General features: G+C 38.7%; 1 long non-coding RNA gene across 1 annotated transcript; it reads left to right on the forward strand.

Moving 5' to 3' along the window:
- The first annotated feature begins 61,483 nt into the window (after window positions 1-61,483).
- LOC144339449 (uncharacterized) lies at window positions 61,484-219,894 on the forward strand. Its single transcript, XR_013414472.1, has 3 exons — window positions 61,484-61,564; window positions 175,969-176,073; window positions 219,619-219,894. It is a non-coding gene; the product is annotated as an uncharacterized LOC144339449 (long non-coding RNA).
- The last annotated feature ends 68,464 nt before the right edge of the window (window positions 219,895-288,358 follow it).

Raw genomic sequence — 288,358 nt, forward strand, 5'->3', positions numbered from 1 at the left:
ATGCCTGTGGAACATATAGCAATATAGAATTATCATGGACCATAAAACAAACTTTAATATATTTAAAGAATTAAAACCACACAGAGTGTGTTCTGTGATGATAATGGAATCAAGGTAGATGTAAATAATATAAAAATAACTAAATTTTTTAAACACTTGGAGACTAGACAAAATACTCTCATTTGTCAAAGAGCAAATCTCACGGCAATTAAAAAAATGAACTTCATGAAAATGAAAACAGAGCACATCAAAATTTATAGGACAGCTGAAGCAGTGCTGAGAGGTAAATTTACATCTCTAAATGCTTAGATTAAAGAAGAAGAAACATCTCAAATCAACCTAAGCTCCCACTTCAATAACCTAGAAAAAGAAGAGCAAAATAAACCCAAATTAAGCAGGAGAGAAATAATAAATGTAAAAGCAGAAATCAATGAAGATTAAAACAGAAAAACAATAAAGAAAATAAATGAACCAAAAAAACTATTTAAAAATCTATAAAATTGACAAACTTCTAGAAATACTGAAAAAAGAGAAAAGACAAATTACCAATATAAGGAATGAATATCACCAGAGACTCTGCAGACATCAAAAGGATAATAAAGGAATACTATGAACAATTTTTCAAATAAATTTGACAACTTAGATGAAATGGACCAGTTCCTTGAGAAGTACAAACTACAACAATTCACCTGATATGAAATAGGTAATTTTAATAGCCCTGTAACTCTTAAAGAAATTAAATGCATAATTTTAAAACTCTCAATAAAGAAATCTCCAGACCCATATTATTTCACTGGAGCAATCTATGCCAATTCTGAAATAACACCAATTCTGTAATATCTACACAATCTCTTCCAGAAAATAAAATGAGAGGAAACACTTTATGATTTCTTAAAAAACAGAAACTACCTTATAACTTAGCAGTTGTACTCTTGGGCATACTTCTAAGATTAATGAAAACTTACGCTGACAAAATTCCTGTGCCTGAATGTTCATATCAGCTTTATTTGAAATAGCTCCAAACTGGAAACAATCTAAATGTACTTCAGTGATACATGGTTAAATTAACTATAGTAAATCTATTTCATGGAATACTGCTCAGCAACATAAAAGTACAAACTATTGATACATATGACATTTAGATGAATCTCCAGATAATTATGCTATGTGCAAAACACCAATCAGAAAATGTTACATACTGTATAACTTATTCTTAAAGTGATGGCATTATATAAATGGAAAACAGATTAGTGGCTTCCAGGGATTAAGGAGGGTATATATGGGGTGAGGGTGGAAGTGGAAAGGAAATGTGTGTGGCTATAAAAAGAAATCATGAGGGATGCTGTGGTGATAGAAATGTACAGTATCTTGATTATATCAATATCCTGGTTGTGATAGTGTACTGTAGTTCTGCAAGACATTATATTTGGAGACACTGGGCAAAAGGCACACAAAATATCCTTTTATTATTCCTTATAACTGTCTGTGAATCTACAATTATCACAAAATAGAAAGTTTAATAAAAAAGGAAGTATCTCTTTATTACTGTACAATTTATAATAGAGAAAATTGAAGTAATCCAAATGCCCCAAAATGAGGAATGTTAAAGTAAATTAAACTATAATAATAACACAGAACATTATGTAACTTCTTAAAATGATTTCAATATTTTACAGAATATTTCTGCTATAATGTGAAGTGAAAAAGCAGTATACAAAATTGCTTATATCTTATGATCTCAATCATGTTTAACAATTGCATTAGAAAACTGGAAGACATAGTACTAGTGTATGAATAGAAAAAATAGATTAGTATAATAAAATAGAAAGTAAAAGATCTGTCCCATACACACAAGGAAATTTAGAATATGATAAAGATGTGATCTCAAATTACTGGGGCAAAGATGAACTTTTATTTATTTATTTATTTATTTATTTATTTATTTATTTATTATTATTATACTTTAAGTTGTAGGGTACATGTGCATAACGTGCAGGTTTGTTAAATATGTATACTTGTGCCATGTTGGTGTGCTGCACCCATCAACTCATCATTTACATCAGGTATAACTCCCAATGCAATCCCTCCCCCCTCCCCCCTCCCCATGACAGGCCCCTGTGTGTGATGTTCCCCTTCCTGAGTCCAAGTGATCTTATTGTTCAGTTCCCACCTATGAGTGAGAACATGCGGTGTTTGCTTTTCTGTTCCTGTGATAGTTTGCTAAGAATGATGGTTTCCAGCTGCATCCATGTCCCTACAAAGGACGCAAACTCATCCTTTTTGATGGCTGCATAGTATTCCATGGTGTATATGTGCCACATTTTCTTAATCCAATCTGTCACTGATGGACATTTGGGTTGATTCCAAGTCTTTGCTATTGTGAATAGTGCTGCAATAAACATACGTGTGCATGTGTCTTTATAGCAGCATGATTTATAATCCTTTGGGTATATACCCAGTAATGGGATGGCTGGGTCATATGGTACATCTAGTTCTAGATCCTTGAGGAATCGCCATACTGTTTTCCATAATGGTTGAACTAGTTTACAATCCCACCAACAGTGTAAAAGCGTTCCTATTTCTCCACATCCTCTCCAGCACCTGTTGTTTCCTGACTTTTTAATGATCGCCATTCTAACTGGTGTGAGATGGTATCTCATTGTGGTTTTGATTTGCATTTCTCTGATGGCCAGTGATGATGAGCATTTTTTCATGTGTCTGTTGGCTGTATGAATGTCTTCTTTTGAGAAATGTCTGTTCATATCCTTTGCCCACTTTTTGATGGGGTTGTTTGTTTTTTTCTTGTAAATTTGTTTGAGTTCTTTGTAGGTTCTGGATATTAGCCCTTTGTCAGATGAGTAGATTGCAAAAATGTTCTCCCATTCTGTAGGTTGCCTGTTCACTCTGATGGTAGTTTCTTTTGCTGTGCAAAAGCTCTTTAGTTTAATTAGATCCCATTTGTCAATTTTGGCTTTTGCTGCCGTTGCTTTTGGTGTTTTAGACATTAAGTCTTTGCCCATGCCTATGTCCTGAATGGTACTACCTAGGTTTTCCTCTAGGATTTTTATGGTATTAGGTCTAACATTTAAGTCTCTAATCCATCTTGAATTAATTTTCGTATAAGGAGTAAGGAAAGGATCCAGTTTCAGCTTTCTACTTACGGCTAGCCAATTTTCCCAGCACCATTTATTAAATAGGGAATCCTTTCCCCATTTCTTGTTTCTCTCAGGTTTGTCAAAGATCAGATGGCTGTAGATGTGTGGTATTATTTCTGAGGACTCTGTTCTGTTCCATTGGTCTATATCTCTGTTTTGGTACCAGTACCATGCTGTTTTGGTTACTGTAGCCTTGTAGTATAGTTTGAAGTCAGGTAGCGTGATGCCTCCAGCTTTGTTCTTTTGACTTAGGATTGTCTTGGAGATGCGGGCTCTTTTTTGGTTCCATATGAACTTTAAAGCAGTTTTTTCCAATTCTGTGAAGAAACTCATTGGTAGCTTGATGGGCATGGCATTGAATCTATAAATTACCTTGGGCAGTATGGCCATTTTCACGATATTGATTCTTCCTATCCATGAGCATGGTATGTTCTTCCATTTGTTTGTGTCCTCTTTGATTTCACTGAGCAGTGGTTTGTAGTTCTCCTTGAAGAGGTCCTTCACATCCCTTGTAAGTTGGATTCCTAGGTATTTTATTCTCTTTGAAGCAGTTGTGAATGGAAGTTCATTCCTGATTTGGCTCTCTGTTTGTCTGTTACTGGTGTATAAGAATGCTTGTGATTTTTGCACATTAATTTTGTATCCTGAGACTTTGCTGAAGTTGCTTATCAGCTTAAGGAGATTTTGGGCTGAGACAATGGGGTTTTCTAAATATACAATCATGTCATCTGCAAACAGGGACAGTTTGACTTCTTCTTTTCCTAACTGAATACCCTTGATTTCTTTCTCTTGCCTAATTGCCCTAGCCAGAACTTCCAACACTATGTTGAATAGGAGTGGTGAGAGAGGGCATCCCTGTCTTGTGCCAGTTTTCAAAGGGAATTTTTCCAGTTTTTGCCCATTCAGTATGATATTGGCTGTGGGTTTGTCATAAATAGCTCTTATGATTTTGAGGTACGTTCCATCAATACCGAATTTATTGAGCGTTTTTAGCATGAAGGGCTGTTGAATTTTGTCAAAAGCCTTTTCTGCATCTATTGAGATAATCATGTGGTTCTTGTCTTTGGTTCTGTTTATATGCTGGATTATGTTTATTGATTTGCGAATGTTGAACCAGCCTTGCATCCCAGGGATGAAGCCCACTTGATCATGGTGGATAAGCTTTTTGATGTGTTGCTGAATCCGGTTTGCCAGTATTTTATTGAGGATTTTTGCATCGATGTTCATCAGGGATATTGGTCTAAAATTCTCTTTTTTTGTTGTGTCTCTGCCAGGCTTTGGTATCAGGATGATGTTGGCCTCATAAAATGAGTTAGGGAGGATTCCCTCTTTTTCTATTGATTGGAATAGTTTCAGAAGGAATGGTACCAACTCCTCCTTGTACCTCTGGTAGAATTCAGCTGTGAATCCATCTGCTCCTGGACTTTTTTTGGTTTGTAGGCTATTAATTATTGCCTCAATTTCAGAGCCTGCTATTGGTCTATTCAGGGATTCAACTTCTTCCTGGTTTAGTCTTGGAAGAGTGTAAGTGTCCAGGAAATTATCCATTTCTTCTAGATTTTCCAGTTTATTTGCGTAGAGGTGTTTATAGTATTCTCTGATGGTAGTTTGTATTTCTGTGGGGTCGGTGGTGATATCCCCTTTATCATTTTTAATTGCGTCGATTTGATTCTTCTCTCTTTTCTTCTTTATTAGTCTTGCTAGTCGTCTGTCAATTTTGTTGATCTTTTCAAAAAACCAACTCCTGGATTCATTGATTTTTTGGAGAGTTTTTTGTGTCTCTATCTCCTTCAGTTCTGCTCTGATCTTAGTTATTTCTAGCCTTCTGCTGGCTTTCGAATGTGTTTGCTCTTGCTTCTCTAGTTTTTTTAATTGTGATGTTAGAGTGTCAATTTTAGATCTTTCCTGCTTTCTCTTGTGGGCATTTAGTGCTATAAATTTCCCTCTACACACTGCTTTAAATGTGTCCCAGAGATTCTGGTATGTTGTATCTTTGTTCTCATTGGTTTCAAAGAACATCTTTATTTCTGCCTTCATTTTGTTATGTACCCAGTAGTCATTCAGGAGCAGGTTGTTCAGTTTCGATGTAGTTGAGCGGTTTTGACTGAGTTTCTTAGTCCTGAGTTCTAGTTTGATTGCACTGTGGTCTGAGAGACAGTTTGTTATAATTTCTGTTCTTGTACATTTGCTGAGGAGTGCTTTACTTCCAATTACGTGGTCGATTTTGGAGTAAGTATGATGTGGTGCTGAGAAGAATGTATATTCTGTTGATTTGGGGTGGAGAGTTCTATAGAAGTCTATTAGGTCTGCTTGCTGCAGAGATGAGTTCAATTCCTGGATATCCTTGTTAACTTTCTGTCTCATTGATCTGTCTAATGTTGACAGTGGAGTGTTGAAGTCTCCCATTATTATTGTATGGGAGTCTAAGTCTCTTTGTAAGTCTCTAAGGACTTGCTTGATGAATCTGGGTGCTCCTGTATTGGGTGCATATATATTTAGGATAGTTAGCTCTTCCTGTTGAATTGATCCCTTTACCATTATGTAATGGCCTTCTTTGTCTCTTTTGATCTTTGATGGTTTAAAGTCTGTTTTATCAGAGACTAGTATTGCAACCCCCGCTTTTTTTTGTTCTCCATTTGCTTGGTAAATCTTCCTCCATCCCTTTATTTTGAGCCTATGTATGTCTCTGCATGTGAGATGGGTCTCCTGAATACAGCAGACTGATGGGTCTTGACTCTTTATCCAGTTTGCCAGTCTGTGTCTTTTAATTGGACCATTTAGTCCATTTACACTTAAGGTTAAGATTGTTATGTGTGAACTTGATCCTGCCATTATGATATTAACTGGTTATTTTGCTCGTTAGTTGATGCAATTTCTTCCTAGCCTCGATGGTCTTTACATTTTGGCATGTTTTTGCAATGGCTGGTACCGGTTGTTCCTTTCCATGTTTAGTGCTTCCTTCAGGGTCTCTTGTAAGGCAGGCCTAGTGGTGACAAAATCTCTAAGCATTTGCTTATCTGTAAAGGATTTTATTTCTCCTTCACTTATGAAACTTAGTTTGGCTGGATATGAAATTCTGGGTTTAAAATTCTTTTCTTTAAGAATGTTGAATATTGGCCCCCACTCTCTTCTGGCTTGGAGAGTTTCTGCCGAGAGATCTGCTGTTAGTCTGATGGGCTTCCCTTTGTGGGTAACCCGACCTTTCTCTCTGGCTGCCCTTAAGATTTTTTCCTTCATTTCAACTTTGGTGAATCTGGCAATTATGTGTCTTGGAGTTGCTCTTCTCGAGGAGTATCTTTGTGGCGTTCTCTGTATTTCCTGGATTTGAATGTGGGCCTGCCCTACTAGGTTGGGGAAGTTCTCCTGGATGATATCCTGAAGAGTGTTTTCCAACTTGGTTCCATTTTCCCCCTCACTTTCAGGCACCCCAATCAGACGTAGATTTGGTCTTTTTACATAATCCCATACTTCTTGCAGGCTTTGTTCATTTCTTTTTCTTCTTTTTTCTTTTGGTTTCTCTTCTCGCCTCATTTCATTCATTTGATCCTCAATCGCTGATACTCTTTCTTCCAGTTGGTCGAGTCGGTTACTGAAGCTTGTGCATTTGTCACGTATTTCTCGTGTCATGGTTTTCATCTCTTTCATTTCGTTTATGACCTTCTCTGCATTAATTACTCTAGCCATCAATTCTTCCACTTTTTTTTCAAGATTTTTAGTTTCTTTGCACTGGGTACGTAATTCCTCCTTTAGCTCTGAGAAATTTGATGGACTGAAGCCTTCTTCTCTCATCTCGTCAAAGTCATTCTCCGTCCAGCTTTGATCCGTTGCTGGCGATGAGCTGCGCTCCTTTGCCGGGGGAGATGCGCTCTTATTTTTTGAATTACCAGCTTTTCTGCCCTGCTTTTTCCCCATCTTTGTGGTTTTATCTGCCTCTGGTCTTTGATGATGGTGATGTACTGATGGGGTTTTGGTGTAGGTGTCCTTCCTGTTTGATAGTTTTCCTTCTAACAGTCAGGACCCTCAGCTGTAGGTCTGTTGGAGATTGCTTGATGTCCACTCCAGACCCTGTTTGCCTGGGTATCAGCAGCAGAGGCTGCAGAAGATAGAATATTTCTGAACAGCGAGTGTACCTGTCTGATTCTTGCTTTGGGAGCTTCCTCTCAGGGGTATACTCTACCCTGTGAGGTGTGGGGTGTCAGACTGCCCCTAGTGGGGGATGTCTCCCAGTTAGGCTACTCAGGGGTCAGGGACCCACTTGAGCAGGGAGTCTGTCCCTTCTCAGATCTCAACCTCCGTGTTGGGAGATCCACTGCTCTCTTCAAAGCTGTCAGACAGAGTCGTTTGCGTCTGTGCAGAGGTTTCGGCTGTGTTTGTTATTGCCCTGTCCTCAGAGGTGGAGTCTACAGAGACAGGCAGGTTTCCTTGAGCTGCTGTGAGCTCCACCCAGTTCGAGCTTCCCAGCAGCTTTGTTTACCTACTTAAGCCTCAGCAATGGCGGGCGCCCCTCCCCCAGCCTCGCTGCTGCCTTGCCGGTAGATCACAGACTGCTGTGCTAGCAATGAGGGAGGCTCCGTGGGCGTGGGACCCTCCCGGCCAGGTGTGGGATATGATCTCCTGGTGTGCCTGTTTGCTTAAAGCGCAGTATTGGGGTGGGAGTTACCCGCTTTTCCAGGTGTTGTGTGTCTCAGTTCCCCTGGCTAGGAAAAGGGATTCCCTTCCCCCTTGCGCTTCCCAGGTGAGGCAATGCCTCGCCCTGCTTCAGCTCTCGCTGGTCGGGCTGCAGTAGCTGACCAGCACCAATCGTCTGGCACTCCCCAGTGAGATGAACCCAGTACCTCAGTTGAAAATGCAGAAATCACCGGTCTTCTGTGTTGCTCGCGCTGGGAGTTGGAAACTGGAGCTGTTCCTATTTGGCCATCTTGCTCCGCCCCTCAAGATGAACTTTTAAATAAATGATGCTGGGACTACCTGTAGCCACTCTGAAAAAGATAATGTTAGGCCCATACCTCCCAATGTACATAAGAACAAACTCCAAATGGATTAGGGATTTGTGATGATCAATTTTGGGTGTCAATTTGACTAGATTAAAGGATATTTACATAGCTGGTAAAGCACTGATTATTCTCAATGCTTCAGTAGGCACTGAACTCATCCCTCTCCTGCTGGATGGAAACCCAGGTGATTTGGCACTTGACAGAAAGATTGGTCTGCTCTAGTTGTGTGTTTCTGAGGGTGTTTCTGAAGGATACTGGCATTTGTGCCAGTGGAGTGAATGGGGGAAAATCTAGCCTCAGTGTGGACAGTAACAATTCAATCAGCTGTGGACCCAGATGGAAAAACAAGGAGGAGAAAGGACTAATTCTTGCTCTCTGTTCCAGAGCCAGGATGCCCGCTCCTCCTGCCCTTTTACATGTCAACTCCACATTCTCTGACTTATGGACTCTGGGGCTTGCACCAGGGTTCTCAGGCCTTTGGCATCAGACTCAGAATTACACCAGTGGCTTCCTTGGTTCCAATGCTTTTGAACATGGACTAAGCCACACTACTGGCTTCCCTGGTTCTCCAGCTTGCAGATGACATGTTATGGACTTCTCAGCCTCTGTAATGAAATGATCCAATTCCCCTAATAAATCCCTTCTCATACGTATCTCTTTCTCTAAATGTATCCTATCAGTTCTGCCTCTCTGGGGAACTCTGACTAAAACAGAATCTAAACGCATGCACAAAAAAAACATGCAAGTATTAGAAGAAAATATAGACAAATTCCTTTGTAATCTTGGTGTGCAAAAGGGATTTCTAATTATCTCTCAAAATCCAGAGGCAAGAAAATAAGACTGATCAATTTGACTACATAAAAATATAAAAAATGCATGGCAAAACACTATAAACAAAGCTCAAAGACACATTGCATGCCTGTATCAAAACATCTCATGTATCTCGTAAATACACACGTCTACTATGTACCCACAAAAATTAGAAATGATAAAAGTCAAACAATCAATGTTAAAAGACAACTGATTGGGTAAAAACATTTACAACACATACCACGGACATAAGCTAATATTTCCAGTGTATGAAGATCTTTTAAAACTTGACAGACAAAGGGGAAAAAATAGAAAAATGGGAAAATGCATAAACAGATAATTCACCAAAAAGTATATATATCTCATAATCATATAAATATAAATACGTTCAAACTCATTAATAGAGAAATGCAAATTAAAACAATAGAGATTTATTATTCTTGGATATGTGTGTATATATACACATACATATACACATATACACATACATGTATCTATGTGTGTGTGTGTATATGTATGTGTGTCTATCTATCTATCTATCTATCTATCTATCTATCTATCTATCCACACACACACATAATAAAATCCTTTGTCTCTAATCTATGGGCCTCATGTCCTCTATCAGCAACCATTAAACTGTGGTACCTAAATGCCTATATATAGAATAGTGGTTAAATAAATTATGATACATCTGTCAAGAACTGTGAAGAGTCTGAAATTTTACCCTATCTGCAAGTCAAAACACTGCCACAGTTTTGTAGAATCTAACAGAAGGCATGAGACTCCTAGGTCAGAGATGAAGGATAGTTTACTACCTAGAGTAAATGTAGCCAAAGTATGCCATTTTTGGCACCAGTTTTATGAGCCCCAATTCCCACAGGATAAAGCAAAAAGTGGCAGATAACGCCTTCATATATTCTGTCTGTACAATGATTGACTTCCTGTACGATTGAGGAATTCTGAGATTAGAGAGTGCATATCTTTGATATTAGACAGTAAACATGCCTGCCCTTTGTTCTGAGGAAGATGCTATCTCTATATTTCAAGATTGTTGGCTGTACAGACATGCCTGAAAAGATAGTCTGGAACAAAGGGCAGTCAGTGTCTTACTCAAAAGATGTGAAGAAATGCAAGCATCCCCAACAATATCCATACAATGAAGCACTATATAGCTGTTTAAAAAAGGTAAATTATCTATAAATTGATTTTGTAGAACATACCGCTAGTTGAACACAGCAAAGTGAAAAAAATCCCAAAGTAACAATAACATCCAAACAAAACAAAACAAATCAATACAAATACACACAAGAAACAAAAACACAAAAACAAAAACCAGCCAGTTTACTACTTTTAATATTAAGAAGAAGAAGACTTAACAATATACTAAGATACCTGTGCATTTGTGCACACACACACACACACACACACCCCTACACACACACTCTAAAACAAACAAACAAAACCATTGGAAAGTGGAGGTAGAAATTATTAATAGTTACCTACAGGGAGTGGGTTGGAAAAGGGTTATAAAGAAAGGAATAATGGAAATGAGACAGTAGGGATAAAGAGGGAAAAGCACTTTCCTGAATATACCTTTTTGTTTAGCTTTGACACACCATAGTAATATTTCACATTTCCACTCACCCTCCCTCCCAAATAATTAAAATCAACCAGGATGTGGGAAAATTACAAAATAAATACATTGACAAATGAACTTAGCTGTATTACAAACAAATAATATAACCACAGTGGGTAGGATGGGAAGGAAAATAAGTAACTTTGGAAAGTAATATTTTGACCGGATACTATAAGGCTAAAGACAAAAAATTGTACACAGATACTACACTCTAGCTAGTAAATCTGTTTTTCATGTGGAGGAGGAGATATGTGTTAGCAATTTCGTAACTATGTCATATGTGTCCTAAGACTGAACAAATTAGTGACTATATTGTAGTTAATGAGAGCAGGTATCATCTTACTGTTGGAGAAAGAAGTAACAAATAAGGAAGGGGCAGGAGCCTGAAGCTAGAACAGAATGAACATTATGGTGTTACATTAGAGTACGTAGCTCACACATATGGTATGCTTAACATATGTGGAGACAGATATAAAAATAAATATTCATAGGTGTGTATATACAAGTTATTACACATTCATGCATTTCCAAGCTCTGTCTGCTGAGAGGGTCTAAGATTAATCTGCTCTATACCCACTGCAAACTTTCATAGGCACAGCACAACCAACACTGTAATGCTACTTTTCTAAATGCCATTTTTCAATAACAGAAGCCAGAGTTCAGTAAATGAGCATTTGATTCCAGGGGAGGGTCCAGGAAAATCGATGAGCATTATAGTACCAGAACTGTTTGAAAAGTGATGGAAAGCATGTCTGAAGAACACAGGTGCCAACCTCAAGGAACTCCCACTGGCCAAAGCTGAAAAAATTTGGCTGATAAAATAAATAATGATAATATGGAATTATAACTCACAGAATAAAATAGGGCATCATATTGATATAAATCTATAATTCAATACATAAATAAATGTGAGATAAGTGGCAGCCCTTCCTTACAGAAGAATTCCAATTTATAAATACAGAAGGTATGAGGAAATTTTAAAATAAAGTGACCATTAGGCACATATCACAATAATAATTGTTGAAAACGAAATCTACTGATAGTTGTCAACATCAGTGGGTGAGGTTTGAGAGGAAACATGATGTTAGTAGAGTCTTAAAGTATCTTACCCAAGATATTTACCAATTGTAAAGATGGGGATATTAATCTTACAGGGAAAACGGGTATCACCTGAACCTAAGTGATCAAGGTTGCCATTACCAGTAATAAGATTATTAATATCCTGTATCCCTTGAAATGATGCACTGAGCAGGATCTAGCATCATTTCTGTGGTATTATCATCAAAAAAGGCATAATTTCAATCTAATCGTTAGAAAAGGCTAGAGAATCCAAATTGAGAAGCCTTCTGATGAAATATATAAGGCCAAGAAAGATAAATAAAGACTGAAGGACTGTCACAGAATGGATGAGACTAAGGAGATACAATAACTAAATGAAGCATAGCATCCTGGAATAGTAAAACAGCAATAGAGAAAAAACTGGACAAATTCAAGTAAGGTCTATAGTTGTATTGATGATATTGTTCCAATGTTAACTTCCTGATTTTGATAATTGCACTAAGGTTATGTAAATTTTTGACATTAGGGAAAACTGGGTGAAGGGTATACATAAACACTTACTACTATTTTTGTAGCTCTTATGTAAGACGATAGTTATTTCAAAACAAAATGTAAAAAAAACTGGATCAAAATAAAACAATGTTGACAATATTATCCTTTATGTAATAATTCATTTATTTATTACACTTTTAAACTAGTTTCCAAATTTTACATTGAGCAATTTATAGTTTATTTGAAAATGTGAAATATTTTTAAAGAATCTAAAAGTTAAGACTACGACAGACAACCATACCATCCAAATTCAATGATATTAATATTTTGCCATGTTTACATCAGTAGTTTTTATGGGTATAAAATGTTACAGAGACATTAGAATACTTTTTTCTTGATCTTGTTCATCTTCCTCCTTCTCCTTTCTAGAGGCAAAGATTACTCTAAAATAGGGTGTATACAGATATATATCCTACATAGACACACATTTGACTCCAAGTAATGCTTAAAATTATTTAGTGTGTTTCAAAATACATAAATATTATAGTATACATATTCATCTACAACTTTTTTCACTCAATATTATGTTTTCAGGATTTATTCATGTTCTGTTCATTTTAAATGCTACATAGGATTTCTCTGCATAGGTATAACAATGCATTTAACCCTTTGCCATTGAAAGAACTTTCCTGTCTCCCCTTTTTGCAATTACAATGTTGTAATTACATCATGGGCATAACTTCCTGTGAGCATGTGTGAGTTTCTGTAATAAACTTTGTAGAAGTATAAATTCTGGATTTTAGGGTGTGTGCATCTTCAATATTATATGTTGCCAAATTTCTTTCCAAAGTGGTTAAACCAATTTGTACTTCCACTGGCAGTATATGAATTCCTATTTTTCCACATGCTTGCCAATACTTCTATCATTAGACTTTTAAAATTTGCCAATCTGATGAGTGTGAAATGATATTTCATTTTTGTTTTAATTTGCATTTTCCCGCTTAGTAATGAGGTTGAACATCTAATTTTGTGTGATTCATGGTCATTGGTGTTTCTCATTCTGAAAATTACTTTTTCGTTACCAACTAACTTTTTATGATAACTTTATATGTACTAGTTAAAAAAGAAATGGAGCTAAGCATAGAAAATTCACTGTATCACAAATGATACAGTGTTTGATTGTATTGACTGAGATATAATGTCCATGGTCTTGGAGTACTGTATTTTATTCCAGATATCTGTCTAAAGAATACTAAATGGAATAATGAAGAATCTTGAAATAATGAAATATGAGAAATGATTGCAGCACTAGGGGATGATTTTCCAAAAGTGTCTTATGAGGGATGTGACATCTGTTTTTTTAAGATTTGACAAGCTCTCTGGAGTCAGAGGATATGTATGTATTAATTTTGTTTCAGAAGTGCCAAGGCCCGTGGTAGAAATTTTGAGGAAAAATATTTGAACTCAAGATCACAGAGATTTTTATTTTTGATCATTAAATTTATTCTGGGATGGAATTAGTTACCTGATCCCTGAACTTGTTCAAGCTGAGGTTTACGGGCCCGTGTATCGGGAATGTAGTTAGAGAGATTCATCTGTAGGGGAGGACCCTAAATGAAATAATCTCTGTTCTGACTCAAAAGTCTATGTTTTTTATGTAGTAAACAATTCATAGAATGAAGTTCTAGGAAATCCAGAAATGAGTCATTTTTAATATTCATAATTATGGTGGCTCAGTTAAAACATTGCTTGAGGTAATGGTGAGTCAGTCTTTGATTTTTCTAAAATTTCTCAGCAAAACAAATACGCCTTAATTGGCTAAACCAAACTGGAATGTTAACTCTGAATTCAAACTTGATTTTCATCATGGGCACTTTAACTTCATCCCACCCTCACTCCTACTCCAAGTGGCCCTCTGCCTTTCTGGTCCTGTGAGTCCTGTAGCAAGATAATGTCTGTATGATTATGGGCATACCCACTAATACCATTATATCTTTTGCACCAAGAAATGTGCAAAAGGATATAGTTGTGCCCGGGATATAGTTGGTAAATAAAAGACCCTTTAGGGAAAGAAGAACATTTCTATCATCAGGCAGACTGTAATGGAGTTATTTTTGAGTAACCAAGGGGCCCTTTATACATGGATTTGGGGGCAACAGAAGGAATTTCAATTAGTTAGAGGGAGAATTTACTGTTAGATTTTCAGAATATCTTAATGAGTGTTAAGGGGAGTTGAGGAATCTTTTATGAAGACATTTAGTGAGAGAGACTTACTCTGTGTGATGGTGATGGCTTAGATATTGTTCTCCCTGAAATCTGCTGTTTGGTGAAATGATCTCTGAGATGTCTCATCAAGGCCTCATCATTCTAAGTGGCCTCTAACACTTGAAGCTCTTAATTTTCTAAGGATCACAAGTGCTTTCCCTCCAGGCCACCCCATTTGGAATTTTAACTAAAAGGCCCAAGTTCAATGCACTGACTCTTTGCGTATTTATTGTTTATGAAGTTGACCATGAAGTCCCACATGCCCCCAAATGTCCTGCTGCACTACTAGATCATGTCTTCTCCTGTTATTTTCTCTTCCGGACCAGATGGAGGCTGGTGCAAGTTGTTTATTGGACTGCTAGAATTATCTTATGCACTGCGCTTTGGCAATGATGCCTGGTACCCTTGTCTCAGATAGATATTTGAAAGCCATTTCTTATTCATTTTTCCTCTCTGGCCAGGACCCTGAGAAGAAAAGCCAGGTCAGAAGAAAGTGCCAAGCAATTTCTATCCCTTTCCCAATTGTGACTCACAAAATTGCTCCACCCTTCATATTTCTATATGTCTCTGAGAAAGCAGTGCACTTGTTTACAAAACACAAAATTCTAGTCCAACCTCTTTATTTTATGGCTGAGGAAATGAAAGCCCAAAGAGGCTGAGTGACTTGCCCAAGACCACATAGTACAACAGCAGTGCAGCCAAAACTAGAATTTAGTTTGGATGCCATTCTTCCATTAGAAAAATCTTTCCCAAAGATTCCTGAGGGGAAACTCTCTCCTTAGCCTTCTAGATAGGCCTAGATAAATTAGGATGCTGCTGTGAGCAAGGTTTAGCCTAATGAGGTCAGTGCCCACTGCCAGGGGGCTCCAGAAAATGAGTAGATGTTAAGGATTTTGTAGACATATTCTGGGTTTAGGGCACATAGTAGTTGAAGGGAAAATCCCAGAAAAAAGAAAAGAAATAAGAACCAGCTGGTAAGAAATGTGGATGATCAGGAATGCCATCATCACCAGGAGGACTGGTAAATTAAAAGGACTGAGTGAGGAAAACAATAACTTGAAAATTTATGTAAATACAGTGAATCAAAAGATGGCTTTGAGAAAAACATTAACATAATTATGATTCTGAGAGTGTAAGATTTTGGCTAGATCATTCATTTGGTTTCACTGGCGGCAGTAATTGAAGAAGCTAGGAGGAAGTTTGCTGAATAAATGTGCCTGGAGTTGATTGGAAAGTATGTATATGCTATGCCTTGTTCTGTAGCACACATATGCTCTCTTTCTTTCTTTCCTGTAAGGGGACACTTGTCATGTCAGGCACTGTGAGCTCAGAAAGACCTAGAGGGCAGCAAAACTTGAGGATCTGCCTGTTTTCTCCTGAAAAACCCAGAAGACATTTTTTTTTTCTTTTGCCACTTATAATGATTGCAAATGTTTGAAGAAAGCAGTTAACAAACATGAAAGAATCTTCAGAAAGGAGACTAGGAAACAGAAGAGTCAGAGAGATAACTGCAGAGAATAAAGTTAAGCAGTGGTAGCAGTGGCTGTCTGGAAAAGGATTACCTTCTGGATTTCTGAGATGATTGTGTCCTGGATATATATTGGACCAGAGTCTGATTTTAAATATTCTGTCTTGATTTTAGACCATAGCAAACAATAGAAAACCTTGCCTTTTGGATGCCACCTGATAAGATGGGGAGGAGTGTAAGAAAGACACTGCTATCCAACAGTCCTTCCCGAGGTGGATCAATAGAATATCAGAACAGAGAGGGAATTAAAGAGGATCCTGACCTGTGTTCCTCAACAGGGGTCATGTGCATTTGAGGCAGGGCAGTTTTTCCCTACTTATCGTAACGACCCAAAATTGTTCCACCCTTCATATTTCTATATGTCCCTGAGAGAGCAGTGAACCTGTTTACAAAACACACAATTCTAGTCCAAACTCTTTCTTTTATGGCTGAGGAAATGAAAGCCCAGAGAGGCTGAGTGACTTGCCCAAGACCACACAGTACAACAGCAACGCAGCCAAAACTAGAATTTATGTCCACTGCTTCTCCCACATGTGGAGCTGTACCCACAAGTATGCTCATCGTTTCATTAACAGAGATTCATTCTTTTGGGATTAGTTTTTTAATTTCTAGCAATCTTCACCAATGTCAAATAGTTCTAGGAAGTATGAAACTTGAAAAGATCAGGACAAAGAAATGTTGGAAGGAAAGGAGAGAATGGAACAAAAGGTGAGTTGAGTTCTTCTCAGGTAGGACAACAGAGAATGGAAGGCCTGGAATGGGTGCTGGGGTGGCTGGGGGTATTCAGATGCAGGCTGCATTCATAAGTGATGTACCACAGCCAGGTGAACATGTGGCTATAATACATTGAACCTGGCTATCAGACGCAGCTCGTGAAGTCAGTCTCTTGACTTCAGTTTATAGTCATACCTCATAGAATTTATATCACGAATTCATCTTTGAGGCAGCATTTTTCTAGTACTCTTGTTCAGTCTGAATGTATTTCTAGCTTCTCAAACTCAGCCCACTTACGTTCAGGATTCCAGCCTGACTCTTCAATAAATCCCTTCTCCACAGTTTGACAGTTTGGAGCAAGCACTTGGAGGAGCAAGGCTTGACATTCAGCCAGAGCTGTGGCTGAGTTTCAGCCCTGCTGCTTCCTAAGTTGCTATGACTTTGGGCATATCTTAACCTTTCTGGGGTCTGTTTCCTTCTCTGTAGAATGAGGTGGTGGGAGGGTTTCCAAAAGTGAATGTGGAGTGTAGTTGGCACCTGGTCAGCCCCAAATGTTGTCATCTACTCCTCCCTGCTTAATCATAAATGATCTTCTTGAATAAAATTCATTTTCCATTTTAAAAATCCTATAGCTTTTCCAGCCTTCTCCTCAGCCAGTTTTCCTGTTGTTCTTTAAGTGCATGCAAAGAGCCATTTTGTTTCATATTGCAGAATCTTCAGCAGCTTACATACATATTCAAGTACATTCAAAGGAGCTCAGTTTCTCACTGAGCATCATGGTTTCTCTATTGCCACTAATTCTACAAGATACATTTGCACAGGGTGCTCAGAGACCATTAAAGCTCCTTAAAGCCCTGAAATCACATGTAGTGACTGTTTGGTTATACCTTCCCAAAGTTAAGGACACTGCAACCGAATTACTCAGCTCGTCCTTTCTTTATGCCCCTTTCCTCACAGAAGTCATAGTCCATTATGGGGCAGCCAGGAGGGATCTATTACTTTCAGTGAAAGGGTGTTCTTTCACAAGGTTTTCCATAAGGCCTTGAGTTTTCGATATACACCTCTGCTTGTGAGACGGGCCGCTGATGAGCGTCTGTGTTGTGACAGCGTGATTATGCATGTTGTGAATAAACATGCTTGTGTACGTGTGTGCTGTCACAGCAATGAACAGCATCCAATAAATACCGGGTTAAGAGTATGCCAGCATCTTCCTAACAGCTGGCACTGCTGAAAAACTCGCCTGCCTTATTAACACTCCACTTATCTGGAATCTGCTCACTGAGCAGAAACAACTTCATAAATTTTTGCAATTTGCATTCCACCTTGCTGTTGCTCATTACCGTTGACCTCATCCCTTCTCTGCTAGAAAGGACCGACCTCTCACGGCCCCGCCTGCTAGATGTCCCTTACCTCTGCCTGTCGACATCAAAGGCAGAATCAGGGTTAAGGCTTGTTGATGCTTCCAGGGCTGTGAAAGAATAATGTCATGTCCCCCACTTCATTTGGGAGAAAGTGACATTTCCAGAGTCCCTTCTTCCTTTTGTGCATTTGTAACCTCTCCTTCTGAGAAAGATTAAAATGGAGAAGTCCAAACCTTCCAAATGGGAGGAAAAGAAAAAGGCAGGCAGCAATTTGGTTGTCCAAGAAAATATTCTAATCCCCTCTCAGTGTCTTTCAGAGATTAGTCTATTGTGTTCACAATGCATGCCATTTTCTCACTTAATCATTCTAATCTAGTTCCCCAGCCTTTTAACCTTTCTCTCCTTTGCCCTGGCTCTTTTATTCCATGTGGCGTTTTCAGCTGTTTCATTAGCCACAGTTCACAACTCATAGCATCCAGTTAAATATATTTTCAGGCCAGGTACCTTTTCTTATTGGCCTGTGTAGTAGCGGGAAGCTGATTCCTTTTCCCTGCTTCTATCCGCTCCTCCCTTCTCAGTAAAACGTCCTTATTATCCTTGATTGAAAACGGTGGTTTGCCTGCTGTCTCAGGTCTCTCTGAAACAGCCCCCATCCCAGGGTGCCAGATCCTGAACCCCCATGGACTACAGAGGCAGCTCCTGAATGCAGTAGAATCTCTGAGCAATGGCTTCATTAAAAATCATATCACGGGCTCAGTTTTATATTTTCCCCTCCCTGACTTGATGAAAACAAAACAAAAAGAGGTGGGGAGGGAGGAAGGAGGAGAGGTAGAAGTGAATTGCTTAATAGAGACAGTCTGAATATTTAATATGCTGATTTTATTGAATAAAAGGTGAAAAAGTGGTTCTTGTTTGTTGCTTGCCTGTCAAACCATGGCAAACAAGCATTCTTTTCCCTGACTGGAGCTTTTTATTACTGTATGGATTCTAGAGTGTAATTATGCCCTATCTCTGAGCTGCATTATACACACAATTACAATTCCCCACCTGAACTATTTATTTATTACCATTTATTATCAGAGGAGATATTTGTTTAGTTTCCTTGGAGGCTTTTTCTTGGGTGATGACTCTCATTGTCTTGCTCTTCATCGAGATGGAATGTCCAGGAGCAGCCCCTTGCTTTAAGCTCCTAACTCATCTATTGATAGCTTGGATGAACTTCTTAGCCACATTTATTCATGCTGTTGAAGAAAAATGTCGGGCAAAAGAAATTTTAGGGCTATAAATGTTTAAGAATGTTTGCACTGTTTTCAGAGCTTTTCTGGGAAGGACTTTTTATTCTAGCTATTATCATCTTATGAAATCTGATTTGAAATCATTTAAGAAAATAGTTTTCCCTAGATACAGCCTGCCTGCCTAGCAGTTCATAAAGAAAGAGCCTACAGCTAAATAGAATTCACGTCAATAAACATTTGTTGAAAACCTTACCATAAGCCAGGCACTGTATGGACAAGAGGGCACAGAGATGAAGAAGACTCAGTCTTTATCCAGGAAGATCTTACAGTTCATCCTGAGAAACAGGTCTGTAATTAATTCTGAGAAACGTAACAAGTGCTGCAATATTGGTTCATTCATTCATTTTAATTTTTGCTGATATCATATAATGTCCAAACACTAAGTGGGGGATACAGACATATTGGGGAAACAGGTAAGGTCTTCACCTCTCAAGTGTGGTGTCATTATAGAAGGGTGTTGGAGGGCCAGACAGATAATATTGAAGTAAGCAGAAAATATTTAAGACAGTTTTTGATACTTATGATTGCCATGAAAAACAAAACAGCAAAATGTGACTGAATGTGTGGAGGTGGAAAAGGAAGAGATAGGGGTGCTTACCTCAGAATAAGTGTACAGTAAATGTTAGCTCTTTTCTCTCTGAGCAGGTGTCATTTGAGCTGAGATCTAAGTAATGAGAGAGAGTTTGTCATGGGATAAACTAGAGAATGTCTTGGGGAAAGAGCTCTCTGGATAGACAGAACAGTATGTGCAAGAGCTCTGAGACAGACACTGCAAGAAGAATATGTGGTGGGCCAATAGTGAGGGAGAGAGCAGAGGGAGATGAGGATGAGGAGGTAGCTGGGACTGGGTCAGTTACATCCTGCCTGCTGTGGAAAAGAGTTTTGGGTTTTATTTTAATTTCAGAGAGAAGTCACTGGATACATCTGATGGGATTGTAGTAAAGAGCTCCACACTTCCTTAGCCTACACTCAGACAACTTTCCAAACCAGACCAGTCAGATGTTTTCTTCCTGGAGCAAAAGGAGGAGAAAGTGAATAAAAATGCCTGCGATCCCTCACTTTTCCTAGCACAAGTCTTATGAGAGTCTCTGCTCAGCATCAGGTATCTTATCTATTATCTTGCACTATCTTGGGTCCTACCCATTTTCAAGGCTGATTTTCCAGTCTTCCGTTGATTCTGTGAACCTCAGAATTACTTCTAACAAATTCTGTTTGGATTGAGTTAACCAGGTTTTGTTGAAACTAAAGGACTCAAACTGAGACAAGGAGATGTGTAGTGCCTTCCTACCTCTTATGTGGGCTGGCAAGGCAAGACACGTAGATCCCTCTCAAGCTCACTCCATCAGCTTTGAAAGTGGTGACAAAGCATCCCAGATTCTGGCTCTAGCATATCCAAAGGCATTGTTTTCCAGTGTTTCATGCTTTAGTCTTTTTCTGTGTCTTTATTATTATTTTAGTGGAGATTTGGGAAAAGCTAGATGAAGAATTTTAAACTTGGGTCAAATTTAGCTGCATGTAGGGATCAAATTAGCCAGGAAATTATTTAATTTCACTTACTTCTGCACTATTTGGGATCAAGTTGTCTCAGGTAAAATTTTGGTCTACCTCCCAAAACTTGCTTTACCCAATAGAGTTGGGCTACAAAATTGAATCTTTGAGACATTTTAGAGAATCCTGACTGAAGACAATTCTGATGTGGCTAGAAAAGAAAAGAAACATCTTCAAAGATCAAATTTTCTTTTTCTGTCTGTCTTGTCTCTAAACAACTTTTATCTCCACTCCGTTCCTTTGTTAGGTTTCTGGATTCAAACATTGATGGCTGCTTCCTAATGATTTTCTAATTCTTTTATATATTTTTCATTTTTGTAAAAATACGTCCAGATGGTTCCAGAATGTTTTTATTGCTGTATCTTTAAAGCTCAATACTTACTTGTAAAGAATTTAATTTACTCTTTCTATGTCTAGATACCCACTCTTCTTCTCTTTCTTGGAGTCTCTCCAAGTCTCTCAAATATTCCTTTCTTTCTTCTTAGTCTCAAATTGATAACCTTTTTGAAATATGATTACTTTAAAAATCATTAAATTAGGATTTGAGTACATTTTTCCACTTGAATATTTTCCCTAATATTTTTCTTTAATTAAGATGACATGACATACATTTGCAAATAGGTTCTTATTATTTGTCTTATTAATTTTCATATTTAGTTTGTCAATAAATGCACACCGTGGAGTCCAAAGACAAATACTCCATGAATCTTTGGTGCTCTAAGTGTCTTTTTTCTTGAAGATTATTTTTAGTCAAATTTGTATCAAAATAATAGGCAAGAAGGAAAAAATGAATATAATTAGCTGTGGGAGTATGTCTACTATGAAGGTCATGACATTGATGAGAATTTTAGAAGTGTTGTAGAGACAAGTAAGGGCGTTTGGGGGTGTTTTTTTTTTCTTCCACTCCTTTAAAACCTTTATTTTCAAGGCTGAATTTTTATTTATTTATTTTTTAACCAAAGGTAATTAACTTGTTCAAAAATCCTAAACCACAAAGAAATAATCTAAAGCCATGCAAACGATGTTTAGACCAGCAACAAAAAACTATGTCAATGGGCGGGGCTAGGTAAGAAGACAGGAGTTAGAATACAGGTTGATAAGTGATATTATAATGGGTTAAGCACAAGATGCATCGGTATAGAAGGAATTTCTACTCCACTCTTGTACAGGGAGTGGTTCCCAAAGAAAGGGGATTTAAAGGAGAGCTGAAGGAAAAGTAAGAGCCAAGCAGAAGCAGAGTGGAAATTTCTAGGCAGAGGTAACTGCCTATGAAGGCCTGGAGAAGAGTTCATGATGCTTTTCAGTACCCCTGGTATGGCTGGAGTAGGGCCCAGTGAGTCATGGTGATGGGGAGGGAACTGGTGCTATGATATGCATAAGGCTATCATCATGTGAAATGTAGATTTCTTGCTTTCTCTTCCCCAGCCTTCCTTCTGGCTATAATTCCTGGTTTCTCATCATTCTAGAGTAAATGCTCATTTCTTGACAAAGCTGGGGACAAGACTAAATGAGAGAGCATACATGTGGTACAGAGGATAGTATGGGTGTGGTAGGGAAAATTACATAATTCTTTCTTTCACCCAAGATTTTTTCTCCTGTTCTCCTGAACTGTAAATAGGATGAACAATCACACCTATGATTATGTCACATTACACCACAAGGGAATTTTGCAGATGTAATTAAGGCTACCACCAGTTAACTTTGAGTTAACCAAAAGGAAAAGTTTTTGAGTGAGCCATGTATAATCATAGCAATCATTTAAAAGCAGAACATTTTCACTGGCTAGTAGCAAAGGAAGTCACAAAGAGTCTGGGAGAAAGAGTCAGTGTACCATTGGTGGCTTGATGATGGAGGTCCCCAAGTGCCAAGGAATGGAGGGAGGTCTCTAGAAGCTGAGAACAGACTGTGACTGATGGCTAGAGAAGAAATGGAGACCTTCATCTCCCAATCTCTAAGAATGGAATTCTGCCAACAACCTGAATTAGCTTAGAAGTGGATTCTTCCCCAAGGTCTCCAGATAAAAACCCAGCGTGGCCAACGTCTTGATTTTAGTAGAGGACTTAAGCAGAGAACCAAGGTGAGCCCACCTAGATTTCTGACCTACAGAACTGTAAGACAATAAATGAGTGTATGTTTGTGGTAATTTTTTAAGTAAACTAATATAATGGAATTAAATTTTTGGCCCACTTTGGGATTAGGCCCAAATTCAAGTCTTTAGTTTTCCACTCACCATTTCTATGATTTTGGGAAAGTTACTTAACTTCTCTGAGTTTCAGATTCCTCATCCATAAAAAGAAATATAATAGCAGTAGTATTTGCCTTATAGAAGTAGTAGGAAGACCCACTGAGGAAATATACAGAAAGTGCTTACCTCAGAATAAGTGTACAGTAAATGGTGGCTGTTTTAATTAGAGTTTTTATTACTACCATTTCTATTGTGTAAAATACCTAGCAGAGTGTCCGGCACATAGTAGGTACTTAAGCAGTGCTACAGCCTTTCAGCTTTGCCTCATCTTCCCTCAGTTTCTTGGCAGCCCCCAGTTCTAAATGCCTTCTTCTTGCCTATCTCCTCCACTTTGTGAATATTGATTTTGAGACTGGAAGGGAAACATTTATCATTCTTAATTGCAATAAAATCATTACAATGGTGTTAAACATTCAAAGAGAAATTAAGTTCCACCGCGTAATGCAAAGACAACTATTAATCTGTGCCGGTAGCCAAACCCAGGAAAAGTGATATGGATAAAATGGATGTGATGTATTAATAACATCATGATGCTAGGGAAGGAACTTCGATCTGAGCAAAATAGTTATACTTTATAGGCAAGTCTTTCTGTTTCTAAATGGAGAATCAGCAGATAAATTCCCGAAGCAAAATAGTAGAGTAAAAAGACAACTTAAAAAAAAATAAAGAAGGCATTTAATTCCCAAGTAATTATCAACATTGCCTGTGGAAGATACAATTGCAACACTGTTATATAAAGATTTATGTTCATTCTCATACAAATTAGCAAGGAAACTGATTAGTTGACATCTTCTCTGCTCCTCTATTCCTGATCGAATATGATCTCAGCCCTTGGGACGGGCAGGCCAGGCTTTCAACCAGGGTCAGATGTAAGTTTTTTGGGGCCTGCAGCTGAGACCATTTCTGGAGCCCTCTTTAAAAAGAAGACAAAATTACAAATTCAAAAGTTAGATAGAAAAGCAAAGACTTACTCACCCAAAACAAGAATAGAAAACACACTGATGATAAATTGTTTAAAAGATAATAAATATCACAATCATCACAAAGTTCACAAAATGCCTTATTATAAATACTACTACATCCCTGTAATAGTCCATCCCTACATATTTGGTTACATGCTCTTTGAGCATCTCTTTATATGACAATAATTTTGTAATATAGTTTTCTATAGAGAAAATTCCATTTTTCTCCAGCATGATTGACAGAAATCCATTTCTAATTGCTTTAAAAAGAGTTTTCTGCTTCAGAACTTTTGTTGGGAAGGCAACATCTATAACTTCCTCTGCAGGAACTTACTTGGAAAGAGCTCCTTGCCCTAGGGCAAGCCTTAGAGAATCCCATTCTTTTGATCTCTCTTGGTATAGCTTCCAGGGCTGCTGATAGAGCAGCTGGTTTGCTTCTAAGGTACTCAGTGTCCCATCCATTTGCCAACACCTCTCTTCTAGGTTTCAAAGAGCAGCACCTCTTTTATTTATTATTATTATTTTATTTTTCCATAAGTTATGGAAAAACTTATGGAAAAATACCACCTGTATGGGGTACAGGGGGTATTTGGTTACATGATTAAGTTCTCTAGTGGTAATTTGTGGGATTTTGGTGCACCCATCACCTGAGCAGTATGCAGTATACCCTGCACCATATTTGTAGTCTTTTATCCCTTGCCCCCTTCCCACTCTTCCCTACAAATCCCCAAAGTTTATTGGATTATTCTTATGCCTTTGCCTCCTCATAGCTTAGCTCCCACATGTCGGTGAGAACATACAATATTTGGTTTTCCATTTCTGAGTTATATCACTTAGAATAATAGTCTCCAATCTCATCTAGGTCACTGCAAATGCTGTTAATTCATTCCTTTTTATGGCTGCACAGTATTCCATCATATATATACACCACAGTTTCTTTATCCACTCATTGATTGATAGGCATTTGGGTTGGTTCCACAATTTTGCAATTGCGAATTGTGCTGCTATAAACATGTGTATGCAAGTATCTTTTTAGTATAATGACTTATTTTCCTCTGGGTAGATACCCAGTAGTGGAATTGCTGGATCAAATGGTAGTTCTACTTTTAGTTCTTTAAGGACTCTCCACACTCTTTTCCACAGTGGCTGTACTAGCTTACATTCCCACCAGCAGTGTCGAAGTGCTCCCTGTTCACCGCATCTATGCCAAAATCTACTGTTTTTTTTTTTTTTTTTAAATTTTTTGATTATGGCTATTGTTGCAGGAGGAAGGCAGTATCACACTGTGGTTTTGATTTGTATTTCCCTGATCATTAGTGATACTGAGCATTTTTTCATATGTTTATTGGCCATGTGTATATCTTCTTTTGAGAACTATCTATTCATGTCCTTAGCCCACTTTTGGATGGAATTGTTTGTTTTTCTGTTACCGATTAGTTTGAGTTAATTGTAGATTCTGGATATTAGTCTTTTGTCAGATGTATAGATTGTGAAGACTTTCTCCCACTCTGTGGGTTGTCTTTATACTCTGCTGACTATTCTTTTTGCCATGCAAAACTCTTTAGTTTAATTAGGTCTCAGATATTTTCTTTGTTTTTATTGCATTTGCTTTTGGTTTCATGGTCATGAAATCCTTGCCTAAGCCAATGTCTAGAAGGGTTTTTTCCAATGTTATTTCGAGAATTTTTATAGTTTCAGGTCTTAGGTTTAAGTCCTTAATCCATCTTGAGTTGATTTTTGTATAAGGTGAGAGATGAGGATCCAGTTTCGTTCTCTTACATGTGGCTAGCCAATTATCCTCGCACCATTTGTTGAAAAAGGTGTCCTTTCCCCACTTTATGTTTTTGTTTACTTTGCTGAAGATCAGTTGGCTGTAAGTATTTGGCTTTATCTCTGGGTTCTCTATTCTGTTCCACTGGTCTATGTACCTATTTTTATACCAGTACCACAATGTTTTGGTGACTAAGACCTTATAGTATAGTTTGAAATCAGGTAGTGGGATGCCTACAGATTTGTTCCTTTTGCTTAGTCTTTCTTTGGCTATGCAGGCTCCTTTAGGGTTCCATATGAATTTTTGAATTGTGTTTTCTAATTCTGTGAAGAATGATGGTAGTATTCTGATGGGGATTTCATTGAATTTGTACATTGCTCTTGGCAGTATGGTCATTTTCACAATATTGATTCTACCCATCCATGAACATGGGATGTGTTTCCATTTGTTTGTTTCATCTATGATGTCTTTCAGCAGTGTTTTATAGTTTACCTTGTGGAGGTATTTTGACTCCTTTGTTAAGTATATTCCTAAGTATTTTATTTTATTTTATTTTATTGCAGCTATTGTATAAGGGGTTGAGTTCTTGATTTGATTCTCTGCTTGGTTGCTGTTGGCGTATAGAAGAGCTATTGATTTGTGTACATTCGTCTTGTATCTGGAAACTGTGCTGAATTCTTTTATTAGTTCTAGGAGCTTTCTGAAGGAGTCTTTAGGATTTTCGAGGTAAAGGATCATATTGTCAGCAAACAGTGACAGTTCGACTTCCTCTTTACTGATTTGGGTGCCCTTTATTTCTTTCTCTTGTCTGATTGCTCTGGCTAGAACTTCCGGTCCTGTGTTGAAGAAGAGTGGTGAGAGTGGGCATCCTTATCTTGTTCCAGTTCTTAGAGGGAATGCTTTCAACTTTTCCCAATTCAGTATTATGTTGGCTATGGGTTTGTCATAGATGGCTTTTATTACATTAAGGTATGTCCCTTGTATGCCAATTTTGCTAGGAGTTTTAATCATAAAGCAATGCTGAGTTTTGTCAAATGCTTCTTCTGCATCTATTGAGATAATCCTGTGGATTTCTTTTTAATTCCGTTTATGTGGTGTATCACATTTATTGACTTGCATATGTTAAACCATCCCTGCATCCCTGGTATGAAACCCACTTGGTCATGGTGGATTATCTTTTTGATATGTTGTTGGATTTGGTTAGCTAGTATTTTGTTAAGGATTTTAGCATCTATTTTTATCAGGGATATCTATCTGGATTTTTTCTTTCTTGGTTACGTCCTTTCCTGGTCTTGGTAATGGCTGATGCTGGTTTCATAGAATGAATTAGGGTGGGTTCCTTCTTTCTCTATCTTGTGCAATAGTACCAATAGCATTCGTCCTAATTCTTCTTTGAATATCTGGTAGAATTCTGCTGTGAATCTGCCTGGTCCTGGACTTTTTTTTTTGTTGGTAATTTTCAAATTACCATTTCAATCTCGCTGCTTGTTATTGGTCTGTTCAGGGTATCTAATTCTTCCTGATTTAAGCTAGGAGGGTTGTATTTTTCCAGGAATTTATGCATCTCTTCTAGGTTTTCTAGTTTATGTGCATAAAGGTGTTCATAGTAGCCTTGAATGACCTTTTGTATTTCTGTGGTGTCAGTTGTAATATTTCCTGTTTCGTTTCTTAGTGAGGTTATTTGGATTTTCTCTCTTCTTTTCTTGGTTAATCTTGCTAATGTTCTATCACTTTTATTTATCTTTTCAATGAACCAGTTTTTTTGTTTCATTTATCTTTTGTATTTTTTTTTCGTTCGTTTCAATTTCATTTAGTTCTGCTCTGATCTTGGTTATTTCCTTTCTTCTGCTGGGCTCAGGTTTGGTTTGTTCTTGTTTCTCTAGTTCCTTGAGATGTGACCTTAGATTGTCAGTTTGTGCTCCTTCAGTCTTTTTGATATAGGCGTTTAGGGCTATGAACTTTCTTCTTTCCACTCCTGATGGATCCCTGTGGTGCCAGGCAGGGGGGTGCTGCCTGGGGACCCAGAGAGTTCCCAGGGTCTTTACGCTTCTTCCTCTACCCCTGTATTTTGCTTGACTCTCTAACTTGCCTCAGCTCCAGGTAAAGTCAGGAACGTCTCCCGCAAACAGACCTTCAGCTTCTCCAGTGGGGGTGTGAGTTCGCAGTTGGGGAACTCACAGTATTTGGGGTGTCTCACCGGTCCTGCTTCCACAGTTGGGGCACTCACAGTATTTGGGGTGTCTCACCAGTCCTGCAGGAATGGTCTGCTTCCTTCAGAGGGTCTGTGGGTCCTCTCAGGATTGCTGACTTGTTCTTGCAGTAGATCTGGAGCTAAAGTTCACAATGCAAGCCTCCACATGCAGCTCTGTCTAGAGCTGCAATGTAATTCTGCCTCCTGTCTGCCATGATCCTCTGAATCAGTTCCACCACAGGAGGAGCTTGAACTCAGTGGGGCTTCCAGCATCTCTTTTAGATCCTTCTTCTTGGAAGCAATTTTTGCTGAGGGCTGGGTGGATATGGAGGTACTGCTGGAAATGGGGCCCCAGGTGACCATAAAAGGTGGCCTTGAGGCTGGAGCAGGGCTGCTAAGGCTCCTACTTCCTCCTTGTGTCTCTGGAGCAGAACCTCAACAGCCTTGGAAGGGACCAGGCAAACTAAGGGTCTTAAGCATTATTAATTTGATGGTAAATTCATCTCTTATCTCAGTCTATCCTCAATCACCCTTTCCAACTTACCAAACTTTACTAACAGCTGTTCCCCAAAGATGCCTGTATCTTTTCCACTTCTGGCCCTGAACCATTCCAGTATCTCTACCTGGATTTTCTTTCCTCAACATTTATCTACTGAGATCCTGCAAAGTCTAGCTCAAATGTTACTTCTCCATGAAATCTTTTTTGATTCTCCTTACCAGATAAAATCTTACCTATGTCTGAGCCCCTTTAGCACCTATTGTCCTCAGAGCTTACAGGGACTTTTCCAAAATTGCTTGTATATAGCTAACATATATGTTTATGGAAAATGTGTGAGAAATTTCTCCAGCTAAATAAAAAGACAACCCCCAAAAATAAACAACATCAGTTTCAGCTATAGTGAGAATAAGAGTTTTGAGAGAAAAGAGCTGTGTTTAGTAGAAACTGCCAACCGGCTCCTGTGTGGGTCCCTATGGAAATTAGATCAAAGCAGTTGAATGATGAGTAGCACTTAGCCAGATAAAGCAGCGGAAGCATCCCTGGCAGAGGAATAGTGTATACAAAGGTCCTGAGGTAGAAAAGATCTTGCTGCATTCCAGAACCTTAAGGAAAGCTTATTAGATCATGAGCATCTTTATGGCAGTTATTTGTTTCTATGACTGTCTCCTCTATTTCTGTAAATTCTTAGAAGATAGGGATGATTTCCTAAGCATTTCTGCATCTCCTACGCCTATTACAGTGCCTATCATATTCTCATGAAATGTTTGCTTAACTGCCTCAAACCTCATTTGTTTAATGAAAGAAAGTAGAGGGCCTATGGTGAAACACACAGAATGATCAAACTAATTTTTTATATCTCATTGATTCTAAGATGCTCATATCTTCACAATTTAACACCTCTGAAATTGTTACACTTGATAACACCTTACATCTGGATTTGGCATTTTTTTCTTTCTTAGTAGTACATAAAACAACGGTGTGTTTTATAATAATGGTGTGTTATATTCAATGAAATGTGGTAGATGTCTTCATATGGCTAAATCATTGTTAATTTGAAGAAATAAGTGAGTGATTTTTATAAGTTTTAATGTTTCAGACTGATTTTTCAAATCATTAATTTGAAAAAGTCTTACTCTGGGCTAATAGAATTGTAAGAGTAGAAGAAAGTTACAGGAAGCTGGCTCCACTTTCCATCCACTCCAGGGTGTAGTGGAGACTTATTATTTTGTCTGTCCTGAAGTACCTCATGTCCTTCCCACTTCTGAGAACTTCTGCCTTCTCTGTGGCACTGTCTCTTCACGCTCTATTGCCTTCAGTAGTTACTGTGGGAGGTGGTGTTAATACAGTGGGACCTTGCTCTCTGGCCTTATATGATTGGTCCAGATTGTAGCTAACACAAGCATAGTTTCTTCCAAAGGAATCTGAATTTTTGACAACTCCAAAAACATTGCACCAGTTAACATTTTGGGTACCTGTCATGTAAGGTATACAATTTGTTAAGCTTTGGTGTTCACATTCTGCCATGGAAACCGAGAAGCACAGGAGGCCTCTCTGTGGCCAGAGAAGAGAGGCAGACATGCAGTAATGGGAGAAACACACACAGGAAGGCACTGGGGTCCTGTCTGTATTCCTATCTCTGAACTTCATAAGACAGCAAGTAACCTTATGGTATAATAAATTATCACTTGGCTTAAGTGCCTTGTAATTGCAACCACGTGGCAACAAACTGCCACCAAATGAGGCTCAACTGGTATATACAGCATTCCCAGAAAGTGATTACTCAGTACCTGCTTGAATGTCTCCAGTGGCAGATAACTTATCGTCTCCCAAGGACTCTATTCCAGTGTGGGAAAGTGATGAATTCTTGGCAATTCTATTCATATTGAGATGAAATAGCTTCATATGAACTCTACAAATTGTTACAAGTCATTCAATTGCCTGTACAAATTGAATGACTCTATTCTGCCTCCTACTTTATAGCTCCTCAACCTTAATAATGACTATCCCATCCTCTAACCTTCTTTATCTAGGACAGACATCCCAGGTTTATCAAATTAGGTCTGTGTTGCTGTTGTTGTTGCTCATTTATAAGAGCAGGAGAATGAAAGTGTTAAAACAAGAAAAATAACAATAGCAACAAAAAATATAACTGTCAAAAAGCATTTACTTTGTGCCAGGCACTGTGCAAAACTCCATGCTTTATGTATATTAGTTCACGGAATCCTCACAACAAACTTGTGAAATAAAAATAGTTACTTTTCCAAATATGCTGATAAGGAAACTGAGGCTTAGGAAGATTAATTTACCCAACGTCACCCAGTTAGTAAGCAGCACAGCTTGCATTTGAACTTGAGATTTATGTCATAAGGGACATAGCATTGCCTAGGTCTGCTTTGGTAAAAGAAAAAAATCTTCAAAGAGCTCAGTAGTGTTTCTTTGAAATTCTGTAACATGAGACTGAAAAGTGGTCTCAGCAAAACGGCACATTATGTAATGAATTTACCCCTTCGGATCACCCATTCCCTGGGGGAAAATGTCCTCAAGATGTGACAGAATCTGCCAGTCCCAGAATAGACCCATCTGTTATCTTGGGTCCCCCGGACAAGATTTTCATGGAAGACATCCTTCTCATCTCTGTGAGACATTGCTGAACAGAATTTTTACATTTGTTAATCACCCTCAAGATGCTAAGCGCTGAGCAAACCAACTATAAAGAGGCAGCTACTAAGTTAACAACATGAACACACATATGTTTTGTCAAAAGAAAAAAAATGTTCTGCTGATTCTCCTTTCTTATTTTAGTTCATTTAGTGTTGCTATATAGGAATACCTGAGCCTGGGCAATTTATAGAGAAAATACAGCTTATTTGGCTAATTATTTGATTTTTAGAAAGTCTATGGGCTTGAGATTGGGTATCTGAATCTGGTGAGGGCCTCAGGCTGCTTCTACTCATGGTGGAAGGTGACAGGGAGCTGGTGTGTACAGAGGTCCTGATCACATGGTGGTGGTAGGAGGGGTTGGTGGTGAGTGTGGAGAGGTGCCAATTGAATTTTCACTTCAATTCAGTCGCCAGCTCTTTCAGGAACTAAGAATGAGAGAACTCACTCAACACCAAAGGAGGGCACTAGTCTATTAATGAGGGATCCGCCCCCATGACCCAAACACCTCCCATTGAGTCTCACATCCAACACTTGGGATCACATTTCAACATACAATCTGGAAGGGGCAAACATCCAAACCACAGCACCTAGGATAAAGTTGTTTAGGAGGTAAAGTATAGTGAAGACCAGACAGAAAAATATATGGGGAGGATTACCACAGAGATAGAGGGCATCACAATTTTTTATTCATTTATATATATATAGTATTATATATATATAGTATTGTATATTATATATAAATATATATATATTATATATATATATATATTTTTTTTTTCAGACGGAGTTTCACTCTTGCTGCCCAGGCTGGAGTGCAATGGTGCAATCTTGGCTCACTGCAACCTCTGCCTCTGGGTTCAAGCAATTCTCCTGCCTCAGCCTCACAAGTAGCTGGGATTACAGGCACCTGCCACCACACCTGGCTAATTTTTTATATTTTTAGTAGACATGGGGTTTCAACATGTTTGCCAGGCTGGTCTTGAACTCCTGACCTCAGGTGATCTGCCTCGGTTTCCCAAAGTGCTGGGATTACAGACGTGAGCCACCACGCCCAGCCGGCAATTTTTAACATTTATCTTTATGTCACTCTGGGTTATAACAACAGTTGCAGTTTTGGGAGTGCTCATATCCTAGGTCAAGTTTACAAAAGCAAACCCTAAGATAAGGATTCATGTCAAATATGTTATTAAGTCAGCAATCTCAGGAAAAGACAGAAAGAGAGTAGGGGAAGAGCGCAGGGAGCTCAGGAGCACACATTCCCCTTTGGAGTTAGTCTTACCCGTAGACAAAGGGAGCTGGGCTTGCACTCTTCCAGTCAGGCATTGACTACAGCCATCTCTATGAGGACTTACATCTCTGGACTGTCTGTGCTTAGGCCAATGCAACTCCAGTAGCCCAAAGGCGGTTCTCAGAGAGAGATTGTTGGTGTCAGCCTTTAAGGCTGAAGCACACAGAAGGTGGGAGACAGGTGCGCAGAACTAGTAAGAGGTGTCCAACGGCATCTGGGTGGAGTAACTACCGTGGTCACGGCAACTCATCATGTATCATACCCTGTCCAGTCTTCTTAGTTAATTTATACTATAATCTAGTGAGGTGGGGTAATTGTCTCCATTTTATAGGTACAAACAGTTTTTAAGCAGTTAGGTAACATTGTCTAAGCTTGTGTAGTTAGTAAGTGGCAGAGTTGAGATGTGACCTTGGGTTTCTCCTATGCCAAAGCTCTTTCCCTTCCCACTGTGTCCCATGTTATCTCTCTGTAGGTAGCTTTCTGCTATCCTCAGTGCTGACCCTCAACTGACTTTCAATTCAGTCAGCAACACTCCTCGAGTACCTACTATGTGTCTGATGATCTGCTTGGCATCATAGATGTAAAGATGAACCAGATTTAATCCTGCCCTTCAGAGATTACTCTCTTGCAGAGAACAGAACTAAACAGTGTAACTTATAAAAATGCTACTATTAGTTTATGAATTAAGTACTTTAAGATTGTGGAAGGAGGAATAATTAATATTGCTACAGGCAGACGCAGGAGACAAAGAATCCTTCCAAGAGAAACGGATGTTTGAGTCATGCTTTTCCATGTGAGAAGGATTTAAGCAAGTCAAATTGCCATTCTCAGGACCTGCTAGGAAGCAACTTATAACCTGGATATGGAGGGTAACAACTTGGAGTGATGATGCCACTTTTACGTAAGTTCTAAGGTACCTAAAATTTGACTCTGACCTCATTCAAATTTATGTCTTAACTCATCTTCATCAAACACTCAACAAGCAGGTTTTTTTTCACCTTGAGTCTTACCTGTTTATTGCAATTCACGGTGGTGCCTTTTCTGATGAGGATGTCTACAAGCACTGAATATGAGGCCTGAAACAATTGAATGAGTAATTAAGCAAGATCAGAGTCAAGTTCAAGGACCAACGTCGAGAGCAACGGTGGTACAGGAAGCTAACTGTAAGTGGGATTGGGATTGATCAAAGGATAAATGAAGGAGGTGCTTCAAGAAAGAGGAAGAGATGGTAAATATATTTTCTGAGCCCTCTTTCTCCTATTTCCAGGAGAATAGAGTATCCTTAGGACACACATTCCAATTTATCTCTTTCTTTAATCAATTGATCAATCAGCCAACTCTGTTACCTGTCCTCTCCTTAGTCAACACTTATGGAAGGAAATATGATGTATCATTGAAGCTTAGAATTAATTAAAATAGTGTAGTGTTAAAGGCTATTTTCTGGGATTCTAAGTATAGGGAGAAAGGCTCAGCTCTCTGGAATTCCTAGGTGCCTTTATTATAATAATTCCAGTGGCTGAGAGAAGGGGTTCGGTTGGGTAGTAGAAAAGATGAAAAAAAAAAAAAAAAGAATTACAAGGATAAAGGGACATTAAGAAAACTTTTATTTCTTCCTCCTGTCTCCAGGTAGTATCATGCTGAAATGGCATGATAAATGTTGTTTTTGAGAACTTCAACTTAAAGCCATTTACAGGAAATCCTTGTCTGAGGGCTGTTGCTTCCTCTCAGTGGTGGTTAAGCAGATCCACAATACATTCTATCCTTCACAGTAGGAGGATGGGGCACATACATACAAGTGTTTCTGATTAGATTTATAACAATGTAAGTGGCATACATTTCATTATCTTTACCAAGCAAATTAAACCTCACATCATGGAAAAATAATTAGCAAATATCTTACTGATGCTTCTGTTGTCAAATCTATGCTTTCTATTCTAAAGTTAAGTACTGGGGCTAAGGAGGCATTTGTCCTTATTAAAAGCATTATTGCAGAGTAGTGTTTAAAGATCTGCCTGCTTGGTAGGAAATGGAAAATGTGTAAAATTCACATATGCAGCTGTCCCACCCAACCTCATTCAGACTCTTAAGTATGATGTTAGTTTTTGCAATAGAAATACAAGAAAAAACAAACTAATTAATTTGGTTATTGCTCCTTCCCATTAAGGACTTTAGCAGACAACCTGAATACTAAAATATCATGAATATACACAGTCACAGTTGAAATTTAAGATATCCTTATATAAGGGATGCTGCTGACTACAAAACAGTAAAATACTGGCTACCTTATGCCAATAGTTATTTATAAAAAATATCTGGAGGTTTTTTATTTGAGATTTTACAAAGCAATTTTATTCCAGAAACACTGGCATACAGAGTCAAAATCACACAATTTACTGTATACAGTTACCTTGAGGATACTGTTGTAGATTACATGACTCATATTCAGAGACTCCTTTGCAGGGAGGTATACATTCCCACTGTGCTGAACACAGGTGTGGTCATGTGACTTGCCAGGACTGTCAAGATGAATGATGTATGTCACTTCTGAGTAGAAGCTTTACAAGCTGGAAAATGTGGCTTACCATATTTTTTTTTCCTCGATATGACTCCCAGCAATGTTGCAGATGGAGTCTACTCTGTTGGCCTGAGACTGGGAGCAGCACGATGCTCAATCTGTGATGGACACTTAACATAAACAATAGATAAACCTTCATCGTGAGATTTGCGATAACTTGTTACCATAGCATAAATTAGCCTATCTTGACTAACACCTTAGTCAATTAGACAAAGTACAAATACTTCTATCATGTCATAGGGCAATCTGAATTGTCCAAAGCTTTCACACCCAGGAAATGGGAATGGGAACTCCCTTAGCCCAGGAGTATACAGGGAGAATCTCTACTAAACTGATTATGGCTAAGATAACTGTCGTGGGCTTAATATATTTTTTGTTTGTTTTTAATTTATTGATCCTCTTCTTCTGTGTCCTCTGCTTTTTTTTTTCTCTAGTGGTCTGACCACTCTTGAGTGATCACTCAAGACACTTGATATTAATTGCATTGAACACTAATATAACATTTCATTGTTATAGCTCTCAGCTCATATTTTAAGTGGTGTCTTTTCCAAATCTTCCTATAGCCCCGGCTAACTCTTTTTATACACATAACATTTCTCTGCACAAGTTTTTGTCTTTCTTGCCTCTAAAGACACTATAAAATGGCCAGCTTCAATCATGCAATTATTCCTCCAGAAATAATTTTCCTCTTTATTTGTATGGAGATACAACTTTCTTCTTTATCTTTCTGTATTTTGTCACAGAGAGGTAGTATAGTATTCTTCTCTTTTTGACTAGAACAAAGAGTACTAGGTTAATTTTTGACCTACAGAAGGATTTTTGCACTGGTCAGAGGGTGCTATATTGCTCCCCGAATAAGCTTTCTCTCAGGTTTGGTCTTAAATGTTTTATGTTCAGTCTCTGATGAATTGCACTTAAAGCACTAAATAACATGTGTAATTGAAATATTTCTCAAGTCAGTTAAAGAAAACATAGTCACTTAGCAAATACTATAGCAGCTGCTGCTCCTCAGATATTTCTATCTTCAACTTTTTTTCTTCAAAGTTTAAATTTTATTAAGATTTTGTAAAATTAGTGTGCCCAGTTTTTCAAAACATCAGCTCAGAAAAGTGTGGTTTGTGAAACAAAGACTTTGAAAGTTCAAAATCCAGTTCTTTCACTTTATTTAGCAAGAATATTTGGAACTAGGGTATACAGGGTGACTGCAGGAGAATCTCTACTGAACCGACTTTTGATTAAGTGTTGAATGGTGCTGAGTCAAGAATATTATTATTCACCAAAAGGCATCCTAGAAAACATCAAAGGCAGGCATAAACTTCAGGTTTTAATACTAATTAGAGGCATCTGTTTCCCAGGTGTGAGGTGTCTATCTGTGAAAAGAGGGAGATAGTAAAGCAGAGAAAAAAACGCGCTAGAGCACCGATGAGCCAATAAATGATTGAGTGGATTTGAGAAGGAGAACAAAACAAGCGAGATAAAATAAGATGTTGTGGTGAATATGAAGAGCTTGGAGAACAGCTCTAGCTTGCCTCTGTGTATGGGGCTGAAAATAATACAGATGTGCCTGCTGTGCTGCCTAATTTTTTATTCAAATTCTTTTTTTTTTTTCTTGTTTTTTTTGGTTAGGGCTATAAAATGATCTTTAGTTTGAAAAATGTACTTTTCTCTGAAATTTATGAACCTCAGGAGGGCTGATGAATCTATGCACTTATCTGTGCTTTGCTAAGTCTATGTCTTCATTATTCATTCAGCACTTATGAAGAACCTTAAAAACAGGAAGCACACATCTCATACTTTTCCTTCCCAAAAGTTGAAGCAGATCAAAGTGGCTTTTGACATACTGCAAAATAGCACTTGATTTGGGAGAGAACTCAAGCATCTGAATATTTTCCCAGGTTTACTGAAGTGTTTTGTTCTAGTGTGCATAGACATAATAAGGTGGCATAATAAGCAGGTGATTTGGGATCTACAGACCTGGGTTCTAGTCCTCATTCTGCCTCTTCTAGCTGTGTGACTTTAGGAAATTCACCTAGTCTCTGCAGTCTTTGATATCATTATAATATGAAAAATCAAGCTTTACTAATATTACCTTTAAGGTTTTTCCCATGTCAGTGGTTTTATTACAAAACTCATAATTCAATTCAATTCTCTAAAGCTTTTTTTTTTTTTTTTTTTTGGCACTATGTATTAGGCACTAGAGATAAGACAAATATAAGATATCATGTTCTCAAATAGCTCACAGTGGGAAAAGTACAAGAGATAAATGTCCCAGATACTGTGTTACTGGAGCAGAGGGGCTGATTAATCCTATCCAGGAGGGTTAGGGAAGATCTGTCAATAAAGGTGACACTAGAGCACAATTCTGAAGGATAGATAAGAGTCACTATGCAGACCAGGACAAGGACATGTGATATCATTATGTGGCTCAGCAGTCTTCAGCTTGGATGTTTCTAAGTCTTCATACTCTGGCATTCTGGTATTACCTTTCCTATAACACTGAGCCCCTACTTCCATTTCCTGTAGAGGTCCATCAGGCTTTGGACAGAAATCAATCTCTCTCTCTCTCTCTCTCTGTGTGTGTGTGTGTGTGTGTGTGTGTGTGTGTTAGGTAGGGGGCATTTATTCTTTTCTGAGTTATTCCACACTGAGGGATGCTTAGACGTTTTTGCAAAAGCGATAATCTTAGCTCTCAGCTCCTGAAGTTACTACCTTTGCCTACCTAACCTCATCTTTCCCCTTCTTCCATTTACCTGAACATCACTAATACAAGGTCATTACACAGAGACAACTGTTACTGAAGGCTTAGGAAAAGTAGAAGGCAATTATAGATTGAGAGAGAAGGCAACTTTAGAGTCATTGTCTTCATAGAAATATGCATCACGAGGAATTTTTCACTGGCCTTTGCTTCCAATTACAAGAACTTCTCTAATCTCTCTTTATGTCTCCACCATTCTCCCTTATAAATCCCCAAATTTCTAACACTTGGTTTGGCAGAGCCATTCAGCCTCTTTTTGCATTCTCACCTTTGGGCTATGTTCAGATAGCCTGACTTTCCTTACTAAAGCACACACTTTTAAGACTTGCTAGGTGCTTTCTTTAACTAACTGGCAAAACAAAAACCAGTTTGGAAGGGCACATTTACCTCTGCAAGTCATTAGTTAAAACTAAAATCTAAAATAAGATTTTCTTAAGCCAAATAGATATTTTCCCTCTTATGTTAAAGAGTTGTAGTGAGATAGTTCACAGCTCTGTGGTGGTCCTGTCCCACAAAGCCTTCAGAGACCCAGGCTATTTCTGTCTTATTGCTTCATTGAAAATGACCTATATTCTCAGGGTCAATCCAGGGTCCAATGCAGCACCTGAATTCCAGCTGTTACATCTGAATTCCAACATGAAAATGAAAGAAGAAGGGGCAATAAGTAAGACACAGCTTTCTCTGAAGGAAGGTTCACGGAAGTTGCCAAGCCATTGGCTGGAATTCCCTACTTTTATCTCCTTTGCCAGAATTTAGTCCCATGTTACACAATCATACATAGCCATAAAGGAGGCTGGGAAATGGAGCCTTTATTTGGCTCACTTGCCCAGCTAAAACAAGAGTATTCTACTGATACAGAAGAGGGGAGGAATGCATATTAAGACACATTCAGACATCTCAGTCACAATTTATTTTCTAGTAGAGATGGGGTTTTGCTATGTTGGCCAGGCTGGTCTCAAACTCCTGACCTCAAGTGACCCGCCTGCCTTGGTCTCCCAAAGTGCTGGCATTACAGGCGTGAGCCACCGTGCCCGACCCAGATTCCTTTCAAAAGATGGATATCAAAAGTAGGCATAGAGTTGTAAAAAGGGCCTCACCAAAGCTTTAGTCTATATTTATTCACTTGTCAAATATCAGCCTTCTCTGTTACCATCATTGGGATTAGAATCCAGTTTTGTAAAGAACATGAATGAATCATCTTTTTTTTTTTTTGTCATTTTGACAGTCTAATTTTTTTCTGCTGTTATTTTTGTGTTGTGTGACTCTAATAATCTATTCTTTCTTAAAAATCTTAGTTTTGTACTGTTTCCCTTCAAGCTCTTTTTAATGAGAGCATTGAATCTGAACAAGAGCTTAATTGTAAGGAGTTTAACAGAGTACGTATCATAACAGCATTAATAAGGCCATTCTATGAGAACCTGCTGTATGTATTTGGTATTTGCTTAGATATAATCATTCATTCATTCTTTTATTCATTCAGGAGATGTATACTGAGTACCTACATTTTGTCTTACTGATTACAGTATCTGTCAGGGCTTGAAAACTTAAAAGTGCCAAGAGAGACATGGCTTCTGAGCTCGTGGAGCTTACTTTCTAGTGAAAGAGAGATAACCACAAACAAAAAAAATTATTTACCTGTTTGAAAAGAACCTCTGAAGAAATGAAAAAAGGATTCTGAAATAGAGAGCAATGGAGGTGGAGGCCTGCCCTAGTGTGGGTGATCTTGGGATAGGGCTCTCTGAAAAGGTGACATTGAAACAAGCTCAAAGGATGACACAAAGCCAAGCCCATGAGGAAGTTGAGGAAGAGCAATCCAGGCAGAGGGAACAGCAAATACAAAGGCCTTGAGGTGTGGCAGAAATTGACATGGTGGAGATGCTGAAGAGAGGATAGTAATGATAGTGTGCTGGCTTGGTCAGTAGGCTCTCCTATAAAGCTTGCTTTTAAAATGCAAATTAGTTCTAACAGGATTGATGGGCAACAGTTTGAGTATAACACGATTTTGTTTATGTGTGATTTTTTTCTGAGAAGAGCACCAAGTGGATGAAAAATACTGCACCCAGCTGAACTGAGTAGGAATATACCAAATGCACATATGCATGCCTCCGACATCCACCAGCTACCTCGGTTCACTGCGTGCATGAGTCACACCCACCCATCCACCTAGCATCACGACTTTCCTTCTGATTTCAGATAATCCTCTTTCTATAACTTGATAATGCACAAACTGCAAATCTTCTGGTACTCACTTCTGCTAGCAAACTTGAAGTCTTTCCGAGGTAAAGTGCCGTATTTATTGTAGTATCTTTACATTTCTTAACCATTTAAAACAATGCCACCATTTCTATTAGGTTATTACTTCTTTTGAAACATGCCACTGATGAAGTTTTTGAGTGCTGCTCCCCTAATCCCATTCTTCCCATAGTACTGTGGTTTTAATTACATGATTTTGCATAGTGCAGTGATTTTTAGGAATGCGCATGTTGCAGAACTGACTGTACTGGAGAGGTTATCTTTACACGTAGCCTTATCATCTATGTAAAAACTTAGATTTTTTTCTTTTTCCCTAGCTGTCAAGGGAAGCCCCCAAACAATTTTAAGCAGGGAACTAACCTGACCTGATCTGTGTGGTGCTGTGGTTTATAGTAAGGGCTAGGGGTTGAAGCAGTGAGACTAGTTGAGAGATTATTATAATAGCCAGGGTGAAAGGCTATATTGATTTGGATTAGGATGGAAGCATTGAAGTTGGAGACGGATGTTTAGAATTAAGCTACATACAGTTTGGCTTGCTGTCTGGATGTTTACCAACTCTTACTTAAAGACCAACAAAAATTTCTAACAGCTGGACAATCTCTGGCTCAAACCGCTAAAATCTCTGGCTCAAACCACTCAAATCCCTGGTTAATGTGGCCCCATATAAAAAAGAGACCGTCTCTATTTATGAGGGAATCTAGGCCTTTAGCCTTTTTCTGCTCCAGCACTACTATACAATGCAAGATCACTTTCAAGAAATGAGAGCGCCCTTGAAGGTATCTTTTGTAATCAAAAATGCTAATTTATTTTCATTAATTTCTATTCCTTTCTTTTAAGATACACTCAGGATTAATAAAATAAATTACAAGATACAATGACTTGAATCCTAGGATGCTTAAGGAATTAACTGAAACAAAACCCTCTGAAAACTCTGTGAGGCTTGCTGAGGGGCCCATCATACCCAGATGCCATAAACCACGCGGCATATGTTTCTATCTAGAAATACAGGAATAATAGGAAGATTAATTTTCAAAGTCTGAGAGGGATTACAGGGTAATGGGGGAAAATCAAAATGACTCTTAAAAGAACTAATCTTGTCAAACCAATCTAACTTTTTTCAACAACAGCATGAAAGTTATAATGTGGCTTGGTGCTATAGTGCTTTTGATTAGACATTTGAATGGCATTTTCCTCAACAGTCTGGGCAAAGTGATTTTGAACATTTTCTCCCTCAGGGGTACCTGGATCAGAAGGAGGCCTAGACGCCTAGAGTTACTGATGAGTGCAATCACCAGATGGGAGGGTTTGGTTCTGAATAAATAGAGAGCAAAATGTAGGTATTGAGGATCCATTTCGTGAGTGAGAGTGGGGCAGGCCAGTCTGAACTGTGAACATCCACGATTGTTGAATATTATTAAGTCAATGAGGAACAGAGATAGAGGTCACCACTGGGTCCTACAGCACACCAGTCACTCCACTTGCTTTACTGAAAGTCGAAGGCTCGTCTGGGTTGTGAGGAGAGTGGGGAACAGGAAGTCAAGGCTGGAAGACTCAGTGCTCCTTGGGATTGGCATGTTACCCTCTGTCCAAAGGAGCAGAGAACATGTCCTGGAGAATCAGAGGAATAGAAGGTAGGCTAGAACTTGTAGTGATCTTGACAGACATATAAGCTTTCTTAGTCTGTTCAGGCTGTGTTTTAGTCGGTTTGTGTTACTAATATAGGAGTTAAGAAGAAATTACTTAGGGAGATAGTAAGGGCATGGGAGTCCTCGGTAAGGCTTTACTTTTAAACAAAAAGCAGTCCCAAATCGTTTTCTCAAAAAAAGCAGCCTGTAAAGTTGAGCTGTAGACATAGACGAGCAAGCTGGGAGCTCACACAGGTGAATGCTGGCAGGAACTAGAGACTAGACATATTCAAGATGGTGGCTAAGCCTTCCCTTCCCTGCTAGCCATGTGTACAGTAAGAAGCAGACAAGAGGGCGCTGGCCAAGGGTAAAGTTCATTTGCATAATAAGATTAGGGTGGGGCAACCAGCCTTCCCCACATGCTATGTAAACCTCATACCTGATTGAACCAATCTGTGAGCCCTATGTAAATCAGACACCACCTCCTGAAGCTGGACTATAAAATCTGGTGCATCCAACACCCGCTGGTCTTTTCTACTCAGAAGACCCCCCTCTCTCTCTAGAGAGAGCTGTTTTTCTTTCCCTTTTTTCTGCCTATTAATCCTCCACTCCTAAACTCCTTGTAGGTGTCCATGTCCTAAATTTTTCTGTTGTGAGATGACAAACCCCAGGTATTTACCCTAGACAACGTAGCTACTTCATTACTACAAAGGAATGCTTGAGACTAGGTAATTTATAAAGAAAAAGAGATTTATTTGGCTTGTAGTTCTGTAGACTGTACAAGAAGCATGGTGCCAGCATCTACATCTGTTGAGGGCCTCAGGCTGCTTCCACTCATGGGAGAAGGGGAAGGGGAGCAGGCATCACATGTGAGAGAGGAAGGGAGGTGCCAGGCATTTTAACAAATAGTTCCCCAGAAACTAAGGATGAGGACTCCCTCCCTCCCATGAGAATGGCCCCAAGTCATACAGGAGGGACCCACTTCCGTGATCCAAATACCTCTCACCAGGTGAACCTCCAACACTCTGGATCAAATTTCAACATGAGACTTGGTGGGGCCAAAAAAACCATATCTAAACCACAGCAGACTACTATAACAAAGTACCTTGGACTGAACAATTTTTAAACAACAGAAATGTATTGCTCATAGTTCTGGGGGCTGGAAAGTGCCAGATTTAGGGTGCTGGAAGATTCCAAGTCTAGTGATGATGTGTTCCTAATGAAGAGCATCTTCTACATGTCCTCACACTGTGGAAGGGCAAGACAGCTCTCTGGAACCTCTTTTATAAGGGGATTAGTCACATTCATGAAGGTGGAGCCCTCCATCAAATACCATCCAAAGCTCCACCATCTAATACCATCCCCTTGATGATTAGGTTTTAACATATGAATTTTAGAGAGACACAAACCATTCAGACCATAGCATATGGTAAACTCCTTCTGCCAACTCCCACAATGTAGTAGAAATTAATCAATCACAAACAAAGTCAGAAAGGATAATCAGCTACCCTAATGCATAATTAATTTTTGTACAAATTTAGATATTGTTAATTAATTTCATGTGGCTCTTAATGAACAAAAGATGTTTAAAAGTTTGCAATATCCCAGTTGAACATCAATGCAAATATCCTCAATAAAATACTGGCAAACCGAATCTAGCAGTACATCAAAAAACTTATCCACCATAATCATGTCGGCTTCATCCCTGGGATGCAAGGCTGGTTTAACATATGCAAATCAACAAATGTAATCCATCATATAGACAGAACCAAAGACAAAAACCACCTATGCAGAAAAGGCCTTTGATAAAATTCAATATCCCTTCATGTTAAAAACTCTCAATAAACTACGTATTGATGGAACTTATTTCAAATTAATAAGAGCTATCTATGACAAACCCACAGCCAATATCATATAGAATGGGTAAAACCTGGAAGCTTTCCCTTTGAAAACCGGTACACAACAAGGATGCCCTCTCTCACCACTCCTATTTAACATAGTATTGGAAGTTCTGGCCACAGCAATCAGGCAAGGGAGAGAAATAAAGCGTATTCAAATAGGAAGAGAGGAAGTCAAGTTGTTTCTGTTTGCAGATGACATGATTTTATATTTAGAAAACCCCATCATCTCAGTCCAAAAACTCCTTAAACTGATAAGCAACTTCAGCAAAATCTCAGGATACAAAATCAATGTGCAAAAATCACAAGCATTCCTATGCACCAACAATAGGCAAGCAGAGAGCCAAATCATGAATAAATTCCCATTCACAATTGCTACAAAGAGAATAAAATAGCCAGGAATATAGCTAACAAAAGATGTGAAGGACCTCTTCAAGGAGAACTACCAACCACTGCTCAAGGAAATAAGAGAGGACACAAACAAATGGAAAAACATTCAATCCTCAGAGACAGGAAGAATCAATATTGTGACAATGGCCATACTGCCCAAGGTAATTTATAGATTCAATGCTATTTCCATCAAACTACCATTGCCATTGTTCACAGATTTAGAAAAAATATTTTAAACTTCATATGGAATCAAAGAAGACCCCATATAGCCAAGACAATCTAAAGCAAAAGAACACACCTGGAGGCATCATGCTACCTGGCTTCAAACTATACTACAAGGCTACAGTAACCAAAACAGCATAGTACCGGTACCAAAACAGACATATAGACCAACGGAGCAGAACAGAGACCTCAGAAATACCACCACTCATCTACAACCATCTGATCTTTGGCAAACCTGACAAAAACAAGCAATGGGGAAAAGATCTCCTATTCAGTAAATGGTGCTGGGGAAACTGGGTAGCCATATGCAGAAAACTGAAACTGGACCCCTTCCTTATAACTTATTAAAAATTAACTCAAGATGGATTAACGACCTAGATGTAAAACCCAAAACCATAAAAACCTTAGAAGAAAACCTAGGCAATACCATCAGGACATAGACATGGGCAAAGATTTCATGACAAAAAAGCAAAAAGCAATTGCAACAAAAGCCAAAATTGACAAATGGGATCTAACTAAATGAAAGAGTTTCTGCACCACAAAGCAACTAGCATCAGAGTGAACAGAAGAAAATTTCTGCAATCTACCCATCTGACAAAGGTCTAATATCCAGAATTTAGAAGGAGCTTAAACATATTCACAAGAAAAAAGAACTCCATCAAAAAGTGGGCAAAGGATATGAACAGAAACTTCTCAAAAGAAGACATACTGTGGCCAAAAAACATATGAAAAACAACTCAACATCATAGATCATCAAAGAAATGCAAATCAGAACCACAATTAGATACCATCTCATGCCAGTCAGAATGGCAATTAAAATTCAGGAAACAGTAATTGCTGGTGAGGCTGTGGAGAAATACGAATACTTTTACACTTTTGGTGGGAATGTAAATTAGTTCAACCATTGTGGAAGATGGTATAGTGATTCCTCAAGGATCTAGAAACAGAAATATCATTTGACCCAGCAATCCCATTACTGAGTATATACCCAAAGGAATAGAAAACACATGCACATGTATTTTACAAATATTTATGCACTATTTACAATAGCAAAGACATGGAACCAGCCCAAATGCCCATCAGTGATAGACTGGATAAAGAAAATATGGTACATATACACCATAGAATACTGTGCAGCCATAAAAAGGAACGAGATCATGTCCTTTGCAGGGACAAGGATGAACCTGGAAGCCATCATCCTCAGCAAACAAATACAGGAACAGAAAACCAAACACCACATGTTCTCACTTATAAGTGGGAGTTGAACATTGAGAACACACGGACACAGAGCAGGAATATGCCAGGGCCTTTTGGCATTTGGAGGGTGAAGGGAGGGTACTTAGAGGACAGGTCAATAGGTGCAGCAAACCACCATGGCACACGTATACCTATGTAACAAACCTGTACATTCTGCACATGTATCCCATTTTTGTTTTTGTTTTTGAAGAAATAAAGTTAAAAAAAAAGAAAAAAGATTAAAAAGGAGAGTTTGTATTCTGTAGCAGGATAAAATAAGGAAAACACCTTCATTTGTTCATCTCAACCTTTTTTATGGTTTAAGTTTAAGTTTGTAATTTTGATTATAATACCTGGTTTAAATCATCTTTAGCAACAATATTATATAATCTGCAAGATAAATATTCTTTTCATGAAAAAGTCTTTGGTTGAGTAAATTTAGTAATAAGGACTACAATTTATTGAACACTTACTAGGTGCTGGGCTCTGTGTCAAGTCTGTTTTATTCATTATCTAATTTAATATTCTTTTTTTGATTAAGAACATGGAAACTGAGGCTCAGAGAGGGTCTGTTTCATACCTCAATTCCCAGAGTTAGAAAATGCCTATTGTTGAGTGATTCTTCCACTAGTTTACACAAGCACTAAAAGAAAAAAAAGAAAAGACCATCCCTCTAAATACTGAGAACAGTTTTGAAAGTGGTACTATTCAAATGCTACAGGTACTCTCTACCATTTTTTCAAGGAAAGGATACATTCAGTGTCAGAGTTTGTGGGGTTTTTTTTTCCTTCTTTTTCTTGAGGACAGATGTAGCTTAGGGTAGATGTGATATTGTCAGCACTTTTTGAAATATTGTTTGGCTGTTCTCATTCTAAATTTTTCGGGGGAGTCAGAGGCTTGCTGGTTTGGTCTCAGGAGTGGTCTGAACTGTGAAAATGTGTAAGGACACTCCTGCAGGACAGTGCTCAAGGTGACCTTGAAACAACCCAGTTCTCTCCCTTCTCACTTGTAGTTCTCAAGAATAACTGTTGAATGTGCTGGGAGTGTCACATCCTGCGACAAGGAGGGGCCAGCTGGGACAGCCTGATCCCTCATAGAAACGAGATGACTTTCTGTGCTCTAACTCAGTGAATTATGATGTCCCTGGATATAAAACCTAGAGCATACTGTTTTCTGGAGGTCCTCAGCTATAATGCAATTGGGGTACTTGTAGGCAAACCTTTATCCACTCTGGGTAGCTTTTCTGAGGCATGGGGGACTGGTTTTCCCTGAATCCTAGGTTTCTGTTGTCACTCTCATGCTTATCTGTAAGTGATGAACTCACTTCACGTAACTTGTGTGTGGGTGTTCTATCTCATTAGATTTAGATTTAGACACATTAGTAACCAGCAAACAGTGAGCCTGTTTCATAAATCCCTGTAGCCTGTGTCTCCGATCAGGTTCAGATCAGTCTTAGTAGGCACCACACTTGCATCTCCATCACTGCACTCACCAGCTCCTGTCTGTTCCACCAGAGCAGCCCTCGTTTGTCCATCTCCAGCAAGGCTGTTAAGAGAAAGCATTGACAGATTACTTGTATCCCTATTTCATGCTAAGATGCAGTAGAAAAAAATGGGGACAATTATTTTTTGCTTGACGCTTTTACCTTTTTGATAGAGACAGGGTTTGTTACCCCTTAGGAAACCAAGTAGTCCTTCAAGCAGGTCTTGATGAATAATGCAGAATTGTTTTTTTTATTTTAAAGCTATCAACTATCTTTTACCTTAAAAATCGTTTATTTTAAAGCAATTATTCTTAGTTTAAAAATATATCAAAACCAGATATTAGCTCTAAATATGGTCCCTGTGATCTTAGTTCCTGCAATACATGATCAACCACTTCCTGCCGTCAAACATGGAGAGATGATCCTAACAAATTTTTCCAAAACAGGAACCCCTCTGCTTTCATTTTTCACCATTCTATCCTTATTAAGTGGTTATAGTTACGGAGAGCTCCAAGAATTCTCTTTCAAGCAGCAGAGCTGGGGTTTGAACTTGGGTGTGGCCAATGTCAAATCCTATGTTCTCAACTATTATCCTCTTCTGCCTATCAGGGTGATGCCTATTTTCTAGGCTCCTTAGATTTTAAATTTTAGAACTAAAAGTTAAAGCTTTTACTCACTAATAAAAGTAGAAAAAATTTTTAAACATTATATGGATGTCTACTTTTATAAAACCTTTTTGTAAATTTATGATAATATTTGCACACACACACATACACATATATGTGTATCTATATTCAAATGTAGAAGTTCTTTCCCACTGCCCCCAGGAAAGGAAAAAATTATATATATGTTTGAGTGTGTATGTGTATGTGTAAGTTAATTAATAAATTCTTTACCTGGCAGGGCTTTCAAAAACAACATTTTTTTTTTTTTTTTTTGGTAAAAGAGCTGTTAGAAAGATTTGTTTAATGAATCAGAGATTTGTTCAAAGTTGACAATATCTTTTAAGAAATTTTTTTCTAAATATCCTTGATGTGAAAGCAAGGGAATCTCAAGATTTGGGTTCTTGCCTGGCTATGCCAGCAACTAACTGGAAGACTTTAGGTGAATCACTTTACCTTTAAATAGGACAGGAAATTTTGAGAGTTACATTACAATGCTTTGAAGGTGACTTTGATCTCTAAGCATCCACAGATTTGTGAAAATAATTATCCCTACCCTAAAACATATAAGGAAAGTCTTCTCTTTAAAGAAACCTGTTATGATAGAAGCAAACTGAAATTCACTGATGTACTGTAACAAAAGAGAGTACCGCATGGAACAACTTTGAAATGGTGAAATATTAGGGAAGTAATGTTTTCTGTGGTTTATGGGTTGAGGTCTGAAAGTTCTTCAGGTAGAATATGAGAAGTGAGTGAGTCTTTGAATTGATTTCTAAAGCCAAGTGTCTATGTCAGCGAGGTAAGGTTCTGGATAAACAAATAAGTATTATGTGAATTACAAGATGTTCTGTGGTGGCAACTATAAAACCCATGGGTGCCTTTGTTCCCATTTTCACCTATCATACAGTATCAGTGTGACTTCTCCAGAGAAACAGAAACAGTAACATATTATATATTTCTATATATAAAGAGACTGATTATAGGGAATTGTCTTACATGATTATGGAGGCTGAGAAGTCCCAAGATTTGCAGTTGGCAAACTGGGGACCCAGGACAGAGTCCAAAGACAGGAGAAGACTGATATCTCTGCTTGAAGACAGTCACGCAGAGAAAGAGAATTCTCTCTTACTCTACCTTTTTGTTCCATTTGGGCCTTCAACAGACTGGATGAAGCCCACTCCCATGGGAAGTGGAGCGGCGGGGCAATCTGCTTTACTCATTTTATGGATTCAAATGTTAATCTCATCCAGAAACACCCTCATAGAGGCACCCAGAATGCTTACTTAGATGTCTGGGGATTTTGTGACCCAGTCAAGTTGACACATAAAATTAACCACCATATACAACATTTTGTAATTAACTGCACTTTTCTCTGTGACTTCTTGAAGACATAAATTGTGACTTGCTAATTACTAAGATTCTAAAACAGAGCAAAGGACCTGGCCTATGTATACTGTGTGTTTAATGCATGTTTCGAAAAGAGTTAATGAGCACATGAATGGAAGAAACGGGAAAAAGTGGTCTGGTATAGATTAGGTTGGGGATAGCAGAGTATGGGAGTTGGGTGGTTTTCCACCTCATAGCAATTTGATTTTATTATCTTTTAAGAGAGAGAAAACCTTTCAAAACAGCTTCATTTACTGTTGCTTATTTGAATAGATGTGACATTCCAAAGCTGATATTTCTTAATAGCTGTGATTAACATACCTAAATACCTCTCCAATGACTTCTGAAGCATTTTTCCTTTGTTTGAAGTTTTATTACAATTTAGACTGGTACTTTGGAAGAGCCAGGCTGGTAGTTTTATTCTTATTCTTCTTTCTGATTGAAATATCATTTGTAAATGGATATCCCAGGAATGGGGGTACCCTCTCCCTCAAGGATGAGAATCTGCTCAATATTCCTACAATTGAGAAAACACATTTTTAAATACAATTATAAATTTAAAAATCTTCATATGTCCTATTAGAAAAAAATCAAAGTCTGCTCAGGGTCTACTATTAAGCATAAATTAAGTTTAATTTGCTTGCCCAAACTTTTACTTATGTATCCAGCTGAGGAAAACTTCAGATCAGCCCAGACCTTGTCACAAGAGCTCAATTAAAACTCTGAGTTAAGAAAGCTGTCTTAATTGGCCTGACAGAAGTAGCAATATGACCTTTTCACCCAGCTACACCTCTCTGATCCTGGATTTAAATTCCCGTGAAGGACAGACAATAACTAGCAAATTTTTGTTTTCTTAAAAACATACCACATGCACAGTTATAACATTCAACGCCTCAGCTCACAACTTTATCCACCAATCTAGATATGTTCTGGAGCTAGTTAAATTAACTTAGCTATCAAAATGCTAAGTTTGATAGCTCATTTATCTTTCTGTCTCACAACTCGGCATTCCAATACAGTGGTGATTGATCTTGCATCTTCTAGGTACCATATAGTATAAAAACTAAGAGAAGATTAATTAAAAGCTGTCTTACCCAGACAGGTTTTTAAATAAGTTTTAGATTTACACTATATATCAGCTGAAGCAGAAAGAGATTCTAAGACCAGGAGCTCTGTAACACCAATTGGATTTTTCTTTTATGTAGAATATGTATGCAGTGATCCTGATGACCATTATTATTCTTTCACATGCGTTGAATACCAACATGAGACAGAAAGGCCCTGCCACAAGTGTCCTCACGTTGTCTCCAGTCTCACGCAGCATAACATACAGCGCACAGAAAGCATGTTGTTCCATTTATGCGCAACCATCATTACTGATGATTTCTTTGAATTAAGAAGTTTGAGGCGGGGCGCGGTGGCTCACGCCTGTAATCCCAACACTTTGGGAGACCGAGACGGGCGGATCACGAGGTCAGGAGATGGACACCATCCTGGCTAACACGGTGAAACCCCGTCTCTACTAAAAACACAAAAACGTAATTAGCCGGGCGTGGTGGCAGGCGCCTGTAGTCCCAGCTACTCGGGAGGTTGAGGCAGGAGAATGGCGTGAACCGGGGAGGCGGAGCTTGCAGTGAGCCGAGATGGCGCCACTGAACTCCAGCCTGGGGGACAGAGCAAGACTCTGTCTCAAAAAAAAAAAAAAAAAAAAAAGGAAAAAAAAAAGGAGTTTGAGGGATTTTAAGTGGATGTGGAGGAAAATGATGTCTAAACCCAGGACTTGGAAAGAGAAAACTCACAAATATTTGTATTTAACATTTATGGAGCATTATTTTATGAATTGGGGAGAGGTATCTGACTTTGCAAATAAAAATTGCAGCTACTATTTAGTGAAGTACTGTGTCACATGACTTATTTTTATTATCTTTAAATTTTACAATTTTAAAGCTTTAGGTGTTATTATACCCATTTTGTAGATGATGAAACCAATGTCCTCAAGTCTTAAGTTCCATGGCTAAAGCCTGCTGGCTAGTAATCAGCAGAGTGGGGATTTATGTTCTAGGCTGGCTTACTTGGTTCCAAGGCCACTGCACCATGTTGCTTTCCAGCTCCCTGCAGAAGAGCAAGTACACTCTCATACACACTACAGAGAATTTTTGAAAGCCTAATAAACTATTCAATTTATTACAGGATGCTAGAGTTTGCATTTATGAGACTTTAGTCACAAGAAATTGTTGCTCCCATGAGATATGCCACATCTCCAATCAGTTTTCGTCTCGAATATCCAGGGGGTTCTTTGTGGATGTTAGACCCCCAAATTTTTGAATAGTCTTAATGGGTAGAATTTTGTGGTTTTCATCTAAATGATTTAAGTTCCTTGACAAGAAAATTGCTAAGTTCTATTTTTTCTGCATTTAAGACAAATAATTGAGCTGTCCTTTCAAAGCTTTAAACTTATAATCCTAAAGATTGTTATAGATTAACTGTAAAGGAAACACTATTATATGGCCATCTCTTTCCTTTACAGTTACAAAGCACTCATCATATGCCATAAATGACTGTACTTACAATATCTATATGTTTTGATTTTTTAGAAGAAGGGAAGACATTTTTTTTTTAAAGAAGGATGTAAAGGATGTAAACGAAAGGAAAATAAAATGTATTGAACTCCTAATGAGTAGTAAGCAATGTTGCTGACAATCTAATTAATGTCAAATAACTAACTCAATTTATCAAGCATGTACCGAATATCTTCTGAATTTCAGGAATTGTGCTAGGCACTTTTGTGAACACAAAGCTGTTTAAGATACAGCTCTTTTCATGAAGGATCTCCCCATGGAGTATGAGATAAGATTATGTCCACACACAAAGCAAGTAGGTAAAATGGACACTCAGGAAATGATCTATGAGAAAATAATTTTCTTCAATAGCCTGGACATTTGCCTTATTGGCTGATTCTGAAGTTAGAATCTGGATAGAGTCCATGAGAGATAGTGAATCCTGGGCTCTCCTCAGACAAGGATTTTCCTCAGGAGCAACACTTGCCAAGGGCTGAGATGCGCGGAGGGAGCAGGGACACCTCAAGATGTTCTCTGAGATGGGAAAACCGTCCTTGAGTTCCTGTTTAGACAGGAGGGTGTGCCTGTGTGTATAGCAGTTCCTCCCTATGAGATTCCTCTCCCCAATTATTCAATCAAATATTAATGTAATCAAGCACTAACCTAGGTACTGCTATAAAGGAACTTTGCAGATGTGATTAGAGTCCCAAGTCAGTTGACCTTAGGGTACAGAGATTATCTGGGTGGGCCTGACCCAAACAAGTAACACCTGTAAAAGGAGAGAGTGTTTTCTGGCTAGGAGCAAAACAGCAAGTCAGAGAGAGATAAGCACAAGAAGGATTTGATGCACTGTTGCCGGGTGGAAGTTGGAGGGAGCCATGTGACAAGAAATGGAGATGGCCCCAGAAGCTGTGAATGGCCTCCAGCTGACAACCAGCAAGGAAATGGGGAGCTCAATACTGCAATCCCATGGAACTTGGATTCTGCCCACAACATAAATGAGCTTGAAAGCAATTGTTCCTGAGTGTCCAGACAGCCCAGTCCAGCCGATACTTGGATTTTAGTCCTGTGATACCTAGAGCAGAGGACCCAGTAGATCCTGCCTGGATTTCTGGTGTATAGAACTGTGAGCTAATAAATGAGTATTGCTTTAATCTCTAGGTTTACTGTAATTTGTTATGCAGCAATAGAAAACTGATGCACCATCAAAACCCGTGGAGAGCTGAACAACAAAGAGACCACTTTGGTCTGCACTCAGGAACTATTTATTCTCCAATGAATGGGAAAACTGAAGCCTTATTTTATATGCTGGTTAACATGGTGTGAAAAAAAGATCCTATACTCTAGGGTCTCACAACCTGGATTTAAATCCTGGCCCTGCCATTTATGAACTGTGCTACCTGGGATAACTCTATTCAGTCTTTTTGGCTGCATTTGCAAAATAGACTTAATCCTATTTATGGAGCAGGGATATCATGCAGATGAAGTGAGATAATATATGAAATATAGTAAGTACTCAATAAACATGACACTTGTTCGGTTTAATAATAGATTTACAGCATTTCTTTTTCAATTGTATAACTTTGTGGAAATTCTCCTCTTTAGAGTACTGATAGCTAAAGTAGTGACCTCAATATCTTAACGCTCTTAAACTTAATGGGAATAGGTTGCCCAATGTAACCACTTTAAAATTTCCGAAAACAACAGGAAAAGCTACTCATTTCCCTGGTATTGAGGATACTTCTTGTAACTATTTTAATCTGCATATTTACCAGGTGCTAGTAGTCCAGCTTTGCTATTGTTCCTGAATTCATGTCTGAGTTGATCTCCTGTTGGGTGGTGATAAGGGCTTATCAAGTATATATTTGTAGAAAGAACTATGTCTTGAATCATCATAATCAGCAGGTATCAGTAGAATATATCTTAACACAGCTTGAAAATTGAGAAGGACTCTTGCAGAAAAATGTTTGTTCATGTCTACCCTGGAACTTCCTTAAATAGTGGTCCTAAAAGTGAGATCCATCACACTCATTCATAATATAAAATCTTGGGTCCACCCCAGACCTACTGAATTAGAAATCCTGGGGGTATGGCACAGCAATCTGTGTTTAAAAAATTCCTTTCTGTGATACATTTTAGTCTTCAGAACTCTGCCCTAAGAGATTGGGGTGACTCTTAGCATCTCCTGGAAATTTGAAGTGGAATTTTCATTTTTGCAAAATGACGAACATAACCACAGAGAATTAATGAGAAAGATTATGAAAGATCCAATTCTATAAAAGACTGAACACAATTTTAGTTGATATGCCTCCTAAATTTTTCAGGTATATTAAAATTTTGTGAAATGAATCACTGTGCAAATGTATCAAGAGACTAGTTTTTTGAAGGAAAAAAATTAGGTGGCAAATTCTTTTGTAGAGTTAAAACTCTGATTTATCTGTTATGTAAGCAGGTTTTTATGTATTGAATTTTCTTAGGAGAAGGCAGATTGTATCTGGTAGTTTTATGCATTGGAAATACTTCTGAAGAAATATTTGATTAGTTGATACGGGAGTCAAAATATGCTAGGTTGTAGAAAGCTGAGAAAAATTGCCATTTTTACTACAAATGCTTTTAAAACGGAATTTGATACTCTTTCCATAGTGTAATTTTCAAGGCCTTGTTTTTTCTAACGGTGGTATACAGAAGGGTGAAGCGGCATGGTGTACTGGGAAGAATGGGTCAGTGCACTCGGCTCTCCCACTTTTCACCTCTCTGACCTTGGACGAGTTCCTTACTCGTGGAGATTAAGGATCAGGTTGTGGTCTAGCTTCTGTGGGTCAGTGTCTCTTAAACTCAAGTGTGTGGCAAAATCACTTGGAGGACTGATCCAAATACAGATTGTCTGGGAACAGGGCCTGGTAACAGATGCAGCAGCCCTTTGCTAGTGACCCTGCTTTAGCTAATAGTCCAGTTTTAAGTCGGGCTGGAAAAAACAGCTGGTTCCTGTGTTTCATGACCCACCTATAGGAATATTGCAGAAGGCTAACTCACAGACTGGTTAAAAAAGCCACTTAAGGAGGTCATCCCTATGTTTAATGACGAGACTGCCTTCCTTCTGAATGACAGCAGGTGATGCTAGGAAGACATCCTTTGTAATACTTTGTTTTTCAAGATCCATTGACTAAATGCACCCACCGTAACATTTAAAACAAATTTTAGTGCAAAAGATTTGTGTCTTTAAAATAGATATGTAATGGTTTCAAAAATAAATCGATAATACTGCATATGTTTTCTAAAGCTTGACTTATACATTGAAATTTAACATTCAGAAATTATTTTGAATTGAGAGATCTTAGTTTATTAAAATAAAATTCCCAAGAAAAAGGTGGAGAAGTAGAATATCTGCTCCAAGACAGAAAGCAAGAAAAGAGTTTTAGCCATTGTAATATAAAAGAGTAGCTTCTGTGGATAGGAGCTGCTTCTTTTCTATCTTTCACGAAATAGTATCAAGTATATTAATAAGCAATTATAATAGCTAATATTGATTGCTCACTATGTACTAGGCACTATTCTAAGTACTTTACATTTACTAGCTAATTTAATATTTTTGGTATAATTCTACTTTACTCATTTTAATTGACAAATAAAAATCGCATATATATATGGTATACAACATGATGTTTTAAAAATGTATAAATTGTAGAATGACTAAATCAAGTTAATTAAAATATCCATTACCTTATATATTATCATTTATTTGTGCAATTCATTTAATCTTCACAAGAACCCATCCATGTAAGGACTACTATTATCACTTGGACAAGGAGACTTGAGTTACTTACCCAAGGTCACAGAGCTGCAAATGTCAGATCCAGGTTTCAAATGCAAACGTCTTTCCTGAGAGCGGGGGTTGTAAGCCCCTGTGCAACACTGGCTCTGGTGTGGCTTCTGCCCTGGTGTTCAGTGCTGAGTCTCTCTGTGGCTTGGCCAGGTGGGAGATCCTCTATCTCCTGACGACCAGGACAACTCACACAGAGCCCAATCTTCCTGGCCTGTACTCTCACATCAGACCTTTCCCACTGCACTCCCACCCACCTACTAACAATACCTAACATCTGCACGGTGCTTACCACATCATCTTATTTAACTGACTTCTTTCTCCTTGGGACATTCTTCCCTGCTGGGAAACTTCACCCCAAATCTGTGTGTACGCCAGGCCTCCTGCCCCATGGGGTCCAGGTCAAATGAAAAGGAACCTTTACACCTGTCCTTGCTCTGCTACTCCTGAGCCTTCTCACTTGACTCCTGCTGTTACCCACTCCACCATTCCAGTGTTCACCAGCTTCTCTTTCTGGATCTTATCTGTTTCCAACTTTCAGATGGGCCTTCTGGACACGAAGATACAAGTCAGTATTCCTCATTTGCCTATTGATCCTTGGTAAAGACTTTGGATTTATCTACTGACTCCTTTTATTCTGGGCCATTTCAGGTAAATATACACACTGAACACAATTCTGGCCTATTATGGTGCCAAGCAGTGGTGGCAGAAGGGGTCAGGTGGGGAGATGAGATGGAAATTTAGAGTCTCATGCAAACAAAGTTGTTGATAATTTCACATCACCTCTTTACTGCCCAAGTACTTGAGCATTTTATTGGTGGCTTTGCCATGGTCCGTGGGTATATTTCACACAGAACATGAACTTTAGAAAAGATCAAGTTAGAGACATGTTTCCCAGTGCCCTTCAGTTCACATGTATTCTAGCATGCATACAGTGTGGCTGAGGCTGCCTCTTATTTTATATATATATATTTTAATTAATATATATTTTTTAATTAGTGGAAAGTAAAACCAATCTAACATCACAATGGAAATCATGTTTTGTTGAATTAATTTTTCCTGCAGTCATTCTCTGGCGATGGAACAAAGCTGGCCTAGCAGAGACACAGCAGCATTTTCTAAAACCCTTTAATTCAGGAGCTCACGAAATGTGGAAGAGGAAACGATCGACAAATTACTTCCAAAGTCCCAATCTCCTTTGTTTGTTCAGGTCATTCAGAATATCATTATCACATTAATGGAATTTTCTTATTTCTATTTGCAGGTCCTTTTGTATGCACATTGTTATCTGATTTGAAAGGAAGAAGGAAGAGACTCTTCTTCATTTTCATGTTTTCTGAAAGCCTAGTTCACTTGCCAGATGTGTTGAGTGAACAGTTTTATAGGCTATCATGACAGAGATGTCCTTCACACTTTCATTTATCTTGTCCCTGATTTTCTGACTTCTATTTCTTTAATTCTTATGTTATCATTTAGCTGTTACTTATCCATGTTATGATTTAAGCTTAGGCTGGAAAAATCTATAGGTCCCTGTAGTCATAGCGGGGTAGGAAGTAAAAGCTAAACCCCAGTTGCTGAGTATTTGCAGATAACTCAGGCAAAAGATAGCTTTAATTTTAACTGTATTTAAGTGTGTGCCTTCTCACTCCATCCAGGTAGTTAAATTGACTGGAAGGATAGTCCCAGGTTCACTGCAAAAGAACTTAATTCTTCATTTGATTTTACCCAGAGAGAACATTTTTATAGCGTTGTGATTCAGGGATGATAATTTCATTCGCAAATGGTGTGTTTTAAGCAGTAAACAAATATTACTTTTCAGACCCCAAAGATAAGTTTAGTCAAGGCTCAAATCATATAGTGCTAAATCTAGAGCCTGATTTCAAACAGGTTGACTGTGTTTCTTTATGGTGCAATATGACCGTGTATTTCATGCTAGCAATGATAAGAAGGTGCAACAACCTTAACAACAGTTGAGCAAGGGTCCCATCAAATCCTGTGTCTGCAGTTTCAGAGAATTACCGTTCATATAACAGATCTTATAGAAAATCTTTTCGTTTCTATGAATTTCACTGAATCAGAGAATTTCTTTGCTACTTTATTTGGTTTTCTTCCTCCTGTAAGTAATTACTCTTTATTGTAAGTGACAGAATTACTTTAATTTTGCATTTTTTCATCTTTATGTAGACCTCGGCCAAGATTAATCTGTCCAGAATATTCTGGGTACTTGGCTCTTCTGTTTCAGGATTGTAAATGGTATACAGCAGGCAGCTTGCCCTTCTCCTGCCTTCTAGGTTTATTTGAATGTAAATGTTATGTATATTTAAAAAAAGGTATCTCCTAGCACCTTTTCAATCTTTACCGAAGACAATGTTCAGGATTGCTACCTATACACAAACTCATATTGCCCTGTTGGCGCTTGGGAAATCTTTGATGCTGTGATTTTAAAAGTGCAATAAAAAATTCTTTCATCATTAATTCCTCTTCTTGTCCATTTTCTCCATTCTCCACATTCCTCCTTTCATAATTTGTAATCTCTTCCCTCTTCTCATTAGTTTCTTATTTGACCACCCTTTGCTCTTTCTTATTAAGAACCACTTTCTTTTCTGTATACTTTCCCTTTCTCTCAGGTTAGTATTTCTTCTCTTTGGGCCCTAACTTCTAATTCCCACCTTCCCTCTAGTTTGTTTCTCTCTTTCGCTGAAAAAGAAACTGAGCTGGTTTTACTTTTATGGTTTAGAGTGAACTGATTTTAAGCCTTTACTTAAAATCAGTGCCCTGCCCCTACCCAGCAAGCAGACAAATTTGCCATTTGACCAGACTGTTGTTGTTTGTATACACATCACATATGAACTAAGGGTGTGTGTGTGTGTGTGTGTGTGTGTGTGTGTGTGTTGTGGGAATAAAAAGTAAGGAGAGAAAGTAGCATGAGGTTGATCACATCATATTCTCAGGGCACCAAGTAAAAGGGTCCGTGTTCTTGAGGTAGTTACTAGCCCTAGTCTTACATGTTTATTTTGCTCTTGGTGGTAAACTAACATTAAAAGAAAAACTTCAGATGACTTAAATTTAACAGAGTTTAACTGAGTAAAGAACAATTTGCAAATCAGTCAGCTCCCAGAACCATAAAAGGTTTTGAGTGACTCCAGGGTTGGATAACATTTATGGACAAAACAAAACAAAACAAAACAAAACAAAAAAACCAGAAACAGCTGGATTGGTTGGGGCAGGTGTTTGCCTTATTTGAACAAGATTTTAACGGTTGGCAGCCTGTGATTGGCTGAAACTTGGCTGCTGTGATGGGCTGAGGCTTGGTTACTTGTTATAAGAGTAGGTTATAGTCTATTTATATATCACATGATGTTACAGTTCATTATATACTGAGAAACCTTTAGGCCATACTTAAATATGCAGAGGTGCTGCTTTGGGCCAAATGTAATTCAATTTAATAATGGCAAAGAGAAGACACTTTAGCCTTTTCTTTGTATGTTCTCTGCTTTTCATTTCAACCTATTTTCTTTCTCCTAATTAAGCCATTGAGATACTCCATTAAAAGCAGGGGCTGAGGTCTGGCATAATGGCTCATGCCTGTAATCCCAGCACTTTGGGAGGCTAAGGTGGGAGGATAGTTTGAGGCTAGGAGTTTGAGACCAGTGAGACCTCATCTCTACAAAAATTAAAAAAGTAGCCGGGTACAGTTGCCCATGTATCTGTGGTCTCAGCTACTTGGGAGGCAGAGGAGGGAGAATTGCTTGAGTCTGGGTGGTCCAGGTTGCAGTGAGCCATGATCATACCACTGCACTGGGTAGCGACAGAGTAAGACCTTGTCTAAGAAAGAAAGAAAGAAAGAGAGAAAGAGAGAAAGAGAGAGAAAGAAAGAAAGAAAGGAAGAAAGAAAGGAAGGAAGGAAAGGAAGGAAGGAAAGGAAGGAAGGAAAGGAAGGAAGGAAAGGAAGGAAGGAAGGAAGGAAGGAAGGAGGGAAGGAGGGAAGGAGGGAAGGAGGGAAGGAGGGAAGGAGGGAAGGAGGGAAGGAGGGAAGGAGGGAAGGAAGGAAGGAATGGCCTGGGCTGAACTTTTGCATAATGCTGCAGTTTGTGTACTTCTGAAGGTACTCGAGGCAGAGAGACATTTTTGGACATCACCCTGGACGGCTTTACTTCCTGAGGGTTTGATTTTAGAGGTGGGTTGGTCCTGCCATTTTCCCTCCCTTTTCCTCTGGACCCAAATCTGTCTCTCACATAGCTTCACTCTTATGTCTTCCTAGGATTTGAAGGAAAAATACTATAGTGACTTTCCTTAGAACTTCATTTTAGAGTTGAGGATATTGACTTACACAAAAATCAGGTAATTTATTTAAGGTTATTCAGGAAATTGATAATAATTACGGGGACTGTATTTTTCAATCCCGAACTGAGACCCATAATCTGACAATGATACTCATAATAACAGCAGTAATGACAACAACAAACACAACAACAATCACTGCTGTTAGTTGAACATACACATTGCCAGGCATTATGTAAGGTACATATCATCTTATTTGATCCTCTCAACAACATTCTATCTGGTCATTTTTATTCTAACTCTACATATAATGGAGGCACAGACAGAAATCCACTTTATGCACAATAATGGAGCAAAGGTAAGTTGTAAACCGGAGTTTTACTAAACCTTGTGCCTTACATAGTGGTGTGCTGGAGCCATCTTGTCCTGGCTCATGAGTGATGATTGTTAGCATCTCTTCCAAACTCAGTGTTCAGTGACATCAGGTTAGTTGCTTGAAATCTGCCACAATAGAAGTATTTATACCATGGAAATTGGCTGAGGCTAAATATTAGGGCATGGCTTTCTTTGCCAGAGAGCTGCTTGTCAAACATTTACTGACACATAACTGCCTACATGTGTTTTTACAATAGTGTTCTTTTATCGATGAAAGAGATTTTTAAATATCATGATTCTCCTAGAAAATCTGGATCATATGATTATGATAGTGGTGTTAGGGGAAAAAGCTAAACTAAAATTCAGATGTCTGCACACTTTTGATTTAATGCTCTTTTTGACTTTTCTTGCTGGAATTTATTGTCTTTTATAATCTTAAGCCCACAGGTTATGTTTTAGACAAGGGCTATTTGGTTAAGGAACAGAAACTTACTCAATCCAATGTAAAGTGAAAAGAGAAAATATGTTGAGAAGGTCCAGCGGCACTGTGGATCTCATTCCCACAGAGTCCTGTAGCAGGAAGTGTGTCCTCCTGAGGGAGTGGAACATATAAACTGGAAAGTCAGTCCTGAGCACCTTGGCCTCATTGCTCTTGAACTTTCTAGCTTCATGTTGTTGCATCTCTCTGCATGTCCATGTTGGCAGACCAGCCATTTCTGCCTCAGAGTGGTATAGCCAACACCCTGATTCATTGGTATTCTCAGTCCAAGCAAGTACCACGAGATTTACTGTTTTGAGCTCCCATTTTCCATTTTCCAGGAGAAAGACACTTGTAAGCCCAACAAGGGCCAGTTGTCCAATCAGCATGGATAGATGGTGAAAACAGACCATCTTAAAAGGAAGTCTGTGGAAAGAGGTTTCTTCGAGAAGGCAGGAGTGGCTGGAAAATATTCCTTGTTTTTAGTACAATGACTGGAAAGGGAGCGGTATGAAATACAGAGGAAGAAAAGCTAGATTGCAAGGAATTTGAGGCAAAAATCTGGGTCTTATTTCTAAATATATGACACCTCACCCTGTGTTTGGCATTCCATAGACACTGAAAATAAAGTCCACAGGTAGCTCTTGTGGATGATTTTCCAAATAGTAAAATAAAAATTCAAAAAAAGGTCTCCATAGTGAATTCTTATAATTTTATGTTGCCACAGCACCCTAATTTTCTCATATCAGAAGTAGGGCTCAATCACCCTGGACACAGCTTCCAGCTCTATACCACAGCCACTGGCTTGAGGAACTTCTCTAAGTTCCTCTAAGAGAAGAACTTAGAGGCATCCTTCCTGCCTAGCAGGTAGGGCTGTCTTCTTTCCTGCTTCCTTTAAATGAACCACTAGGCATCTGCCCTCAAACTTAAAGTGATCCACAGTCTAATCCCTTATAAATACTGCTAGTCATTGCATGCATCACTCTCTCTCTTTTTCTTTCTCCTCTCTCAGCCGGACTCTTCATTCCTGCCTTGTGTGACCCAGGGATGGAGGACTGCCCTTCCAACTCATTATCCTCTTTGCCCAGGAGCTGTAAGTAAAAATCTTTGAACTTGTTTCGTATTCTAGTGGTGTACTGAATTTGTATTTTCCATCTGAAGAAATAGGGGCTACCCCAGACCAGGTTTTCTTCAGGATACAGGCAAGAACTCGGTTGGGCTCCCAGCACTGGAGCAATGGTCAGGCAGGCATAAACTGGACATGGGTCAGACGAGAGCCACAGGGATGTCGGCCAGTATAAACAAGTTTCCTGTGTGAGAAACTATCTGATCACAGGTTGAACAACTAGTCATTAGACTGTCTGCCAGGCAAAAGAAGGATCCTGTGAAAGGCACACTGTAAACGCCGAAGTTCAGCTCCCCTTCATTTCCCATCAGGGCAGCGTTGCTTACAGCTCTGATCCTGGAACCCCTATTTAGCTGAGGGCTCTCAAAACTGTTTCTTCAAAAGAGAAAATAGAAGGCTAGTAGATAATTCTATAAACAAAACCATTCTAGTGGTCAATACAGATTATTACCAATGAGATCCATATGGGTCATCAAAAGGATTATGATGTCATTTTCAACACCCAGCTGTAACCTTCAGTTGAAAGTCCAGTTCGACATAAAAGTTTACCATTTTCAAATCCCCTCCCACACTGCTTTACCCCCTTACAAGGTTATGACTAAAAGCACAACCATTTAAAATAATCATTTTATGAAATTACATGCAAATAGAAGAAATCATGTTCAAATTGAAGAAAATGACCATGTTTTTCATATTCAATCTTTAGAAAATAGGTTTTAAAATAAGTGGTATACCATCCTTACTTTTTTCTGGTTAATGAGGAGCAAAATATGTGCCCTCAGGATCAGGAGCCCTAGAGTTCAAATGATCAATGCAATTGTAAAAATTTCTTACCCTGCATGTTGAACTTAAAGTCTCATAAGAAAAGATTTTATTTGTGCTATTAGAAGGTTACTGCCTAAAGCCTTCACTTTTCCAGAAAGTATTGTTAAGATTTAAAATAATTGCAATAAAAACCAGTCTACATTTTTCAAAGTTTGAAGAATGGTGGCTTGGTCTGAGAATTTGAATTTATTTTTTGCTCTTTTCATTATATGAATTTATGAATACTTTACCTTTAAAATGCAATGAATATAATTCAACTGTTAATTTTTAATTTTTTATTATTATTATACTTTAAGTTCTAGGGTACATGTGCATAACGTGCAGGTTTGTTACATATGTATACTTGTGTCATGTTGCTGTGCTGCACCCATCAACTCGTCAGTACCCATCAACTCGTCATTTACCTCAGGTATATCGGTGTAAAAAATCAGTTCTTGCAAAATTAACAGTTGAACATAACTCCCAATGTTCAACTGTTAATTTTGCAAGAACTGATTTTTTACACCGAGCACATCTACTCACAGCACATCTTGCTTTTAACTTCCATGTAAAATAACCTTTTCTGCTTAAGCAACTCTTCTAGTGACATTATCACCATCTCACTAAGTTTATTCTTATATGGAATTGCAGCCTGCTAGGAACTGGAGGAGGTACGTTCTGGTTGACTTGTTTTAAGATCAAATAAAACAATCAATTACTCTATTCTTTCTAACTTATCTTCTTCTTTTTCTTTCTCTCGTTTCCACCTTTCCCTTGCCAGGTGTGAGACAGATGGTCATGCAGTGGAGAATAAATGAGGACCCTTTAATCCAGCTGGTGCTTTGCTTGTCTCACTTGTGGTGTTGGATGCATTCGGCTAACAGTGGGAATCCGGGGGACTGTGTGGTAAGGATGAGTGGGGTCATATACTGGGCTGCCTTTTTTCCCAGTACACAGTGGAATGGCCATGCAAGTTGTTAAAATACTAAAATATTTTTGCACTTGTTGATAAATAGCAACTGGTTAGGGCCCCTTAACACTAAGCTGTTCCCGTCACCCACGACCCTGGATTCCTGTGTCCCAGCTCTGGAGTATTTGGACCTGCCTTCCCACATCCAGTTGGATTGATACCTGGTACAAAAAGAAGCCTTAGGACTTCTGTTACTGCTTTTTAAAACCACTTGTATCTATTTGTTTTTACCCTATATGCAACCCAACTAATTCTTATATATGTTAGAATAGTAGTTGTTTTAGTCCACTTTGCATTCCCATAAAGGAGTACCCAAGACTGGGTAATTTATAAAGAAAAGAGGTTTGTTTGGTTCACAGTTCTGGAGGCTGTACAAGCATGGCATCAACATCTGCTCAGCTTCTGGTGAGGCCTCAGGAATCTTTTACTCTTGGCAGAAGGCGAGGGTGGGGCAGGCATGTCACATGTTGAGAGAGGAAAAAAGAGAAGGGGGGGTGCCAAGCTCTTTTAACAACCAGCTCTTTCCTGAACTAATAGAGTGAAAACTCATTGATTATCACAGGGAAAGCACCAAGCCATTCATAAAGGATCCACCCCATGACACTAACACTTCCTACTAGGCCCCACCTCCAACATTGAGGATCACATTTGAACAAGAGATTTAAAAGGGACAAATATCCATATTATATCAGTAGTCAAAAGCACAATTTCTGGTGTTATGAAATCTCTCTGTATATATGTGTGTGTGTCAGTGTACACACACACACTATATATATATATATACACACACACACACACACACATATTTTTGCAAATCACAGCCTAGCTAGGACCGAGTTCCTTAATTTTCTTGAACCTCAATATCTTCAACTATAAAATGTAGAATATAATAATATTTGTCTTGCAGAGTTGTTGAGATGATTAAGTGAAATAATGTATGTAAAGTGTTAGCAATGTTCCTGGCAATAAGTAAATTTAACGTTAATTATAGCTAACATTGTTTTCATGCTGCTTCATGCTTGAAGGTAGTCCTGTGAAATGTATTCATCTCTATCCACCTGCCCAGAAATCAAGGTTTAGATTGTCAACATTAAGCATTCTTCCTTACTCTGAAATCTAATTCAAAACTTACTAGAGTCTAGTTCAATATCTAATATATTTTACTTATTGAAATTGTTTTCTTATTTTATAAAGGTTTCATTGCAACAATTCCTGAAACTTCTGTGTGTCAATGCCTGATTACACATACACAACTCCTCTTCACAGATTCTCTTTTCTTCTGTGTGCTTATTGTGAGCCATGCCCACTCCCACTTCCCTCTTATTGTTTACCTATTTTCTCCCACCTAGAATTCTCTTTCCATTAATTCTAATCTTTATGATTTAAGGCCACTGTAAATTCCTGTCTACTCTGGAAAAACCTCCCCAAATATCCAGTCTCAATAATGCCTTCTCCTTTGGCCTTTAGCAGAATTTATAACTTTGGATCCCCACTTTAAAACCAATTCACTCTATTGTTTCCAGTGAGTCTTTTCTTTACAACTAGATTGTACATGTCTTGAAGGCACGGACCTGAGTTTAGACAGTCATAGGAAGTATCATAACGGGGCTTTAATGGCCCAGCAGTTTTTTGAGAGGTCACAAGGAATATGAGTTTTCTAAAATATAAAAACACTTTAGACAGAGAAAGGAAAAATATTTTTTGAAAGTTGATAAGTATAGCAGAGCACGTTAAAACAAGACAAAACAAAAACCCCTTCTTGGAATTAGAGAGGATGGAGCAAGATGGCTGAATAGAAGGCTTCACCAATTGTTCCCAGCCCAGTCCCCACAAGGACACCAAGTAAACAACTATCTACACGGAAAAAACACTTTCATAAAAACAGAAAACCTGGTGAGCATTCACAGTACCTGATTTTAACTTTTTAACTTCATATTACTGAAAGATGCACTGAAAAGGTGGAAAGAACAGTTTGGAGTCTTCATGGATACCACCCCTTCCTACCCTCTGCAATGGGGACCTTGGTGGAGAGAACATCTCTGAGCACTGAGGTAGGAAGAACACAGCAATTGTGAGGCATTGAACTCAGTGCTATCCTGTTAAAGCAGAAGCAAAAATGCGAACAAACTCAGCTGGTGCCTGCCCACGGAGGGAGCTTTTAAACCAGCCCTAGCCAGAGGGGAATTGTAAATCTCAGTGATAGGTTGGAGCTTGAATGCCTGCAAACCTCACCACAGAGGGCTCCAGTGCACTGTGTCTCCAAGTAAATGTGAAAGGCTAACCCGTAAGGACTGAAACTCTTAGGCAAGTCCTAGTACTGAAACAGGCCCGTAGGCAGTGGACAGTGGACAGTGGGGCAGAAGGGGATGCAACCTACTGAGACACCAGCTGGGAAAACCAAGAGAGTGCTGGCATCTCCCCTCCTCTAACCCTAGGCTGTAGAGCTTGAGGGTCCAAAAGAGACAATTTTTTTTCTGCTTCAGGAGAGGAGGGGGAAGAGAGGGAAGGACTCTGTCTTGCATCCTGGATGCCAACTCAGCCACAGCAGGATAGAGCACCAGGTAGAGTTGTGAGGCCCCCATTCTAGGCCCTAGATTCCAGATGAGATTTTTAGACACACCCTGGGCCAGAAGGGAACCCACTGCCTTGAAGGAAAGGACCCAGTCTTGGTAGCATTCATCACTTGCTAACTGAAGCACCCTTGGACCCTGAATAACCAGCACTGATACCCAGGTACTATGTTGAGGGCCTTGGGTGAGTCTCTGAGACTTGCTGGCTTCAGGTGAAACTCAATACATTACCTGTATGTATAAAATATTATTAGAGCTGAAGAAGGAGATAGGACCACATACAATAATAGTGGGAGACTTTAAGACCCCACTTTCAGCATTAGATGGATCTCCCAGACAGAAAATCAACAAACATCAGACTGCACTAAAGATCACATGGATCTAATAGGTATTTACAGAACGTTTCATCCAAGAGCTGCAGAATACACATTCTTTTTCTCAGTATGTAAATCATTCTGAAGGATAGACCATATGTTAGGTCACAAAACAAGTCTTTAAACATTAAAAAAATTGAAATAATATCAAACATCTTCTCTGACCACAATGAAATAAAAGTAGAAATTAATAAGAAGAGGAATTTTGGAAATTGTACAAATACATGGAAATTAAAGAGTATGCTCCTGAATGACCAGTGTGTCAATGAAGAAATTAAGATGGAAATTAAAAAATTTCTTGAAACAATTGATAATGGAAACACAACCAAAACCTATGGGATACAGCAAAAGCAGTACTAAGAGATAAGTTTATAGTTATAAGTGTGTACATTTTCAGAAGAAAAACTCCAAATGAACAATCTAACAGTACATCTTAAAGAACTAGAAAAGAAAGAATAAACCAAATTCAGAATGAGCAGAAGTAACGAAAGAAAAAAATCAGGGCAGAAATAAATGAAATTGAAATAAAAAAAATCCAAGGGACCAATGAAACAAAAAGTTGGTTTGTAGAAAAGTTAAACAAAAGTGACAAACCTTTAGCCAGACTAACTAAGAAAAAAGAGAGAAGATACAAATAAATAAAATCAGATATGAAAATGGAGACATTACAATTCATAGTGGCTACTATGAGCAACTGTATGACAATAAGTTGGAAAATCTAGAAGGAATGGACAAACTCCTAGATATATACAACTTTCTAAGGTTTAAGTTGGAGGAAATCCAAAAGCTGAACAGACCAATTGCAAATAATGAGATTGAAGCCATCATAAAAAGTCTCCCAGTAAGATAAAAAGCCTGGGACCTCATGGTTTTGCTGCTGAATTCTACCAAACATTTAAAGAACTAATAGAAATTCAAATCAAACTACTCTGAAAAATAGAGGAGGGAATACTTCCAAACTCATTCTATGAGGCTAATATTACTCTGATACCAAACCAGACAAAGACACATCAACAACAAAAAAAATGATAGCCCAATATCTGCATGAATGTTGATGTAAAAATTATCAACAAAATACTAGCAAACCAAATTCAACAATGTATTAGAAAGATTAGTCATCAAGACCAAGGAGGATTTCTCCCAGGGATGCAAGGATGGCTCAACTTATGCAAATCAATGAATGTGATACATCATATCAACAGAATGAAGGATAAAAATAATATGATCATTTCAATTGATGCTAGAAAAGCATTTGATAAAACTAGACATCACTTCATGATAAAATTCCTCAAAAAACTGGGGATAGAAGGAAATATCTCAACATAATAAAAGCCATATACAATAGAACCATAGTTAGTATCATACTGAATGGGGAAAAAGTGAAAACCTTTCCTCTAAAACCTGGAACATTACAAGGATGCCCACTGTCAGCACTGTTATTCAAAATAGTACTGAAAGTCCTAGCTAGAGCAAAGGGCATCCAAACTTGAAAGGAAGAAGTCAAATTATCCTTGTTTGCAGATGATATTATCTTATTTGGAAAAATATAAGGAATCCATAAGAAAACTATTAGAATTGATAAACAAATTTAGTAAAGTTGCAGGATGCAATATCAGCATACAAAAATCAGTAGCATTTCTATATGCCAAGAGTGAACTATGTGAAAAAGAAATTTTAAAAGTAATCCCATTTACAATAGTCACAAATGAAATTAAATACCTGGGAACTAACTAGAAAAGTTAAATATCTCTGTAATGAAAACTATGAAACACTGATGAAAGAAATTAAAAAGGACACAGAAAAATGGAAAAATTTTCTATGTTCTTGGATTAGAACAATAAATATTGTAAGTCATATACAGATTCAATGTAATCCCTATGAAAATTCAATGACATTCTTCACAGATATAGAAAAAAATTTTTAAAATGTATATGGAACCACAGAAGACCCAGAATAGCCAAAACTATCCTAAGCCAAAAGAAAAAATTAGGTAAGGGCAGAGCAAGATGGCCGAATAGGAACAGCTCCAGTCTCCAACTCCCAGCGCGAGCGACACAAAAGACTGGTGATTTCTGCATTTTCAACTGAGGTACTGGGTTCATCTCACTGGGGAGTGCCGGACGATCGGTGCTGGTCAGCTGCTGCAGCCCGACCAGCGAGAGCTGAAGCAGGGCGAGGCATTGCCTCACCTGGGAAGCGCAAGGGGGAAGGGAATCCCTTTTCCTAGCCAGGGGAACTGAGACACACAACACCTAGAAAATCGGGTAACTCCCACCCCAATACTGCACTTTAAGCAAACAGGCACACCAGGAGATCATATCCCACACCTGGCCGGGAGGGTCCCACACCCACTGAGCCTCCCTCATTGCTAGCACAGCAGTCTGTGATCTACCGGCAAGGCAGCAGAGAGGCTGAGGGAAGGGGCGCCCGCCATTGCTGAGGCTTAAGTAGGTAAACAAAGCCGCTGGGAAGCTCGAACTGGGTGGAGCTCACAGCAGCTCAAGGAAACCTGCCTGTCTCTGTAGACTCCACCCCTGGGGACAGGGCACAGTAAACAATAACAAACTCAGCCGAAACCTCTGCAGATGCAAACGACTCTGTCTGACAGCTTTGAAGAGAGCAGTGGATCTCCCAACATGGAGGTTGAGATCTGAGAAGGGACAGACTCCCTGCTCAAGTGGGTCCCTGACCCCTGAGTAGCCTAACTGGGAGACATCCCCCACCAGGGGCAGTCTGACACCCTACACCTCACAGGGTGGAGTACACCCCTGAGAGGAAGCTTCCAAAGCAAGAATCAGACAGGTAAAATTGCTGTTCAGAAATATTCTATCTTCTGCAGCCTCTGCTGCTGATACCCAGGCAAACAGGGTCTGGAGTGGACCTCAAGCAATCTCCAACAGACCTACAGCTGAGGGTCCTGACTGTTAGAAGGAAAACTATCAAACAGGAAGGACACCTACACCAAAACCCCATCAGTACATCACCATCATCAAAGACCAGAGGCAGATAAAACCACAAAGATGGGGGAAAAGCAGGGCAGAAAAGCTGGAAATTCAAAAAATAAGAGCGCATCTCCCCCGGCAAAGGAGCGCAGCTCATCACCAGCAACGGATCAAAGCTGGACGGAGAATGACTTTGACGAGATGAGAGAAGAAGGCTTCAGTCCATCAAATTTCTCAGAGCTAAAGGAGGAATTACGTACCCAGCGCAAAGAAACTAAAAATCTTGAAAAAAAAGTGGAAGAATTGATGGCTAGAGTAATTAATGCAGAGAAGGTCATAAACGAAATGAAAGAGATGAAAACCATGACACGAGAAATACGTGACAAATGCACAAGCTTCAGTAACCGACTCGATCAACTGGAAGAAAGAGTATCAGCGATTGAGGATCAAATGAATGAAATGAAGCGAGAAGAGAAACCAAAAGAAAAAAGAAGAAAAAGAAATGAACAAAGCCTGCAAGAAGTATGGGATTATATAAAAAGACCAAATCTACGTCTGATTGGGGTGCCTGAAAGTGAGGGGGAAAATGGAACCAAGTTGGAAAACACTCTTCAGGATATCATCCAGGAGAACTTCCCCAACCTAGTAGGGCAGGCCAACATTCAAATCCAGGAAATACAGAGAACGCCACAAAGATACTCCTCGAGAAGAGCAACTCCAAGACACATAATTGCCAGATTCACCAAAGTTGAAATGAAGGAAAAAATCTTAAGGGCAGCCAGAGAGAAAGGTCGAGTTACCCACAAAGGGAAGCCCATCAGACTAACAGCAGATCTCTCGGCAGAAACTCTCCAAGCCAGAAGAGAGTGGGGGCCAATATTCAACATTCTTAAAGAAAAGAATTTTAAACCCAGAATTTCATATCCAGCCAAACTAAGTTTCATAAGTGAAGGAGAAATAAAATCCTTTACAGATAAGCAAATGCTTAGAGATTTTGTCACCACTAGGCCTGCCTTACAAGAGACCCTGAAGGAAGCACTAAACATGGAAAGGAACAACTGGTACCAGACATTGCAAAAACATGTAAAGACCATCGAGGCAAGGAAGAAACTGCATCAACTAACGAGCAAAATAACCAGTTAATATCATAATGGCAGGATCAAGTTCACACATAACAATCTTAACCTTAAATGTAAATGGACTAAATGCTCCAATTAAAAGACACAGACTGGCAAACTGGATAAAGAGTCAAGACCCATCAGTCTGCTGTATTCAGGAGACCCACCTCACATGCAGAGACATACATAGGCTCAAAATAAAGGGATGGAGGAAGATTTACCAAGCAAATGGAGAACAAAAAACAGCGGGGGTTGCAATACTAGTCTCTGATAAAACAGACTTTAAACCATCAAAGATCAAAAGAGACAAAGAAGGCCATTACATAATGGTAAAGGGATCAATTCAACAGGAAGAGCTAACTATCCTAAATATATATGCACCCAATACAGGAGCACCCAGATTCATCAAGCAAGTCCTTAGAGACTTACAAAGAGACTTAGACTCCCATACAATAATAATGGGAGACTTCAACACTCCACTGTCAACATTAGACAGATCAACCAGACAGAAAGTTAACAAGGATATCCAGGAATTGAACTCATCTCTGCAGCAAGCAGACCTAATAGACATCTATAGAACTCTCCACCCCAAATCAACAGAATATACATTCTTCTCAGCACCACATCGTACTTACTCCAAAACTGACCACGTAATTGGAAGTAAAGCACTCCTCAGCAAATGTACAAGAACAGAAATTATAACAAACTGTCTCTCAGACCACAGTGCAATCAAACTAGAACTCAGGACTACGAAACTCAATCAAAACCGCTCAACTACATGGAAACTGAACAACCTGCTCCTGAATGACTACTGGGTACATAACGAAATGAAGGCAGAAATAAAGATGTTCTTTGAAACCAATGAGAACAAAGATACAACATACCAGAATCTCTGGGACACATTTAAAGCAGTGTGTAGAGGGAAATTTATAGCACTAAATGCCCACAAGAGAAAGCAGGAAAGATCTAAAATTGACACTCTAACATCGCAATTAAAAGAACTAGAGAAGCTAGAGCAAACACATTCGAAAGCTAGCAGAAGGCAAGAAATAACTAAGATCAGAGCAGAACTGAAGGAGATAGAGACACAAAAAACCCTCCAAAAAATCAATGAATCCAGGAGTTGGTTTTTTGAAAATATCAACAAAATTGACAGACCACTAGCAAGACTAATAAAGAAAAGAGAGAAGAACCAAATTGACGCAATTAAAAATGATAAAGGGGATATCACCACCGACCCCACAGAAATACAAACTACCATCAGAGAATACTATAAACACCTCTATGCAAATAAACTGGAAAATCTAGAAGAAATGGATAATTTCCTGGACACTTACACTCTTCCAAGACTAAACCAGGAAGAAGTTGAATCCCTGAATAGACCAATAGCAGGCTCTGAAATTGAGGCAATAATTAATAGCCTACCAACCAAAAAAAGTCCAGGACCAGATGGATTCACAGCTGAATTCTACCAGAGGTACAAGGAGGAGCTGGTACCATTCCTTCTGAAACTATTCCAATCAATAGAAAAAGAGGGAATCCTCCCTAACTCATTTTATGAGGCCAACATCATCCTGATATCAAAGCCTGGCAGAGACACAACAAAAAAAGAGAATTTTAGACCAATATCCCTGATGAACATCGATGCAAAAATCCTCAATAAAATACTGGCAAACCGGATTCAGCAACACATCAAAAAGCTTATCCACCATGATCAAGTGGGCTTCATCCCTGGGATGCAAGGCTGGTTCAACATTCGCAAATCAATAAACATAATCCAGCATATAAACAGAACCAAAGACAAGAACCACATGATTATCTCAGTAGATGCAGAAAAGGCTTTTGACAAAATTCAACAGCCCTTCATGCTAAAAACGCTCAATAAATTCGGTATTGATGGAACGTACCTCAAAATCATAAGAGCTATTTATGACAAACCCACAGCCAATATCATACTGAATGGGCAAAAACTGGAAAAATTCCCTTTGAAAACTGGCACAAGACAGGGATGCCCTCTCTCACCACTCCTATTCAACATAGTGTTGGAAGTTCTGGCTAGGGCAATCAGGCAAGAGAAAGAAATCAAGGGTATTCAGTTAGGAAAAGAAGAAGTCAAATTGTCCCTGTTTGCAGATGACATGATTGTATATTTAGAAAACCCCATTGTCTCAGCCCAAAATCTCCTTAAGCTGATAAGCAACTTCAGCAAAGTCTCAGGATACAAAATTAATGTGCAAAAATCACAAGCACTCTTATACACCAGTAACAGACAAACAGAGAGCCAAATCAGGAATGAACTTCCATTCACAATTGCTTCAAAGAGAATAAAATACCTAGGAATCCAACTTACAAGGGATGTAAAGGACCTCTTCAAGGAGAAATACAAACCACTGCTCAGTGAAATAAAAGAGGACACAAACAAATGGAAGAACATATCATGCTCATGGATAGGAAGAATCAATATCGTGAAAATGGCCATACTGCCCAAGGTAATTTATAGATTCAATGCCATCCCCATCAAGCTACCAATGAGTTTCTTCACAGAATTGGAAAAAACTGCTTTAAAGTTCATATGGAACCAAAAAAGAGCCCGCATCTCCAAGACAATCCTAAGTCAAAAGAACAAAGCTGGAGGCATCACGCTACCTGACTTCAAACTATACTACAAGGCTACAGTAACCAAAACAGCATGGTACTGGTACCAAAACAGAGATATAGACCAATGGAACAGAACAGAGTCCTCAGAAATAATACCACACATCTACAGCCATCTGATCTTTGACAAACCTGAGAGAAACAAGAAATGGGGAAAGGATTCCCTATTTAATAAATGGTGCTGGGAAAATTGGCTAGCCATAAGTAGAAACCTGAAACTGGATCCTTTCCTTACTCCTTATATGAAAATTAATTCAAGATGGATTAGAGACTTAAATGTTAGACCTAATACCATAAAAATCCTAGAGGAAAACCTAGTAGTACCATTCAGGACATAGGCATGGGCAAAGACTTCATGTCGAAAACACCAAAAGCAACAGCAGCAAAAGCCAAAATTGACAAATGGGATCTAATTAAACTAAAGAGCTTCTGCACAGCAAAAGAAACTACCATCAGAGTGAACAGACAACCTACAGAATGGGAGAAAATTTTTGCAATCTACTCATCTGACAAAGGACTAATATCCAGAACCTACAAAGAACTCAAACAAATTTACAAGAAAAAAACAAACAACCCCATCAAAAAGTGGGCAAAGGATATGAACAGACATTTCTCAAAAGAAGACATTCATACAGCCAACAGACACATGAAAAAATGCTCATCATCACTGGCCATCAGAGAAATGCAAATCAAAACCACAATGAGATACCATCTCACACCAGTTAGAATGGCGATCATTAAAAAGTCTGGAAACAACAGGTGTTGGAGAGGATGTGGAGAAATAGGAACACTTTTACACTGTTGGTGGGATTGTAAACTAGTTCAACCATTATGGAAAACAGTATGGCGATTCCTCAAGGATCTAGAACTAAATGTACCATATGACCCAGCCATCCCATTACTGGGTATATACCCAAAGGATTATAAATCATGCTGCTATAAAGACACATGCACACGTATGTTTATTGCAGCACTATTCACAATAGCAAAGACTTGGAATCAACCCAAATGTCCATCAGTGACAGATTGGATTAAGAATATGTGGCACATATACACCATGGAATACTATGCAGCCATCAAAAAGGATGAGTTTGTGTCCTTTGTAGGGACATGGATGCAGCTGGAAACCATCATTCTTAGCAAACTATCACAAGAACAGAAAACCAAACACTGCATGTTCTCACTCATAGGTGGGAACTGAACAATGAGATCACTAGGACTCAGGAAGGGGAACATCACACACCGGGGCCTATCATGGGGAAGGCGGAGGGGGGAGGGATTGCATTGGGAGTTATACCTGATGTAAATGACGAGTTGATGGGTGCAGCACACCAACATGGCACAAGTATACATATGTAACAAACCTGCACGTTATGTACATGTACCCTACAACTTAAAGTATAATAATAATAAATAAATTTAAAAATAAATAAATAAATAAATAAATAAATAAAAAGAAAAAATTAGAGTAATCCCATTACCTGACTTCAAATTATACTATAGAGCTATAGTAACCAAAACAGCATGGTACTGACATAAAAACAGACACATAAAACAATGGGACAGAATAGAGAATGCAGAAACAAATCCACACACCTATAGTGAACTCGTTTTTAACAAAGGTGCCAAGAACATACACTGGGGAAAAGACAGTCTCTTCAATAAATTGGGAAACTGAATCAATATGCAAAAGAATGAAATTAGACCCCTATTGCTTGCCATATACAGAAACCAAATCAAATCAAAATGGACTAAAGACTTAAATCTGTCCAGGTGTGGTGGCTCACGCCTGTCATCCCAGCACTTTGGGAGGCCAAGGCAGGTGGATCACCTGAGGTCAGGAGTTTGAGACCAGCCTGGTCAATATGGCGAAGCCCCATCTCTACTAAAAATACAAAATATGGTGGTGGATGCCTGTAATCCCAGCTACTCGGGAGGCTGAGGCTGGAGAATCACTTGAACCCAGGAGGCAGAGGTTGCAGTGCGCCTAGATTGTGCCACTGCACTCCAGCCTAGGCAACATGTGTGAAACTGTGTTTCAAAAAAAAAAAAAAAAAGATTTAAATCTAAGACCTCAGTGTCTCTTTAGGTCATCTCCAGAGGGAAAGAAATCAGAAATATTCCCTAAATATTACCAAATATATGTCTTAGAATTAAGTCTTCTCAGACTTAATGGACTTGATATGGGTCTAGTGTCCATCCCTGAACCAGTCACTGTGGCCAGGGGGACGGAGTGTGCTGATTGGCTTAATCTAATTCATGTGCTACCCTCTGATATCTTGGGTTGGTGTCAGGTTCACTGAAAATACACAGGCTAGGATTGGGGACTACAGATCCTTAAGCAAAGAAAACTCTTGTTAACATAAGAAAGGAGTATATGCTGGCCGGAATGTGTCCTACAGCTATTGATTCCTTCTTTATTCCATACTATTTACATCCCACCTCAGAATGGACAAGTCTTTGTATTGGTACTTTTATTCTAACAGTGGAGAATTTTCATTATTTCATGACCACCCAGAATTTGGACTTTAGTTGCAAAACTTCATAAACTTTATTTCTGTGTTCTTAATTTGCTACTATGTAGATTGCACAACATAAAAATGAAGGGTGCTCGAGCAAAAGGCAGAGACCTTGTCTATCTGCTTCTCTGTTTTGTCCCCAGTAGTTAGTACTTTTTCAATAAGTACTTATAGACAAAATGGAGATTTCCTCTCCTTCGGTGCACTTCCTGCAAAAGATGTGGTTCTTATTACCCAGGAATCTGTCCTTTGTTTCTCAATCTTTCTGGGAGTAGGTGGTAGTAGTAGAAGCTTTGTAGACATCCTTGATCTTTGTTGGGAAGAATACACTTCTAGGGAATGCTACTTGAAGAGTGCCTGCTTTACGTGAAAGTTACTGACTATAGGTTACTTCATGTGTCTCACACGTAACAGATATTTCCCTTTCTTGTAGCTTCTCTGGGGTTTCATTATTTAACTTGCTCACGCCCATTGACTGCGAGCTACTATTAGATGGGCCCTAATATCCGTTGGTACAAAGAATAGTTTTGTAGTGGCACTAATGGTTTTTCTAGATTTGAGGGAAGGAAGAAAATGAGACTTTGCACTTCTGAACCTATTGCCAGTAGATACCACTGTTTATATACAGATTTTTGTGTGTGTGTGTGTCATTCTTACTGTTTTATATAATTTTCTTCCAGGTAACAATCATAGGGCAATAAAGGAGTATTGGAAGAGGGTTGGTTTTTATCCAAAGGCTAGAAATTGATGAACGTCTCTTCGATTTTTGATTGTGTAGACCCTACAATTGGCAAACCCAGAATGAGCCACAAAGTGGCAAACTGAGGTCTCTTTTCTTGATGAGTAGCATTCTTTACCTGGATATGGCACATCATGGTTCACAGGACTCTCATACACCAGTGAACTTGTTCCTTCAATCCTTATTAACAGTCGTGTGAGGAAGCCAGGGCAGGGATTGTTATGCTCATTTTACCCAATGAGGTAACTGAGATTTAGACAGAAGTTACATGATTTGCTGAAACTTCACAGTTAATGGTATACAGAACTGGATCCAATTCAGGCTTCTAGCCAGGTTTCCTAGCCTAGAAGCTTTTCCAGGGTAGATGTCTCATTTTTAGAGTTAATTGTAGGCCCCCGAAAAAGGGCCTTGTTGACATTCACTCTGCAGTTCCTATGGAATCACCCTTAGCTGTCTGTGCATCCACACTGGAGTCTCAGCTTCCACACTGAATTTGAAGCAACTGGAATTTTCACTAGGAGGGTCTACATAGTGCCAGGGAAGAACCACTTTTTCTTCATCATGATCACCAGCAGTGTAACATTTTTGAACTGACTGTCTTCCATATCTGTTCATAAGCCCTGTGCACTCTTCCTTTCTTTGTGGGACCCTTAGGCCTCCTTTTATCAGGAGGCTGATTTGAGTGAAAGACGTGAGTAGTAATACATATCTACACTCTGCAGTCTAAGGGGTTTCCCAGCTTACCAAAATCCAGGGAAATAGGTGGATTCGTTTAGTTTCATATTTTTTTAATTGGGATGAAAATATTAAAAAATACATTACTGAAAATGTAGAAAATTGACTATATTTTTCCTTATACATATTGTCCGAGTATTAGTAAGCATACATGCATATTGTATTTTACTTTCCATTTAATTTTTTGTAAGTAATTTTACACATTTCAACCCAGTTGAGTACCTACTATGTGTGAGGTGCTGATCTAGGCTATTTTCTAATGGTCCTTTTAGTTGATAAACTATAATTTACTCAACCGTTCATCTATACATGCACATTGTTTCTGATTTTTCCACTATTGTGAATGGAAGGGCAATGCACATATTTGGAGATACAACTTTTTATATACTTTTATTAGGATAGATTTTAGTAACTGGAATTACCAGGTCAAAGAGCATGAATATTTTCATAGCCGTTAGTACTTATTGTAAATTGCTTTCCAGAACAAGTTTTCAAATTTACAGTGCTATCAGTATTGTATAAAAATATCATTTTCACTAGACCCTCAAAGCATCTGATTTTATCATTTAAAAAAATGCTAAGAGGCAAATAATGGTGTCATGTTTTTTCTTTTTTCTTTTTTTTAACTTGCATTTTGTTGCTTAACTTGGGAAGGCTGAACATTTTTGCTTATTGTGTTTTGTAGTTTATATGTGAATTGCCTATTTTCATTTTAGGATACTAGATTTATAAAAGGCATCATTGCAGGTTAAATTAAATAGCCACAGCAGCCAAGTTCTTGAAAATGACCAGCCCTCTCATGTGACAATTTTGTTTCCTTCCCTTGTCCCCACCCTATTGCAGGCTAATAGAACAGTGGCATTGTTGCACCTATTTCCACAAACATGTTAATGGTCCCTTTTCCCTTTGCTTTGACAAGGCAGCTGTGAAGGAGCCAGGATGCCAGCATGTAGGAACTGTTGCAGGAAAAAAACCCACGGTGGTAGGAAATTACCCTAATAGGGTGAAAATTAAGAAACGACCCATGGCATAGCCTGTTTCCAGGATACGGGCGGTATTTTCACGCCTTAGCAATTATTCTCTTAGAATCAATTTGGTGGTTCTTAAAAAAAATTAGATTTGAACTTGAAGAGGGTTAAAGAGAAAAGGATAAAAGCTTGGAAAATATTTAATTTTGTTTAATAAAGAAATCATTCTTGTCTTCGCTATTCAGTAGAAAATGTAGCTCTTTTAAACTTTTCCTTGGTATTTCTTATTTTGTGCAAAAACAAATAGTATCATTTTAGCTTATACGTGTTGGAGCTCAGGTAGACACCTGCAGAAGGAAAGAATCAAAGCCTTTTTATTGTTCATTTGCAGAAAAAGTACAAGGGCTGTCAGGCCACTGATTGGTGGTGATGTTTTGGTGCCCAAGAAGTAGCTGTCCTGGGGCTGGAGAAGTAGAGTGGAGGATGCTAAATAGCCACTGCTTCAGCAATTGAGGAGCAGACGTGTGTGCAGCCACCTGCTTCTGTATCAGGAATGCAGAGCCTGAGTCTCTTAATGCTTTTTCCTCCTCATGCCCCAGTCACTTTCTTACACATCTACCCTTAAAACTTCTGTAGAAAGGGCCATTCAGTTGTCTCTATTTCAGCAATCCTCTTTTTTTGCTTTGAGTTATAAGTCTTGGATTGACAAAGGAATCTGGCAAGCACTGAAAAACTATTCTTTTTTATGGAGAAAATCCATTATTTATTTGTTTGTTATCTCATTTTCATTCCATGCATTTTTTTTTTTTTTTGGCACATGATAAATCTGAGTTAAACATGGAAACAATTTTCATGTAAGGGTATGGCCTGTGTTTGGTTGGCTAAAGGTATAGATATGTAGCAGAGGAAAGCAACAACTAGTACTATGTGGCAAACTCTTGGAGGCAAGGTCATGCCTTGCTCAACTCTGGACTCCGCATTCTTGGCACAGAGGAGACACTCAGCACCTGGTTATTGAGCTGAAGTAAGTACCATGAAAAGCAGCTTCCCTTTTATTCTCTGAAGCTTCCCTCTGAGGACAAGTGGACTGCCATTAGGGTATTCAATAGACTCAATTTAATTTTAGTGAATTCGTAGAAATTCTGCCCATTGATAGCATCATCAGTTTCAGAGTTTGGAGAGATCTTGGAGCTCAGTGTCTCTACACTTCCCTCTATAATTGTCAGGACTCGGCTACCAAAGAGACTAAAATTCTAGAAACAATGGGAAGAACTAACAAGCTGGGATTTAATAGAGATTCAGTCAGCACTCTGTAAACATTTTTTGAGCATATTCTGTGTGAAAAGCTAGTTGAGAATGAGGTTTCAAAAGCCCTTGATCTCAGTTTCTTAAACATAAATAATAGGGGTAGATTTAAAGTCTGTCTTCAATTTTACAAAGGAAAACAATCAATAGCATGTATTCATTCATTTATTCATGTACTCAATTATATTTATTATTCATTCATTGGCAAAACCAATATAGGCACTGTAGAAAAAACGTGAGTAAGTGGAAAAGACCCAAGGACTTTTGTCAACCAACCCAGCTTAAATGCTTCCAAGGTGGGTCATATATTTTATAATAGCTCCCTAAAAACTTCTTGTTTTTTTATTTTTATTTTTAATAAAAAATTAATTAAAAAATAAAAAATAAAAAATATTTTTATTTTTTTAATTTTTAATTTTTGTGGGTACATAGTAGGTGTACATATTTATGGGGTCATAAGATGTTTTGGTATAGACATGCCATGTGAAATAAGTACATCATGGAGAATGGGGTATCCATCCCCTTGAGCATTTTTTTTAGTTACAAACAAGTTACATTCTTTAAGTTATTTTAAAATATACAATTAAGTTATTATTGACTGTAGTCACCCTGTTGTGCTAGCAAATGTTAGCTTTTATTCAATCTTTCTAATCATTTTTTGGTACCCATTAATCATCCTCACCTCCTATATACTGATCCTAGTTCTACCATGTGAATTCTATAGAGAAATTGTAATTTCTTTCCACATTATAACTTTGTGAATACTTGTCTGAAATTCCTGCTTATCTTTAAAAACTTAGTTGAGTATCACCTTCCCTATGAAGCTCTGTAAAGCTCCTCAGAGAGATGTTTCTTCTGCTATTTTAGATCAAACTGGAGTCCTAAAACTTAGTGTGTGTTAGAACATCCTAGGGAGCAATAAAAATAAAGATTCCGGAGCTGCACTCCAGTATATAAATAAAGCTCCCCAGAAAGTCCTGAGACAGTTGGTTTGCAAGCTATCATTTTTAACTACTGCACAGGGGAGATAAACTTGCATTTATTGAGCACTTACTAGGTGCTTTAGTGTTTTCTTGTTTAGTTATCACATCTACACATTTTTATTTTTCCTTAAGTATCTTCATTACCACTTACTGAATTATAATTTAATAATATTACCTATTGATATTCCCCATCATTCTGAAAAGTATTAATTTATTTTTGATGTTCCTAAAGCCTTACCACAATGCATGGCACACAGTAGGATCTCCATCAATGATTGCACAATGAATGAGTGAATGAAAAATAAAATGCAAAAATAAAATAATAAAATAAAATAGCTTAAGTGTCAGTGAAAAGCTTAACATTTGTACCACAGTGAGGTAGGAAAATTAAACTAAGCTTTTTAGAAAAGCTCTAGGGTATGTCTTCATTACTGCATCTAGGTTTGTGGGCCAGAGGAATTGGAGCATCACCCTAGGAGTTGAAACACTTGGCTAAGAGTTGCAGATTGGCCACCAAATAATTGCTAAAGCCCAAAGTCCTCATGTGTGAAGAGAAAGGATTGACCTATAGAATCTCATAACTTGTTGGCTTCCTTCCAGTGCCACAATTTACTTAGAGTCTCTGTTATTAGCCTCTGGACCAGGCTAAAGAGGAGGATGATTATATCTATATCTATATCTGTATCTATAGCATCTATATTGATATCTATATCTATATCTGTATTTGCCTATCTATCTATCTGCCTATCTATCTATCTATCTGCCTATCTATCTATCTATCTATCTATCTATCTATCTATCTATCTATCTGCCTATCTATCTATCTATCTATCTATCTATCTATCTATCTATCTATCTATCATCAGCTATATATCTATCTCCCTGTCTAGAGATAGAGGCTCTTGGTGGGGAATTAGTGTATTAGTAAGTTATGGCCAATGTATCTAATGGGCTCATACCATAGCTGGAGAAGTGAAGGGTATTCAAAAACTCTTCTTTCTTCTCTTATTCAAGTATAAGAAGTAGGAATAAAGAAGTGGATTGGTCAACTGAATTAGAGCTTTTTTGAGATCTTTCAAGTTCTTTAGTTGACCAATCCACTCTTTTTTTTTTTTTTTTTTTTTTGAAACAGAGTCTCACTCTGTTGCCCAGGCTGTAGTATAGTGGTGTGATCATGGCTCTTTGTAACCTCGAACTCCTGCGCTCAAGTGATCCTCCCACCTTAACCTCCCAAGTAGCTACCATGTCTAGCTAAGTTTAATTTTTTTTTTTTATTTTAAGAAATGGGGTCTCTATCTTGCCCAGGCTGGTCTCAAACTCCTAGCCTCATGTGATCCTCCCAACTTAGCCTCCAAAGCACTGGGATTACAGGCTAGATCTTCTTTATCATCTGTCAGCTATCAGTTCAATAAATATTCACCAAAGTGATCTTATTGAAGGGACACTGAAGCCCTTAATTTCTAAGACTTGTTTTGAACAGTTTGAAACAGTTACCATCTAATGACTCTGCTGTTTTCCCTGAGCCCTGAGTGGCTGTTTAACATTCAAGCCATGTAGAACCAGTGAGAGCTCCCAACAGAAAAGGGAATTAACTGTTTGGTGTGTTTTAATAAATGAGTGAGCAAAGATCATGTGAATCGATTATCAATTTGGCTAACTTTCTAGCAGGGTTCGTGTGGAAGAATTAAATGCAAACAGACTGCATGTTTACCCAAGAAGACTGCACTTTGAAGTGAACATTAGGATTCTCAAATGCAGTTTTTGTAATGCACTGGTACCTTTTCTTCTCCTTTTCTTACTTTTATCAAGATTATGTGTTGGAAATGAAGGTGAAAATCACAGAATAGAATAGGATAGAATAGAATAGAATAGAATAGAATAGAATAGAATAGAATAGAATAGAATAGAATAGAATCAGACATAGCACACAGAGGACCTATTCCTGTAATAAGTACATTTGAGACCATTACAGGATCTTTCTGTTTGTCCAAAAGTCACTACCAGAGCCTCAGTTTCCAAGGACACTTGAGTGAAAAAGATATGGCACCGAAAAGCTAAATGTGTCTTGTTTTACCTCCAGGATGTTCACTGTTTGAGAATAACTAGAAAAGGGGATGTAGAATAAGCTTGGATTCTGGTTCTTCCCCCTTTCTTCCTCTTCCACCTTCCTTATCCTCATTTTTTTGCTTTCTGGCAGGGAAGCAAAACTATGTATAGGTTCATGACTGATAAGCATTGTTTCTTCAAGAAGGCAGTGTTGGGAGAGAGCCCCCTGTATCTGTGATAAAGAAAGGACACAAACCCCTGGCCAGCTGCATTTCCAGAACCAACATCTTCCTCTGTTCCCCTTTCTACGTTGGGGCATCTCCATGATAGCACTCAACACAGACATGTAGTCTTATGTCTATTACTGCTATTCTTTGAGCAAAGGATTGGGCACATAATAGCAACTCAATTATTGCTGCTGAATGACTGAATAAATAGCCTCTTATGAGCTTGGTTCTGGAAATGTAGCTGGAAAGGGGTTTCTGCCCTTCCTTTATCACAGGATCATACGTGTCTCTCCCAACCCCGCCTTCTTAGAGAAACAATGCCCTTCAGCCCTGAACCTATAGACAATTATGCATCCCTGTAAGAAAACAAAGAATGAGGATAAGGAAAATAGAAGAGGAAGAAAGAGGGAAGAACCAGAATTCAAGCTGATAATGAAAGTGATAAACATTCATTTATTTAAAAAAAATTTAACTGTTGCACCTTTTCTGGTACTCATAAATTTCTGGGCTTTGTTTTCAAGCACAGGCTTTCAACGGACTGTCCAGCGGAATTTTAAAAATCCAAAGAACTAGTGGTTTATTTCGTTATGATTGGGTCAAATAAACTGAAAGGCCAGAAGTTTACTGGGCCCAAAGAGGACAAGCTGATCCTAATAAAATGTAAGAATTGAAGTGTTGGGGATATGCCACATTCTTTATATCTTTTTTTTTTTTTTTTTTTTTTTTTTTTTGAGACGGAGTCTGGCTCTGTCGCCCAGGCTGGAGTGCAGTGGTGCTATCTTGGCTCACTGCAACCTCCGCCTCCCGGGTTCACGCCATTCTCCTGCCTCAGCCTCCTGAGTAGCTGGGACTACAGGTGCCCGCCACTATGTCCGGCTAATTTTTTTTTGTACTTTTAGTAGAGATGGGGTTTTACGTGTTAGTCAGGATGGTCTCGATCTCCAGACCTTGTGATCCGCCCGTCTCGGCCTCCCAAAGTGCTGGGATTATAGGTGTGACCCACTGTGCCCGGCCCACATTCTTTGTATCTTGAAGAAGTAAGTACAGATAACCCAAACTCGCAAAGTCATAGTAAACAGTGGAGATGCTGGGTAGGGCTGGCTTTGGACAGTGCGAAGAGTTGAGGTTTGTCAATCTCTGTCCTCTTGTCAGCATCCTCTTTGCTTCAGATGACCCTTCCTCCAGGTCTCCAAGGTCATCACACTAATACATAGGTGGCCCAAGGCTTCTGTTTCCCAGATCTTTCCCATCCTGCCTGTCAACACCTGTATCTGTCTTTCTAGGGCCTGCTGAGTTGACCAATTTGCTTGTGTTTGATGAATGAAAATGCAGTAAGAATTGAAGTTCTGGTATTTCACTTCCTAGGTTTATTTGCATCTTAACTAGGTATGCATGGACCCTTAGTTTGCCTCAAAAAAAGTATATCACTGATACTTGAATTTCCAATGAGACAGGTAAGTGAGGTAGACATTTTTCTCAGGTTTACATTCCAAATGTCAGCCTTCAAATCATGTGACTCTCCCTTCTATGGACATAGACATTTCTTCCTCTTCTCCCTCTTCTGCTGCTGCTTCTTTTCCTTCCACCTCCTCTTCAGCTTTCTCCTTGTATTCCTTTTTCTTCAAATTCTTCTTTTTAAAGATCTAAACTATAAGTAGACCCCAGAGTCAGAAGTTGTATTCACTACAGCATTGTGGTTAAAGGAAAGTTTTCACAGTGTTTGTGGCCTTCAAACTATGCTGGAAAATGGATCATGAGTGAGTTGGCAGAGGGAAACTGAGTCTAAGTACTTTGAGATTTAGATTTAGATCTTCCAAATGCCTACCACCTTTGCACCTTAGTAAACTGAGAATGTCCCTGGAGTTCTGTGCTTCCTAATACGGAAGGTAATTATGTGGGGATTATGGGTTACGGTGTCTCTTCTCTGTGGAAGACAGAACCAGAATAGGGCTAAATGCAGCAATAGACATAAAGTTAGCACAAGAGAAGAACCTCATCATCAGTGAGATCTGAATGATTGTGAGTTGTAATAATGGCATAACCATTTTGGTAGCTATTTACAAACAGTAACCTTCATTTTTTATCATTAGTTACAGTTGTGACAAGAAGGCAGGAGCCTTGGTTGGGCTTGGGAAACTTTAGAGGCTTAAGGCATTCAAAGATGTTATTATTCTACTAACCAATAAATGGTATACTCCAGATCTGTACTGTTCAGTATGCTAGCCACGAGCCACAGTGGTTGCTGAACATCTATCTGAAGTGTGGCTAGCTTAAATTGAAATATACTGTAAGTGTAAAATATATACTGGGTTTTGAAGCCTTTGTACAAAAAGAGAAAATTTCAAGCACATTAGTATTTTATATGGATTGTATTAGTAACATGTATAATATTTTTGATATATTGGGTTAAATAAAGTATATTATTAAAATTATATTGTTTATTCTTGATTTTTAAAAGTGTGGTTACTAGAAAACTTAGAATGGCATCTATGGCTTGCATTTGTGGCTGGCGTTATATTTCTATCAGACAGCAGTGGTGTGGATCATACGAATTTTCAGTATACACGTTTCTTTTAAACATTGAAAATATATTAAGTCACATATTATAGTCATTCATTTTATTAGATGAGTTTCACCAGTGGCCCCTAGGTTTGCTTTATCAGCACAAGGGCTGTGGTGACAACACCTCTTGGATGTCACTTCTTGGAAACAACACCTCTTGGGTGTGCATTTTTGGGTGTATGCTCATGAGGATCTGATGGGGCTCTCTCATCTAGGGAGCAGCAAGTAAATGTTAAAAGACAAGTTTTTGCCTGTGGATAAAATATCTTCTTCTTTTTGAAGAGAACATCTTATTCTGTATACTATGAAAACAATTATATCCTTAAGAAAAATGACAGGGGATCTTTAGATTACCACTTAAAAATGAGAGAGTCTTGTCTCGAGACAATTCAGATCCTCATTTCTATTCAGGATTTCTTTTCTGCTATAGATGATTTTATTTGGTTTGGATCTATGTCCCCACCCAAATCTCATGTTGAAATGTAATCCCCAATGCTGAAAGTGGGGCCTGGTGGGAGGTGATTGAATCATGGGGCTGATTTCTAATGGTTTAGCACCATTCCCCAGTGCTGTTCTCATAATAGAGTTCTCACAAGATCTTGTTTAAAAGTGTGTAGCCCCTCCCAACTTCTCTCTTCCTCTTGCTCCTGGCAATGTGAAATGCCAGCTCTCCCTTCGCCTTCTGCCATGATTGTAAGTTTCCTGAGACTTCCCTAGAAGCCCAAGAGATGCTCCATGCTTCCTCTACAGCCCACAGAACTGCGAGCCAATTAAACCTCTTTTCTTTATAAATTACCCATCTCAGGTATTTCTTCGTAGCAGTGCAAGAACAGACTAATACATCATTCCAATTATTTTACTAGCCTAGATAGCCATCAGGCTACAAAAACCATGGTATAATCTTTGTATATTCCTTAAGATTGGATATGGCTATAAGTAACAATACAATTCAACAATAGGGGCTTTAAAAAAGATAGAAGTCTACTTCTTTTCTATATAAAGCAGCACTGTACAGAGTCCTGAGGTAGTATAGTGGCTTTGTTCCACTGTGTCTCAGGGACCTGGGCTCCTTCAGGCTCCATACTCTGTCACTCCACATTGTGGCTCTCTCTCTCTTCTAATCCAAGATGATATCTTCTACATTGCACTAGGTGGGGAAAAGGAAGGAACAAAAAAAGAGGGGCAAAGTTTGTGTGATAGATGTTTCTTAGAGAGTTACAAAAACTGCCACAAGACAATTGCACATAAATCTTATTGGCCAGACTTTAGAGTGAGTAGCCATGGGCCTCGCTAAAAATTCTGTGGCTATACAAGGAAGATGGAATAGATATTGTGGGACAATAGTCTTTGCCCATTGCGTTTTTACACATTGTGGGCATTACTTTATGAATTCTATTTTATATTATTTAGAGCTCTGCAACATAGTTACTTCATATAGCTTTGTGTAGAAAAGCTGGAATGCCTGCTTTATGTTTCTACTCTGGTTTATGCTCTTCACAGGAAAGTATTTGGTTCCCGATCCTTAAGGAAAGACAAGTTATTTCTGGAGAATAGCTGTCATATGGTATAATGATAACAATGCTTTAAATTTGGGAAGGGATGAAGCCATTAACCTGTTAACCTGAGTTTTTGCATTCTGGACACCAGAATCTTGACTCTAATAGTCAGATAGGGTCTGCCTGATACCTATTAATATTTAGAGGCGGCCCATTACCTTGGGAATTAATGAATATGACAAAAGGATTTTCTAAGTATGCCTGAACTCACCCTTTAGAATAAGGAATAAATGTAGCTGGTAAAATTACTGGTTTAAGCCTAGGTCAGGCAAGCTTAGGCACATCTTTTTGAATGATGAGACTGGCATGCCATATGTCTTCTGTAGGCACGGAGGTCTGAGGATCTGAGAAAGGGGCACTGAATATGTATGTATCCACCCCTGCTCTCAGCACTCGCTACATGTTCGCTGACCAGGGGGTCTTTGTGCTGCTGCCAGGAAGGAGTTCTGTATTAGAAGCCACCAAGGTTTCAGAGGAACCTTGTATTTTTCTTATATTTGATTTCCTGGAGCAATTGCTTTTCTATATATATCTGATGCTGTATCCAATTTCCCATAATTTCATAAACATCTCCAAAATTTGAACTTTCTTTTCAATGGGAGTAACTCTGGAGTTTCTTTCTACAGCTTCTTCAAAAGGACTCTAAACTTTTTTACCGAATCCTTTGTTAAAGCACCAGCTTTTACTTTCCCACTTGGCAAGATGATTTTCTTTTATAAGTTATTGCATTAAAGCTTTGAAGAAAAAAACATTTGTTTAATGTTGTATAAGGCATATTTATAGCTTCTTTAAAAGTCCCCAATTTAACAAATTTGTATGACTTCACAAACTTTACACATATTTTCTCAGATGTTTATCATAATACATGTTAAGAAAGTGAGTGGATTTTGAGTCAAACTAATTTTGGTTTGAATGCTACCTATTTTTGTTAGCTTTGCCACAATTACTAGCTGTGTGGTCTTGGTCAAGTCACTTAATTGTTCTGAGTCTAAGCTGCAAAATTACTTTCCTAACCTTTATCATGGAGGGTTATTGTGAAGATAGGAATAATCTATGTAAAGTCCTTAATGTAAAGTCCTATATTTAAAAGAACCTCAATAATCTCTATTGTTATTATTTTAGGCGTCAGAACCTAGTCTACATAACATTGCAGATTTTTCTAGTTTACACACTGTCAGGTTCCAAAGGGATATTATTTATTGTGGGTTAAAAGCCTTTCCTTTCTTTCCTGCTCTTTTCTCTTATTTCTTTCTCCTTAATTTCTTTTCTCCCCTTTCCTTTCTTCCTTTTATCCCCCAAATATCCCATTTCCTGTTATCTCATTCCCAGGGTAAAATATTTCTATTAATCTTGCCTCAGTAGTTCAGTATTTTCCTTATCATCATATCCCTTTGGTGATTACAGGGTAGGACTCCATAACCAGATTTCAAATATTAAGAATGTTGAATAATCATTTCATTTCCAGTCAGCTGTAATGGTCAGTTTACATTTTATAACTTCATCGCGTAGGGGTTAACCCGAGTGAAGCCAGGCTAGGGTTTTCTCCTGCTGTTGACAAGTTCAGATCCTGAGCCTCTTGCACTCTCCTGCTTCTTGTTTCTTTGCCTTGGGGGTGGGGAAAGCAACTGGAAAGTCAAGGCAATGGATGGAGCAGGGTAGGTGTAAAGAGCCAGAGCTCAGGCTCTGCTGAGTCCTGTTGCTAGGCAACCGCATGCAGGAAGCCGACACATGCATATGCCTGCTAGCATCCTGTTGTCTTAGCAACAGAACATTTGGGTGAAGGGTTCGGGGAGGAGGGGGACTGGGTTCAAAATATTCAAAGTTCCCAGCATCTTAGGATATCCCTTCACCTGAACCCGCGCCCCATCTTCATTGTCTTAATTTTTCCCACATTCACTGAAGCAGAAGTTTCCATCTTTTTAAAAATTTAGTTCATCACCCAAAATTTGTATGAGGTCTTTCCTCAGAGCTCTACATTACCCAAGTCACATTGCGGTTCATTAGAGCCCATCCACCTCCAAGTCCTCTGGTGCTCTGCGTGGCAGGCTTATTCTATGGAATTTTAAAATGATCCCCTGCTCTAAGCACAGCCCTGTGGGACAGAAATTAAACGTTCACTTGTATGGAAATTTAAATTCTCGGGTTTTGGTATGTGAAATGATTCTAAGTCATTATCATCAGCTTCAAGGCTGTCACTTCTGAGCTTTTCAGTCAGTTAACAAAGACGAAGGAAAATGAAAGAGAACAGGATGGCCTCCCTTCTCTCACTGGTCTGTGTGTGATGTTCAGGAATTAAGGCATTCTGTTCTGTCTGTTTGCCTATCAGTCTTTCCCACTTGACCATTCTCCTCTAAGTGTTGGGGCTATGGCTTTTTCATCTCTGGATTCTTATTTTCTGCCACAGTTTCTGGCACATAGTAGGCGAATTCGTTTAATAGATTACCTGGGAACCCATACAATGTAAAAGTACTTCAAAACGATGCAGTGTGGTGCATAGATATTAGTCACTATTTCTGCATGCCTGGCTCTAATATTGTGCTCTTTGATCACTAGATTAGACTGTCTTATTCCTGAGACCACCTCCTGCCTTTGGACTCCAAGGTTAATTACTAAGTACCTGTCTTATTTTCCAAAATCTTATGCCCTGTTTTGAATACCTGTAGTGCCCAATTTCTCATGGTTGAAACCTTAGGTATTTTTTTCCTTTCTGTATTCCCCAGAGACCTTATAAACCAGCTCTACAGCTGAGGTGCTGTCTCTAGCCTTCAGATTTTCCCAATACTGCTTATTAGCTATTCTGCATTTTGCTTTATTCTAAAACCTCCGCCATTTTATTCCACCATCCCACTGGTATATCTGTAATCACAGAATCTCTCTCAGGTGATTTTCTTGTCTTGGCTCCCACCTGTTGTCTATTACTGCATCTTCCATGAATGCTTACTACCCACCTGGGGAAGCACTTAATTTTAGATCTTTCTTCACTGAAGCTAATTCTTCTATTTTGGGATGTGTCTGGTGTGATCAGAGTACTTTCTAGTCACCTTCTCTAATATGATCACAGTAAACTTGGCTGTGAAACCTGCCTGTTACCCCGTGTTATTTCTATTGCCCTTCACAGGGGATTGCACACTCACTATGGGGGGGGGGGGAACTACCAAACTGTCCTACAAAATGATCTAATTAAGAACTAAATTATTTACTGACTTTTGCTATCATTTAATTTTTAATAGGAAACATATATGCACTGAAGTAGGAAAAAAACAAAATTTTTAAAACCCTATTCAATGTCCAGTGCAGGGCTAAGCACACAGTATCCAATTAGAAAATGTTTAAAATTAAGTTGAATTAGATTTTAATATTTACCAGGAAGTTACAACTTTCTTTTGCTAAGCCTTTGAATTTCTTCCAATGAAGAAGTTACCATAATGTGACCCAGTGTCTCAATGAAATTAGTAGGCTCTGAAATAGCAGAGGAGAGACCAGTTCTCTTTAAGTGGTGTGTTGACTTTACACCAGCTTTGCATTTGATTCTATATGCCCTGAATTAGAGGGCATCTTCCCATCTTTGCAATGGAGCCTTACTGACATTCTAGTCCACTGCTGCAGATTGCTGCATGTAAGGATAAGACAATGTATTTGGAATTTGTAAATCTGGCAGGTCATAAATCCAATGGCCCATTTAAGGAAAATTTTAATCCAGAAAACTGAAATTTGTGCAAAACCATAATCAGATAAGCCAAATAACAGAGATCTTCTGATTCAACCTTTAAAAGATATCCCTATCTTATCTATCTATCTATCTGTCTGTCTATCACCTATCTAGTGGTAAGGAATTTATTTCTTCACTGGAGTCAATAAAAAAAAAAAGACACGCTATGTGCCAGCATGCCATTGATCCACTGATAACTGAAGCCTCTAAGACAGGGAGACGGCCGGGCGCGGTGGCTCAAGTCTGTAATCCCAGCACTTTGGGAGGCCGAGGCGGGCGGATCACAAGGTCAGGAGATCGAGACCACAGTGAAACCCCGTCTCTACTAAAAATACAAAAAATTAGCCGGGCGCGGTGGCGGGCGCCTGTAGTCCCAGCTACTCAGGAGGCTGAGGCAGGAGAATGGCGGGAACCCGGGAGGCGGAGCTTGCAGTGAGCCAAGATCGCGCCACTGCACTCCAGCCTGGGCAACAGCGTGAGACTCCGTCTCAAAAAAAAAAAAAAAAAAAAAAAAAAAAAAAAAAAAGACAGGGAGACAAAGTCTGCCACAGCCTCGGCCAGGAAATCCTATCACTCACTTCTGCACTTCCTTCTCTCTTCTCCTTATTCCACTGGGATAGATTCTCACTGCAGGTTCTCGTAATCCTCCTTCTAGTGATTCAGCAGTTACGGCCCCTTCCACCAACCTTGTTTGTAGCACACATTAACTCAGAGATAAGTGCAAAGTTTGCATCTTATACTTAATCACATCCCCCGAAGGTGGCAAGTGGTGGGGCAATGCAGAGTCACAGCGGGAGAGGCATCAGTGCTGCCTACGTAAGCATTGTAGTATCATTGGTCTGGGGACAATCAGAGGGAGGGAGTTTTTTCTCCCTTAACATTCTGCCAACCTTAATTCTCTGTCTGGAGGACTTTATTTTGCAGAAATTCACTTGAAAGAAGGAGGTAGAACGGCTCTGATATTGCTGGTCATGAACCTCACTCTATTGAAATATAACAAAGGCTCTTCTCATCTGGACGCTCAGGTACATACAAAGGTGGTGATTCCAAAGAATTAGAACAAACAAGCTGGAGCTGGAATCTGTCCTGTTATAAAAAATCCGTTCTGCCCAATCACGAGAACGTACAGGTCAAGGTTCCAGCCAACGCCTGCAAATCACCACCATGTGTTTCATTGAAGAAAGTGCCCTGCTCAACCTCAAATTCTTATCTTTCAAATGATGAAGAAAATGTCACCTGATGGACATCATCAAAATTTTCCTTCTGTAATTGAAATGGGATTAAAAGTGATTTCCTTGGTTTACAGCCATAGCTGTAAAATAAACCAAGCTGTCTCTTTGCTTCTTCTTCAGAGAAGTGAAACTCTTGAGTTACAAGAAATAATCAGAGACTAATGCCAAGACACCCCTAAGAGTCCTCCAGAATGATGGAGAGCCACATTCCATCTCCCTAAATTGGGAGCATATTGTAGCTTTGCAGCATAGCAATAGGAGGTATCTTTCTGGGGCATGGCTTGATGTTGCAGAAGTGGCAGTGGAGTCTCCAAAATCCCTTGCCTTCCTCATCTCTTCCAGCTCCACAGGGCTCTGGAGAGGCAGACAAGGTTCTGCAATGCTCACCTCCAAAACAGTGCTCTAGGAAGCACTTGGCGGGATAGTGCAGTCATAAACACTCCGGGATTTGAAGATCCTGACAGATGCCTGTGTCACCAAAACTCAAATTTTATATTTGGCTTCATGTGATACTCTTTTTTATGCTGCATATATGATATGGAACAACTGCTGCTATGGAATCACCCAGAATAAAAGTGACCCTCTTGGAAATGCCTCCATGTATGTGTGAGTGAGTGAGCGACAAGCTGTGACTTGTACTCTCTACTTCATGCAGCACCTGGGAAATGTGTCCACCTTGCTCCTTCCTTGTCACAGTCTGACTATGGCTACACTACGTGTCGGTGATCACTGTAGTGATCATTGTCCCTCGGGCAGAAACTCTCTCCTGATTCTTATATTTAAAAAATCACTAGTTCATTCATCACTCATCAATCATTTTCTTCAGTGACTCATCATATGAAAGTTTCATTCCTCAGTCCCCCTTTCTGAGGCTGGTAAATAGCATGTCATTCCAGCAAAAGGCGGAGGGGGCGGCAGCCCATCTGGACCCTCAAGTTTGATTTCATATTTATGAAACAGCTTAAATGTCAGTTTGAGTGAAAAACGACACCTTCTCCAGCTTCTCACATTAGTGCCTCTGGCTGCTGCTGAACGTTTTTTTTGTTTTTTTTTTTGTTTTTTTTTTTTTGGTTTGTTTTTTGTTTTTTTTTAAGGCAGCTTGTGGCTTCCCTACTTGGCTCTTCTAAGGCAGGAATGGAAAGAGGAGGCATGAATGGATGGATGGATAGATGGACGGATGGATGGTTGGATGGATGGATGCAAAGATAGATGGATAAGACCACAATTAAATATTCTTACCAGAGAGGAGAAAGACAGAAATTGGAGAAAATGAAACAAAAATCAAATAGAAGAAATATTTTGGTTTTACAGGGAGTTTTGATCAATTGGGAGGATCTTGAAACATTCTTGTGTTACTTGCCCTCTATGTTTTAGGTTGAAAAAGTAAACATAAACATTTGGAAAATAAAGATTTCAAGAGATAAGTCATCTATGATTTCACCACTCTAACAATTGGTATGACCATTTAGATACGTGGCTCCCACTCATTTTTTAATGCACATGTAGTTTCTAAACTTCAAAATAAAATGTGTATGTGTGGAACCTGGGACTCTGTAACAGCTCAGGATTTTAGGAAAATTTTATTTTGGACCCAAGGAAGAAGGCTGCCTTCCCTGGGAAAAATGCAAGTAAGGTAACCTGTGAATGCCTTCAAGGCAGTTTCTATATGCCCCCCTGGGAGTTTAAGACAGCACCCTTAATGAGGAGTTTTCCTGTTGCTGGAAGGCTGGGCAATTTTTGCAGCATAGAAAATGACCTTGTGATGATGCATGTGGATTTGCTTGTTCAGGTGCACACCTCTCACAGGGGGCTTTTGTGTCCCCCAAACACACTGACAGAAAGGGGATAAGAGGGCTCACCTCATTGCCACAGCCTCAGGAGTTCTATCAGGATGAGCCAACTGCCTTTCTTCAGCCATCCACCTGGGGGAAGCCTCAACAGGGAAGAGAAGTACTCCTGTCTTTTCCTAGACACACGCAACTTGAGAAATAGAAAAAGGGTTAGCTGCCTTCATGGGAGATTTTAAGAACTTCCTAATGGAAGGGAGAATAGAGCAACAAAGGTAAGGAGCGAGTGGAGCACAGAGAAGGCAGTGGGTCTGGCGGCAGTGATATGAGTGACTAGAAGAATACAGGGACCCCTCTGGTAGTAGAGAGAACACAGCCTTGGTCAAAGTGAGTGCAGCCTTACTCAGCCCTCTCCCCTCTCTAGTGGCGGCTTCTGGAAGAGCCAGACAAGAGGTACTAGCTCTGAGAGGCAGTGGGAGGCCCCTTCCTGCAGGGCTGCCCTCCTGGGACTCGGAGGTCGGTGCTGTCTTGCCAGCTCCATTGTACCAGACATAGCCATGGAGGGTAGGAATAGTGCCAGGGGTGCAGGCAGATCCAGTGGTAGGCACTGGGTCACAGATTGTTGATGGAACAGTACTAAATTTTGGTCTTCAGAGGTTTTTTGTTTAGAGGCATTTGGATGGGAAGGAAGGAGATACTTCACCATGTTTAGACATAGAGCTGGCTTTGTCTTTACTAGAAGGAAGTCACCATTGTTCTGCAGGGACAAGGTGAGTGGGAAGGAAGGAAACTTCACCTCAGGTCGTGGGCTGCTAGTAAGATCCTTCAATACCCGAACTTTTAGAATTGTTCATATGTACCTTTAGATTGGGGCTCCAAACTAAATAAAGTAACTGACTAGAGGGAAAAATGCTTTCCTTTATAATCTCTGTTTATCTTTCCAGGTTTTGTTTTACCCTTTTACTTGGATTTGAAGTTAAGTACTGGGTTTTTTTTTTTTTTTCATTAAAATTATGTTTAAATATTTACCCAATTGCTACCTAGTCTCAGTCATTAATTTTAATGGCCATTATTTTGAAAAAAAAAAAAAACTATGGCTATGACTAGTTTTACTTGATTACTTCCCAATTGTGGTTCACTTGGGTTGCTTCTAATTTTTGCTATGGTAAATATTTCATAGTTGATCCTACTCTCCCACCACCACATTCTGAAGTTTTTCTTTGGGCTGTATTCCCAGATATTTGAGTCAAAGAGTATGAATGAACGTTCTTGGCATCTTGGTATATATAAGATGAGGGGCCACACACACAATGAACCCAGGAAGAAAATTGGCTCCTGGAAGTTTCGTGGTGGAAAGAGAAAAAGAGCATTACTAGAGGCAGAATGTTTGCTTGGGAAAGGTCTGCACAGAGGGAGAGAGAGAGAAGAGAAAGTGCACCTAGCTTATAAAACCCAAGGACAAGCAGAAAGTAGAGTGTAGCAGTTTTGATAAATGAGACAAAGCCACGCACTTCTGCTGTTCTGCACTGGGACACAGAAGGATCCAGTCCCCAGGAGCAGGCAGCACTGAGGCAGGGGTGCTGAAGGAAAAATAAATATAAAACTAAAGGACGGGCGCGGTGACTCAGGCCTGTAATCCCAGCACTTTGGGAGGCCGAGGCGGACGGATCACGAGGTCAGGAGATCGAGACCATCCTGGCTAACACGGTGAAACCCCGTCTCTACTAAAAATACAAAAAATTAGCCTGACGTGGTGGCGGGCGCCTGTAGTCCCAGCTGCTCTGGAGGCTGAGGCAGGAGAATGGCGTGAACCCGGAAGGCGGAGTTTGCAGTGAGCCGAGATCTCGCCACTGCACTCCAGCCTGGGCGACAGAGCGAGACTCCATTTAAAAAAAAAAAAAAAAAAAAAAAAAACAGCAACCAAACTAGAAGAAATCAGTAAATTCAGGGTCAGCTTTCAGGAGTAATTCAGAGACTCCTGTATTTTGTTTGATTTGTTAGAGCATGAGTGGACAACTTATTTATGTATCATTTTTTCTGATTATAAAAATACAATCTGTTCTGCAGAAAACTTAGAAAGTATTGAAAAATGTAAGCAAGAAAATAGAAATATCATAATTGTTGTGCCAGAAATAACTGCTGTTAAGAATTTTACTTATTTTTTTTCTGATCTATGTGCACACACACACATACAACACAAACACACAAATGGAATTATACTGTATGTAGAGTGTTGTGGATTATTATAACATAGATATAGTAGAATGTATTTAAACTTCTTATATTGGTGGGATTTATGTTATTTTTATAAATCATATTATACCTAGCAATAAGAATATGTTTTACATTTTTTAAAAATTTTAAAAAATAATTTGTTCAGACCACATTCCTTGATTTTAAATGATTGGGTCAAAGGATAAAGACAACTTTAAAGCTCTGTCACATTTAGGCTGATAGTAGTATGAGTACAGGCGTGGGTATTATCTCACTCTTGCCAACAAAAGGTTTTGTTTTGTTTTTAAATCTTTGACAGGGGCTTCCTTTGAAGGCAGGTGATACCAATTTCCTCCTTACCATCTACTTCTCTCCCCTGGCCTTGATGCTGAAATTAATTTTTCTTTCGGGTAACAAAAAAGAACCTTCAAGGATATCCAGGGCTAGAAAAAAGCTAGCTATAGCACGACTATGTGCTAGAATAGGACTGAAGAAAAGTGGATTATGAAGCTCAGAGGAGGTTGGTTTTGTCAGTACCTTGAATTATTCAAGAACATCAAGTGACAAAGAAAAGAAGCTATCAAGACTTCTTGATCTTGTTATATTATTAGAAAGAGAGAGAGAGAGAGAGTCAACTTTGGTCTAGAAAAGGAGTGTACCTCAAATTCATTTTGGAAATGGATGGAATATAAAACAAAAAATGTCAATAAGTAATTATCGTTGTATTTTATGCAAACTCAAAATCCTCTGGCTAACTAGCATTTTTATTAGGAGGTCCAGAAGTTGGACAATTCAACCATCATAATCTACCATGACAATTACATTTAAGTTTATATATTAGGTTTGTAACACTAGTCAGAGTATGCCTTCTGTTTTCATTTTATAATTTTTGTTTATAAGTCTAATATCAAGAGAGTGCTTTTTTCTGAAATTGGCTAACTTTTTCATATATAGATGATAGGTTATTTTATTTATATAGTTTTGTTTGAGAAATAGTTCTCTAGACTTTGATGTAGAACACACACACACACACACACACACACACACACACACACCACACACACACTCTCTTACACTTTCTCAAAGCAGCCAAGCATGACAGAGCTGGGGTTACTGATATGAGTCCCTTCTCACTTTTCTTAATTGTTCTCAATCAGCCTAGTTTCATCTCTAGACTTTGAATATAATTTTTATTTTATATTTATGCAATCTAATCTTACAATCACACTTCTCTTTGGACCACCACATGGTTTTGTGTCTTCAGGCTAAATCTGGCTTTTTTCAGCTGCCTTAGGACCAGGATAGTAAGCCATTCAGACGTGAGATGCTAAGTTGCTGATTACTGTTCTTCCTGTCCTGTTGTAAAGGCATGACAGATATTCAGAGCAGGGACAGCACAAAGTGAGGTTTCCCACCCTGTTAAAAAATATCCCCTCTTATATTCCACTAATGACAGATTCATTTAAGTTAGTGGTTCTTAATCTTTTTCAGTTGGCAAAACACCTGGAGGAAGTAGTGTTCTCAGAAGAACTCCATGAAATATTGATACACTTAATTCCATTTGCAAACTAAGAACACTTAACCAGCAGAAAATATGACTGTATCATAAACTGCAATGTGAAATCACTTCCATAATCACATAGGCCAAGGAACTAAGGATGATTCTAAGTTTTTCTGTTAATATTAACATAGTACTTAATAATTTGTCTTGTCATTTACTAAGACTCACCAACAGCAAAACTGTAGCAGTAATAAGAAATTTAAGAAAACCGTTTTTCCATGGAACAAAGAAATAGAGAAAATTCTCTTCATTGAAATGTTATTTTTCATTGTGAATTCGGATATAAGCAGCTACCATAATTTGCTTTCAGCAACAAAATACCTCAGACTAGCATTGCTTGAGAACTACTAACTTGTTCTATTAACCTCTTCTTTTTAAAATGGGAACATCCCTTTGGAGGTTAAGCTGGGCTCCAGTAACATGTTCGAGTGAATTACTTTAATCAGATAATCACCTAATGTCTGTTATCTATTTGCGTTTCTTTAATCTACAATTGTGGGTTTCAAACTTACACATTTTAGCTGCAGGTTCCTTAGCTTCAAATACATAACTGCTTTTCCAGTCTTTCAGAAAACCCCAGGTTCATCTCAGAGACTTTCTCTACTTCACCTCCTACACCTTTATTTATTTAAATTAGTATTTCATGCCTTAAAACAAATTATTCCAACACTTGGTAGTTTATAATGACAACAATCATTTATTTTTCTCATAAACCTAAAATTTGAGCAGGGCTTGGAAGAGAAGACATATCTCTGCTCCATGTGGAGTCAGTTGTGGCAGCTCAACTGAGGGCTGGAGTATCCACTTTGGACCTGATTCACTCACATAGCTGGTAAGCCAGTGAAGGCTGTTGGCTGTGAGCAGTGCTGTGCTGGATCCAGCATATATTGATTCGCAAAGCCGACTGTTGTGCATCTATTTCTCAAATTCATTTCCAGTGGTATCATGTTTGTAGTTTGAAATTGGTCATAGTGAAGGTATTTATTTATCTATTTGTTGAGGCGGAGTCTTGCTCTGTCGCCCAGGCTGGAGTGCAGTGGTGGGATCTCGGCTCACTGCAACCTACGCCTCCTGGGTTCCAGCCATTCTCCTGCCTCAGCCTCTGGAGTAAGTGGGACTACAGGCGCCCGCCATCATGCCTGGCTAATTTTTGTATTTTTAGTAAAGACAGAGTTTCACCATATTGGCCAGGCTGGTCTTGAACTCCTGACCTCGTGATCTGCCTGCCTCAGCCTCCCAAAGTGCTGGGATTACAGGTGTGAGCCACCATGCCCGGCCAGAGGTATTTGTTTACACTATGGAAATTGACAAATGCTATCAATCAGAGTTTCCAGCCCCACTCTACCTCCTAACACCCATGATCTCACCAATAAGAGTTGGCCGTTCAACATTTAATAGCATATCACTAGTGGGATCTTGGCTAGGATTGAGGGCCGGGGCCTCAGAATTGCTCTTTGTCCCTCCCTCCCTTCCTCCCTCCCTCCCTCCCTCCCTCTCTCTCTCTCTCTCTCTCCCTTTCTTTCTTTCTTTCTTTCTTTCTTTCTTTCTTTCTTTCTTTCTTTCTTTCTTTCTTTCTCTCTCTCTTTCTCTCTTTCTTTCTTTCTTTCTCTCTCTCTTTCTTTCTTTCTTTCTTTCTCTCTCTCTCTTTCTTCCTCCCTCCCTCCCTCCTTCCTTCCTTCCTCTTTTTCCTTCCTTCCTTCCTCCCTCCCTTCCTTCCTCCCTCCCTCCCTCCCTTCCTTCCTTCCTTCCTTCCTTCCTTCCTTCCTTCCTTCCTTCCTTCCTTCCTTCCTTCCTTCCTTCTTTCCTTCCTTCCTTCCTTCCTTCCCTCCCTCCCTCATCTCTTTCTCTCTTTCTCCCTTCCTTCCTTTCTTTCTTTCTTTCTTTCTTTCTTTCTTTCTTTCTTTCTTTCTTTCTTTCTTTCTCTCTCTCTCTCTCTCTCTCTCTCTCTCTCTCTCTCTCTCTCTCTCTCTCCCTTCCTTCCTTCCTTCCTTTCTTCCTTTCTTTTTTTCTTTTTCTTTTTTTGGTGGAGTATTACTATGTTGGCCAGGCTAGTCTTGAACTCCTGACCTCAAGTGATCCACCCACCTTGGCCTCCCAAATTTTTGGGATTACAGGCATGAGCCTCTGCATCCGGTCCTTCTGGGCCTTTCTATGTGGCCTGGGCCTCTCCAAAGCAAGATGACTGGGTTCCAAGGATGAGCATCCTTGACAGAGGGTTTTTCAGGCAGAAGCTGTATCATCTTGTATGGCTCAGTCTTAGAAGTCATAGAGCATCCTATATGTTGTACTCTATTAGTTCAGATAGCCATAGACCTTTCCAGGTTCAAGGAAGAGGACATAAACTCCACCTCTTGATGGGAGAATGGTAAATTATGGATAGGCATGTGAAACCAAAAATTTTGTGTGGCCATTTTTGGAAAATACATACAATCTGCTACACCATTTTATCCAATCAGTCAGGCATGACTTTTTTTGCTCAACGTGCTTTAGAAATCTGTAAGGATAATTTGTGTAAGTGAAGAAAGGGCATGGGATAATAAAAACTGTCATGAGCTGTATGAGTAAAGTGGAGGAGGTGGCCAGGGACAAATACATTCACACATGGGGGAAAGACTGCTCAGTTTGGAGTAATTAATTTGTCTTAGTAATTACAGAGTACTAAAGCTAGCTAGGTATGTTATGGCAAAATTATAGGTGGCCTCTGTATTTGTTTCCTATTACTGTGTAATAAGTTACTACAAACTCATGAGTTTAAAACAACACAAATTTATTATCTCATGGTTTCTGTAGGTAAAGGTCCAGCATGTTTTAACTGGGTCCTCTGTTCAGTATCTCTCAAGGGTAAATCAAGGTCCTTATCTGGAGACAATGACCTGTTTCTAAGCTCCCTCCCACTTTTGGCTTTCTTTCTGGTTGTAGGACTAAGGTCCCCATTGTCTTGCTAGCTGCTGGTTGGAGCCGTTCTCAGCTCCTGAGGCTGCACTGAAGTCCTTGCCATTTGTCTCTGTGCATCTCAGCAACAGGAAACCTCCCTCAAGTTGACACTGTCTGACCTCCCGTGCTGAGACCAGCTGAGGAGGCCTCCCTCTCTTTAAAGGCTCATGTGATTAGGTCAGGTCCACCGGGAAAATCTCTTTTTTAAAGTCAACAGTGCCGTCTAATATAATCCAATCAAGGAGCAAAAATCCATCAAGTCCACAGTCCTGGGGATTATTCTGGGAGTGTGGATGAGAAACCTTGTGGACCATTTTAGAATTCTGCCTACCCCAACCTGGAATGATACACTGAAGATCCTGCCTTCCTGAGTGGTTAATGAAACTTGTTTGGCAGTGTGCTGCCCTGGTGACTTTTAGTGTGTCATTTAAATTATCCAAGGCTCAGTTTCTTCATGTGAAAAAAAAAAAAAGATAATAACAATATTACTAATGTTTCTATCCTACAGGGTTGTCATGGAGCTCCAGTGAGTTAGTGAATGTGATAGGGTTTTGGAAAATGTAGTGCTTTGCTGATTTTCGTGTTGAAGAATCTTGACTTGTCAGAATCCTATTCTTCCATTTGGTCTCAGTTCAAATTCTGTATACTCCAGTTTTTTTCATCTTTTTAGAAATCCCACCATTCCTTGATCTCATCTAACATTTTATCTGACTGTCGTTTCTTATGCCATTTTTGTGTATTTTTCAATTAGTGTAGACGTATTTTCTTTTTTGGCCCATGAGTTCATTGAGGGACTTTGCATTACTCACAGAACATGTGAAAAGCCTAGCATAATGCCTACATAATGACAGGGTCTCTTTAAATATTAGATTGAAGAATGAATGAAGATGAAATTGCTGCGATAGCAAGTAGCTGCAACATGATCTTTGGCCTAACACATTGTTTTGGGAGCTCCGTGAAGGTAGCACACGAGCCTCTCTCTAGCCTTGGCATTATGTTTGTCTATTGTAGCCTAATAAATAGGCAATAAATGAGTGAACAACTACTGGCTCTCTTATGGCTATAATGGAAAAAGGCTCTTTCTGATCCAGTTCCACGGCCTTGTACTGCCATATCCTGTTCCCTGTCACCGATGTAAATAGGAATTGAAACTCTTATGTGAAAGATATAGTAGATATTAAAATCATAGCTCTGGTGGCTGACCACAACTCCATATTTTGACCTCAAAAGATCAAAAAGCCTGGATTCCAGTGGCAATGCCATCAAACCCACAACTGTCCCCATTCCTGAATACTGATAAAGTCTTTATTCATAGGAGCTCAGTCTTTCAGCAGGCAGCAACCTCTGACAGCTTTACAGTAAGCTTCACTTCTCATAGACTTGGGGCTAGCTTTTTGTCCCGGACAATCTGGATAAAAATGCCATAACGAGACAGTGTCAAAAAGGAAACTGAAAAATCACAGTCCTGCATTGTCTATAGTAAGTGTAAATCCAGTAAAGGTGGCGGTGAAGTGATAAAAATAGCAGGGTTATTATGTTCATCTTTAATGCATTTAATATAACAATAGATTATTTCATTGTCATTAAATGAAGGGGAAGTAGGAGGATCTAATTCTATCTCTAGATTCCTTAATAAGTACTTCATTGTCAGTGAAATAATTTGCATTGTTCAATCCCCAAATAAAAGAAAAGAATATACAGTGGCACATACATTCACAGGGAATGGAGAACTGTGAGTGGACTTCAGGCCCCAGTGCATAGTTAAACTGCATCCAGGAAGAAGGTTGGAGATGAACTGCTATTTGTTCTGAAATGAAGTGCTTCACTGTGGTGGAATCAGGGAGACAGTGTTTTGGTGAGATGGAATTGACAAACGCTTCACTTTATCCACCTCCTCACACCCCCGTGAACGTGTGATTTTGTGGCAGGATTTGGAGATGAGATTTTCTACTGTATAGGCTTCTTGTCAGGATGAATGAAGACCCTGTGTTAGCAAGACTGCATTAACTTCTATGGCCTGTAGGAGGAGCGTTTGCTCTAGATGAATCACCTGCAGGCTTAAGGCAGGACCGCTTTCACGGCTGACGTCTGCTCTGGGCAGAGTGCTGTCCTGTAAAATCTGCACTCAGGGATGCTTAATCGAAGAGCCCCGACACAGATCTTCTCATGCCAGATCCACAAATCCTCAGTATTTGCTAATCAGCCATTAATGTTCTATTGATAGGCAGAGACAAAACACTCACAGGAATGGTTACATTGCTGCTCAAGTTTGTAGCCTGAAATGTTTTTTTTCCGTGCTTCATTTTCCCTTTTTCTTCCTTGAAGTCCTTAGAGATTATAACTTAAGGGGTTTAAGAAATCATCAGGGATTATGGGTTTGTCAAAGGGTTGAAATAAATGAATTATTTGAGATCCACATAAATTTAATTTCTTATTTTTGAGAGATAAAGATTGTACATATCATGATTAAAAACATTATATTAATCCTATGAAACAGAATTCTGCACTGTCCAATATGGTAACTGCCAGCCACATGTGACTATTTGAAGTTAACTTTAAATGAATCAAAATTAAATAAAATTAAAAATTCCCTTTCTTGGTTACACTAGGCATATTTTAAGGGCCCAAAGGCTACATGTAACTAGTGGCTACCATGTTGGAAAATGCAGATGGAGAACATTTCCATCACTATAGAAAGTTTTATTGGACAGCTCTGGGATAGATAAAAAGAAAGATGAGTAGGGGCTGAAGAGAAAAGGAGGGAAATTTAATTGTGGAGAGATAAAGGTCCAGACAATGGTCTAGGTCAGCTGAGGGAGAAGAGTGAAAGAGACAGTGAGAATTTCTCAGTCAGATGGACACACACAGAGGGATAATAAAAGTCGTATAGACTGGCACGGCTACAGATTGCAGTACACAGACAGATTAAGAAGGAGGCTTTCAGAAAGATGTTCTAATATATGGAACCCTATGATTCTATAGAAAATGGTTTTTAAAACCATGCTTCATGTTTTTGTTTGTTTCAGAGAGAGGGCTCCAGCCCAGGCTGGAGTGCAGTGGTGTGATCATAACTCACTGCAGCCTCGAACTCCTGGGCTCAAGAAATCCTCCCATCTCTGCCTCCCGAGTAGCTGGGACTACAGGGACAAACCACCATGCCTGGCTAACTTTCAAATTTTTGGTAGAGATGGGGTTTCACTATGTTGCTCAGGCTGGTCTCCAACTTCTGGCCTCAAGTAATCCTCTTACCTCAGCCTCTGAAAGCACTGGGATGAGCCACCATGCTCAGCTCTAGGCTGCATTTTTACAATTATAGCAAAGTATGTATGGGTAATATTACCTCTTAGTACTTTTCATGTTGTCAAGATGAAAATAAATTAGAGTTTCTCTTGGCTCATAGACTACAGATTATCTGTTCCTAATCTATGCAATGCCAACTCAATTCATTGGAAATTTTAAAGTCTTTAGATAGTTATTTTGTTCATACAGGATGAAACCATTAGTTTGACTTATGCCTGCTGAGTTAACAAATTATCTTTGTGCCATGTAAGTGCATTTGAAGAGTCAGAAGACTAGAAGTGACTAAGAGGGTAGGTTTGAATATGAACTGTATTAGGTTAATATTTATCTTATATTAAAAAATATTAGGAATTTGGATTTGATAGATCCACTTGATGATAATTCTAACATCGATTGCTCTGTCAAACTTTTTTCCTAGCTAACTAATAGTTGTTGTTTTTGCAATACTATATGCCCATTACTTTTGATCTATTGTTTGGTGTCTATTGAGAAAAAGAAAATTGTTTTGGCTATTGTCGTTTATATCATGTTTCTTTGAACTCTAAAGACCGCAACGGGAATAATAACATTGAGGGTTGGGGCTTCCATCTAGCCCTTAGCTTTTCCTTGTAATCTTTCTTATACTTACTGAAGTCATATGACAGGTAAGGCCAGCAGACCTGAACCTTTTAACTTTTACTTCCTTTTTAATGCCCAGTCCACAATTTTATAGCACTAGCAATGTGATTTTATCATTATTTTTCCTGGCATGATTAGGCACTGAATAATTGATTCATGATAACGTAACTCCCAACCCCAATTCTGATAATGCTAGTTAAAATGCAGGTTTATTAGTTTATAGCTGGGGGAAAACCTGGCCGGAGATCGTGAGCTTACTCAGAAAAATGCATGACAGTTCAGAAGTTTTCTTGGTGAATATAGAATCAGAGCTGATGTCCTCAAGGGACAATGCTGTCAAGCCTTGGTAGCTTGATGAATTGTCTCTCTCCTCCCGAGAGACGCTGCTGTCTGAAGAGCCAGAACATTTCCAGCCTGAGCACCCTCATGCCAGAGCAGAGCAGTAGAGAGACAAACCCTGGCTCCTCAGCTCTCCTCTTTGATGGCCATTGTCACTTGTCTTTGTTGTTGCATCAGCCTTCCCTTTTTCATTTAGCATCCTTTTGTAACAGTTTACAGTTGACAAGTTTACAGGTTACTTTTAATTAATTACAGTTTAGGTTGGCTACCTTCTAGTGACATTTAAGGAAACATTATAAACTCATTTGGCAGTACATCTCCAAATCAACTTGTAGAATACATTTTTTTCTAGAGAAGTTTTTGTTTTTGTTTTTGGGTTGTTTTTTTTTTTGACAGCTTTTTCATTCATTCACTTATTTTCTCATGTAGTATTTATTAATTCCTACTCTTGCTAGACATCAAGAGAAGCTCTTAGATTATAAAGATGAATACTCTTCCTGATTTTTCAGTGCTCACACTCCGGTTTAGAAATTGGCTCATAAACAATTCCACTGTTACAAGTTTTATAGCAGAGATAGGTACCAATTGTTTGGGGAACATGAGGGAGGAACTGGCTGAGTGTCTTGGGGAGTACATGCTTGTAAACTTCATGTGCTATGAAATGTCTTCTTTGATCTTGCGTTTATTCCTCTATTTTGGGATTAACAACAATGAAAGTGATATTGTATCTTGAGCACTTACCACATGATTGACGCTATCTCTAGCAATAAATAAATGTTATCTAATTTAATCTTCAGAACAGTCCCCTGGAAGAATATATGATATCTATTTTATGGAGGAGAAAACCAGTATTCAGAGTGGATAGGTACTTGCCCACAGTCACCCAGCTAGAAATGCGTAGAGTGGGGCTTGTATCCTGATTCTGATGATGATGCCCATGTTCATCTCACCATATCACATGACACTCACCAGCCATTAGCCTTCTGATTGTGAACTCTACCAGCTGGAATTGTAGGATAAGGTGTATGTGATTGGCTGGAGGATCCCCATCCATTTGGCTTGAATAAGTAGATTACCTAAAGCTGAAACCCTCCATTTTTAGACACTGTGTAAATGGGCAGACACATTTGAGTTGTGTTGTGAAAATCAGATGATGAAAATTGAAATACATATGTTGAAATGATGGGGAATGGCAATTTTAAGAGATTTAAGAGATATAAGAAACATGACAGGTTTAATAAATGTCAAAAGCATTTGTGAGGTCCTCAGAAGGACAGTGTGTTTGTTGGGTGAGTAGAGGCAGGACTGGAGACAAAGTTGCCTGCCACAAATGTGTCTGTCCTGGCTGAGACCATCATGGCCCCAGTTCTCTCATCTCAATTAGGCTTACTCTGTCTGCTTTCTTAATTCATAACCAACTAGTTTGTCTGCTTTCTCAAATTCATAACCAAGTAGTTTGATTTGATCACTGAAGCTAACACAGTGGGTTTGGGCTTCCTGCAAAGCAATTGAGATGCCTAATGTGAGGAATTTTTAATTGCATTTAAAGGATATATCTTAGAAGAGTATTGTAGGCCTTTGTAGGACTCACCAGAGAATCTCTTATTTCCTCTGACCCTGGATTTCCTCATCAGTAAATATTTGCTGTTTTGTATCCCTTCCATGGTAATTCCTGCATGCTGCCTCCAGAAGCTAATGCCTTATTCCCTTCTCTTTATCCTTTTGGATCTGGCTCTGTTGCCCAGACTGGAGTGCAGTAGCACAATCACAGCTCATGGCAGCTGCAACCTCCTGGGCTCAAGCCATCCTCCCACCTCAGCCTCCTGGGTAGCTGGGACTGCAGGTACATACTACCATGCCCAGGTAATTTATTATTTTTTGTAGAGACAGGGTTTCATCATGTTGCCCAGGCTGGTCTTGAACTCCTGGGCTCAAGTGATTTGCCCACATTGGCTTCCCAAAGTGATGAGATTGCAGGTATGAGCCACTGCACTTAACCTTTTAAAAATATGTTATTCTTATTGTTATTATTATTATCATTTTTGATACAAGGTCTCTCTCTGTTGCTCAGGCTGGAGTGCAATGGCACAATCATAGCTCACTGCAGCCTTGAACTCCTGGGCTCAAGCTATCCTGTCACCTCAGCAGCCCAAGTAGCTAGGACTACAAGCACCACCATACCTGAGTAGTTTCTATTTTTATTTTTTTATATAGACAGGATCTCACTCTGTTGCCCAGGCTGGTCTCAAACTCCTGGCCTCAAGTGATTCTTCCACTTCGTCCTTCCAAAATGTTGGGATGACAGGTGTGAGCCACAATTCCTGGCCTCCTTTGTCTTTCTTTAATGTCCTCTTCTATCCTCTCTACTCCCTGACTGCCTCTTGGCCATCTTCTGCCACAAATGGGAAGTGAAGCACATTGGTAAGGGCTTCTCTGGTGCTGCCTCCAAGGAAAGATTCCACTCTCTGCAGGGCAAAATTGGAAAAGTAATAGAAGGCACCCAGCATTTCTTTCCCTTCTACTTTCCACTGCAGGCTTTGGGGGACTAGGGGAAATGGAAGGGACCTCATTCACAGGAATACTTGCCAGGAAGGCATGGAGCAGGGGGTTCCTCTTCTTTGACAGGTGCACATACACACCCCTGCCACCCTCAACATACACACACAGGGACTGGAGGCACTATATCTGTATTTCAGAGTTCACTAGGAAGATCAGTGCCCTATGTTCAACACAGAGGGGAGAGACACAACACAGCAGTCTGACTGTCCCACCGTGCCTTCTGTTCCTCACAAAAGAAAAACATGAGCATAGGGACTAACGAATTCCACTATATTACTCCCTCACTATGCTGCTTCTCAGTGAGAGTTTGGTGAAAACTTGGACGGGTTTGTGGGTGGAGCCTAGTGTGTAGATTCAAGAAAATGTGAGTTTTACTCCCCACGTTGCCTTTTACTAGCTATGAAACCTCAGCCATATGTATCATTTCTTCCCACCTTAACTTCCTCTTCTGTCAAATGAAAATGGTATATATATATATATATTTTTTTTGCCTAGACCTGGTGAAGCTAGCTTTAGATAACAGGTTGAAAACCACATTGCAAATTCTAATGCAAGAAACAAATACAACACAGCAAATTAAAGAATTTTCAGTCCTCTATCCACTCCTGTTTAGGAGGAACCACTCCTGTGGGAAGGACGCAAAGAAAGTTTGCTTCTCCTTTTCTGGGCACGAACTGCAAAGAAAGTAGAAAATATGTGTTTGAGAAATGTTTGAGAAGTGTTTGCCTAACTTTGAGGCTCAGTGAGAGTTTGCTAATTCTAATAATTCCTTACATTTGGGAGGTGGCACAGTGGTTAAGAGCATGGGCCTCCAAATCAAACATCCTAAGTTCAAATCTTGGCTCTTATGTGGCCTTAGGCACATCTCATGATTACTCCATGCCTCAGCTTTTCCATCTGTAAAGTGTGAAGATTACAGTAATAATAGTCCCTCATAGAATTGTTGTAAGGGTTAGGTGAATTAATATATGTAAATTAGTTAAAAGGCTGCCTGTTACGTATTAGCTTTCAAAATTATTACTATTATGTCACTTGCACCTTTCCCAAGAATGTTTATGTGTTGTATGTTGTACTGTCATCATCTCAGCAATCTTGAGCTGCAGCAGCCACATTTTACGGGTAAGAACACTGATTGTTGTAGCCATAGGCTTCAGGTTTACACAACTAATAAATGACAGCAGTGAAGCTAGTGTCCAGGGTGCTTTCCAATACTCTTTGACTGTAGTCCTCTTGGATCCTGAAGTTAGGAAAAAATTGAAGACTTAAATGACAGTCAACCTATTTAGCAAGTAATCATGACAAACTTATCACCTAGCTTAGAATCGAGAGGTTGTATTTGTAATCAAAATTTTTAAGTGGTCTTAAGAACTCCATTAAGTCATTAAATATTTGAAATTATCTTTTATACTAGGTTACAGTTTTAGATATAATGGTAACAATCCTATTTTTTTTTTTTTACAAAAAGCAATATTCTTACTGTTTAAAATTTGTACCCCACCTATTGCCAAGATGCAAAGTCCAATTGAAATATGAGTTTCCAAAGATATTTAGAGATTAAAAAAGAGAAAAGTTCCCATAAATCAATGCTAAGCAACCCTCTTTTTGCTGTGGAAGCTAATCCAAGACAAGTACACATATTTACATGTAATTTTTATTTCATTCAGAATGAAAATAGGTTTATTAGCTCCCTCAGAGGAAAACGTATATTTTTATAACTTAGATTACCTATATTATTGAATGTGAAAATGTCAATGAAATAAATGGCACTGAGTTTTAGCCATTAAAATATTAATTTAGGGGCATATCTAAGTTCATTCTGAAATGAGCTAAAGAGTGAGAACTTAAACTCGATGGTCTGCATATGGCTAAGGGATAGGGGAGGGGTCACTCATTAGACTTAAATAAAATGTGATAGGTAGACCCTTCCAACGCAGCAGGAAACAGCTGGTAAGTCTCAAGGGACACTGAGTCTGGCCAAAAGTTTCCATTGTTTCCTAATATAAGAGTAGACATTTGTACATTATTTCATTTTTACTTTCTGACAAAATATATATACATTCACCCAAAGAGACCTTTTTTTAAAAAATTCTAAAATCAAACCTAAGCAGACATTTATGGAATGAGAATTTATATAAAGAACTTTAACACAGTGGACAGTATCTTCAATGACAGCCCTTACAAAAAGACATTAAAATCCTTGTTAAACAGAGAATTCTTATTTCAACTTTCTATAGAGGCAGAGGCATAATATTGAATTCTAACTCAGTAAGGACTTTTTCTTCTTTCTTTTTTGAGAAAGCCATGAGAATGAGCTAAGCTGGTACATAGTTACTATGGTTTCTGATAATTTAGCTTAAGGTACAGTGGCACCAGAGAATCTAGAATAGGGTCAAAAACTCCCATGCCTGTTGGGGCCTGATCAATAACAGTGGTGGGTGAGCGAGGCCGGGCAGTAGCAATGGCAGTCAGGAAATTGTGAGCCCTGTCTGAACAACTCAGCAACTTCTTAGCTCCAGCACCAGGGGAGAATGGGGGCCAGTTTCCTCAGATCTGCTCTTTCGACAAAAGTAACAAATCCAGGTTATACACAAAATCTCCTCACTTTTGAAAATCGGCAACTAATTCCTATTTTTAAAAATTCCTAAGTGGCATGTGAAAAAATCATATATTCACGAGTGTTATTTATTGGAGTGTTGTTTGTGCTGGCAAGTTGAAAATAGCTTAAATGTTTGTTAATAGGGGACAAGTGAAATAAATCATGGCATATCCATTCAATGAACTATTATGCTGGTATCAAAAACAAAATGAAAACTTTATGTCCTTATATGGAAATCGCAAAGACATTGTCAACTGGAAAAATCAAAGTGCAGGGGTGTGTGCTGTAAGCTTCATTGTGTTAAAAAAAAAAAAAAAAAAGGAAAAGATAATATGGTGTGTAGGTAGGTGTGTGTGATATGTCTGCTCGGGCTGCCATAACAGAATACCGTGGACTGAGTGGCTTTGACAAGATAAATTTATTTTCTCACAATTATGGAACTGGAAGTTCCATGATCAAAGTGCCAGCCAATTCTGTTTCTGGTGAGGGCTCTCTTCTGGGCTTGCAGATGGTCACCTTCTCCCTGTGTCCTCACATGGCCTTCCCTCTGCGCTCCTGCAGAGTGAGTGAGCTCTGGTGTCTCTTTCTCTTTTCATAAGAACCCAGTCTTATCCATTTAGGGCCCCATCTTTGTGACTTCGTTTAACTTTAATTACAGGTACCTCCCTGAATGCCCTATTCTGAACACCATCATGCATCACATTGTGGGTTAGGGCTTCATATATAAATTTAGGGGAGAAGGATGCAATTCAGGCCATAACTATATATATACACACATATATATCTCTCTCTACACACATGCATATTACATATATATCTATATTATAGATATTACATATATAAACAAAACAAATATATATACATGTATATACACACACATATATATTTGCTTTGTTTTGTTTGTAAATGCACAGAATATATTTAGAATGGTAAACTAAAGTTAATAACATTTCTGACTAGTGGTGTGGAACTGGGATACACGTAACAATGAATTCCTTTTTGTGCTCCTCCTCTTAGAGGAGCCAGCACCACTCTTTCATCATTTAAGTTTAAGAACTGGACTCCCCATCTTACCCAGAGAGAAGGCCAACCGCCTCCTTCATATGCAGTTGCTGCAGGCATGCCTGCTTCTACAGACAATATTATTTTTCAGAAAAGAGCTTTGGATCTTTAAGTGCTTGTGTAACTGCTTGCTTGAGACCCCAAAGTTCTGCCTCATGTAACATGTAACATAAAAGAATATCAAACACTAAAAACAAAGGGATTGTGACTTACTGAATTCATCATCCAGATTCAGTTCCATATCATTTATCAGTGAAGAAACAGACATACTTGTGCAGCATATTAAACATTCAGCTTGAGTCTCTCCCTCCACCTAGGCAGAAAACTCATTCCTCGAATGAAAGGAATTCCATTTTCTCTTCCACCTCATCCTCCACCCCCTCCCCTGTCCACCATGATACCACCAAATTCAAGGAAATGCTAGAAATGTTTCCTAATGACTTTAGCATATGCTTTCTCTGATTCATAGGTTGGGAAATCCAACTTGTTAAGCAGCTTCTACCCCCGTAGGTGCGGGGTGGAAGTGGTGGTTGAAACAGTTACTATTAATGTACTTCCTGCAAAACACTTGATGCTCTTTTAGGTGCATGTCTCCAGATTTCATGGAAGCCAGAAAAGTGTTGATAATTGCTTATCCACCCACACGCCTGAATACAGGTATCCAGTAGGATAATGAACTCCCAGTAACAATAACAACAATCTGTCTTTTGGGCCAGTCTCAGCCAGGATAATTTGTTGCAAGTTTCACTGTCTTCTTTTTTCCTTCACTTTACTCACTTCTGCTCCCAAATGCTTCCTGTTGCTCCCAAATGCTGTTAAACATGACACATACCATGCTGGTGCCAGGGCTGGCTCCCATCCTGTGTGATTGTGTAGTCTGGGCACTGGTAAACTAAAGAGGCACTTTTTATGTGGACTCTAAAAGTGTCTTGAGCAGCAGAGACCGCTGAAGAGGAGGCATCTCTATCTGGAAAAGCTGCATCTGGATCCCCCGAATCTAGGCAGCCAAGGGCCTGGGATCTCAACTGAAGGTGAGCACTGGGGCCATTTTTTTGTCTCTACTTTTTGGGAGCTCATGGAAACCCTTTTGCCTTGAAGAAGGGAAGCAGCTGCCGCCTTTCTTCCCCTACTCTATCTAGTCACATAGAAGGTAAGCTTCTTCCCTCCTTTCTATGGTAGCTCAACTTTCCATGGTATTTCAACTCTCTTGAAATGTCCTTGTCTCCAGATGGGTTCCACTACACCTTACCTCCCTCTATTCCTGTTGGCTCTGGTGAGGAGTGGGCATTTAGTTTTAACCAGTTCTTGGAAGCTAATGAAAAACTGGGGAAATCAAAACAATATTTGTAGTTTAATCTACAGTATGTTCATATATTAGTTTTGATCATTGTACCATGTTTATGTAAGATACTAACATTAGGGAAAACCGGACGAAGGGTATAGAAGAACTCTGCTCCCTCACGATTATTCTGTAAGTCAGAAGTTATTTCAAAATAAAAGGTTTTTTAAAATGGTATCTGGTGAAGTGAATGTACAGGCATGTTCTAAAAATCTTTCCCAACCGAGGCCTCACTTTGTCAGCTGCCTCCATATTTAGGTGGTTCTTTGAGCAACGCCCTGTGCATGTTGGTAGGTGGCACACATTCTCTCCTCACCACCCACCAATAGACTGGTCATGCTTATGCTAATTCTCGCCTGCCTATACAGAAAGGGCCCTGGGATGAACCAAGGTAAGATGGATTCTAAAATCTGAAGTGGAACTGGTTGCAGGGAAGTAAGAACAATTGCATATTGAGTTACAACTTCAGTGCATTTGAATTGAGAATATGAATAGAATAGAAGAAATTGAGCCATTTTTATACTACTTTTCCTATTGTTACCTTAAAGTAGATTTTTAATTCTAATAAGACAGTTCTCCTGGGTGTCCTTGGGAATGTGTCCACTGGCAGCAAGACGGCAAAGGAGACTCTTCTAGATTTCTCTTCAAGGGCATGGATCAAAGGAATCCATAAGGGAGCAATTGTTACTTTATCTGGCCACCATCCATGCCACATGCCAGGACTTCTCTCAGAAATTCCAAGAGTAGGGTATTACTTAACTGCAGTCTCTTCATAGTTTACAAAGGCCCAAGTGATTTGGCTTATTCCTATGTTTTCAGCCGCCTGTGATATTCCCAGTTACCATGCTCCAGGCACACTGGATTTCTTCTGTTCTTAAAACAGTAGACTTTCCCCTTCTATGAATTTTTTTACTTGGCCTTTTTTGGAAAACTATTCTCTTAGGTCTTCTCATGCTACCTTCCTATTCTACAGGTTTTGCTTACATTTCACCTCAACAGGAGGTGTTTTCTAACCAACTAGCTAAAGTAATTATCCTGTTACTTTATCGCATTATCTTCCTTTCTCCTTACTAATGCTTATCATTGTCTATAATTATTGTTTACCCATTTGTGCACTTGTTCATCCTCTGGCTAGCATATAAATTTTACAAGAGCAAGAACTTTGCTTATTCACTTCTGTACTTCAAACATCTGGAGCAGAGCCTAGAAAAGAAGCATTTACTGAATTAAAGAATGGAGAAAAATGTCTTTCCATTGCCTCTGCAACATGCTAGGTAAAGAAGAGGAGCTCTGGCCACCCCTGAAGTTGTGGAGGGTCCTCTTGTGGGGCCCAAGGAGTCTGACTGCACATTCAGTCCGCACAGGAAACTCCACAGCCCTTTGGTCAGTGGCAGGAAGAAGGGCATTGTGCAGACCACCCTGAACCCCTGGGGCTGTTGTCTTCTCTTTGAAAGGCAAGGCTGGTGAACATTTGTTCTCTCAGAGTGAAGGGACATAGTTACTTCCTCCTTCCCTTTCTCTCTCTTCTACAAATATTTCTCATGCATTAGAACTTAGCTCAGTTCTCAGCCCACAGTTTAAACCATGAACACGGCAGACACAATCCCCAGTCCTTCTGTACTTACAGACCAACAAAGCTGACAGACAAGAGGCAATTATGATTTGGTGAAAGGCTCTCTGAGAGAAGCCGTACTTAGAAGGGGATTCTCCTGCTCACCTGGATTCACATCAGATAAAGAAGAGGGTGAGGAAACGTGCAGAGCACACAAGGTGGATACTCAAAGGACGCAAATAATCCAGGATGTATTATGTTTCACCAGGCAGCTCTCATGCTGGGTTCAGTTACAAATAATGAACTTAACACCGAGTATGTCTGCCACCTCCACATATTTATTTTACTTGCCTGGCACCTGAAGGAAATTTTACGGTATCACTAGAGCAACTGGGCTTGGAATCCAGGGACTAGGGTTCAGATTGTCACTTTGATATGTACCAGCCTTCAGACTGTGTTTCTCTTCCCAGGCTCCTGGTAATACGGACTCAGCAATCCACCTGAAAACTTAGGTCATCAGGCAACTCTTACGTATGACAAAGTTTAAAACAATCTCATAAGACTTCAAGCAACATAATTTAGTAATGAAGCTTTTCCTGTTTACTGTTTATTACCAATAAGCCTAGCACATAGTAGGTAGTCAAGAAGTATCTGTTGACTGTGAAGTTGTGAGACAATCAATGGGACTAAAAACTCATTAAACTTCAATTTCCTCATGTATAAAATGAGGGCAGTAATAGATGCCTTAAAAGGTTGGTAAGAATATAAGTAAAATAACACTGCAGGGATCATATATTATAATCCCTGGCTCATGTAACCTTTATTAAGTAAAGGTTAGTTGAATGTGGATCCATATGAGGAGTTAGGAGTAGACACATTGGTGTATGCTGTGATGAATGTGGATTCTAACCTTTCTATTTGTGCTCTTCTGGCTACATAGACTGGAAAGCAAAAACCTACCTCCCCAGTCTCCTTTGCAGGTTGGTTTTGTGATTCAGTTCCATGAATCTGATACCCTTGTTAGAGATGTAAGTTAGGAACTGAGTTCATCTCTAGATGTAAGTTAGGAACTAACTCTGAGTGCCAGAGAAGCAGGATGTGAGGTATCCACTTTTACTGGTGTCCTTAGTGGCAGACACAGCATGGTTCTAGAGCTGGCAGATACGGTGGCATCATCCTAGTGGCCTTCTGTGTAAGTCAGGGGCAGCAGTGTCCTTGGCTAACTGCATCCACAGTGTGGCTTTGGGATTATTCCAAATCAAAGCCCATGGTCTTTATTTCAGCATCTTCTCCACAGAACATAATTCTCTGAACCACTTAATGCAGTATGTATTTGTTTTGTAGGACTGCCTTTAAAAAGTCGCCACAAATTGTACCACTTAAAACAATAAAAATTTTCCTTTCACAGTACTAGAGGCAAGAAGTTAAAATCAAGATGTCACTAGGGCCATGCTCCTTTTGAAGGCTCTAGCAAGAATTATCTCTTGCCCGTTCCTGGCTTTTGGTGCTTGCTAGCAATCCCTGGTATTCCTTGGCTTGCAGCTGCATCGCTCCAAGCTTTGCCTCTCCTGTCACATAATCTTCTTTCCCATGTGTGCTTCTGTGTTTTCACTTTTTCTCTTTAAAAGGACCCCAGTCACTGAATTCAGGGCCCATTCTAATATAGTATGATCTTTTATAAACAACTAGATACATATTCAAAGACCTTATTTCTAAATCAAGTCACATTCTGAGGTTCTGAGTGGATGTGAATTTTTGAAGGACACTAGTTAACCCAGCATACAGTGTCATAATTTCATGTTACTCAAACTATCTGGAGTGAATTCTCTTCTCTGACACCAAGCCTTGCTGATTTGGGTGAAATCTGAGGCTGCTGGCCATCTCTGACGTTGTAGGATTCGCCTCTTAATGTGAGATGTTTGATCTGTGCTGTGATTGACAACGTCAGTCTTGGACACCAGCAGCCATGCAGAAAACTTCACTGAAGGAGGGTTTCACTTATTTACAGTCATTTATAATCATTCACTTTTGCATGGGAGAAGCAGCAAACTTCTTCTCTGGAAGCCTACAGAACCGTTTGCTTACGCTTACTTGTCACTTTGTCCTTTTTCTCAACCCTCCTTGTGCACAATTGTGGCAGCCTGCTTTTTAAACAAATTTGTTTATTTCCATAGGTTATTGGGGAAGAGATGGTGTGTGGTTACATGAGTGAGTTCTTTAGTGCTGATGTGTAAGATTTTGGTGCACCCATCACCCGAGCAGTATACACTGCACTCAGTTTGTAGTCTTTTTTCCCTCACTCCCTTCCCACCCTTTTCTCCTGAGTCCCCAAAGCCCATTGTGTCTTTCTTATGCCTTTGCATCCTCATAACTTAGCTTCCACTTCTGTGTGAGAATATACAATGTTTGGTTTTCCACTCCTGAGTTACTTCACTTAGAATAATAGTCTCCAGTCTTATCCAGGTTGCTGCGAATGCCATTAATTCATTCCTTTATATGGCTGAGTAGTATTCCATCATATATATATATATGTATATATATATGCACATATATATATCACAGTTTCTTTATCACTCATTGATTAATGGGCATTTCTGTTGGTTTCACATTTCCTCAATTGTGAATTGTGCTGCAATAAACATGTGTGTGCAAGTATCTTTTTCATATAATGACTTATTTTCCTCTGGGTAGATACCTAGTAGCGGGATTGCAGGAACAAATGGTAGTTCCACTTTTACTACTTTAAAGAATCTCCACACTGTTTCTAATAGTGGTTGCACAAGTTTACATTCCCATCAGCAGTGTAGAAGTGTTCCCTGTTCACCACATCCATGCCAGCAACTATGATTTCTGGATTTTTTGATTATGGCCATTCTTGTAGTAGTAGGGTGGTATCACATTGTGGTTTTTATTTGCATTTCCCTAATCATTAGTGATGTTGGGTGTTTTTTCATATGTTCGTTGGCCATTTGTGTATCTTCTTTTGAGAATTGTCTATTCACGTCCTTTGCCCACTTTTTGATGGGATTATTTGCTTTTTTGTTGCTAATTTGTTTTAGTTTCTTGTAGATTCTGGATATTAGTCCTTTGTCAGATATATAGATTGTAAAGATTTTCTCCCACTCTGGGTTGTCTGTTAACTCTGCTGACTGTTCCTTTTGCCATGCAAAAGCTCTTTAGTTTAATTAAGTCTCAGCTATTCATCTTTGTTTTTATTGCAATTGCTTTTGGGTTCTTGGTCATGAAATCCTTACCTAAGCCAATGTCTAGAAGGGTTTTTCTGATGTTATCTTCTAGAATTGAATTTTTATAGTTTCACGTCTTAAATTTAAGTCCTTAATCCATCTTGAGTTGATTTTTGTATAAGGTGAGAAATAAGGATCCAGTTTTATTCTCCTACATGTGGCTAGCCAATTACCCAGCACCATTTGTTGAATAGAGTGTCTTTGCCTCACTTTATGTTTTTGTTTGCTTTGTCAAAGATCAGTTGGCTGTAAGTATTTGGGTTTCTTTCTGGGTTCATATTCTTGGTCTATGTCCCATTGATCTATGTGCCTATTTTATACAAGTACCATGCTGTTTTGGTGACTATGGCCTTATAATATAGTTTGAAATCAAGTAGTGTGATGCCTCCAGATTTGTTCTTTTTGCTTAGTCTTGCTTTGGATATATGGGCTCTTTTTTGGTTCAATATGAATTTTAGGATTGTTTTTTCTAATTCTATGAAGAATGATGATGGTATTTTGATGGGGATTGCATTGAGTTTGTAGATTGCTTTTGGCAGTATGGTCATTTTCACAATATTGATTCCACCTATCCAAGAGCATGGTATGTGTTTCCCTTTGTGTCATCTGTTATTTCTTTCAGCATTTTTTTGTAGTTTTCCTTGTAGGGGTCTTTCATCTCCTTGGTTAGGTATATTCCTAGTTTTTTTTTTTCAGCTACTGTGAAAGGGGTTGAGTTCTTAATTTAATTCTCAGCTTGATTGCTGTTAGTGTATAGGAGAGCTACTAATTTGCCTACTTTTTTTTTTTTTTTTTTTTGAGATTGGAGTTTTCCCCTGTTGCCCGGGTGTAGTGGCATGATCTTGGCTCACTGCAACTTCCACCTCCTGGGTGCAAGTGATTCTCTTACCTCAGCCTCCTGAGTAGCTGGGACGGCAGGCACATGCCACCACACCCAGCTAATTTTTGTATTTTTAGTAGACATGGGGTTTCACAAGGCTGGTCTTGAACTCCTGACCTCAGGTGATCCATCCACCTTGGACTCCCAAAGTGCTGGGATTACAGGCATGAGCCACTGCACTTGGCCAGTGTACATTAATTTTGTGTCAGGAAACTTTGTTGAATTCTTTTATCATATCTAGGAGCTTTTTGGAGGAGTTTTTAGGATTTTCTAGGTATACAATCATCTCACGAGCAAACAGTGACAATATGACTTCCTCTTTAATGATTTGGATGCCCTTTCTTTCTTTCTCTTGTCTGATTGCTATGGCTAGGAATTCCAGTACTATGTTGAATAGAAGTGGTGAGAGTGGGCATCATTGTCTTGTTCTGGTTCTCAGAGGCAATGCTATCAACTTTTCCCCATTCAGTATTATGTTGGCTGTGGGTTTGTCATAGATGGCTTTTATTACATTGAGGTATGGCTCTTGTATGCCAATTTTGCTGAGAGTGTTAATCATAAAGCAGTGCTGGATTTCATCAAATGCTTTTGCTGCATCTATTGAAATGATCATGTGATTTTTGTTTTTAATTATGTTTCTGTGGTGCATCATATTTATTGACTTACGTATGTTAAACCATCCCTGCATCCCTGGTATGAAACCTACTTGATCACGTTGGATCTTTTTTTTTTTTTTTTTTTTGATATGTTGTTGGTTTCAGTTAGCTAGTATTTTGTTAAGGATTTTTGCATCTATGATTATCAGGCATATTGGTCTGTAGTTTTCTTTTTTGGCTGTGTCCTTTCCTAGTTTTTGTATTAGGGTGATACTGGCTTCATAGAATGATTTAGGGAGGATTCCTTCTTTCTGTATCTTGTGGAATAGTGTCAACAGGATTGGTTCCAACTCTTCTTTGAATGTCCGGTAGAATGTAGCTGTGAATTCATCTGGCCCTGGACTTCTTTTGTTGTTGTTGGTATTTTTGTTATTACCATTTCAATCTTGCTGCTTGTTATTGGTCCGTTCAGGGTATCTAATTCTTCCTGATTTAAGCTAGGAGGGTTGTATTTTTCAGGAATTTATCCATCTTCTCTAGGTTTTCTAGTTTATGCAAATAAAGTGGCCATAGTAGTCTTGAATGATCTTTTGTATTTCTGTGGTATCAATTGTAATATCTCTTGTTTCATTTCTAATTGAGTTTATTTGGATTTTCTCTCTTCTTGGTTAATCTTGCTAACAGTCTATCAATTTTATTTACCTTTTCAAAGAATGAGCTTTTTGTTTCACTTATCTTTTTGTTTTTTTGTTTTGTTTTGTTTTGTTTTGTTTCAATTTCACTTAGTTCTGCTCTGATTTTGGTTATTTCCTTTCTTCTGCTTGGTTTGGGTTTGACTTGTTCTTGTTTCTCCAGTTCCCTAAGGCATGATGTTAGATTGTCTGTTTGTGCTCTTTCAGACTTTTCAATATATTGGTTTCGGGTTATGAACTTTCCTCTTAACTTCGCCTTTGCTGTATCCCAGATGTTTTGATGTGTTGTGTCGCTATTGCTCAGTTCGAAGAGTTTCTTAATTTCCATCTTGATTTCATTGTTGACCCAATCATCATTCGGGAGCAAGTTGTTTAATTTTTATGTATTTGCATGGTTTTGAAACTTCCTTTTGGAGTTGATTTCCAGTTTTATTCCACTGTGCTCTGAGAGAGTGCTTGATAGTATTTCAACTTTCTTAAGTGTATTGATGGTTGTTTTGTGGGCTATCATATGGTCTACCTTGAAGAAAGTTCCATGCACTGATGTATAGAATGTGTATCCTGCAGTTTTCGGGTAGAATGTTTTGTAAATATCTGTTAAGTCCATTTATTCCAGGGTACAGTTTAAATCCATTGTTTCTTTGTTGACTTTCTGTCTTGATGACTTATCTAGTGCCGTCGGTGGAATATTGAAGTCCCCCACTATTAATGTCTTGCTGTCTGTCTCGTTTCTTAGGTCTAATAGTAGTTGTTTTATAAATTTGGGAGCTCCAATGTTAGGTGCATGTATATTTAGGATTGTGATATTTTCCTATTGCACAGGCCTTTTATCATTATATAATGTCCCTTTTTGTCTTTTTTAACCACTGCTGCTTTAAAGTTTGTTTTGTCTAATATAGGAATGACTGCTCCTGCTGCTTTTGGTGTCCATTTGCATAAAATGTCTTTTTCCACTCCCTTACCTTAAGTTTATGTGAGTCCTTATGTGTTAGGTGAGTCTCTTGAAGGTGGCAGGTAGTTAGTTGGTAAATTCTTATCCATTCTGCAATTCTGTACCTTTTAAGTAGACCATTTAGGTCATTTACATTCAACATTAGTATTGAGATGTGAGGTACTATTCCATTCATTGTGCTATTTGTTGCCAGTATACCTTGGCTTTTTTTTTTTATTTGTATTTTTGTCCTGTGAGATTTATGCTTTAAAGAGGTTGTATTTTGATGTGTTTCCAGGATTTGTTTCAAGATTTAGAGCTCCTTTTAGCAGTTATTGTAGTGCTGGCTTAGTAGCAAATTCTCTCAGTATTTGTCTGAAAAAGACTATATCTTTCCTTCGTTTACGAAGTTTAGTTTTGCTGGATGCAGAATTCTTGGCTGATAATTGCTTTGTTTAAGGAAGCCAAAGATAGAAATCCAATCCTTCTACCTTGTAAGGTTTCTGCTGAGAAATCTGCTGTTAATCTGATAGGTTTTCATTTATAGGTTATCAGGTGCTTTTGCCTCCCAGCTCTTAAGATTCCTTCCTTCGTCTTAACTTTAGATAACCTGATGACAATGCGCCTGGGCGACAGTCTTTTTGTGATGAAATTCCTAGATGTTTTTTGAGCTTCATGGATTCGGATATCTAGGTCTCTAGCAAGACTGGGGAAGTTTTCCTCAATTATTCCCACAAAACTTTTCCAAACATTGGATTTCTCTTCCTCGAGAACACCAATTATTCTTAGGTTTGGTAATTTAACATAATCCTAGATTTTTGGAGGCTTTGTTCATATTTGCTTATTCTTTTTTCTTTGTCTTTGTTTAATTGGGTTAATTAGAAAACCTTGTCTTCAAGCTCTGAAGTTCTTTCTTCTGCTTGTTCAATTCTATTGCTGAGATTTTTCAGAGCATTTTGCTTTTCTATAAGTGTGTCCTTTGTTTCCTAAAGTTTTGATTGTTTTTTATTTATGCTATCTCTTTCACTGAAGATTTCTCCCCTCATTTACAGTATCTTTTTTTTTATTCCCTCATATTGGGCTTTGCCTTTCTCTGGTGCCTCCTTGATTAGCTTAATATCTGACCTTCTGAATTCTTTTTCGTGTAAATCAGGGATTTCATGTTGGTTTAGATCCATTGCTGGTGAGCTAGTGTGATTTCTTGAGGGTATTAAAGAACCTTGTTTTGTCATATTATCAGAGTTGGTTTTCTGTCTTTTTCTCATTTGGGTAGGCTCTGTCAGAGGGAAGGTCTAGGGCTCAAGGCTGTTGTTCAGATTTTTTTGTCCCATAGGGTGTTCCCTTGATGTAGTGCTCTCCTCCTTTTCCTAGGCATGAGACTCTCTGAGAGCTGAGCTGTAGTGATTATTATACCTCTTCAGGATCTAGCTGCCCAGCAGGTCTACCAGGCTCTGGGCTGATATTGGGGATTGTCTGCACCGAGTCCTGTGATCTGAACCATCTGTGGGTCTCTCAGCTGTAGATACCAGCACCTGCTCTGGTGGAAGTGGCAGAGAGGTGAAATGGATTCTGTGAGGGCCCTTAGTTTTGGTTGTTTAATACACTATTTTTGTGCTGGTTGGCCTCCTGCTGGGAGGTGGTGCTTTAAATAGCATATCAGCTGTGTTAGTATGGGGAGGATCAGGTTGTGGGCAGGGCCCTAGAACTCCCAAGAGCATATATGCCCTTTGTCTTCAGCTACCAGGGTAGGTAGGAAAGAACCATCAGATGGTGGCAGGGCTAGGCATGTTAAAGCTCAGACTCTTGGGTGGGTCTGCTGCAACTGCTGTGGGGGATGGGGGATGGTGTCCAGGTCAATAGAGTTCCTAAGAGGATTATGGCTGCCTTTACTGTGGCATGCAGGTTGTCAGGGAAGTGGAGGGAAGCCAGTAGTCACAGGCCTCACCCAGGTCCCACAAAACCCAGAAGGCCACTCTCACTCCCATCGTGCCTCCCCACAACAGCACTGCGTCTGTTTCCAGGCAGAGGGTGAGCAGGGTTGGGAACTCGCCCAAAGCTACAAGCCTCCGAGCTGCAAAAGCAAGTAGGGCTTTTATGATTCTTTGCCGTGGAGTCTGCACACTAGATTCACACCCTTCCCCAAGTCCTGGCCAGGAAACTTCTCTTTCAGTTGGAATTGTTACAAAGTTCAACTAGAGGTTTCCTTCTCCCTGTGGCCTTTTTCCCAGTTCCTCTAGCAGCCCTCCCCAGGTACCCCTGTGAAACAAGTCAGAAATGGCTTCCCTGGGAACCCAGAAAGCCTACAGGGCTTTTCCCACTGCTTCATCTACCCCTCTACCCATTTAACTTGGCTCTCTAAATTGACTCAGCTCCAGGTAAGGTCAGAGTCTTCTCCCGTGGTTTAGACCTTCAGGTTTCCCAGTGAGGGTGTGTGTTCAGGGGCAGATGATCTCCCTTTCTCATTTCCACAGTTGGGGCATTCACAGTATTTAGGATGTCTCTTGGGTCCCACAGGAGCAATCCACTTCCTTCAGAGGGTCTGTGGGTTCTCTCAGCTTCCCTGAATTATTCCTGCAGTAGTTCTGGAGCAAAAGTTCACTATGCAAGACTCCACATGCTTCTGTGTCTGCCCAAGTGGGAGCTGCATTCTAGTCCTCTCCCGAACTGCTCTGTTATGACATGTCTCTTCCAAACATAGCAGGCACAGCCTGCTTTGACAGACTAAGTCTTTTCATACCCAAACAGTCCTTCACTGTTGATTCTAATCTCAGCAAAAGGGGCTTGTCTAAAGAACTAATACAAAATTAAGTCCATAGGGAGCATGTTATTACAAAATTAATGAAGTGATTAGGACTAGGAGATGGCTACTAAGAAAAGGTTGAGGAGGGAGCTGGAAATTTCTTTATAATACACACACACTATGAATATTATATATTTTTATATATTCTGAAATCTATTATCTATCTATCTATATCTATCTATCTATCTATCTATCTATCTATCTATCTATCCATCCATCTATCTATTTTTCTGTGTTGCTTTTCTATGCTGCCATGGCAAATTCCCACAAATTTGGTGGCTTAAAGCACACTCACTTATTCTACCACATTTCTGTAGATCAGAAGCCTAAGTACAGAGTAACTCAATTGGACCTGCTGCTCAGAGACTCACAAGGCAGAAATCGGGGTGTTGGCTGGGCTCTGGGTAAGACTCCACTTCCAAACTTACTCAAGTTCCTGGCACACTTCACTTCCCTGTGGTTATAGGACTGAGGCCACCATTTCCTTGGCATGTGTCTTTATCTTCAAGCCAATAATGACACATCAAATCCTCCTTGTTCCTTAGCACCTCTGACTTCTCTTTCTGCTGTGAACTGGAGAAAGATCTATGCTTTTCAGGATACACGTGCTTAGATTAAGTCCATTCACATAATCCAACTTAATCTTCCTACCTTAAAGTCAGTTCTTTGTAGCCTGCACTACAACTTCAAAGTCCCTTTCTGCCATGTAACATAATATATGAATGGAAGTAGCACCTGCAGATAAAGGTCATGAGGGCCAAAATCCTGCCTACAACAACACATGGTGTAGAAAACCTAAATCTAGGAAAAACTGAAGCTAAATATTTTTCTCAGGGTTACACAGCTGGATAAAGGCAGAACTGTGGTTTCATTCATTCTTTCCATAAATGCTTATTGAACTGTTACGGATGCTGAACTGTTACAGGAACTGTTACGGATGCAAAGGATCTAGCAACCCATTGAATAGACAAAAATTCCTGCCCTCATAAAGTCTATATCTAGTGAAATTTGTCACCTGCTTATTATGCTGTCCTGACTCTATGCTTTGTGTCTCTTCTCATGGAATTTTCCAGTTCCATATAGCCCCAAGCTCAGGACTATCCCTCTTCCTGAACCAGTAGTGTCTAGAATTGAGACAGAACACTAACCAGATAAACTTTCTGTGAGAGGGGCTAGTCCTGGGCACTCTAGCAGGCTGCCAGTTATAGCTATACCCTGTCCCAGTGCAGATCTAATCCAAAGTACTGGCTTCCATACATCTCTCATCCTACCTGGTATCCCAGACTTCCTGTAGGAGGTGATAATCTGCATAGCTCGTTTTCCTGGAAACTGTATATTTCCCTTGGATCTTGCCATCCCTCCCACAAGTATCATTTAGGGGTGCTGCTGTGAGTGATCATCCTCTTCCAGGAACCCCCAGCAAGGATGGATGTTCTTGACCCCTACTTTGCCTGATGGACCAGACCATACTTATCTCTCCTTCTTGTGTGACTTGCAAGATATGAGCTCTGCCTCTAAGCATTGATGTGGGACATTCAGCCAGATGTTCAGGCATAGCCTTTGATAGAATAACTCCCGTTTCTTTCAGCCCAAGCCTCAGGGACTAATAAGTACCACCCAAGCAAGCCCATTCTCATTATGACAAGTGCTTTTAGGGGAATGGCTTATGCAGAGGCATAGGTCTGGGAACACATGAAGGATGCTGTATTAGTCTGTTTGCACTGCTATAAAGTAATACCTGAGACTGGGTAATTTATTTTTAAAAAGATGTTTATTTTAGTTCTTGGTTCTGCAGGCTGTACAGGATGCCTGTCACCAGCATCTGCTCCTGATGAGGGCCACAGGAAGTTTTAATCATGGTAAAAGGGAAGGGGAGTCAGCATGTCACATGGCAGGAGAGGGAGCAAGAGAGGAGGGGAGGCACCACACTCTTTTAAACAATCAACCTGCTAATGAACTACCAGTGCGAGAACTCACTCATTACCGTGGGCATGGCACCAAGCCATTCATGAGGGATCCACCTCCATGATGCTAACACCTCCCACCAGGCCCCACCTCCACCATGGGAGGTTACATTTCAGCATGAGACTTGGAGGGACAAACATCCAAGCTATATCAGATGCTAAGTAAGCAAGTTTGTTTAGCTCACACAAAGCATGGTAAAACATGAAGAGAGGAGAAAATGAAAATGTGAAAGTTTGGGATAGAATCCATTTCTATTTTTCCATTATTTAGATATGGCCAATTTTGATAAGTTGCTTAATGATTTATTTAATTTTCTGAAACAAAACCTGAGGAGCAGAGAGGTTTTTGTAAAATTGGAGATAATGAATCCTGTTAATTTTACCTTCACGATATCTCTCATATTGCTTCCTTGCTGGTCCTCTTCCACTGCCATATCAGCATATCTGAACCCCATTGTGCAGGATAAAATGCTAAATATTACCCAACTGTATCTTGATCTGATCTCATTTTTTCTCCCCCAGTTTTTTTCCCTATTTGGTCAGCAATGTTTATCAATTGAGGGAAAAATGCTATCACAGAAGACAAACAAGAGTTGAATAGCCAAATCTGCAGAGAACGTGAGTCAAATTATTAGCTTTTGATGATCAAAAGCCAGGCTTTGTGCATAAGTAAGAATATGTGTTCACTGGTCTTTCCTGCTCCACCACTTCTGCCCTTGCCTATGGAGAACTTCCCTAGACTGAGGAAGGCAACATGTTTCAAGGAAGCTAGGAAGGAGTAGGCCTTGTGGAATACTCAATGTTCCTCAATAGAAATACTAAGTTGCTTTTGGAGATCCGAGGTGGAAGTGACCTGCGTCTCATGTTGTAGGCAGATCCTGAGAAGACGAAAGTTGTGTAGAGCTCCTGAGTCTCCTAGTCATGGGAGCAATACAGTGATGAGGCTGTGTCAGGTGTTTCGGCTAATGAGTCTGATGCCGTTTTGCTAAATTTCCCGGTTGTCTGGATGGTCAAGAGAACAGTCAAATACTTCCCAAATACCTCAGAGCACTGCAAGAACCAAATATGGGACCTGTGATGATTTAAACAATAAGTGACAATTAGTGTGCAATAGTACTGTGCAAGAATAATGAGTGGAGGGCACCTGCCAGGAATGTGAGTACCTCATATGCTAGTGGCCACATAGGTCATAAGGAATGATAACCAATTGTCTTCTCCTTCCCTCTCGTGGAGTCAAGTAACCCGAGGAACACAGACACCCTATCCGTGAAGGGTGAGAGAAGGCCCTGTGTGTTAATCTGAGTTCTCCAGAGAAGCAGAACCCAGATTAATAGATATTATATATTAAAAAATATATATATATAATATATATATTCCATGGTTCTTTGATATATAGATAAATAAATATACATAATATAATATATAAAAATATAAAATCAAATGGGATTGTTGGGTCAATCAAATGGTATTTCTCGTTCTAAATCTTTAAGGAATTGCCACACTCTGTTCCACAATGGTTGAACTAATTTACGTTGACACCAACAGTGTAAAAGCATTCCTATTTCTCCACAGCCTTGCCAGCATCTGTTGTTTCTTGACTTTTAAAAAATTTTTAATAATAATCTTGACTGGCATGAACTAACACAGGAACAGAAAAGTAAACACCGCATGTTCTCACTTATAAGTGGGAACTGAACAATGAGAACACATGGACACAGGGAGGGGAACAACACACAATTGGGACGTGGCAGTGTGGGGGAGGGAGGGAGAGCATCAGGATAAATAGCTAATGTATGTGGGGCTTAATACCTAGGTGATGGGTTGATAGGTGTAGCAAACCATGATGGCACACTTTACCTATATAACAAATCTGCATGTCCTTCACATGTATCCCCGAACTGAAAATTAAATTAAATTTAAAAAAGAAAGAAAACTGGAAAATAGTAAATTACTTTATTTTTTTTATATATATATATATACTTTTTTGTGTGCTTTCATATCAAACTCTATTCTGTTTCATATCAAACTCTATCAAACTCCATCTCCTTCAAAGTTCCCCAATACCTTTGAGATAGACGGGAAGGGTATTTGTACACCAATCATAAAACTGAAGAAGTATGCTCAGAAAGGCTGAGCAGCTGGCCAAAACCACATAGGTGCGTGTGTGTGTGTGTATATATATGTGTGTGTGTGTGTGTGTGTGTATATATACATATATATATACACACATACATATATATATATATATATATAGAGAGAGAGAGAGAGAGAGAGAGAGAGAGAGAGAGAGAGATTTACTCTATACAGAGAGATTTACTCCCCATGGTTGTGGAGTCAGAGAAGTCCAAGATCTGCAGCTGGCAAGTTAGAGACCTAGCAGAGCTGATAGTAAAGTTCCAGTCTCAGTCCAAAGGCTTGAGAACTAGAAGACTCAATGGTGTAAATTCCAGTCTGAGCCTGAGTCTGAAGGCAGGAGAAGACCAATGCCTCTGCTTGAAGATAGACAGAGAGAGAGAATTATTTCTTACACAGTCTTTTATTCTATTCAGGCTTTCAGTGGATTACATAAAGACTGCCCACGTTGGGGAGGGCAATCTGCTTTACTCAGTCTACTGATTCTAATGTTAATCTCATCCAGATACACCCTCATGGACACACCTAAAATAACATTTAATCAAGTATCTGGGCATGTCATGGCCCAGCCAAGTTGGCACATTAAAATTAACCATCATGCCCTGAATGGATTGAGATTATACAAACTGACAGAAAATAGATTACTGTCACCATGCGGAAAGGGTGCACAGAATAAAAAATTGAGTTAAAGTGTTAAAAAAATTGAGCTGTATTTCTTGCAGATCTGAATCAATAACCTGAGTTCACTTACCTGCTCTTCAAACTACTTTTCTAAGGCCCACTTGAAAGCTATGTTTTTCCTGAAGACTTTCTAAACTTTCATAAAAGAAAATATTCTCCTCTTCCTCTCCCATGATACTGCCTTTCTCTACAGGTATTGTGGCTTCTTGTAGCCATCTCTGTATCCCACAAAGCACCCAGCACATAATCTTGCACAAGATAGGAACTCAGTAAATGCTTTTAAATAAACAAATAATTTGAAGATCTCTTATTTTAAGATATTTTAAAGATGTTAAGAAAGAAGTTAGAGGGTGGGGGAAGGAAGCACAGGAAGATGAGTGTCTGTTGGGAAGAAGACTGGGGCCTCAGATCTTAGCCTGAGTGCTGCCACTAAGCACGTACGTGGTCTTGGCCACTTGCTCAGCCTTTCTGAGCATGTTTCCTCTGTTTTATGATTGGCATACGAACACTTGTCCCGCATATCTCAAAGACAATCAGAGCTTTGAAGGAGATAGAATAGAGTTTGATATGAAAGCTCACAAAAAATTATAAAAAAGCTCTAAATTGTATGGATGATTTTTTTTGTTTGTTTTTGGTGTGGTTCCATAGGCATAGGCAGTGTCCATAGATTGTCAGTTCCTTGAGATCAGGAACCCTGGGCCTTGAATATTCCTCTCAGTTCCAAAAACAAGACCGTGGCCAGGGTTTTGATGCCTATCTGCCCCACTGAGTATACACTGCTTTGAGGGTTTGTTGAGTTTAAAAGGGACTAATGATCCACAGACCTCAAGAACTGTGTCTTGGCATTACATAAGTAAGAAAACTGCTGAGGATAATGGCCTCCAGCTCCATCCATGTCTCCGCAAAGGATATGACCTTGTTTCTTTTTATGGCTGCATTGTATACCGTGGTGTGTATGTACCACATTTTCTTTATCCAATCTATCATTGATGAGCATTTGAGTTAATTCCATGTCTTTGCTATTGTAAATTATGCTGCAGTGAACATACACGTGCATGTATCTTTATAACAGAATGATTTATATTCCTTTGGGTACATACCCAGCAATGGGGTTGTTGAGTCAATCAAATGGTATTCCTTGTTCTAGATCTTTGAGGAATTGCCACATTGTCTTCCACAATGGTTTAACTAATTTACATTGACACCAACCATGTAAAAGTGTTCCTGTTTCTCCACAGCCTCACCAGCATCTGTTCTTTTTTGACTTTTCAGTAATCAGCATTCTGACTGGCATTCTAACACAGGAACAGAAAACCAAACACTACATATTATCACTTATAAGTGGGAGTTGAAAAATGAGAACACATGGACACAGGGAGGAGAACAACACACTGGGGCCTGTGGCAGTGTGGGGGAGGGAGGGCATCAGGATAAACAGCTAATGCATGGGGGGCTTAATACCTAGATGGTGGGTTGATGGGTGCAGCAAACCACCATGGCACACGTTTACCTATGTTAACAAACCTACACATCCTGCACATGTATCCCGGAACTTAAAATAAAATTAAATAAAATTCAAAAAAGGAAAGAAAACTGCAAAACTAGTTTAGTGAAAGGAAGTAAAAGTGGAAACTACTCCACAGGGCCTCTGGAAAAGGCAAGGTATAGAACATTCACTATGTTCAAGGTCCTGTCCTGAGTGCTGGTGGGGGAAAAAGATGCATTAAGAATCCAAACCTTGCCATTTCTGCAGCAGTTGATCACCTGAAACATGCTGGGCAGTGTGCTTTTCCTATGTTAGTATAAGTAGCTCTCACAACATCCCTGTGTAGTAAGGGTTGTTATCCCTGTTTTGCAAGTGAGGACACTTGGAAAGTGACAGAGTTGAAATAACTTACCCAGCAAATGTCTTGTAAAACTGGGATTCAAACTGTTGTCTCAGTTCAAAGTACTTGCTTTTTCCATTATATTATATGAAGTATGAATCAGGTTTATAATTTAGAATTTTGCACAAGCCTCAATTTTTTTTTTCTTAAAAAGAAGAATAATAAAAAGAAAAAAAAAAGAGAAGGTATTCTGAGAGATGAATTCTGTTAAATGACACTCTTAGAAATTACTGTGCTATGGAGTACTAGTTCATTGTCAGACTGTAGTTTTTAATTTTCCATGAAGATTGCTTTCATTTATAATCAATTTGTCCTAATATACTTTCCTCTCTCTTTAGTGAATATTGCCAAATATTTGCAACAATCCCCCAGATATTTTGCACTAACCAAGAACTTGGTTGTTCTTATCATTTTAAATGATTAAATTAAAATTACTCCCCAAAGGGTTAGGACTCTGAAAACGAAACATGCCGTTTTGTTGGTTTGGGACACAAAAATGAATCTACATAGAAAAGAAGAGGTCAAATTAATATGATTGTCATGACCCCTACTCTCCATGGACTTGGGCATGGGGGTTTGGGCAGCATGCAGCCTGCTTAAAAAAGGCTCCTTGCCTTTGGGTAAGAAGAAAGAATTAGGAACTGGGAAAAGAAAGTAATACAAAGGAAGGAAAAAAAAATTGAGTTTTAGGAAAAGGAGGAAAGGTAATTGGTAATTATAACTTCAAATCGTCAAACATTTTGGGAGCTACAGAATGCTTAAGAAAAATATGTTTCCTGAAATATAAAGTTTATATAACATCACATGAATATGTCATTCAAATTACAAGGATTTTATGAGCCTCTTGTCAGTGTCCAGTAATGTTTTTATTCTGGTAAACATTACTTATTTTCTTTTTCCTGGTGATCGCTCAAAATTAACTGATATTTACTTGAGCCAAACAGTCAATTCACAAACATTTAAGGAGTACACACACTGTATAAAACACTGTTTTGAGTGCTGAGGAGAGAAAAAGCTGCATTAAGAATCTCATCCTGGTCCTTATGGAGCTACCAGTTTTACAAAGGATCTAACAATTATGCAAGGTAGGTGCATACCAATCATATAAAATGGTGTCTCAAAGGAGAGATTATTATTTGTGGAATCTGGTGAAACTTCCTGTAGGAGGTGATATTAAATCATTATTTATGTGAACACTAGCAAGGGGTTACTTTCTGGGTAAAGATGATGTAGATCTAGAAAGTAAAGAACGTGAGTGAGAACCCAAGATTTGGTTGGCTGGAGTAAATGATAATTGAAGACAGTAGTCAGAAATAAACAGGGAAAGGCTGGCTGTGGTCTGATTGCAGATTTTTTTTAATGCCAGGGATAGCAATCAGAGTTTGACCAGAGAAGCAGAACCATTACAAATATTATAGAATAATGATGTATTATAGGAAATAGACCTTACACAATTGTGGGAGGATCTGGAGAATTTTGGCATTCTATTGTTGTGTAACAAACCATCTCAAAAGTTAGTTGTTTAAAAAAACAACTATTTTACCTGCTTATGATTCTATGAGTTGTCTGGGGCTCAGCTGGGTGGTTCTTCTGTAGGTCTTACTGGGATCTCTTACATGGCTGTAGTCAGATTGTGGGTAGACGGCAATGTCTAAATGGTTTCACTCACTTATCTTTTGTTTAACAGGGATGTCTGGGAGGCTGTGACTCCATCCTTCCCCCCAACCCCTTTATCTCTCTACTTGGGTCTTTCATGTGACTAGTTTAGATACTTTACATAGTGGCTGGATGTCAAGAGCAAGCATTTCAACAGAATAAGCCTCCATGGTCAAATGCACATCAAGGCTTTCTATGTCCCATTCATTGGTCAGGCCTAGAGTCAATGTAGAAGAAGATCACACAAGGATGTGAATACTGAGAGGTGTGGTTCCTGGGGAGCCATCATAGTAATCATCTACTACACTATGCTAAAGGATTAGAAAATTTTTCAGAAAGTAATAGAGAGCTATTAAAATTTTTGTAGAGGGAAGTGATGTAATTATATTAGTCTTTAGGAAGACTAATTTGTTAATATTGTTATAGGATGGTGAGAAGAAACACATGAGGCAAGGAGATCAATTAAAGATTATTACAAATAGTCAAGGTGAAAGGAATGAGGGGTGGGAATGTGGTATCTGTCAGTCAACTGCTTAAATGCTTTCAGATCCATACCTCTCTCTTCCCCTAATGACAAAGGAGCTAATTATTGCAGTCTGTGTTTCCCAGGCTCCACATTGGGTGTCAGCTGGCTTCCTGCTAGTATGGCCAATGATAGGCTCTGGTGGAAGAATGGAGGGAGGAGAAAGAAGCCAGGGTAATTCTCTTTCACTCCCTGTCCCTCGGGTGATGCTTCTGGCAGCAGTGATAAATTTGGCTCCAGCTTTGGTAATTCTATCTTCCATTTTTTTTCTCCAGGGTAGGACAGGTAGAATTTACTGTTGTACTAATTTCTTGTTTGCCTCTCTATCACTTGTTTGGTTTCTTGGTTCTTCTCTCATCTGTGCAGTAAACTTCTATATTTAAGTCCCTCCATTTTAAGTAATCAGTTTCTGTTTTCATTGTTTAAACCTGGCTGATATAATTCCTGGCTGAAATCTGGAATAGTAAAGAGGAAGCAAGAAAGAAACACACAGCACTTGGTAAATAATTGGAAGGTTGAGTGATTTTAATAGGAGATATTAAACGTAATTTGGAGTTTTGAAATCTGGGTAACTGAAAGAATGGTAGTATTGACACAGGAGGGGGACAGGGAAGTGCTGGGTAGAGAAAGGCGGGTTCATGGCTATGGGTCCACCCTCAGCCCTCTGCCCATGGACCTAGGTGAGGACAGGCACTACTGCCTTTGTGCCCAAATGTTGTATTTCCCAAGACCACCTTGGCTTGCCCCATCCTGTGCCTTTAAAAACCCTGAGACCCTAGGGGGCACATACACAAGTGACTGGATGTTGAGAGGAACACAAAAGCAGAAGAAGACACAAGGGGCTGGATGTCAAGAGAAATGCACCGGTGTAAGAGCACACTGACAGGCACCAGCCAACCTTCAGGCCATCAACTGGTGGAACAACAAGGAGTTTTATCAGGGTGGCCAGAGGAGAGCCCAGCCTCTGAGTGGCCTGACTCCAGTGGGAAAACCACCTTTCTGCTCCATCTCCCTTCTGCTGAGAGCTATCTCCACTCGATAAAACCTTGCACTCATTCTCCAAGCCCACATGTGATCTAATTCTTCTGGTACACCAAGGCAAGAAACCACAGGTTACAGAAAGCCCTCTGTCCTTGTGATAAGGCAGGGAGTCTAAATGAGTTGACTAACACAAGCAGCCTACAGACAGCAAAACTAAAAGAGCACCCTGTAACACCCACCCACTGGGGCTTCAGGAGCTGTAAACATTCGCTCCTAGACACTGCCATGGGGTTGGAACCCCACAGCCTGCCTGTCTGTATGCTCCCCTAGAGATTTGAGCAGTGGGGCACAGAAGAAGTGAGCCACACCCCCATCACACACCCTGTGCAGGGAACAAGGGAACTTTTCCCATTTCAGTATGAGTAAAGAAATAGAACAATGAGGAGGAGAAGCAACCTTTGAGGAGAAAGCAATGAGTTCAGTTTTGGACATATCAGATGTTTTGGATGGTGGGTTACTCAGATGATAATGAACACTAGGCAGTTGGGAGAGAGGTCAGGGGCACAAATTTAGATTTTGGTACCATATGAATAGAAGTGGTTGTTGAGGTTATGAAAGCTTATGAGATTGCCAGGAGAATAGGTAGGAAAAACAGAATTTAGGAATTACTGATATATGGGACAATGAGAGTGAATAAGAGCCAAAGAAGAAGAGTTTGGGGAGATAGAAGTAGAATAACAAAATGTATTATTACAAAGCCAATGAGAGAATTTGAGAAAGATGGAGGTGTTTTAGTTTCCTACGGCTGCTATAACAAATTATCACAAACTTAGTTACAGGAAAGGGGTCCTGATCCACATGCCAAGAGGGGGTTCTTGGATCTCATGCAAGAAAAAATTCAGGGCAAGTCCATACAGTGAAGTGAAAGCAAGTTTATTAGGAAAATAAAGGAATAAAATAATGGCTACTCCATAAACAGAGCAGCCCCAAGGACTGCTGGTTGCCCATTTTTATGACTATTTCTTGATGATAGGCTAAACAAAGGGTGGATTATTCATTCCTCCCTTTTTTAGACCATATAGGTAACTTCCTGACATTGTCATGGCATTTGTAAACTGTCATGGTGCTGGTGAGAGTGTAGCAGTGAGGACGACCAGAGGTTATTCTCATTGCCATTTTGGTTTTGGTGGGTTTTAGACAGCTTCTTTACTGCAACCTGTTTTATCAGCAAAGTCTTTATGACCTGTATCTTGTGCTGACCTCCTATCTCATCTTGTGACTTACAATACCCTAACGATCTGGGAAGGCAGCCCAGTAGGTCTCAGCCTCATTTTACCCAGCCCCTACTTAAGATAGAGTTGCTCTGGTTTACATACTTTTGACATTTCCCCATTTCCTTTTACAGGAGAACCCTTAATCCTAAGGGTTGCAGAGGGACAAAGATCCATCTTCTGTAAATTCTTCAGGCTGAATAGGGGCAATGATATTCCTGCCTAATTGTGAGGGTCTCTTGTGTTAAGGGTAGAAAGGAGATCAGTCAGAAAGCATCAGTATGGCGAGGGTCATTCATAACTCTGAGTTTAACAAAAGGTGATACCTGGAGGATTAATTAGTGTTTAGTTTAACAAAACATTGAGTAAGCTTATCCTCATTCCTACACAAAGTGTACAACAGCAATATATTCCACAACAGTAAAGCAAAATAAGTAAAATTATTCCAAGTAAACTAAATTAGAAGACAGTCCATGAACTGAGCAAATGTTGAAACCAATATTTGTTGGTTGCTAGATGATTCCAATGTGTGTCTGGGATTAGAATACTGATCCAGAGTTTTACATTAACCACCCCTCTTTTTTTTTTTTTTTTTTGAGTAGCACTCAGAGATCACTGGTTTGTTCACAGGAATAAGCAAGGTTAGCCTAAATTGCAGAAATAAAAACAATTGATGAGACTAGCATTTAGTAACGAATGTACAACAGTTCTTGAAACATAACTTTTCTGTCTCTAGTTCCCCATTTTTACTAAAGACAAATAATGGTAAGACTGATTTGCTTTATTACACTTGGCCTTATTATTTGTATAAAGTGCATTAAGAAGCCTTATTTTTTCCCATAAATTCTTTTAAAATTGACTTTGATGGAACTCTACTCCATAGAAAGAATCTTAGATAAGACTTTTTTAGAGCTGAGCCTGCCATGGGTTTCTACCCTCAAATACCTATTGACTTGAGTAAATTCCTCTCTTCTTGGGGTCCCAAGATAACTTGGGGCTCCTGGGCCTACGAGAAACTAACATTCTTTACATACCACAGGTTAGAAACCCTGTACAAGGACTGTGCTGACAAGGTATGAGGCATTTCCCCAAGGAGTTTTTATTGGCTTTACAAGTCAGGTTTGATTCCTTACAGGAAAGCATGCCATTCCAGTCAAAGCCTTGGTGAAATAACCAATTTCTTCAATTATGCTCTGTTGCAAAAGAAAACAGATTTTTATTGCACTCATGCAAATAACTATATTGCCATAAATTAAGAATATTCACAAACAGTTGCCCAATTCTGGAGAAATCAGAGAGAAACAAATATGATCCAAATTTTGTTCACAGCAGTATACTTTACTCAATTGTTAAAATCTGTAAATAGCTCAAAAAAAAAAAAAGTTTTCTTGACCCTGAAAAAGTAAACAAAGGATTGGCAACATTTTAAGCAAAAAGTTAAAAAGATTACCTTAGTCTTCTATTGGTTCAGTCAATTCAGTTAACTCCTGTTCTGCTTGATATTCATGAACATTCCAGCTCTCTATGAGAGGTCTGAAAGTTTTTCCTCTATTCTGATGTCACAATCTCCAAAGTTATCAGAAAACCTGTATTTAAGTGCACCTCTTAAAGTCCTACAGTTGATTATAAAACCACCTTCTAAAGTGGACCAAAATGAGACAATTTTTTATAAACGAAAAAATTTCTTAGGACAGCCACAATTAAAAACACAATTGGCCAATGAATTTGGTTACCTCTCTGGCATACAACAATTTTATGTAACAATTATAATTATTAGTAATGTACACTAAATCATATCAGGATTACAGGAGTTTTCTATAATTTTGGAACATACAATAACACATTTATACAAATACAGCCCAAAGAAAACCAAACAGCATTTCATATTTGACAATGCTTCTTGTATGATATTTTATACCAAATAAGCTAGATTTCACCCTTTACATTAGTGTACTATTAATGTTAAAACCAATTCTTAATAAAAGTTTATAGGTAAATGTATTCAATCTTAATCAGGTTGACCATAAGATAAGATTTTCATAAACCTTTTATAACCCTTTACATATTTTGTTAAAGGGCAGTTCATAAACAGGTCTTTGTTCTAAAAAAACCTGTTGTTATTCCAATGTTTAATTTATAGAAAGACTGAATAATACCCCTTTATCTTTAGCTAATATGTTCACACACAGAATTTCTTTTACAATTAATTTTTTACAAACCTTCCACAACTTGTTTAAGCCTCTAGCTTTATTCTAACTTAAAACAATCCTTTAGCTGTTTAGGCAAAAAAAAAAAAAAAAAAAAAAAAAATACACATTCTCATGACTTTTTATAATCTTTTACCAAAAACACATTTCACTTTCTTTACACACCTTGCATGTAAAACTGTTTCTTCAGTAGTCTCAAATACATGTTACAATGTTAACTCTTAGCAACTTTTGATTAAAAACCTGGCTAGTAAGGGATTTTAATTACATACTAGGTGTGGAGCCTAGGACCGAGACAGAAGGGCAGATAAGGTCTGACTTTCTAGCATAGCTAGGGGGCGTGACTAACTCAACATATCCCATGTCCCTGGGCCTTATCTAGACTCTAATGCTCCAAATTAGGTAAATTGAACAATTTTCAAAAGTTGAGGAAGCAGTTTATGACCTTGAAGCATTTAGCAAACCTAATATATGACCTCCATAATTTAGACCAAATATTTACATGTTTTAGGATATTTTTATTTCGCCAGTAACCTTTAAAACTATCTTTATTTCCCAAAGATTACTTAACTCACATGAACTAAAAGGCATTACACTTTCTACTTTTCTAACAAAATATTTGATTTAAGCTTTTATTATTTTTAAGTCAATAGTTAAAGCTCTTTCATACATACACATCACACACACAACACATTATATAAATACAGAGGCAGCAGAAGATAAAGGGCTCGTCCTCTAAGCTGGGAATTGAACCCTGAACCCAGGCCACCATTATGAAAAGAGAAAGCATGGTCACATAGTTACAAGGTCAAGCTCCAAAGGACATACAAGACAAGAGTTAAACCTCATCCAGTTTTTTCAGGGACCTGCAGTGAAGTTTATAACTGACCAGTTTGCTGGGCCATCTTAAAAATCAGGCTTACAGATGTCCTAATCCTGTGTTCTATCCCAAGGTATCCCTCTTGGTGACAGAACAATTCAGAAAGACACACAAAGCACACCAAATTCACTACAGCTTAAGAGTAGTCCCACAAATCCTTCTTTCCATGAATCAAAACTTTAGAGAGGAGATAAACGGTGATTTTTACAATTCATTCAACTGGTTTGCACGGAGGAAGAAAGGATGGGTTTGCCTGAGGCAGGGTGGGGAAGGCAAGTGCTCTGGGAGGCCAGAGAAAGACCCACCCATTGCGGGGACACTGAAAAGTTCAGGCGGACGCTTGTCTGCTGTGAAGGGATCTTTTCCAACGGTCCCATCAGCTCTCAAGTTTCCCCTTTTAGGGAAGAAAAAGCTCCCCATGTCCCATGATTCTGTACTTGCCTAATCCTGTCACCCACAGCCCCAGCAAAGAGTGTAAAACAGATTAATTCAAAGAGAATAGCAGTTAACATCTTGTAGTGTCAAACCCATTCTTAGACAAAAGGGACTTACCAAGAGAGGCCTTTAACTTCCTAAATCTTAGAAGGGACTCTAACTCTTCTAAGTTGGGCCTCTAACCCAAGGTCTGTCAAGTGTCCTTTGCTTTTTATTAAGAGGGGCCTGTAACCTACACTGTCTTAGGAGACACTAACTCCCCTAAATCGGGCCTGCAGCCCAGTCCCATCCTTTACCTGGGTATATGCACCCCACTTACCCGAAGTCATTCAATTAGTGCTGCAGCCTGTTTTCTTTGTGTTGGGGGTCTCCTCGGTATTGTCCCTTCCGTCATTCACCAGAAAGATGTTACTGGACCCCATCACTTACCCAAAGTTAGCCTTTGGGTCGGGGGTTTCCATACTATAGTCCCTTCCGTGGTCACCAGAAAGATGTTACAAGAAAGGGGTCCCAATCCAGACTCCAAGAAAGGGTTCTTATATCTCACGCAAGAAAGAATTCAGGGCAAGTTTACAGAAAAAAGTGAAAGCAAGTTTATTAGGAAAGTAAAGGAATAAAATAATGGCTTTCCCATAGACAGAGCGGCCCCAAGGGTTGCTGGTTGCCCATTTTCATGTCTATTTCTTGATGATATGCTAAACAAGGGGTGTATTATTCATTACTCCCTTTTTTAGACCATATAGGGTAACTTCCTGATGTTGCCATGGCATTTGTAAACTGTCATGGCACTGGTGGGAGTGTAGCAGTGAGGATGACCAGAGGTTATTCTCATTGCCATTTTGGTTTCAGTGGGTTTTAGCCAGCTTCTTTACTGCAACCTGTTTTATCAGCAAGGTCTTTAGAATGTCTTAACCATCTGGGAATGCAGACTAATAGATCTCAGCCTCATTTTACCCAGCCCCCACTTAAGACAGAGTTGCTCTGGTTTACATGCCTCTGACAACTTGGTGGCTTAAACAGCAGGCATTTATTATCGTCATTTAAGTCATAATTCTGGCATGGGTCTCATCTGCCTAAAATCAAGATAACACCAAGCTGCTTTTTTTTTTTTTTTTTTTGGAGGCTCTGGAGAAGGGTTTTCTTCCTTGCTCCTTTGAGTTGGCACAATTCACTTCCTTGTGGTTGTGGGGCCAAGGTCCCATTTGCTCCCTGGCTATTGCCAGAGAATCCTTCCCATTCTACAGGCTGACTGCATTTTTTGCTTGTGGTTTCTTCTCCATTTTCAAAGCCAGCAACTCTGGGTTTAGTTTGTGTCACATTTCAAATGTTTCTTTTTTCTTCTATCATATCTCTGTTACTGATGCTTGACTTCAAAGGGCTCATGTGATTACCTTGTACCCACCTGGATAATCCATGAAATGCTCTAACTCATGAACTATAACCTCAATCACATCTGCCAAGTCCCTTTTTCCATGTAATATAACATATTCACAGGACCCAGGGATTAAGACTTGGGCATATTTGGGGAGTTGTTATTCTTCCTACCACAGAAGATAAATCCTCACTGTCATGTAATTCAAAGGCCAAATAGAATGAGAAATAAAATAATTTAGGATTTGGTGATTTGGAGTCCATAGGTGCTCTCTGGAATAAATACTTCTATGAATTGACAAGAAAAGAGGACAGCTTGCTGGGCTTAATGTTGCATGAGGGTAGACAAGAGGTGAAATGCAGTAGGCAGAGTTGTGGGATAATTGTTAAGTGAGGTAATATATGTAATTATGCTCAGCACAGTGACTTGCAGGTAGCCAGAACTCAGTCCTTGTTTACCAAGTTCATACCTCTCTCCCTAGTAGTTTGGTGACAAAGTGAAGGAATAGAGGTGTATACTTAGAGACTAAAGGAAATCCCTAGAGAAATAGAAATAAAAGCATGGGTAGAGGAGGGGGCAATTGAACAATAGCTATTGGGGTTATTTAGGAGGTAGAAATGTATGGGCCCAAGTCAAGTTGAAGAATTAATCTTAAAAAAGAGATGAAATCTTTATACTGAATGCAAGAAGGAAGAAGAGGATATACAAAAACAAGCATTTAAAAGTAAAAAGGAGAGGAAGTGGTGTCTTAGGCTACCTGAGTTGCTAAAAGGGAATACCTGAGGCTTGATATTGTATAAAGAAAGGGGGTTTCTTTGGATCACGGTTCTGTAGGCTGTACAAGAAGCAAGGGCACCAGCATTTGCTTCTGGTGAGAGCTTCAGGCTGCTTCCAATCATGATAGAGGGGTAAGGGGAACCAATGTGCAGAGAACACAAGGCAAGACAGAAGAAGTGAAAGGGAGCAGAGGAAGGCGCTAGGCTCTTTTAAACAACCAGCTCTTGCTTTGGGGAGGGAGTGATCTCTCATGGGAATTAATAGAGCAAGAACCTGCTCATTACCTGGAGGAAGACAAGTTATTCGTGAGAGATATTTCCCCATGACCCAAACACTTCCCACATCAGGGATCAGATTTCAACATGAGACTTGGTAGGGCCAAAGAAACCAAATCCAAACCATAGCAGATGGAGATGACTATGTCAGAGACCCCTCAATCTTTGAAGGAGGATATGTGCTTCTTTGCATGTGTCCACGAGGTTTGTGATTGGTGAGACTGAGGAGATAGTAGCTTGAACTGAAAAACTACCAGAACTTTATTTTTTTCTCCTGCAAACTGACTTCATTTTTTTCCTACTTCTCCATCACATGGCTGGCAGAAGGTCACCAACCCACACCTCTCAAGTTTTCAACTTTTTCACTCAAAAACCAGGTCAGACTAACTCCTAATTCTAAATTTTTCAGAATAATTAATTTGACAGACTTATTTTGCTGCAGATGTCCCTTTTACATTCAATTACCCATGACTGAGAGGAGCCCAACACTGACAGCAGAGAAGGAGATGACAGGTACTTCAGTGGGGTGAGGTACTGACAGGATAGCTTTACTGAGTACAGTGAAACCACAAGCATAGCAGCAGGAGTGGATGAATGGCTTATGCTTATAATAACAACATGGATTGTGGTTAGATTATTACTAGAGCTGAGATTCAGGGCTTTATTCTAAGGGTTACTGTGGATCAGTGAACAGAAGAAAGCATGAAAGGCTGTTATTAAAAGGACTGTTTCTATGTCAAACTGTTTTTTTAAAAAAAGAAAGGATAACAAAACAAACAAACAAAAAACACAAAAAATACCGGGAAAAGGAGGAGCTTGAATGAAGAATATGGAAAAAGGAAGGCAGTCATTTGGAGCCAGGCATTGTGCCAGTCTTTTGCTAACCTCCATGACCAGAACAGACATCTTCTTTCTTGTAGTGGGTAGTATTCACCCAGGATATTCCAACTGGGCCTAGAATAGAATGTTCCAGAAGCTTAAAGCCTTCCTGAAATGAAGTTTTCTTCCAGGAATTTAGTGAAAGTATAATGCTGAATAGAAGTGGTGGAAGTGGGAATCTTTGTTTTATACCAGTTCTTAGAGGAAAAGCTTTCATCTGTTCACCATTGAGCATGATACTTGCCAGGGACTTTTGATATATCGTCTTTATTATGATGAGGTAGTTTTCTTCAGTTTTTACCATAAAAGGGGGTGTTAAATCCAAAAGTTCCTAACAGATTAAAACAATGCCAGGACTTAGTGTGGTTTTGCTCAATTATTTTCTTCCCTTCAATTAGCATGATTATCATTGTTATTAAATCAATTGTATCATGTGTGAAGAAGCCAATTTTCATAAACTAAATTGCCTCGTCGTGTGTTTTCCAGATCGAAATCATTGAAGACCGAAGTTCTGAAGATGGTATCAAAAAGGCAGTTTTAAATACATAAACCGTTCATTTAGATGTGTACACAAGATAATAGAAGGCACATACACTCTGCACAATTACTATGTTCCATTTTCATGGGGCAAGTGTCAGATCTACATGAATATTGAGGGCATATCATTGTGGGTACACCTGTTACATTCATCATTAGAAACATAGTCACAAATGGGTTGAAGCTCTTTCATGAATGAAGGGCAAGGAAGAAGCTCTTATTTTAGAAGTAATACCACTTAAATATTTATGATGAGTTTCAAATCACTGAGAATATTAGTTCTTAATGAGAACATCAATAGGCCCACAGCTAGAATGAGGTGAAAGCTGCTGCTAGTCTTCTAATGCATCAGTTTAAATGGTCCCACTGATACAAGCCCACACTCAACTTTCTTTGTTATGCATTACCTAGAAGACGAAATAAATCTCAGCATGAAATTTGCTGGAGCAATATAATTCACCTCAATGGTATCTCTGCTATCTTGCATTTCATTTTTTTCCTAAGAGTCTGCTACATCAACCCACACTGATCGTCTTTGACTAGAAAGTCAAGAATTTAATGGATTTAGCTTCTTCTCATAGAAAATTGTTCTACTGAAAACTTTTTTGAGCCTAACATTTTACTCTCAATTGCTAAAGGCATTGCTTACCAGTGTTATAATCATATATGAATTCAAAGCCAATTTAAGATCAAGTATCCATCTGTTTATAGGTATGTTGTTAAGTATATATAGTTTGCCTTAAGTTGATAAGATTTCTCCTCAAATAGAGTCCTGCCTATCATTTTTTTCTTGTCATAATAACTTAAAGTTTTATTTACTGAAGCCCATACAAATGACATTTAAAAGAAATAAGGACATTACACTTTCCTCCTTTTCTGACATTATCTAGAGCAGTGCTGTTCATTAGTACTTTCTGTGGTGAGAGAAATGTTCTATATTTGTACTGTCTAACATCTAACATGGTAGCCATGAGCCACATGTGGCCTCTAAGCACTTGAAATGTGGCTAGCATGCATGCCTAAGGAACTGAGTTTCTAATTTTATTTAATTTTAATTTGTTTAAATTTAAATTTAAATTGCTACATGTGACTCTTATCTCACATATTGGCCAGAACAGATGCAGAATATTTTCATCATTGCAGAAAGTTCTATTGGACAGTTCTGTTTAAGAGATATAAATTTTTTCCTGAGTAGGGAGTAGGTAGTCTTCTCTGCAACTCTCAGCTCCTAATGTACTATGGAGAATGCAACTGCACTTGATAAACACTTACTGCTTGATCAGTTTCTTTATAGGAAAGCCTACTTTTCATTTCTGGCCTTTGAATCATTATAAAATCTACCTTTAGTTCTTACAGTTACTTGTTCCTTTAGGATTTCTATATTTTTCTTTCTCAGTTCTTAGCCAGCAATTAGAGCTAGCTACAACCACACAGTATGATGCCTTTGCTGGTTTTCTCTGCCACACTCCTGATAGATGTAGGTAACTAAAAAACCAAAACCAAAACAGCAGATTGTGTTTCTCTGCTATATTTATCAAATAAGATATAATATTTTAATCAGAGTACATAAATGAGAGTAAGATTTAAAGAAAATCTAATATAGGTATAGTCAAGTACCTCTCAGTAAACTTTATACGTGATGGATCATGGCATAATCTTAGTTTTTTTTTTTTTCAGGGCATGGTAATTGGAATGAAATTCCCCTGAATTGGTATGGGTTTCACAATGTCTGCGTGCTTCAGTTATTCAAGAAAACTTGGTATTTAAAATCTCTGAAGACAGTTTGACTAGCCTGTTATTTGTTCAGCACATGGTTTTCTCTCTGGAGATGGTTGAAATGTACTTTTCTCCACACAGAAAAGGGAGTTTGAAGGAAATGAAAGCAAATCATGGTCTTCTGCTATGATTATGTGGACCTATAGACAAGATTCAGTCATTGTTCTACTTTATAACTGTACTATGTACTGTAAAGTAGTGTTGAAAAATTAACATTTTTGCTTCCCATACACATATCTTTTGAAAAGATATGGGTCTTTAAAAAGAGGTCATTCTAGATCAGAGATCACCCTCAGAAACTACAAATTTATCAAAGGTAGATGAAAATCAATGAGAATAACTTGGTATATCCAGTGGTTTAGAGCAAGAACTCTAAAAAGTCTGAACTTGAATCCCATATTACTAAAAGTGTAACCTTGGGAAAATTATTTATTGCCTCTGTGCCTCAGTTTAGTCACCATTAAAATTAGGCTATTAATAATACGTAATAATAGCTCACATGACAAAAGGCTTATAGTTAGTGCTCAAAAACCCATTATTATTACTGCTATATTATTATTATTACCTTACTGGCTACACTTGAAAAGGCTATCCTTACAAAGCATTAATTAGACAGAGTCAGAGAAATTGCCATCTAAGAGTGGACCGTTAGGCTGTTTAACACAGACTAGAGAAGTAACATTACTGCAATAAGCAAGGAGAGAGAATCAGTGAAATCCTTTTTATGAAAGAAATATTTCTGTGTGTCCACGTCATGTCTTCCAATGCCTTCTCAGTGTAATCCTTTGTTGTGGAAAACTTTTCCATTGTGCATTCCATCTGTGGGTGCTCAGTTCTACCTTTTCTCCCAACTGCATTTCCTTAATCAAGGATTGAGCTGAAAGATTTGCACTAGGAAATCTGAGGTGGAAGGACAAAGATGACCTGTGATATTGAGGGAGAACAAAGGCCAAGACAAAGATGCAGGTTATTTCAGGTCTGGCCCTCCAGCTTCTGCATTTCTTTATTTTTCATATCCAGGGTTACACGAACACATCAGGCATCTTAGACTTATCCCTAGTTCTGGGTGAAGGAGAAATGAAAATCTCTCCAAACTCAACTTGTAAGGCCTTGACAGGAGGTACTAACCATCTTGCTAATCTAACCCTCATGATATGCCTCCAATTTGGAACGTAAATTTCTGGTTAGTTGCTTTTACCGTAGAGCCTCTTCTTCCTTTCTCTCTTAATTAGAGTTTTGGCCTTGATTTCTTGAATGCCTTGCTGACATGAAGCTTTCTTCCAGGAATTTAGTGACAGTATAATGTTGAATAGAAGTGGTGGAAGTGGGAATTCTGGCCTTGTTCCAGTTCTTAGAGGAAAAGCTTTCATCTGTTCACCATTGAGCATGATATTTGGCATGGACTTTTCATATATGCTCTTTGTTATAATGAGATAGTTTTCTTCAGATTTTACCATAAAAGGGGGTGTTGAGTTTTGTAAAAACCCTTTCTTTTGCATCAATTGAGATGCTCATGTGTTTTTTTCCTTTATTCTGTTTGTGTGGGATATTATACTGATTAATATTTGTGTGTGAACCATCCTTGCATTGCAGGAATAAATCATACTTTGTGATGGCATATAATCCTTTTAGCATATTGTTGAGACCTGTTTGCTAGTACTTTGTGGAAGAATCATACCATTTTCGATATGGGAAAGACTGTTCTCCTATTACATATGAGGAAACTAAAACTTTTAGGAGAGAAAGTAGTCTGCCCAAAGTTGTATATCTGGATGCTATTGTCAAGGTAGAGTATAAAACCTGAGATTCCCAAATTCCCTCAGGTACTTTTTTTAAATATTGGTTTGAGTTTTGAGTGATCCACAGGCTGCTTTTAATTTTCTAATTTAATTGGCTTTGGGGTGGGGATGAGTACCTAGGCAATGAGTTTTCTTGTGTAACCAATATTAATCACCTCTGACACAGACATGATAACTGTGGAGAAAGCCTTGAGTACTATATAAGTCAGTTATAGATCAATAACATGGAGACACGCTACCCTCAGTTATGAAGTGCAGCCTTGAGGTCTAGCATTGTGGAGGGGTTACATGGAGATGGCTGTGAGCATCATAGACTTTCAGGCTGTCAAATTGGAAGAAACCTAGGCCAAATGTTTTATTCAATGAGAAAAATAAGACACCATCATGAGGGTATAAATGAATGGATTCATTTTAATGACAGGGCAGTGTTCCTGGCCAAGTATGTTATTATCAGGTAGCAGGGGAAATTACTAGTGCTGATGAGATAACTATTCAAAAGGCAGCACACTTTCCACTTTCATGCTGAAGGAAATCTAAGCTTGCTGGCTAATAGCTATGCTCACTGTAGGGAAATTGTCAGGGGCAAATCAGTGCAACAAAACCTACATTTTTGCATTAGTTTATCTAAAGGTCACTGTAGTCTTTAATCCTCTACAAAGTTTTCCAAAGATGTCTTACAAAATTTCCTTAAAGAAATTTTTCTGAAATCATGACCCTGTCAAAGAAGAGTATCTTTACCTGCTGCTTACTTTATCATAATTATTATTATTATTGTTTTTTTTGAGGTGGAGTCTTGCTCTGTCACCCAGGCTGGAGTGTAGTGGTGCGATATCGGCTCACTGCAAGCTCTGCCTCCTGGATTCAAGCCATTCTCCTGCCTCAGCCTCCCGAGTAGCTGAGTAGCTGGGACTACAGGTGCGCACCACCACCCTCAGCTAATTTCTGTATTTTTCATAGAGACGGGGTTTTACCATGTTGGCCAGATTGGTCTTGATCTCTTGATCTTGTGATCCACCCACCTCGACCTCCCAAAGTGCTGGGATTATAGGCGTGAGCCACCACACCCAGCCTATTTTATCAGAAATTTTAAAGGAGATGAAAACTTCATACAGTAGAACTTTATGATGGACTTTATTAAATAAAATTTTATTTTATAGGCTGCCATGTTGCCTTGTTCAATTGATTTACATACACTGTAGAAAGCTTTATACAATATAGTGTACAGGTGTACAATTTATAATTGATTAAATAGCATGCTTCTGATCATTCATACAAAGAAGTTGGACACAAGGCCTCAGTTAAGAACAGAAACCAATTTTATAAGATTGCTTTTATGGGAAAAGTAAACTGAACATACTTCTCTTAGGCTTACAGGATCTGATTCAGTCAACAATCTGGTAATCAACCTAGTGAAACTACTATACAATGCCTCTTCTAGTTTTTAATAAGCAGGAAAATATATATGTGTATATATTTCCTCCCCACTCCCCATAATATTTTCTGCTTATGTTTGAGATCCTTAGGAAGGTAAGCCTCAAGTCTTGCATTTGACCAGTTAATCCAGTGACACATATTAACTGAACATGTATTATGAATTCTATTTTGAGAGGAAGAAGACAGGTTAGAGATAAAGGTGCTTCCATTCTATAAAGGCAGAAAAGACAATTTTTTAAAATACAAGGGAGAATATGATTAACATGAAAGGAATACAATTGGAATCCAGAGATTAAGGAACTTCAGAGTACCATTTTTGACTGCCTTTCTAGAATAAATAGTATATAAATAAGGCTTTGAAATACTTCAGTGGGCAGATACAGGGCAGGACATTCCAGATTGAGAAAACAGCACTAAGAAAGAAGGCAATAGGAAAGGGTGAGATGAGTTTGGGGAATAGTGAGGAACCCCATTTGCTGGAACATAGGGTTCACGTAGGTCAGTAAAAGATATCAGTGTAAAAAAATAGGACTTTGAAAACTAAAGTCAAGCTATAGGAAGATTAAGGAGGGCCCAGTGTGTGAGGTGAATTTGTAGGAAGAGAGTAGGTAGTGGCAGGGAGGCAGCAATTATTTAGAAAGTCACGAATAGGAGGAGAAGAGAGAGAACGATGGATAGGGAGAGAAGGATGGATAGGAGATACCTTGCAAAGCCAGAGCATGAGTTAGTCAGACTGGTTCAGTCATCTGGGAGATGTGTGTTGCCAGTGGTAGGATCTTGGCAAAGTGAATGCTCCACCTAGCACTCTGGCTTTCTGGGAGGCAGTTCCTCAGCACATCTACATTCAGAGCTGAACTCTTCCCTTCGAACATGAACTCTTTGAAACTGGCCTGCACTACAATGGATTGCTTCTCAGAGCAATCTCTTAAAACTGGGTATCTGCCAACTTTAAATGGAGCTCAGACCTTAAAAGGCTCCAGGTTACAGCAAAGGTTGTACCCATGTTGTCTGCATTGAGTTTAATGTACCCTGAGAGCCCTTCCAGCTCTGTGGATGAGATGGCACAAAATCAATACAGGGTTCCGCCTGTATTCTAAACTATGAACCAAGTGGGGAGATATGAGCTTCGTAACCCCAAATGTCCTAATTACCTGCATTGACTTGCTAGGCAGTTGCAGGTTATTTACTTATTGAAACCTTCATTTCAGATGGAGAAGACCATTCGAAGACAGTGAAATATTTCACAGTAGGTGTGTTTAGGGATCCTGACTCAGCCTGATTCCTATGGAAAATTCTGCGTGTTAGGCTTTTAGTGAAACAAATCAGTTGCGCCAGCCTCTGTCATCTTTTCAACAGCTGTTTTTGCTTCCAAAGTAGATTTTTCAGAATGCCTAATGAAGAGCTCAGGTAAAAATTATGGGGTTGTGTGACTATTCTTGATTTTCTCCCAGCTTATTTTTCATTTTGTTTTCACCTTCAAGGTAGGCCTACTGATCTCCCAGAGCATAGAAGTAAGAGAACTTCCCCTACCTTTGTCTCCCAAGAGTGCTGGCTGAGCTAGGCTTCTACCTGATCATAATGGAGAATAGCTCAGCTGTCACTGCCAACTGCTCTGGCTGACAGGGAATGAAAATTCAAAGACAATTCTGAAAACAGCAAAGAGGGTTGTAGAAGGTTCTCAGTGGCAGGAGCTCTTTCTTCAGGAGAAATGAAGGGACCACTCCTTTAACAGGGGCTGTAAAATATGTCCCAACTCCCATATTTTTGTTTTTCCTGCTGTCTCTGCAAAATAGGATTGCACAGGAGCTTATAATGTGAAAGGAGGAAGCCAGTGACTTTCCAGTGTCCCAGGGGAAATGGCAAAAGTTTTCTTTCTCTTCTCAAATCTGGGCAATCCTCAAATAACCTTAGCTTTATGAAGTACTTATAATGCACAAGTTATCTGATATGTAACAAACTATTCCCCATGCAAAACAAAGGAACATGGACTTCAGTGCAGAGTGAGGAACTTTACAATATGATAAATCTTTTAATGGTGATGGTTGTTATGATGAGTTAATGAGGGAGGTAGGGAATCCTGAAAACGTCTTTACTCAAGCATCTTAGATAAAAAGCCATCTTAATATCCATTTCCTGAAATTCAAGGATATAAACCATGGTTAGCAAACTATGGCATAAAAAGGCAGCCTCGGGCCAGCCACCTTTTCTCGTGTGTGTATAGTAAAAAGTTGTAATAGAACATAGCCATGTCCATATCTACATATAGTCCATAGCTGCTTTTGTGCTACAATGGCAGAGTTGGACAGTTGCAACAGGGAACTTATGGTTCACAAGTCCAGTATGTATAAGAGTATGGTCCTCCGGTAATAACTGTAATAATAACTTGCTCTGTATAATACTTTATCACTATCTAAGGACTTTCTTGTCCATTATCTCACTTGGCATCTACACCAACTCTATGAGATAGGCAGAGAAAATATCATTCTTATTTCACAGCTAAGGAAACTAAGCCCCTAAGGGATACCTTCGCACTATCTGGGTACTAACTAGTGAAGAACCAGTGATGTCTAGAGAAGACCTTTAGGGGCCGTAAAAATTGAAGAGATAATGGTCCATTATGATAGGTGGGACTATTCAGCCCCATTCTTCACTCCTTCCTATATCTACAGCCTTTGTCATGTAACTTGACAGTTTGTCTCTCAAAAGGTGAAGTGTACTGTCCTATCTCTTGAATTTGGGCTTGGCATTTTGACTTGCTTTGTCCAATGAGATGTTAGTAGGGACAATTCTAGCAAGGACTTGAACTGTGCTTGTGCACTGCAGCTTGCCCTCTCTTCCATGTCTGTCAGTGCCAAGAGTAGAATATTCAGTATAGGAAGCTGCAGTACAGTTCTCTGGGTAGCTTTGAATCAACTCATATCTCTTCCCTGAGCTAGATTGATAGTTCAAACCAGAGAAAAGTGTAGCACCTGGCTGTCTCTCAGTCCTATTCTAAGAAGTAGAGCTGTTCCACCCACCCTAACCTGAAGCAGAGCTTCTTAACTGAGTCTAGCCTAGATGAGACAAAACCCGATGGACCTATAGGTCACTGATGTTTTAAATCACTGAGTTTTGAGCTGGTTTGTTACACGGTATTTTTGTAGCAATGCTAACTGTTCCAGAGCACACTGAACTGTAGCACAAGTATAAGAAACTATTCTAGTTTCTGTAAAGCAGCTTCACTGTGCACTGATTACCAACTTGTCTGAGCCCAGTGAGACAGAGCACACTCATATGCAGTAAGTAGATGAGGTGGATTTTCACTTACAGATAGGCAACAAGGGGCAACAGAAGCCCAGGATTCATTGTGAGCCAGTCCCTCAAGGTTCAGAAAGCTTCCTGGGGTGGATAGAGTCTCATCTGCACATGCTTCACTTGCACCACAGATGAGGGGCCCTCAAAAGGTAGCCTGCCCTGGGTTACATACCTTGGGGTCACATGACACACCTGGCTAAAGCTTGAAGGACATCCTGTTATTGGGGGGGAGGGGTGACTGGAACAGAGCCCAACCTGTTCCAGCCAGTTTCCCCTGCTGATTTTATCTTTTTAAAAATAGCAAATATTATTAATCAGTCTACCAAACACATTCTCGTTTGTTTCCCTGTTTTGCTGGGTACTTGTTGCTCACTGAAGTCTGCCATTTGGATCATATAGTATTGCTCCATTGTCCACTCTCCTAGCATGAATGAGAGATTTAACAGCTCTGATTACACAAAGTCGTGAGAAAAGGCTCCTATGGCAACCACAAGCCCCTCAAAAGCTGTATTATGGCTGCTGCAGTCTCCAGTTGATTTTCAGGAAACATCCACTCACTTGTCCTCTTATTAAGGACCTGCTATTTTTCAGAACAGAGGCAGAAAGACTACTTGGACACCTGCCTTCTAAAAGCAAATTCCTTTCTGGACTGGACATTTTGTATTAGTGTTATCCCTTTTATTTGTTTCAATGGAGCCTAGCAGACCAGAGATGCAGAAATCCCCCAGCTTGCAAATATACTCATTTCCTCAGCTTTCTTTTTTGTTTCCCTCCCTACCCTTCACCCCTTTCTGTTCTTGTTTACTTTTTATCCCACAGCTTATAACTATCCAAGGCTTAAAAGAAGGGTTTTCTTGGCATGAAGTCAATTCAGACAGTAAGTGCATCATCTTGGAGAGTAATCAGGAAGGACTGGAGGCTTTGGAACCTCTGAGAAGCAGAAGAAAAAGCCGCTCACCCCTCCCTCTCCCGCAAGCCCCTCCTTCCTCTCCTGGGATCCTGTAGAGCCAGACTCATTCATCAACATGTCTTTCTCTCTTTGAAAAACAACTCAACAAAACAGGAGAGGACTTTAGAAAGCCTTTGTAAAAGGCTTAAAGAAACAGGCTCTTTTTATTCCAGTCTACGCTCTTGAAACCAAGAACCTGTCTACACACTTAATTATCTAGATAATTGAGGTCCAAACCACATTCTGACCTGACATATTCAAATAACTTTAAGTCAAAATATTTGGGAGTGAAGGAGTTTTAAAAAGTCTTCCTTTCTTTGAGGGGACCACATTAGGCTACTAGTGGTGCCCCCAAGACTCAAATATGGAAACTTACCTAGCTTTAGTTATCCAAGGTAGGAGGGTCACGGTTTTACTCTTGAATAAAGTAAAGTGGTTAAGGAGAGAAAGTCTTCTCTTGGCTGTTTGTAAACCAAAGCCAGTTCAGAAGATTTTGGCAAGTGATTCCCATCAGTCCCAACTCTGACCCATTTCTTACCTGCTAGCTTCTGTATAATCCACAGAATTTAGAATCAGGACAACAATCTTTGGATATACCTGATTTTTCGTTTTCTTCTTCCTCCAAAAGTAGGGGATCATGCAGGCTTTTTTCTCTTGTCCTTTGTGTTTATCCATGTTGAGTCTTCTTAACATGGAACCTCTGAAGCTGCATGCATTCTGGAAACAGTAATTTCTTTACCACTGATAGCAAGGAAAGTTGTGTGGCTATCATCTTTATCAGTTGTGTGGCTGCTGCTGCTGCTGGTGGTGGTAAGGTAGAGCAGGTTTCTCATTTTTGATTAAGGGGAGCTTTGCAGGTCACAATGGGGGGGCTAGAGGAAGGGATTAGATGTGGCATAATAGGTAGTCTGTGCAGTCACCAAAACTTCTACCAGCAGCTGAGGACTAGCTCAAGGAAAATGAGGTTTCAGATAATTCCCCAAAGTGGCACTCAAGATGGATTGGAAGAAGAGAGACTAAGGCAGGCAGGGTGGCTGAGGGCAGTTACTACAATTTAGGCCAATGTTTCTCAGGGTGAATTTCAGGTAATGCTACAATCACAGGGGTTCCATGATCAAACCTTTTATCTCACGCTTGGAAATTCATGATGCACAGGAGCACATTAAAATATCTGGGAGGTTCTGCAGCAAAGACTTTAACACAATGTTCCCCAAACATATTTGACTATAGAAACATTCCTGTATGTAGCACCTATTACCTATATGTGGTGTCAGGTCTTCACAGAGAAATGGGAGAAAGGGATGGCCACCAAGGGGTGAAGGTGCATAGTTCCGAGGTCGAAATACCTCCATGGTAAACTATAGCTGCTCTTGCCATGGGGGATAAAATGAGTAATAATGTGAGATAATGATGTTAATTTATTCCACTATTGTAGCCATTTTACTATATATATGTATCTTATAACATGCTGTATACCTTAAATATATGCGATAGAAGTTATTAAAAATAAATTAATAAATACCTCTCTGGTTTCAAGTCTGGGAAGGAAGGGTGCAGGTCACATACTGGCAGTAATAAGGGAAATCGAGCTGGTGAAGGTATTGCCAATTTTTGACACACTAGAGTTTGATTGGGATGTGAGTGACTGAATATGCTCCACATTTCAGTCTTTTATATCCACTCCATTAGTCCAAATTAAAAATAACAAACCAGGGCCCAGGCCCAATTTATTCAGAGGTTCATAATGTTGCTTGGACAGGAAAGACTCCCTATGGAATATTTTAATTGGCTCAGCCAAAATTTCTACTCTACTATATTTTATTCCATTTCCAATTTAGTAGTCTGACAGAATCATGGTAAGTCAAATATTATAATTAAAAAAGAGAGAGAGGATTGCCAATTTTCTCCTCAGCTGGGACAGATAAGACACTAGATTTTTTTTACTTCAACTAGGAAAGCTTTACTAACCCACTCCCAGAGGCCTTTGGGTCATGCCTGCCTGGGGCAGATTCACACACTGGCACCTAGCGTGTGCCCCCACATTATTCTCATCACTGCTGTTCGTAGTTAGCAGAACCTGCCAGAAAACATGGCAGAGTTGTACAGACATTGTCCACTTCACGCTTAATTTTTTCCCACCCCAGGGAGGGTCCTTCTTGCTGCCCCACAATTCTTTATTATTTCTGTTTGGGCCATTCCAGATTTCCCCTCACGCTCCAGCCCTCCTCTAACAAGTGGTCTCACCATCTCCTCCACCGAGAAGACCAAGCAAATCAAACATAAAGTCCCCATAACTACTTGGATCCCTTTCTTCACATTTACTTGCCTCTACAAACACATTTTAATTTTTCCCTCTAAGCCTCTCTCTAGTAACTTGAGTTTCTGCCTCTTCATGCAGTCCTTCCCTGGTGCTGTGTTATAGGCCAGCTTCCTCCTGTGTGACCTTGGGTAAGTCACTTCACCACTCTCAATCTCAGTTTTCAAAATAATGCCTCTCTTGAAGGATGCTCTAAGAATTGAGTGGTGATAAAAACAAACATTCTGCCCTGTGTCTGACCCGTACATGATACTTAAGAAATAGCATTGCTATGCTTACTACTTACTACAGTTCCCTTTAACACAATCAACTTAATTATCAACTTAATTGGGGCATAATTTACATAAAATGAATGTACAATTTTGAGCGTAACATTTGATGAGGTTTTGTAATCTATGTACCCTGGCAACCACCACCCCAACCCAATCAAACAGAATATTTCCATCACTCCAGAGAAAACTTTCATATCCATTTACAGTCGATTCCCTCCACCCCCTGCTCAAAGAAACACCTGATCTGATCCTATCATTTTAGATTTACATTACATGTTCTAGAACTTCATATAATTGAAATTATTCAGTATGTACTTTTCATGTCTAGTTTCTTTTGTCCAGCATAATTAAAAAAAAATTCTTCCAGGCTGAATGTCACAGTAGTTCATTCTTTTTGTTGCTGAGAAGCATTTTATTGTATGAATGCATAGAATCTTTTTTTTGTGTAAATACATACAATGTATTTATGCTTTCACCTTTGATGGACATTTGAGGTTTTTCTGCTTTTTGGCAATTGTCAATAAAGCTGTTATAAACAGTCACCTAAAAGAGTTTCCATGGACATATATACACATACAATATATATTTTTTTCTCTTGGAAAAATACGTAAGAATAGAATTACTGGGTCATATATTTTGTATATGTTTAACTTTTTAAGAAGTTGCTAAGCTGGTTTTCAAAGTGGCTGTGCCACTTTATACTCCCAACAGTAATGTATGAAAGTCCCGATTGTTCCATAACCATGTTACATTTAGAATTATCAGTTGTTAATTTTCTCCATTCAAATGACACAGTATTTCGCTGGGCTCTTAATTTGCATTTCCCTGGTGGCCAGTGATGTTGAGCCTCTCTTCGTGTGCTTACTGGTCATTTGCATATCTTCTATTGAGAAATGCCTGGTAATTTTTTTCTCCCATTTTTATAAATTGGCTTGCTTATCTTATTATTGAGTTAGAAGAATTTTCTTTAATATGTTGTGACATATTTTTTGGTAGATATTTGTATTGCAAATATTTTTTCCCAGTCTATGACTTACCTTTTCATCTCTTTTTTCAAGCCTTATTGAGGCATAACTGACAGATAAAAATTGTACATATTTAAGGTGTACAACTTGACGTTTTGAAAATTGTAAACCTTGTAAAATGATTATCACAATCAAACTAATTCACATGTCCATCATCTCACATAGTTAACATTTTCTTTATATCTTTTTTTTTTTTATTGAAGAGAGGACACTTAAGTTCTACCCTCTTAGCAAATTTCAAGTGTGCCATCTATTATTGTTAACTACAGTCATGATGTTGTACATTAACTTTTCATTTCTTTGCGGTATCTTTGAAAAACAGTTTTAAATTTTGATGCAGTCCAATTTAACTTTTTTTTTTCTTTTCTGGTTGGTGATTTTAAGTATCCTATCTAAGAAATCTTTACCCGCCCCACAGTGTGAAGATTTGCTCATATATTTTCTTCTAGAAATGATCTATTTTTATGTCTATGATCTGTTTCAATTTTAATTTAATATTTATTGAAAGGTAGGAGTTGAGTTTCACTTTTTCCCCATTTGGCTCTATTTGTTTGCATTTATTCCAACATCATTTGTTGAAAACACTGGCTTTTCCTTTGGTAACTTTATCAGAAATCAATTGATATGTGTGTGTGTCTGTGTGTATGTGTGTGCATGTGCATGTGTGCTATAGGTTCTACTGATGTTCCATGCTGGTACTATTCTATTTTGAAAACTGTAGTTTTACAGTAAGTTTTGGAATTAGATAGTATATGTTCTCTAATTTTGTTTTTTTTTTCCGATATTATCTAGTCTATTCTAGGTCCTGTTTCTACACAAATTTTCAAATCAGCTTGCTATTTTCTGCCAAAATGCCTAAAGGACTTTGACTGGAATTGAATCTACCAATCAATTTGGAAACAGTGGACATCTTATTATTGAGTCACCTAATCCATGAATGTAGTATATATAAATCTCTATTTAAATTTTCTTTAATTTTTTTCTCAGAAATATTCTGTAATTTTCAGAATCAAGATTTTGTACATCTGTTGTTAAATGTATTCCTAAGAATTTCAGTTTTTAGAGGCAGGACTAGATTGCAACTCCAGACAGAACACCACGCGGAGAACACCACGCGGAGGTTTGCATTGTGAGCTTTAGCCCCAGATTGACTATAAGAACAAACCGGCATTCGGGAAAGAACCACAGACCCTCTGAAGGAAGTGGACTGCTCCTGCAGGAACTGGGAGAGACCTCAAATACTGTGAGTGCCCCAACTGCTGAAGTGGGAAAGGGAGACCCTCCTTTCCTGAACACACACCCCAACTGGAGAAACTGAAGGTCTGTTTGCGGGAGAAGTTTTCGACTTTACCTGCAGCTGAGTCAATTTAGAGAGCCGAACAAAAGACAGGGGTAGGGGAGGCAGCGGAAAGGCCCTGGGAGCTCTCTTGGTCCCCAAGCACCCTATTCCTACCTGGCACCACAGGGATCCATCGGGAGGGCGGCAAGAGGAGCATGGGGTAAAACTCCACAGGGAGAAGGAAATCGCTAGTTGTAACAATTTGAACCTGTTGAGAAATCGCCTGGCTAGGACTCGGTGATGGGGCAGGGGCGGGGGAGGGGGCGGGGCGGGGCGGGGGAGGGGGCGGGGCGGGGCGGGGCGGGGCGGGGCAGGGGGCGGGGGGCGCGGGTAGGGCGGGAATGCAAATCAGCTGTGCGGACTCCACAGGCCGATGGGAAGAATGCGGCTCTTTTGTTTTGCAGCTGGGAGACCGGTAGCCTGGGGTAAGTTTTTAAGCCTGTTTCACCCTCCACTTGGAAACAGATTCAGGGCTGTTGGGGTACGGTTTGGTTGGAGTGATATTGACCCTTCACTTTGCATAGGAGCTGGGTGAGGCCTGTGACTGCCGGCTTTCCTCCACTTCCCTGACAACTTGCATAACTCAGCAGAGGCAGCCATAATGCTCCTAGGCACACAACTGCAGTGACCTGGGCATCTCACCCCCATCACCCGTAACAGCTGCAGCAAGACCCACCCAAGGAGAGTCTGAGATCAGACAGCCTAGCCCTGCCCCTACCTAATGGTCCTTCCCTACCCATCCTGGTAGCAGAAGACAAAAGACATATAATCTTGGGAGTTCTAGGGCCCGGCCCACTGCCAGTCCCTCTCCATATTACTACAACTGATGCTCTCTGGAAAGTGCCATCTCCTGGCAGGAGGCCAACCTGCACAAACCATTGCACCCCCTGCCACCTCCACCAGAACAGGTGCTGGTATCCACTGCTGATAGACCATAGATGATTCACATCACAGGACCAGCCCAGAGCTGGGTGAACTCGCTGGTGGCTAGACCCAGAGGAGAGACAAAAATCGCTGCAGTTCAGCTCCCAGGAAGCCACGTCCCTAGGAAAAGGGGGAGAGTACTACATCAAGGGAACGTACTGTGAGACAAAAGAATCTGAACAACAGCCTTCAGCCCTAGATCTTCCCTCTGACAGAACCTACACAAACGAGAAGGAACCAGAAAACCATCCCTGGTAATATGACAAAACCATCCCTGGTAATATGATTCTCGAAAAATCACACTAATTTACCAGCAATGGATCCAAACCAAGAAAAAAATCCCTGATTTACCTGAAAAAGAATTCAGGAGGTTAGTTGTTAAGCTAATCAGGGAGACACTGGAGAAAGGCGAAGCCCAGTACTAGGAAATCCAAATAATGGTACAAGAAGTGAAGGGAGAAATAGTCAAGAAAATAGATAGCTTAAGGAAAAAACAATCAAAAATTCAGGAAACTCTGGAGGCACTTTTAGAAATGTGAAATGTTCCCGAAAGTCTCAGCAATAGAATTGAAAAGGTAGAAGAAAGAAATTCAGAGCTCGAAGACAGGTCTTCAAATTAACCCAACCTAACAAAGACAAAGAAAAAAGAATAAGAACATATGAACAAAGCCTCCAAGAAGTCTGGGATTATGTTAAATGCCCAAACCTAAGAATAATCAGTGTTCTTGAGGAAGAAGAGAATTCTAAGTTTGGAAAGCATATTTGGGGGAATAATCAATGAAAACTTCCCTTGGCCTTGCTAGAGACCTAGACATCCAAATAGAAGAAACACAAAGAACACCTGGGAAATTCATTGCAAAAAGATCATTGCCTATACACATTGTCATCAGGTTATCCAAAGTTAAGACAAAGGAAAGAATCTTAAGAGCTGTGAGACAGAACAGTAAAACCTATCAGATTAACAGCAGATTTCTCAGCAGAAACCCTACAAGCCAGAAGGGATTGGTGACTTATCTTCACCTTCCTCAAACAAAACAGTTATCAGCCAAGAATTTTGTATCCAGTGAAACTAAGCATTATGAAGGAAAGATACAGTATTTTTCAGACAAAGAAATGCTGAGAGAATTCGCCATTACCAACCACCACTACAAGAACTGTTAAAAGGAGCGCTATAGCTCGAAACAAATCCTGGAAATACATCACAACAGAACCTCTTTAAAGCATATCACACGGGACTTATAAAAAAAAAAATACAAGTTAAAAAGCAAAAACAGAAAACAAAAAATCAAAGTACACAGGCAACAAAGAGCATGGTGAATCCAATGGTACCTCACATTTCAGTACTAACATTGAATGTAAATGGCCTAAATGCTCTCTCTTACAGAATCACAGAATGGATAAGAACTCACCAACCAACTACCTCCTGCCTTCGGGAGACTCACCTAACACATAAGAACACACATAAAGTAAAGTGGTGGAAAAAGACGTTTCATGCAAAGGGACACCAAAAGCGAGTAGGAGTAGCTATTCTTATATCAGACAAAACAAACTTTAAAGCAACAGCAGTTAAAAGAGATAAAAAGTGATATTATATACTGATAAAAGGCCTTGTCCAATAGGAAAATGTTACAGTCCTAAACATATATGCACCTAACACTGGAGCTCCCAAGTGTATAAAACAATTGTTAATGGACCTAAGAAATGAGATAGAGAGCAACACAATACTGGCGGGGGACTTTAATACTCCACTGATAGCACTAGACAGGTCATCAAGACAGAAAGCCAACAAAGAAAAAATGGATTTAAACTATACCCTGGAACAAACGGACTTAACAGATATATACCAAACATTTCATCCAACAATCACATAATACATATTCTATTCAACAGCACATGGAACTTTCTCCAGGATAGACCATATGATAAATCACAAAACAAGCCTTAATAAATTTAAGAAAATTGAAATTATAGCAAGCACTGTCTCAGAGCACAGTGGAAAAAAACTGGAAATCAACTCCAGTAGGAACCTTCAAAACCAGGCAAATACATGGACATTAAATAACCTGCTTATGAATGAACATTGGGTCAAAAATAAAATGAAGATGGAAATTTAAAAATTATTCGAACTTAATGACAATAATGACACAACATATCCAAACCTCTGGGATACAGCAAAGGCAGTGCTGAGAGGAAAGTTCATAGCCCTGAACAACTACATCAAAAAGTCTGAAAGAGTGCAAACTGACATTCTGAGGTCGCACCTCAAGCAATTAGAGAAACAAGAACAAACTAAACTCAAACCCAGTGGAAGAAAGGGAATAACCAAGATCAGAGTAGAACTAAATGAAATTAAAACAAACAAAAAAAATACAAAAGATAAATGAAACCAAAAACTGATTCCTTGAAAAAATAAATAAAATTGATAGACCATTTGCAAGATTAATCAAGAAAAGAAGAGAGAAAATCCAAATGACCTCACTAAGAAATGAAACAGGAGATATTACAACTGACACCTCTGAAATACGAAAGATCATTCAAGTCTACTGTGAACACCTTTATGCACATAAACTAGAAAACCTAGAAGAAGTGGATAAATTCCTGGAAAAACACAACCCTCCTAGCTTAAATCAGGAAGAATTAGATATCCTGAATAGACCAATAACAAGCAGTGACATTGAAATGGTAATTTAAAAATTACCAACAAATGTCTGGGCATGGTGGCTCATGCCTGTAATCCCACCACTTTGGGAGGCTGAGGCAGGCAGATCATAAGGTCAGGAGATCGAGACCGTGGTGAAACCCCATCTCTATTTAAAAATACAAAAAATTAGCCAGGTGCGATGGCGGGTGCCTGTAGTCCAAGCTACTCGGGAGGCTGAGGCAGGAGAATGGCATGCACCAGGGAGGCGGAGCTTGCAGTGAGCCAAGATCACGCCACTGCACTCCAGCCTGGGTGACAGAGCGAGACTCCATCTCAAAAAACAAAAACAAAAACAAATTACCAACAAATAAAAGTCAAGGACCAGATGAATTCACAGCAGAATTTTACTAGACATTCAAGGAAGAATTGGTACCAATCCTTTTGACACTATTCCAAAACCCTGAGAAGGAAGGAACTCTCCCTAAATTATTCCATGAAGCCAGTATTGCCCTAATACCAAAACTAGGACAGGATATAACCAAAAAAGAAAACTGTATACCGAAATCTCTCATAAATTAGTTGCAAAACCTTAACAAAATGCTAGCTAACTGAATCCAATAACATATCAAAAAGATAATCCACCATGATAAGGTGGATTTCAGTGATGGTTTAACATACACAAGTTAATGAATATGATACACCACATAAACAGAATTAAAAACAAAAAATTATATGATCATCTCAATAGATGCAGAAAAAGCATTTGACAAAATCCAGCATCTCTTCCTCTTAGTGAAATCGGCACACAAGGGACATACCTTGTGTGCCTCTTAGCGAAATCGGCACACAAAGCCATCTATTGACAAACCCACAGCCAACATAATACTGAATGGGGAAAAGTTGAAAGCATTCCCTCTAAGAACTGGAACAAGACAAGGATGCCCACTCTCACTACTCCTCTTCAACATAGTACTGGAAGTCCTAGCCAGAGCAATCAGACAAGAGAAGAAAATAAAGGGCATCCAAATTGTTAAAGAGAAATTCAAACTCTTACTGTTGGCTGACAATATGATCATTTACCTTGAAAACCCTAAAGACTCCTCCAGAAAGCTCATAGAACTGCTAAAAGAATTCAGTAAAGTTTCCAGATACAAGACTGACAAACACAAATCAGTAGCTCTTCTATACACCAGCAGCAACCAAGCAGAGAATCACATCAAGAACTCAACCCCTTTTACAATAGCTGCCAAAAAACAAACAAACAAACAAACAAAAACTTAGATTATACCTAACCAGGGAGTCAAAAGACCTCTACAAGGAAAACTGCAAAACAATGCTGAAAGAAATCACAGATGACACAAACAAATGGAAACACATCCCATGCTCCTGGATGAGTAGAATCAATATTGTGAAAATGACCATACTTCCAAAAGCAATCTACAAATTCAATACAATCTCCATCAAAATACCACCATCATTCTTCACAGAATTAGAAAAAACAATCATAAAATTCATATGGAACCAAAAAAGAGCCCACATAGCCAAAGCAAGACTAAGCAAAAAGAACAAATCTGGAGGCATCACGCTACCTGATTTCAAACTATACTATAAGGCCATAGTCACCAAAACAGCATGGTATGGGTATAAAAATACACACATAGACCAGTGGAACAGAATAGAGAACCCAGAAAGAAACCCAAATACTTACAGCCAACCGATCTTTGACAAAGCAAACAAAAACACAAAGTGGGGAAAGAACACCTTTTTCAACAAATGTTGCTGGGATAATTGGCTAGCCACATGTAGGAGAATGAAACTGGATCCTCATCTCTCACCTTACACAAAAAGCAACTCCAGATGGATTAAGGACTTACATGTAAGACCTGAAACTATAAAAATTCTAGAAGATAACATCAGAAAAACCCTGCTAGACATTGACTTAGGTAAGGATTTCATGACCAAGAACTCAAAAGCAAATGCAGTAAAAACAAAGATAAATAGCTGGGACCTAATTAAAGTAAAGAGGTTTTGCATGGCAAAGGAACAGTTAGAAGAGTAAATAGAAAGCCCACAGAGTGCGAGACAATCTTCACAATCTATACATCTAACAAAGGACTAATATCCAGAATCTACAACAAACTCAAACAAATCAATAAGAAAAAAACAAACAATCCCATCAAAAAGTGGACCAAGGACAGTTCTCAAAAGAAGATATGCAAGTGGCCAAGAAACATATGAAAAAATTCTCAAGATCACTAATGATCAGGGAAATGCAAATCAAATCCACAATATGATACCACCTTACTCATGCAAGAATGGCCATAATTAAAAAAAAAAAAAAACAAACCATAAAACAGTAGATACTGGTATAGATGCTGTGAACAGGGAACACTTCTACACTGCTGGTAGGAATGTAAACTAGTACAGCCACAGTGGAAAAAAGTGTGAAGGTTCCTTAAAAAACTGAAAGTAGAACTACTATTTGATCCAACATTCCCACTACTGGGTATCTACCCAGAGGAAAAGAAATCATTATTCAAAAAAGATACTTGCACACGCATGTTTATAGCAGTACAATTCACAGTTGCAAAAATGTGGAACCAACCCAAATGCCTGTCAATCAACGAGTGGATAAAGAAACCGTGAGATATATATATATATATATAATCCTTCATATATATATATATATATATATATAATCCTTCAGCCATAAAAAGGAATGAATTAACAGCATTTGCAGTGATCTGTATGAGGTTGGAGACTATTATTCTAAGTGAAGTAACTCAGGAATGGAAAACCAAACATTGTACATTTTCACTGATATGTGGGAGCTAAGCTATGAGGACACAAAGGCATAAGAATGATGGACTAGACTTTGGGGACATGAGGGGAAGGGGCGAGGGATAAAAGACTACAAATGTGGTATAGTGTATGCAACTCAGGTGATGGGTGCACCAAAATCTCACAAATCACCACTAAAGAACTTACTCATGTAACCAAATACCACTTGTACCCCAATAGCTTATGGAGAAAAAAGAATTTCATATTTTATGATGCTATTACACATACTGTCTTTTGAAATTTTTAATTTCCAGTTGTTTTTTCTAGTATATAGAAATGAAATTAATTTTTGTTCATTGACTTTGTATCCTGTGACCATGCAAATTTTATTTATTGAGTCTAGGTATTTTTATGTGTAGAGTTCTTATGATTTCCCATGTAACTAGTCATGCTGTCTACAAATAAAAACAGATTTACTCCTTTTTCTTCCAATATTTACTCCTTTTAATTTTTTCTTGCATGTTACTGCTTCAGCCGCTGGAAGGATATTAAATAGAAGTTGTTAGAATGAATATATACCCCTTGCCCTAATATTTTAGTTGTATGTGTGTTAGAGCTACACCCTTATAAAACTGTTGCTTTTGCTTTAATCAGTAAGTTGTTTAAAAAAATTAAGAAAATAAAATTTTCTCACATTTACTCACATACTTATTTTCATTTCTTCATTTTTCTGTAGGTATGGGTTCTCATCTAGTATCACTTCCATTTAATCTGTAGACTATTCTTTAGCATTTCTTGAATGCTAGTCTGTAGGCAACAGATTATCTCAGAGTTTCATTTAAAATAAAATGTCTTCATTTTATTCCCATCTTGAAAGGAAATATTTGCTGGCTGGATACAGAATTCTGGGCTGATTATTGTTTTTTATCTTTTTCTTTTAGCATTTGAAAGACATCATTCCTTATGGCTAATGGCTAGTGTATGTCCTTTCTGAAGTGTCAGCTGTCTGCTGAGTACTAATGAGGTGTTAACAGAATGCAGTGTCAGTCTAGATCTGGCTGGTCTAGAACTCTAATATTAGTTTCCTACTTCTGCTTGACTTCTAAGATATCTGTTCTGCTCTCAGCCCCATAGCAATTACTTTCTTGTAAGACTCCTGTAGTCTTTTCTTGCACAATAGCTGTTCAGTTCTTAGCCAAGGACTCACGGGTGGGGAGGCCCACATTAGGTTCTAGATCTCCCTTCTGCACAGGTACCTCCTATTGACTTTGGTGCCCTTCAGATTCCATCCTCTGCTGCATCTCCAAATTGATAGGTAACTTAGCTCAGGCAGAGTGCTATATATACTGGACACCAGCTCCAGCTCCACCTGTTTTGGAAATTGTCCACAGGTGGAAAGCAGGGTGAGGTAGTAGGTGGTACACATGGTTCTTCTCACCTTGTGAGCTTCCCTTTTTTCCAAGGGCTAAAAATAATTTCTTTTAATATTTTCCTTAGTTTTGTAGCAATTTATGATGTGCTGGAGCCAGCTCATTTCAGCTTGTGAGAAGCAACTTTAAAAATTTTAGGAATATTGCCAGACAGTTTTTAAATCATTGGTAGATCGAAATCAACCGAACGGGGAATATGTATATCATGAAAAAAGGCAAATGTTACAAAACAAGACCTTTTTTTTTTTTTAATTGAAGAACTGATTGTTAAACATTACCAGCACACCACTGTTTAATGATGGTAGGGCTGGTCAGGTACTAATTGTTCCATCATTGCTGGAAGATGAAGTTCCATTTTCTCTTAATTTACTTATTTCTTAATCCCTTTTCAATTTGACTTTAATTGCCTCCGATCTGCTATAAAAGACTATTTTATCTCTGAACGTTTCTGCAATTTTTTTGATGCTTCTTATAACTAGACCTATATTTGGTGATCTTTCTTTTGACCTTGGCTACTGTAAATATACATTAAAAATGGTATTTTTTTTTTCTATCTCACTAACTGTGCCTTCTGTGTTGTATTTAATGACTTCTTTTTTTCTGTTTTTTTAAGTGTGGGTTCTATCATTCAGTTTCTCCTTCAGATAGTTGGATGGTGAAGGAAGGGGGTTCTGCCATGTAATGAAATTTGAGGTATGCTTTCTTGCCTCTTCACACACTTTTGTTGGTTTGGTGCACCTTTTGTGATTTTCTATTTTCAATTTACTCTGTCTACCTTTGTTCCACCCTACTCTACCTGCTGAAAAGATTTATGTCAATGACTCCTCTGATCCTCCACTGAAGATGAATTGAAAGACCTTAAGCTGAGAAATCAATGGAAATAGAGATGAGAACAAGAAGGGAAAGAGTTCTAAAGATATTTGTGTACCTGTCAATTTTGTCATCTCCATTCTCCTTTTGATCACTTGTGTCTTCTACAAATTCTAGTTTATGCACAATATATTCATACTGGATTTTGTCAATTGAAACCAAATTCTCAATTCTACTTTTAACACATCCTCTATAAGCCTTCTCTGACTACCCTTGCTCTGTAATATTCCATTTCTTCTGCATAACTAGTAATTTTCTAGTCTTTCCCAAACCAGACATGAAGTTATGTTATTCAATATCTTCAGTTCAACTAACGGCTACTTAAGTGCAGGTATCATTTTCTCTTTCTTTCTTTAGGTTTTTTTTTTTCTTTTGCCCAGTGTCTAGTAATTTTTAGAAACTCAACCCATCCATGGTGATGGCTTGATTTCAGAATGCATTTAAATATAAATATTCTTAGCAGGAAACTCAATTTAATTTTTTTTCCTCTGCAAATTAACTTATCCTGTTGACTTGACACTACATCCTCAACACAATTCATGACTTCTTTTGGAAGAAAAAAGTTTAATTACTTAAATATCAATTCATGGATTTAGTAAAATGCTGAATCCAATACATTTATCTTAAGCAAAATAATTTGATGTGCTGTAGTTATTTATTATAGTTGATCAAATGTGTTTCATCTACCATGATGTGATTGGATGATTGTCATTAACCTTGAAGAACCTCTAGTATTTCTCTTCTAACTTGTTGTGGAGACTATAGGGTATCTAATAAAGCATCTGTGACTGCATTTCCTCTGGTTAGGATATTCCCCTTGCTCTCTATTCACTCTCTCTTCTTGGAACTTTCTCATGCTGGCTTGATTTATCTTCTTTATAACTTGTTTTCACATAACTGAGATTCTCACTCTCAATATAGCTGCTTGTGTAGAGTAATCAAGTATACTTGGCCTTCCATTGTAATACTGCTTACATGATGCAAGTAAGCTACTCAAGTAACAGGCACAGTCAATAAAACAAAATTACCATAAATTTTAAGACACAAGAATGACACATTAAAGACTGGTTTCATTATGAGACTTGTCAGAGAAGTCACAGAAGTTGAGGAATATTTATACTACCTTTTAAAATATCTAGTCTGAAAGACATCAATTTACACATAAGGAAACAAAAGCTCAGGGAACTGGAAATGACCTGCCGTAGTTCATGTAGTTAGTTATTTTTAAAGCTGGAAACAGAATCCTGGTCTGATCCCTATTCAATAGCTGTCTCCACTATCACAAATATTTTAGGTTAATTTCTCCTCCTTCTCTTTTGTCCTATTTACCTGCCTTGGAAACCAAACAAATATTCCTTTTTCATTGTTTCTTGACTTCTCATCTTCTCCAGCTACTGCCCTATTTATCTGCTACTCTTCACAGAAAAGAAATGCTACAGTAAATTGACTATACTAGCCCCCTTATTTTCCTCATTTCCGGTTCTCTCTCCAACCTACTCTAATCTACCTTCATTGTACCCCATCTCTACCCCCAAGTTTCATATTAGTGTCACCAATTACTTCCACGTTGCCAAATTCATTGTCACTTCTCTCTTCACATTTTACTGAACTGCCAGCAGTATTCAATATGAAAGACTGTTGTCTTTTGGATTCCTTGAATCAATAAGCTCTGATTTTCCTTCTCCCCTTACAGAATGCCCTTTCTCATTTTTTTCTTGTCTTCTTTGTCCCTTAACTGATCTCTATATGTTAAAGTGTAATTCAACCAGTTGCCAAAATTTCAAAAAAGAAGCTATGAAAAGCACTGATTTGAAAATCTGACAAATATATTACAAAAAAATAGAATTACAGTCAAATAGACCTCATGAACATAGAAGAAAACGTTCTTAACAAAATATTAGGAAATAAAATACAAGAGCACATGAAATGGATAACACCAAATAGAGCTTATCTCTAGAATGTAAGTTTGGTTTAATATTAAAAATTTAATGTAGTTCATCATACTAATAGAATGAAGGAGAAAAGACATATGATTATCTTGACAGAAAAAGTTATTTTACAAAAATTCACATCCGTTTATTTATTTATTTATTTATTTATTTATTTATTTATTTTTGAGACGGAGTCTCCCTCTGTCTCCCAGGCTGGACTGCAGTGGCCTGATCTCAGCTCACTGCAAGCTCCGCCTCCTGGGTTTACGCCATTCTCCTGCCTCAGCCTCCCGAGTAGCTGGGACTGCAGGCGCCCACCACCTCGCCCGGCTAGTTTTTTGTATTTTTTTAGTAGAGACGGGGTTTCACGGTGTTAGCCAGGATGGTCTCGATCTCCTGACCTCGTGATCCGCCCGTCTCAGCCTCCCAAAGTGCTGGGATTACAGGCTTGAGCCACCGCGCCCGGCCCACATCCATTTATTGATAAAAGCTCTTAGCACTCTAGGAATAGTAGGGTTTTCCTTATTTTGATAAAAGTCATCTATAGGCCAGGTGCAGTGGCTCATGCCTGTAATCCCAGCACTTTGAGAGGTGGATCACCAGTCCAGGAGATCAAGACCATCCTGGACAACATGGTGAAACCCCGTCTCTACTAAAACACAAAAAATTCCCCGGGTGTGGTGGTGCACGCCTGTAGTCTCAGCTACTCAGCAGGCTGAGGCAGGGGAATCACTTGAACCCGGGAGGCAGAGATTGAAGTGAACTGAGACAGCACCACAGCACTCCAGCCTGGTGACAGAGTGAGACTCCGTCTAGGGAAAAAAAAAAAAAGTCATCTATGAAGAACAAGTAGCCAGTAGTTGACATCATTCCTAATGGTGAAATATTGAATGCTTTTTCCCAAAACCACAAGCAAGGCAAGGACGTCCACTTTCACTACTTCTATCAACATTTTATCAGAACTCTTAGCCAGTGCAATAACAAAAGACAAGTAAATAAAATACATACATATAAAAAATGAAGTAAATATGTCTTTATTCAGATGACATGATTGTCAAGGTAGAAAAGTATGATCGACCTTCAAAAAAAACAGCTAGAGCTAGTATGTGAATTTAGCAATGTCTTAAAATACAAGCTCAATATATAAGAGTCAACTGCATTTCCCATATTGAACTGCATAAAAAAGAAAACAATTAAAAATAAATTCAAATTTTAATAGAGCAAAAAAGCATAACATAGGAATAAGTTTAGCAAAACCATGTAGGATTTCTACATCAAAAATCACTAAAAGAAAAATTAGAGAAATGGATTGAGAGATATACCATATATATATACCACTGTTAATATGCTAATTCTCTTCCAAATAATTTATAGATTCAATGCTATCTCAATAACAATGCTACCAAGAATTTTAAAAAGAAATTAATAGGCTGATCTAACGTTCTTATGGAAATGCACAAGAGCTAGAATGTCAAAAACAATCATTAAGTAGAACAAATTTTGGGGACCAACCAGGCTTTAAGATTTGCTATTGAGCTACAGTAATCAAGAAAACATGGTATTAGTAAGAGTAGGTCAATGGAAGACATTAAGAAGTCCAGAATTAGACCCATACTGATACAATTTTGTTTGATTTTCTACAGTCACCAATGCCATATAGTAGGGAAAAGAAAATATTTTCAACAAAATGTGCTACAAAAACTGGATGTCTATACAGAAAATAAAATAAACCTTGATCTGCACCTCACAACAATAACTTGAGATAAATCTTAGACCTAAAGATAAAGACTAAAAGACTAAAGATTCTAGGAGACAGCACAGTAGAATGTCCTTAGGACTTTGAGACAAAGCAAAAGTTTTCTAGAAAGGACACAGAAAATTGTAACCATAAAAGAGATCATTGGCAATTTGGTATTATCAAAATTAAGTATTTCTGCTCATCAAAAGACACTATTAGTAAAATTGATAGGCAAACCATAGATCTGCATAAAATGTTCATAAAACATATATCTGACAAAGGATTGATATTCAGTATATATAAAGAAATTAGGCTACTCAATAATAAAACTACAACCCCATGTTACAAATAGGTAGTTAAATGGATACTTCACAAGGAAAATTATATAGATGACCAATAAATACATGTAAAAACACTCAACATTAGAATCATCAGGGAATGCAAATTAAAATCACAATGAGATATGCTAAACACCAAACAAAATGGCTAAAATTAAAATTATTGACAACACCAAGTGTTGGCAAGGATATGGAACAACTGCAAAGCTCATACATTGTTGGTTGGAATGTAACATGGTATTATTACCTTGTAAAAATGTCTGGCAATTTTCTAACAACAGATACCTATACTGTGGCTCAGGAATTCTGCTTCTACCAAAGAGAAATAAAAACATGTCCATGAAATAATTATACAAGAATGTTCATATCAAGTTTATTCATAATAGGTAAAAGTGGAAACAGCTAAATTAATCCATCAGCAACCAAATGGCTAAACAAACCCAAGTATAGTCACATATGTAATGCTGCTTAACACAGAAAGGAAAAACCACTCATATACACAACATGGGTAAATCTCAAAAATGTAGTAAAATTTAGTAAGAAATGCCTACCACAAAAGAGCATATACAGTATGACTACACTTATATAAACTTCTAGAATATGCAAAACTAATCAATGTGGCAAAGAATTTAGAATACTGGTAGCCTCAGGAAAGAGGCGTGGGGATTTGCTGGGAAAGCACGTGAGAAAACTTTCTAGATGATGATAACGTTTTATATCTTGATTAGAGTTAGGGCAGTGGTTATCAATTTTGCCTACCCCCCTCCCTCCACCTAGGTTATTTTTGATAAAGTATAGAGACAATTTAGAGGCCAGGAATGCTGCTAAACATTCTACTTTCCCCAAAGATAGCCCTTCACAACAAAGAATTATTTAGGGTTCAGATAATGTTGAGGTTTTAAAACCCTGAGTTAGGGTTACATATTTGCATGCATTTCTCAAAACTCTTTAACTTGAGCGTTTTCTGTTTTTGTTTTTGTGTTTAAGTCTATGAAAAGTTTCCTATAGAAAAAAAAGAACCAAAACAAAACACTGATTCTAGTTAATAATATGCATACTGTAGTAGGGAAATGGGGGTAATGTGGTCTTTCTTTCACTCAAAGAGCATCAAAAAATAACATGGATTGACACATGGATAGTGGGATGAAGAAATGAATAGCTATTTGATAAAATATATATAGTAAAATTTTAATTGTACAGTCAACATGATAAGTATATAAGTGTTCATTATTCAATTCTCTCTTTTCTGTAAGTTTGAAAATTTTCATAAGATGTCATCCTTGATTTCTTCTTTTAACTCACCCATCCGTATTGTCTCCATCCGTATGTCCTGCCTACACTATCATCAAAACATATTTTTAACCAGTTCCCTTTTATCTATTTCTACTCAGTCTAAACTACCAACAAAACTACCAACAACCCTCTCAACAAGGCAATAGCAGTACCCTGCTAACTAGTCTCGCTCTCTCTGCTGCCTCTCATGCTTCTTTGTAATGCATGCTTCACCCCAAAGCCAGAGCAATCTTCTTAAAACAGAGCTGATATGTAACACCCCCTGATTAAAATCTGAACTAGCAGTTTGCTGTCTTACTGCCTTACCATGCCCTGCAAGGGTCTCCTGGATCCAACATTTGCCTTCTTTTTGAACTCTTCTCTCTGTCACCTACTGTGTCACAATTATCTAGATAATCTAATCAACTTCTATTGATTGGACATATCACACTTTTTCCCACATCATGCATTTACTCTACCTGTTTCCACTGCATGTGATTGATATCTTTTTCCTGGCTCTTGACATGGACAGCTCTTTTTCAGGTTTCAATTAACATACTACTTCTTTTTCTATCTAAAATATATGCCTATCAATCCCTTTCCCACTGCCTGTTTTACTTCCTTCATAACAGCTCCTTGATTTTATCTTGTTTATTTGTGTGTTCCAGTTAGATTTTAAAGTTCAGGATGGCAGGGACCTTATCTGTCATTACAATATCACCAGGCCCAGAGTAGTGTCTGACATGCTAAGTACAAAATAAATGTTTGCTTAATGAATGAATGGATGATATGTTTAGAAACTTGATAGGGTGACAGAGATTTTCATTTGTTCAGTGTCCTAGAAACAACCACATGCTGGAGAATGGAATTCCATAAGGCGCTCTCTTAGATAAAGGAAGTGCCATGTAAGAGACTTACAGAAGAATATGAAACAGATGATCGATCATACAGCTCGTTCTGCAGGCATACATGCCTCTGGGCTCAGCACACTATTTTGATTTTCCATTGACTTGGCTCAGAAATAGAGGATTAGTTAAATGAATTATGGAATGTCTTTCTGAAGATGGAATCTTTGCACATTAGTAAAAATCATCTTGTAGAGAAATATTTACTGACACAAACAAAAGTTCATGATATATTGTCAATTGAAAAAAGTGGGCTTCAGGAAAATGTGCTCAATAGTATCTCCAGACCACTAAGCACCTTGAACCACCTCTTACCTTTCTTAACAACACTCTTCCAATATTGTTAAGAGATTATTTTCCTGAGATCTTTGAAGGCAGGTACCTTTGGTAGCTCTTGGAATCAGAGGAACTGGGTGTTTTTGTAAGTCCTAAATATAGAAAGGCCTTGAAGTAGGTGTAACTCTTAGGATATTTACTTAATATTAATTGCCAGTAGCCTTCAAGGTACTAAGGAGATGGTGAAACTGATCAAGGCATTTATGTTGTGTTGTATTGTATTCTGTGCTGTGAAGGAGTTTAATTCTAGCTGGTTTCCAGAATGGACTCCTGTGATATAATGAGGGAGCTGGAGTGCTCCACCCTGAAAGCAATGTGGATGGAGTCATCTGCTATCTGAGTGTTCCTAAGTTTTTCACCCTTACCTTTAATATGTAAATTATGATAATCTGAGAATCCCTCCTGTGTGACTGCAAGAATCCATTCTGTGCTCAGCTCTCTCTGAGGTTCACTGGAGGAATACTACATCAGTTTCCTGAGGCTGCCATAACAAAGTACTACACTCTGTGTGGCTTGAAGCACAAGGAATATTTATTGTCTTACAGGTCTGGAGGCCACAAGTCCAAAATCAAGATGTTGGGCAGATTGGCTTTTTCTGAGGGCTGCAAGGGAGAATCTTTTCCATGCCTCTCACATAGCTTCTGACAGTCTCAGGTGTTCATTGATTTATACATGTCATTCTCTCTGTATCCTCACATCGTCTTCCTTCGGTGAATGTCTGTCACTGGGTCCAAATTTCCCTTTTTATAGGAACATGACTCACATTGTATTAAGGCTCAATAGGAGGTACTAATTGTATTAGGACTTAATTCTAACTTATTCACCTGTAAAGACACTGTTTTGGAATAAGGTTGCATTCATAGTTCGTATAGATTAAGACTTCCACTTTCTTTTTTGGGGGCAACACAATTCAACCCGTAACAAATGCCATCCTGGGTGTGGCTGTGCTCTGCTCATGCCAGCCCTCTGTCTGTCTCCACTTCACAGCTTCTTGATGTGGTGACAACTCACTCCTATCTATCAGTGAAAGGCTGTCATTTAACAGAATCTTAATGAAGATGTGAGGATGATATAAGTAAAATATATGGCAGAGAAAGGAAACTTGAAACTGGATATTAGATACATCAGCTCTTCAAGCCTCGTGTTCACAACCTCTTACTGGGTTCTGGCCATCTCTATCTTATCCTTTGGTCCACTGCCAGATTGTAGGATCTTATCTTTCTTAGTGTGGTTTTCCACATTTCAGTAATTTTTTCACCCCCGTCTGGGGCTTCCACCAGAGGAAACACAAAATAAATAAATATTAAAATAAACATCCCAGAAATATACTTTTTTCACAGTTAAAACACTATGATATTATTTAAAAGATGGCTTAAAAACAGATTTGCAGCATCTTCATCTGGCTACAGGCCTTTCTAGTTAAGAGTGGGTAGGTATTTGCCTTAGAGCTGCTTGACTAAAAATTATCACCAAAATGATCTTGCCCACAACAAAGAGAGGGCATTCTATATCAACCTATTTTGAGCAGAAATCATTACAGTGTTTTGTGAAAGCATCATCATTTTTTCTTACTATAACTGTCACGGAGTGGGTAGGGTCTCCTAGAGGAATTTGGATGAGATCTATACATTAAAATATTATGTTTATTATATGAAGTGGTAATTTTTTTTAAAAAAATACATCCTTATAAACAGTGTGTTAGGCATATCAGTTACTAGAAAAAGAATTGTTCAACCAAAGGATATGGGGTACAGGGCACTGAAGCACAGGCTACAGTCCACGCTTTGCCTCACTGATATATGATTGTGCTCCACATTAAGTCCACCTTGTCACTGACACTTCAAGATAGTGGCAGATTAAAATCTCTTAATCATCACATCAATGAGAGTAGGGGGGTCACTCTACTGGGCTAAGGGAGTAAGAGAAGCCATTGCAAAGAATCCAATATTTGAACAACGTCATGAGGCTGAGCTTTACAAATTTGTACACTTGGGATGGATATAGCCGACAACACGTTGATCCAACCTTCTCAGGAGATTTCACAGAGCAATACAGATGACTTCTCTAAAAAATGGAAAGCTCTGTTAACGCATTAAACCTGCTTACTTGAAAGCAACAATAGTCTAGATCTCTGTCCCTTTAGAAAGGATATGGAATCTTCAGGTCTCTGAAGTCCCCGCCCATCCATTTTGTGTTCTCAGCATGTAGGCACAATTAGTTACTCCTTGTCATTCATTAATCTTCATCTGATTTCTTTTTAAAATAGATAAATATTTCTTTGTCCCTTGGTTCTACCAGAGGTGGAAATGTAAAAGATAAGCTTGGATAGTAATATGATTTTTCTTATAAAACCAGTTTTACTTAATCATATTGTTACCTGTCAGGGCCCAATAAAAATTTCATTTTTTAAAATCTCTGTTATTAAAAAAAAAGACTTAGTAGGACTTAGTAGGCAGAGGAGGGCAATGGGGTGGATTAGCAGAAAATGTATTCCAGCAGAAGAAACTAAATGAGCATAGTCCCAGAGTTATAAAAACGTAAATGAAGTCCAAGAAGCTGTGACTATTCCTTGTCATGTCCAGGAATTATGCCAAAACTAGGATGTTGACCTTTTAATCGGGGTGGTGGAGAGAGATGAACAGGTGGGGTTAGAGATAGTGCCAGTGTGTAGGAAGACTGTAAGGTGGCCCGAATGACTTGCTGAGCAGTTGGGGATCTGTGAGATTCATAGTAATAGAATTGATGAAACTAGGTGATCAGTTGTATGATAGTTGTTCAGAAAGAGAATGGGCAAATGAGTATGGGCTTTTAGTAGTCCTTCATGACATAGTGTATATTGAGGATTGAGAACTGAGACAAAACTTTGTCAGTTCAGTGTAGGTCAACAAAATTTTTCATGTCATGCAGGTCACCACAGCAACTACGTGAAATGTGAAGTGTGGTAATTTGGAAGGGAAAGTTAATTAGATTGGTTTTATTTTGTTTATTCGCTGGTTTTTTGGGGACCTCTTTGGGGTCAAAGTAGATACTAGATATAGCTTTCTAGCATTTTATTTCTTGGCCCAAATGAGTGTCAACATAATGCCAATTAACATGAAATGTGTTAGCATGTGCACGGCACATTTTAAAGCTTAGCTGGCTCCTGACCTGGGGTAATGCTGACTTCCATTTAGCTTTAGGAACCTTATGCTTTTTAGCATGTCCTGGTTAGATATCAACATCTTTAGACCTATTTTAGACTACTGGGAAAAATAAAACTGATTCATAATACAAAATCAACATCTTTGAGCGTTTATTAAAAAAAAAATGTTAATACTTTAGTAGCCATTTCATTAATTTAGCAGTTTGGATTTGGTGACTTTTTAAAAATAATTTTATTTCATTTTCATCTCAAGCAAGGCTGTGATATAGAAAGGAGGTTAGAATTATTATCTGTATTCTGTATTTTACATGTAGAAAAGTTGAGAGTAAAAAAGATGAAGTGCTTTGCCCAAAACTATAGTAATTTGACAAATCTAACCTAGAATACAGGCTTTATGGATTCTGATCCATTAGTCTTCACCTGTTCAATATTTAGTATATTCTATCCCTTAAGACACTATGTTTTAAAAAAGGCAATTTTTGAAAAAGAATTTTAGCATTATATCAGTACAGATATATCAGTACAGTACATTATATCAGTGTCAAATAACAGAAAATATAACTCAAAGTGGCTTTAACAAAATGTGAATTTTCTTGACATACATTTCTAGGGTAATCTGGGATTCAGTTGTGGCTTCATCCAGGATGCTTCATTTTTCTTTATCCCCTGGCATTTTTAATTTTATTTTATTTATTTATTTATTCATTTATTTATTTATTTTGAGATGGAGTCTTGCTCTGTCACCCAGGCTGGAGTGCAGTGGCACCATCTTGGCTCACTGCAACCTCTGCCTCCTGGGTTCAAATGATTCTTCTGCCTCAGTCTCCCAAGTAGCTGGGAATACAGGCACCCACCACCACACCCGGCAAAGTTTTGTATTTTTAGTAGAGACAGATTTCCTACCTACCTGGTGCTCTTATATTCCTGTGGTTTTCTAGGGGCTTCATCTTCCCCATGGTTTGCTCTTCCTATTTTTGGATCCCTGATGAGATCATTCCTAATTATTCTTCATGGGTCTGTTTGTTACCTGCTCTATGAGCTTTTCTGATCCTAACCCTTCAGGCTGAAACAGTGGTCTCACAAGACCCTATACATTTTTTAAATAATGTACTGATTATATTTCATTGTACTACCTTTTCTAAAATTTACTTTTAAGTGAGAAATGGTAACTATATATATATTTATGAGATATAATATGATGTTTTGATCTATGTATAGAATTTAGAAAAATTTAATCAAGCTAATTAAAATATCTATCACCTCACCAACTTATCATAGTAATTGTTGACTTCCTTATCTATCTTTTTCCACCTGAGTTCCTTTATGGCCAGACCTTGATCTAGTTGCCTTGTAACTAGTAACCATCCCAAGATTGACTCACAGTAGGTTCTTACATATTTACTAAATTGATGATATACAAATGAAAATGTGAGCGAATCATCTGAATACTAATTAAAGGGCATCAACTTCACTCACAGGCCTGTATCATTTACTACGCTTTCTAATATCAAAGTACAGAGACAGAGGAAATGCTCTGAGGACACTCACCCAAAGCCAGGGTAGGAAAAAGCAGCAGATATCAATCATTGAGGATTGACTTCCCAGGATCAGACCTGTGGGAGACAATATTTTGCAGAGAACTTGCCACTTGCCATCTTTTCAATGTCAGTAAGAGCTGAAGAAATAGGTTTGGAAGACTCACAGATCTGTGGCTCAATTAATGATCGTGGCTGCTCATTATGGTGAAAAACCTGTGCCTACGCTATGTCAGAAACTACCTACATCAGAGTGCTTTATTAACTACCTCCTTTTTTTGGATAAGACTGCCAAGAGATGTGGTGTTGTCATCTAACTGGAGATCACTAGTGAAGGCAGCTGCTACCTGGCAAGCCATTTTCAGAATATTGTGACCAACTTGTAGTATCTCAGAATCACAGGATGAGCAGAATGTATATAGCTGGAAGTCAAACACCAAAAATAATTGCACAGCGCTGGAAAAAAAAATGGCCTATGAGAAGAAGTTAGAGTAATTAGCTTATTTCACTTGGAGAAGAAAAATACGGGGAAATGTATTGCATTCACAAGCTTCAAGTCCACAACGGGTAACTCTAGAAGATGATGAATTTAAAGTTGTAGATGTTGAAGGATTTTTCTTCCTGTCCTCTCTCCATTTCCCACTTTATTTCTCCTCTGCAATATGTTGATGAAAGGTAATAATGTAGTGATTTCAGAAAATGTATGAGAATAAATATTTTGGACATTGCAGCATTATTGCATTGTCTTGCAACTATTTCTCTCACTTTCCCCTCCCAAAAGAAAAAAAAAAAAACACACAGAAAGGAGTAACTATACCATCTGCAAGAGCTCTTTTCTCTTTTACAGCCATCCTATTGCCATCTGCTAAAATCCTGAGCCCACCTGCATAGTGAACAGCATTCATTGTTTTCCAGAAATGTGCAAGAACCACAGTCTCCCCCAAGACTGAAGGTAGGAGGAAGGAAACATTTTACAGCAGCTTCAAGTGAGCTTTGCACCCTGCACCCTACCTGGATTCCTTTGTTAATCTACTGTGTGTTCAACCAAGTTTATTGTCTGAGCAGGGGATGGTTCTTGGATAAAACGGAATTGTAGTGTTTGTTTCTTTTGAAATTTCTGAAGCCTGCAGGGACTCAGAGGTGCTGTTCCTAATGTTGAGAAGAGTTTAGAGGTTATTGTTGGAATAACAATAAGGACTTTTCATTTCTTTTTCTTTTTTTTTTTTTTTTGCCATAAAGAATCTTCTTTGCTTCCAATTAGAGAATGTTTTTCAGCCAAATTCTGGCATATTCTTTGAAATCATGGCTGAAGTTTAGCTTTCCTTGATATTAAGCAAGTGGCTTGTGATGTTCTGAAAGGGAATTGGCTAACATTTCTCAGTGCTATTGTTATTTTGTGCAGGTAATTCTTCCTTTTGGAAAGCTGTGACGTATGTTGCAGGAATGTTTTCCTTCCCTGGTGACCATTCTTTCAATGTCATTGGTGTTTCCTACCATTGTAGCAACTCCAAGGCCCTCATATATTTCCAAACAGCCCCAAGAGGGCTATTCCACCCACAGTTGAGAACTATTGAACCTTTCTCTTTTCTTCACCTTTTTCTATTCAGGAAGAGAGAAGACGTCTAGCTACTGCTTCCTGCTAGGGTGAAAAGATTCTGGTTTGTGTAGCCCCAAACTATGTAATCAGGGCCATAAAATACCAGGAAGGGCCTGAGAGTATGAAACATTGAGAGGGCATCTGTTTCAGGTTACCATTTCTCTCTCTCGCTGTCATCCATCTTTACATACTGGTTCTTAAGTCTGAAACTAAAGTTTATAACAATTTAAGTGAAGCAGAAGGCAGTTCAGAGGAAAAAGAAGGTTTAATTTAAACAACTGGTTATCATTAACCAATTTGAAATACTAGTAGTTATTGTTTGCAATTGGCCTACGTGTACATATTTTCCTGACAAGTTCATTTGGCAGTTATATTATTGGATGTCGGTTGACAACGCCTATGACTAGTTTCGGATACCATTTTCATTATTTATTTATATATCGGTTATTCAGTCATTCATTTATTTATTTAGCTTTTGTGAGTGTCATCCTGTGTTAATAACACTACACAATTCAAGTGGGATTGTTTTTAAATCAGTCTTATACATCAGCATATTCTATGCATAGATTCATCAGATTCAGCCTGCCTCTCTCAACTAGTTTATTGCTTTCCTTATGAGAAAGAGCTTATGCTGACTTCTATTTCCCCTTCCTGAAACAACATTGCCTTCATAAAAAGGAAAATAATGACTTGGTACAGCAGGCCATTTTAAGGCTGCATCTACATAGGAGATGGGTTTTGTCATTCAATGGCTGATTGCTAGGCAATCAGTCATACAGCACAGACTTAAGCCAGTTCAGTTGGCTTAGCACCTAGAATGATTGCTTGTTTGGTAACTTATCTATTGTGTAGCAATCAACAAACATGGATTGACCATCATAATGATCAACCTAATAAACCATATTGTTTCCTTTCCATCCAGAACTGTTAATGTGTGATTAATAGTTTGTGATTTGTGATTCAAAGCTATTTGTGATCAATAACTATAAACTCATTTGACTATCTGCTTATATACTGTATACTGTGTTGAATAGTGAGTATACAAAGATAAAGGGAGCGGGTGCTGTGGAAAGACAAGTTTAGGAGTCAGAGAGATAAGGCTTAAAATCATACCAGCTCTATGGACAAGCCATTTAACCTCTTTGAACTTCAGTTGCTGGACTGCTGTAAGAATTAACTGCACAGCATATACTGCGCAGGGCCCAAGAGTATGCATAATTGTCATATCCTTTATTGTAAATGAGATGTAGCTTCTATCCTTGATGAGATTTAATTATTCATTGTAATTATGCAATAAAATAAATTCTAGGTACACAGAATGTCTTATCATAATTTTAAATTCTTAAAAAAATCTAAATTTTGGAATTTAGCATACATATTCTATGTGAGCTATGGCATATACACATTTTTGTATCTAGAATTTTTCCTTGATTATGAAGATAAACTAAAAGTGCCAAGCAGACCAAACATGACCCTGCCACAGCTCTATTCAGAACATTATCTCACAATTGTTCCAAATACTCTGGAACTGAGTCATCTAATGTAGCTTACAGGAAAACAAGCTGTGTGTTACTGTAGGCAACCTTAATGATGTGGAGTTATTTAAGAATCTGGTGTTGACCACTTCCAGTTGAAAGTGCATGAGCAAATTAGGAAGACAATATAATTACATATACTAAAATTAGGCTAACATAGACACTCTTAATGGCTCAGTATGACCACAGACCAGGGCTTCAATATCAGAGTGCTGTCCCTCTATGTATGCATGCATAATTTTACACACATACATATATTCAGGGTGTACCTCACAAGTAAAACTTTATAGTAGATTTTGTAAGGGTCTGATGTCAAATGGTGATTATTTGGTTATATAGTTCCTTTCTACCCTGAAAGGGAAAAACCATCTCTTGAAGTCAGGAACAGTTCTTATTATGTAATGTTTTAAAACAAACCATCTTAATGACTTACAAAAAACAATGATATCTATTCAGCTTGACATTCTCCAGCTTGAGTAGGGCTCAGTAGGGATAGCTTGCTTATTGCCCACTTCAGCTTAGCTGTGGCAGCTCGAGGATTTGTGCTGGAATCATCTAAAGCTAGAGTGGATCTCAAGTGGGTGTGATTTTTGTCTCATCTCCAGGGAATATTTGGCAATGTCTGGAATAACTTTTGGTTGTCACAATCTGGGGAAAGGGTGCTACTGACATCTGGTAAGTAAAGGCCAGGGATACTGCTAAACGTCCTAAAATGCACAGTGACCACCCCACTCCGCCACCACACACCCCCTCCCGCACCCAAAGAATTGCCCCTCCCAGAATGTCAATCATGCCAAGGTAGAGAAGCCCTGATATAAAGGCTTATTCACTTAGCTATTTGATGGTTGCATCTGTCCATTCACTGAGAACCTCAGCTCCTCTTCATATGGATCTCTCTAATGTGGCCTCTCCACTGTCCACATGAACAGGCTTTCCCACAGCATGGCAGCTGTCTTCCAAGTGCGGGAATGTCCTGATTGAGAGAGCCAGACAGAAGCTGAATTCCTTATGTAATCTAGCCTCAGTCACATAGCATGTTATATAGAGTAGCCACAAACTCTTGCTCATATTTGCACGTGTGTAGGGGGATGGGCACATGGACCCTGCCACTCCACGGAAAGAATGTCAGTAAACCATGTTATAAAAGGCAGGTAGGGTGCAGTGGCTCATACCCGTAAGCCCAGCACTTTGGGAGGGCAAGGTGGGAGGACTGCTTGAGACCAAGAGTTCAAGACTAGCCTGGGCAACATAGCAAGACCCCATCTCTACAGAAAGAAAAATAATAGACAGGCTTGGTGGTATGCGCTTGTAGTCCCAGCTACTCAAGAGACTGAGGCAGAAGGATTGCTTGAGCCCAGGAATTGGAAGCTGCAGTGAACCATGATCATACCACTGCATTCCAGCCTGGGTGACAGACCAAGATTCTGTCACAAAAGTCAAAAAAATGAAAGAGCGGAAAATAACATTTACCAGAGGGACCATGTCTCATTCTTCTTTGTATTTCAGTACTTTAGCAATCAATGAAAGGTAACAGATGCTCAATCTGTGCATTTTTAATTGTATTATATTAAGTAAACTTAATATCTGAAATATATGATAAACAATGAGAAGATTTGGCATTACATATAACAATTTTCCACAGAGTACCTTTAAATAGTGACTTGCTCTACTTCATTATAAAGTATGATTTAATTATGAAAATTTAAGTGGCACATTTATTCATCTGGTTGTTCATTAATTCAGTATTCACCGAGCACACACTGTGGGCAAAAAAGTGTGCTAGGTGCTGGAATACAAAGATGAATCAGACATGCAATTGTCTTCAAGTTGCTCACAGTCTAGTGGGGAAGGTAAGCAACATATATAAATCATTTTAATTTAGGACAGACCTCATTAGAGGTACAAATAAAGTGTTCTGGTGCTATAAGAAAACATGTAGCTCTTTTTTTTAAAATGGGAAGTGAAGATTTTATTAAGGATGTTCACTCTAATGAATACTAAATCTTTTTACTTCCTCACTCCACACTTCTATAATTGTGAGAGGAAATTGGCAGAATTTCATCCAATTTTATAATACTCGATAGAAGCAGTCACCTAAAACACAACGGAGAGCCATCTGCTGTGCAGCTGTTAAGTTTGTCTGTCTCAGTCACAGTCACTTATTGCTATGGGAAGGCATATCTCTTCACAAGAATATGGTGAATCTTCTTGATGCAATCCTAGGACATTCCAGTCTAGGTGATAGAGAAAAGTAGAAAAGTCACAGACATCCATAGGCTGCCTCAGAAAAATGGACCTGTTTTGTAACTTAGGAGCAGTACTGCTTACCTACGTGATGGAATTATGAGGATCCTCAGGGTTATTCCTGGAAGTCTGTGTGAATCGGTGCCTCTCATACTTCACATTCCAAAAGGCAGAATTTGGGCCTCGTGTCAAAGTCACTAGCTCTTGGCAAATTGTTCATCGGGTTTATCCCATCCAAAACATTCAGATACTTAAAATACCATTCTAAAATATATGTGGCATTTGGAGGAACAATTAATGGTATTTCAGAGGATGCTTATGACACTTTATTAGAGTCTACATTTGTAATTCAGAGAGAAGAGGAAGTTTCAGAGCAAGAAGACTAATTAGGAAACTGTTATATAATCGAGGAAAGAGAAAGTGATCTGGCTTAGAGTAATAGCAGAAAGAATCATAATAGCTAATATTTATCGATTATTTGCCATGTGATGGGGCTATATATGGCTTCATGAGAATCGTCTGTATTTATAGACACAACAATCATTTGAGATAGGTACTATTACTTTACCATTTTACAGATAAAGAAATCGAGGCTTACTAAGCAGTAACCAGTAAAACTGGAATTTAAGTCTACCTAAGCCTTTTTCTTCAGTCCATGGTTTTAGTCACTATGCATATTGTATGTGATATAAGGAAAAAGGCGAATAGACACAAGAAGGAAGAATTTAGATGATTTAGTAATAGGATTGGGTTTAGGGAAAAAAGAAGAGTGAGGCCTCCAGGATAACACTCAGGTCATAGCTTGGATTTGGCCAGCTGGATGGATGCATGTGCAGTTCTCCTGAGTTGGAAACACGAGAACACTGATATTGGCTACTGACAAGCTTAGTTTTGGACATGTTAATAAAAATGAGGTTCCTGAGGGACGTCTATATGTAGACGACTGGCAGGCAATTGGATTTGTGGCTTGAAATTCAGGGAATAGATTAATATAGAAGATAGATGTTTGAAAGTCATCAGCTTTGATATGAAACATTGGGAGTGAAGGCGAAAGTCCAGGAAGAATGTGAAGCCTGGGAAGAGAAGGTTGTTCATTACAAACTGTAACGAATATAATATAGCTGAAAGTTGCTCATAATCTAGATATGGAGACAAACAAAGATATGTGAAACAGCTTGAGAATAATTACCAGACAGAATGCAAAGGAGGGCAGCATGCCTTTCAGAATTAGAAAAGACAGAACAGAATTGGAATAGGGTTCATCTGGAAGGCTTCCTGGAGCTTGGATTTGAGCTGAGTTTCCATGAGCATGCAATAATGTGGAGGAGAAATTGGGGAATAAATGGGGGCAGAGGCCTGTGGTGGGGGGCAAATAAATCACTCCCTATGCCTCTGCCCTTCACTTTTGTGCGTGGGAGGAGACATCTACCTCAACTGCAGCTCAGGCTGTAAGGCTGTTGTCTTTGCATCTGATGTGGAGATTGGAGTCCATGGGACATTCAGTGGGGAAGAGAATATGGGTATAAAGTAGAGAGAACAAAGACAAGTTGGGACCCATAAAAGCTTGTGGTTCTCACTGCCTGTGACCTTGAGTATCCACAGGAGAAGATGGTGCCTTTTGTTATGAAGCTGAATGTCTGCCTGGCCCAGGGGTCAGATAAGGTAAAGGAGAGTTTAGAGGACTGTAGTACTGCAGCACACTCAGCTTCTGCTCCATACCCAGGATGTGAGTCAGCAGGTAAGTGACACCATGTGTGAGCTACGAAATAAATGACTACTGCAGCACTTCCACTCTCCCAATCTTCTACTACAAGCTCTCATGGCCCAATCTATGCAGAAACCTACAGGTTAGGAAATTCTGGGAAATGGAGTTAATCCTACCCAAGTGGACACATTACAAGCCTCCAAACCATGAATAAAGACAACCAGGTGTAAATGAAGAAACAAGGTTTGAAGAAATCCAGCAGTTTGGTTTAGCTCAGAGCTCCTCCAAGATTCACGTGTACCAGAAACACCTGGATGTTAAAACATGGAGTTTCTGATTGAGTAGGTCTAGGGTGGCACTCAAGCCTAGGCATTTCTAACAAGTTCCCAAGTGATACTTACACTGTTGGTCTGGAGACTGCACTTTGAGAAGCACTGAAACACAGAGGCCTCATTAAGTTTTAGTGAGAAGTAGGAGTGGAGAAGAAAATATTGCAAAGGAATAGTTAAGAAAAGCTACTGAATACTAGACAACTTCTGAGTGAAATCTGATGTGACAGGACATCATTACAAGTGACTAAAGAGGAGATTGACAGGCAAAGACGGTGTTTGCAGGAGGATGTGCTGTTTCTGTGTGGGAGAGGCTGTCTTGAGTAAAGTTTGGAAGTGAGGAAATAAATTGCAAGATTGTTTACAATAATCTAGTGATACAAATCCAGAACAGGGAGATACGTGACTGTGGAAACAGAGAGAAAGGATACAATGAAAAAACTACTTTGGGTACAGCTTCAAATTTCCTCATCCGTACTTTCCCCAAATAGTATAGACTCATGTCTCTTCTCTTTATAACATCAGAGTCAGCCTATAAATTTTGTCTTTTATAACTTTTTTTTATTATCTCACCAACACCAGTGCATTGCAGGACATTTGGGAATCAGAAAAATACAAAGAGTAAAATAAAAATTTTCCCTAAGCCATATATAATCATTACCAAATTTAGGGTTTAATTCTCTTCATTCTTTTCTCTTCTGCATGTGTGAATTTGTACATTTTGTTTTATTAATACTTGAACCTGGCAGACTTTCCTCTTGGCCACACTGAGTTGATCTTAACTGGACAGCTAGGAGGGTATGTTACCAGAGTCCAGCTGAGGTAGCCGGATGGCCCTCAGTGTTTCCGTCACTTTCATCTCCCTTGGATGAGCACCACCTTCCCTTTTCAGAAAATTCACTGGAGTAACATCAATGTTGGGCTGCCAGCAGCTTGTCATGGGTTTCAGATTGATGTTTCCTCAGACATCAAGTGAGGGATGAGGGTGATTAGATCAGGTGGTTAAGATAAACTTCTAGAAAGGTGAGATATCACCAGTGGAGCCACGCTCCAGCTTATACATATTATCTCATCTGACGGGACTGCACAGAATCTCTATGAGATAGAAACAATAAGATGAGTGACAACAGGAATAACAGTCAATATTTATTGAATGCTTACTGTGTGCTAGGGACTTTGTGTGGGTTGTCCCATTTAATTCTTAAAACATTCTAATGGGAAAGGTTCTGTTATTTCATCTATTTTACAGATGAAGACTTTCTGGCTTGGAGAAGTTAAGAACTTGAGAGAAAGACAGAAAGAAAGAGAGAGAGAGAGAGAGAAAGAGAGAGAGGAGAAAGAGAGAGAGAAACTTAAAAACGAAGTGACTTCTTCAAGATCAAACACGCAGCCCATGGTACAGTCTAGGTAGAAAGCTAAGTCTTCAGATTCCCAGTTCCTTGCTTTCTCTACTTTATTCCATTGCTCTCCTAAACAAATTTCATGGCTCTTTCTAATGCTGATCAGAGCTTAAATACTCTCACTTTCCTGTCATGTTCTTTATTTTGGATTTACAACCTTTGTTGATCTCACTGTCTGGTTGCTGTTCTACTTACACTCAGATTTAAATGTCGGCACTTCTGACCTCTCCCTTCCCCCCAGTCTGGTAACCAGAATCCAGAGTATGTCTTAGCTCTGACTAAATCTTCCCCTGGGCATCAGCAGGAAGGTCCCAAACCTCTTACCCAGTGAATGAGAACTTTGTAGGGTGGGGATAATTGATTCTGAAGCCACTGTCTAAGTGCTCAGCAGGACGTGACAAGAGCAGTTTACCTCCAGTTCCCTCACTCAGAACCCACCCAGAACCATCTGTCTCCTCCACACTCCACCTCTTTCTGCCTCCTTTTTCCTCTCCCTGAACCTCCCCTTTTCCCCAGGCCTCCTTCCCTTTCCATAAGGCACAGTGCAGACATCCATTAACCCCTCTGCTTCAAACATAGAGGACATAAGGGGCCACCATCCCCATGAAGTCCATAGCCACTTCTATGCAGGTAGCAATGAGCTATTTTTACATCTATTTCCCAGATAAAATAGAATGTGAAGGCATGAGGCAAGTTTTCAAAACAAACAACTCAACTTGAATTATTTTTACATTAAAATAAATTTAAAATATAATGCTGAAAATCTGACATTTCTAACTTGAACTTTCTTTGTCAAGAACCTCTATTTTTCAATTTCAACTTTTAAATCAATCACCTACTTTATTCTCTTTCTTAAATCATGTGTCCAAGGCAAATTTTATTTCAGTTTGTGTTTTTGTTTGGTTTGCATTTGTTTTGATTCATGCTCTATAATTATTACTCATTTATAGAATTTTCTAGCAGTCCTCCTATCAAGGGTTGCACCATTTTTCTTATAGGCAGCCCAAGATCTCTGATCTCTGTATTAGTTCATTAAACTGGACATGAAATACATGTATATCCTCAGAGTAGACAACAACCACTCAGCGAGATATTAAACCAAACAGAGGATTTTGTTCCCGGTAATTTGTCTTCATGTCAAGGCACATCTTGTAATGTGTGTGTGTGTTGTGTGTGTGTGATATCAAGAGAAAAAGCCATCCTTTTTTGGCAGTGAGGTTTCAGAACAGGGAAAGGAGTTCCCAAAGAGAGGTTTCAGAACAAGAAAAGGAGTAAACACTTGATAGTAGGCAATGAAAAGGAAAGAGGGTGGTAAGGAAATAGGAGTATAGAAAATTCATTTGAAAAGCTGGAAATGTGACAGAGGAGGAGGGCAGAGAGAGAGAGAAAGAGAGAGAGAGAAAATTAGGAAGGAAAAGGGAAAGAGAGAGAGATAGACACAAAGAGAAAGAAGGGAGAGAAAAGTAGGAGAGAAGAGGGAAAGAGAGAGTTAGATGTAGAGAGAGAAAGACAGAAAAGAGAAAAGGAGGTGGACATTAGACTGAGATATTTTCAAGACTGGAGAAGCGTGTGTGTGTGTGTGGTTAAAGGGCAAGACACAATAGGAAGTAAAATATGAATGGTGGGTAATTTAGGGATCCAAGTCCTAGGGGAGAGGAAACACTGGAGAGCCCAGGCAGAAATATGAGGCATAGAAGGGAAACTCTTTGCCATATACAGAAAGAAAACAAACCAACATTAATTAAATACTTACTACATGCCACACCCTTTGCATATCTCTCTCATTTAAAATGCTAACTCCTGAATAAGCATTATCCTGATTTTGCAGGTCAGGAAACCAGGACTCAGATTAAGTCAGTCATGCATGCCCACATAGCCAATGAGTGGCAAAGCTAGTATTGGAATTCAGCCTTGTCAGATTCAAAATGGAAGCTCTTTTCCCTATGCCAGTCTATTCTTTAAAACTATGTCCAATGCAGGACAAAGAGAGGTGGGTATCTCTGCCAGCACAGAGAGAAAGGATTTGTCATGCAGTGGTATCACCATTTCAGGAGAAGCTGAGGAGTGGTTATAGGTACAGCACTTCAACAGATAAGCTGCTATGGGGAGCTGGCCAGCCCCTGGACTGAGTGAATTAGTCCAACTCTAGCAATGGTTCTCATGGTTCTTATGCTACTCTTTAGTATTAACAGGGAAACAAATGGAGTAGGTGAGGACAGTGACCCAAGCAGAGGGACACGTCCAAGGGTAGGTGTCCAGGTGTTAAAGGAGGCAGAGCCTGAGGTTGAAGCTGAGCACTGGTTCTGGTGAGTGAGAAAAGATAAAGGCTGAGTGATAGAACTTTCTGATGAAAGAAGAGAGCAAGTTCAGGAGACGTGAGGACAGTTGAGCAGGCCTTTCATGATTTAGTTGCTTGTCTGTCTCACCTCACCTCCTACCACCTATCTTCTGGGGTTGAGCCTCTGGCCAGGACAGACATCTTTTGGCAGTTTTTCCAATGAGCAAATTCTGTATGTTCCATTCTTTACATGTTCTATTTCCTCTACCTGGAATGCTTCCCCCGCACCTCCTGCTTTTTTCTTTGTTTTTTTTTCTGTTAAATCTTTAGGTTTCAAGTTCGGCAAAAATTCATCCAACACTTTTAAAGATACCCTTGGATGGGGCTGAGTGCTTTCTGTTGCACATTGGTCTTTCTTCATCACGCATTTATCATTGCACTGCAATTGTTCAGTGAGTTGTCTATCTTGCTGCTCTAGATGGAAAGTGTCATGAAGACAAAGGCCTGTCAATTGTTGTTTCTTTTGGCACTGGGTACTTGGTGTAGTTCTTGGTATATGTTAGGGATACTATAAACATTTGTTGAAGGAGTGAATGGGCAAATTGCATAATAAATTACTTAAAATATATTTTATTCTGCCTCTTATTTTTCTCTTTATAAAATTGTTGCTCTTGGTATTGTTTAATCTCTAAATTTTTCCTCTGGAAAAGTACTTAATTAGCATATCCACGAAGGATACTCTCAGCATTACATTACCATTTGGCATCTTCTCAGATGTTTTATGCATTTTCACTTGGGCAACACGAACGCACGTGTCCAAAATCAGGCTCATCTTATTCTAAAAACTTCTTCCTCCCTGACTTTCCTATTCATATTAATGGCGGTGACACTACTCAACTTGTTACCTGGTCATACACATCTCCTGCCTCACCATTGCCTGACCACTAGTCTATATTCTTTATAAAGCTTTCCTAGTGGTTCCCATTACTATTGTCAGGATCTTATTATTACACACTTAGGTTGTATGTGCAAATCTACTATTTTAACAAATGGTGATAGGGCAACTGGGTATCCACATGTGAAAACAGAAAGTTGTATCCCTACCTTATACCATGTATGTAACAAAGTTAACTCAAAAAGGATTGTAGACCCAAATGTAAGAGCTAAAATTATAAAACTCCTAGAAGAAAGGTAAGCATAGATGCTTGAGATAGACAGTAAAAGCAAAAGAAACAGAAGAAAAAATAGTTAAAATTTTACTTTTCACTTCAAGAAAGTAAAAATGCAATCCACAGAATGAGAGTAAATATTTGCAAGTCAGATACCTGATAAGGGACTTACATCTAGAATACATAACTAAGTTGTAAATAACTCTTACAATTCAGTAATAAAAAGACAACACAAGGATCTGAATAGACATTTCTCCAAAGAAGATGTACAGAGGGACAATAAGCACATTAATGGATGCTCAACATTATTAGTCATTAGGGAAATGCAATGAGATACCACTTCACACCTACCTGCGAGGATGGCTATATTCAGAAAAGCAGACAATTGCAAGTGTTTTCAAAGATGTGGAGAAATTAAAACCCTTATACTTTGCTGGTAGAAATTCAATATGGTATAGCTACTTTGGAACACAGTTTCACCATTCCTCAGAATGCTAAAGAAAGTTATCATATGACCCAGCAATATCCTATGTATATACTCAAAGGAAATAACAACATATATCCATATGAAAACTTGAGCAAAAATGTTCATGGCAGCATTATTTATAGTTGTCTAAAAGTGGAATCAAAATGTCAATCAATTGATGAATAGATAAATTGTGGTATATGCATGTTATGGGTTATTATTAGGAAATAAAAAGAAATAAAATATTGATACATGCTACAACATAGATGACTCTCAGAAACATTATGCTAAGTGAAAGAAGCCAGTCATAAGGGACTATATGTCATGTGATTCCATTTATATGAAATGTCTAACATATGCAGATTTATAGAGACATTAAGTCTCTTGATTATTGGTTGCAAGGGCTGATGAGGTAGTGAAAAGTGAGATTGGCTGCTAATGAGTACAAGATTTCTTTCAGGGAGAAACAAAAATATTCTAAATTTAGATTGTGATGATGGTTGCACAATATCTGAATATACTAAAAATCATCAAATTGTAGACTTTAAGTTGGTGAATTTTATGTTATGTGAATTATATCGAATAAAGCTGTTTTTAAAAAGTATCCTAAGTCATTTTCTTTATCTTTTTCACTTCAAATTAATCTAGTTAACTGCCACAAGTTAGTCCATCATTTTGTTCATTCACATTTTTGCTCAACACCCATTTGTTGCTGTCTATTGACTCGAAAGTCTGAATTTCTTCGCTTAGCATTCTAGGCTTCTCACATTCCAATCTCAGTGTACCTTTTCGACACCCAAGACTGCCTTTCTATAAAAATGTTGCTTCAGTGAGGTTGGCTTACTCTCTTGTCTCTGTCCATTTGTACATACTAGTACCCTTAACTATAATGCTCCGTTTTTCTTTTTTTAATCTAAATCTTACTCTTCTGTCAAGTTCTGTCCCTTTGGTGACAATTTCCTTGGCTTGTGCAATTCTCAGCAATTTCTCTCTCCCGTGATTCAGCACTACTCATTTTGCACTTAACGTTATACCTCTGTGATGAGTAGGGAGAAAAGTTATATTCTAAATTATTTAGTAACAAAGGCGAGAGAGTCAGCATACACTTATTCAGAACCCTTCCCAGAAATAATCCATTTTATGTTTTGATTTGGAGATAATTTGCTAACAGCTCTAAGGTGCCAGGAAGTGACAATCCTAAAGTAAAATGTATTTAAGCATAATTTAAAACAGGCTGTATTCTTGAAAACTGAACAATATCATACAATAATATTCTAATTGACAAGAGCACTTATGACTGATAATAGATACGGGAAAAGATGAGTTAGAAAAAAAAAGCTGGTAGTCTAATTTCTGGGCAGTCTAACCCTAATCCTTTATTCTTTATACAAAATTCTGTTAGTATGGAGAAAGAAATAGCCTTGGCCATGAAGACCACAGCAATTCGATAAGACTATTTACATCTTTTCTAATAATGTCTTAGTCTGAAGAAATGCCTCAAAAATCATAATTCCTAGACAAGGCCTGACAAGAAAATTGTCTTCAATAGGCAAGAAATACAGTCATAATATTAACAATAATGATTACCATTTAATTCTTACTATCCAGGGTTTGTATTTGCACACATTTTCTCATGTGATCCTCAAAATAAACCTGAGCTATATACATACTATTATTATTATTTTATATAACTTGACTGAGTTAGTTCAGATTAGGTTTGAATGCAAATAGAAGAAAACCTTAAAATGACAAGCAATTTGGAAGCTTATTTCTCTATCATGTAAATATGCAGAGATGTTAGTCCAGGGTTTGGATGGTAGAGTGTGGCTCTGTTCTAAGTCCACAGAGACCAAGGTTCTTACTAGTTCACCATTCTGACGTCTACTGGGTGTGACCATTAGTCTCATTGTTTCTGGAGGGATCTGTGTTTTAGGCAACAGGATTGAGGAAAGGATGATTAACAAGGGGCAAAGAGTATACCTGGAAGGTGTACTCTTCAGGAAGTTATGAGAAATTGCTCATAAGACATTTTCATTTAAACTGGGCAGAATTAGTCATATAGGACATAAAGGAATTAGTTGCAAGGAAAGCTGGGAATATTACATTATCGGTATTCTGGGTGGCAATGTGTCAAAATAAAAATTCTATTTTTGTAGAAAAAGGTGAGACTGGATACCAAGGGATGACCTGAAGTTCTTACTATATTCTCTAATGTCATAAACAACTAAGTGGTAGGGATGGAATCAAATCTTACTTGTCTCTTTTAAAGCCCATGTATCTGAAGGTACCTCCTAAGCTCCTAGGTTTTTCATGGTGAGATGTTTAATTTGGGAAGAGAGGTCAAGGTGCTTAGTAGACACTCACGATCTTAGCTAAATATACTTAGTAACTCATGAGGCTGCTTTCTTTGAACAAAGGCTTTAGGCAGCTCATGAACTTGAAAGGGACAGGGCAGGGGTGGGACTGAAAGCCCCCAAGTTCCTGTGCAGGTCAGAGGAGGAGATTCATCATGGCTTATATCTTTCTCTTGTTACTAATCTGATTTGGAGCTAGAGACTAAATAATGGATATATATTTTTCATGTTCCATTATCATTTGTGGTGAATTACATAACTATTGGTTTTCCCTTTTTTTTTTTTTTTTTTTCTTTTCTTTTTTTAAATGGAGTCTCGCTCTGCTGCCAGGCTGGAGTGCAGTGGTGTGATCTCTGCTCACTGTAACCTCCACCTCCCGGATTCAAGTTATCCTTCCTCAGCCTCCAGAGTAGCCGGGACTACAGGCGTGCACCACCATGCCCAGCTAATTTTTGTATTTTTAATAGAGACTGGTTTTCACCATGTTGGCCAGGATGGTCTCAATCTCTTGACCTCGTGATTTGCCCACGTCGGCCTCACAAAATGCTGGGATTATAGGCATGAGCCACCGCGCCCATCCTGGTTTTCTAATTATTAGTAGTAAACGCAATCATACGGCTCAATTTCATGCCAAACAAACTGTTCTGCATAGAGACAAACAATGTAATTTTTTATAACTGGAAACTTATATATTATTAAGTCTCACAACAAGAAAGAAAATTCCAACTTTAGCTTTATAGAACTTGTAGAAGGTGTTTTAAAGACTAGTTTTTTTGAAACTAGTCTTTAATAACAACGATTCCTCTTTAAGTAAAAACTGCAAATTTTAACATGGTGTTCACCTTATCCTGTTACATGTCCAATTGCCTGGTATTTTGTTTCTCTGTTCCTTTCCATTTTAAGGTGATTTTTAACCTCCAGGTTAAGAAAGTTGGCTTGGAAATAAGACTCACTATTTCCTAGCTGTGTCTTTAAGTAAGTCACTAAGTCTAAAAGCCTCCTATTGTTTACTTTCAACTGCAATGAATATAGTACACACTTCTTTGTGCTATTGTAAGAATTAAACAGGAATATACTTTATAAAGCGATTGTACAAGTTATCAATTATTTTTAATTACGGTTTTTTTTTGATGCTCTTTCATCTGCTTTTATACCCCTCCCCTATCTATGAAAGAGTGATTTTCTAACCATAGATTTCTCCTACAAAGGATCCTCTCACTGTCTAGCAAACCAGAACACTTACTGCCCGGCTTGGTGATAGTATGTGCTGATTAGGATGCATCATTCTGCTCCGTCAGTCTTTTTGCACTGTGTGGCAAGAACAAAGACTTTGACATCACCAGGACCTGGGTTTGATATCTGGCCCTATATCTTATCAGTCGTGTCACCTCAGGTGTGTTCTTGTACATTCTGAGTTATTTTTTTTTAACCTTCATCTTTTAAACAAGAATGATAATTGCATCTAATTTTCAATGTCATAGGGAAAATTAAAGATAATGAATATTATTTCATGTTACTGGTACCTAGTTGTAAATATTGCACAAATATAAAGTCAGATAATATCGCAATAGGTTGCCATAGAAGAATATTCCAAATTAGAATCCATCCAGGCTAAAGAGAAAGTCTCAGCTTCTCTTGCAAATACTACGGAAATTTGGCATTCATTGGAACTGTCAGCAAGGCTAACAGGAGAGAAACATGTTTTCAGCTTGTTCTTGAAGCTTCCTAGATCCCTGCTTATTTGACTTTACCATTCTTTTCTCTAGAGACTGGGAAGACATTAATCCTGCCTGCAGAAATCCCTTTTTAGTCTACATGTCATAAAATGTGTGAGATTATCTATGATTGGATATACATAGAGACTATGTGTTGTAAAGGAGTGAGTATTGGACTGGGAATTAGTGTATTTGGATTTCTGTTAACAGCAAACTGTAACATTAGATAGGGCCATTATCTCTCTGAGTCTCCATTTCTTTGTGTTGAAACTGAAAGGCAGAATCAAGGTTTCTTTAGCATTCAAAATTCTAAAGGCATTCAAATAAAATAGTGATATTTAGTTAAGTAATTAAGATTTTTAGTTCATGAAAATTATTTCCTAAATCATTGTGTTTTCTTGTGCAGACACTTATTCTACAATGTTTGTTGAGAGGTCATAGATAGGTTGCAGGGCTTACCAGACTGTTCTTTAACTGGTACTGACAGATTTCATTTCTACATGGGCAACTTCTTTGACTAACTCCCTTGCAGTCCAGACTTTAACTTTTTATAAGCCATAACAAAACACTACAAAAAACCTTACAGAAATATGCATCACCATTTACCAAACCCAAACCTAAATACCTCAACTTGGTTAACATTTATTTTCCTCTTTTCTCATCCATTCATTCATTTGTTCATATATTCACTCACTTTCAAAAAAATCTATTGGATGGCTACCTTATAATTATGTTCAAGGTGCTCTGTGAGCACTGACATTTCTGTCTTTGTGGGGTTTATAGGCCAGCAAAGAGCAGATAAGGCATGAATATAATTATCTGATTAAATCTCCAGTGCTCCAGAGGAGGTGCAACTTAACAGTCAGTGAGTCAGATCTGGCATAAAATCAAGAGTGGAGTGTGTGATCTTGGGCAAATTTATGTCACCTTTCTGAGTCTGAGTGTCTTAATCTGTTAAACAGAAAGGAATCATAGAACTTTTCTCACTGGTTGTTGTGAGGATTAAATTAAATAATGTAGAAAAAAGGTTGGTACAGTCCCCAGAACACAGTATTTGCTCAATAAATAGCACTTATCAGTATACTCTAGTATATTGTAAACTTGATGAAACACTCATTTGAATTTTGTGCAGAATAAGATGAATGCATGAAAGCCACAGAGTGAGTTAATGAGATAATAGATTTTTTTACTTATTACATGTACAGGCACTTTAATTAAATATATGTAGTAGCCACTTAAATACTTATTCTGCATTTGACTGAATTTTTCATACAAACTGACAAGCTGACTTGAAATTTAATAGAGAAATATACGACTTGGAGTGGTCAAAACAACTCCAAAAAAGAACAAGCTTGGAGGGCTAAATTCAGATTTATTGTAGAGCTACAGTAATCAAAACAATGCAGTGTTGGCATCAAAAGAGACAAAACAATCAATGGAAAATAATACTGAATCTATAAATAGACCCACACATATATGGACAACTCATTTTTGACAAAGACTTAGGTAAAAAGGCAATTCACTGGAGGAAGGATAGTTTTTTCAACTGATGGTGCTGGAACAATTGGATATTCATGTCCAAAAATATAAACTTATTATAAATGATCATAGACATAAGCAGAAAATCTAAAACATAAATGTTTTAAGAGAAAATATAAAATCTTTGTGATCTTGTGTTAAGCAAGAATTTCTTAGATTTGATACCAATGCACAATCACTAAAAAAAAAAGAGTAACCTAAACTTCATCAAAATTAAAAATTTATACTCTTTAAAGTATATAAGTTAGAAAATTAAAAGACAAGCAAAGACTGGTATAAAATGTTTGTACATCATTAATCTGACAAAGGAATGGTACCCAGACTATATATTTTTAAAACCTCTCAAAACTCAGTAATAAGATATGAAAAACCAAATTTTAAAATGTACACAGATTTAAAGTTGTTGTACCAAAGAAATTAAAAGAGTGGCAAATACGTGCATATAAAATTTTTTAACATTTTTAGTCATTAGGGAAATTAAAACCACTACATACCTATTAGAAAGGCTAAAATTAAAAAATTTAAAATAATCTAAGTGTTGGTAAAAATGTGAAGAAAATGGAATTCTCATACACTGCTGGTGAGAATGTAAAATGGTGGAACTACTTTAGAAAAACATTTGGCAATTTCATAAAAAGTTAAACATTACTTACCATATGGCCCAGCCATTTTACTCTTAGGTATATACCCAAGAGAAATAAAAGCCTATATTTTTACAAAGGCTTGCACACAAATGTTCATAGTGGTTTTATTTGTAATCAGCCAAACTGGAAACAATCTAAAGATCCATCATCAAGTGAATACACAAATGAATATGGTATACCCGTAGAGTAGAATACCACTCAGCAGTTAAAAGGAATGAACTGTTGATACATTGCAAGATTCATCCCACAGACCCTGACCCAGCAACAGATGAATAATGTACACTGACATAGATATTCTGCCTGTCAGTTTGGCTAAGGGTCTGGGCACCTCACAGACACCAAAGAAGGTGCTGTAAAGAGTAGCAGCGTGGCCCTGTTTAGCCAGAGAAGATTGCGTTTATTCAGTATAGATTAAGTGACAAAGGTCTTGAGTAAACACCACTAGAGGGTAATTGACCTGGTTGCCGACCCCCCCCCCCGCCTCCCCCCCCGGCCCCGAGTAGAGTGCAATTATGCACCTGCCTCAAAGGTTGGTCTTAGGACCACATGACTAAACAAGCTATTACTCTATATTCCTTTGTATCTGCACCCTTAGCTATTAAGTTGATTCAGCTGCCTTCAGCTAAACACTTTATGCAAACCTCCAGGCCTTCCAAGAGGGTTTGTGTTTATTTCCTATAATTTTACAGTTTCTCCCACCATCTTGACTGAACACCCACAATATATAAAACATTATGAATGACCCTCAAAATAATTAGGCTGAGTGAAACAAGCCAGACAAAAAAATAGTACAGTCTATATGATTCCATTTGTATAATTCTAAAAAATGCAAACAAAATGATAATAACCAAAAGCAAACAATATTTTACTGGGGCTTGGGGTGGATCTGAGATAGGGCAGAAAAGAGGAGTTACAAAGGAACTCAAGGAGTTTCTTGGTGATGATGGATATGCATATTATCTGAATTGTGGTGATAGTTTCACAGGGATATACACGTGTTAAAACTTATAAAATCATTGGCTTCCAAAATGTGTATGTTTATTTTACTTCAACAAAACTTTTTAAAAAGTTCTTTCTATTTCCAGTGTGAAAAGAAAATAAATCTTAGGACCCCAGACTCACAGAGCCGAAGTGTCAGAGACTTTTAAACAAGAGCAACTATACCTTGTATAGAGGTTGGGTAAAATAGGGCTGAGACCTACCGAGCTGCGTTCCCAGGAGGTTAGGCATTCTAAGTCACAGGATGAAATAGCAGGTCAGCACAAGATACAGGTCATAAAGACCTTGCTGATAAAACAGGCTGCAGAAAAGAAGCTGGCTAAAACCCAAAACCAAGATGGCCACAAGAGTAACCTCTGGTTGTCCTCACTGTTCATCATATGCTAATTATAATACATTAGCATGCTAAAAGACAGTCCCACCAGCACCTTGACAGTTTACAAACGCCATGGCAATGTCAGGAATTTACCCTATATGGTTTAAAAAGGGGAGAAACCCCCAGTTCCAGGAATTGCTCACCCCCTTCCCAGAAAGCTCATGAATAATCCACCCATTATTTGGCATATAATCAAGAAATAACCATAAAAATGGCAACCAGCAACCCTTGGGGCTGCTGTATCTGTGGAGTAACCATTCTTTTATTCATTTACTTTCATGATAAACTTGCTTTCACTTTAGTCTCTGGACTTGCCTCAAATTCTTTCTTGTGGGAGATCCAAGAACCCTGTCTTGGGGCTGGATCGGGACCGCTTTCCAGTAACAAAAGGGAAAAGGCAAGCTGGGAACTGGGTCATGCAAACCTGCCTCCCATTTTGCTTCCTAAATAAGATGGCTACAAAGATGAAAAACTACGTACGTCCCTCATGTTTTGCCCAAAAGGAAATTCCTTGTGGGCCCCAAGATCTTTACCCTAAAGCATTTCTGTTAAAGTTCACCATGGCAAGGTAAATTGATAGCTTATTTTCACAGAACTCAAAGTCGTCCCTCTGCCTACCTGAGCCAAATGCATATCTGATTGTTTCTTCTGGCCTATTGTCTAGTTATCTTGTGTAAAAATGCAGATTCACTGAGCCAGATAAAGGCATGAATGACTATTTTCCCCTGCTCCCTTCTCACATGAAAATTGTGTATTTCTCAGTATTACACTCTTTTCCCTTTAAGTACTGAAGCCCTCAAAATCATCTTTGGAGAAACGCATAGACCTGTCTCCTGGGCATGTAACCTTAACTTTGGCAAAGAAACCTCCTAAAATGATTGAGACTTGCCTTGGTATTTTCCTTGACTGACACCAGGTGGATGAGGTTTTTTTCCTGATAAATAGATACTAAAAGCTATCGAACACTTTTTGCTAAGCTTTTTGAGATGATCATATGCTTTATCTCCTTCATTTTGTTTACGTGATGAATGACAAAAAAAGTCCCTTTTTGAACTGATTGTTTTTATTATTGAATTTTATCTCATTTAGTAGGTGATATGTACTTTCTTACAATTTTTTAGTGGTTATCTTACATATTACACATTTTCTCAATTTATTGATGTCTAATGCAAATCAGGACTTTCATCTTTTTCTGCAAAATGCAAGAACTTATAAGCTCTGTTTTACCTTTGTTCTCCTTTCCAACCTATATGCTTTGGTTTCAAGTATTTTCATTCTCTATGAGTAAAGCTCACAGGCATTACGCATATTTTGGCCAATAAGCAGATTTGTCCATATATTTAATATTCCTTTCTTTTAGTATTTCCTTTAGTGAAGAAGTAACATTGACAGTTCTCTTAGTTTTTACTTGTGTGAACATGTCTGATATGCTTTGTCTGTGTCCTTACCCAAAGTCTCATCTTGAATTGTAATCCCCATAAATCCCACGTGTAAAGGGAGAAACTAGGCAGAGGTAGCTGAATCATGGGGGCAGTTTCCCCCATACTGTTCTTAGAATAGTGAGTTCTCACAAGATCTGATGGTTTTAGAAGTGTTTGGTAGTTCTTCCTGCATTTATTCACCCCCACTGTTGCCTTGTGAAGAAGGTGCCTTGTTTCCCCTTTGCCATCTGCCCTGATTGTAAGTTTCCTGAGACCTCCCCAGCCATGCAGAACTGCCTTTCCTTTCTGAATTACCTAGTCTCAGGCAGTTCTTTATAGCAGTGTGAGAATGGACTAATGCATGTCTTTATTTCATTTTCATTTTACTTGTTATGTAATTCTTTCTTTGCAATTTTTTTTCAGAAATTTGAAGACACATTTTTTTTTTCCATCGAGGAGTCAGATTTTATATTATTGTTACTTTTTGAAAGTATTTTGTCATTTTTCTCTAGCTACTTTTAAGAATTTATCTTTATCTTTGGGTTTTAGCAATTTTACCGTGCTGTGTGTAGGTGTAATTTTCTTCTTATTTATTCTACTTACTATTTATATTGCTTCATGCATCTGTGGTTTAATATTTCCCATTTGTTTTGGAAAATTCTTAGCCATTGTCATTTCAAATATTGCTTTTGTATATTCTCTCTCTCCTTTCTTTTGGGATTTTAATTATATGCAATCAATATTTTCTCTCTGTATTTCATCTATTTTGCATAATTTCTCCTATATTTCCCATCTTCTTCTGTCTCTTATTTCATTCAGGATATTTTCTTCTGAGCTAACTTCCAGTTGATTAATTCTCTAATCTGTTGTATCAGATTTGCTATTAAACCAATCTATTAATTTTTACAATTTCAATTAGTTTTTGTTTGTTTAAGAGTTTACCTTTGACTCTTTAAAAAATAATTTCTGGTTATCTCCCAACATTTTCAATATTTTCTTGAACACATTGAGCATAGTTAAATTTTATATGATACCTTTGCTCTCTAGAGCTCAGTGGATTGGTTTTTATCACCCATTGTTCTTGCTTATCAATCATATTGCTGTACCTCTCCATGCATTTAGATATTTTCTGGGCCAGTAGGTGAAAACATAAAAAGGTATCAATTTTTAAAATTTGTAAAAACTAAATATATTATATTGAGTAATTAGTGGCTAAAGTTACATTATCTTCTTCTAAAAAATATTAGTATTTGTTTCGTCATATCGTAGGGATACTAGTCCCAGGTGTCCTTACTGAAGTTCGAAGGTATAAGGTGATTTGAAGACCTCAAGAAGTCAGGTTACTTCTAATTTACTCCTTACTCCTAGGGCCTTGCCCTTCACATTACCAATCCAAAGGTGGTGATTTCACCAGGATCCTCATGGAAGTTTCTAAACTTCAAATCTGCGTCTGTCTAGTTTCTGAGTCTTTCAGCTACTTATTTCCAATTGGCAGACATTCCTAAAGTACAGTTGTCCTAACTGCTAGCTTTGTCTCTTTTAGTTACCTTTTGCTTCTTATGATGGTTAATTTCATGTATAAACTTGACTGGGCCATGAGGCACCCAGACATTTGGTCAAAAAAATTGTAATCCCCATGTGTTAGGGAAGGGACCAGATGGGAAATGATTGGATTATGGGGGTGGTTTTCCCCATGCTGTTCTCATGATAGCGAGTGAGTTCTCACAAGATCTGATGGTTTTATTAGTGATAGTTTTTCCTGCATTCCTAAACACTCTCTCTTTCATCTGCTGCCATGTAAGATGTGCCTGCTTCCCCTTCCTCCATGATTATAAGTTTCCTGATGCTTCCCCAGCCATGTGGAACTGTGAGTCAATTAAACCTCCCTCCTTTTGAAATTACCCAGTCTTGGGAAGTTCTTTATACAGTGTAAAAATGGACTAATACAATCAGCTCTCCAGGGTCTTCATCCTGTTGACTGAAGGATTTGGGACTTGTCAGCCTCCATAATAGTATAGCCAATTTCTTAAATACATGTCTGTATTTATGTCTCCTATTGGTTCTGTTTCTCTGAAGAGCCCTGACTCGTAAGCTTCTAGTTTGTGGCCTTATAATTGATTATTGTTTTGCTAGCTCTCAGATAGTTTGAAAAAGATGATTTTAATAATTTGTCCAGTTTTTAAAGTTGCTATTTCTCTTGGGTGTTTCGTCTCAACTACTAGGCCATCTTACCAGAGATAGAAGTTTTAATTCATTCTACTTTTTTTTCTTAGACATCTGAGTCTCAGTTCTTCAAACTTTTCCTCCTGTAAAAGATTTTACTTCCTAGAAGATTTTTAAGATACACTGTGGGAAATGTGAGAGACTAAATGTAGGAGACACTCTTGGTTTTCTACCCAACAAATATATTCTTTTTCTTGCCAATAAGACCTCAATTTTATTATTGCAGCATTGTACTCACCCCAAGGGGATGAGATCTTGATTAACGTAAGTCAAATAGAACAATCCTATTTCCTCTTACAGATAACCCAGATTTAGTCAATAGGATACATGAAGAAGTCTTCTGGGAAACTGAAATTATCCCTCCTTCTTTACTACCACCATCAAAATACAGAGCCATGTTAGCTTATACCCTTTATGCTCTGATCCACTTTCTTCCTTTTTGAGATACTGTTTTGTGAGGTTGGGGTACAAGAGTTGCTGAAGCTAGCTTGTAATAAGGAGGTGAGAAATAAACAACACATGAATGTCAATAGAGCAGAAAAGCCACTTAAACCAAGGTTCTTGTTGACATTGTGAATCGGCTGTACCAACCCTTAAATCCCCCTAACCCTGGATTTCTTGATTTTTAAGATTATGAGTCCTTATTACTGTCACTTTTAATCAGCAATTCTGTTACTTGCAGCAAAACATATTGCAATGGATAACAGTAAACTTCAAATTTCAATCTGAATGTTTCTAAGGTACACATATTACTTCTCCGTCTGGGCCAATCACCCACATTCTGTGCAGACATCCTATGGCAGAGCTCTGAAGGTTTCTATTCTCAAGAAACAAGTCTATCTTTGTTCCTTCAGCACTTACTGAACCTTCCTTTCTCTTCTGTCCATTCTCTCTCTGTCTTCAATTCTAAAACTGTCAACTTAGTTCTCTCCTGGGTTGAGTACCATTATACTTCTGTCAAACTCTGGGCAAATGTCTCCCTTGTATGTCAGGGAGGTTTTATTCCCCCCACTCCAGATGAATACACTGTCCCTCTTCAAATATTTCAGAGGCATCCGATCTTTTGACTGAAACAGAGCTTCACTGTAGTAACTAGCCACACTGACCTCCTTTAACCTTGAGACCCGAGAGAGGAAAGGATTCTGCATGTAGGAACGATTTCCAGTGTTATTCCTGCTGCTTCTATGTGAGAAATACTGAAGATATGTATAAAAATGCTTAAGACTGCATAACAGAGTGAAATTAGGTGTATGTTCACTCTTTTGTTTACATATACTAGGCAGGGCTTTGCTTTCGCTTAAAAAAAGACAGTAAAGCTGCCTTTTATTCTGAGTTTTTTCAGCTAGTGGGGTATGAGAGCTGGTGCTGAAGGGAGCACAGCTGTAGGGTTGTGATTCTTTCACTTTCAGAGTGAGAAACCTTCATTCCCTGAATGAGCTTTGTACATTGATTTTTAAACAGTGCATGAGGACTCCGCAGTTGACCCTGTAAAGAAGCCTGGGGGAGAATTCAAGATGTGGACAGTGACTGCTGGCACCAGTCCAGATACAAGAGGGACAATTTACTTCAATATGTTTGGGGAATGTTCCTCAAATTATCTTGTTAAAAATCTGTCATTCTCCCTCTTGGGCTGACAGTTGATAAAGAGTTTAATGAATATGCATTCTGATAGACAGACAACCTCTTCTTCATTTGCTGGATTTGTCCTTCATCAGATGAAGTCTGGACAAAGGACCCTTGTCATCATTCTGTGTCTATCTGGCCAGAGAAGCAATCTGAATTAATGTTCCAGCTGACCCATCTACAGAGGCCATGGGCCAGACTCTGTAGATAGGAGAGGAGGATGCTGGCTATTAGCATTTAGAGTTTCCTGATACACACTTCTGGGCTGCAGGGCTGGCCTTAGGCAGCTTTGTTAAGTAGATAGCTTGTTATCCTCAACACATGTATGGAGTACCCAGTTAAAATTCTAAGGGAGAACTCCTGATCTGTCCCTAAATCTGCTCCTCTCTCAGTGTTCTACTTTCACTTAGTGCCTACTTCAGTCTTCTAGTGGCTCAGGCTAAACACTTTACTATGGTCCTTGACTCCACTCTTTCTCTCCCACACCACATCTAACCTACCAGAAAATTCTATTGTCTCTATGTTCAAATGTATTCAGAATGTGACTGCTATTACTGTGGTCTGAGCAATCATGTCTGCCTTGATTAGTTTAAAGTCATCCTGAATTATCTTCCTGTATCCACCCTTGCCCTAGTTCAAACTATTCCCAGAGCAACAGATTTGCATTTAAAAATACAAGTCAGCACAGGTTGCTCCTTTGTTCAATCCTCCAGTTACCTCTCCCAGCTCATCTCTTACCATCCTCCTCGCTCGCTCTGCCTCAGCACTGTAGACTTCTTACTGTTCCTCCAACCATCCCAAAGTTCTGTCTTCCCAGGATATTTGCATGTGTTCTCTTTGCCTGGAATGCTCTTCTTATAGGTATCACCAGATATCACCACCCCCTTGATCTTTTCTTTTGTGTCACCTTCCAGTTGATGCCTTCCCTGACCTGTTATCTAAAATTTACTTCCCTCAGTATCATCTTCCTTTTCTGCTTAATTTTTCCCCATAGCACTTATCATCTTATAATGTTTTACTAATTTATTGTTTCTTGCTGTGTTCTTCTAGTAGAATATATGGTCGATGAGGTGGTTTTGGTATAGACAGGAGACAGGGATATACTCAGTATAAGAGGGTGGTTCCCTGGCAAAGGCCCCAACCTAAAGCCTGGAAACCTGTGGCCCTAAATGGGAACAGGCATTTCTGTTTTCGTGCCCAAAAGTTGCATTTTGGCCTGCCACACACCCCTATCCTGTAACCATGTAAATGCCAAACCCCAGGCTACATGAGTAGATGAACAGAAGAGCAGCAGAATGGCATGGCAGAGAAGGAGAGAAGAGGTTGGGGATGGTCGGAGAGGAGACCGGCCACTGGATGGCAAAACTCCAAGGGAAGAGTATCTTCCCACTCCATCCCCTTTCTAGTTCCTGATCCATCCTGCTGAGAGCCACCTCCACCCCTCAATAAAACCCCCGCATTCATCCTTCAAGTCTGCATACAACCTGATTCTTCCTGGACTCCGGATAAGAACCCAGGTACCAAGAGGGCACTGAGCTGGTTAACACTTAAGCCGTCTGCAGATGGCAGAGCTAAAAGAGCACTGTAGCATGCCCACTGGGGCTTAGGGAGTCACAGGCACCCACCCCTAGACTCAACCTGGCTCTTGCACTTGCCTGCATGCTCCCCGTCCTGTAAGGGGTTTGAGCATGCACAGTGGTGGAACAGACAAGCCACACCCCTGTTGCACTTCCTGTCAGTAGGATCAGGGAACTCTCCAGTTTCAGTTTCATCTGTTTTATTCACTGAGTTATCATCTGTATCTACAATAGTGTGTGGCACATACATAAGATCTGTTCTGATGTTCTTAAGCAGGGGTCAATATACAATGACCCATGGGCCAGCCTCCTGTTTTTGTAACTAAAGGTGTATTGGAATATAGTCACACCCATTACTTTACAATTGTTTATGGCTTCTTTTGAGATACAATGGCAGAAACTGTGTAGTCTACAGGCATAAAGTATTTGCCATTTGGCTCTTTAATAAAATGTTTGCCAAATCCTGTTCTTAAAGATTTTACAATGTAGTTAGGGCAAGAGGACTAGTAACTTTTGGAAAATAGTTCTCCACGGGTATCAAATTTCTGCATATCTCTTGAGCAGAGGCACTGATTGTCTTTTTTCAGATATATCTTTTTAAGGAAGTTTGTATGGCCAACAGCCTTGGAAGAGAAAGATAATATGTCCCTGCAAAGGAAAGGGCAAGGATGCTTACTGACCATTATAAAACCTTCAGATTCCTTAGGCTCAGGATTTCTCTCATGTCGTGTAACCCACTGTGTGTGCAGGTCTCACATGACCTTGTGCATCATCTTACAGGAACTAGGGCTTTGGGAACCAGTATAAGAAAATGCTGATGTTCTGGTTACTGCTTTTGTGGTGATGGAATAGAATACTTTGTCTCTAACCTGTGAATCTCTTGCCTTTTGCCAATATTTGTGAAACTGTGGCAGGAGGCTAACTTCCTGGCTTACAAGCTGGGTAAAATCTTGGACTCTTCACCATTCTTGACAGTGCCTAAAAAATATAGAGAAAATGCAAACTGGTGGATGTTCAACCCTCAGGTTTGACTGGGGAGGAAAGACTTGATAAAGAGGGTTTTATAGGAGACAAAGGAGTGCAGAAGACAAAGCAAGTTAAAAGAAAGCAGGCAAATTGATAGAACATGTTCCCTGAGGATATAGAAGGAAAGAGACCCAAGAATATATATAGGGGAATAGCTGTAGTTACAAAACAGGGCCATTTATTCCACCCTCAATGGAGGCTTGAAGAGAAAAAGATGAGTGAGGCTGGGCATGGCGGCTCCCCTGTGTAATCCCAGCACTTTGGGAGGCCGAGGTGGGTGGGTCACCAGAGGTCAGGAGTTCAAGACTAGCCTCACCAACATAGAGAAACCCTGCCTCTACTAAAAATACAAAATTATCTGGGCGTGGTGGCGCATGCCTGTAATCCCAGCTATTCGGGAAGCTGAGGCAGGAGAATCACCTGAACCCAGGAGGCAGAGGTTGCGGTGAGCTGAGATCTCACCAGTGCACTGTGGCCTGGGCAACAAGAGCGAAACTCCATCTTTAAAAAAAAAAAAAAAAAAAAAAAAAAATGAATGGGTGGACCAGATACTAAAGGGAAGATTAAGACTTAAGTAAGCAGGCAGGAAAAGAGGATATTTCAGGGAAAGAACTAAGAAAGATGGAGACAGGGATGATTCCAAGTTATTTGGGGCTTTGAATGACACACTAAAACATGTGAAGTTTATTTTATAGGTGACATAGAATTGCCCGAGACTTGAAAATAGAATACAAAGCAAAATGGTATTTTAGAAAGATTAGTCTAGCAAATGTGCGAGATGGTTTGAGGTGAGCAGAGTCTAGAATGGAGAGATTAGGTAGGAGACATTTTAAAAATATATAGTATATAGCCAAGTATTTTTGGCAGGTTAAAATCATAAAGAATACAAAATAAACACATGAAAAACTGTGTATCCACAACCCACCTGAAGAAATAAATCATTATAAATACAGTTGAAATATTCTGTGTACCCCTCTCTAGGCATAGTGTCCTTCTTTCCCCCCACTGCTTGTCCCCTGCTGAGTAACTATTATCACAATTGTGGTATTTATGAATTACACACTTTTCAAAAATACTTTTACAGTCTGGATGCAGTGGCTTATGCCTGTAGTCTGCGCACTTTAGAAGACTGAGACAGGAGGACTGCTTGAGCCCAAAAGTTTGAGACCAGCCTGGGCAACATAGTGAGACCTCCTCTCTACAAAAAATACAAAACGTAGCCAGGTATGGTGGCACGCACCTGTAGTCCTAGCTACTTGGGAGGCTGAGATGGGAGGATCACCTGAGCCTGGGGAGGTGGAGGCTGCAGTGAGCTGTGATCATGCCATTGTATTCCAGCTTGAGAAAGAGTGAGATCGTATCTCAAAATAAATAAATAAATAAATACTTTTTACTAAATTGTTTTACTAAACAATGATATTATCATTTGCATGTTTAAAAATATTTGTCAAAAGAATATCGTGTTAAATATAGTAATGCTGCTGGGGTTTTTGGCAAGTTCTTTCTTTTATTATTATACTTCAAGTTATAGGGTACATGTGCACAACCTGCAGGTTAGTTACATATGTATACATGTGCCATGTCGTCTTGCTGTACCAATCAACTCATCATTTATATTAGGTATTTCTCCTAATGCTATGCCTTCCCCAGTTCCTGACCCCCAGCCAGGCCCTGGTGTATGACGTTCCCCACTCTGTGCGCAAGTGTTCTCATTGTGCAATTCCCACCTATGAGTGAGGACATGCCGTGTTTGGTTTTCTGTCCTTGTGATAGTTTGCTGAGAATGATGGTTTCCAGTTTCATCCATGTCCCTGCAAAGGACATAAACTCATCCTTTTTTATGGCTGCATAGTATTCTGTGGTGTTTATGTGCCACATTTTCTTTATCCATTCTATCATTGATGGACATTTGGGTTGGTTCCAAGTCTTTGCTATTGTGAATAGTGCCTCAATAATAATACGTGTGCATGTGTCCTTATAGTAGCATGATTTATAATCCTTTGGGTATATACCCAGTAATGGGATCGCTGGATCAAATGGTATTTCTACTTCTAGATGCTTAAGGATTTACCACACTGTCTTCTGCAATGGTTGAATTAACTTACACTCCCACCAACACTGTAAAAGCATTCCTATTTCTCCACATCCTCTCTAGCATTTTCCGTTTCCTGACTTTTTAATGATCGCCATCCTAACTGGTGTGAGATGGTATCTCATTGTGGTTTTGATTTGCATTTCTCTGATGACCAGTGATGATGAGCATTTTTTCATATGTCTGTTGGCTGCATAAGTTTCTTCTTTTGCAAATTGTCTGTTCATATCTTTTGCCCACTTTTTGATGGGGTTGTTTGTTTTTTTCTTGTAAATGTGTTTAAAGTTATTTGTAGATTCTGGATATTACCCCTTTTCTCTTGTAAATTTGTTTAAGTTCTTTGTAGATTCTAGATATCAGTCAGATGGGTAGACTGCAAAAATTTTCTCCCATTCTGTAGGCTGCCTGTTCACTCTGATGGTAGTTTCTTTTGCCTTGCAGAAGCTCTTTAGTTTAATTAGATCCCATTTGTCTATTTTGGCTTTTGTTGCCATTGATTTTGGTATTTTAGTCATGAAGCCCTTGCCCATGCCTATGTCCTGAATGGTGTTACCTAGGTTATCTTCTAGGGTTTTTATGGTTTTTGGTCCAACATTTATGTCTTTAATCCATCTTGAATTAATTTTTGTATAAGTTGTAAGGAAGGGATCCAGTTTCAGCTTTCTACATATGGCTAGCCAGTTTTCCCAACACCATTTAGCAAATAGGGAGTCCTTTTCCCATTTCTTGTTTTTATCAGGTTTGTCAAAGATCAGATTGTTGTAGATGTGTGGTATTATTTCTGAGGCCTCTGTTCTGTTCCATTGGTCTATATCTCTGTTATGGTACCAGTACCATGCTGTTTTGGTTACTGTAGTCTTGTAATATAGTTTGAAGTCAGGTGGCATGATGCCACCAGCTTTGTTATTTTGGCTTAGGACTGTCTTGGCTATATGAGCTCTTTTTTGGTTCCATATGAACTTTGAATTAGTTTTTTTCCAATTCTGTGAAGAAAGTCATTGGTAGCTTGATGGGGATGGCATTAAACCTATAAATTACCTTGGACAATATGGCCATTTTCACAGTATTGATTCTTCCTATCCATGAGCATGGAATGTTCTTCCATTTGTTTGTGTTCTCTTTTATTTCATTGAGCAGTGGTTTGTAGTTCTCCTTGAAGAGGTCCTTCACATCCCTTGTAAGTTGAATTCCTAGGTATTTATTCTCTTGGTAGCTATTGTGAATGGAAGTTCATTCATGATTTGGCTCTCTGTCTGTTATTTGTGTATAGGAATGCTTGTGATTTTTCCACGTTGATTTTGTATCCTGAGACTTTGCTGAAGTTGCTTATCAGCTTAAGGAGATTTTGGGCTGAGACGATGGGGTTTTCTAAATAGACAATCATGTCATCTGCAAACAGGGACAATTTGACTTCCTCTTTTTCTAATTGAATACCCTTTATTTCCTTCTCTTGACTGATTTCCCTGGCCAGAACTTCCAACACTATGTGGAATAGGAGTGGTGAGAGAGGGCATCCTTGTCTTGTGTCAGTTTTTAAAGGAAATACTTCCAGTTTTTGCCCATTCAGTATGATATTGGCTGTGGATTTGTCATAAAGAGCTCTTATTATTTTGAGATACATTTCATCAATACCTAGTTTATTGTGAGTTTTTAGCATGAAGGGGTGTTGAATTTTGTTGAAATTTGCCTTTTCTGCACCTATTGAAATAATCATGTGGTTTTGTAGTTGGTTCTGTTTATGTGATAGATTATGTTTATTTATTTTCGTATGTTGAACCAGCCTAGCATCCCAGGGATGAAGATAACTTGATCGTAGTGAATAAGCTTTTTGATGTGCTGCTGGATTCGGTTTGCCAGTAGTTTACTGAAGATTTTTGCATCGATGTTCATCAGAGGTATGGGTCCAAAATTCTCTTTTTTCATTGTGTCTCTGCCAGGCTTTGGTATCGGGATGATGTTGGCCTCATAAAATGAATTAGGGAGGATTCCCTCTTTTTCTATCTATTGGAATAGTTTCAGAAGGAATGGTACCAGCTCCTCTTTGTACCTCTGGTAGAATTTGGCTGTGAATCCATCTGGGCCTGGACTTTTTTTGGTAGGTAGGCTATTAATTGTTGCCTCAATTTCAGAGCCTGTTATTGGTATCATCAGAGATTCAACTTCTTCTGGTTTAGTCTTGGGAGGGTGTATGTGTCCAGGAATTTATCCATTTCTTCTAGATTTTCTAGTTTATTTGCATAGAGGTGTTTATAGTATTGTCTGATGGTAGTTTGTGTTTCTGTGGGATCAGTGGTGATATCCCCTTTATCATTTTTTATTGTGTCTCTTTGATTCTTCTTTCTTTTCTTTTTTATTAGTCTTGCTAGCAATGTATCAATTTGTTGATCTTTTCAAAAAACTAGCTCCTGGATTCATTGGTTTTTTGAAAGGTTTTTTGTTTCTCTATCTCCTTTAGTTTGGCTCCGATCTTAGTTATTTCTTGCCTTCTGCTAGCTTTTGAATTTGTTTGCTCTTGCTTCTCTAGTTCCTTTAATTGGGATGTTAAGGTGTTGATTTTAGATCTTTCCAGCTTTCTCTTGTGGGCAGTTAGTGCTATAAATTTACCTCTACACACTGCTTTAAATGTGTCCCAGAGATTCTGATATGTTGTGTCTTTGTTCTCACTGGTTTCAAAGGACATGTTTATTTCTGCCTTCATGTCTTTACCCAGTAGTCATTCAGGAGCAGGTTGTTCAGTTTCCATGTAGTTGTGTAGTTTTGAGTGAGTTTATGAGTCCTGAGTTCGAATTGATTGCACTGTGGTCTGAGAGACAGTTTGTTGTGATTTCTCTTGTTTTACATTTGCTGAGGAGTGCTTTACTTCCAATTACATAGTCAATTTTAGAATAAGTGCAATGTGGTGCTGAGAAGAATATATATTCTGATGATTTTGGGTGGAGAGTTCTGTAGATGTCTATTAGGTCTGCTTGGTGCAGAGTTGAGTTCAAGTCCTGGATATCCTTGTTAACCTTCTGTCTCGTTGATCTGTCTAATATTTACAGTGGGGTGTTAAAGTCTCCCATTATTAACATGTGGGAATCTAATTCTCTTTGTAGTTCTCTAAGAACTTGCTTTATGAATCTGGGTGCTCCTGTATTGGGTGCGTATATATTTAGGATAGTTAGTTTTTCTTTTTTCATTGATCCCTTTACCATTATGTAATGCCCTTCTTTGTCTTTTTTGATCTTGGTTGTTTTAAAGTGTGCTTTATCAGAGACTAGGATTGCAACCCCTACTTTTTTTTCCTTTCCGTTTGCTTGGTAAATATTCCTCCATGACTTATTTTGAGACTATGTGTGTCTCCGCACATGAGATGGGTTTCCTGAATACAGCACATTGATGGGTCTTGACTCTATCCAATCTGTCAGTCTGTGTCTTTTAATTGGGGCATTTGGCCCATTTGCATTTAAAGTTAATATTGTTATGTGTGAATTTGATCCTGTCATTATGATGTTAGCTGGTTATTTTGCCCATTAATTGATGCAGTTTCTTCATAGCAATTGGCATTTGCAATTTGGCATGTTTTTGCAGTGGCTGGTACTGCTTGTTCCTTTCCATGTTTAGTGCTTCCTTCAGGAGCTCTTGTAAGGCAGGCCTGGTGGTGAGAAAATCTCTCAGCTTTTGCTTGTCTGTAAAGGATTTTATTTCTCCTTCACTTACAAAGCTTAGTTTGGCTGGATATGAGATTCTGGGTTGAAAATTATTTTCTTTAAGAATGTTGAATATTGGCCCCCACTCTCTTCTGGCTTGTGGGGTTTCTGCCAAGAGATCCGCTGTTAGTCTGATGGGCTTCCCTTTGTGGGTAGCCTGACCTTTCTCTCTGGCTGCCCTTAACATTTTTTCCTTCATTTCAACCTTGATGAATCTGACAATTATGTCTTGGGGTAGCTCTTCTCAGGAGGTATCTTTGTGGTGTTCTCTGTATTTCCTGAATTTGAATGTTGGCCTGCCTTGCTAGGTTGGGGAAGTTCTCCTGTATAATATCCTGAAGAGTGTTTTCCAACTTGGTTCCATTCTCCCTGTCACTTTCAGGTACACCAATCAAACGTAGTTTTGGCTTTCTCCCATGGTTCCATATTTCTTGGAGGCTTTGTTCATTTCTTTTTACTCTTTTTTCTCTAAACTTGTCTTCTTACTTTATTTCATTAATATGATCTTCAATCATTGATACCCTTCTTCCACGTGATCGAATTGGCTATTGAAGCTTGTGCATGCATCACAAAGTTCTCGTGTCATGGTTTTCAGCTCCATCAGGCCATTTAAGGTTTTCTCTACACTGTTTATTCTAGCTAGCCATTCATCTAACCTTTTTTCAAGGGTTTTAATTCCCTGTGATAGGTTAGAACATGCTCCTTTAGCTTGAAGAAGTTTGTTGTTATCAACCTTCTGAAGCCTACTTCTGTCAATTCATCAAAGTCATTCTCCATTCAGCTTTGTTCCATTGCTGGTGAGGAGCTGCAATTCTTTGGAGGAGACGAAGTGCTCTGGCTGTTAGAATTTACAGCTTTTCTGCTCTGGTTTCTCCCCATCTTTGTGGTTTTATCTACCTTTGGTCTTTGATGTTGGTGACCTACAGATGGGGTTTTGGTGTGGATGTTCTCTTTGTTGATGTTGATGCTATTCCTTTATGTTTGTTAGTTTTCCTTCTAACAGTCAGGACCCTCAGCTGCAGGTCTGTTGGAGTTTGCTGGAGGTCCATTACAGACCCTGTTTGCCTGGGTATCACCAGTGGAGGCTGCAGAACAGCAAATGTTGCAGAACAGGAAATATTGCTGCCTGGCCTTTCCTCTGGAAGCTTCATCCCAGAGGGGCAGCTGCCTATATGAGGTGTCTGTTGGCCCCCTCTGGGAGGTGTCTCCCAGTTAGGCTACATGGGGATCAGGGACCAACTTGAGGAGGCAGTCTCTCTGTTCTCAGAGGTCAAACACCATGCCGGGAAAACCACTACTCTCTTTAGAGCTGTCAGGCAGGGACATTTAAGTCTGCAGAAATTTCTGCTGCCTATTGTTCAGCTAGGCCCTGCCCACAGAAGTGTAGTCTATAGAGGCAGTAGGTCTTGCTGAGCTGCAGTGGGCTCTGCCCAGTTCAAGCTTCCTGACCACTTAGTTTACCTACTCAAGCCTCAGCAGTGGTGGATGCCTCTCCTCCTGCCAGGTTGCAGCCTTGCAGGTCAATCTCAGACTGCTGTGCTAGCAGTGAGCAAGGCTCTGTGGGCATTGAACCCACAGAGCCAGGCATGGGAGAAAATCTTCTGGTCTGCCAGTTGCTAAGACTGTGGGAAAAGTGCAGTATTTGGGCGGAAGTGTCCTGATTTTCCAGGTGCAATCTGTCTCGGCTTCTGTTGGCTACGAAAGGGAAATCCTCCAACCCCTTGTGCCTCCCGGGTGAGGCAACACCCCACCCTGCTTTGGCTCACCCTCTGTGGGCTGCACCCACTGTCCAACCAGTCTCAATGAGATGAAACAGGTACCTCAGTTGGAAATGCAGAAATCACCCATATTCTGAGTCAATCACACTGGGAGCTGCAGACCAGAGCTGTTCCTATTCAGCCATCTTGTAATGGGATCAATGCCTATTCAGCCATCTTGTAATGGGATCAATGCCTATTCAGCCATCTTGTAATGGCATCGATGTTGCTGTTTCAACTATTTTTTTTTTTTAAATTGGGATGGAGCTTTGTTGCCTAGGCTGGAGTGCAGTGGCACTGGTGTGAACTTAGTTCAGTACAACCTCCACCTCCTGGTTTGAAGTGATTCTCCTGCCTCAACCTCCCAAGTTGCTGGAATTACAGGTGCCTGCCATCATGTGCAGCTAATTTTTGTATTTTAAGTAGAGGTGGGGTTTTGCCGTGTTGGCCAGGCTGTTCTCAAACTCCTGACCTCAGGTGATCTGCCCACCTTGGCCTCCCCAAATGCTGGAATTAAAGGCTTGAGCCATTGCATCTGGTCTTAGCTCATATTTCATTGTGAGAATCATCCATGTTAATATATAGATATTTAGTTTATTCATTTTTTAATGTTGTATACTATTTCACTCTATACATATACCAGAATTCATTATCAGTTCTCTTGTTGATGCACACACACATGTTTTCCTGTTTTTGGCTCTTCCAATCAATGCTTAAGTGAAAATTCTTGTCATTTTTTTTTTTTTTTGGCATGTGTTTGAGAATTCTTAAGGGTATATACTTAGGAATGAAATTTTTGGGTTATAAGTTATCTAAATAGGAAGAATACTGGAATAATCTAGGTGATAAGTACCTGGGTCATCTAGTAGATCTAGATAACGGGGAAGAACAAAACATTAGTAAGAAATATTGGATAACACTTGAGGATTCACAAGATGCAGGGAGAGATAAAGAAGTAAGATTTAAGAGTGACACTGAGGTTATATGGCAAAGAATGGCTCAGGAAAATAATGCTACCTCAGACAGAAATGAGAATTTATTGTAGGGGCAAAAAGGTTCCTCACCCATCGCAAGGGTCATACCTGATACTCCCATAACAAAAAACAGTCTAGCAAGTGAAAAGCATAGCAAATTCATTTTACAAAGTTTTGTATGACATGGGAGCCTTCAGAAATGAAGGCCCAAAATGCCAGGGAAAACTGTGTTTTGTCTGATGAAAGCTATTATCTAGTGATAATAAAACTGGGGTGAACTTAGCAAAGCCTGTTTGTTTAGATTTCTTTTGGCCTTTCTGTGTGGCATTCCTTTTCCCTGGGTATGGGGTAGGATCTTTCTGGAATGAAGGTCTTATGACCCACTTTCAGGGGAGATAGAGTGACCTCCAGGTTTTGTGGCTTTCTTTGGGGGAGTAGAATTGCAGTTTCTATGACCTGCCTTGGGAAAGAAGATTTCTGGTTTCTATGTTTCACTTTGGAGGAGAGGCCAGGAGACAGAAGGGCAGAATGACCTTGCTTCTGAGACCCTCCAATCGTCTTCAGTTCATAGTACTCAGTATGTTAAGGCACCATACTTCAGGGTACTGTGTACTGAGCCCTGATATGATGGAAAAGTGCTTACCTGAGGAAATATATTTGAGGTATGTCTGTGGGATGGTGATGAGAATTGCAATTTAGACAATTTAGATTTCCAGCAAATTATTTAATATTTTAAATGAAATCTTGAGAGAAACAAATAGTATCAGAGATGTAAATTATATGTTGTTTTCATGGATATTATGGTTGAGACCATTTAAAAGGATGGGCCCTAAATAAGAGAAGGTTGGCAGAACAATAAAGGGTCACGAGAGGAGTGCCAGCAGAGTTCTGGGGCAGACAACATTATTGCCCACTATTATTCAAATCGGTTTCCTCCTAGGAGAGTCCTCACCCATTGCCATGTGACTTCATGGGCCTTCTGTGGGAGGAGTATGCTTTCTACCCTCATAGATTTTGGGTTTGGATGCAAGATATAATTTGGCTAATTAAAGGCACGAGAGCAAAGGTGAGGAATGAAATATCTAAACAGAAATGTGGGAGCTGCTTCTTTAGCTTAGATCCCAGAGAAAAAGACACAAGGGCAGGGCCCCAGCTTTCAGCAGAGCTACAACCAACCTGCAGTCTAGTCAAGCAAATTTTCAAGGAGTTAAGAATTGAGTGGTTAAAGTTAACATCGATTATGGCCTAGTTGCTTAAGAATTTAGTGGTAAAACAAAGAAGTGAGAAGTGTGGTAAAAACCTCCAAAGCTCACCTATATCCAATTCTTTTCTTTTTCCCCAGAGGGAATCCTTGACCATGGAGGTGCTTTTGTCAGTAAAATTTCTGCAAATGTAACAGGTATCAGTGTTGGGCAGAGCTTGTGTGCAAATCTCCATCCTTCTATTCCCCTCTTGTGCTAGCCATGGAAGATGTATGCATTAGATGTACAATTATAGTATGGTTGTATAAAGAATATAAAGGGTACAATTATACATCTAATGCATACATCCTCCCCTAGCCATTGCATACATCCTCCCCTAGCCATGGAGGATGTATGCATTAGATGTACAATTATAGTATGGTTGTATAAAGAATATAAAGGGTACAATTATACATCTAATGCATACATCCTCCCCTAGCCATTGCATACATCCTCCCCTAGCCATGGAGGATGTATGCATTAGATGTACAATTATAGTATGGTTGTATAAAGAATATAAAGGGTACAATTATACATCTAATGCATACATCCTCCCTACATTAGATGGGATTTTGAGTTGCTACATAGAGATACTTGTTCTGGAGAGTCACCTGCCCTGTGGTACACCTAATATGAGCACTAAATGAAGCCTTGTTGTTTCCTCTGAGATGGTGATGTTATTGCAGCAAAGCCTAGCATAGTTTGACCAGATGGCATGTTATGTTGAAGCATCAATATGATTCAATGAAACTAAGATTGCTTGAGGATAAAAATGAAAGCCCCTAAAGAAAAGGAAGAGATGTCAGAAGGAGTAAACAAATGAAGTAAGATAGCAGAAGAAAGGAGAGGGAATAGAAAAGTAGACTACTAGGAAAGATGAAAGTCATCTCTTCCTCAAGGTTATGAGTGAGTTCTCATGGTATAGGGCAGTCTATTTATTTTGGTGAGGCTTGTGAATTTTCCTAAAGAGCTGAGCTAAGCAGATGAAAATTTTACCAAAAGGAACATTTTTCCTTAAAAATAACAAGATTCACTTGAAGGTGAAGGAGAATGTATTGCTCATAGAGCATATCACAGAAAAGGTGACATAGGCCTCAAGGACAATTGGATCCATGGCCTGTGATGTTGTCAGGGCCCTGTCTCTACCTTTGTGTCACTTCTCAGCTTTTCTCACACATTGAGTTCATTTTTCCTTAATATAGACAAGGATTTTTTCCCCATATGACAGGAAACATGGCTACTTGCAGCCCCGAACTCATTGCCCAGCAATTCTGCCATCAGAGAGGAAAAATATGATTTCTGCTCCTTTAATCCAGAAATGTCCTGAAGCAGAAATCTGCATGGTTATGCATCTATCCCAGGCCAGTCTCAGTTGTCAGACAGTTGGATAACATAGGGAAAAGAATTTCTTACCTATTGCAGAAGCTGTAATGCTCATGGCTAAGACTGGTGTAATAAAAGGTAGATTAACAAGAGAAGAGCATACACATTTATTTGTTGTACATTACATGGGAAACTTCAGAAAAGAAGACCCAAAGAAACAGAGAAAACTGTTAATTTTTATTAGAGGACAAAAGCATTAGCTGTAGTGGTAATAAACTGACAGGGATCTAGCAAGGCCTTTCCAGTTTCTTCTTGGTGTCTCTGTGCCTTCAGAGATAAGGACCTTACTTTCCTTCAGGTACAGGATGGGCACCTGTCACAAGAGGGTGTTCAGGGGAGAAGGGAGAGAGAAAGTCAGAAAGTGACGTTTCTGGGTTTTATGGCCTGTTTCAGGAAGGAAGGAGGAGAGACACTGATAGTGGCCTTTCTGCTTCTGCTGTTTTCTCAATATCAAGGGTGCCATATTTTGGGGTAGAATTTCGTGCACCTCATCATTAATATTATTGGCTCAGCATGGTTCACATACTCACTTTAATGCTGAAGAGAACAAAATCTATTGCCAGAAGAGATGGTATCAGGTCCTAGGCAGGGAAATACAATGATTGCTACAGGAATATTAAAGTAATCAGTGTAGTAGAGTTCTCTACATTTTGCAATACAGCTTGATTGCTGAATGGATGGTCATCAATCAGACAGCCCCAAATTCTACATTTTGAAATATTTATTCAAATATCATATAATCAGAAACATTGACTTCAGTTAACAAAATGGCTGAAACTTATTGACCAACAATGACAGGAAATAACAGGGATAGTGGGAAAGAGTGGCCAGTCAAGTACTTAATAGCATAGCTATCTTCATGTCTTAGCTAGAATAATGTTATCTTTTTTTTTTTTTTCTTCTTGAGAGGGAGTCTCGCTCTGTCGCCCAGGCTGGAGTGCAGTGGCCGGATCTCAGCTCACTGCAAGCTCCGCCTCCCGGGTTCACGCCATTCTCCTGCCTCAGCCTCCCGAGTAGCTAGGACTACAGGCGCCTGCCACCTCTCCTGGCTAGTTTTTTTGTATTTTTTAGTAGAGACGGGGTTTCACCGTGTTAGCCAGGATGGTCTCGATCTCCTGACCTCATGATCCCCCCGTCTCGGCCTCCCAAAGTGCTAGGATTACAGGCTTGAGCCACCGCGCCCAGCCGCTAGAATAATGTTATCTATATGATATAATGTCAGAAACACTTGGCAAGGCCTTGTTGCAAAGTTTGTCCTCAAACAGCATCTTTCTGAAGCCTTCATAAACTCTTTGAGGAAGTCACCGTAACCCCTTAAAATGACACAAATACCCTGAAGATGAGAGATAGGACATAACATCTGTTGAATATCTACTGGATACATTATCAGTGTTATTGCTGTTACTCCTGAGAGGTAAATAATACACATGCTCATTTAGTAGATGAATCTGAAGACGAGAAGTTTCCTGACTTCCCCAAGTTTAAACAGAGTCCAAACCAAGTTTAGCTAATCCAAGATTGAAAGCCAGGTCTGTCTGCGTATAAAATTCTTTCCAGCCTGTTTCGAGTTACTAACATTTCATTATTAACTAATTCATCAGTGTTTTTTTGTTTGTTTGTTTTTTGTTTTTGTTTTTTTGAGACAGAGTTTCGCTCTTGTTGCCCAGGCTGGAGTGCAATGGTGTGATCTCAGCTCACTGCAACCTCTGCCCCCCACGTTCATGCCATTCTTCTGCCTCAGCCTCCTGAGTAGCTGGGATTACAGGCATATACCACCACACCCAGCTACTTTTGTATTTTTAGCAGACAGGGTTTCTCTATGTGGGTCAGGCTGTTCTGGAACTCCTGACTTCAGGTGATCTGCCTGCCTTAACCTCCCAAAGTGCTGGGAGTACAGGTGTGAGCCACCATACCTGGCCTCGTCAGATATTTTAAAATATTATGCAAATTTCTTTTGGAATAACTTAGGTAAACAAATATCAATCTTTCCCTAAGTCATTTGATTCCCCCTGGCCTTGGATCAGCTGAGACGAAACGTAAATGTGGGATTTTTAAATGATACATGTTGCCAGGGAAAGGGATTCTAGGAAAAGGGGTGTAGATAAATTGTGCCTTACCATGCTAATGCTTGTGGCAGTTCTCAGTTAAGTGGTATCCAGGTGGGCTACTGATGCCAGCTGGGTTATTGTGAAGGAACAGTGGGGGTTAGAGAGAACCTGGGGCTACCTAAAGAAAAGTGAGTCTCTGAGAAGCCAATTAAGAGGGGAGGACCTTTAGCTAGTCTATTGGAGGAGACATTTAGTGAAAGAACCAAGAGGAGAGAGAGCTCATCATAGAAATGCTAGGCAAAGTCAGAGATTGGAGGCTGAGCTTAGTAGTGCCATTTAGGAGGCTGCATCTCCGGGACAGAGAAAAATCTATTCAAATTTTCTCTGGGCAGATTCTGGGAAGTACCAGCTAAAGATGGAATTTGGGAACCTGGGAATAAATCTGAGATGGCACAGAAAGAAGAGATCTGGTGGCCCACAGAGGGGAGATTGATGATTTCTTTGGTTCAAAAGGGATCTAAAGGAAACAGCCTGACTGAGCACAAAGTATAGTGTCCTTGAGTAGGAGCCTACTGCTGGGAAGCAAATATCATGAAATAGCCTGGTTTGTGTTGAAATGAATGCCAAGATAAATTAGAAACATGACACCATCCACCTAAGGCATATAATCTCTATATGGTTACCACAGAGATCCTAACTCAATGCTGTAAACATAATTTATGCACCTGAGCTGATTATACTTTCGAACATTGCTGGGAAGGACGGAAGCTGTGAATCACATGGTTGTTGTCTTCAGAGGAGTAATCTGCACACCATGACTTCAACATTTCTGTGATCCAAAATGCCAACCGAGCCATGTTGAGGAAAACCTCTGTTGAGTTTGTTATATAACAAATAAATTTTGCAGGGAGGAAAGTAGACAGATGTCTTTAGACTGTAGTTAGTGCCCTGGGAGGGAATGCAGACTTCCCTGACATTCTACAGAAAGGGACCTTGGTCAATCCAGTGCAATAGGAGGGTATTGTTTTGCCTGGATAGAAGGATAAATGCAAAGAGAAAAACGAATTTAAAAAGAGGATTAAAGGACATAATATTCTCCAGGGTTTGACTTGGTAAGAAGTTCCATAGGGTCAGCACAGGTCACGTAGCTGTGAATATTTTCTTGGCCATGGCTATAAGATGACTCTTCAAATACTATAGTTCATGTAAGGCCCATCAGAGTAAAACCATGACTATTAAAATGAGGGGAGAGAAAGGCACAAGTGAGGAAGAATTTAAAAGGAAAGAACAGGTACAGCACGGCCCAGGGTCAGACTATTTCCTTAGAGCAGACAAAGAAACTTATGCAAAATTTATGATGGACTTAGATCTAGGACAGTGCATGCTTTGAAACTCCAATCTATTTAAATGATGATAAATGTCACAGCTGTCCTCCTTTATGGAATGATTTGCCCAGTAGAAGAGAAAGATTTCAAACTGTCTTTTCCAAAGAGGGGATAAAAATCACTTAAAATTGGTCATTCAGACTGTCTCATGAGCCTTTTGAGCTGCAGGAAGTTATATTCCTTTAAAGAGAACCTACAAATACATGATTATATAAGTATAAATTAATGGTCCATTTAGTCCTGGTTTTGGTTATAATTAAAATAGGATATTCTCTTATTACGCCAACCACAAAAGTTTAGGGGTAAACTCTCTAATTTGTATTTCAATAACCCATCATTTAGTTGTCCCTTTGTTAGTTTAGTAAAATGACTTGGAACCCAGCAGTCATACCTTATTCTATTTCACATGGTATTGAAATTCACAACTTGTATAAAGAAATACATTGCTTCAATTGTCTGGACACTCTCAAGAATGAAGGCTCACACCCCTAGCATCTAGTGAGCAGCTAGATATTTCACCCTTCTACAAAGTTCAATATTGTATTTTTGCCCACTTGAGCTTCCTCCTTTAGACTGACTGTTGTTGGCGTGAAGGCAAAACAAAGAAGCATGTCTAAAACAGACCTCAGGAAGTGTTGTTCCCTGTTCAACTGTGGCTATTTATGTATTGCTCCCAGGTGGATGTAACCAGAAGATTTAGTTCTTTAGATTACATATGCGTCATTCCAAGTGGTAAGAACAGACATGTTTTTACATAAAAAAGCAAAGAACAAAATAGTATGCATTTTAATACTGGCATTTGTATGAAACTTTATATGTACACATATATTTATGAATGCACAGAAAGTCTCTGGAAATACATTCAAGGAACTGATAAAGAGCCGTGCTATTTGGGAGGCCAATTGGTGGCTAGAGGAAAAGGCAGGGATAGGGAGAAATTTACTTTTCACCATGAACACTTTTATAACCAATACATGTGCGTGTATTGTCTATCAAAATGATAACCAACCAAGAAGCAATGAGAAGAAAACAAAGTGGTGGGATTGACTTTTCTGGGACATTGGGGTTCCTATAGTTGGCTGATACAGAATTTGATTATTGAAGCCTTTGAAGTATTAATACTCCTTTCCTGCACTTTGGTGAGATTGGTGACCCATCATGTGCCTAGTTACTATTTTGTTCTCTTTATATCTGAGGGCCATTGGAAAAGGAGGGCATACTAAATTCTTCTTATAATACCCAAAGTCTGTAGATCAAGAGTTTTCTGTCAAACTGCAAAGATGCTCACACCACAGAAGCCCTATTAGCATGTAGGCATAAGTACGGAGTATGATTGATGCATGCTGTACAGTGGCAGGGAATTTAACTTTTCCTCAGTTGACAGGATTTGGGATAATCCTAGTGAAGGAAAGGGAAAAGGAGCTTAAAAACATAAAACAAGAGTACAGATCTGGCAGGGGGCAGGGGCTTGGAGAAACCTTAGAGTTATAGGGCTGTATTTTTTAGACATATTTTGGTTACAAGTGACAAAAATACTATCCGAATTATTCTGGGCAAAAAGTGAACTTTATTAGGACACTGAAGGGCATCCCCACATTCTGAGAAAGTAGGGGTACATCAGGGCCTGAGGCACAATATTGTTGAGAATCTCTCTCAAATCCGGTCTCTTCTCTCAATTTCTCACTGCATTCCTACTTTATTCTTTCAGATCTGCTTCACTGACATGGTGGGGAACACGGCTCCACACAGAGGACTCATTTTTGCGGCTTCCCCACCAGAGAGAGCCACCTTTTTACCTGGGTTCTGAGTTGAAATATCCTAGGAGAGAACTCGGATCGGCCTGGCTTGGGTCACATGCCCGTCCTTGAATGGATCACGTGTGATCAGTTATAAGTGTACTCTCTTTAGTAACTTCCCCTGAAACCTTAGATTTGGTGTGGGGTAAGACTTCCAAAACAAAACAAAATAAAACAAAAGAATACTATTTCTGGAAAAAAGAATCTGAGCAACAGATTAACAATATAAAAGCAGCACAAGTAGCAAAGAGTTAATAAGCTGTAATTTCAGGAGGACTCCCTTATCATCTCATAATTCTTTGGACTACCTCCGATAGTTAAGAATCTTAGTAATAACACTCCGAGAAAGGCAACTTCTTAAACTCACTTGAGTTTAAATGACTGATAGACCATCTCTTTTCTGAGATCAGAACCTTTTGTGTGCAGAGGGAGAAAGAAATAGAATGCAGAAGGCAGACTTAGAGTGTCTGGAGGAAGTAGGAGGTAGGAATTCTATGCCACTGCCACTCCTTTGTATTTTCCCCATACCAATTTCCCCCTGTCAAGCTGTATCGATACCACCAATAGGGCCATAGAGGTTGTGTATCTCCATCACTCACATTATACCCTGTAGAGTTCTAGAGTGTTTTATAACTTCATTGTGTTGAGTTGGCAAACTAAAGTCTATAGGCCAAATCTAGCCTGCTACCTGTTATTATAAATAATGTTTTATTGGAACATAGCCACACTCTTTTTTTTTTTTAACCTATTGTCTATGGCTACTTTTATGCTACAATGACAGATATTGGTAGTTATGACAGACACCATATGGTTCACTAAACCTAAAACATTTATTATGTGGCCCTTTACAGGAAACATTTGCTAATCTGTGGACTGGAACCTATACTAAATAGAAGTTTTTCATTGATCTGGGAAACACAACCCTTCACAGTATTAGTAATTTTATTACAAATAAAATTATCTGCAAGTAAACAAAAGTTGGCAATGATTCTGTTGGGATCATGAACAATTGAAGATCATGGAACGATGCTGAGAGATTGTGGAGCCCAGTTCTTGTCTTTGCAAGAAGGGAAACTGAGGCCCAGGAAAACTAATGACCTTGTTCAAAGTCACATATCAAGTCCGATTTAAGTCTTGACTGATGTTCTTCCAGGACAACGTTTGCAACAGCCCCACATTCTCTTCTGTGTGTACTTTATCATTTTTAAAACCAATTTTCCTCCGTTTTCAAGTTTTTAACTTGCACAAGTCCTCCAGTCACTAGTATTGGTGTGTTCACCTTGATTTTAAGCACTTCATTATTGTGACTGTACCACAGTATCCATAATACGCTCATATTAATTATTCTCAACTTACCCACTCTTTCTCCTCTTTTTCTTAATAACTCCATATGCCCTTTCCCTATGTGACGAGTTCTTTATGAATGGCAGTTTCGGATTGGCTGCTGGGTATTCCCTGTACTTTTTCTTTATTGACCCATCCCCTACCAGATGTTCTCACATTGTTCTTTCATTCCAGAAAGTCACCTTGGTTGATGTTGATACCAGGATGCCTGGGCTTTTGAGGGATAAAGTTTAGAACACAGTAATTAAGCAACATTGTCCAGTGATTATGTCTTTTCTGCACCAGCAACCTTGATGTGGGCATTCACTGTCTCCTCCCTCATTTTGCCCAAACAAACACTCAGCTGAAATACATGGGCTGAGTTTGCCCCCAGGTACCTGGCAATTTAGGATATCAGAGATTCTATATAAATCAGAAAGGGAAAGGCTAGCAGTGGAGTATTTTGGCAGGGCAGCGTATCCTAGCACAAGAAAGGATGCAATAGTATGAGCAAGATATCTGTTCAAATGCAAGCAGAAGGCTTTCGGGGAGTCACGTTAGCTTACAATATGAAATAACACAAAAATAACAATAGATTAGAAGTCTGGAGACCTAGATTTTATGTAATTAATTTGCTGTGTGACCTTAGGTGAGCTGGTTAGTCTCTATGGACTTAAGTTTCCTTATCTATAAAATGAGAAGGTTGAGCAAAAATAAATTCAATGCACCTTCTAGTTAGTGACTATATTTTCTCAGCCCCAAATTAGGACATATGCTCTGACAAGTGCAATTACACTTATGGGGACAATGAGACAGGAGATTTGAAATACGGATTATCCTAGAAAATGTGGAACATATGGCTGCTATATTTCTAGTTATAAAATTCTTTGAGATTTAAGGCCCTCTTATTGCTTTTGTGTATTTAAGAACTTTCTAAAATTTATGGGTTGTTAATGATGCTGGCCACAAATTCTATTAATTTTTATGTCTCATAGTTTCTCAGCCTTTACATTGTCACTATATTCTTTACATTCCAAAGCAAATTCCTTTATACTCTATTCACTCATTCAAAAAATACTTAAAATTCCTCTTATGTGCTCCACTAGGATAGCTGGATGCAGTTATCCCAGTTGTTCCACACACTAGGTGTCCAGACCATAGGACGAGGGGAGGTAAAATGTGGTCCACACTGCCCACCAAGCCCAGGCCAAGTTCACCGTGAGGAAGTGGCATAACAACACCATATGCGCTAGTGGTCTTCCTATGTTAGGCACTGGACATGTAATAGGGCTACAAGATAAACACAAACTCTACCTTCTTAAAAATAATAGTTAAGTGGGAAAAATAGATATTAAATAAATAATTATAGAAAATTGGTAAGTACTTTGTACTGAGAGGGATGAACAAATTATTAAGAGAACACATGTGAAGGAACAAATAATTCTTATTGGGCAGAAGGTGCAGGTGGGGAATGGAGAAAGGAAAAAAGTTTCAAGGGGAGTTATTATTTGGTATCTTCTTGGCATATCACTTGATCCCAAGAAGAAGGAGAACTGGTATAGATTAATTATGTTCAGGTATATTTATTAGAACAGGTTTTCTAGAGGATGGAGCTTTGGTTTCCGGTATAAAAAAATTAAACCTGTAGTAAATTAAATAGCCCTATTTCTCTTCTTCCGTAGGTCGTGGAGACAAGTCAGGTCCTGCAGCCTTCCTGCTTAAGAAAAGCGCTCTTTCACCCTAACTCTTACTCTTCCTTTTCTCTTGGACTTTTAGAAAGGCATCTAGAAATTAGAATGAAGTCTCACCAAAAAGTTCGTTACTGTGTCCAGGGGAAATAATTGAGTTCAAGGCAGTCCTTCTCAAGTTAGCTAACACAGGGCTTCAGCTTGGGGTTCAAACTCAAAACCAAGTTATAAACTGTTCTTTTGCTTGACCTTAACTTATGTAGTAATAGTTCCCTTAGCAACCGTGCAAAGTAATAGATGACTAATAAGAGCAGAACTCTAGGGTTCAGGAACCTATCCTCAATATCATCCTGTTACTAATAGTTACATTTAAGCTGAATTTTAAAGGATGAGGGATGAGAAGGAGTTTGCCTGGCAAACAAGTTGTGGAAGGATATTATATGTGAAGGGAACAATATGTGCTATTAGTTGAATTAGTAAATGATATTACATATTTGGGAAACAGGAACAAGGGATGGGCTGAACAGCTAGATTGAGAACATAAAGAGCCACACTGCTCAACTAGAAAGTGTAGATTTTATCCTGTGGGCAATTGACAGAGCTAATGGAAGTTAGCAAGTGACAGAATGCCATCTTTAGATCTCTTACAGTGTGATGGGCAGATTGGAATACAGAAAAGACTAGAAACCAGTTAGAGGTAGAGGGTCTTGAACAGGGCAACAGAATGAGAGTAGTGAGAAGAAATCTGATTCAAGAGACAGGACATTTTGGATGTGACCAGGAGGAAAAGGAGGCAACATGGATGTTAGGATGCTGCATGCTGATATCAACAATATTGGGTGTGAGGGGTAAATGTGGTTGGTGAAAGTGGGGGTTGGGGATGAGGGATAATGGTTACATAAAAGGATTTAGAAATACTTCTGTGGGAGGTTGATTTGATTATCTGAGGTAGAGCAGGGTGAGATTTGATGGACAATTGCTGTTTGATGTAAAAACAAAGAACCATTCTGCTTTGCCTCTCAGTTCAACTGTTCCCATCTATTCCTCTAATGAAAACTGTATAAGCATGCATTTGTAGTGGAGAATTACTGCTAGGTGGACAGGGTCAGGGACTAGCACTGCAGAGAATGTGTTATAATCAGACCAACAAAGCTCTGTTACTAGAGACAATTTGCTAGGATGTGCAAATAGTTTACTCATTTAGATACCTAGTAACAGAGCTTGACCCAAAGCAGGGAAAGAGGTGTTAGACTATCAAATTTAAAAATATAATAATAAGAGTATTGTTTCAGGCACTTGATGCACATTAATTTTATTTAATCCTTACAATAACACCATGAAGGGAATATTATTTTCCTTGTTTTATAGAGAAGGAAACTGGAACACAGAGATATAGAGTAACTTACCCAAGGACTATTATTACTATGTGGCAGAGTAATTACAAAACCAGGTCTCCCTGGTTCCTTGCTCTCTTCAGCATAAGATACGTCCTCTTTAGCCTACTTAAGAGTGAAGAAAATTAGCAGCATCATTTGCATTTAAATAATATATTTGCTAAGCACAACTGATTCTTATCTATTTGTTAATGAATTGCTGGATTCTATAAAACCTTTGTGGCTTCCAGGGCCTTTTTTTCTTCACTCTTTCCCCAGTTAGTTTTTTCTTTCACAAAGTCTAGGACACGTTAAGGTGGTTTCAATTCTGGTGAAATCAATTTACCCACGGTAGGTATTTGTCAACTTTTCAGGCTCAACTCAAGATATACCTTTTGCTTTTTTGGCTGCTGAAATTTTAACATCAATATCCTATTATTTAGGGTCATGCTTCACCTCATTGGCGTATAGTTAGTAGGTGCTTAATAAATACTTGTTGACTAAAAAGGAAGTAACGTGCTTTCAGCTCCTGGGCTTATACAATTTTGCCCCAAAATGTATTCAAATGATCTCTCATCTTCTATGCTTTCCCTCCGCTATTGCTGCTATATTCACCAATATCCAAAACTGAGTATGAATAAAATGAATTATATTCATTTCTCTCCTAAACAGTTATCCTTTGTTATCCCCCTCTTGGTTACTGGTATCATCCAGTAACCAGGATAATGCCTAGCTAATCCATTTCATTTCCAATTCCTCCTCTTCTTCCTCAAGAGATTCTACTGTAGATATATTGCTTGAATCAAATCCCCTCTTTTCACTGCCATCATGCTTATTAAAAGAAGTCTCTGTCGTCACTTGATGAGTGATTGCAGTAGCTTCCTAGTTGGTCTTTCTTCATCCAATATATTCCCTCTTCAATAGATTTGGCACGGAGTTGGTTCTATCTTCCCCTGCTTAAAAATCTTGAATATTTGACTCCTATACATGATGTTCAAAGGCCTCCACAATATGGCACCTGCTGACCTTTCTCGTCTCACCTTGGTCGCCTCCCTTCACAACCTGTTCAACAGCCACACTAGCCACTCTTCTGCCCCCTTAATGTCCCCATCACTTTCCTACCTCTGAACCCGTGCTCATGCGTGCAGATCTTTCTCCCTAGCACAAGAGTCACAAGTGGGACATGCATGATTCTCCTGTCCCACTTGGGTCCACGGGTGAGACTGCTAATGAGTCACAGCATCACAGCACGGTACCCCAGCAGGCCTGGACTTAGCCTCAGACTCCTCAGACAACGGATCCCAATTCTCTCACAATGAACAAAAACTGGCATTAAGTTTATCTGGCCCTTGTAGGGCTTTTACCTTTTACTAACTACCAAATCCAAATCATCTGTCAAGATGCAGGTGAAATAGCATCTCTGCCATGACACCATCCCTATATTCCTGCTTAAATTAATTATGTTCCCCTGGATCTTCTCTTGACCTTTACTATATGGATTTTATTTGTTTGTTTGTTGTGGTTTTTGATTTGCGTAGTAATTATTTATGTATAAATTGATCCTCTATTAGAATCTATGTGTCCTGAGGGTGAGGTTGATGTCAGATTTACATTTGAGTGTTCTACAGCTCTAACTACAGTGTGTGGGATTAATGTTTGCCAAATGAAGCGGCTTCTCACACACTGTGCCTTTATTAAGGTCATACGCAAGAGTGCTTTATCATCTGTACTATAATTTACCCTCCTCGAGAGAAGGGATCAAGCCCGTTCATCTCTGAATCACCCACAGCCCTGAGAACTTAGTAAGTTGTTATTGGTAGTTCTGTGAATAGCTTCCCTTATTCTCTGTCAACAGTCATATTGTGTTCACTTAATATCCTTCAACTGGCAGATTTCTGTAAAATATTCTGTTTCTTGGGCTTATTACTTCTGATTGACCTTCCCTTCAAATTAGGGCAAACTATCAAGGATTTACTGAATTCAAAACCTTGAAAGTAGCACCTCAGCAAAAAGTCAGCAGAGAGGAAAGCAGCAGCATGGTAGGGATTGGAGAGAATGCAAAGGGGTGACTGTCTCAGAGGGGAGCGACATAAAAAGGAAAGAGAGAGATGAGGAAAGGAAAGGGCAAAGAGAAAGGCAACCCTGACAGGAGGCAAGGAGACAGAGAGAAGGAGGAGGTGGGGAATATCGAATGAGAGGGGCAGACAGGACAGAAGAAAACAAAACTGGAACTTGATAACATATGCCACTACTGAAAACAAATTTGGCTGCCCAAAATAAGAACTTCTATGAGGTTTAAAAAAATGTTGGTATAATTTTTTTTCCAGTATGAGGATGATGAAATGGCAGTAAAAGCAATTTTATTATTTTAACCTACAATAGAATATGAGTGAGAAAAAGGAGAGGTTTTAAAGAGAAATGAAAATGAAAAGGTCACAAGAGAGGAGAAAGAAAGAGTAAATAGCAGGAGGGGGCAAGGAAAGTAAATGAATATACTGGGAAATGTAGGAGAGAGCAAGGGAAGGGAGCTGCCTGCCGGCGGGAAGACAATAAATTAACATGTTTGTTTCAATACAGGGGCTCCTTTGTGAAGTTGAGAGCTCACATCTGCCTTTGATCAGCCACATGGCAGCCTGGGATCAGATCAGAAAGCAAATGAGATGATAAAGTGGATGAAACCACAGTGAGTTTCATATCCAGGAGGGAGTGAGGAAGTCAGAGAACAAGGGAAGTAGAGAGGGCTGCCTCATCAGGCCAAAAGCCTGCCTGAGTTTTATGCCAAGGAGGGGAGGGCCTGGCAGTGGTCCCATTGCCCTCTGTGGCCTTCAGAAGTACAGCACGGCAGCGGTACCAGTGTGCAGAATGCTTCAGGAAGACTCTTGGGCTCGCATTTCCTGAAAGCAGACCTCGCTTCGCTGACGCAGCCCAGGCGCTGATGTTAGAGAATTCGCTGAGCTCCAGGGACTTTCTGAATTGGCATTTCTTTACCCCGAGACAGGCCAGAACAAAAGATGAAATTGTTATGTCAAAGGGATTTTTTTCTTTTCATATTTCCCTTCCCCTTTTCAGAGCACTTTTATTTTATTGCTCAATTGCCAAAAAGGCTGCTTAATATGTAAACATGACCATATTCTACTCAGGAGTTTCTTTGCAGATTTGTAGATTGTTTGGAACAAGAGCCCTATAATCATAAAGCAACTGTTGGGAAGATTTCTTAACTATATTTAGGGCACTGGAGAGTGGCAAAAGGGTCCATAAACTTGGGTATACATAAATTTAAAAAATAGATAACATGCTTTGAGAGCCTAGCATGGGCCATGCACTGGCTTACATTATCTTATTTAAATCCTGAGGGAACTGGGGCTCACAGATGTGGAATAACCTGCTCAAGGATATAGGGCTAGGAAGGGGTAGAAGCAGGATTACAGTCTAGATTTTCCTACTGTCTGCCTGCATTTCTGAGTATGATTCTATGGGTGAATTAAAAAAAAAAAATTCTAGAAAAGAGATGTGTCTGAGGTGGGTGACAGTTTAAGGCACTTAAATCTGAGAAAACCCACTAGCTCAAATTATTCTTTCTTTCTCTTTCTCTTTCTTTTTCTTTCTTTCTTTCTTTCTTTCTTTCTTTCTTTCTTTCTTTCTTTCTTTCTTTCTTTCTTTCTTTCTTTCTTTCTTTCTTTCTCTTTCTGTCTCTCTCTCTTTCTTTCTGTCTTTCTTTCTTTCTTTTTTTGAGACAGAGTTTTGCTCTGTCACCCAGGCTGGAGTGCAGTGGCACAATGTTGGCTCACTGCAACCTCTGCCTCCCTGGCTCAAGCGATTCTCCTGCCTCAGCCTCCTGAGTAGCTGGGACTGCAGGTGCACACCACCATGCTCAGCTAATTTTTTATATTTTTAGTAGAGATGGAGTTTCACCATGTTGGCCAGGCTGGTTTCCAACTCGTGATCTCAGGAGATCCACCCGCCTTGGCCTCCCAAAGTGTTGAGATTACAGGTATGAGACACCGCTCCCAGCCCTCAAAGTATTTCTTCTTCCAAGGAGGATGCTTGTTGTTTGAACCGTCCCATTCCTTTTAGTTGTATGCACAGTCTGGAGGGGAGGCTCACCATTTCATCCGATGTTAAAGTCAGTTGGGTGAAGAAAGTCAGGAGAGTTCAGTGTGCAGAGAGCCGCATCTTGGGAAATAGAAGGAAGCTCCAACAGAAATCATAGACACTGTTCCTATCTCAATGATTGTTTAATTTAATGGGGATATTTAAAGTGCACATGAATAAAAGACGTAAATGCACAGAGGAATCAAGATATAAGCACATGCAAATGAACATCAAAGAGAACTTGTCCTTCATGCTCATTTCAAAGAGGTTAGAGTCTGGGGAGGAAGGCTGGGGAAGGGTACCTTTCCAAGCCTTTGCCACATTGGGGGAGGGGACATGTGTGCACCTGCACATTGAGAGAGAGAAGAGAATAGAAAAACAACAAATCTAATTCAGAAAACAAACATAAAAAAAAGGGGGAAAAGTGTTTATCAATCGTCTCAGTGTAAGAGCCACAGATTATTCCTCTGGAGGTTAAGTGTTGCACCTGATTTTAGTTTTAAGATCTGAAAGTCACAAAGAGGAGGATGGAAGCCAGGCACAGAGTGTAGGGGCGTTCTGTAAGATTCCATGCCAAATGGTTCCAAGGACAGCTCAGAATATCATTCTGTGGGACATTAGTGATTAGTGTGTCCTACGCATGAGATAGGAGAGACTATCTTTAGAGGCAGGCAGTGAACTGGTAAAAGACAAACCCACCTATAGTCATAAAGCTTTATGATGGCGATGGAAAAGAACTCTGCCCAACCTCATGTGATGTCACTGTGCCATTCAATGACCAGAAATAAAGTGAAACAAACCCAATGAAACACTAGAGCAGCCTCTGTTCTAAGTAACATTTACTGTATGAATTGTGAAAGGTAATAAAATGAAATAAACAATGGAAATTGGGACGGGTAGGTGATTGCAGAGAATTCTCTGGATGTGAATATGAAAAGGGTATTAAAGGGAATTGGGAAAAGGAGTCTTGGAAGAAGGAAAATCCAGAGAGGCAATGATTATGGGAGAAGGAATAGCCAGGTTGCACTTCATAGACAGTATTGCTCCAAGTAGAAAACCATGATAAATGAGATTATTGAGGAAAGGGACTTTAGCCCACCATTCTTGGAAGCTCTAGCAGAACCGGAAACTCAGCAGTGAAGTTCCAAATGTAGTCATGGAGCAGGAATTGAGTCCTGGTTCTTAGAGGAAAATCAGAGATACAGGACAGGTGGAGTGAGGGGATGGGAGAATTTTAGGGTCTAAATGCAAATAAAGGCTCAATAAGTAACTAGGCTTGAACATTCTTTTGTAGAATGAATATCTAGTTTTCTCACTACTTTTTTTTTTTTTTGTAATAAAAGAGGAGAAATCGTGCTTAAAGAAAAAAGCCAGGGTCTCAAGATATTATAAATCAAATTTAATACATCAACCCTTTAAAATTGCACATGAAGTAAAAGTGTTTTTTAAAATAAAAATGACAAACATTAGGCAAATATGTTGTTCTCATGTCAGTGAAGATATTTCTCTCCAACTTCCAGGGTGGACCAGTTTTGGGGGTGTGAGTTCTGAAATTAGAAAACCTGAGCCTAAATTCAGATTGTTTTTCTGATTGAATGATGATTAGAAAGCTACTTAACCACTTGAAATCTACATACCTTATCTGTAATATGTAGATAGTAAATATGAACCTCATTGTATTATTGTGATAATTATATAAAATAATTCGTTTGCTAGCATTGTTTCAGCCTATAGTAAAATAATTAAAAGTATTAAGTATTTTTATCATTATTCTAATCTGGTGTTGGCTCAACATGCAGCTCTTTTTAATTATTGTCTTGGATTCCATATTTAGATGTTTCATGGAAATATCTGAAGAAATGTTTTGTAAAGTTTGTCATATAATAATAAACATAAATTTGTGTGTGACAACTCCTCAAAGAGCAATTTATTTCAAAATGGGTTGCTAAATAAAAATATATACTTGAACACATTTACATTGTGTAATTCAGTGATCAACCATAGTTAAATGTGTAACAGCCCCATATTTTAACCTACTAGAAATCAAATATTAATGAAGACCAAACCCTCTACCCTATCTAGTTAGGCCATGTTCCATATTTAAAAACTGCATACCTGATAAACTTATACACTTTTCAGAATGACCTTGAAAACACGGAAGCTTGAACTGAATGTGCTTTTCAAAATAAATGGACTCAAATGCAGGTTTGGGCATCTGTGTCACTCTTCTTTAGGGATCAACACGCAGGCCGGTCAATTGATCCTCTACCATCTCTTATTTTTGATCCTTCTGCCATTATTTAAATCTAGCCAGAGCTCCTCTCCAGTTCTAAATCTTTACTCTCAGCAGCAAATTGCCCTTTCAGCACTTGGTCTATTATATTATTTGTGACTGCTTCGGGACTTTTAGGGATAAAGTTTTTAATCCTTGTAGCATCACATGTTTGTTTTTTCAGAGAGATTTATTTTTTGCTTAAGTTTGTGGGTTTCCTGCTGATGTCGGGTTGAGCATTCATACATATTCAGCACTTTGTCCCTGTTCCAGTTGGTACCAAGAGTCCTGGGTGTTTGCACTTTCCATTATGATGGCTATTGTGATCCGGATCACTGGCGTCAGCACATTATGCACTGATGTTTCATGGTCATTCATTCAGAATCAGGCACAGGCTATCGCTGTGGGAAAGACCCAGACACATAGGCCATAGTCCCTGTTTTAAAAGATACTATAGCTTAACTGAAGAAATAGGACACATAAATGTCAAAATTTAAGTAACAGCCCAAGATATTACAAGCATTTTGGGGCTGAGTTTGCAAGGCCCACATATGTGGAAAAACTTCTTTCAGGCTTATCATTCGCAGAGCTGATGCGGGATAGTAGTGTCAACTATGTAAGCTACATAACTGAGGCAGGATCGAGTGACTATAGTTTCTCTCCTTCTGACTGAGAAACATAAAGCTAGTCCTTTGGTGTGTGTATAGTATATTTCTGAGAATATATTTAGAGATCTGATGAGCAGAAGTACTGCATATCTCATGGTTGATCTTTGGTTCTCAGAGGGTTGCAAAATAATATAAAATTGTTAATATTACCTTGTCTTCTAGGCATAATTTTCATGGAAATATTTTCAGTATTTTGTACAAAAAAACCCACACACTTTTCTTCTTTCGTTGGCTTTACTCTCCACTGATGACATTTAATCTAATAAGCATCCAATTGAAACTAAAGAGACACTGCTTTCAACATATCTTTTGATTTATATATTTGTCTCAGTATTTTAATTAATTTTATGAGAATAAAGATTATGTGCATTTTTGAATAAAGATTCAATATGTATATTGAAAAATTCAATATGAGTATTTTCATATTTTCCATGCATTTTTGTAAATTGCACATTTTTAAACCCCTTTTCAGGTAACATCAGGAAGCATACTATGTAAGACAGATACAAAGGGGAGCTGCTGTATGGGTGAGTATGAGTTGGGGGTACCTGGAACTCTGGTGCTAGGATGCCTTCTCTGTTCTTCACCTTAATGATGACTCCCAAGAAACCTAGACCTTTGTGGAATGGAGTACAAGTATTAGAATATGTCATTGCAGTTGTTTCCAAACTTTATTGTGTAGACATAGACATGACACTGCCGAAACAGGACTGTTGGTGGATAAGCATCACTTCTATGTTGATGTTTTAAAATGCTTATTTCTCAACTAATTTAGAAAAGTCCATAATTAATATACAAAGAGGATTAAAAGTCAATATAAAGTTTTAAAGTACATGTGGCCAACATAATTTTATTTTTTTCCTATTAGAAAGTATCATTACAATAGTATAAATTTCAGTAAGCACTGATCTGATCATCTCCATTTGCATATTACCTTACAGAAGGCCGGATATGTTATGAGAGAAACAGAAATGCCACGCTTACGTATCATTGATTGTCATTGCTCTGATTTTAATTATTCTTTATTTCTATTTTCATTCTATTTGTGAGTATATTTTTTAGACTCATGCTGGAACTTCTATGATTCTCTTAATCTTGGTTCTTCTTGGACTTTGCATGTGCTGAATCATGCTTATGCTAAGAAAAAAGGGTTTAAAAATTTGCTATGTTTTGCAACAATATAGGCCTAAATGCTTATCACAGTTTCTCTTGGTGTTCATCATGGAGAAGACAGTGTTATGTGTTACAAAACACATAACATAAAATTGACCATCTTAAAGTAAACAATTCAGTGACATTTTGTACATTCACAATATTATCCAACCACCACAGCTATCTAGTGTCAAAACATTTTCATGAACCCCAAAAGAAATCTTGTATTCATTAAGCAGTTGCTTCCCATATTCTTCTCCCTCTGATCTCCGGTAACCACCAATCTGCTTTCTGTTTCTATGAATTTACCTATTCTAGATAATTCATATACATGACATTCTACAATGTGTGGTCTTTCATGACTGGCTTTTTGTTTACTTCAAATATTTTTGAGGTTCATCCATGTTGTAGCATGTATCAGTATTTCATTTCTTATAAATGAATAGTATTTGATTGTATGTATATGCCACAATTTGTTTATCTGTTTGTCTACTGATGAATATTTGGGTTGTTTTCACTTTCTGGTCATTTTGAATAGTGCTGCTATGAATATGAGTATATATGTATTTGTTTGAGTTGTTTGAGTATCAGTTTTCAATTCTTTTGAATATATACCTAGAAGTAGAATTGCTAGATCTATGCTAAATTTATGGTAATTTGAGAAACTGTCAAACTGTTTTCCATAGTGGCTGAAACATTTTACATTCCCACCAGCAGTGTACATGGTTTCCATATTCTCCACATCCTTGCCAACATTTAATTTCCATTAAAAAATTTATAACCATCATAGAAGGTATAAAGTGATACTCACTTTTGTATTATCAGCTCAGCCTCTTTTGTTTTTCCCCAAAGTATTCTATACTATTTTTAAACACACTTGTATTGATGTTTCTTCAAAATATGTACCAAGTAAATATTGTCATGCCTGTGAGTGGCCATTCTACAGAATGGAGCTAGCTAGGCAGGGATCAGAGATAGAAGTTGATTTAAACATGAGTGGTTTGGATGATCCTAAATGTTTAGGCAGGCAAGGAATCAAAGCAAGCATTATAGTAGAGGGTGTGGTAGGTAGAATTCTAAGATGTCCTCCAAGATTCTTTTTCACTGTTGTATGTGCCTTGTACAATCACCTTCCCTTGAATGTGGATGGGAACTGTGAATGTGATAAGATAGTCATTCCTGTGATTATATTACCTTGTAAGACTACATAGAAATTATCTATATAGTCTTCTTACTAGAGATAGAGATATATTCTGACTAGAGAGTCTCCTATTGGCTTTGAAAAAAGAAGCTGCCATGTTGTGGGAGGTCCATATGGGTAGGACCTGAAGGTGACCTCTAGGAGCTGAGGGCAACTCCCATCAGATGGTCAGCAAGAAAGTGGGAACCACAGTCCTACACCACAAGGGACTGAATTCTGCTAACAATCTGAATGAGCTTGGCAGAGAACCCAGAGCTCCAAATGAGAGCTGAATCTGGCTGATACCTTGATTTAAACCTTGTGAGACTCTGAGCAGAGAACCTATTTAAGCCCACCCAAACTTCACCTATAGACATATTGGGTACTATTTTGAACTGTTAAGTTTGTGTTAATTTGTTATACAATAATGGAAAACTAATACAAGGAGCTATCTAAAATACCTAATTATTAGAATAATGTGGGTACTGGCCTTTCTCAACAGATGGTGGTCACAAGCAATGGTGACATAGCACTGTGACTAGCTGTCACCCCAGGACTGATAACACAGGCTTCATCAGCAGAGCCCACCAGAGGAGAAAGCTCTGGCTAGGCGATCAATTCACACACTATGTTCACTTTGCTTCTGAATAAGTCTAGCCTGGTGTGGCCCTCTTTGCAGGGGGATGGTCTGTATTTTTTCTAGCACAGTAAGGCAGGGCCTCTAGAAGCATGGTATGTATGTTTTTCAGGGCATGATATGAAATGTCCCCAGAGCCCTGCCACTTAATCTAATCTTTAACCTGAGCTTTATCTTCCCCAAACCTTGGAACACCTACAAACACAGTGGCAAAAATATTAGACTTAAATTGTTTATCTCTCGACCATGTCCTACTTTTAGCGTCATGTGACTGTAATAGAGTAAAACTGCCCAAATGACAGAACACAGGAAAGAACAACAAAAGTATTTGTAGATGTAGCTCACTTCACCACTTACTCCTTGAGCTATGCTGTCTTCTAAATTGGGTTCTTGAGCAGTCTCTTTTCATCCACTTTTAAATCTTTGATCACTGTGATATATTTGAATAGTTTCCATTCAAATTATTTCCATCTTGCTCGTGCTTCACATGGGAAGCTGTGTCTTTACTTCCCACTTGCTCTAACACAGTGCCCATCAATTCTCAGAGTCCTTTGATGATAAAGAAAAATTTCCTCAGGCATAAAGATGAAAAAAAGGGCAAGTTCAGACTTCTCTAAAGCAACACTAAATACAAAGAAAGAGAAAAAGAAAGAAAGAGAGAGAAAGAGAAAAGAAAGAAAAAAATCTATGAGATTCTAAGAGAGAAAAGTGATCTGTGAATTTTATAAATTTCAAGTTGTTATTTACATATGAAAAGGCAGATATCCCTAAACATGCAGGAACTTGAGGACTCTATTATTATTTTGTAAAATGTAGTTGATGAAAGAGAGCCAATTGAAATGTAATTTTTTTTAAACTGAGAAATGGGAGAGTTATGGTAAAGGTATTGGTATGAATACTAAATCCATACTAATACAAAACTAAGAGAAAACTGGTAAATATTTCAGAACAGAAGGCAAATGATATATAACTTGATATTATTAAAATAGCATAATAAAATCTGGAGATGGGGCAGGAGAGGTGGGTGGGTGGAAGTGCTAATTTCCTCATTTTTCAGAACAAGCAATCAATCACTATTGACTAAATTTGACACATTTAGTTAAAAAAGAACCATTATGACTCCAACTTCTTAATACTTCTCTAATTACTTCTTTGTTAAATTTTATTTTATCTTTTTAGAAAAAAATATTTCCTATCTTAAGAATATTTATAGAAAATCCAGCAGTTTTTCCTATATCTTTTTTAAGTTTATTTTAAAATACAAATGAAAAAGCAACATATTGTGGTATGATACAATTTTTGTAAAATTATTTCTGTGTTAATTTATTTATCTATATATCCATCCCTCACCCATCTTTCCATTCACTTTTCTCTCTGTGTCTGAAATGATGTTTACCTAATATTAAAAATGATGATTACTGGATGATGTGATAAGTGTAAATCTTAAAATTCTTATCTGAACTGTGCTTAACTTCTTTAAAAGGTGTATGTATCATTTTATGAAAAAATATTATTAATGTAAACAAAGAAGAGAAGGAAACTTACAAAATGCTATCTCAGCTGTAATACAGCTATTTACTCAATTAAAGGACACAACTTGACATAACATTCTAGAGCAGTCTTTACTTTTAAATCACAAAGTTTTTTTAAGAGATAGGAAATTAAGCTTAATTCTTACCTTCAGCAAAAGAGAGAGACAATTTTGCTATGAAAGGCAAATCTGTGATGCAAATGTTGTCCCTGCCCTTAGAATTTACTACTTTCAATTTCTGGGATAGACACTCATACTTTAATGCATGGGGATTCAGAGTTCGGCTTATAGAGAACTTTGACTTTATAATTCACCTGCATAACTGATGCAACAGTGCCTAAGATATTTTGGGCACTTCATGCATATTTGTTACTTGCAATTGAGATAAATTAATGACTAGCATAAAGTCTCCCATATTTAAAACTGCCAACATGCCAGGTGTGGTGGCTCACGCCTGTAATCCCGGCACTTTGGGAGGCTAAGGAAGGATCACTTGAGGCCAGCTGAAGACCAGCCTGGCCAACATGGCAAAACCCTGTCTCTACTAAAAATACAAAAATTAGCCAGGTGTGATGATATGTGCCTGTAGTCCTAGCTACTCGGGAGGCTGAGTCAGGAGTATCACTTCAGCCTGGGAGGCAGAGGTTGCATTGAGCCCAGATTGTGCCACTGCACTCCAGCCCATAGAGCCAGATCTAGTCTCCAAAAAACAAAACAAACAAACAACAACAAACAAGTAAACATATCAAATTGACTCCTCTTCTCTCAAGTTAATATTCTTTCAGTTTTTGTCTACCTTCATTCTATTCATAAATATACCTGTGTTATGTATCTACTGCTGAGTAGTAAATTGCCCCAAAATTTAGCGGCTTAAAATAATAACATTTATTATCTCACACATTTTCTGAGAGTCAGGAATCTGGGATTGACTTTGCTGCATGGCTCTGCCTCAGCATCTTTCATGACATTGCAGTCAGGCTGTCTGCCATGGCCGCAGCCTCTGAAGGGGCTGTTGTGTCCACTCTGAGTTCACTCATGTGGCTGCTGTCAGTAGTCTTCAGTACTGCCCCATATTAGTCTCTTTATGAAAAAGATCAAGAAATGGCTTTCCTCAGAATGAGTGATAAAAGGAAGGGTGGGGAAGAGAGAGAGAGAGAAAGACAGAGTATAGGCAAGTCAGAAAGTGCACCCAAGCCAGCAGCTGCAGTCTTTTTATAACCTAGTCTCAGATTTTTCCTCCATCACATCGTCTATATTCTATCTGCTAGAAGTGAATCATTAAATCCAGTCTATATTCAACAAATAGATTAAGAATCACTTTTTAAAAACTATTTTATTTTTTTGTGAGTATATAGTAGGTGTATATATTTATGGGGTAATAAGATGTCTTGATACAGGCACTCGGTGTGAAATAAGCACATCATGGAGAATGGGGTATCCATCCCCTCAAGCATTTATCCTTTGAGTTACGAACAATCCAATTACACTCTTTAAGTTGTTTTAAAATGTACAATTATGTTATTATTGACTATAGTCACCATATTATACTATCAAGTAATACATCTGATTCATTCTATTTTTTTTTTTTTTTTTTTTTGTGCCTGTTAACTGTCCCTGCCTCCCCTCAGCTCACCCACTGCCTTTCCCAGCCTATGGCAACCACCCTTCTACTCTCTCTTTCCATAATTTCAATTGCTTTGATTTTTAGATCCCACAAATAAGTGAGAACATGTGATGTTTGTCTTTCTGTGCCTGCTTTATTTCATTTAACATAATGATCTCCAGTTTCAACCATGTTGTTGCAAATGACTGGATCTCATTCTTTTTTATGGCTGAATAGCACCCTAACTCTATTGTGTGTATGTATCACATTTTCTTTATCCATTCATCTGTTGATGAACACTTAAGTTGCTTCTAAATCTTAGCTATTGTAAACAGTGCTGCAACAAATGTAGGAGTACAGATATATCTTCAATATACTGATATCCTTTCTTTTGCATATATATCCAGCAGAGGGGTTGCTGGATCATATGGTAGCTCAATTTTTTGTTTGTTGAGGACCCTCCAAACTGACTTCCATAGTGGTTGTACTAATTTACATTTCCACCAACAGTGTAAGGGTTCCTTTTTCTCCACATCCTCACCAGCATTTGTTATTGCCTATCTTTTGATTATAAGCCAAGATTCACTTTTTGAAGAGAGGAGTATCAGATAATTTGTGGGCATATCATTAAAATAACAATATTTGCCTAATCCTTCAAAACTCCTCCCTCAGGTTTTCATTTCTTTGTTTCTGTCCCTTCCTCTCTATGAAACTATTCTGGAAGATTCCTATTAATGTTCTTCTTAATGGTTCAAAGTCCTTTACCTATAATCATAATTTTTCTTCTGTCTGAAGCACTAACTGCTTTCCAAATATTTGGCTCATCTCTTCTAGGAGATTGCCAACTCCCTGAAAAAGCAGATACTTTCCTAAACGATGTCTCCCGCACAGTATCTAGTACAAAGAATATTCTAAAACTCTTTAATATGAATAAATATGCTCTATTGACCTTGAGAATATTCTTAATTTATATTAGCTCTGTTCAAACATAAGTCAAATTATGTCACATCTGTACTTGAAATATGCAATGGTTCCCATCTCGCTCAGAGTAAAAGCCAAAAAAGTTCTTATAGTGGCTCCAGAGTGAAACCGTGCCCTAAAGAGTTGAATAAACTGAGTAGTAGAAATTCCTGAATTTGCAGGATGCCCTGTAAGAAAACAACAAGAGCAACAACAGGGTCAGGAGTTTGAGACCAGCCTGGCCAACATGGCAAAACCCAGTCTCTACTAAAGATACAAAAGAAAGTAGCCAGATGTGGTAGCGGGCACCTATAATCCCAGCTATTCGGGAGGCTGAGGCAGGAGAATCACTGGAGCCTGGGAGGTAGAGATTGCAGTGAGCCAAGATTGTGCCACTGCTCTCCAGCCTGGGTGACAGAGCAAGACTCCATCTCAAAAAACAAAAAAAAAAACCCAAAAAACAAAAACAAAAAAAAGCAAAGCAAACCAAAAAAAAAAAAAAAAAAGACTTGCTGAAACACCGAATCTCCCTCTGCTTATGAGATTAAAAAAACTGGCTGAAATCCTTTGGAACCAATGTGACCTACTGGAGTCTGTGCAGAGCGAGCTTGCTGATGTCACAGCCCAAATTTACACCACGTTTTCTACTAACTCCCCCTGAATTTGCACATGCGATCCAGAAGTAGCATGAGGAGAGAACTGTATGTGCCCAAGGCCTTTCCAGAGCGCTCCTTTCCTTCCACCAACCACTTACTAATCTCAAAATCCACTCCCTGAACCTTTTCTATTTAAATTTCCTGCTTTGAAGCCAGCATAGGGAGATTTGAGCTTGGCTCCTATCTCCTTGAGAGTTGACTTTCAATACATAGTGTTTCTTTTCTCAAAACCCGGTGTCATAGCATTGGCTTCTAGTGCATGTGTCAGTAAGCTCCTTTTGCTCAACAACAAGAGACCCTGTATTATCTGCACCCCACCCCCTCATCTCACACACCTTGTATCCAACTGCCTCACTCACTCTCAATTCCATTCACTCTGCATCTCCTGTTATTCCCAAACACTTCAAATATTCTCTTGCTTCAGGGCTTTTGTAGAAGCTGTTTCCTCTGCCTAGGGCACTCTCCCTATGTAGCCACTGACTCATTCCCTCCCTTGCTTTATCTTTGCTCAAATGATATCTTCTCAATGAGACACTCCTATACAACATTTAAGATTGACCTTCCAATAGAATTGGGAGAAAATTGAAAAGTCACTCTCCTTCTAGAGCCCATAAAATCTAGGAGATTCTCTTTCAGAATAAAGCTTGCATTGTGACACTGCCTGACATCCACGGCATAGGAGACATGTTGCAAACACTCTTATTAAAAGGCCTATCAAACAAACAACAAAAAAAGAATTGACCTTACCATTCCATTATTCTCTTCCTCCTTTCGTCCTTTATTTTTCTATATAGCACTTATCACCAAAGAACATACTATATGTTTTACTTATTAACTCTGCTTTTATAATTTCCTCACTGGAAGGTTACTCTCTGCTATATCCTCAGTGCCTGGAAGAGTGCCTAGCATATGGTTAACATTCAGTAAATATGCTCTGAATTAGTTAAGTCGAGTTACAGACATAATTAAAGCTGCTTTTTAGTTGGTGAGGGCAACAACTCCATGTCACCCAAGCCCGTTGCCATCCATCAAATCCCACTGGGGCTTTTGTCAGAGAGGATGGAGAAGCTTAGGTGGGTAAGGGATGACTCCCACTCTCTTCCAGGAAGGAGTTCACCCCTCCCCACATATACCTGTTTGTTAAAGAATAGAAGAGAATTCCAGAAAGATTAAAAGGTAGAACAAGAAGAGTAGGAAATCAGTGAGAAATATCACAGCTGGGAACTTCAGAGAAAACATACATAAGCTAAGGAGAGAGTGCAGAGCAATTTCTATTTCTATTTATGCACCATCATCTCCTTACTCATTGACAGATGCTGAGTGTTCCGGATCACCCCAATTAAACCAGAAGTTCCAGGATCTCCCTTGGAAGTAGCTCCCCATAAATTAGATTATACACAGATTCCCCAGAGCACGATTGTGTTTGAGCCTTGATGAGAATGTATTATTGCCTTGCTGTGCCCCGCCTCAGACTAGAGAGGAGTGAACCAGTACAGATGGGACTTGGTTTCCTCATAAGGGGAAAAATGATGGAGAAATGGCCCTACGTCTCTCCTTATTTGTGGGGTAGTTGTGTCAGTGATAAGCAAGCTCTCAGAGGTGTTACCCGGGGAGGACTCCTGGGAATACGAGGCTCTGGTTGAGAACAGTGAGGGGAGAAAAGGAATATTCAGCAAGGAAATAAATACATAAGTATGTAGACATGATTTGTAAGTGAAACAAGCTTTGAAAAATATCTGCTAGAAGGGTTAGAACCTGTTTTTATGTTATTTTTTTTCTCTATGTGACACAACCAACCATATTTGACATCAAGAGATCCTTTCAAGTGAGACTTTAGGGAAGAAATAGAAAAGAAATCAATCATTGAAAGCCTGAATTCTGAAGTACTTATTTAAAACTTTCTAAAAATTTTCAAAATTACTGTAAATGCTGATTACAAGTTAGAGTTAAAAAAAAAAACCCAAATGTATTTTATTAAATAATATCTATTTACTTACTTATCTTTGGTCTGTAATTTTCCTTGTGCCCAATCTAACCTATTCCCATCTCCTACCTGACCAGGTTATTCTTACTGATTTCCTTCCCCTTGACAACTCTCTTGGAGGGCAAGCCTGGACCAATTGACTTGCATTTAATTATATTCAGGAACAGTAAATAGTATAATTGTGGAGACTGTGTTCCCTGCAGTCAGACAAATCTTCATCATCCCCAACTGTGTGACTCTGAGCAAGTTATTTTTGTCCCTCAGTTGTAGTGTTTCATCTGTATAATGGGGGTAATCATGTTTCTTACCTTACAGTGGTGGAATTTCCTTGGGGAGGGAAATGGGATGGTGAGGCTTAAATGGTATAGTGCGCTTACCATGAGAATTTATGAAATCAAGAGTTCTGTGCAACTGAGGTCCGGGAAAGATAAATGAAAAAAAAATTAGTAGGCTCTTTGGCTCTTAATAAGTATTCAAGAATGTATTCTTTATCTTAAGGAATGTCCCATTAGCCCTCCAATTTTTATAAGCCTCAAAACTAGTCTCCTTTGACATGGCCTTTTCTTTTCACCACACCGTTTTAGCTAGACATCAAATTCTACTGAGTTTTTCTTCTCAGTGTCTCTGAAATCTGTCCTTTCTTTCCCTTTCAGTCAGCATAGGTATCCCTCTGGTCCTGGCTGCTGTCACCTCTCACCTGCGTTCTTCAGTAGCCACCCCCGTGATTCCTACACTCAGGCCCTCCTCCTGTCCTTTCTCTGTATTAAAGGAGCACAGATCTTTTTGATACTTAAGTTTGAATATATTGTTCTGATGAAAATTTTTCAATCACTTTCCATTGCTTTTAGAATAAAAAGTGAATTCCTTAATATGGTCTCCAAGGCCTTATATCATCTACTGTCCAGCCGCATCTCATATGGCTCTCCCCTTCCTTTGAGCACCAGCTACAAGGCGGCCTTTTCTTCCTTAAACCTGCTGTGCTTCTGACCCGGGATTTCTGCATGCCATTTCACTGCTTGTATTGAACAGAACTTCTCAAAGCTCTGCTTGAGAAGTTGTTTAGTTTTGACTTCTCATATATCAGGGGCCCAAAGGGGAATATTTATCCTAGATTTTGGGGGATAGTTACACTTTCAAATATTCTGCCCAGACATTCCCATTGGTACTCTTATATTTGTCAGAATGAATGTCTCCTTCTTAGATGAGCATTATATTTTCACTAGAACCATGAAATCTTTAATCTGTTTGTTCTTACTCATCCCTTTGACCAAGGCTTTAATGGCCTCCTGGAAAGTCATCCTGCCTCATCTTTAAGCCTTTTCATGAATTTCTCCTAAAATCACTTAAAAACTGCATAATTTGGGTCCATCCATATCTTGCTCAAAGTTTTAAAGTGGCACACTGTTTATCATCATTACAAATAGCAGCTCCTGACCACGTTTCATAATGAGGTATGCTATGCTTCATCTACTGCCCCTGTTCCTCCAGAGAGACAAGGCTGCCAGCTATGCTTCATCTACTGCCCCTGTTCCTCCAGAGAGACAAGGCTGCCAGCTTCCCCTCCTGACTCAGAACAGTCTTCATCGCCCTGAGTTTGGGTCATGCTGTTCTTGGATTTTCATCTTCTCCTCCACGCCCACTCCTTCTTCATTAAAGAAAGTCCTCAACAATCCACAAAATAATTCTTTAAGCTCTTCTCCTGAAATAAATGTCATTTTGAAAACAAACAAAAAATGGAAAAGCTCCTGTAAAAACTAATCAGAACAAAAATAAACAAATTTGACACGAGAAAGAAAATTTAAAAAGAGGAGATAATTTTGTTTAAATTAGCAAATAATACCATTTCTAATAAATGCAAGTAAATTTAAAAATACAAATGTAATGAGCAATATCCAAAAATGTTAATTATCAAAATGGCCCAGGAGAAATCTGAGACCCTTTAAAGTAATTGGGAAATTAATTATAGAAATGTATTTTTAAAATTTCGGGTTTCCATGTTTATATACAGACAACTTTTTTCAAAGATTTAGTGAATAGCATTTAGAAAAAGGTGTAACATTATTGACTTAATGTAGTAAAATTACTAGATTCAGATACGAAAACCTCATAACGGTAGCAGAAATAAAATATATCGAAACTAAATTGCTATCTATATTTTTGTCTTTAAATAAAGTCTCATTTAAATAGAGAGATAAAACGTAAATAACAAGAGTAAATTGAATCCTATTATACTTTTAATATAATAAAAAAATACAATATGGAATTTGTCAAGAGAATATAATGGTGAATTAATATTAAGAAATGTACTAATTAGGTCAAATGACCAATAGAGAAAAACGATTACTCACAAAATATTAAACAGGCTTCTGATTACATTCAACACCCATTCCATCACAAGTCTTACAGAACATTGCTAAACATGGTAAGATACAACATTATACAAGAATACCTCATTTTATTGCACTTTACATGATTATGCTTATAGACGTTGGATTTTTTACAAATTGAAGATTTGTGGCAACTGTGTTATAAGCAAGTGTATTGGCACCATTTTTCCAAACCAGCTGTGCTCACTTCATGTCTCTGTGTCGCTAATGTTTAGCAATAAAGTATTTTTTAAATAAGGTATATACATTTTTAAAGACAGGCTATTGTACAGTTAATAGACCACAGTATAGACACAATTTTCATATGTACCAGAAAAACCAAAAATTTTTATGACTCACTTTATTGCTAGATTAACTTTATTGTGATGATCTTGAACTAAACCTACATCTGGCTTGTACTTAGTGGCAAAACAGTAGAAATAGTCCCACTTTAATCAAGAATGAGATAAAGTTGTTTGCTATGAAAGTTCTTTCCAATATAACAAGATGATACCTAGGAACAAGAGGCAAAACTATCGGAACAAAAATTACAATTAGAATTATTTCGCCTAATATTTGATTTTATTCTGAGGAAAAACATCAACTTACAATAAGTTTTGCAAAATGACTAGATAAAAATAGTTTTATAAAAACCAATGCCTTTTCTATAAACCAGCAATAACCACAAGAAGATACAAGAGAAAAATAAGTCCATTCACAACAGCAAATAAGAATAATACAGTGCCTGGGAATGAGCATAATAAAATCAGTAGACTATTATGGAATAAAACAACCATGAAACATATTTCTGGATTAAGGGGTCTTTATTTTGAAAAAGTGAATCCTTCTCAAGATAATACATTGATTTAAAACAATATCTATAAAATACAGTTGGTTCTCATTATTTGTGGTTGTTATGTTTAATAAATTTGCTGTGAACAATGAATTTACCAATCCTGAATCATCACGTCTAGGGGACATACTGGATTAGGATCCTGGGAGCCTCTGGTTACAATAATTTCATCAGCCTGTAGTAGTGAAGAGAATTATACTTCCTCTCCTTCCCGAAGGTTTGATAATTTGAGTCTATAAAACAAACTGACAATAGACATACTAACAGAAAAGAAGGCACTAAAGTTTATTAATGTACATTAAACACAGGAGCCATACACAAGTAATGAAGCTCAAAGAAGCATCACAAACTGTAGCAGGCATCACAAACTGCCAGATGGTTAAAGCTTAAACATCCACTTCATAGCAAAGAGTGAAATGGAGAACTGAAGACAATTTTAGAGGCATAGTCAATAATTTTAGGAGAGATGAATGGATCAGGGAGACAGAAATTAGCTTATAAATGATGATTTTCTTTGTAGACGAATGGGACTGGGGAATAAACAATAGTTTGGGATGAAGTTCTTTTGGGCTCGTAGGTATGATGGTTAATTTTCAGATTCCTCCTCTGTGATACAAATTTTAATTTTCTCTGGTTCACAAACATTTAGGGAAGCGATTAGAGGCAATTGTGTTCCTCTTTTGGTGGGAATGATTATTAGGTAGCTAAGGGAATTTCAGACAATATCCTGCGGTTTGGGAGAGACCGTGTTGAGAGACAGGATCAGGGAAGGTGAAGCTTCTTTTGTTCAGCATATGTAAGCACTATATTTTAGGGTATTGTTTTCAAAGCCCCAACAAACCAATCAGTACATGACTTTATTTTGTGTTTCTGTTTAAAGACATCTTATTTAGTACATATTGTTGATTAATTCACATTGAACTCATGACCAACAGTGCTATAACTCAAGCCTGAAGGAAGTTTATCTAACACAACTGTTTTCTCCGTATGGCACATCACAGCCTTATGCACTGAGGAGCATTAGACAGCACTTCAGCACTATACTTGGGGCCATTTTAAACAGTAATATCCACAAAAACACAGAAATGTGAAAAAAAAAAAAAAGGCACTAAATTGAGACCAAAAAGGACACTTGTTCATAGAATGAGAACTGAAGCAAGAAAACATTGCATCACCTAGTTCAATATGCATTTGGGGTGGCAAACTTTTTGCTGCTCTGCTCGGGTTTGTAAATGACAAAGAAAGCTCCACAAGTATTGATTTGGGGTCACAAATGTATTTTAGAGAATAGGCAAATTTGCAAATATAGAATTGCAAGTAATGAGGATCAACTGTATCTATTAATTTTTCTTTTTGTAGAAAGACATAACAGAATAATTTAAAAATTCATCTGGAAAACAAACTGAAGGGAATACAGCTAAGAAAAATAGGAAGATGAAGAGGGGGATTTGTCTCCTACTGGACATTAAAATTGATTTTACAGCTACAGCAATTTTATATCCTTTGATGTAAATATCTCCAGACAGATCCATAAAACTTATAATCTTGGGATAAATTCTAGTATACTCAAAAACTTATTATTTGTCAAATAATGCATCATAAAATAATAAAGAAGCTATGCGTGAGTCAGGAGTAGTTCTTTTAACTTTGTTTGAAAGACTAATTTATTTTTTCTCTTATTTACATAAAAATAACTTTCACATGAATTAAAAAGTCAAATATAGAAATGTAGCAACAACAACAAAAACAGAAGAAAATATAGGTGAATAGTTAACAGATCTTCAGGCAAAAACACTATTTTCTTAGATAAAAGCCATGGAAGAGAAATGCCAAAAAAAATCAAAAGATTCTGATAAGCATATCAAAAGATCAATAAAAATAGTGCATTTGTTTACACAAAAATGCAATTTAAAACAAATATCAACATGAGAAAAAAATGCTGTAGCTATTGTAACAGACAGTGTTGTAGCCTTAATGTGAAAAGAGCTTTTAAAAACAAATAATAGTGTTGGTATTCCAGTGGAAAAGAGAATCAAGGGATTTGGAACTCATGGAATAACTGAAATTGAAAAAGTGACAAAGTGTTTAATTCTACTACTAAGTACACAAACAAATTTGAACAAAAGGATGACATTATTTACTTTTAAAATAATAAGAATAAGGAGGATAATACAGAATGTTGATGAGAGCATCAGAAGCAATAATGCCTAATCAATTACAGATAGAGCTCTGGAGCTGGTCCACCTGGCTTCAAATCTTGACACTATTATTTGCTACTGTGTGGTCTTAGACAAACTACTCTGTGTCCCAGAATCTTCAGCAATAAGTGGGGTTAGTAATACAGTATACATACTTTATAGGGGAGAGTTAAATGAGTGAATCCATGTAATGAACTTAGAACAGGATCTGGGGGCACAGTCAATATGCTTTGAATATTAGCTGTTACCAAGAGGACATTCGGTTGGGAGCATAGGTTAGTAAATTTTCTCGAAAACAATTTATCAATTTGCATCAAGAGCCTTTGAAAAGCTCGTACCTTTCAACCTAGTGATTCTGCTTCTTAGAAGCTATTTACTCAAACTAATGAGAAATGTTGGCAAACATGTATGCAATAGATGGTCCTTGTTATTATTTACAAATGTGAATAATTGGAAACAATTCAAATACCCCAAAATTAAAAAAAAATAGAATTCATAAATTGATAAATTAAGGTTTATTAAAAAGACAGACTATCCAGCCATTAAAAATGTTTTTCCAGAATATTTAATGACATAAGCTCATTCCCACCACTTTTAAGTGAACAAAGCATGATGCAGAGTGGCATATGCTATATAATTCTGATTTCTCTGAAGACTTTGTAAAGTTGTTCTGGCATAACATTTGCTTGCTAGCAGGCATCACAAACTGCATGTATTTGATTTATTGTCTGATTCTCCTAATAGAATATTAACTCCAGGAGGATATTCACCGTATCTATTATGTTCACTAGATGTCTTCATTTCATATTGAGCAGAACAGTGCTCATTGCATAGTAGATACTCAGTGAATAATTGTTCAGTAAATGAATGAATGAATAAATAGATAGTTTTGTCAATACATTAGATAGAATCATTAAAAGATATAGAAATAACTGAAATGATAACAGAGGTAGTTTTATATTTATGTGAAATGTTTGAATATTCTCCAGTAAGTCCAAATTATATCTACAACAAGAAAAAAATAATTATTAACCACACATGGACAGTTTTCTTTCTTTAGTATGTATCTTTCCCAACCACAGTTGGTTTAAAATTTTCTGTATTTTCCAGTTTTCTGTGCATGTTGCCATGTTTTATATTGTCCTTTTTATTTGAGGCTTACACTGTCGCTTTGATTCAAGGAAAGGTAGATTAGCCATGTATACTATTTATTTTAGATACTGAACACATTTCTCCTTGATTAAATAAGAGACACTTCTGACTGAATGTATTTGTTTTAACTAACCAAAGTTAAAGGGCTGTTGGATGCACCAACCCACCACATCCTCACCTTTCTTACTCTATTTCATGGGGCTCAACACCTGCAAACCACAAATCCTCAAAGCATAGGTCATCATCTGGCTGTGGCTGCTTGTTTTTGCCACTTCTTCTTTTTAAAAGAACCAATCATGCCAAAGAAAAACATCTACATATGCTTTTCCCCATATGAAAAAAAAAATGTGGAAATTATAATTAGCTAAATTCCAAAGTAGATGAAAAATGGAGTAATGGTTTGGAAAGGTTTTTGTGGGGGGAGCCACCCTCCCATTCACAATTGAAAATATCCATAACAAGACCATTTAGCCAATACATATTTTCCTCTTTAGAACATAAGGGGTAACCCGAATAAAAGGTTTGAATTACAAAGCAGCCTAATCTTGCGCATTCTCTGAGCAATGACTGCTATTTGTGTCAAGAAAATAAAGAGGCAGAGAAAATGAGGGAGAGGGAATGGGAGGGAAGGTGAGAGCACATGTAAGTTATCTTTCTTGCAGGAAACAGGGAAACACTAGAAATTAGATTTTTTTAAATTAAAAAGTTGGTGTTTTATATCTTTGGTAAGATCATTACTCACAGAAAAATCCAAGACATTTCTATGGTTTTTATAGGATTTTTTTGCCTCTTTTCTAAATGCAGAAAACAAACTCCAGTATGCACCATACCTGTAACCCCTTCCTGCCTTCAGCCTCCTTCCCCGACACTGAGCGTGTGATATTGCTAATGTGCAGTAATGGTACAGTTGGAAAGGCATTTATGGTCCATTTTCTCCCGATATTATTAAAACTGCTCCATCACCGCCTGTAACAGGGGCGTCCGTATTTTCTCTCGCCTGTATCCCTGACATGACATAATGCCTGCCCTCACCAGTATGCTATAGCATAGAGGTAATTGAAACATAACTCACCCTAAATTACAGGCAATGTTCAGGCAAGGCCCCAGTGAGCTTCCTAAGGCTCATTACAAGCATAAGCTAAATATTTCTTTAAGGGGGTGGGAGGAAGAGAGAGGAAGAGGGAGGGAGGGAAGGGGGGAAGAGAGAGAGAAAGAAAGAACACTTAAGAGTAACTGAGGATGAGGCAGTTCTCTTTCTAAAAAGAGAGATTTCTAAAAAGGGAGATTTCTCTTTCCCCCTACTGTTTTAGGTGAGTCCCCTATTCGACTGAGATCAGTAGCAACCTGTTATCATTATTAGTTGAATGGCTATTTCGTAGACTACTTGAAATTGTAGGTTTCCATTCAATTCCTAGGAAACTTGGGTTCACACAATTATATTTTCTGGTCTAATTGTTACTGGAAAGGGGTCCCAATCTAGACCCCAAGAGAGGGTTCTTAGATCTTGGGCAAGAAATAATTCAAGGTGAATCCACAGAGTAAAATGAAAGCAAAATTATTAAGAAAGTAAAGAAACAAAAAATGGCTACTCCATAGGCAGAGCAGCCCTGAGGGCTGCTGGTTGGCTATTTTCATGGTTATTTCTTGATGACATGTTAAACAAGGGGTGGATTATTCATGAGGTTTTTGGGAAATGGGTGGGCAATTCCCTGAACTGAGGGTTCCTCTTCCTTTTAGACCATATAAAGTAACTTTCCGATGTTATCATGGCATTTGTAAACTGCCATGGCTCTGGTGTGAGTGTCTTTAAGCACCCTAAAGTGTTATAATTAGTGTACAATGAGCAGTGAGGACAATCAGAAGTTGCTTTCATCACCACCTTGATTTTAATGGGTTTTGACTGACTTCTTTACCACAACTTGTTTTATCACCAAGGTCTTTGTGACCTGTATCTCATGCAGACCTATGCCATCCTGTGACTTAGAATGCCTAACCTCCTGGGAATGCAGCCCAGTAGGCCTCAGTCTCATTTTACCCAGCTCCTATTCAAGGTGGGGTTGCTCTGGTTCAAACACCTCTGAGACAACAACTCGTGACTTATTTACTCCTGGAAAGGGTCATAAAAAATAAAGTAGTGGCTAACTTCCTAATGTTGTAGGACTTTCTCCTTAGTTCAGCTACAAGCCAGGTTCTTGTCACATGGTCATGAGTGACTAGGTTCGCAGACGCTTTGAAGGATGAGAAAAATAGAATGTATTGGGAGAAAAGGGAAAAAAGGGAAACAGGGACTCTCAGCAAAGTGATAGTCCTGCTAGCCAGTTTCCTGCCTCCCAGACTGAATCCCAGGTACCACCCAGGAAGAGGAGGGACCAGGCTCCTCCCCAGTGCAAATGGCACAAAATTCCTAAGGCTCCACCTCAGTGCACATTCCTCTCAGTGCGCAGATCTGTTGGAGGTTCTGCCAGGGATTCCTTCCCTTCTGGTGTCTCACTCAGACTGAAAGGTACAGTGGGAAAGCTAGGGTGTTCTCTATAATTCTTTCAGTTATCACAACCTGAAATTTCAGCCATTGTCTTGAGATTGTGTATTTGGAGTAAAGAAGTCAACACACCGAATTTTACATCAGCTCCTTATTAGAAACATGGTTTACCCCAGTCTCATTAGGAAAATGGGAATGATAGTGTTCTTTGAATGAAAAGTTCATCTGCTTCTGAATTGAAGGGCTTTCATTTGACTGCGTTTCATTTTCCCTTTCTCACATGAAAGGGTCCCTGTGACTCTCACACATTTGTCCTTCCTCTCAAATTTTTCCCTCCAATGTTACTTTTAGGTAGCCATCTGATTCCCCTTAGTTGAGCTGCTGTCTTACCCCTGAGGCCCTAGAAGCTTATATCCAGCGCCACAAGCCTCCCCCAGGCCATGTGAAAGCCTGGCTTCTCCATGCTGGTCCTAGTCCCAGGACGCCTTGCGGAGGGAAATGAGCAGTGTTGGGTAAGGGGAAGAGGACAGCAGAGTGCAGTCCTTACACGTGCTTCTGGAGTCTGGTCAGTGGGTTCTGCCCTCTGCACTTTTATAGCACTTTATAAGTACAACTTGTATTTATATCACATGTAAATATAACATGGCGTGTCCTAAGGAACAAAGCCAGTGTATTTCTCTTCCCCTGAGAGAGCCAGTATATTCTAAGTGGCAAACACTTTGAGCAGCATAAGCACAAAGGTAATGTAATTGGTTATTGTCCCTGCTCTCACCCAAGGGCTCAAACTGGCTTTAAAGAAAAACAAGCAAACTGATTTCAGTGTTCTCCATCAGCTTCCTGCCACTGTTCCTAGTTGTTGTGACTGTCTTTCTCAAAATTATAGAATGGCAGTGCCTTTACTTGAGAACTCAAGATTGCCTTTCACTTTCCCCATATTAGGACTGAAAAAGATTCAGAGAATCATGTAGCAGTCTTCATGACACTTAAGAGATGATGTATTCCAGTCTTCACGTTTCACTCATGGTTGATCAGAGGGGAGAAAGACCTATTCAAAGACACACAGTGAATTAGGGGCATACATGTGCATAGAAATAATTGGTGCTATAAGTGTAAGCAGAAAGCAGATTCTTCTTTCTCAGTTCTATGTTCTTTCTGCTATATACCAAACTACATTTTTGTGTAGTTTGATTCTACATACTGTCCTTAAAGGGTAGAATTTTAGTGACTATGAAATTGAAGATGGTCTATTGTCACATCCATAAAGAAGTATTAATGATTGATATTAGCTTAATGTGTTACCATCTTTTAAGAATTTGCCTAAGCACAATATGGAAGAATGAATTTCTAAAGATAGTGTGTAAAACACACTTAGAGTGAAAGAACTTTTGGGTAGCCGTAATTGAAATTAGACCACGTTAGTCAACCACCTACTTCCCTTGGGTTTTAATGCTGGGCTTATTGCGTGCATTGGCTGATTGATATGGATTTCTGTCATAAGATTTACACCATTAGCGTTGGAAGGAGCCAGAGAGCTCATCTAGTTTAGACACCTCTTTTTATGACTGCATTACCCGAGGTTACACAGCTTGTTATTTGCAGAGCCAGAACTTTTACTCATGAGGGCTGACTCTTTGCACAGTTCTTGAATTCCCTGAGTCTAGGGATAAAGTGATTTGAAAACAAGGACGTGTACCAAAATCACATGGATCACCTGGGAAACTTTTAAAATATATATATACTTGTGTATATTTATTCTTCAGCTCTGCTTATGATTCTGTAGGCCTAAGAGAGATATCCAGCAATTATACTTAAAGAATACAGTATAATTTACATATAGTAAATACATAAATCCTGTGTGTAAATGTCATGATTTTTTATGCACACACATAAGCATATATAAACATATACATCCACATATCTGTGTGACCTGTGTGCTAAAGTAAAAATAAATTAAGATATCCAGATTCTGGGAAACTTGTGTTATCCTTTTCAGTGAGCAAACCCCCTTCCTCCAAGGATAACCATACTTCCCTCTTTCCCCATAGATTATTTTGCCTGTTTTTGAAATTTATATACATGAATTTATGTAATGAATACTCTTTTGTGTTTGATTCCTTCCACTCAATGTTATATTTGTGAGATTTGACCATGGTTTATTTTTCAGTAGTTGTTCTTTTGCATTGCTGTCTAGTGTTCTGTTGTGTAAATGTATCATTTATTTATCCACTGTTGGATAAATAAGTCCAACTGTTGATAAACACCTGGGTTATGTATAGTTTTTAGTTTTTATGAATAAAGCTGCTATGAGCATCCTTATCTATTTTTTTTTTGTATATAGAAAGCATTTACATCTGTTTGGTATATATCCATGAGTGGAATTGCTATGTCATTAGGATGTAGGGATGTTTATCTTTCAAAGTTACTGAGATATAGTTTTTCAAAGTGATCTAACATTTAACACTCTCACTAGCAATTTAAGGGAGTCCTTGTGTTGTTCTACAATATCGCCAAACTTTGGTATTGTCAGACCTTTACATTTTTGTCATTTGGGTAAATGTATAGTGGCTTTAATATGCTTTCCTCTGGTGATTAAAGTTGAGCACTTTATAAAATGTTTATTTTCTGAATCAAAATTTTAAAAATAAATGTATTGCTGGGCACGGTGACTCACGCTTGTGATCCCAGCACTTTGGAAGGCTGAGGTGGGTGGATCATGAAGTCAGGAGATAGAGACCATTCTGGCCAAAGTGGTGAAACCCTAAAAAACAAAAATTAGCTGGGTGTGGTGGCACGCACCTGTAGTCACAGCTACTCAGGAGACTTAAGCAGGAGAATCGCTTCAACCCGGGAGGCAGAGGTTGTGGTGAGCCGAGATCACTCCACCGCACTCCAGTCTGGGTGACAGAGTGAGACTCCGTCTTAAAATAAATAAATAAAAATAAAATAAATAAATAAAATAAATGTATTGATGATTTTTTTTCAGTCTGTATCTTTTCTTTCTACTCTCTTCATGGTGACTTTTGATTAAAAGATCTTAATTTTAGTAAAGTCCAATCTGTTATTTTTTTAAGGATCAGTAACTTTTGAATCTTGTTTAAAAAAATCTGCCTAGCCAATGGTAATGATAATAGTTGTTTTATTCTAGAATCTTATGTTTTATTCTAGAATCTTGATTCTTTTTAGCTTTCTTATTTAAGTCCATGATACATCTAAAAATATTCTTGAGTGTTCATATAGCAGAACCTACAACTTTTAAAAGCTCTCCAATAAATTTTAATTTAAGGTCATTCCTGGTTGAGAATCATTGGAAGTAAAAATATTTAGATTCAGATTTGGGATCAAATCTCATTCATGTTATTTATTAGCTCAATCATATTTTCCAAATCCCTTTTCTCATATTAAAAACATCAAGAATAGAAGTATAATTCAGATTCCAGGGTTTTTTGGAGTATGGCCTGTGATAATTACTTAAAGAGACTGACATATATTAGAAGCTCATTAAATCATAGCTATTTTTATTTCATTTAAGTCCATTGCAAGCATGGGATATGCTAAGTTCACTGATGATGAAATGCAACTATTACGATTATTTATTTAGGTTTTAGTTTGTTTGCTTTTATATTCATTAGCTGAGATACACACATAAGTCATTCATAGTAGATAGTAGGTTATTTTAAAAGGTCAACTTAGGTAAGCTTTTTCGAGGTAAGATAGCCACTTTTAGACTAACAGCTTACAGAATTCAAATAAAGAAACGAGGAACTCACGGCAGCATGAAGGGCAATGAGAAAGAAATCCACAGCATTTCAACTGAAAACATGTCTATCATTCTAAAATTCAAATGAGAAGAATTCAAAGTAAAGAGAAAAGTATTCTGGACCCAAGAGGTGATGAATCCTACTTTTCCCTTTTGGGAAAACGCACACAAATGCTTGGATGACTCAATGCTCAGTATTTTGCAGGCACTTTGCTGTGCCCCACAGGGGAGTATCACAGCCATGTGCTGCTAAATACACTCACCCTACCCTTTTGAGAAGACATTTAAATGTCTCTTTACATTTTGCACCAAACTTAATTTTGCTGACAGGGTTGAGGCAGACAGGTGGATTTGTGTGCATGCGTTTACCTTATCTGGTTCTTGGAGTTTCCCAAATTTAGATCAAAGTACCTACAATATTGGGTTTGAAGAGATAGGCACACACTGATGACAAATCACAAGCAAGACCTGTCTATGCTCACTATATTGCTAACTCCCCATGGAACAGTTAATTCTGTTGGTCAGAGTTTAAGATAGTTGATTGGGTTCCTCTGAAAACAGACCTTGAGACAAAGATAGATTTTTGTAGTTTATTTGGGAAGTGATCCACAGTAGCATACGTGTGGGAGGGGAAAAGCCAGACAAAGAAAGAAAGATGAAATGCCAATATAGCATACATTTAGTTACTGGGATGTTATGAGCTGAATTATAAATGAAGTCAGAGAGGTGGGCCTTAATATGATGTAACTGATGTCCTTATAAGAAGAGGAGATTAAAACACAGGCATGTGCATACATAGAGGAAAACAGCAAGAATGCAGCCATCTGTAAACTGAGGAGAGTAGCCTCAGAAGAAACCAACCCTGCCAACACGTTGATTTTGGACCTCTAGCATCCAGAACTGTGAAAGAATAAATTTCTGTTATTTATGGCATCTAGTTTGTAGTATTTTGTTATGGCAGCCCTAGGAAACTAATACATGAGGGTAATAAGGGCTCAGCTCTTACAAATTGCTATTTGGCAAGTTCTATACTCTTGCAGAACTTGCTTTAGAATTATCCTACCAGGAGATGGAAAGGCTAGACCATTTATCTACCAGCTCCTATTCTCTACTTAGGATGAAGTTCCCCTACACTTGTAAGTTGCAGTGCTTGTGGTTGGGTAGTTTGTGCTTGATGTGGGATATTGTCAATGAGCATGAGCCTCCGCAGGGCTGGCCTGAAATCAGGTGGGCCCAGGGGATTGTTGCATCATGAGTATCTGGACACCCCTGGTTTTTATACGTGGCAATATAGCTCACTAATTACTGGGCTTGAAGCTTGGCCTCTCAGGGAAGCCTGGACAACTTATCTTTTTTCCATCTTCTCTTTTGCTTTTTCATCCCTGTTGCCCTTGTTGCATAGTAGTAAATTAAAAACAAAAATTTAGATCAGAGTTGAGTAGGGCAATTATGGCCTAGAACCCCATGCTTCAGCTCAGATTTGATCTGATCAGTGGTCTGAATTAGAATTATTGGACACTGGTGCAGCTAGTAAGAAAGCAATGCTATAATATCTCTTAGTGTCCCTTGTTAAACTTATGGTGGTGGTAGTAGAGGGTATGGTGATCAACAGGGTAGAATTGGATTATTTGAGGTTCAGGTTCTTCAGAGTTCACTACTACATTGACTTTATTGACCCCCTAGTTTCTAACATATCTTGCTCTTCTCTAAAACAGAAGCTGTAGATAGGTTCTACCCATCTAGGCCAATACGTAAAATAATCATATTAAAATCAACCTCATTTTTCTACACTGCCTCTTTATTTTATTCAGGCAACCTCCCATTTGCCATCCTGAGACACAGCCTGTCTCTGTAACTCGGGAGGCAATTTCTTTGGGTGGCCTGATTGTGATGATTCATACCAAACATGCTTCTCTTGCTTAACTTCAGCAGTTTGTATCAGCCACAGATCTCATATCACATTTAGTTTCTGTCTCTATAAACAAAACCAACAATACCCTAAATAAATGAGTGTTAAAATCCAGATCCCAGCCAGAGGGGATGTTTGCAAGCTAGCACGCTTCTTACCTCCCTAGACTTCTGAATGAACCCAGGAGGATATTCATGTTGTTTAACCATGTGCCTCTACTTTTGGTCCAGAAGGTTTATATATTAAAAAATATTGCTGTATATGCCTCATGCCAGATTCATGTGACTATTGATTTTTTAAGTTGACCACGATATTTGCTTGGTCTCACTTGAGTGGAAATATGAAGAAATGTTTCTAGGTCCAGATACAGATAAAAATGTCTCAAAGCCAAAATTTTCGCTTTACAATTTGGGAATGATTTCATTTTTCTTTAATTGAAACACTCTACTTTCAGGGTGCTGCTCTTTCCCATGAGTCCCCTGAGGCTGCCCCAATCAGGTTCTCTGTGGTAATTGTATACCAACCCATCAAGTCCTCTGCAAGGAATTGGCCTTAAGACAAAGCAAGTGTCTGACTCAGACAACAGCAAGGAGGAACGGGGTGCTATGGTTTGAATGTGTCCTCTTCAAGATTCATAGGGGGGTGTCAATGTGATAATATTGAAAGATGGAGCCTTTAGAAGTGATCAGGCCCTGAGACTTTCTCCTTCACAAATGGGATCAACACCCTTATAAAAGAGGCTTCCCTCGGTGTTTGGCTAGCTTGCTCTCCCATCTTCTGCCATGTGCCTCCTGTCTGGAGGATGCAGCAATCACCAGACAACTGAATTTGCTGGTGCCTTCATTCTGAACTCAGCCTCTAGAACTGTGAGAAAATATATCTCCTGATTTTTATAAATTACTCAGTCCCAGGTATTCTGTTTTACTAGCACAAAGAAAACTAAGAAAGAAATCAGTACCAAGAGAGGAGTACTGCTATAACAAATATCTAAAAATGTGGAAATGGTTTTGGAACTGGATAATGAGTAGAGGATGGAACAGTTTTGAAATTAATGCTGGAAAAAACCTAGATTGTTGTAAATGAAACGTTAAAGACAAATTTAAAGGTGAGGGTCAGAAGAAGAAGAAGACTGTAGGGAGAACCTCAGTTTTCTTGGTGATTATCTAACTGGTTGTAATCAGGATGCTGATAGAAATAAGGACAGTAAAGACTATTTGATGTGGTCTCAGATGGAAATTAGGAACAAAGGATTGGGATCCAGAGGAAAGGTGATTGTTATAAATTGGCAAAGAAGTTGGCTGAATTTTGTCTGGGTCTTAAGACTTTGTGAAAGGTAGATATTAAGAACAATGAACTAGGATATTTGGTGATAGAAATCTCTAAGTAGCAAAGTGTTCAGGATGCTGCATAACTTATCTTCATGGCTTATAGTAAAATGCACAAAGAGAGAAATGATTTGAAGACAGAATTCATAATTAAAAGGAAAGCAGAACATAAAGATTTGGAAATTTTTTAGCCTGGTCATATAAAGAATGAAAGGAATATTCAGGAGAAAATACCAAAGGTGTGACTAAACAACTCTTTGGTAAGGAGATTTAATATATAGAAGGAAGCCAGGTGTGTTTCATCAAGAAAATGGGAGAATGGCATATCAGAGATTTTTGGTTCTGCCATACCCATCACAGGCCCAGAGTGTGAGGCCCTGGGGGTAGAGGTGTTTCGGGATAGTGGATCGAGATGCCTGTGGGATATCTGGGCTCACTTCCCAGGGACATGTCAGGTCTTTCCTCCCCATATTCTGACACAATGCTCCTTAGTTGCCCCGGTTGTGGCTCAGGCAGGTCTAGATACAGGTCAGGCCATAGCTCCGCAGGGTACAAGCAGTGAACCCTGGCAGTGTCCACATGCTGCTGATTCTTCAAAAGTTCAGAGTGCAAGAGCTGTGGAGGCATGACTTCCTCTACCTAGATTCAAAGAATGCCCTAGATAGCCCTAGGACAGACCTGCCACAGGGTAGAATCACTGTAGAGAGTCCTCAGTAGGGGCCATATCCAGTGTAATGACAGGGTTTGGGTATAGGAGAAAACCTTCACTAAGGCAGTGCTCAGCGGAGCCATGTATCAGGGTCTCTGCTAAGATCCCAGATATCTAAAGCCACCAGTGTAGCAACTCCAGCCAGGGAAAGCTACAGGCATTCACTCCAACCCATGAGAGTTGTGGTATGAGCTGTGCCCGTCAAAGCCATGGGGACTTTGGAGATCCAAATCCCACCTCAGTGTGTCCAGATGATGGAACATATAGTCAAAAAATATTATTTTTGAGTCTTAGGATCTAATGTTTGCCTCGTTGGGTTTTGGACGTACTTGGGACCTTTCTCTTTACTATTCCGCCCTTTTGGTATCCTATGTCTGTCCCATTGTATTTTGGAAGCACATAACTTGTTTGATTTTACAAACTCACAGCTGGAGGGAAATTTGCCTCAGGATGAATCATGCCTTGAATTTTACCCATATCTAATTTAGATGAGACTCTTGACTTTAAACTTTTGAGTTGATACTGAAACAAGTTAAGATTTTGGAGCTATTTGTATGGAATTAATGTTTTTTTTGTATGTGAGAAGAACATATATTTGGGGGGACCAAGGGCAGAATGCTATGGTTTGATTATGTGCACTCTAAAATTCAGGTGTTGCTAATGTGATAGTATTAAGAAGAGGACCGTTTAGGCCACGAGGGATCCTCCCTCATGAATGGGATTAACACTTTTATAAACAAGGCCTCATACAGCATTTGACTTGCTTGCCCTTTTACCTTTTGTCACATGAAGACACAGCAGTCCTCCTTTCTGGAGGATGCAGCAATCACCAGACCACAGAGCCTGCTGACGCCTTGATCTTGGATTTCCCAGCTTCCAGCACTGTGAGAAAATACATTTCTGTTCTTTATAAATTACTCAGTCTCAAGTATTCTGTTACAGCAACACAGACAGACTAAGACTGGGAGTTTAATAATGAGAAATTAGAGACCACATTTTGGAATAAAGACAACAAAGTTTATGTTTGATGACATAATAGTAAAACTATCCTACACAATAGCAAGAAGCTGCTGCCTCACTGGTTCCTGAATGAGATTAAATTTAGCAGATCAGCCTGAGAGGGAAACAGATTGAAGGAGGCAATGATGAAGACAATCTAGTGAGGAAATCATCTAAACCCTCAAATTGTTATCTGAGATGTAGGGTATGTTTTGCTTTTGCACTTGCACGTGGCCTGGCTCAACAGCACCACGGGTTTCATTAACAAAGGCCACACAATTTGGTTCATAGTAGTAGGCCAAGCTAATTGAACCCTGGGGTCAGTGTGAGCCAACCTTTTCTAGATATTTGGAAGCTGCTGATATAGAGCCATCAGCATGGTATGACTTGGAAACAGAACATTCTGTGATAGGCTTTATAATAAAACAGAAACAAGACTGTCTCCTTTGAAATAAAGATAAAATGTGTAACATCTGAAGCATTCAACAAGAAACACAACAGCACGGATAATAACCCCTAATGTGCATTTTTTCATGGCAAAGTTTCACTGAGTAACTTCTACAAGCCAAAAACCTTCAGTGGTGCTTCTGATGGGAACCTAAGAAAACAGATGACTGAGTCCTGGCTCCCCAAGCACCCCTGCTCTATAGGCAAAGAGAGCAAACAAGTGAAGTATACAGATTTATGATTCAAGAAATGTATAGATGAGATAAGCAAAGGAAGGAACTGTAATGAGATCCATTATATACATTAATGCTTAGTCACGAGAATTAAATCCCTAGATGCTAGAAGGGCATTTGGGGATAATCCATTCTAACTCTCTCATTTTAGGTAAATTGCTCAGGGTCAAACAGCTAGTCATTCTGATAGATAAGATTGGAGTCAAAAGGGCTAACCCTAGCTCAGTGTATTGTTCTAGCAGATTAAATGGTGAATAAATAAATTGGATGAGTGAATCCTAGGCAAAAACATAAGGCAATAATAAAAAGATAAATAATTGGAAACCTCTCCTGTTCCTTACAAAAATACATTTTAGCCAGAGGAGAAGAAAACCCTCACTAAAAAATATCTCCTAATAAATGGAGTAGGACATAAAAATTTAATGTCAATTAAAATACTTTGTTAGGCTAAACTAATTTTTAAATCTGTCCTCAAGAAGAAAACTATAGCCTATACATCTAAACATTGAGAAATAATAAAGCAACTATTGACCTAAGAAATGCAAGAGTATGTAGAAAATTTGAATATGTGCACATCATCAAGTCAAAGCATTATTTATCTGCAACTACTGTAATTAGCAAATATGTATTAGCAAAGCAGATTTTTTTTTTTTTTTTTTTTTTTTTTTTTTTTTTTTTTTTGAGACGGAGTCTCGCTCTGCCGCCCAGGCTGGAGTGCAGTGGCCAGATCTCGGCTCACTGCAAGCTCCACATCCCGGGTTCACGCCATTCTCCTGCCTCAGCCTCCCGAGTATCTGGGACTACAGGCGCCCGCCACCTCGCCCGGCTAGTTTTTTGTATTTTTTAGTAGAGACGGGGTTTCACCGTGTCAGCCAGGATGGTCTCGATCTCCTGACCTCATGATCCGCCCGTCTCGGCCTCCCAAAGTGCTGGGATTACAGGCTTGAGCCACCGCGCCCGGCCCAAAGCAGGTATTTTTGAAGAATGATTGGAAAAATTGAATAAATATCTCAAGGTTAGAAAGGATATCATTAAATTATGTTCAGACATAAAATCTCTTGGCTGAACATTACACATCAACTTCCATATGTCCAATATGATATAAACAAGAGGGAAAACTCAGTTATATAGAAACATTAAAGAAAAAGTATCTTCTAGATAAAAAACAAATACTTAGCATGGCATATATGCCTCCATAATGTGGTGTCTGCTTATGTGACCAACCTATCTCCTTCCACATCTTTCCTTTGCCCTACACTCTAGCCACACTGAACTACCTTTCCCTGAATCTGATTGGTTCCACATTTTCTCCCACTCTCAGCTTATTCTTAGGTTCCTTACAATTCTCCCTCTTTTCATCTCCTTTTCCTTCTCAGCCTATTGCCAAGTTCAACTTGTCCTGAAGTATTCCATTTCTATTTCCTTTGTCTTGTCCCCTTGCCCTGCCCTATCATTTGGATTGTTTTTCCTTTTTTCTCCATGACTTCCAGGTTACATAAATTCTCTCATTCTCTTTTTAATGCTGATCTTTAATGCTGTTCCTTTTTATATAGTTGCCTGGTAGCCACTCGGTCTCATCTACTAGACTCTAAGAGTAGAAATCAGGGTTGAGATTGCTGCTTCTTCTTGTCATCATCAGGTTTGGAGCATGATATAAGTTGGATATTTGTCCCCACCCAAATCCCATGTTGAATTGTTACCCTCAGTTCTTGAGGTGGGGCCTGGTAGGAGGTGTTTGGATCATGGAGGTGGATACCTCATGGCTTGGTGCTGTTTTCATGATAGTGAGCTATTGCAAGATCTGGTTATTTAAACATCTGTGGCACCCCCTCCCCACTCTCCTCTCTTTCTTGCTCTTGCTTTTACCATGTGAAATGCCTGCTCCCACTTTGCCTTCTGCCATGAGTAAAAGCTCTCTGAGGCCTCCCCAGAGGCAGATTATGCTGTTGTCAGCCAATAAACTTCTTTTTTAAAATAAATTATCCAGTCTCAGGTATTTCTTTCTAGTAATGAAAGAGTGGCCTAATACAGGGCTCTTAATTGAATTCAATAAAAGTTTGTTGAATAAACAACCAAACATGCTCGTTCTTGTCCCCGAAAAGGGGATTGTGATGTTTTGGTTTTACAATGAGAATGGATGGATATAGTCAACAGTCTAGATTTCTTGGCACTAGAGAGACTAAATGTCCAGGTTTGTTTGTTTTTCTGAACAACGCAGCCTTTGTTGCGATTGGACTTACAAAGAAAGTGGTCAGAATTGAAAAAATGGAAACATCAGCATTCTAATCAGATGATTGAAGTATATCCTTGCATGCCCAAGGGCTCATTCTTTTTATCATCTGAAATGGAAAGGAGCAATTCTTTCCCTTGTCATCAAGCTTATTACTAAATCATATGTGGAGTGATATCTGAGGCACCTGCCTGGGGACCTGTCATAAGCTCTGGAGAGCTCACTGCAGTGCAAGGGATTCAAGCAGCTTTTGATAATGTTAAGTTATATGATCTTCGTTATCCTTCCAGTGGTACTGATGACACTTAAGAGATGAAAAGGAACAAGATGAAATGAAAAATAAAGCTAAGAGAACAGCATACTTAACTCACTTTTCCAGAAGCAGGATGTAAATGTTTGGCGGCTAGAATGGGTCCACAAATCATATCTGAAAGAGGACAGAGGCTGGGCATGGTGGCTTATGTCATTAATCCCAGCACTTTGGGAGGCGGAGACAGGCAGATCATTTGAGGTCAGGAGTTTGAGACCGGCCTGAACAACATGGTGAAAACCCGTCTCTACTAAAATTATAAAAATTAGCTGGGTGGCGCATGCCTATAATCTCAGCTACTCAGGAGGCTGAGGCTAAAGAATCAATTGAACCCAGGAGGCGGAGGTTGCAGTGAACCGAGTATGCCACTGCACTCCAGCCTGGGAGACAGAGCAAGACTCCATTCCCCAATCCCCACCAAAAAAGGACAGCAAAGTTCTGGTGGGGAGAAGCCCATCCCAGTCTACTAAAGAAGGAGCTGGAAACCTTACCAAAAGCCATAAAACCTGAAAGGAAAAACTAAAGAACAATGCAATAACTGGTCAGCCAGAAGCTTATGCAAAAGGGATCTATGGAGCACAAACAAGCCTCAGTATTACCATATAAAACCTGAATAATTTGTCAGAAACTTGAAATGATCATAGACTGTAAAGTGTCTTTAGTAACTTTTTATTGTATATGAACATAAATAAGCAAAAATGGTGCTTGCTGATATTTTAAGAGTTTGAATTATTGTCCAAATATTTGTTGGTTAGCTATATATTTTATTTTGTAAATTATAAACATCATTTTCCTATTCTGGATGTTGTGTTTTTCTTAATGATTTGAATAAGTTATTTATTTAATAAAGATATTATTCAGTACTTTACATTTTCTATTTGAGAAAATTGAATATGTATCAAAAGAATTAATTTTTAAATAATTTATTCATTTTTTAAAGAAAATATTAACTAAGCACCCATCATATGCTTGGCACCTGGAATATATCAGTAAATGAGACGTACCAAATCCCTGTGCTGATGGAGCTTATATTCCTCTGCGTGTGTGTGTGTGTGTGTGTGTGTGTGTGTGGAGGTGGAACGTTCACAGCAAATAAACAGCAAACAAATAAGTAAATCAAATAGTTAGAAGGTGTTGTAGGTATTGTGAAAAACAGAAAAACAAAACCTGAGTAGAGTGCTGGGGAAAGGTAGGTAGTTCAGATTGCATTATTAAGTATGGTAGCTGAGGCAGTTTTATTGGTGGATGATATTTGAATGAAGATCTGAAGAAGATAGGAAAGAGTCATATGTCTGGGATAAGATATTCTAGGCAGAAGAAGCTACTTGTACAAAGTTCCTATGGCAGAAGCATCCCTGGTAATCTTGAGAAGCACGAAGGAGGCCGGAATACCTGGAATAGACTAGCTGAGAATTTTAAGGAATGAAATCAAAGAGAAAAGGAGATCAATTATGTGGGACCTCACAGGTCATTGTAAGGATTTCTATTTTTCTTCTGAGTGAAACAGAAAGTAGTAGAATGATATGACTTAGGTTTTACCAGGGTCACTCTGGCTGCTAGATTGAGAACAGATCATAGAGAAGCATGGTTTAGAGCAAGGAAACCAACTTGGGGCTACTATTAGTTTCCTATTGTTGCTATAACAAATGACCATAAACATTGTGGTTTCAAACGACACAAATGTATGACTTCACAATGCTGGATGTCAGCAGTCTGAAATGGTTCTCACTGGGCTGGAATCAAGAAGTTGACAGGGCTGCATTCATTCTAGAGGCTCTGGGGAGAATCCGTTCCCTCATATTTTATAGCTCCTCCTGGAGGCTTTCTGCATTCCTTTGCTAGTGGCTCACTTCTAGAAATTGTATCACTCCAACTTCTGCTCCTGATATAGTTTGGATGTAGGTCCTTTCCAAACCTCATGTGAAAATGTGACCTGCGATGTTGGAGGTAGGCCTAGTGGGAGGTGTTGGGGATTAGCGGGGTGGATCCCTTATGAATGACTCGGTACCATCCCCATGGTCATGAATGAGTTCTTGCTGTGGTAGTTCATGGGAGAGCCGGTTGTTTAAAAGAGTGTGGCACTTACCCACCCAACTTGCTCCTGCTCTTGTCATGTGACATGCCTGTTTCCCCTTTATCTTCTGAAATGAGGCCATCACCAGAAGTTAATGCTGGTGCCAGGCTTTTCATACAGCCTGCAGAGCCATGAGCCAAAATAAATCTCTTTTCTTTATATATCACCCAGTTGCAGGTGTTCCTTTATAGCAAAGCAAAGCAAAACAGACTAACACAGCTTCCTTCATTGAATCTGCTCTAAGTTTGATCCTGCTGCCTCTCTTTTATAAGAACCCTTGTAACTACATTGGGCCCACCCAGATAATCTCCAGGATAATCTCCCCCATCTTAAGATCCTTAACTGAATCACATCTGCCAAGTCATATCAGGTAACATAGTCACAGGTTCTGAGAATTAGGATACGGACATCTTTTGCGGGGGGTGGGGGGGGCATCATTCTACCATAAGGCTGTTCTCGTAACCAGGAAGGAGATGATGGTGATTTGTACTAGGATGTTACAATGAAGACAGTGGAGAATGATAGAGTTTTAGATGTTGTTTTGAAAGTAAAGGCAAAGGCATTTCCTAATGGATTAGATTTGAGTATGGAAGAGAGATGACTCAAGGATGATTCCAAGTATCCAAATCCTGGTGATCCTGTGTTCTGTGAGGGCAGCCACCATAGCTGTCTTTCTTACCTCTCTGTTTCCAAGGCCTAGCATAGAGCCCAACACATAGTGAATGCCCTGTAAGTATTCACACACTTAAAATTTTCTTATTACAAATAAGCATGAATAAGGATATTAGAACATAGAGAAAAAAACATCAAAAAGCATCATCCCCAAACCTCCAAACTTACTTTAACATTTTTTATTATTTGTTTCAAGATTTTGTTTTATAAGTACGTTTTTCTTTTTAGATTTTTGTGGTAGCACTAAACCTGTCATATTGAGCTCTTAAAATATATTTTAAATTAACATTTTCCCATGTTTATAGTCTTCATTGACATTCATTTTGATACCTTTTATACTATTCCTTTCAGTGGATGCTTTATAATTTATGTAATCATTCCTGTACTGTTGGATATTCTGGTACTTTTAGCATTTTCACTAATATAAATAAAGTATATAATTCAAATAGTCTTTGAATATATCTCCCACTTTATATTTGTAGCATAGAGTCCCAGAAGTGGAATGAATCACTGACAAAAGTATGACATTTTTCATAAATTTTGATACAGAGTATCAAGTTGTTTATAAAACACTTGTTCTAATTGTTATTGTCAAAACCAGTATCTGAGTAAACCAGCATCTATGAATTCTTCCCAGTAATAAGTATTGTCAATTACAATAAATATTCTCCTATATTAAGTAAAAAATAGTCTCATATTTTTTAAAACTGTTGATTCCTTTTCCTTTGTAATTCCTCTTTTGTGAGTTATCTTTTCATATTCTTTTCATTTGTTCATTTTATTGTCTTTTCTTATTGGTGTATCTGAACTCTTCAGTTAACATAATCATAAAGCCTAGATCCATAAGATATATTTTTAATAAAATAGATTATAAATCAGGAAAAAGAATGAAAATATCTAAAGGACAACAAAATAAAATATAGTAAGAGGTACAGACACAGGGCCATGCTGTGTTCGTCAATTTCAAGCAGGTCTGTAAGTCCCTTGGTGAACAAGCTAGTCTTCTTACAGAGACTTTCTCACTGATGTCTATTTGTAACATCTACTGGGAACAATAAAGAACATCCAAGAGAGAAAGAGATTTTGGAATCTTTTCTAATAGGACTTTCCAACAAATAATTAGAAACCTTATTTTTAAATGAATGTAAGCCACATTTTATTTTTTATTTATTTTATTTTATTTTTTATGCTTTAAGTTTGGGGATACATGCGCAGAACGTGCAGGTTTGCTACATAGGTATATATGTGCCATGGTGGTGTGCTGCACACATCAACCCGTCATTTACATTAGGTATTTCTCCTAATACCATCCCTCCCCTATCTCACCAACCCCCACAGGCTCCAGTGTGTGATATTCCCCTCCCTGTGTCCATGTGTTCTCATTGTTCAACTCCCACTTATGAGTGAGAACTTGTGGTGGTGTTTGGTTCTCTGTTCTTGTGTTAGTTTGCTGAGAATGATGGTTTCTAACTATATCCATGTCCCTGCAAAGGACATGAACTCACTGTTTTTTATGGCTGTGTGATATTCCATGGTGTATATGTGCCACATTTTCTTTTTCCAGTCTATCATTGATGGGCATTTGGGTGGTTCCAAGTTTTTGCTATTGGAAATAGTGCTGCAATCAACATACGGTGCATGTGTCTTTGTAGTAGAATGATTCATAATCCTTTGGGTATATACCCAGTAATGGGATTGCTGGGTCAAATCGTATTTCTGGTTGTAGATCCTTGAGGAATCACCACACTGTCTTCCACAATGGTTGAACTAATTTACACTCCCACTAACAGTGTAAAAGTGTTCCTATATCTCCACATCCTCTCCAGCATCTGTTGTTTCATGACATTTTAATGATCACCATTCTAACTGGGGTGAGATGGTATCTCATTGTGGTTTGATTTGCATTTCTCTAATGACCAGTGCTGATGAGCTTTTTTTCATGATTTTTGGCCACATAAATGTCTTCTTTTGAGAAGTGTCTGTTCGTATCCTTTGCCACTTTTTGATGGGGTTGTTTTCTCCTTGTAAATTTCTTTAAGTTCCTTGTGGATTCTGATTATTATCCCTTTGTCAAATGGATAGATTGCAAAACTTTTCTGCCATTCTGTAGGTTGCCTGTTCACTTTGCTGAGAGTTTCTTTTGCTGTGCTCTTTAGTTTAATTAGATCCCATTTATCAATTTTGGCTTTTGTTGCCATTGCTTTAGGTGTTTTAGTCATGAAGCCTTTGCCCATGACTATGTCCTGAATGGTATTGCCTAGGTTTTCTTGTAGGGGTTTTATGGTTTTACATCTTAGATTTAAGTGTTCAATTAATCTTGAGTTAATTTTTGTATAAGGTGTAAGGAAGGGGTCCAGTTTCAGTCTTCTGCATACGGCTAGACAGTTTTCCCAACACCATTTACTGAATAGGAGGTCTTTTCCCCATTGCTTGTTTTTGTCAGTTTTGTCAAAGATCAGATGGTTGTAGATGTGTTGTGTTATTTCTGAGGCCTCTGTTCTGTTCCATTGCTCTATATATCTGTTTTGGTACGAGTACCATGCTGTTTTGGTTACTGTGGCTTGTAATATAGTTTGAAGTCAGGTAGCGTGATGCCTCCAGCTTTCTTCTTTTTGCTTAGCATTGTCTCTGCTATATGAGCTCTTTTGTGGTTCCATATGAAATTTAAAGTAGGTTTTTTTTTCTAATTCTATGAAGAAAGGGAATGGTAGCTTGATGGGGATAGCATAGAATCTACAAATTACTTTGGGCAGTATGGCCATTTTCACAATATTGATTCTTCCTGTCTATGAGCATGGAATGTTTTTCCATTTGTTTGTCTTCTCTTATTTCTTTGAGCAACAGTTTGTAGTTCTCCTTGAAGAGTTCCATCACATCCCTTGTAAGTTGTATTCCTAGGTATTTTATTCTCTAGGTAGCAATTGTGAATGGAAGTTCACTCATGATTTGGCTTTCTGTTTGTCTATTGATCAGTCTATTTGAATGCTTGTGATTTCTGCACATTAACTTTGTATCCTGAGACTTTGCTGAAGTTGCTTATCAGCTTATGGAATTTTGGGGCTGAGACAATGGGGTTTTCTAAACAGACAATCATGTCATCTGCAAACAGGGACAATTTGACTTCCTCTTTTTCTAATTGAATACCCTTTATTTCTTTCTCTTACTTGATTGCCCTGGCCAGAACTTCCAATACTATGTTAAACAGGAGTGGTGAGAGAGGGCATTCTTGTCTTGTGCCAGTTTTCAAAGGAAATGCTTCCAGCTTTTGCTTATTCAATATGATATTGGCTGTGAGTTTGTCATAAATAGCTCTTATTTTGAGATATGTTCCATCAATACCTAGTTTATTGAAAGTTTTTAGCATAGAGTGTTGTTGAATTTTATGGAAAGCTTTTTCTGCATCTATTGAGATAATCATGTGTTTTTTGTCATTGGTTCTGTTTATGTGATCGATTACGTTTATTGATTTGCATATGTTGAACCAGTCTATCATCTCAGGGATGAAGCTGACTTGATTGTGGTGAACAAGCTTTTTGATATGCTGTTGGATTCGGTTTGCCAGAATTTTATTGAGGATTTTTGCATCAATGTTCATCAAGGATATTGGCCTGAAATTTTGTATTTTTGTTGTTGTTGTTGTTGTTGTTGTTGTTGTGTCTCTGCCAGGTTTTGGTATCAGGATGATGCTGGCCTCATAAAATGAGTTAGGAAAGAGTCCCTCTTTTTCTATTGTTTGCAATAGTTTCAGAAGGAATGGTACCAGCTCCTCTTTGTACCTCTGGTAGAATTCGACTGTCAATCCATCTACTCCTGGACTTTAGTTGGTAGGCTATTAATTACTCCCTCAATTTCAGAACTTGTTATTGATATATTCAGGGAGTTGAGTTCTCCCTGGTTTAGGATTGGGGGGATATATGTATCCAGGAATGTATCCATTTCTTCTAGATTTTCTAGTTTATTTGCATAGAGGTGATTATAGTATTCTCTGATGGGGTAGTTTGTATTTCTTTGGGATCATTGGTGATATCCCCTTTATCATTTTTTATTGTGTTTATTTGATTCTTCTCTCATTTCTTCTTTGTTAGTCTGGCTAGCAGTCTATCTATTTTGTTAATCTTTTCAAAAAACCAGCTCCTGGATTCATTGATTTTTTTGAAGGGTTTTTAGTGTGTCTATCTCTTTCAGTTCTGCTCTGATCTTATTTTTTGCCTTCTGCTATCTTTTGAATTTGTTTGCTCTTCCTTCTCTAGTTCTTTTAATTGTGATGGTAGGGTGTTGATTTTCGATATTTCCCACTTTGTCCTGCGGGCATTTGGTGCTATAAATTTCCTACTAAACACTGTTTAACTGTGTCCCAGAGATTCTGGTACATTGTGTCGTCATTCTTGTTGGTTTCAAAGAACATTTTAATCTCTGCTTTAATTTTGTTATTTACCCAGTAGTCATTCAGGAGCAGGTTGTTCAGTTTCCATGTAGTTGTGCAGTTTTGAGTGAATTTCTTAATCCTGAGTTCTAGTGTGATTGCACTGTGGTTTGAGAGACTGTTTGTTATGATTTCAGTTCTTTTGCATTTGCTGAGGAGTATTTTACTTCCAATTATGTGGTTAATTTTAGAATAAGTGTGACGTGGTGCCAAGAAGAATGTATATTCTGTTGACTTCAGTTGGAGAATTCTGTAGATGTCTATTAGGTCTGCTTGTTCCGGAGCTGAGTCCAAGTCCTGAATATCCTTGTTAATTTTCTGTCTCATTGATCTGTCTAATATTGACAGTGGGGTGTTAAAGTCTCCCACTATTAATGTGTGGGAGTCTAATTCTCTTTGTAGGTCTCTAAGAACTTGCTTTATGAATCTGGGTGCCTCTGTATTGGGTGCATATATATTTAGGAGAGTTAGCTCTTCTTTTTGCATTGATCCCTTTACCATTATGTAATGCCCTTCTTTGTCTTTTTTGATCTTGGTTGGTTTAAAGCGTGTTTAATCCAGAGACTAGGATTGCAACCCCTGCTTTTAGTTTTCTTTCCATTTGCTTGGTAAATATTCCTCCATCCCTTTATTTTGAGACTATGTGTGTCTTTGCACGTGAGATGGGTCTCCTGAAAACAGCACACTGATAGGTCTTGATTCTTTATTCACTTTGCCAGTCTGCATCTTTTAATTGGGGCATTTAGCCCATTTACATTTAAGGTTAATATTGTCATGTGTACATTTGATCCTGTCATTATGATGTTAGCTGGTTATTTTGCCCATTAGTTGATGCAGTTTCTTCATAGTGTCAATGGTCTTTACAATTTGGTACGTTTTTGCAGTGGCTGGTACCAGTTTTTCATTTCCGTAGGTAGTGTTTCCTTCAGGAGCTCTTGTAATGCAGGCCTGGTGGTGACAAAATCTCTCAGCTTTTGCTTGTCTATAAAGGATTTTATTTCTCTTTCACTTATGAAGCTTAGTTTGACTGCATATAAAATTCTGGGTTGTAACTTCTTTAAAAATGTTGAATTTTGGCCCCCACTCTCTTCTGACTTGTAGGGTTTCTGCAGAGAGATCTGCTGTTAGTCTGATGAGCTTCCCTTTGTGGGTAATCCAAGCTTTCTTTCTGGCTGCCTTTACGTTTTTTCCTCATTTCAACCTTGGTTAATCTGATGATTATGTGTCTTGGGGTTGCTCTTCTCAAGGAATATCTTCGTGATGTTGTTTATATTTCTTCAATTTGAATGTTGGTCTGTCTTGTTAGATTGGGGAAGTTCTCCTGAATAATATTCTGATGAGTGTTTTCCAACTTGGTTCCATTCTCCCTGTCACTTTCAGGTACACCAATCAAACATAGGTTTGGTCTTTTCACATAATCCCATATTTCTTGGAGATATAAGCCACCTTTTAAAACATTTTTTCTTGGAATGTAGTTCAAAGGAGACTGGATAAAGAAATCATAAATAATAACAGTTATCAACAGAATAGTAGACTATACAATTTGATAAACTGCAAAAGGGATAGAGGGTATTATGGATGCTATGGAACAAAATACTGTTTCTACTTCTCTTTTTCAACCCAATTAATATCTGCAGAATGAGCAGTACATTCATATATCTTGAAATGATGCTATATTAGGCAATGTCGTAAATATAGATAATGACTTAGGAAATACTTATCTGGAACTTGAAAAGGTTGTAAATGTGGACTCAAATAAAAATGAGATTAAACTGGGAGAATGTAAACTAGTACATCTGGGAAGAAATTGACTCAGATTCATAGTCCTCCTGAGAAATCTGGTATGTGAGATGGCACTGAGCAAGAGGGTGGCTAAATAAAAATAAATTTATAATGCAATATTGGAACAAAAAGGTCAATGTGATTTGAGCTGCAAAAATTTTTATTTAAAGCAAAGAAGAAAACGAAATGGGAAGTGGTAATAAAGTTTATTCTTAAAATTTTGTGGGTAGCTAGTGTATGAAACATATTTAGACAATAAAGCCAACTAGTCAGAAAATGAAGGAAGTTTTTGGAAAGAAAATGGCGTTAATAGACAAAATAGATCTATGTAAAAACCCAGAGCACTCACAGATGTCACTACAAAGCATGTTGCTGGTGTCTTCAACGTGTCTTATTTTTTAATTATTTGGTTTAAACTCTGAAACTGTTCCCCACACTCCCTTTCTCATTCTCATTTCCATCACCACTTAGTTGGTTTACCAGGGTTTGCTCATGCTATTGCTTTTGATATGGTTTGGATATTTGTCCCATCCAAATCTCATGTTGAAATATGGTCTCCAGTGTTAGAAACGGGGCCTGGTGGGTTGAGTCATGGGTTGGATCCCCCATGGCTTGGTTCTAGCCTTGTGACAGTGAGTGAGTCCTCATGGAATATGGTTGTTTAAAAGTGTGTGGCACTTTCCTACTCTCTCTATTGCTTCTGCTGTCACCACCTAAACTGTCTGTTCCCACTTTGCCTTTGTCCATGAGTAAAATCTCCCTGAGGCCTCCCCAGAAGCCGAGCATGCTTCCTATACAGTTTGCAGAACCATGAGCCAATTTAACCTCTTTTCTTTGTAAATTACTCAGCCTTAGATATTTATTTGTAGCAATGCAAGAGTGTCCTAACACAGCTTTAGACCAGAAATCCCTTGCTACTATCTCAACCTGAAAAACCCATGCTAATCCTTCAACCATTGTTCAAATACTATCTTTTTGCTAGCTTTTGTAGACTGCTCCCCCCAAATTAGATTTAATTAGATTTAATTGCTTCTCTGTTGTAGCTATACTATTTGTATTTATTGTGTTTCAGAATTAATTATATCCCTCTTTTCCCAGTGAATTTGAAGCTCTTCAGGGCAGAAAACAATTTTCATTCATATTATTTATTTTCTCCATTTTCTATAACAACTAACCACAGTAGTTTGTATACAACAGGCACTTACTACATGTTTATTGAATTCAACTGAATGTCAAAACTGCACCATTATTTTTAGAAATTAGGTTCAGCCTCATGAACAAGTGACTTTCAAGTGAGCTGATCCCTAAGCCAGATCATAAGACCTATAGGCCAGACACACCCACTTGCAGATGGAGGAGTTCACTTTTACAGGGAACAATTGCTGTTTTTCTATAGTAGTTTCTTTGCATATATGAGCATATTGAACCTTCACATCTACCCTGTGATGTAGACACACACATCTTAGCCCCACATTGCAGATTAGAAATTTGACTAGAAAATGGTGGACAAGATTTGAACCTTGATCTGCCTTATTCCAATACCCGTGGAAATAAATTTTTGCTTGTTTCTTTTTTTTTTTCATTCTATTATACAAAGTTTCCTCTTTGATGTCACTCCTTTTAAATACAAATATCACCACAAAATATGATAGTAGTTCAGGTAATTTTGCGTTATAATATTATAAACACTATGAAGCTTTCTTACTATCTTTTACATTTATTTTATGCTTTACAGTGTGTGTGTGGGGCAGGAAACTGGAAATTCCTCAAAGAACAACAAAGTACAAATTAGCATTTCTTTCATTAGCTATATCTCTCTAAGTTTACTTGCTACATAGATATAGCTCCCAGTGAAACTGAAAGATTTAACTGAGCTACACTGAACTGATTGGTAAAATTTTAAGTATGTTAAAAATCTATGAGAATGGGAATTCTTATCCTCTTTAGTCATCATTAGAGAAATGCTCGAGTATCGATAACAAAAATGTCTACAATACCAAATGTAATGATTTATACAAGGAAAACTTGAATTAAGGATAACAACAAGGTGGGGGAGGGGAGCCATGATGGCTGTGTAAAAGTAGCTATGGTGTGTGTCACTCACAGTGAGGAACACAAGCGGTGAGTAAATACAGCCCCTTCAACAGAGACATCCATGTATTTGCATTGGGACCGATTAGGGAAACAACTCCACCCAAGGGAGAGAACAGAGAAAAACAGGGCAAGGTGATGGCCCACCTGGAAATGATATGAAGCCACCCCCAACCCCAGCCAAGGGAAGTGGTGAGGGAATGTGTGACCCTGGGAAACCACTCTTCTCTCATGAATCTTTACAACCCTTGGATCAGGAGATCACCTCGTGAGCCCACTCCACTAGGGCCTTGGGTCTGACACACAGAGCTGTGTGGAGTCTTGGCAGAGTACCTGCTCAGGCATGCAGAGAGACCCAGGAGTTTACATACTCTGGCCTCAGGATTCCTGGCAAAGGTGACTGCAACTCAGGCAAGGCAGGAGGAGGTCTGTACATACCCTAGGAAGGGGGCTGAATCCAGGGGGCCAAGCAGAATTGGTCTACAGGCCCCACTTCCATGGCACCCAACAAGGTAAGATTGACTGGCTTGGAATTCCATCCAGCAGGGTGCAGTCTGCCTGAGATGGGACAGAGCCCCTGGGGGGGAAGGGATGGGCCACTACCTTTGCTGTTGGATAACTCAGTTGTTAGAGCCTGTGAGCCTGTGGGCTTTGGAGAGTCCAAACAGTCAAGACAAGGAAGGGTTCCCTCAGCATGGCACAGGTGCTTTACCAAAATGTAGACAGAGTCCTTCTTTAAATGGGATCCAAATACATTTATCCTCACTGGGCAGGACCTCCAAGCTGGGGCCTCCAGCCACCCTTACCTGTATTCTAAGGATAGAGTTCTGATTTCTCCCTGGGATGGAGTGCCCAGGAGGAGGGGTTGGTCAACACCTTTGCTGTTTGGGCAACTCGACTATTCCAGCAGGTGGGCTTTGGAGAGTCCAAGCCAACTGGCACAGACGCAGTTCTCCAGTATAGCTCAGCTATTTTGTTGAGGTATGGCCAGATTGCTTTTTAAAATGGGACCTCATTCCATTTCTCCTCACTGGGTGGGTCCTCCCAGCTGGGGCCTCTGGCCACCCCGCCTGTGTTCTATAACCAACAGAGTTATAATGTCTCCCTGGAACAGAGTGCTCAGCGGGCAGGAAAGGCTGCCACCTTTGTTGTTTGGGCATCTCAGCTGGTCCAGCCTGTGAGCCTTGGAGAGCCCAAACTGATCGGGAGCTGAAAGGATCCCCCAACATAGCACATCTGCTCTACCAACATACAGCCAGGCTGCTTCTTTAAGAGGAACCCTGATCTCATTCTTCCTGACTGCTAAGACCTCCCAACTGGGGTCTTTATCCACCACCTTTAGGTGCATTTGGGCCAGCAACAGGTTAGGATCCCCCTGGGACTAACCTGGAGCTCCCAGAGGAAGGGGCAGGCTGCCATCTTTGCTGTTTTACAGCCTTCACTGATGATACCTTCAACTATTAAAGAAACCTAGGCAACAAGGGTCTGGCGCAGACCCCCAGCAAACAGCAGTAGCGCTACCGATGAGTGGCCAGACTGTTAAAAGAAAAGCAAACGAACAACAACAGTAACAAAAAACCCCACCAAACCCTATCCAAAGTTTAATAACCTCAAAGATAGAAGGTAGATAAGCCCACAAAGATGAGAAAGAATCAGTGCAAAAACACTGAAAACTCAAAAAGCCAGAGTGCACGTTTTCCTCCAAATGACTGCAATACCTCTCCAGCAAGGGTTTAGAACTGTGCTGAGGCTGAGATGGCTGAAATGACAGGGGTAGGCTTCAGAATGCAGATAAAAACAAACTTTGCTGAAATAAGAAGCATGTTGTAACCCAATGCAAGGAAGCTAACAACCATGATTAAACAATGCAGTAGCTGACAGACAAAATATTAATAGCAAGTATAGAGAGGAACATAATCAACCTGATATGCTGAAAAGCACGCTAGAAGAACTTCACAATATAATCACAAGTATTAATAGCAGAATAGACCAGCAACAGAGAAAACAGACAACCTACAGAATGGGAAAAAAGTTTTGCAATCTCTCCATCTAACAAAGGTCTAATATATAGCATCTATAAGAAACTTAAATTTATAAGAAAAGTACAAATAACCCTGTTAAAAAGTGGGCAAAGGACATGAACAGACACATCTCAAAAGAAGACATCCATGGGGCCAAAAAAATATCGAGAAAAGCTCAACATCACTGATCATTAGAAAAATGCAAATCAAAACCACAGTGAGATACCATCTCCCACTGTGGGAGTATGTTAGAATAGCCATTATTCTATTTAATCATCATTATTTAATAATGGCTATTCTAACAGAATATTCTAACAGAATAGCCATTATTAAAACGTCAAAAATTAACAGATGCTCAGGAGGTTGTGGAGAAAAAGCAACATTTATACACTGTTGGGTGGGAGTGTAAATTAGTTCAACAATTATGGAAGACAGTGTGGCAATTTCTCAAAGATCTAGAGGCAGAAAAACTATTCAACCCAGCAATCCCGTTACTGGGTATATACCCAGTGAAATAAAACTATTCTTTTATAACAATATATGCATGCATATGTTCATTGCAGCACTCTTCACAATAGCAAAGTCATGGAATCAACCTAAATGACCATCAATTACAGACTTGATAAAGAAAATGTGGTACATATACACCATGGAATACTATGCAGCCATATACAGGAATGAGATCATATCTATTCCAGGGGCATGGATGGAGTTGGAGGCCACTATGCTCAGCAAACTAACACAGGAACAGAAAGCCACATATCACGTGTTCTCACTTATAAGTGGAAGCTAAATGATGAGAAAACATGGACACATGGTGGAGGGACACACACTTGGGTCTGTCAGAGGGCAGGGGTTGGGAGGAGGGAGAGGAGCAGAAAGAATAACTAGTGGATGCTGGTAATGGTATCATCTGTGCAGCAAACCACCATGGCACACGTTTACTGATGTAACAAACCAAAACATCCTGAACGTGTACCCCTGAACTTAAAGTACAAGTTGGAAATGAAACACACGCACACATGCACACACACACACACATACACACACACACACACATACACAAAAGATAACAACAAAATTATGACAAGAATTTCCATCTCTTCAAGAAAATAAAAAAATTAATGATCCAGACAAGATTTTGTCTGCCATGTTAACACTGGGACCTGATTCTATTGGGATAAACCTCTATAATGCTTTATGTTTTTAATGATTTTCTGGACATTTTCTAACAATTTCAGCAAATAATGAGTAGAAAGGATTCTTTCACAGCTTCAGACATCAACAGCAGAAAAGGTCAAGTAAATTCTTATTTCTAGACTAACTGATAATAAAAGATGACTCAATTATCCAACACATATAAATAAGCACCTATTATGTGCCAAGCCTTGTTCCAGGAAGTCACAGATACAATGTTGAACAAAACAGGTATGGCGGCCGGGCGCAGTGGCTCATGCCTGTAATCCTAGCACTTTGGGAGGCCAAGGCAGGCGGATCACAAGGTCAGGAGATCGAGACCATCTTGGCTAACATGGTGAAACCCCGTCTCTACTAAAAATACAAAAAATTAGCCGGGCGTGGTGGTGGGTGCCTGTGGTCCCAGCTACTCAGGAGGCTGAGGCAGGAGAATGGCATGAACCCAGGAGGCAGAGCTTTCAGTGAGCCAAGATCGCGCCACTGCACTCCAACCTGGGCAACAGAGTGAGACTGTCTCAAAAGAAAAACAAAAACAAAAACAAAACAGGTATGGCAAGCTTCTTCATAAAATTTCAGTCTAGTATAGTGTTTTACAAACTGTGTGTTAACCCCAATAATGGACTATAAAATCAATTTCATGAATTTTGACCCATCATTCTTAAAAAAATAAAATACAATGGATAAAACTATACTAGAACACATTGCATATAATAATGGTAGTATTTGTGAGTCTTTTACTTCAGTGATATGAGTATGTTTGATATGGCTTGGCTGTGTTCCCACCCAAATCTCATCTTAGATTGCTGTTCCCATAATCCCCATGTGCCGTGGGAGGGACCTGGTGGGAGGTAATTTAGTAATTGCAGAGGTTACCCTTCTCATGATGGTGAGTGAATTCTCATGATTTCTGATGGTTTTATAGGGGGCTTTTCCCACTTTTGCTTGACACTTTTCCTTGCTGCAGCCATGTGAAGAAGGTCGTGTTTACTTCCCCTTCCACCATGATTGTAAGTTTCCTGAGGCTTCCCCAGTTATGCTGAACTGAATCAATTAAACCTCTTTCCTTCACAAGTTACCCAGTCTCGGGTATGTCTTTATTAGCAGCATGAGAATGGACTAATACAATGCTTATGTATTTGTGTACTGTATTTCTTTCTATGGGTTACAGTATAAAATATGACATCTATTTTTTTCTGGCAAAATGTAAAGCTTACAATTTAAATTATAATAGCTGGCACTTACATGATGCTTTCAATAAGATAGAGAGTTCTATTTGTATTACATAAAAAATAAACAATCTTCATCACAATTCAGTGAGTTATATACTATTATTCCAATTTTAAAGTAAAGGCAACTGAGAAACAAACAATTTTAAATCTCACAGCCATAGCCAAATAGAGGGAGAAATGGGATTTGAACCTGACTTGAGAGACCATCCTCTTAATTACTTCCTTGCACTCATTTGCTGGTGTAATGAAGCGCTTAAAAGCAATAGTAAGAGGCATGACCTGTCTCAAGAGGAGAATATCTTACATTGCAGGCTGAATGGGTTAGATAATCTATTCTGTATTTGTATATGTGTATGTCAGGGATATTGTGTGACAAGAGTGGATGTGGGCTGGTGTGCAGACTGATAGAGCAAGATAGGAGTATCCCAGCTTGAAACTAAGCCAAGAGCAACCCTGGGATACAGAAAAGGTGAGACACATGTATAAGACCAAGGGGAGCTCTTGAGAGTCAGGAGTGAAGTCTCATAATTAGGCATGACTTAATGGAGACACAGGAGTCTGGACCAGTTGCAATGCCCTGTCATTATAAAGGAGAGTTGTGAGTAAAACTTAGTATTGTTTTACTCAGGTTTGACCTGCCTGCCCAATCTTTATCTCAAAAGTGGTACTAGTCCTTATATCATCAGTTACTAGATATGTTACTTCAAGCAATGTAACTAATGCCTGTGCCTCAGAGTTATGTTGTTATTGTAATAATCATCATCAACTACATAATTATTAGAACTGAGTCTGAAGGAGAGAGTCCTACAAATACAGATTGGGAAATGACTTTATTAAAAAGTCTGTAAGGTGTTGGAGCACATGTTCTTAAACTTTAATGCACTAAGTATCATACGGGAAGCATGAAAAAAATGCAGAGTTTTGACCATTTCCCCAGAGACTTTGAGTCAGTTGGTGTAGAAGAGGGCACAGGTAATAAATGAACATATGCTATTTGGGAAAAACTAGTATAGCATAATAGAAAATAACCCTGAGGTGGATAAAAACATTCTTGCAGGAGATCCCACTTAGTCTTGCCACATGCAGGCCCAAGTCACCACAATGACTGTATTGCCAGGGGCAGGAATGGCCTGCTGCACTGTGACAGTTCTGTCATAGGGGAGCTGCTTTTCTGGGCAGTCCCTTGACTCAGGATAATACTGGGAGGTTGACAACAGTGAACATGCGCTCATGTGCAATGCTCCAGAGGATGCAATTATTGGGAGAGATTTTGAGAGGAGTCGACATTCTCAACAGCGACCCGAAAATAGAATGTTTGCATTTATCATGGCCTTATTCATCATTTACCTTGATGCAATCTACAGAATGACATGGCCTGGAAAACATGGGTCAAACATACCTATAATTTGTAGACAAGATACACTTTATGATTTCAAGTAGAAAAATAAAAAATTAAAGAATAAATGAAAAAAGGAAATGTAAACTTGAAGACAAATCTTTTAAAACTGCCTTCATTTTAGGTTCTTTACTTAAATATCTTAAAATATATTTGAGGTGATTGTGTCTTCTTAAAACTTGATAAATAATTGCCACATCAGACAGGCTATCTCCTGTCTATGATTAGAATGCCCACAGTGACCTCAGAATATCCTCAGATATCCATTGAGGTTTTCATACTGCAAAGCATTTTAACTAATATCTCAGGTATGTCTAATGTGGTCTTGTAAGTTAGTGGTAGAAGAGGAGAGGGAGGGGTTGAGGAAAGGAAGTGGAGAAAACATCAAAGAGCATAAACAAGGAAGGCTCTAGAATAAAAATTATATCAACCAATAGAAATCTAAAAATATAAAATACTTATTACCCATTTGCTTCCTTTATAATCATAATACATTTGAAAGTGTCCATCTTTTCTCTCTCAAATGACGGCTTTGATTAGGGTAGATGATTGGTTGTTGTTGCTACCTGAGATTAGGCAGATAGGCTACTGGGTTGCTTTTCCATCCTTAACAGCATTATAGCAGGATGATGTGGTTTGACTGTGTCCCCACCCAAATCTCATCTTTAATTGTACTCTCATAATTCCCACATGTTGTGGGAGAAACTTGGTAAGAGATAATTTGAATCATAGGGGTGGTTTCTCGCATACTGTATTTGTGATAGTGAATAAGTCCTGTGAGGTCTGATGATTTTATCAGGGGTTTCTGCTTTTGCATCTTTCTCATTTTGTCTTGCCACTGCCATGTAAGAAGTGCCTTTCACCTCCTGCCATGATTCTGAGGCCTCCCCAGCCATGTGGAATTGTAAGTCCAATTAAACCTCTTTTTCTTCCCAGTCTCTGGTATGTCTTTATCAGACTAATAAACAGGATGCCTCAATTTTGGCACTATCGACATTATGGGCGAATTACTTCTTTGTTGGAGGAAGTTTCCTTGCAGGATGTGTAGTGGCATTGATATGGAAGTAGGGCAGGGAAATGCTGGGTAGAGAAGGGTGGGGTCTCTGGCAAAGGCTCCAACCTCAGGCTTGTGTCCATGGACCTAAATGAGGACAGGCATTTCTGTTTTCACACCCAAAAAGTTGCCTTTTGGCCTGGCACGCCCCCATCCTGTGCCTATAAAAACATGAGATCCTAGTGGGCATGGACATAGTAGCTAGACATCAAGAGGAGCAGAAGAGCACACTGACAGACACCAGCAGACACTGGCAGACCAGCAATGACAGAACGACATAGACCCTGTGGGGAATTCGGCTGGGGGTGGTAGGAGGAGAGTCTGGCCTCTGGACAGTCTGACTCCAGGGGAAGACCACCTTCCCACTCTATCCCCCTTCTGGCTCCCCATTCATCTCATTTAGAGCTACCTCTACCACTCAATAAAAGCTTGCACTCATCCTCTAAGCCTATGTGAGATTCAATTTTTCTGGTGCACTAGGACAAGAACCCGGGATACATAAAGCCCTCTGTCCTTGCGATAAGGCAGAAATCTAATATAGCTGATTAACACAAGCTGCCTGCAGACATCAAGGCTGAAAGGGCACGCTGTAACACACACTCACTTGGGCTTCAGGAGTTGTAAACACTCACCCCTAGAGCTGCTGTGGGGTTGGAGCCCAAAAACATGCCCCACAACCTCTGTACCTGCCCATCTGCATGCTCCCCCTAGGGGTTTGAGCAAACCCTTTTGGGGTACCAAAGAAGCAAACCATACCCTTGTTGTATGTCCAGTGAGGGAGACAGGGAACTCTCTTGTTTCAGTATCACTGGTCACTACCTATTAGATATTATTAGCATCCTTCTCCTGGTTGTTACAACCAAAAATGTCTCAGATATTGCCAATGGTCTACTGGGGCAGAATTGCCTCCGTTGAAGAACCACTTCATTATAGGGGCACTAGTGATCCAGGTACCCCTCTCCTTTCCACTGTGTGGCACCAGGCCAATAGTGCCCTGTGAAGCCTGCCACCATTCTCTTGGAGACATTTCCATAGTGCATCATAGCTGAGGTTTATGGATCTCAGTACCGTGCTACTTGACATTATTAGTTTATCTCTGACCTCCGGCAGAGTTCCCAAGCAATTTAAAAATAACTATTGTTTCTGGGTTGCTGAAAACATTGCCTCCAGATCTGAGAACTATTGATTATCCTTCTAAGGTCCAACATTTCCAGTTTCTCATTTTTTATGTATGCATTTAACTGATTTGGGAGAAACTTTAGGGTTCATGAAATTCAAAATCTAATAAGGCTAGCCAGGCCTAGTAGCTGCTGCTTCCATGGGAAATGCCTTTCTTACCAGCAGCGTGTTGCTGCTCTCCAGGTCATGGGTTGTTTTGTTTTACCTAAAGTGTACCTTTGTTCTGACCAGCCCTCTGCATTCGGAACTCTCATCTTAATGTTGCTGAGTCTGAATCAGATAAATTATTTCTTCTCTTCCTTTTACACTTTGTAAGGGCTTGCATTAACCAAAGAAATTTTTGATTGTTTATTAGCATTACTTTGACTTTCCTGATTTGGTTATTGCTAAATTAGTGAAACTTCAGAATAGGATAATTATTGATTTATATGTGGATTTCACAGATAACCTGTTTATAAATGTATTCTGTAACTCACCTAAATAGGAATATACCTGGTTAAGGCAGTTCTTGGGAGGAGACTAGCTACTTATGAGGTTTCTCTTCTTAACCAAACTCTAGACAGGCTCCTAGGAGACTGCTGTGATTTCTTATAATTTTATTTTGTCTCACCATCCATTTTGAATACAAGTGAAACTTTCTCATGCCGGAAGCCAGGCTCAGTGACCCTTGACACAGCTTCCAGTTCCCACAGCCAATTTAACTCAAGAATTTATAAGAAGCACAGAAAGGTTTATTGAGAAAAGTGAGAAGAGATAAATCTGTGAAACATATCGTGCTCTCTGGTGTTCATGGATAATGGAGGGAAGGAAAGTTTACTAAAATGTTCTGTGTCTTTTAGAGATCAAGCAGCTTCAAGAGAAGGAGCTTACTTCCGGGTTGAGGTAAGGAAGCAGGGGCTGGCTCGCTTATCAGGAGGCCAGTGAGTCCTCACAAGTGAGGAGAGAAGGAGAATTTTGAAGAGAAGTGAAGGGAGCTCAGTTTGTTGTGTTTCATCATTTCCCCTGAGACTTCTGTCAGGTGATAAGAAAGTAAAAAAAAAATTGTTCTAATCTCTGTAGGATGCTAGAATCTTAAGGACGGAAAGTTTTGTGCCTTCTAAATGAATTAGAATAAAAGAAATGTGTTGAAGCAATGTCTTAAACTTACACATATGAGAGAAGATTCTTTAAGAATACAAAATTAGGTACATGGCCCTGAAAGAGATAGAGCAAATGAGGGGCCTTAAAACTCAAGTTTTCTCAGCATCATGGTAAATATGACTCTGGATTGAAAGATCTTGTTCCTGACTCAAAAGTTCACTGGTGCAGGATTCAAAATCAAAGACGTAATGCAGGAAATGAAAGCTGCACGGTCGTGATTAGGGCCAGGAGCAGGAGATAACTCATACTGAGGACAGAATAGAGTAACCAAGAAATAGCACAAGACCTTCACAATGATCTGGAACTCTCCCAGTTATTGTTGGAGGCAGTAGAGGAAAAGGATTGCGTGCAGGATCCAGGAAGACTGTATTTATGGGTAAGGAACCCAGGTAACCTTCTGGGAATCTCCAGAGTCAAGAGGAATTCACTGGGGCTTATCATCCAAAAATTCGGTTAGTGAGGCTAAACCAGAGAAAGCCCATTTTGTTACCTATATTGTAGGTTCAGTTTACTACCTTTCGCAGGTAGTGTGCCCTATAATGGTTTGCATGAATAGGGGTACATTTTCATTAAAAAATGAAAGAAGATTTAAAATAAATTACTGTTTTTGGGGGTTGGGAGCACAGGGTCTCACTGTCACCCAGGCTGAAATGCAATGGTTTGACCACTGCTCACTGAACCCTCGACCTCCCTGGCTCAAACAATGTTCCTGCTTCAACTTCCTGAGTAGCTGGGACCATAGGCGCATGCCAACATGTCCAGCTAATTTTTTTATTTTTTGTAGAGACGGGTTCTTGCCATGTTGCCTAGGCTAGTCTCAATCTCCTGTGCTCAAACAATTGTCTCACCTTGGCCTCCCAAAATGTTGGAATACAAGCATGTAAATTAACCTCTTTTCTGTGAAGTTATGTGAAACATAGTAGATACCAGCTCATATTCAATAAGCTCCAATTAGCTGCAATTCTTCATTCATTTGGTCAAACACACTGAATAGTGTCCATGTCAGGCTTGATGTTTTAGCTACTATGTCCTGTCTAATATGCTCAGACATGCTTGCTCCCACCAGTCAATTTGTGTGCCAGTAAAGGGTCTGTTGTGTTTATCCTTAAACTTTTATATTGCTTAATTTTTTAAATCTAATAGAGTAAAACATAAACTAATAACACACAGATGTGAAAAGAAAGGGATTATTGATTTTATAAAAACAGTGAAATGCTTAGCTAAGACTTGATAGAAGAGAGTTATTAAAAATGTATAGACACAGGGGTGAGTGAGACAACAGATAATAAAGAAATGTAAAACTAGTAGAATTTTATATTCAGGTTGCTTTACAAGTACCCATAATTAGGTTATTGTTTTACTTTAAGATGCTGAAATAGGAAACAACAATGCATGTGGCTGTGGTTTATGAAAGAACTATGACCCAAAATGCAACTAATAGATCTTCAATAAAAGCTCTGCTCCTATGTCAAAATATTATATTTTTTGTACATTTATATATTTTACATGAAAATAAGGTATACAAGGCACATAAACATTATTATTTTAATACCTGCTGTTATAAATTACATTTTCTCATAACTGACTAATACCAGCTCCAATTGCAAAATGATATGAACCAGGGTTCTGGCATTAATTTCAACTTCTTCCTCATTAGGACCTTCCTCATTATTAAGACCTTTAGTTAGGTGTTGCTAACTGAATCCTTCCTTTTTGGGAACTTATGAATCTCCTCTCTTACCCACATGTTCTCATGCATGGCTTCTGCCCCGTTAATATTCTATATAGAAATGGTCACTTCCTTGTATCAGGAGCTTTAATAACAATTATGTGGGACTCTCTGTTTCTGCCTGAGTTTGCATATGGAATAGCAATGTTCTTGTTAATTGATTTCTAATGTTTTTTTGTTTTTTTGTTTTTTTTTTTCTTTCTGTTATTATAGTCTGCCAATTGAGCTCAGACAAAACCATTTTTACCTTTAGTTACTATTGGAACTGAGAGATGATTCTTTAGGGCCTAAACAGTTCTGAAGTGATTTGGCTGAGTCACACTAAATATAGAAATAGAAAGAACAAACTGAAATAATATTATGGCTAAAAAAGTAAAATAATCTGTAAATGGTATTACACATAGAATCTCAACAATAAGACTTGTGATCACCACCACCCCCACCACAATCATGCTTTCTTTAGGTGCCTGCAACATGATCATTTACTGGAGAAGACTGTTCATTGAGCACTATTCTTTTTGTGCACTGTTCTAGAAAACTATTTTTCCTGATAAAAAGGCCAATTATTATATTGCTTATTACTCCAGATAATAAAGGCCAATTTTTCTCTGATACTGTTACTAATACAAGCATTATAGATTAAATTTACCACAAATGCCAGAAGACAAAAAGTCTGCATTTTCCCTTTCTTAATTACTACAAATATGAAATGTGGCAAGATATAGGTTCTGAATGCAAAGAATCTGATCTGATCTGATCACCAACTTACTAAAACTTAGCGTTATATATCAACTGTAGAATCAGCTTGTAGGATACGAAGTTTCCAATGTTCAGAGATTTGAGTTATTTGCTGTTCTGGCCATAAAGCAAAGTAATTTGGGTAGAGGTAAAAGTCCACTAACCATATGATGGTAGTTAATGTCAGGGAAGTTTTTTGAGTTATTCTTAAAATTGTATGTCTTTTGACTTTGATTCAGCTACAGAGAAAGACTGACCTTTTATATCTTTATGTTTATATTCCTATAGCTAAGGGCATGCAGATTCTTTACATGCCTAATTTCGACTTGACAGTCCCTTGAACTTTATAGTCCCTGCTCCCATTATCTGACATAATAATTTTATGAGGTCTAAATGCTAGGACTGGCAACAGTACTAACGTTTTCACCTCTAGGACATCTAATTTGCAAGATTCTTTATGTGCCCACTCTTAGAGGGATAGGTGAATGCAAAGAAAATAAGAAAATACCTACTTCAATTGGTCCATCTGTGAGCATTCCCTAATAGAATTAAAAAGCACCTTAGGAGGAAATGCAAGGTGGAACATACTTTTCATCACAAGAAATGGTCAAGGATACCTACTGTTCATTGACTAACTGGCTTCATTTTGCTTATCATCATCTTTGAGAAGGAACTCTTATGTGAAGATATCTCTGTATTATTATGAACTTCAGCGTAACTCTCTTTTTGCCTGCTTTTCTCATATTTAGAACAGTGAGACTGAAGTACTAATGATATGGAGCTGGTGTCAACACTTTTCTACTTTATAAACAGCCTTGCTTTTTAAATTTTGTTTTCTAGGGACAATCATTATTGAGTCACGTCACTTATTCTCTCTGTCTCCACCAACCAAGATTAATCATCAGACAATGGCTTCCAAAAGTTATCATCTAGGTTTGAGCATAATTGCTGCTGAGCAAAAGAGGTCTTAGAATATATTACACACACACACACACACACACACACAATGAAATATTTGTTTGGGGTTAGGTTTCTTTTGAGATATAAGTTGTTGTAGATGAAAATCACCAGTGAGGAACAACCCTAAGTTTGAAATAGAAAAGAGATGCTGTACCTTGATCTGGTGTGTGATATGATACCTTGAGATGGCCTTGTTGCTATGTACATGCTTTATTCCTGTGGGACTAGATAGCATCTGGTTAGCTCTTTGGGGGAGAATTATTACTATGTGATAATGGTACTGGTTGGTCCCTTATGTGTATCTTAGGAAGTAAGTTTGGGGAAGTTAGAAACATAGGCGTTTTACTACTGATGGAAAGCCTAGTGAAGGCTAATGGGAATGCAGGTGTGTGTGACTTCCTCCGCTCCTGTAACATGGAGGATTCTAATGACTAATATAATTTTAAAATAATGATTCTTTAAAGCTAAGATTAGGTTTGCTAAACAATTGTCATTGTCCACATTGACTTGGATTCCAGGTACCATGACTAGAGGCTCAGCAGAAGTTTCCTTTCTTATAGTCATTAGAAAACAGAAGAGGATGTGCCAGAAAGCTTACATTCCGTGCAGTCATCTATAATTATTTGCTATGGGACTGTTGCTCTCAAACATAAAGGTGCCTATTCCACCTTCAGAAATTGAAGAGTTTATACTTCTACTTCGGTCCAGCTTTCCTTTCATAGCAAGTTCTCCATTTAGGCTTAGGTCTAGGGCATCACAGAGTCAGGTTCCCACCTTAGCAGAACTTACTTCTAAGTTTTTTTGAGCACTAAGTTCTAAAAAGGGAGAAAGAAAGACAAAGAGAGAGAGAAAGAGGAGGAGGACAGAGAGAAGAGGCCACAATAGTTCAAGGACAGTTGTCAAAATGGAAGGAAGATTCTGAATATAACAAATCTCTTTTTGCTGGCTCATGGCTGAGGAGACTGCAATAAATAAAAGACTGAAAACCAAGGTTTTTTTTTTTTTTTTTTTTTTTTTTTTTTTTCCGTTATTGTCTCTCTAGCTTATTGATGTCACAGTGTTCCAAAGGAGATGTGCCAGGGACACCTACCATGATTGTAGGCAATGCTAAGACTAAGACCTGTAGTAGTGACACATGCCAGGGCCCTCCTTGCAGACAGCTTAGCCTCATCACTTTAACTAGCTGCCTGCAAACAGGCAGACAGGTGGCTGCAGCCAGGGTAGCTTTTGCATGGATCACTGTTAGCTGTGGCATTGCCTTCACTAGGCATTCTGAGAGACAGGACTAGCTGGATTTCCTAGGCCGACTAAGAATCCCTAAGCCTAGCTGGGAAGGTGACTGCATCCATCTTTAAACGGGGCTTGCGACTTAGCCCACACACGACCAATCAGAGAGCTCACTAAAATGCTAATTAGGCAAAAACAGGAGGTAAAGAAATAGCCAATCATCTATTGCCTGAGAGCACAGCGGGAGGGACAAGGATCAGGATATAAACCCAGGCATTCCAGCCAACAATGGCAACCCCCTTTGGGTCCCCTCCCCTTATATGGGAGCTTTGTTTTCACTCTATTTCACTCTATTAAATCTTGCAACTGCACTCTTCTGGGCGGTGTTTTGTTACTGCTGGAGCTGAGCTTTCGCCCTGTCCACCACTGCTGTTTGCCGCCATTGCAGACCCGCCTCTGACTCCCATCCCTCTGGATCTGGCAGGGTGTCCGTGTGCTCCTGATCCAGCCAGGCGCCCATTGCCACTCCTGATCGGGCTAAAGGCTTGCCATTGTTCCTGCACTGCTAAGTGCCTGGGTTCCTCCTAATGGAGCTGAACAATAGTCAGTGGGTTCCACAGTTCTCTTCCATGACCCAGGGCTTCTAATAGAGCTGGAACACTCACTGCATGGCCCAAGATTCCATTCCTTGAAATCCATGAGGTCAAGACCCCCAGGTCAGAGAACACGAGGCTTGCCACCATCTTGGAAGTGGCCCACCGCCATTTTGGAAGTGGCCCGCCACCATCTTGGGAGCTCTGGGAGCAAGGACCCCCGATAACAATTCCATCAGGAGGCCTTAAACAAACAGAAGTCCAGTAATATATGCCATGTTATAGATTAGAGGACTAGTCCATAAAATGAGCATGTAAGACACTTGCTGAGGGTTCCACAGTTTGAATTTCTGCAGAGTGAGTGGGGATAAACCTAGAGATATTGAGCTTTGTGATAAATGTGATTATTTTTCTATATACTTATTATACTCATTTATACATGTATGTATTTATAAATTATAACATTCAAATCATATTTGTTGATTATGATTCCTTATATATTAAATTATTATGTATATTAAGATCTTTTTGCTGTCTGTTCTTAACCACCAATGTATGTTTATTCTTATACCTTCACTACATTTGAGATTATTTTGCCTTGAAAATATGAATTATCATTTCATAAGTCTAGTTTCTTGTACTCATCAGAATTACCTTTGACCTTCTTACCTATCTGTTCTTTCAGATGCTGTAGGTTTTTGTTCTTATAAGCCTCAGATTCTTTGCAGAGGTAAGACAGGGAATAAATGAAACACTAATGAAAACATTCACATGCATACCTGCAAACATCCATGAACAAATAACCAAGCAGGCATGTTCTTCCTTAAAGATTTAGTTGTTTTCCTACATCTATCAGAATACGGTACAAATCCTTTAGATAGATATCCAAAGGCTTCCAGAATCTGAGTTGAATTTTCCTTTACATCACTGCTATGGGTCTTTCCTCACACCAGGCTGGTTTACTTCCTCCAAAAGCCAGCCCTTTATTTTTGAGTGTCTTTGCCCATGCTATGTACTTTTTTTTTTTTATTTTAATAACAGTTGCTCATTCTCCTTAACTC

The sequence above is a fragment of the Macaca mulatta genome, chromosome 2, assembly GCF_049350105.2.
Source record: "Macaca mulatta isolate MMU2019108-1 chromosome 2, T2T-MMU8v2.0, whole genome shotgun sequence".
Lineage (NCBI taxonomy): Eukaryota > Metazoa > Chordata > Mammalia > Primates > Cercopithecidae > Macaca > Macaca mulatta.